The sequence below is a fragment of the Lates calcarifer genome, unplaced genomic scaffold, assembly GCF_001640805.2.
Source record: "Lates calcarifer isolate ASB-BC8 unplaced genomic scaffold, TLL_Latcal_v3 _unitig_4112_quiver_405, whole genome shotgun sequence".
NCBI lineage: Eukaryota > Metazoa > Chordata > Actinopteri > Centropomidae > Lates > Lates calcarifer.
This window is the reverse complement of record NW_026116709.1, coordinates 65,918-302,630: the sequence shown is the minus strand read 5'-3', so window position 1 is coordinate 302,630 and position 236,713 is coordinate 65,918. Positions and strand designations below refer to the sequence as shown.

At 39.5% G+C, this 236,713-nt stretch overlaps 15 protein-coding genes across 32 annotated transcripts; 8 read left to right on the top strand and 7 right to left on the bottom strand.

The window, feature by feature from the left end:
• The first annotated feature begins 10,037 nt into the window (after nucleotides 1–10,037).
• atat1 (alpha tubulin acetyltransferase 1) lies at nucleotides 10,038–25,925 on the top strand. 10 transcript variants are annotated; one of them, XM_018695487.2, is made up of 13 exons: nucleotides 10,045–10,483; nucleotides 10,820–10,880; nucleotides 12,182–12,273; nucleotides 12,609–12,666; nucleotides 12,804–12,917; nucleotides 13,676–13,777; nucleotides 15,421–15,466; nucleotides 15,928–15,973; nucleotides 17,496–17,570; nucleotides 18,509–18,722; nucleotides 21,062–21,147; nucleotides 22,789–22,843; nucleotides 24,235–24,411. In XM_018695487.2, exons 1-13 carry the CDS (start codon nucleotides 10,392–10,394, stop codon nucleotides 24,277–24,279), a joined length of 1,086 nt encoding a protein of 361 aa, XP_018551003.1. In that variant the 5' UTR covers nucleotides 10,045–10,391; the 3' UTR covers nucleotides 24,280–24,411. The 10 variants fall into 10 exon arrangements, with proteins under 10 accessions (XP_018551001.1, XP_018551000.1, XP_018551003.1 ...); XM_018695486.2 differs by having other exon boundaries at nucleotides 10,046–10,483; nucleotides 22,789–22,873; XM_018695485.2 differs by lacking the exon at nucleotides 22,789–22,843 and having other exon boundaries at nucleotides 10,038–10,483; nucleotides 18,512–18,722; nucleotides 24,235–25,925.
• A 936-nt stretch (nucleotides 25,926–26,861) lies between these two features.
• On the bottom strand, nucleotides 26,862–40,473 carry si:ch211-152p11.4 (regulator of G-protein signaling 8). Its single transcript, XM_051068321.1, is given in 8 exon segments — nucleotides 26,862–29,080; nucleotides 30,307–30,473; nucleotides 36,057–36,190; nucleotides 36,538–36,587; nucleotides 37,218–37,427; nucleotides 37,429–37,574; nucleotides 37,616–37,862; nucleotides 40,063–40,473. Coding segments are annotated over 7 exon segments (981 nt in total). The 5' UTR covers nucleotides 37,719–37,862; nucleotides 40,063–40,473; the 3' UTR covers nucleotides 26,862–28,909.
• Nucleotides 40,474–40,919: 446 nt separating this feature from the next.
• Nucleotides 40,920–63,622, top strand: bag6l (BCL2 associated athanogene 6, like). Of its 3 annotated transcripts, XM_018695479.2 has the most exons (25): nucleotides 40,920–41,220; nucleotides 41,429–41,502; nucleotides 41,601–41,718; nucleotides 42,528–42,748; nucleotides 42,848–42,919; nucleotides 43,016–43,138; nucleotides 43,787–43,959; nucleotides 45,459–45,588; nucleotides 48,348–48,551; nucleotides 49,427–49,655; nucleotides 50,719–50,781; nucleotides 50,935–51,242; nucleotides 51,348–51,426; nucleotides 52,358–52,659; nucleotides 53,554–53,791; nucleotides 54,002–54,171; nucleotides 55,947–56,000; nucleotides 56,115–56,217; nucleotides 57,626–57,750; nucleotides 57,856–57,990; nucleotides 59,105–59,167; nucleotides 59,363–59,560; nucleotides 60,062–60,169; nucleotides 61,443–61,589; nucleotides 62,113–63,622. In XM_018695479.2, the coding sequence occupies exons 2-25, from the start codon at nucleotides 41,440–41,442 to the stop codon at nucleotides 62,218–62,220; spliced, it is 3,534 nt and encodes a 1,177-aa protein (XP_018550995.1). In that variant the 5' UTR covers nucleotides 40,920–41,220; nucleotides 41,429–41,439; the 3' UTR covers nucleotides 62,221–63,622. The 3 variants fall into 3 exon arrangements, with proteins under 3 accessions (XP_018550995.1, XP_018550994.2, XP_018550993.2); XM_018695478.2 differs by lacking the exon at nucleotides 40,920–41,220 and having other exon boundaries at nucleotides 41,422–41,502; nucleotides 50,959–51,242; XM_018695477.2 differs by lacking the exon at nucleotides 40,920–41,220 and having other exon boundaries at nucleotides 41,422–41,502.
• A 1,361-nt stretch (nucleotides 63,623–64,983) lies between these two features.
• Nucleotides 64,984–82,025, bottom strand: cunh6orf136 (chromosome unknown C6orf136 homolog). Of its 5 annotated transcripts, none has more exons than XR_007810735.1 (9): nucleotides 81,909–82,017; nucleotides 80,929–81,039; nucleotides 80,183–80,427; nucleotides 78,596–79,273; nucleotides 75,103–75,191; nucleotides 74,763–74,963; nucleotides 74,554–74,623; nucleotides 73,424–73,619; nucleotides 64,984–66,861 (listed from the first exon to the last, which is right to left on the bottom strand). XR_007810735.1 is itself a non-coding variant. In XM_018695474.2 (8 exons), exons 3-8 carry the CDS (start codon nucleotides 80,279–80,281, stop codon nucleotides 73,476–73,478), a joined length of 1,281 nt encoding a protein of 426 aa, XP_018550990.1. In that variant the 5' UTR covers nucleotides 80,282–80,427; nucleotides 80,929–81,039; nucleotides 81,783–81,996; the 3' UTR covers nucleotides 64,984–73,475. The 5 variants fall into 5 exon arrangements, 3 of the variants coding, with proteins under 3 accessions (XP_018550990.1, XP_018550991.1, XP_018550992.1); XR_001963109.2 differs by having other exon boundaries at nucleotides 64,984–65,620; XM_018695474.2 differs by having other exon boundaries at nucleotides 64,984–73,619; nucleotides 81,783–81,996.
• A 1,738-nt stretch (nucleotides 82,026–83,763) lies between these two features.
• Nucleotides 83,764–100,812, top strand: abcf1 (ATP-binding cassette, sub-family F (GCN20), member 1). The gene is made up of 25 exons (XM_018695469.2): nucleotides 83,764–83,948; nucleotides 85,280–85,326; nucleotides 85,440–85,517; nucleotides 86,445–86,568; nucleotides 86,671–86,705; nucleotides 86,793–86,900; nucleotides 87,870–87,956; nucleotides 89,037–89,114; nucleotides 89,205–89,300; nucleotides 90,251–90,373; nucleotides 90,507–90,607; nucleotides 92,604–92,689; nucleotides 92,785–92,924; nucleotides 94,200–94,348; nucleotides 94,443–94,526; nucleotides 94,761–94,885; nucleotides 95,761–95,873; nucleotides 96,228–96,402; nucleotides 96,992–97,066; nucleotides 97,414–97,484; nucleotides 98,697–98,729; nucleotides 99,426–99,594; nucleotides 99,680–99,744; nucleotides 99,819–99,891; nucleotides 100,373–100,812. Exons 1-25 carry the CDS (start codon nucleotides 83,888–83,890, stop codon nucleotides 100,537–100,539), a joined length of 2,463 nt encoding a protein of 820 aa, XP_018550985.1. The 5' UTR covers nucleotides 83,764–83,887; the 3' UTR covers nucleotides 100,540–100,812.
• mrps18b (mitochondrial ribosomal protein S18B) lies at nucleotides 100,802–105,776 on the bottom strand. The gene is made up of 7 exons (XM_018695471.2): nucleotides 105,616–105,776; nucleotides 104,948–105,107; nucleotides 104,776–104,873; nucleotides 104,607–104,675; nucleotides 102,435–102,501; nucleotides 102,274–102,333; nucleotides 100,802–101,166 (listed from the first exon to the last, which is right to left on the bottom strand). The coding sequence occupies exons 1-7, from the start codon at nucleotides 105,694–105,696 to the stop codon at nucleotides 100,970–100,972; spliced, it is 732 nt and encodes a 243-aa protein (XP_018550987.1). The 5' UTR covers nucleotides 105,697–105,776; the 3' UTR covers nucleotides 100,802–100,969.
• Nucleotides 105,777–106,271: 495 nt separating this feature from the next.
• On the top strand, nucleotides 106,272–116,983 carry ppp1r10 (protein phosphatase 1, regulatory subunit 10). The gene is given in 20 exon segments (XM_018695470.2): nucleotides 106,272–106,745; nucleotides 108,044–108,112; nucleotides 110,197–110,305; nucleotides 110,411–110,497; nucleotides 111,202–111,337; nucleotides 111,421–111,472; nucleotides 111,559–111,648; nucleotides 111,737–111,865; nucleotides 111,960–112,065; nucleotides 112,205–112,308; nucleotides 112,411–112,538; nucleotides 112,855–113,014; nucleotides 113,153–113,296; nucleotides 113,418–113,664; nucleotides 113,889–113,964; nucleotides 114,093–114,170; nucleotides 114,172–114,312; nucleotides 114,530–114,653; nucleotides 114,834–115,208; nucleotides 115,590–116,983. Coding segments are annotated over 18 exon segments (2,445 nt in total). The 5' UTR covers nucleotides 106,272–106,745; nucleotides 108,044–108,112; nucleotides 110,197–110,198; the 3' UTR covers nucleotides 115,751–116,983.
• A 5,305-nt stretch (nucleotides 116,984–122,288) lies between these two features.
• On the top strand, nucleotides 122,289–126,445 carry agr2 (anterior gradient 2). Of its 2 annotated transcripts, none has more exons than XM_018695462.2 (8): nucleotides 122,289–122,445; nucleotides 123,045–123,166; nucleotides 123,289–123,352; nucleotides 123,454–123,506; nucleotides 124,533–124,609; nucleotides 124,966–125,029; nucleotides 125,999–126,082; nucleotides 126,174–126,445. In XM_018695462.2, exons 2-8 carry the CDS (start codon nucleotides 123,058–123,060, stop codon nucleotides 126,221–126,223), a joined length of 501 nt encoding a protein of 166 aa, XP_018550978.1. In that variant the 5' UTR covers nucleotides 122,289–122,445; nucleotides 123,045–123,057; the 3' UTR covers nucleotides 126,224–126,445. The 2 variants fall into 2 exon arrangements, with proteins under 2 accessions (XP_018550978.1, XP_018550979.1); XM_018695463.2 differs by having other exon boundaries at nucleotides 122,355–122,456.
• Nucleotides 126,446–129,562: 3,117 nt separating this feature from the next.
• Nucleotides 129,563–137,616, bottom strand: tspan13b (tetraspanin 13b). The gene is made up of 6 exons (XM_018695526.2): nucleotides 137,370–137,616; nucleotides 136,073–136,240; nucleotides 134,731–134,811; nucleotides 131,892–132,005; nucleotides 131,637–131,747; nucleotides 129,563–130,380 (listed from the first exon to the last, which is right to left on the bottom strand). Exons 1-6 carry the CDS (start codon nucleotides 137,430–137,432, stop codon nucleotides 130,306–130,308), a joined length of 612 nt encoding a protein of 203 aa, XP_018551042.1. The 5' UTR covers nucleotides 137,433–137,616; the 3' UTR covers nucleotides 129,563–130,305.
• A 3,980-nt stretch (nucleotides 137,617–141,596) lies between these two features.
• Nucleotides 141,597–156,632, bottom strand: LOC108896369 (eIF5-mimic protein 1). The gene is made up of 12 exons (XM_018695464.2): nucleotides 156,533–156,632; nucleotides 155,691–155,761; nucleotides 153,908–154,084; nucleotides 146,810–146,913; nucleotides 146,622–146,687; nucleotides 145,558–145,693; nucleotides 144,971–145,080; nucleotides 143,995–144,165; nucleotides 143,638–143,784; nucleotides 143,111–143,249; nucleotides 142,823–142,945; nucleotides 141,597–141,997 (listed from the first exon to the last, which is right to left on the bottom strand). Exons 2-12 carry the CDS (start codon nucleotides 155,752–155,754, stop codon nucleotides 141,969–141,971), a joined length of 1,266 nt encoding a protein of 421 aa, XP_018550980.1. The 5' UTR covers nucleotides 155,755–155,761; nucleotides 156,533–156,632; the 3' UTR covers nucleotides 141,597–141,968.
• Nucleotides 156,633–160,387: 3,755 nt separating this feature from the next.
• Nucleotides 160,388–169,821, top strand: LOC108896370 (ankyrin repeat and MYND domain-containing protein 2-like). Its single transcript, XM_018695466.2, is given in 11 exon segments — nucleotides 160,388–160,546; nucleotides 161,373–161,437; nucleotides 162,553–162,691; nucleotides 162,811–162,909; nucleotides 162,993–163,153; nucleotides 164,781–164,924; nucleotides 164,926–164,996; nucleotides 166,142–166,277; nucleotides 166,477–166,605; nucleotides 166,703–166,826; nucleotides 167,448–169,821. Coding segments are annotated over 11 exon segments (1,290 nt in total). The 5' UTR covers nucleotides 160,388–160,479; the 3' UTR covers nucleotides 167,603–169,821.
• A 10,251-nt stretch (nucleotides 169,822–180,072) lies between these two features.
• LOC108896394 (sclerostin domain-containing protein 1-like) lies at nucleotides 180,073–183,459 on the bottom strand. Its single transcript, XM_018695517.2, has 2 exons — nucleotides 182,968–183,459; nucleotides 180,073–182,127 (listed from the first exon to the last, which is right to left on the bottom strand). The coding sequence occupies exons 1-2, from the start codon at nucleotides 183,158–183,160 to the stop codon at nucleotides 181,700–181,702; spliced, it is 621 nt and encodes a 206-aa protein (XP_018551033.1). The 5' UTR covers nucleotides 183,161–183,459; the 3' UTR covers nucleotides 180,073–181,699.
• A 1,314-nt stretch (nucleotides 183,460–184,773) lies between these two features.
• On the top strand, nucleotides 184,774–188,151 carry ssr2 (signal sequence receptor, beta). Its single transcript, XM_018695519.2, has 6 exons — nucleotides 184,774–184,940; nucleotides 185,709–185,869; nucleotides 186,349–186,447; nucleotides 187,158–187,266; nucleotides 187,354–187,431; nucleotides 187,620–188,151. The coding sequence occupies exons 2-6, from the start codon at nucleotides 185,709–185,711 to the stop codon at nucleotides 187,728–187,730; spliced, it is 558 nt and encodes a 185-aa protein (XP_018551035.1). The 5' UTR covers nucleotides 184,774–184,940; the 3' UTR covers nucleotides 187,731–188,151.
• A 9,482-nt stretch (nucleotides 188,152–197,633) lies between these two features.
• On the top strand, nucleotides 197,634–216,542 carry si:dkey-240h12.4 (death-associated protein kinase 2). Of its 2 annotated transcripts, none has more exons than XM_018695521.2 (12): nucleotides 197,634–197,803; nucleotides 204,795–204,974; nucleotides 206,281–206,502; nucleotides 208,038–208,176; nucleotides 208,299–208,428; nucleotides 210,279–210,327; nucleotides 210,690–210,716; nucleotides 211,019–211,171; nucleotides 212,460–212,505; nucleotides 212,628–212,717; nucleotides 213,115–213,201; nucleotides 214,596–216,542. In XM_018695521.2, exons 2-12 carry the CDS (start codon nucleotides 204,913–204,915, stop codon nucleotides 214,674–214,676), a joined length of 1,086 nt encoding a protein of 361 aa, XP_018551037.1. In that variant the 5' UTR covers nucleotides 197,634–197,803; nucleotides 204,795–204,912; the 3' UTR covers nucleotides 214,677–216,542. The 2 variants fall into 2 exon arrangements, with proteins under 2 accessions (XP_018551037.1, XP_018551036.1); XM_018695520.2 differs by having other exon boundaries at nucleotides 197,635–197,803; nucleotides 204,808–204,974.
• A 3,341-nt stretch (nucleotides 216,543–219,883) lies between these two features.
• On the bottom strand, nucleotides 219,884–234,090 carry tpm3 (tropomyosin 3). The gene is made up of 10 exons (XM_018695516.2): nucleotides 233,849–234,090; nucleotides 229,587–229,712; nucleotides 228,245–228,378; nucleotides 226,063–226,180; nucleotides 225,816–225,886; nucleotides 225,106–225,181; nucleotides 222,983–223,045; nucleotides 222,754–222,823; nucleotides 222,191–222,269; nucleotides 219,884–220,257 (listed from the first exon to the last, which is right to left on the bottom strand). The coding sequence occupies exons 1-10, from the start codon at nucleotides 233,960–233,962 to the stop codon at nucleotides 220,254–220,256; spliced, it is 855 nt and encodes a 284-aa protein (XP_018551032.1). The 5' UTR covers nucleotides 233,963–234,090; the 3' UTR covers nucleotides 219,884–220,253.
• Between the last annotated feature and the right edge of the window lie 2,623 nt (nucleotides 234,091–236,713).

Genomic DNA, 236,713 nt, shown 5'->3' with positions numbered 1-236,713 from the left:
AATCACCTGGATCACTACCAAAGTCTAATCAGTGGCTCCCTGGCCCCGTCATATTCCATAGAGAGTCACTCAGATGTTATTTTATCCCACAACAAGGCTGAAATCCAAACCTTCTTGTGGGAATAATGAAGAAGAAAAGATGGCGACTGGATCATACACCACTTGTACTTTCGATTTCATTTTTAAAATGAAGTTAAGGTTGTGCAAAATAGCAGCAGTTGTCAGACTAAGGAGGCTTTGTGGTCACATCACATCCTAGATCAGCCATGTGACTCCATCATGAGGGCTCAGACATTTCATTCTTTATGGTAACAACAAACTTTTCACAGCCACATTGCATGTCTACAGAGAGAGTTTGTCATACTCTAAATATATTCGGGTGGAGTATCACCTTTAGGTGGTGAATGAGATCATTGACAGTATACCAGATAAGATAAGCCTGTCTTTTTAAAATTGTATCTTAAGCTGGTCACAGCCAAACCAGTACTTACGGTCAGAATTACATCTAGAAAAAAGGGAGAAGGGGGCAACTGCCCCAAGGGCTCATCATTTTCAACTTAGGTCTTACTTTCGTGGCTTTTCATCCCTATTGGCTATGAAAATAGCTATCATAAAGAAAAAGTCCAAATGGGAACAAAACACAAGCTGACAGACAATCAGATTCTAGATTAACTAAAACCACTTTACTTGGAGAATAAAAGCAAAAGCGAACATACCCACAATTTCTAATAATGGAAGTTTCATTGTCTATGAGTGGGTGTGGGTGAGTTTGTGTCCTCTGAAAAACCTGGGGGATTGTTTAAAACCTGTATAATCTAATCACCACATATTAATTTGATAAACTGTAAACCTGGGACTAAGTAGTATACCAGCATAGCAGTACTGGTTAGAATATCTGAATATCTGAATAAAATGAGGTCATCGTTTTGGAAACAACTAAAATACACTGTGTGATCATGGTAAAACTTCAGCAGTAGAAATATTGCTGAAGTTCCTGATCAGGTTGGTAAGTGAGCTGTGACATTGGAATTTTTACCTTCAGCTGCATTTAAACAGCTGATGAACAGCCATCATGTGGTTTATGCTATCTTGGACTAGATGGACTTGGTACAGCATGAAGTGGCGGTGTTAAAAAACAAAAAACCAAACTGAAAGTTAAGTTTGGTCAGCTGATAGCTGACACTATCTCACACCCCATATAAATAATATGTATTAGTGTCAGCAGCACAATGGTGCAGTGGTTAGCACTGTCGCCTCACAGCAAGGGTTCGAGCCCTGGTTCACATGTTCTCCCTGTGCCTGCGTGGGTTCTTTCCAGGACATGTGGAAGTGGTAACTTTCAATTGCCCGTAAGTGTAAATGGTTGTTTGTCTGTATGTGTCGGCCCCTGTGATGGACTGACAATCTGTACAGGACGTACCCTGTCCTGCCTGGGATAGGCTCCAGCCCCCCTACGACCCTTAACAGATAAGTAGTATAGATAATGGATGGAGGGATAGTGTCAAAGTTATTTGAAAATAGAACTTAAAGTGGCAAGAGAAGGTCAGTGAACCCTGTGGAATGTGATCTGATCTTAATCTGAGTCACAGGTCTTGACAAACATAGGCTAATGATAAATATACAGTTATTATCTTTTCTATCTTTAATGAACACACACATTTTACATGCACAGTGCTGGTGGAAAAATGTAATTAAATCCAATTTTATTTATATAGCACCAAATCACAACAGAAGTTATCTCAAGGCATTTTTCATACACAGCAGGTCTAGACTGTATTCTTTATATTATTATATTTACAGAGAGTGACCCAACAGTTTCCACCATGAGCAGCACTAGGCAACATTGGAGAGGAAAAACTTCCTTTTAAGAGGCAGGAACCTCAAACAGAACCAGACTCAGGGCGAAGGTGGCCATCTGCCTCAATCGGTAACTGGTTGAACCTCCCTCCTTTGGCAGCAATAATCTCCAACAAGCTCTTTCAGCAGCTGTGGATCAGACCTGCACAATGTTCAATTTTCTCTACAGACCTGCTTCAGTTAAGCCATATTCTGAACAGCTCTCTGAGATCATTCCACATCCTCTCATCCTCTCTATTGGGTATACAGTACACAGTGTTGTATGTTGTTCCCAAACAATTCAACCTTAGTTTCATCAGTCAACAAAACATTGTCCCATTAGTTAGTGTCAAGTTGTTCAGTAATGTTTGTTTTGGAGAGCAGTAGCTTCCTCTGTGGTGCCCTGCTGTGGACACTATGGACTCCAGTTTGTTAATGTAAGCTTTTGTTGATGTCATTAGCTGAGGGGGTTCCATAATTTTTCTAAATTACACTGTGAATGTTGTAATGATGTTTTCAGTATGGACTAGAACAATACAGTGCTTTGTCTGTAATTAGATGAAACAGATTATGTTTGTTTATAACTGTAACTTAGATAATAATATTTTAACATTAAATGTGATAATTCCATAGGGATCACTTAGTTTTTCTTGCTGCTGTAAAATACTTTGTCTAGACTGTAAGTTGCACATATACTGTAAAAACTGGTGTCCTACCTGAACTCACTCACCTCTTAATATTAACATTATGATGTCACAGCTATAGAAACCATCAACAATATACAAAAACACAGTATAACAGAGCTTTGCACAAACAAAACAAAACAAACAAAAAATGGCATTACTGAAGCAGACATAAACAATAGAATATAGGTAAAATTAATTTTACTCATCAAAGGAGTAAAATGCTAACATGTTTTAGCTTGTGCTAGTAGCTATAGATGCAGTTTGCTAGCTCTGATCAGAACGCTCTCTGACTATCCAATCAAATCATATCAAGTGCAGATGGCCCTGGTCTCACCAACATGAAATCTAATTATTTCATCGCCATTCATTTTAAATTACTGGGGCCTCCAATGTTGATTCTGAAGGCCTCAAGGCAGATTTCTGTTAACTTGGCAACACAGGAATAAAATAGAAAAAAAAAACATATATAAAAACATAATCCAGTGGTTGTGATGGTGTTTAGCCATGCAGCGAAAGACCTGGTTTAACTGTAATAGCCTCAACTCATTTTATTCTGCAATAACTGGAGACTCCAATTCAGTGGTGGTGTCATGTACAACTGTAGAAACTGGTTTTGATTGTTTAGACAGTAGTAGTGAAAAAAACAACAGCAACTGTGGTTTAAATAGGGGCACTCACACAAACAGGCCAGACCGCAAGGCTTGTGAAGAAGAATTGTGTCACAGCACAGACAAACAATTTTAGCATGAAGAATGAACAGAGAGACAAACACTTGTACCTTGTGAATTTGTACTTAACACTTGTGTGTTAGTAGAAATGGATGAAATAAATGAAGTGGAAAGGATAGCACTGACCACAAACACTTTTATATTGTTGTTAAGTGTCTCTTGACAGCTCATATAGTGACTTGCCTCTCCAATGAGGGTGACTTCAGTAGGAGGGGAATTATACCTGACAGCAACAAAACAGGAAGGATGAGAAATTTTTTTTTTTTTTTTTCCCCAGAAACTGCCCCTTATGTCTTCAGCCTACTAACACATACATTTAACAAGTTTTTATATCTCAAATTTGCATTTGAATTTTACTAAAAAAAACTTCCCTCATGTTGCACTACATCACCCTGCTCTTCATTTTTGTTTGTGTGTGTGTGTGTGTGTGTGTATTAAAGGAAACAAACTTCTTTCATCTAAAAAAAGACACGATACTCTCCCCAGAGTCACAGAGGAATTCACTGTGGTTTTTGTAGATTGTCCCACTGCTCAGCTTCCTCATTACAAGATGAGTGTATCTATGTAGACATCCATATATCCGTGATAGATCATTGACCCATGTCAGAAAGTGGGTTCAAAACTCTCAGCTTCCAATAAAAGTTGTTAGTAATGTAAAAGCATTGGGGTACATAATGAATATGAATAATGAATATACATAATTACTACTTGATTACATCAGTTATGTTGTAAAGCCACATTTTAAAGGAATTAGCCTCTCTTAATTTGATGTACAGTAGTTCCTGTTGAATCAGAAAATAGGGATGGGACATAATATAAGGAAACATCCTTCAAAAGTGGAATTTCCACTAGGGAGCCAGATTTGTATCATCTGGGTTCCATGATGAGGAAGCATACAGTTGCTCCTTACTGTGCATGTGTACTATTCCATTTTTCAAACCTATCTTTCCATTTCCTGTCCTGGAGCCAGGCCTGGATGGAGTTTGCAGGTGCTTGGTTACCTGCACCTGTGGGGCCTGAAAAACAGGGGGTTGTCACTATCTGGACTCATGCGCCTAAGAAGGGGCCACAGTCATTTAGTGTGTTGCCAGCAATGAGGTGGGCAAAGGCAGATGCCTTAGTGTGCCAAAATCTGGCTGCAGAAACCACTGGTACATGGAAGGAGCCACAGCTGGTGCATGAGATAAAGTGATAAGAATTAGCCACAAAGGAGCTCACACAAGGCTCTGAAAACAAACTTCTGGATAGGTGCTAGCCTCTTTATTTTTCTGCAGTTGTTTGGGGTGGGAGATATTAGGCCTGTGTTGTTGGTTGTGAGTGGCTAACCTTGTACTCAAGTTCTTCTCAAGAAACAGAAGGGTATCTCTATCTGTCTGTGTGTTGAAGGGTGGAAGGCTCAGACTGTGGTCTGTGCCTTTGCACCAAACACTAGTTCAGAGTCCCATCCTTGGTGTCTCTTGAAGTCACTTAGCTACTTTTGAGTTGTGCTTTGTTATTGGACAGCTAGGGTGGCCCTGAAGATCAAAGCACAATAACAATTCAGATTTGATCATAAGGAGCCCTAGAGTGGTCATAGAGAGAAAATATATACAGTACCAGTCAAAAGTTTGGACACACCTTCTGTTTCAATGGTTTTTCTTAGATTTTATTATTTTCTCCATTGTAAATTGATACTGAAGACATCAAAACTATGAAGGAACACATATGGAATTATGTGGTAAACAAAAAATGTTCAACAAACCAGAATATGTTTTATATTTTATATTCTTCAAAGTAGCCACCTTTTACTTTGATGACAGCTTTGCACACTTCTGACATTCTCTCAGTCAGATTCATGAGGTAGTCACCTGGAATGGTAATCATTAAGTAGGCTATTTAATTTAATGTAATTACTAAGTAACTAACATTGCCTTGCTGCTTAACACTGATATTTGAAGTAGGAGCAGTGCATTGTATGCTCCGGAGAGAAAACTTGTCTGGCTCCCTGTGTATACTCTTATTTAGTGTGCACAAATCAGATACTCATCAGATACAGTCAGTAACTTCAATCTTTATATTTATTATTATCATTTTTAAAATGTAAAAATATGAGTTGTTAGATGTTAATATTTCAGATTTCTTGCTTTTAATCTCGGTGGCCCATTGTCAGTCTACAGAATGAACCCCAGGTGGCCATGATGGCCTGATCTACCTGTAGTTAGGTTTTTTTTAGTTTAGGTTTCTTTTTTTTTCTCCCTTTTAGGGGAATACAGTAGTGCATTACTCATACAACTATGTCAGCCACATAAAAAGGATATAATGTGGAGGAAGACTTCAAGGTGATGATTCAGTGAAGATAAGGGTTGTTTGAGGACAGCAGAGGGAAAACCCCACGTCTTCCCTTTTTGGTTTGATTCCATCTCTAACCTATAGAAGTGAAAATCATTTCACCAAAAATGTCAATAAAATCCCTTCTGTGAGTAATAGTTTTGAAGTCAAATTCCCTTTAGTTTTGATAGAGCCAGAAAAACACTAACAACAAAAAAAAAAGTAAAAATCATTTTTCAAATTTCCCATAACCTAACCTCTTAATTCAAGAAGCTCCAGGGGTCTCTTAAGTTGACTCTGAAGCAGACCCTAGACAACTGCTGTACAAACAGATGAACACATGTTTTGCAGTGATTATACAAAATATCATTGGCCATGATAAATAATAAGTTAACTGAAGCAATATGTATAATTCAGAACCACCATTTGTTTGCTTGGTTGTTTGTTTGTTTGTTTGTTTGCTTGCTTGCATCTATACCTAGGGCAGAAACAAACAGATTAAAGCTGATATTGGTTCTGTTGGAACTTTCAGTCCATTTTAATCTTTGCACTTGTTAGTGGTTCGTCTCCTTATTAGACTATTGTCTCTCTGATAAACCACTTCTACCAGCAGCAGAATTTCTTGGGCCAGATTGGTTTTCATATTATACCTATATATCATTATATATTTTTACATCATAAATATATTAGATTATTATATTGGCAATTTCACATGCTAATTCCTGCTGGAGATGCAAGGATTACATATATAAAATTAACCTCTTAAAAAAATACATTTCATGTTTGTACAGAATAACATATTATAGAATAAGATGCCAGAAATACGGCAGATATAGAGAAAACCTTCTCTCTGAATGGCTGTTCCTGTTCTGAGCATACACTTGGTTAATTATGTGAACACTTAGGCTTACACTTCACTGTAAGTAGCAGTAAGTCATTTGATAAACGCCTTACTCTCCACACACATTCTTGTTAACAGAAATCTGCCTTGAGGCCTTCAGAATCAACATTGGAGGCAGTAATTTAAAATGCATGGCGATTGAAATAATTAGATTTCATGTTGGTGAGACCAGGGCCATCTGCACTTGATATGACTTGTGTAGTTCTTCTATACCAACCATTTTGCCATATGTTGCTTCTGTTTTATCTATCTCTTTTCATTCTCCTTTCTGTAAGGAGGAAGTCATTTGAACCCATCAGAAGCAATGAACCTGCTGACCTCTTTCCAGGAAATGAAAATACAAGCCATTTCAGAAGAGTAGAAAAGATTTCAGTCACATGGGGGACCAGTTACCACATGAATTTGAGATGATGCGAGGTGATGGTTTTGGAAAAACACCAGAGTTAAGCAACAGTGGCTGGATAATTAGGCAATGCAGGATTCCTGTTGAACTTCCAACCTGTCTGGGTGAGGCCAGTGGATGCTCAGGGAGGATAAGGAGGGAGGGAGTGGTGTGGAAGGAGTGGAGGTGTGGAGTTTTGTGGGTGGATGAAACCAGGTAGAGAGAAACTCAGCATGAAACCAGTGGTTTCCTGTCTCCTTTTCTAAAGTAAACCACTGAGCTGCTGCATATGCGTAATGTTTGTTCCTGTTGTTAGGTTTATTGCAACACCAAAGCATTTTCCACACTCATGGAGGTGGGGTATATCACAAGAGCTTGACCCATATTTATATGATCACTGCAACATTTCTGGAGCTATAAAGCTAGAAATAAATTCATGAATTTGGCCACTGCCAAGCAGAAAACTTTGACAAAATTCTTAAGTTTAAGTAGAACATCCTCTGGAAATTGAGCTGTCATGGGACAATACTCTCCCTTAAAACCCAGGATTATTCCACTATTACTACTACCACTTCTGCTTCTTCTGAATAAAAGTATTATAAACCACTGCTACTTCTTCAATATGAACTTTGGCATTTCATCAAGGAGTTTCATAGAAACCTTGAAAAGTAGTGTAGAATTTCTACTCAATTAAAAAAAGGAATTAAACAGAAGTAATAGTTTTTGTTGTCAAATATGAAAGTGCTGAATGTCATTGTGCATATTTTTACAGTTTGTCTCACCTTTACAGGGATTTTTACGCTCTGTTAGAGCATAGTTTTTGTTTCAGTGAAAAACCCAAATAATTTAAGGCTTTTTTGGAAAGACATGTGCTCAGTGGTTATGACCCTGCAAAGTCATGATTCTAAGTGAGTATAAAGCTGCAAAAGAGCCAAATATTTTACTCAAGAGTTGATGGAGACCAAACCAAAGTTAAAAGGAGAGTAATACTGAACATCAGGTGGCCAAAACTACAACTGCTAAAGCTGCAAATAGGCAACTGTTTACTATCTCGTTGGGTATTACAGTCTTATCTTTAGTGTGGGCTTGGATACGGACCTAAAATTTAAAAAGCTGCATCAAGACAATAACAAAGATCTTCTATTATAGCTTAAATGTCTGTTATATATTTTGTTATTTGTTTTGGTGTCTAATACAAAGCGCTATATATTATCCTGTATATGAAAACTGCTGTACAAATCAAGTTGCATGACCTTGCCAAACTAATACCAGGGGATGTTGCAATGCTAGCACTGCTTCTGAGCCTACAAGTGCTGTATCTACTACTGCTGAAGCCACAGATAAGTAACAAATGGAAGTAAAAAGTAACATTAAGTGTCTTTTTAAGTTGTTGTTCCACCATGAGCCTCCGGTACAGCTTAAGAGCTTCTTGTCATAAAGTTTCCAGTTGTGTGGAACTCTACTGGAGGGGTGAACACCATTCTTCCAAAAGATATTCCCTCATTTGGTGTCGTGATGGTGGTGGAGAGTGCTGTCTCACATGTCTCTCTAAGGCCACAGCACATGATTCACGTTGATCATTAAGGGAGGCCGTGTGCCCTGTTAAAATGTGTGTGTGAACTCATTGTGTGGATCCACTCATTTATTCAATTTTTTAAATATGTGATCCATTTGAACTACTAGTTTGTTTTTGTTCCTACTGACACCAGCATCACATCCTCTATGAGTAGATAAATCTGTACACTATGATACATTGTTTTATTCTTATATGAGGAAAACACAACTAATGAATAAACCAGTGATAAAATGTACTTTAAAAACAGCATGGAGGATATAACTGTAAATCCTGCAGTACTCAACAGGCTCTGGTGTAGCACTCTTCCTCTTTCAGGTTTCAGAATATATTCACTTGCAGCACCATCATGTGGTAAATCTGGTTACTGATGAATTTATCTCCAGTAGTCCTGCAAAATATGACACTTAATATTTTGTAATCAATGGTTTTAATTAATATTAGTATTAGTATTAATATAGTTCTGTAGTATATTTTTGGGCTGTACTCTCTGATGTGATTGTATTGAAAGGTGTTTCTAATATCTGCCCACCTCATTTACACATAGAGGATTAAAATATCACAACTACATTCACTGTGATATGTCCAGGGTGTACACACTATCTCCTTCCCAATGTTAGGCCCTTACAACCTTCAAGGGCAAGGACGGACGGATGGATGGATGGATGGATGAACTGTAATGAAATCAAATAACCACAAACTACAGCCTCAGAAATGACCATAGAGATGAATCCACAGAATTCTGACACAGTGTCATCAACAGTTAAAAAATTACAAGATCATTATCCTGTATTGTAAGGTTGTTGTAAAAGCCAGTCACAAAAATATTAAGTGCACCTTTATGGGAATATGATAATAACAATGGTACTTCCTAATTAATAATTAATATTATTATTTAGTAAGGTGGAGGGTTTTTGTTTGTTGTTTTATATTTATGCATAGTACATTACATATATATAAAATCAATATCTACTCTGGTCTCTGAACCATACACAGTCTGAACAGAACCAAGCTGGGATTCAGCAGAAGATAGAGGATAAAGGTGTTAAGAGACTAGGATAGATTTGGAATTTTAGACACATTTACTGTAAATAACTACAAATATACCCATTGAGAAAGTCATTTGTTTATTGTATTAATGCCAGTAGTGCAAGCTGATGTCATAAAGGTGAGCTTCATATTTTGGGGACAGACTTTTACACCTTTAAAAGAGACAGAAAAAGTAAAAAAAAAAAAAAAAAAAAAAAGAAAAGTTAAGAAAGGTAGCATTTGCAAATTCTCTTCATTCACAAGATGAAAAAAAAAGCCACGTAGAGCTGTAGTTTTTCAGTAGTGGTGATAGAACTCGTACAGTTGCTGCTTCTGGATCGTGGAACTCTCCTGACAGCATGAAAGGCCTTTAACATCTTTGACATGCTTCTTTGTGTCTGCCTCCATTTTACCGTAAAACTAAAATTAAATGTTCCCTAGAAATTGTTGAAAAACTTTCTAATTCCTAAATCATACTCGGAAGTAAAATTTGGATACCAATGTAATGCAACACGTGTTCACATTTTTGTCTTACTTTGGGGCATTTTCAGACATTTTGATTAGAGATACACGACTTTTTTTTTTTTTTTTTTTTTGTAAAGCAGATTGGCTTTACAGACATTACGGTTAACGTTGCCGGGGAGTGCCTCACAACCATAGAGACACAATGGAGCTGCAGTGACAATATAAATAGCAGGTGCCTGTTGTTATAACTCTCACAGAGCATTATTTAGTGTCAGATTTTGTCAGTGCAATGTTAAAGTATTGTTGGCATCGGGCTGCCAGCAGCTAGCTAACTGTTTGCGCTAACAAATCAGCTTGGTGGGTGAGATAGCCGTGTTATCTAGCTAGCTAAGCACCGGCTTGAATTGCTGTGCTGCTGGGTTTGGCTGGTTTTGGTTGCTAGATATTAAGTATAGCTGTCCAGCTAATCCGGCCGAGAGATATTATGGAGTTTCCTTTTGATATTAACCAGTTATTCTCCGAGAGGGTTTCCATCTTGGACCATTCTCTTGTTGCAGGTCGTAAATCAGCAGGAAGGTAAGTTAGAACAGATTTTCCTTTTCAATTTGTTGTTAGCGTGTTACATTGTACCTAGCAGTATACAGAACCTTGTCTGCATCTTCTCTATAGAGAGCCAGTTAACACCAAACTCCATGCAGATATCTACCAATGTTAAAACAGTCTCGCTTACGTGAACGTTAAAATGCTACCCAAATGTTGCTTTTATGAAACCATTGCTTTGTGTGTTCACATTTGTTGTCTTTTGCCACTGTCATAGAAAAAGACCCTCTCCCTGCTGTTATGTTGTTTGACATTAGTGCCTGGCTCATCCACCTCTTATCTGATTTTACTTTGTCGTGTCCATCTTTGCAGACCAGATCTTCAAGCCCACATAGCCACAGTTATTGATGAACTTGGGAGAGCCTCAGCAAAAGTAAGTTTCTGTAGGTGTGGGAGTATATTACTGATTATTTATATTTTTTCTTGTTTGTTTAAACATGTATGTTTAAATTATGCACAGAGTATTTTTATGGATATACATATAACTGAGAGCCACCTTTGGCCCTGATGACAGCTTGTACACCGTGGTAGTGACTTGACATCACTAGCAATTCTATTATTAAAACTGACCTTGAAATCTGTGCTTTGAGCATCTCCTGAGGTTGTCGGGTGGATGCTTCTTTTTTTCTTTTTAAGAGTGTTGCAATCATGTTGATTCTCAGCTTCTACACCACATCCAACAGTGATATCAAGGTGTTCTGACATGGAGTACATCACCCATCCACACACACACGTTTGTGTATATATGCACAAGTGACCCCTTCTCTTGTTCATTTTGTTACGGTGCAGCCTCATGCTAAAATCCTCTCATCAATCTACTCTTAATACAAATAATGATAGAGCATAATAATAAATAAAATATCAAACAAATATCATAAATGTCACACAAATATAAGTATATAGACCCTTTGCTCAGTACTTAGTTGAAGCACCCTTGGCAACAATTAGAGCTTTGAGTCTTCTTGCTTTTGAAGCAACAAGCTTTTGCACACCTGGATTTGGAGATTTTCTGTCATTGTTTTCTGTAGATCCTCTCCAGTTCCATCAGGCTGGATGAGGACCGACAGTGGACAGCCACTTTCACGTCTCTCCAGAGATGTTTGATTGGGCTCAAGTCAGGGTTCTTGCTGGGCCACTGAAGAACGTTCACAAAATTGTCCCACTTTTGTGTTGGTTTGGCTGTGAGCCAGGGGTCTTTTTTCTATTGGAAGGTGAACCTTCAGTGTTGTCTGAGGTCCTGACTGCTCTGGACCAGGTTTTCTTTAAGGATAGCTCTGTACTGTACCCTGTCAGCTTTCTCTCAAACCTGATCAGTCTCCCTGTCCTTACCACTGAAGCCCAGATCAGTGGAGTGTTGCAGTGAAGGTTGTCCTTCTGGAAAGGTTCTTGGTCACCTGTTTTACCAAGGCCTCTTCAATTGTAGGAGCTGGAGTTGGCTGCTCCATTCTGCTCTGATAGTGTTTGGGTGAGGGTGTAGAAGCTGCCATCACAGTTGAGTCCTGCCTTTCTTAAAACTCTGGCATGTGTATGCTGTAAACTGTCTCAGTGCTGCTCTGCCCTTGTAGTGAAGTTCCACCTTTTTCTTCACGTCAGGTTACATGTAGAAAGCAGTGTTTGAAGTGTTATCATCTTACTCATGTACTCATCAGCAGTGTGATTGGTTGTTTTCCACAGGCCCAACAGCTAACAGCACCCATCACAAGTGCTTCCAAGCTGCAGTCCCAGAGGCATCAGCTCTACTTGCTTAAGGATGGAGAGAGCAATGGGTACATCACACACACACACACACACACACACACACACACACACACCACACACACACACACACACACACTCCCTACTGTTTATCTCTGGACTGACTGAGTTCTTCACCCTCTCAGCTCACCAGTACTGAGTCATACTGTGGTCACAATGCATGTACTGATACAAGACACTGTGTATAATGTTCATGGCAGCAGCTCACCTCAAATCACCCAAATGGAAAACTAGGTTGACACATGTGACTTTGTTATTCAGAGCACAGAGTCTTACTCTTTGCACTTCCCTCTACCCTCCCTCCATCCCAACCAAACCTGCTGCCTCTTCATCCTCCTTCATACAGAGGACGTGGTATGGTGGTGGGATTTCTCAAGGTTGGCTACAAGAAGTTATTTCTGCTCGTAAGTTACCCATTTTCTAAAAAGCCCTTCTTTTTTCAGATTTCTGTCTTTTCAGGCCAGCTATAATTCTACATGCTTCACTGATTTTGTATCTGCCTAAACTTTTCTCATCAGCTGTACTTGTATTTCCTCCACAGGACCGACAGGGTGTGCACATAGAGGCAGAGCCACTGTGTGTTTTGGATTTCTACATAGCAGAGAACTTGCAGCGACATGGCTATGGATTAGAGCTGTTTGATTTCATGTTGCAGGTGAAGCATTCCTCTCTGTAACACATTACTAGAAGCCAGACACAGTGTTGTGAAGAATGTTATTACAGTCACCTTTTCAAGCTCTTCAGTTAAAAAAAAAAATAGCAGTGTGTGAGCTTGCAAAAACACGTTTTGTGATGAAATACAGGAATACAGACCTTTTGCCTGATAATGTTGCAAAAGGAGGCAGACTTGCATAAAAGTTTTCTTTTGATCATCAATTACAACCCAACCAAGACTGGACGTTTGAAGCCACTACTGATATCGATATTTAATATTTTAAAATTAAATGCATATTTTGATCTGATATAGCAAATCTGTCTCTGATGTTCCTCAACACAGCTCAATACTTTTACAGTACTATATGTTGATAATATGGCCATCATTTTTTATTACTTCATCTTGATCATCTTCATCATGGCGGATGGCTCAAATTCCTACGATACCTAAAGGTTTCAGTATGCCTCAAACAAACTAGTTTGATTAGTTCAGAACCAGCCTGCTGTTATAGAGAAATGAATAATGGCGCACACCCTCAGACAGTCTCCTTTATTCAATTATCAGTCTTAGTTATTAGGGTAAAGAACAGCCATCAGTGAATTAGGATAAAGCACTAATGGTCTAATGATCTGGGGAAGGAGGGAGAGAAAGAATCTTCTGAAATCACCTCACCAGTCAGTCCTCTGATTTGATCCATATGTGCGCACACACCTGGCCACTGTATCAGTCACTGTATATTTTCTCTCTCTCCACTGTAGCACAAAAATGTAGAGCCGGTGCTGATGGCTTATGACAGGCCCTCGCCTAAATTCCTGTCCTTCCTGGCAAAGCATTACTGCCTGACACAAAGTGTTCCACAGGTACAGTCTGCACTTTACTATCATGCTATCAATGTATGTGAATGGTTAGTTCTCTCCTATCTGTCCTGAAACAAATCTGTCTAATTTCCAGTTCTACGAACGTGATCGTTCTAAAATATGACTTTTCCTCAGGGGACCCAAAGAAAATGACATGCTTTAAGCTGACAGTTTGAATAGTCTTTTCTTTCCTATGACTTTCAGCGTGATTGCTCCACTTATTATGGTTATATTTAGACACTGCTGCCTCCCTCCTCTCTCTTTTTGATTTTAGATGTATTTTACAGCTCCTGTTCCATTATTTACTGGCCTGCATGAACATCAACACATTTGGAAGTAGATCTGTCATCATAATGTGTACTTGTATAAAACAAGATCGTCAAATGTGTGAAGGATTAGCAAAGGAATAAAATCAGGAGTACAACAACTAAAAAATATTAAAACTAAAAAATATTAAAACATACTAATAAGAATATGTATGTGACTTGGTATGCATCATATAGTATTAAATGTATAAAGAAGTGCAAACAGTGTCCATGGAAATAGGCAGTATGGTATAGTACAATCTGTAAGGTCTGTAAGGGGTGACCGTCCTGCAGTGGGCCTCAGAAACTACAGAGCTGGCTGAGGTTGGGGACATTATGGCAGATGACACTGTGAGACCAAAGGGCTGTGGCTACTTGAGTTGCTCCTTTGAACATATTGGTAGGATAGGATGGTTACTGTAGGTGCTTCTTAGGCCATTCTTCTCCTTAGCCACCTCTACAACCCACTCTACAACAGTGCCCACCCTCCTGGCCTTAATGCTGTCTCCCCAGCACGCAACAGCAGAGAAGAGCGCACTGGCCAAAACAGTTTCATAGAACATGTAAAACTACCCTTCTAACGTGCATGTTCCAATAGGGATACAAGTACGCAGGGATTCTTACGACTGTAACACTCAGTTTAGGAAAGTTTTAGGTTTTTCTTGATTAGTTTCAATCAGAACACATGTACTGGGTGAAACTGTGACAACAAAAATGTGCACAGATAAACAACTTCTTCTTTTATGGCACAGATAAACATGAGGGCTATGCCTGTTTTTAAAGCCAATAAACAATTCTAACTCATTTATCAGAATACTCTAAGTCACCCTGGAAGGAATAATAGCTAAAGCAGTAGGCTTAAATTTTGCTTTTGACTAGAAAGCCAGAAACAAATGGCAGGAACAGAAAGGGTTGTGATTCTATTCCTGGAAACTGCATTTTTACTAGACAAGATGAACTCTCTCTGCTTCTTCATCTGGTTTTCTGGAGGCATTTGAAGCTATAATAGGCAGAGCTAAAACCTAGTGATGAAAATGTGTTGAGTTCTGTATGCTGTGATGCCACCCATCTGTGTCATGAATTGTTAAAAAGCACAGTATCAACACAAACATAAGACTGTAAGACAGAGCAGTATTAGCTGTTGAAGGTTTTCAAGGATGGTTTCAGATTTTTTCAGGTCTGTCATGGCTAGTCAGGCAGTGTGAGTATAAAAGTTGCAGGTTCTGGCCGAGCAGAAAGATCAATTAAAATGTGTAGTGTGAGTTTACAAAGTCAACTCACATCTTAACCTTTTATCAAGAGCACTTTTTGTTATCCTGTCTTTCTGTTTATTCTGTGCAGGTCAATAACTTTGTGGTGTTTGAAGGCTTCTTCCTCAACAGAGCAGGTAACTTTTTCACAACTCTGATTCCATTGCTTTGGATTGTGTTGTTGTGAAAGGTTTTATGTAATTGTTTTTCTTCTCCGTGGTAACATGAACTATGAGATGTGGGCAAGTGGGTGGCTTCAAACACGACGTCGTTACCGACTGAACCTATGATTAGTTAGCATTCTTGATATTACTATATCAACTATGCTTACCTTTGTTTTCAAAAAAGAAGCTACACAATGCCAGAACACATACTTTTGTGAATATATGTGATTAAGTTCGGTTACATAACAGGTTTTGCATGCTACAGCTTCAAAGTGAACTCTTGCTTTTGGCATCACAGCAAACTCCTCTTTATGTTGTGGAAGAAATAAATCTCCCTCATTTGAGAGATGCAAGTCTGAAAAAAGGGCACTGGAAAAGTGCTGATCTGCTTTTATTCCAGTTCCAAAATCTTTTGTTTCACCAAACTCTCCCAGGCTCACCCTTCTCTCCTCTGACGGATCAGGGGATGTACGGCTTTTTGTAAGGACTTTTCTTTTTCTTTTCTCATACGTCCCCAGCATCTTGTACCCCTTCCTTTCTCCCACAATTAGGTCTATATTATATTTAAGGCACTGTTCATACCTAGCATTAACATGTGTCTACAGTGATCTTCACAGTTGTGATCGGATCTCACCTCCCCTATATACAAATAAAACATCATTTACAGAGACCAAATGCATTGTTATTTTTTAACCAGCAGGAGGCAGCAATTTGCTTTCCATGAGTAGTCTGCCAGAAATTAAAAGAAGAGGAGGAGATCAAAACAATACAGACTGGATATGTTCCTTGTTTCATGCAAACCAAATTGCCAAGATGTTTGACGCACTATATCTCTATGGGGTTTTTGAACTTTTCAGGTGTTGTGGACAAATCCAGCTTACGCAACTAACGAGTACATACTTTGCTTACCCACAGGGTAGCAGGTGAGTCGGTCCTTTAATGTGGCCCAGGACACATTTGTGCACACACTGCTAAAAGAATGAGGTCATATGCAGCCCAGACCAACTCTGATGGTGGTCTGAACAATCAGGTTGCAGTGTGTCCCCAATGTATATCAGGTGCATTTACACCTGTACTAAGAGGTGTCCACTTGTGATCAAATTACCCAAGATACATGTCAGTTTTAAGTATGAACATTGCCTCTGATGCTCTTGGTCTCACTTATCTCTTTCTCGTTTATTTCTCTTTCCCATCATGTGTATTTATCTACCTATATAGGTACAATATAGGCTATGTCATGTATTATGCATCATGTCATATATTGAACCTATCGTGCTAGACAGAGAGTATCCACAGAGAGCCGCAACCTGTAGGCCACCTCAAACTCCTACAGAACACCTGACCAACAGAAGAATACCTGCCTGTTTCCTGACCCTCCAGTGTCTCTAAATGTCTGTCAGTTAAAGTAAAATAAGGGTGCTTTGTGTGACACTGCCATCAATAAACCACATAAGTGTATAATAATAAAGCCATTGTTAAGAAGACTGATAGCCTCTATCCCAGCGTCTACACTGCATCATGCACTGTATGCCACCAGGCTTGGATTGCTTTATAGCACAAAAGGGTCTGTCTGCTGAGCAGCTTACTGCAAACAACACATAGCCAGTACAATGCCAATGGTACAACTCCAGCCCTGCAGAGACACATGTTACATTAACATTAATGAACACAATAAATTAGATCATTTACACACAAATTTTATTTTTTACATTAATCCAAATTTAAATAAAATGTATGACGTTTGGTGTTGACGTATGTATTACTAGTAATATAATGTTATTTCATAACAATAACTCTCAATTGTTTTTCTTTTTTTAATTGGCCATTTTGTGCTACCTTAGGCAAATGGGCTGTGCGTTGTATTTGGTCCCAGAGGGAGCCTCTCTTGTACTGAATAGCTCTTGGATAGACCACTTGATCAATGTAGCCAAAGCTTTTAGAGATGCAGTGGCTGTGTCGTGTTCTGTTTTTAGGCCTGTTCTGAGTGTGTTCTCCTCCACAGCTGCCCAGTTGAGAAAGGTTCCCCTAAAAAAGCCAGATGGAGAGATCAAACCCTACTCTTCAATGGAGAGAGAAGGTAAACGGTCATTACACATAGACATTAGATGCATTCAACAGAGGAAAGATTGTTTCCTCATTAACTATAATTGTAGTTCTAATATCTAATTTCTTTCTAGTAGTTTGAGCCACTTGTGAAGTCTTTTAAGTGATGCAGCTTAAATGGAGTACACAAGTGTCTGGTGTGGTGTTTGTTACCTGGCAAAGTAAAATTTATTGCATAAAACCCTAACATAAATATTAATATCAAATATGTTTGTATTTGATGAGATGACAACTATTAAGCCTTCTGCCATCTGATGGGAATTGCACTATTGCATATTGCATTGCATGCCATTAAGATCCCAGCCTATCCCGGCTGACAGTGGGTGAGAGGCAGGGTACATCCTGGACAGATCACTATCTACTTGTCTATCACAGGGCTGACATTTAGAGACAAACAACCATTAACACCCACGGGCAATTCAGAGTCACCAGTTAACCTGTATGTCAAGTAAATACTTGTTTAGTTCCCAATTTGGATCAGCAGTTTGAATAGTTAAGAAGACATTGTATCAAAGATTAGTTTTATTGTATGAAGGAAGAAACAAGGAGAATACCAGGGAAATGGAACAAGCATGAATTAAATTATTTCTTGCAACTGAATATCTCACATTTAAAAATACATGTATAATGTAGATTAATCATTGTTGATTGACAGGTGTATTTATTGACACTTTTATTATGAGTTGATTATCTTTGATTGAAATTGAGCCTTATCCACCACTCCACCAATTTACACATCAAGATTAGTTTACTGTCATCTGTGACTCTCTGAAACTCTCCAGAGTTTCCAAAAACATGATACCATCAGAGTGAACATTTTGAACAGATTACATGTTCTCTTTGATACTGACACAAACAATTCTTTCAAGTTTTCTTTCAAGTCACTGTATAGAATTTCTTTTCCTGGTGCAGCAGTACGTCAGGAGCAGAGGGCTCTCCCCTGGCCATTTGCTCCTCCTCACTCCCCCCAGCGGTCGGCATCCTCCCAGTGCTCCCACTCCCTCAGCGTGGGATCCTCCCCCAGCAGGGTGCCCCCTCGAGTCGTCCCAGCCTCTGCCCCTGGGGGCAACAGGGACCAGAGCCCACAGTCCCCTCTCGTGGAGCGCTGCAGGGCAAGGCGCACCAGGTAAGAAACAGCACACATCCAGTCCTTCTGACCACATTCATAGGTATTACACTGTGATCTGTGTCTTGTCATCTCTCTCTTGTAATACTGGGGTTGGAAATAAACATTACATATTTTGCTGGAATCTGCTGGGATCTGTCAGTCCAGTCAAATGGAAACGCAATCTGCACTGTGCATTGGCCATAGAAACAGCGAGAAGCTGGTATTCTTAGTATGTGAGCTTACACCAGTGGAATTGTCTCTGCACCATTCCTACTGTCATTTAACTTTTTTTCAGCGCTATGCTGTACACAATAATTACAGATACATTTTTTATAGTATAGATAGTAGTATAAAGTAAAGTCCAATTAATGAATAGTGCTGTCACACACAAAGATGTGTCTGATTTCATTTAAAAACCAGTTCTAACAAGGTACGTGTGTATCTGTCTGGAAGTGTTTGCAAGAGGAGGGAGGGGGTTGTTAGACCTTTACCTGTCTGCAGTGCTTAGAATGAAGGAGTAAGAATTCAGTGGCCCAATGGCCTGTGGGGAAAAGCTGTTGGACAGTAGTGTGGTTCTGGTCGGGATGTTGCTTAACCTTCTTCCAGATGGCAGTGGTGTGTGCAGCCCATTAGAGGTGAGAGAAGTGTTGGATAATGTTGATGGTCCTGCTGGAGTCAAAGGTGTAAGCCATAGAAAAATCTATGAGTAGATTACATCACCATGCATGTCAGGTAATTAGGGAAGCATTCAAGTAGCATTCAAGGCCAGACTGTTCTGCACTATTGTCTCTGTGGTGGTGGCCCTTGATTGAAAGTTAAGTGATCTCCAAATTCAGTAGTCTTGGTTCCCAGGATCCTTTAGTTCCTCTAGTGTGAGGTTGGTTGCATCATGGATGTGGTGCTATGGACCACACCTGACCACAACCATGTTGGTTGAGATTCTAATTATTTCTCATACTAATGTGTTTACTCATTATTATGTTATCCACTGATTCAAATAATTTCATTATGTTGTCATTCAGCTTCTACTTCATTCATAAATTGACAATTATGTCTTCATTTTGCACATAATATCATCTAGTTGTATCTTGTATAATACATCTTGCTGTGGTCAATTCTGGCATAATGACAAATTAAAGAATGTGAGAAAGAACATAACATATCTAATTATTATTATTATAGTGTATTGCACTTACTGACGTGAGAAGTTTTGGCGTAGACACAGACTTCTCAGCCTATTCAGTGAGGGTATAGGTCTTGCCTGGTTGCCTGTAGTCAGTGTGCTTTGGTTGCTGAGTTGCACCATGTGCTTGAACTTTGATACCTGCTTGCACATCTAATTTTTTAATGATGTTTAAATGCTGTATGTAGTATACTAATTGTAAATGACATGTTGTGAAGTGCACATTGTGCAGAGGGCTGGTATTAGTGCCAGGTTAGTTCAATTTGGCTGATGAATGCTACATTCCTCTCATTATTCACTTATTGTGTCCAGCACAAAGAGGCAACGCTTGCTCTCTCCTGATTATTTGTTCTGCTCAACCACAGCTTTCTAAACGCTGTCTCTTTCTCTCTCTTTCCCTTCCCCTTCATTTTTTTCTTCACCCATTCCACCCCATTTATCTTCCTCTACCCCTTTGATAAATTCTGTCTCTTTTCACTGTCATCATCGACTGGTAATACAGTTCCCTTAATAGATCTCAGCTGGGCTTCCATTGACCAGCCTCTGACTGGCACCATTGACTCTTCCTTTTAAAAGAATGGCTTTGGTGTCCTAGCTTGGTTAATAGCCTGTTTCTGTGACATGGAGATGGAGAGTCTGCTGTTGTTAAAATGATTATTTGACTCAAACAAGGAGAGGCTTCTTTAGGCCTTTCTAAAACGTGCTCGTTATCTCCGCAGCAGAGGGGAACATGATGGCTCTGTCTTATCTGCTTGCCTTTTTTAGAACCAATTAAACTGTGTGCCACAAAACTGCACATGTGAGATTGCTTTTTGTCATACAACTGTCACATACATCAATAAGTACTGATCAGACAAACTGGTTAGTACAAGATGAAGCTGCACCTTCTATTCCAGAATCTTATTTCCATTCTGTGGCTTTTGATTTTTTTTTTCATGTTTGGTTTTACTGTATGCATTTTTCTGTTTTGTTATGTTTAGTTTTTGCTTTGTTTTGTAATTATGTCCTTTTTTTCCTTTGTTCCCTTTTTTTCTTACTGTTGTCTTACCTAACCGTCCTTTGGCTTGCATTCCATCCCTTCTTGTACTCCTGTCCTCTCTCTTTTTTACCCTGCTCTGTATGTTTTCGGTTTTCTTCTCATCCTCCTTGCTTGCTGTTGCCATTTTTCTGGTAGCCAGCAGGGTCTAGTTGCCAGATGCAGCCTGTACAGTCGGCACTTGGACAGCAGAGCTGTTGGACTGCTGGACAAACCCTTGACAGGTAAGATTCATTGAAGATATCAATGGTAGTCAAAAACCTTGTTAGACTCATACATGGAGCTCATACTGGCCTTATCAGTCACATTGAAAAGGGTGCCAAATATGTGCTTGCTGTGTGGTGTGAAGTAATTATTAACAGTTGGGATGTATTTTGGTGACAAAATAATCTTTTAACTCAAGGACCACTTACTGGCTTTGTTGGAACAGCATCTCACAGTGTTCGACAGGTCAGTCACATAATGTTAAGTGGTGTATGACACCTGGGTCAGTTCCTTTTGCTGATAAAGACTGAAATATGGTTGAAAGCTCAAAAATTGCAAATGAGTGGACCTTAAGTTAATCTCACAAAATATAATCACTTGGCAGCATTAATGTTCTGACCTTTGAAACCAAACTGAAGTCCAACCATTTATTCATTATTCATTATTAGTTTTTATTTTGTCATGCATTTATTATTATAGTAACTTGAGTCTCAACTTCATCCATCAGCCTGAATTCATTTAAAGGAATAGTTCACTCTACAATGAATTGGTCATCCACTCTAACAGTATCAGCTGAAACCTCAGTGATGTTGTTTGGACTAGCGGCTGGCCTGGAATAAATCTCTCATCCGAAGCCACTTAATTTCTCTCGGCTCCAGCCCAAGATTTCATTCCCACTCATGTGGGACTGTTTGGACCTCTGTCATAAGTATTTATCTCGCTCTAATTTCAAAACAATGACTGTCTAAGGCTAGTATTCTTCAATCAAATCAAATAATCATAAACCATGGCCCAATGGTGAAGTGGTTGCAGCATATTAAACAGCTGTCATGCAGTAATATACTGAAGCTGATAAATTGCATATAACTCCTGTTCACTCCCAAGCACAATTTATTAGACCCAGTGGGTACAGCAAGTGGATCTCACAGGATTCCCAATCCAATGTGAGCCTCTTAACTCTGACCACTAAACACAGATCTATTCAATAGATGTATAGACTGTAGATTTCTATTTTCATGGCAAAATATTGAAGACTGTATCAAATGCACTCACAGAGCTCTTTATGAGGAACATAATATTAATAATGGGTAGGGTCTCCCTTTGCTCTCACATTGTTCCTCATGACACGATTCCACCTGATGTTGGAAACTTTCCTCTGAGATTCTGCTCCATGTTGACATGACTGTATCACATCATGCAGATTTGTCAGCTGCGCATTCAGGTGTTCCTAATAAAGTTTGTTTATGTTTATAGCTAACAAACTGTTCACTCAGTCTACAGTCTAATATTTGCCTCATTATCCCCAAGATTTTCCTTGATGGTATTCTGTCCACAGAGCAGAGAGGGACTATTCTCATGTTAGGAAATGGGGTAAAATTTGGTTTCTTTCTAGTGTAAATTACAAGACACATTCATTTTAGGGTGAACTATCTATTAAATGGGTTGTCATAATCAGATATGGCTTAATACTAACCTGGGTTTAAGAAGGGAGACTTTTTTACCAAGGTGAACAAGTTTTTTTCATGGGAAAGTTCTCTGTGCTCTCTGTGGCTTCTATCCTAAGAATACAGGACTGAATTACAGATTACTAGAGTCAGGTGCAGTACAGCCAGGCAACTTTGCTCTCCTTCCTCATGTGTTAGTACATTGTGCCTTCTCAGGTCTGAGACCAGTGGGGAATCAGTCTTGCGCACTGGGATACACAGACACACACAGGTTGGCCAGTATTCACACACCACAAAGCAGGTATTTACACTACTGCACTAGACATTTGGACATTTAAGGGAGGATAACATGCATGACAGAAGAATATGAGGAGGTTTAGTGACTCGCCCAATGTGCAGATATTTGTGGCCAAAACGCATGGATAAACTTAAAGGATACTGTCCTCACTAGAAATTGGTATAAATATCACTATAGAGCTCCATAGAGATTACACACTCAGTCTCTTTCCTCTTACAGGGAAGGAGAAATACACCCACTTCACTGCACAGTGACCATGAATGGTTGTAATGGAAACATTAATTGTCTGTGCGGTGAGGGACAACATCTCATTCTGTTGCACAAATTGTGAGAGTGTGTGAAAGTGAGCTGTGATTGGTCAAGGTGCAACATTTAATCTGTCATGTTTCTCACTGAAAAAATGTGACTTTATGATCGCCTTGTCTAGTAGAGTGACCATCTGAAAAAGACTCAGATATTGTGTAAGCTGGTGCCCATCACAGAAGAGGATGAGGTGGGTGGTTATTGTAGAAAGTCACTACAACAGTCAACACAGGTCCTTAACCTTATCTAACATACAAACATAAACATCTTGTCCTGCACCTTAGCTCGTTGAACAAGCAAACAAACATTCACAGGGGAGAGGTGCACTGTTAATGTCAGTCTGCATGCTAGATAGCTAATTAGCTATTAGCTGTGGATTTAGTCTGTCTCAGTGTCTTCTGTCTCTTCACATAATCCCACACTGACCCCATGATGTTGAGATTAGGGAGGGAGGGAAATCAGACTTGCTGTTGCAGGACTCCTTCTTCTTGTCTCTGAGGATCTCTGGCAGTATATTTGCGATCATCGTTGTGCTCGTTGTCACTGACACACCCTTCCAGCTCCTGTCAGTTAAATGCAGACACCAACATGCCCCTACAGGTGACTGAGTAAAAAATAGATCTTTTCCACAAAGATGCTTTCCTTACTTTTGATAATAGAAAAACTACTAACAGTATATTTTCAAAAATACAATGACATTATTTTTGACCCAAACAGGGATGACTAATGTGATTTCAGCTGGACTTTAACAATTTTAGTTACCTAAACCAAACCAACCAAAATGTAACCATAGAGGTGGCTGTTTGTTGAAAACTCAACTAATACTTAATACTTTCTAATGGTTGTATGGGTCCTTTTGGGAAACACTGACAGATAGCTGTTTTGGCATTTAGGTAAGAGGACTTGTTAAGTCATAGTTGCGTTGCTTGTGTTTTCGGTCACATTTGTCTACACATTGGGTTATTATGCAGCACATTTTTATCTTAATTTTTAGCCAACATTTGCCTTGTAATTTCATCATTATCCACCTTCCAGTGACCCTGTACTGTCCTTTCACCCAGACTCCAGCCTCTCCCTTTTCCACCTCTTTCTTCCAAGAAGGATGACATTCACAGCCAGACCTCCTTAAACAGCAGAGGGATACACCTGGATACAGATGCTGAAGCCTGTGGTGCGAAGGAGAAGATCAGTGTGTTGGAGAGTCCACAGTGTCTAGCAGGAGGTATGCAGGACAACCAGAGACATCTGCTGGAGAAAGACAGCGACAGAAGCCGGCAAGGCTGGTCATGGACTGTAGGTGAGAACTGCTATACTGCCCAGTGGGTGAAGCAGAAGCAGGAATACAGGAGCACCCGACCCTGGTGATCAGGAACTAATCCTGTGATAATAGTTCAGATTTATACATTGTTCAAATGTTACTGCAAAAAATGAAATTGCTATTGAATTCTTAATCCTAGAACTTTTAAACTTAAGGGCCAAATATACTTCCAGTCTCTCTGGTTATCTATCTTGGGTATTATCATTTCTGTCTTGGTTGGTTTCCAAGATGAATCATTCAGATGTCACACAGTTCATTGTAACTGGCTGACCAAACTGGTGCTACGAACCAAATAAGGAGTTATGTCACTACAAGTCGTCAAACACCAGCCAACAGACAAATCATTTTAAAAATATTGGTCTAAGCTATATAAAAGCAGCTGTATTAAAGTGGATAACTACAGGACCATTAACTTCAGCTGGTGGTTGCTGCTTAGTCATTAAGGTCTTAGTATGCTACAGGGTGCTGGTGAGATTGTCTAACAGCGCCTGAAACCTCCTTTCCAACGGCAAAATCAGAGGGCTGCGTCCAGTAACTTACCAGTCAGAGGAGTGTATTAGAGCTGTAGTGACTTGAAAATGCTTCATTGTAAAATACTGTGCAAAAGTTGCTGAATTGATCCCAAACTGACCCAGAATCTTGAATACATTAAAGGCTTCAGTATGCTTTAAAGAAGTGCTTGTTAGACTGTCGTGACAGCTTGGAATGGGGGAATGTCTGTGTTTGATCATTTTTGTAACTTTTGTCACAGCACAGATAGATAGTACTTGGTAGAATGTTTTTCCTCTCTGATGAGAGTTGTTTATCACCGTCTCAACAAAAGAGTTGCATTCTCAGCAGCATGCCAGTCTTCTTTATTCTCCTTCAGCTTTCACTTCTCCATTCATTTCCAGTATGTTGATGTGGAGGTGCAAGTTTCTGAGGCAGATACCCAAAACCTCAGCACCTAAAACTGAAGCCATCTCCACTGGTTAAGTGAGAGAATATTTTCTTTTTATGCTGGATAAACTTACCCTTTAGCTTGACTTTCCAAGCATGAAGAACAGCTGCTTATCAGATATCAACATATCTGTGCATATACCCATAATGCCTTTTGGCGTCATTTCCTTCAGTTGAGTCACTCAGTATTTTCCGAGGAAGGCCAAGCCGGGGATTCTCAGGTATTTTGGTGCTAAATATCATTGTTAACAAACTCAACCAAAGGAGCAAACACGCCTGAAATCACATTATCTGTGATTTGTGCTTATACTTGAAACTGTGTCCCCACTGGTCCTTGAATTCCTGCATTGTTTCAGTGGTTTTCACAGAGGAAATGATGATCATGTTTGAGAAACCATCTTCAGAAATCACCCTGAAAAACAACATTCACAAACATGGTATGACTGCATACTCTGATGTGTTAATCTTTCAATAATAAACTACAAAAGCAACTGACTTGTTCTGAGAATTATTCAAACAGAGTTTTCTGTGTTTATTCAGGAAGCTCTTGGATCCAAACTCGGCTCTCCTTTGGCAGTGATCCAAGTTACTGCTGTTACTTATCAGGCAGTGACTATCTGCTTTCAACTCAAATTTTATTCAGCAGTGACTTTTTCTTCTGCATTGGGTCATGTGTAACTGGGTATACTAATGCCTGAGTTTTGGTAAGTCAAGCTCTACCACCTAGCTTTTTTGTGCTTTCAGCTGCATCTCTATAGTGCATGCATCCGTGGTCTTTAGCAGCAAACCCAAGTTCCATACTTAGGTTACAAGATGACAACTGAGCAAACACCATTCACTGTTTATTTTTAATTCTTTTTATTATTGATGGTTTATTCAATATATTTATTATTACCTGGCCAAGGAAAGCCTTCAGATCCCCCAGGAGGAGCTGGAGGAAGTAGCTTAGGAAAAGGCTGTCTGGGTAACTTTGCTGCAAATGTAAGTCAGACCCACATAGGTGGCAAAACATTGATAATTGAATGAAAAAAAAAAAAATAATCAAGATTACCTTTAATACTTTTAAATTCAGTTGCTGCAACCCACCTGATATTTTCATTTTAAGATCCTTACTGTATTGAAAATAATGCAGAATACATGTATGTATGATGTATCCAGAATGAGCTGTCCACATAAGAGAGATAAATGGTCAGTTTAAATATTTGGATTTTACCAGGAGGTTGGTTTAAGTCTTGAACCAACAGGCTGCAGTGCAGCATTTCATCAGTCCATGACACAGTCTGCATGTCTCTCCATTTGGCAAAGTATCCCAGCAACTTCTGCATGAGCAACCCTGCCTCCACACATACTGCAACTGCTGCTCTGAATCCACAGCTGAATACTCATCTCTGTCTCTGTTTCTGTATGACCACTGAAGAATCAACAGACACATAGAAAGACTGGATTTTATTATTTTCTAAAGAAAAAAAACTCAAACACTCATGCTATTCTCTGTTCCTTTATGCTCCGGGTGTTTAAATATTAACAGCAACATTCAAGGAAATGCTACTCAAAATACTTCTGAAAAATAACCTACTTCAATTACCAGTTGTTTACTGAAGCTATTATATTGAGTATTTAGGGGTAGACTGAATTCAACTTCCCTGTAGCTCTGTAGTCATTTTACCTGTCAGAGTCAATTTGCTCAAGTTTCCCACCTTTGCCATACAAGTCAACTCACGTAGTACTCTGACCTTTTCAGTAAAGAGCTCATTCTTGTTGAACTTGTTTTTCCTCTCTGTCAGCAGAGGAAACTCAGGCTGAGCTTATTGGACCATGGGGACATGAGCTGCTTACAAGGAGGATGTTTAATGATTAAAATGAGAGCTGCATAGTTTCATGGGTCATGTAAAGTGAGGGGAAAGAAAACTGCCTCGTCTATTTTTCCAAACTCTTGGGGCCAAATGTAGCTCCTGCTACAGCTCAAACCCAACAGGAAGTCAAATAAAGAATATATTTACATCCTAAGAAATAATAGTTTTCTTCTTTTTTTTTCAAAAAGCAGGATGAGAGGATTTCTGTGTCCCAACCCTGAAGTCAGGACATGGTTATCTTAGCATAAAGACTGGAAGCAGGGGGAAACAGTTAACACAAACTCTCCTCCCCAAAGTTAAAAATATGCACCTACCAACCCTTAAATGCTACAATTAACGTGCTGTATCACATTTGTTTAATCTGTACACAAACAGATGACATGTAAAAAGGAGGGAGGGTTTGCAGTTTCATTTCTGGACAAGCCATCCATCCATGTTGTGCCCCAACCCCCAACCCCCAAACACCCATCCAACCCTTAAGTGCTATTATGCTGATTTATGTAAGCTGTCACTGCATAAATGGTGCCTTGTTTACCTCCACCCAGCCCCCATTAGTAAAAAGTACAGATTGGCAGATAGGGTCAGTTAGCACAGATTTTGGTCTCTGCACAGGTCCAATGGCACCAAACCTGACAACAACCTGGTGTGATGACAAGGCTCAAAAGAGAACATGTAATGTATAAATAATTCAGCTTCATAAGTGCTGATTGTTAGACTTTTGAACTTTTGACAGAACCAGCCACCTGCTTCCAGTCTTTAAACTAAGATAGACTGACTCTAGGTTAGTAATGAACACAGACATGACATGTAGATATCAATCTGAATATCTCACTGAACTCATTCCCCAAAATACTGATCCACTAATTTAACTGATACATTTCTACACACAGTGTCCACTGGGTATCAACATATACACTGATCAGCCACAACATTAAAACCACTGACAGGTGAAGTGAATAACATTGATCATCTCTTTACAATACAAAGTTCTGCTGGGAAACCTTGGGGCCTGATATTCATCTGGATGTTACTTTGATACATGCCAATGCCCAATTTAACATTGTTGTAGACCAAGCACACCTCCCCATGGCAAATGCACTCCCCAATGGCAGGGGCCTCACCCAGCAGGACGGTGCTCCCACCACACCACAGAAACTGCTCAGAAATGGCAGGACAAAGGAACACGACAAAGAGCCCAATGTGTTGACCTGACCTCCAAATCCCACAGATCCAAATCTGATTGGACATCTGTGGGATGCACCAGAACAAACCAGATGTTGAGGCCCCACCCTGCAACCCACAGGACCAAAGGATCCGCTGCAAATATCCCAGTGCCAGACACCACAGGACACCCTCAGAGGTCCCGTGTCGATGCCCTGACGGGTCAGAGCTGTTTTAGCGACACACAGGAGGACCTACACAATATTATGCAAGTGGTTTTAATGTTGTTGCTGATCAGTGTATATTCTAGATATATTTTTTCACACAAACTTCCTACAGATCATCTGTATCTTTTGAAGACATATTTAGTTTTATGATCTACAGTGTTAATGTGGAAATTTGCAACAGGAAACCACTGAAGTCCTTCCTCCTCCTGAGTCCAGGGATGTCATCAACATGTGGTTTCTAGTCAGCCTCTCGGAGTAAGGAGAGGTAGATGTTGGACTGGAGGAAGCGGGGATAACAGTCTGTGTCCAGAAGCGAATAGATGCGTTTCTGTGCGTGGGACAGAGAGGTGTGAGAGGGAGCCTGCAGCAGTTGGATGGTCAGATCTCTGGTCTTACTGTCCAGGTTCACCTACAATAAGACGACACAGTGATTGCACTACACTCATTAAAATGTCAATTCCAGCTTAAGTATCGACCACAGCAATTTATATTGGATTAGCTGTTTACTTGTTTCCAGTCTTTCTGATTGTCTCACTACTGATTTTTCTGAATTATTTTTAGTAATTTACTCAATATACCCTGCTGATTAGATTGTGCAAGGTTTTAAGTTTTAATGTTTAACTTTTGAAAGATGAAATAACACAGTCTTTCACTTACGAATGAAGAGTTAACAGATTATAAAACACTCAGACTACACTGAGAGGTTTTGCAGCTACAGCCTTACTTTGTCTAATTTATGGAGGCTAATTTTAACTCAGCAGTTCAATGGTTATATTACACCGCACCCTCAACCAGGTCACGGAATGGCAACTTCTAAAGGCCCTAAAATCTAATTTATTTTTCTCAAATAGCCTGCTACTGTTAGCACTGGGATCCCACATGAATACTACTTTGTGACAAAGGTGGAACAATTTTGGTGTTTTTCCACAGAGGCTCATCTGGGAGAAGGATGATGTCACATAAGTTCATGCACCAATCAGAATTTAGCAACATTTGAATCAGAGCTGGATGGCAGTTGCTAGGTTGTTTGGTCCCTGTCATTATCTGAACAAAAAACAATCCACATGAGCTTTTCGACATTAAACTCTTATGAGATCTTTTTTTTAAAAAACTTTTGGCCATTGCTTAATATACTTAATTACTGTCTGGTCAAATACTTTCCAATACTTCAAATACTTTACACCTTATCCATTTTATTTTGTGAGCTGGTAATTTGCCAAGACACTGTAAAAAGAAGCTTTCAGTATAGCAGGGGATCTCCTGGTTAATTGGGGATTGAATTACAAAAAAATCTTGCAATTAAGGCGTTTACACCAGAGATGTTTACTCTGGTTGAACTCTTGGAAAAAGGCTCACATGAATGAAGCCATTGATGTTATGCTGTGACGTTAAACTTGAACCGCCCACACAAGCTTCTGAAAACACAAGAGGCATCCAAAACATACATGGCACACTGTTTGGACGAGGGACACAGTAATAAAATAGTTGAAATATAATTGAAACAATAATTTAATGTTAAAAAAAAAGGTAGGTAGGTAGATATATGACCAGACTTGAATTACACCTCCCGTTTCAGGTTGCACAGTTTAACTTTTACAGAGTGCAGTGAGATTGAATATAAAAGCAGGTGTATACCTCCCGGGGAGCACCTGGTTGGATGTAGGTGTTGCAGATGTCCTTGGCCCTCCTCTGCAGGCTGAAGTTGTTGGATGAGTGTTTGTACTGCTCACAGGCCAGATAGAACTGCAGATTCTCTTCACTGAACTCAGAGCGCAGGAATGCAGCAAAAACTGAAACACCAGCTGAGAGGAAGAGGAGGGTAAGTGGGGCTTTCCTCACTCACCATGCAACATCACATTACGCATGTTTCAAGAGGACACCCACACACATTACACTGGAATAGCAACCCCTCAGGCCTAATTAGGAGATGACAGACACACAAATATTGCAAGCAGCAAAGTTCATGTTCATTGTAAAAACTTGGCCCACACCCATCATCTCTACACAAGCTGTCTCACTACTAGACTTTGAGCCACGGCTCACTTTTAGTCTGAGGTGTAAAACATGATTGACTGCTTTGTGCAGACGAAGGCTTCAAACTGCTGATACAACACATACAACATGTCACAGTTCACACACGTCAGCTGTAGAAGACAGCATTGCAATTTAGCATGGCACTGATAAGGAGGCCAAGTCACACAGAGTGCTGAAATCAGCCCTTAGCCAAGCTCTGTGAGTTACCAAAACAAACGACATGACTGACGTACAACTGCACCAATCAGCTCCTTACAACTCAACTTCAAATAAGATAAAATGTCAAAACAGAAAAGAAAGTCTGTAACGTGCAGAGCCAAACCAACACCGGAATGTATTCTACTAACAAGTACTGTGTGTATCCTGATATAATTTATTGGTCTGTGCCATAGAGCTCCATTCTTGTCCAAAAACTACTAAAAACATGTAAATGAGCCATATTGTTAGACTGGGAGACATGGCCTGTCATTACAATGACCACACACACTGTATTTTCACACAATCTCACCCACCCTGTCCTGCCACAAATACAGCACCAAATTTGGATTAGTCCACCGCTGAAAACAGTCCCCAACAAATGCACTATTCCATTTTGTTTGAGCATCGCTTGTTAAAAACCACAATAGGGAAGTACTGACAGACAGACCAAACATGCTGTTTTTGGTTCTATATGTATGTATTGCATGTATTTCCATTAAACATATTTTTATTTGACACATTACATATACACATTGGCCAGCCTTCTCCCACCTGTGTAGTCAAAAACATCCGGACTCAAAAGGATGCTGAAAAACTCCATGCATTTGTTTATGTCTATACGAACTACTGTAATTCCTTGTTATCTGCATGTCCCAACAAGTCTGTGAAAGTACTGACAGGAACTAGAAAAAGAGCTCATATTTCTCCCTTATTAGCGTCACTGCACTGGTTCCTTTAAAATCCAGAAATAAATTCAAAATAATCCATCACTTTATGTACAATGCCAAGCTCCACTGTATCTTTAAGACATCATAGTACCCTGTTATCCCAATATATCACTTTGCTTTCAAAATGCACGTTTGCTGATGTTCCTACTGTCTCCGAGGGTAGAATAGGGGACAGTTTCAACAATCAAACTCCTGTTCTGTGGAACCAGCTAGTGTGGGTCCAGGGGCCCAACACCTTCTCTACATTTAAGGTCATCTTAAAACTTTCCTCTTTTATGAAGCTCAGTTATTGCTAGTTCATGTGAGCCCTGAACCATCCCTTAGTTATGCTGCTATAGGCTATAGTCAACAGCTGGGGGAACTCCCATGATACACTGAGCACTTCACACGTCTCTCTATCTCCCTCTCCCTATGCATTTATATCACACCACCCTGTCATTAACCCTGTATTTCATTCCTTATTCCACAGGTACATCAGGCTGGATCTGCCACCACCACTCATTATAATTGTATTATTATTATTATTATTAATACTTTCTATCATTGGTGCCACCATCATTGTTAATGTTACTATTATTATAATTATCATAATAATGGTCTGACAATGCTGTATATACAGCTGCTCCTGGTCTGTCTCTCCTCTCTCTTCCCCTCTCTCCACTGTTTCTCCCCTTTCAACCCAACCAGTCCAGGCAGATGGTCCAGTTCTGTCAGAGGTGTTTTGCTGTTGAAATGGAGTTTATTTATTTAACATGCTACAGTGCTACAGATGCATTTTGGCAACATTTTTAGCCACATTCTGTCTGTCTGTCTGTCTGTCCACCACTTTGATTCAGACTTACGTATCTTAACAACTATTGGATAGGTTGCCATGACATTTGGTTCAGATATCCCTGGTTCCCAGATGAAGAAGCCTAATGATTTTGATGATTCCCTGACTTTACCTCTGGTACCATCATGAGATTGATATCTATCTTTGGAGTGAAATGTCTCTACAGACATTAGATGAATTACCATGTAATCTACTTCAGAAATTCCATCAGGATGAACTGTAATAACTTTGGCGATCCTCTGACTTTTCATCCAGCACTACCATCAGGTACTACTTGATTAGTGAGATACTTTGATTTGTGACCAACACACACACACACACACACACACACACACTTGATCTTGATCTCATCATTGTGCAACTACTGTAACTATTCTGTTCAAGCATAACCCCACCTTTATCTCATACTGTATACCCATTCCTCTCACCTAGAGGAACATAACAATGTACCAGTTAGCCCATTTACTACCAGTCATGTAAACTGATGACCAATTTCCAAACATACAACAGTGGTTTTGATTAATGAATGTGTTTTTCTAGTCTTCCGGCCAGCCATTCACTTTCATTCATTTCCCTTGAGTCTGAAACTCAACTGGTAGAGAACATCACTGAACATCATTTCTGTTTTTATTGTGGTCAAATGTCCCATTCAGATTGGACTAATATTACAAGAGACTGTTAAGAGATAAAATGTTGCCCATGCTCTTCTCTTGTAAGTAGATGCATTATTGTGAGCTGCACTGAGCCAGTACTAAATCAGAGCAGATTGGCTTGTGAATAGACAGTACATTACTTAGCTTACAACACATAACAAGTTAGTTAAAGGGAGTAAGCCCCAGGGGCGTTGCTTGCCATAAAGCTGTACTGCCACAAACAGAGCCCCCCACCACAAACAGACACATGGGGAAGGTGTGTGTGTGTTGTAGTTCACCTGCTGCTCGAACACACTGACATGCACTGATGTACAGAATGTCCACAGAGGCTATAGCTTCTATTTGGAGTCAACAGTCTTGCTACACATTTGAGTAGAAATACATCTGTACTTTTCCCATCAGTATGCCTTAATTATTTGAATTAATGCAATGATAAACATTTATTGTTGTTGAGAATCAATCATGGCATTTATACTGGGGCACAGCTCATTTATGCCGGGGCATGTACCCCAGTCGAAGGGGTCTGGCGACGCCTATGGTGAGCCTATATAACGGCATTACTTATAGGATGTGGTTCTGCTGATGGCTTTTCTTTTTCTTTCTTTGTGTCTAGACCTTGGGGTTCGGTGGTTCGATTCCCAGCTCCTCCAGTCCGCATGCCAAAGTATCCTTGGGCAAGATACTGAACCCCAAAATTGTCTCTGATGTGTGTGTCATCGGTGTGTGAATGTGCGTGTCTGTGTTAGAAAGCACATGTATAGACAAGTGCTGTATGAATGTGTGTGTGAATGGGTGAATGTGATCTGTAGTGTGAAGCGTTTTGAGTGGTTGAAAGGACTGTAAATGGCTTCATACCCATCTGGTTAGAGAAAGCATATTCCAGTTTTTCCATCACAATACACTGATGTTATACCGTGTTGGCTGATAAAAGTGTTCTGCTGATGTTTGATATTACCCCTTTAAAGTCTAGCACTGTGGCTCAAGCAAGTCTAAAGTTTCAGCAACTTATTCTTCATACTGTGGTGAAATGAATGGAGGCCTGTAGGTAGGTATGAAAAGTGCATTCAAACAGGTAAAATATCAGAGCAAGGTCTCGGAAATGATCAGCAGTAATGTTAAGTATGTCACTTGTGAGAGATGGGCTTCCACATTCAGAAACATTGTAATCTCCAAAGCACAGACACGAATGGAAACATTCTGTGGCATCCAAAATATCTTGTAGTGCTGACTATTATCAGAGTGTAATCAAGGCCTGTACTGATATTGGTGATATGGGTGACAACATGAGTATGTCATTAGACACTGGAGGTAAGTAGAATACACCAGTGAATCATGAAACACACTGCTTATGGAATCTACCTGTGTGGACATGCAGGTTTCCTATAGTCGTACAATGTTGTAACCATAATTCATGTTAATGTCTGACTGGTCAAACATCCTCTTGCTGGAGGAGACGTTTAGACAGACTGTTATTGCAGTGATTTATACATCTTGGTGTTTACTATCTGATCTATTCATAGAAGCAGTACAGCCAGGGGAAGTGCTGTTTTTTTTAGCTTTATTACACAGCACACAGTAACCAGTGACGTCAACTCAGATGTCAACATCACCTCAGTAACTTGTGAGTTCAGATAAAACCAGGGTGAACTTGAGACAGATTTGACTTTTAGTTTCAAACATTTCCCCAAGGCAGGAGTGGCCTGTCAGTTAAATGCCAGGGTGTAGAGTTCAGGTCAGAAGCTTGATGAAAAGTGCGGGGATAAAAAAAAATGTCTAACATCAGTTAAAGGTACCCTGTGGAGTTTTCATTGCTATAAAGCAAAATACATTTTGTGTATTGTGTCTTAAGCCTTATGTAAATATGTTGAATTTCCCACTTCATAAAGAATTTGAAAAACCTACTGTATCTTTTAAAGCCTTGATTGTTTACATTAGCCAAGGGTCTTCTCCTTCCTCTTTTTTTATTGGCACATTGCTGCCTTTATTGTCATTATTGCCGCCAAATGTTTCCATCCTTATAATGGATTTAATGTCACTAGGCATGCTCTGGACACATACAAAAAACAATAAGGGGACCAGCTCATCAAACCATCGCTCTGCAGCACCATCAGTAAAATCCATGCCATGAGTTACACAATTCAGAATCTCACCAGCACTTCTCTCCATTTGCTCGAATGCCCTGTGCTAACCTACTGTTTGTTTAGAAACTAAGAGTGCAATAAGTCACTTATATCACCAAGCTTCCATCACCACCTTCTTTCCCAGTACGCCAAAATTATTTTTCTCCTGCTATTGCTGCTATTGTGGTCCGACCAGGTATTAATGGCCTTCATCTACTCCAAACAGAAGAGTTTCTGTACAAAAATACAGGGTGACCTCCAAGATCAAGGCCCAACAGAGCCCAGACAACCCACATCAGCTCTATAGAAGAATACCGAGGAATATCACACTTTTAAGAGAATAACATTTAAAAAATCTGGTGTTTGCTTAAATATATGTTGTATGTATGTCCATGCCATTTTCATGTGTTGAACTACTCAAAATAACATGTTACATTGAAAATAAAAAACAAAATGTATGTTCTATTAAATATGGAACAGGGAATAGTGGTTGCGAATTACTTTTGTCATTTTCAGCTTCATAGAAAATTGTGGTTTTTCTTTTTTAAGTGGAAGAGTACCAACGCTTTCAGAAAATTTTGAGATACTGTCTTCTTATTCAAAGCTTGTGATGGACCAACAGACAAACCAGATCAGATGACACTGCCAACCTCAGCCCCTAACAAACTTCTAATAGGACAAAAGTGCAGTTGAGAAGTTATCCAGATTCACAACTCCAGACGTCTGTAATGCCACCTAATATCTCTGAAATTTACGAGGAAATAATAAAGTTAATCAATTCCCACTCTCCCCACCAAAAAATATAAAAACAAGACCTTACTTTGACTGGCCAGCAAGGCGTTCAGGGACTCTGCCCATTTTTCCAGCTCTTCTCGACTGATCTTACTCTTCTTACTATGGCCCACCTGACTCCACTGACGCATGAAGAGCAAGCGAGACCTCCTCTCTTTAGCGCTTTGGACCAGGACCACAAAAGGACAGGAAGAGGCAGCAAACATCAGTGAGAGATTGTACCAAAAGATAATGCTGTCATCACATCTCAGAGGATTCTTAAAACCAACATTGGGACAACATGTAGTTTCACGACAATCTAATAAGGCTAAGATGAAATAATACAGTCACCGTTATGATCAAATAGATTTCATTTTTAGACATTAGGTGTCAGTCTAATACGGCAAATTAAAGTCTTGAGTGTGCTAGACACATTTTAACAGTTGCATTATTTTATGTGGGATATAAGATCGCCAATTAGCAACAATTAACAGCACAGAAAGTTAACAGAAAATATACAGGATCCTCACCTGTCTTTTTGTTCTGCATTGGACAGGTTGGAGTTTGAGGAATGAGGACTCTGAAACAGAAAACACAAAGTCAAGTGAATATCTGCCACTTGCTGAACTCTCTGAAATCCCAATAAATGTAAATCCTTCAGGTTTCACTTTGACATAGAACTAGGTGTAAACCTCCACACAAGATAGAGCAATGAGGGCTAAGAGCCTGGTAACACAATAAGCAGACCAGGATATGTTAAACTGCTGAGTTAAAGCAGTTATAATCAACATTTCTATTAAGAACGGATCAAATGTGCAATGTGAAAAGTGTTCCTTTTAGTGATGAACCCACAGAGGCATTATCACAAACTCTGCAGGTGCCTTCAGATTAACCAATTTTTTTGTAGTCTTGTTCAGCTCATTGTTGTGGTTTTCCAGGCCAAAGGGTTATTGTTTTGGTTTAATCACACAACTCTTACTGCAATGGTTCCAGCCACAGCAGGCTGGCTTTTTTAGCCAGAAACACAACTCCAAATGAATGCTAACATTGCTCTGTGTCTGCTCAATGTGTAAAAAGCCAACTGTAATGTTTGGTAAGATTTGTGCAAATGGGCTTCAAACCTTTAATATGGACAATCTAGATTAGATTTACCTAAACCTGGCTATATTGCTGATGCACAGTACAGGCTGAAACCTAATTAATGTCCCACCTGCCCAAACAGACTCTTGAGGTGCAGTTTAGCAGCTGACAGTTTGGGTTTATGGTGGTGCCTGTGCTGGAATTTGAAGGAGAAGGGATTGGAGGACAACGAAGGAGATGGGGGAGGCAGGTCATCTCTCTCCACGCTCTCGGTGCTGCCCTGGGCGGCCGGGGCCAGCTGGCTGTCACTGTAGGCTCTGCAGCCTTCACTGATGGACACACACTCTTAGGTGGCTCTTCTCCAGTTTCCCAAGCTCGCTAAGGTTCTCTACACTGATGCTGTGCTCCTTAGCAAGCTCCCTCTTGCTGCCCTCGCTGGCACTCGCTAAGGGCTCCTTGGATGATGGGACTCAGACAGGCTGACCTCCTATACACCTCATTTTCCCTGCATGTGAGGTGTGTAGGTACCAGACTCCTGGTTCTTCTCATAATCTGGGTTCTTCAGTGCCACCCTCTTCCAAGGAAGGAAGTCAAGGTCCAGGAGGGATCCCTCTGAGCTGAATCTACGCATGGTGGCTGTATGACAAGTGATGGAGAAAGGTGGAAAAAGGAAGTGCTGCAAAAAAGTGAAAAAGACAAGTAAAGGCCAGAAATAAGGGTTGAGAAGAGATCAGAGATGCAGTGAAGCACAGCCTGCTGAATAAAGCAGAGGAGGCTGTAGTTGGGGAGAGTGAAAAATGGACAAAGAGAAAAATGGGTTACAGAAACTATAAGCTGGCCAACATTGCTGTTTCAATTCACTTTACACTCATCAGAACTGTATCGGGAACACCACAGTAATACTGGGTAGGTTCTCCCTTTGCTCTCAAAACAGCCTCAGTTCTTAACGACATTGATTCCACCAGATGTTGGAAACTTTCATCTGAGATTCTGCTCCATGTTGACATGATTGCATCACATCATTTCATTTGTCAGCTGCACATTCATGCTGCCAATCTCCTGTTCTAACACACTACTGGATTCAGATCTGGTGACTGGAGAGACCACTGAAGTTCACTTAATTGATTGTTGTGTTCATGAAACCAGTCTGAGGTGACTTTTGCTTTGTGACATGGTGCACTATCATGTTGGAAGTAACCATTAGAGTAGCCAATTGTGGCCACTAAAGGATGTACATGGTCAAGCAAAAACACTCAAAAGGTTGTGGCATTCAAACCTTTATTGATTGTTATTAAGGGCCCAGCCTGGACTGTTGACACAAGACAGGTTGGATTCATGCTGATGCCAAATGACCCTAGAGCCTAATGTGGTCCTCTGTTGTTACAATCCATCCACCTCAATGTTGGATGTGTTGTGCAAAATGTCAAAGAAATCCTTCCAATATACTGTGGAATCTACACCATAAAGAACATACAGTAGTTTCAGAAAAGTATTCAGACCTCTTCACTGTGTGCACTGTGCACATTTTACTGTCTTGTTGATTTAATTTCAAATGGATAAAATTGCCATTTTGTGAGAAAAAAAATGTGTAGTTAAAATATGTTTTTAGGATATTTTTTTACAAGTTTGTTAAAACCAAAAACTTAAATCTCTCTCAAAATTAGTCAGACCTTTGATCCAGTACTTTGTAGAAGCCCCTTTGTCAGCAATTAGAGCTTGGAGTCTTCTTGGGTAAGTTTTTGTGTTACCTGTATGTTTCACATCACTGTGACAGTGAAAGGTGAACTGTCGCTCCAATTTCAGGTTGCATAGACTCTGGAGCAGGTTGTCTTCAGGGACTTCTCTATATTCTAACAAACACTAAGCAGATGTCATACGCCTCTTACTCAAATTGGCTTCTACGTATCTACGCTACCACTGAGGCCTGATTGATGGAGTGCAGCTGAAATGGCTGCCCTATTGGCAGGCTCTCCCATCTCTGCAGAGGAATTCTGAAACTCTGGAAGGGTGACTCTTGGGTTCTTGGACACCTCCCTGACCAAGGCCATTCTTGCCCATTTACCAGAGGAGTACTGGTAGTTCCAAACTTCTTCCATTTCACAAGTATTGAGGCCACAGTGCTCCAGGGATCACTCAAAGCGTAAGAAATGGTTTTATGTCCTGATCTCTGCCTTGGCACAATTTTATCACAGAGTTCTACAGAGAGTTCCTTGAACTTCAAGGCTTAGTCTTTGTTCTGACATGCAATATGAATTGTGGAACCTTGTATACAAAGGTGTGTGCACACATGGCAATTTTTTCCATTTACAATTTGATCTACAATAAAGAGTGCAAAAGAGAGGGCATATGGACATCAATTATAGATTCAGGAAGCTGATGTAAATTACAGTCAAACCAGTTTGTATCCAATTAAGCCCATTTGTACTAACTTAAGAAAAAACAGATGACAAGAAATGATGACAATAAAAGAAAATTATGAGATATTTTGACTTACTATATCATAATTTTGCCATGAGTATTTTTTTTTTATATTTACAAACTTTTCATCAGTCATTTTCTTTTTTCCGGTGGATTTCTGTACTTCTAAATTTGTCTTTAGTTAGATCATTTTCGCTTTTTTCACAAGGTATTAACTTAGAAAGTTACAATCTCCATTATGTATCTTATAATTCTGACTGACGCTTTTTTTGGCAGAAGGTATATATACATGTGTATATATATAGGTCTATATATACTGTCTAAAAATTATTAAATAAACACAGTCGATGTTATCACAATTATTAACAGCAAAACTGTCAGCTTATAGGGAGGTGTTCTGAACGCTACCACTGTGTCAATTTCAATCCATCTCATGTCACCCAGTTCAGTTTCATCTCTGCAGTGGGAAAAACAACAGTTGGCTGACATTTGGACTCATTAAAACATTCAGAGTGGGAACGCTCTGCTATGGTCAATTACTACCAGTAAATATTTACCTGTTCAACCAGCAGTTAAGTTCTCTTCATGGTAGATCGTTGGGTTTCGCCAGATCTCATGAACTGAAGGTTCGGAATCCAGCAGCACCAATTCAGGTCCCCAAAGAAAGCAAAATCCAACCTGCGACGCTTCTGTGTCCAGATTTCTTGTCGGCTCGCTCAGTCGCACCCCCCTCAGACCTCCCCCCTCCTACAACACTATTATGCTCACATACATTAACTCAAAAGGCTCGCGGAGTGAAGATAGACATCAGGAAAAGTCCTACGAAGTTTCCACCGTGACACTTGAATGGCACAAATATGCCTCCTCCTCATGACTGCTGCCACACCTTCACTTCTGTCTCAACTTGTTCGTGAGACCGACACTTCTGAGAGGAGCCGCCTGCAGACTGACGTACACACACGCACGCACATACACACACACACACACACACACACACACATACAGACACACACCATCATGTGAGGTGTGTCCTAGAAAACACGCGACATCTCATCGATGGAGACGCAATCGCTCAGTGACTCTGATAAAGACATAAAGTCTGTGGTGTTAACATGAAAGTCTGAGGAATACGATAAAATACAAAATGCATTCCATCGCATCTTCAGTAGCCTTCTTCAACAACATTTTCTACCGTAATAACAACAACAACAATAATAATAATGATAATAAGTCGTAATCATATTAATAATTAATACTACGTTTGTTTGTTTACTTTTCTTTCTTCTCTGAGTAATAATTATAATATTAAACACAAACATAGGATAAATAAATTGTACTCCTTGTGACAGCTATCAAAACACGACTCAAAAAGCGCTCAGGCATGAAACAGGCGCTTCTCTCTACGTCATTGGGGTCCTATGACGTTGCATTCAAAACTGTGGTTTATTGTAAAAATTTATTAGCTGAAGGATAAATCTGAATGCGCTCACGCTCTAATCAGCGGTCTCGTTTTTTAAAAATTGCCCCGACTGTGGAGGCAGACTTTTAATCAAAAGTAATAACCCAAACCGTTTTCCGCTGAACGTAGACAAGGATCTCACCTGGAGAGATTAGCTAGGTATCACTCTTAGCCTCCCGGTAACTGGGATTAGCTGACGGTAGTTAGCTTGCTTAACGACCTAACAACGACAACAAGGCCCCGGAGTTGTTTGAAAGTAGGTGCTGTCTAATTATTTTTTATCACGTTATCACTAGTATATGGCGGTTAAAGGTTACTAGCAATGTGAAGTAGCTCCAGCTTAGTTTCTCTTTCCCCATCCCCTACATTAACTCAATCCCTAATGCACAACAGTAAACAGTGGATTGATAAAACTCAATTTACAAATCCAACTTCATTATTTCACCCATTCATATATATGGCAGAGTCCAGCGACATGATTGAAGTCACTGTGAAGACGCTGGACTCCCAGAGCAGGAGCTACAAAGTCAGAGGCGAGGTAACGCGCTTACTCTGAATTTAAAACTGCTCTGTTTAGACTTCCCTCTTTCCCTCCCGTGTGAGTGTCAGGCAATGTGTTGTGTGTTGTCCCCCCAGCTAACAGTGAGGCAATTCAAGGAGCACATCGCATCGTCAGTGGAGATCCCAGTGGACAAACAGAGGCTCATCTACCAGGGCAGAGTGCTGCAAGATGACAGAACACTGAATGAATACAGTGAGTAAATGAAATCTGCGAACTTACAGTTTGCACATAGGAAGGCTACACAGCACGTAGTGTCACAGCATGAGGATGAACAGTGTGTGTTTTCATTATCTGCAAATTTTTCAGCTTTATTGCTGACCTCAGCAGTGTCAAATCAATGATATTTGTATTTATGTCTGTATATTATGTATGTGTATCATATTTTAAGGGTAAGTAAGTATCCATAGCGTAAAACTGATTTGTATGGCTGTATTGCTGATCGACACCTTCGAAACTGGTGAAATTGATGAATAACACCTTAAAAATCTTAATTACTGTGGATACACAATGCATTAGTCAGCGAATCTGTGCAGGACAATAGCAAGTCAAGCTATATAACTGGTAATTGACCAGTATGTGGCTGCAGCTGACTTTGTGTTTTGCCATTTTAGCCTTAAATTTCAGTACAAAATATATGTGATAATTTAAAGAACAGTTTCTTTCCCCTGAGGTAACAGTGTGGCTGTCAACATCCTGCAAAGAAAGATTTTGAAGATTTATATGTTGTAGACAAAACACAGGGATAAGGATGTTTAAAAATATTCTGCCAGTATAGATGTTCAATGCTATCTACAGTTAAAGCAATATTATTTGATTTCTTAACAGTAATGACGTTACTATTACAAATTACCGAAGCCCAAATGAAAATGTTCCTCTTGTCCAATCAACACTGAAAAATACATTTTATCAAATGAAAAAGAGAAAAGCAACAAATCACATTACCTAACCAGTAAATGTTTTTACAGTATTTAATGGAATCCATTCATTTGTTTCTTCATCAGATGTAGATGGGAAAGTAATCCATCTGGTGGAGCGAGCCCCACCTCAGGCCAACATGTCCGGATCTGGGGGCCCGGGTGTTTCCACTGGTGGGGCAGAGGACGCAAGCAGCAGCAGCCATGCCTCCTCCCAGGGTGCACCACATGACCGCAATGGCAACAGCTATGTGATGCTGGGGACCTTCAATCTGCCTGTCAATATTATGGACCCACAGCAGATCCAGGTGGGGCTGAACCTGCTGCATGCAAACCAAAACCTCACTATACTTCTCTGAAGAGAAGAACAGTTTCATGCTTTTCTACAGCTGGAATTTGTTTTATAGATGTCAGTTCAGCAGATGATGGCTGGAGTTGGTGAAGCTGGAAGGAATGCCAGAGTCAGCACCAGCTCTGGGGTAAAGGCTCATTATTCACAAGTGTTCATTTCATCGGTCTTTCTAACCCTTCTGTCTCACTCCTGCTGTAAGGCTGACAGATGCTTGTATCTGTAGGGCAATGGCTCGCTGGACATGCAGATCAACTTGGACCAGTCAGTGCACAGTGAGCCCCGGATGAGACTTCAGCTGGCTGGGAACCTGCTTAGAGACGCTCAGTCTCTGATCCACAGACTGGAGGTCCAGTACACATTCTGCTTTTGATAATCAGGATGTAATTTACAACCTGATAGCACTGTCATTACATATCTTACCTTGGGAGGTCATTGATCATTTTTTGAATGACATTGGCTACAGACAGACAGGCAGCTTGGAGCAGTACTTATACAAATGCTGGTAAAAGTGACACAAGTTGTCATTGCGCAGTATATACAAGGACAGGAAAAGCTAAAACATGTACACGTAATCTAAACTATGCAATCTAATCACAACATACTGTACATTTTATTCTCAAAACATACCCTCTCTCATATCTGTTTTCTCTTTCAATTATAACTTTAATCTCAAAATATTATTTCACATGTTCATTGTCAGTGAATGTTGGGGAAATATCCCAGGGAAACTGATACAGTCTGCTGACTCAGCTAGTGTGTGTATTGTGTGTGCGCATTTCCATTTAACTAAGGAAGGAAGTTTGTGATTTTGGATTCATGCAAAAATGCCAAGTTTTCTTTTAAAAGAGAGGAGAATAAAGAACACTATAGCTCTTCATATTTCCCCAGGAGCTCACTGGCTATTCAGATGCTTTCAGTTTCCAAGTTTACGTCACTTCAACAAACCAACAGAACAGACCACAGTACTGAGTGTGGATATGTCCATGTTTTGTAGGGAGTGTCCAGTGACAGCAGCTCCCATTCAGATCCAGAGGTGCCTCAGTCCTCTCCTTCCCTGTCACTGTCTTCCTCTGCTGCAGCGTCACAGCCCATGAACGCCAGCTCTCCTCCTGCTCCATCATCCTCCACCTCCACCCAGACTGAGGGACCAACCAACACTGGGCCCAAGTAAGTCAGAGTTGTGGACTGAATGGCTCTAGTAACACCTGGTATTAACATCCATCATATACAGCCATAACACCATAACAACATGAATAAAATGTATTATCTCATTACAATGGCGCCTGGCAGTGGGAGGGATATATTAGACAGCAAGTGAACATTTTGTCCTTGACATTGATGTGTTGAAAGCAGAAAAAATGGGCAAGCGTAAGGATTTGAGTGACCCAACAAGGGTCAGAGGAAAAACTGCAGCTCTTCTGGGATGTTCCCAGTCTGCAGTGGTCAGGACCTATCAAAAGTGGTCCAAAGAAAGAAAACTAGTGAACTGGTAACAGGGTCGTGGCTGACCAAGGCTCATTGATGCATGTGGGGAGTGAAGGCAGGCTTGTGTTGTCCAATCCAATAGAAGAGCTACTGTAGCTCAAGTAGCTGAAAAAGTGAATGCTGGCTCTGATAGAAAGATGTCAGAACACACAGTGTACTGCAGTTTGTTGTATATGGGGCTATGTAGCTGCAGACTGGTTAGGGTACCCATGCTGACCCGTGTCCACTATCAAAATAGCCTACAGTGAGCACATGAGCATCAGAGCTGGACCACAGAGAAATTGAAGAAGGTGTCCTGGTCTGATGAATCATGTGGATGGTCGGGTGCATGTGCATCGCTTACCTGGGGAAGACATGGCACCAGTATGCATTCTGGGAAGAGGTTAAACTGGTGGAGGCAGTGTGATGCTTTGGACGATATTCTGCTGGGAAACATTGGGTCCTGCCATTCATATGGATGTGACTTTGACAGGAACTACCTACAAACATTGCTGCTGACCAAGTACACCCCTTCATGTAAACAGCAGGATAATGCTCCCTGACACACTGCAAACATGGTTCAAGAATGGTTTGAGGAACACAACAATGAGTTTAAGGAGATCTCCAATCAAGCATCTGTGAGATGTGCTGGAAAACCAAGTCTGATCCATGGAGGCTCCACCCCACAACTTACAGGACTAAAAGGATCTACTACTAAAGGCTTGGTGCCAGATACCTGCATACCTTCATAGGGCTTGTGGAGTCCACGCCTTGATGGGTTAGGCCTGTTTTGACAGCAAAATGGGGGCTTACTCAGTACTGGGCGGGCAGTCATAATGTTATGGCTGATCAGTGTATACTGCTTATCCTCAAAGGTCGTGGGGGGGGGGCTAGAGCCAATCCCAGGTGATTTTGGGCGAGAGTCAGGGAAAACATTGCATCTTTTTTGTTATTTTGACCAGTATTGATTTTCATGCATTAAATTACAATATTTTAATTTGGAATTACAGAGAAATTATCTTGGTATTTTAGAACAAAAGCATCATTTTACTTAGACACGTGCCTTTGAATACTAAAGCCAGAGAAACTGATAATTTTGCAGTGGTCTCTTAATTTTTTTCAGAGCTGTAGGAAATGAACACAGATATCCCTGAACACCGCCTTTGTAGTTCTGACTCTTCCTGTCCTGTGTTTGTCCTCAGTCACCCAAGTCCAGCAGAATTTGTGGAGGTTCTCTCTGAGGTCAGGAGGGTGGAGGAGAGGTTACGTCCCTTCATAGAGAGGACCCACTCAATCCTTGGAGCAGCGACATCAGCAGACTACAACAACAATGTAAGGGGGAAGTACAACTGCATGAGGCAGACAACAACAAATCTGCCATCATGAAGGCTGTTTGAATGCTCCTATTTCTGCTCTGTAGAGGGAGGAGGATGTCTGATTACAATGTTGCTGCAGTTTTTCCACCAAAGTGGACAAATAAGAGAACTGGCTCAAGACTCACAAATTCAGATTCAGATTCACAGTTAAAAATAGTGGATCTGTGTTGACTGTAGGTTTGATTCACAAAAGAACCATGAACAATTGTCTGCATGTGGTAACTACTTACATAATTTACAATTTGTCTGTAAATCTTTCTACAAAACTTTATAAAACATTTTAATCAAAACCTGGATTTTGAATCATGAATGTCATGCAGTCAATGCAGAAGCAAATGAGTATTAAATGAAATAGTGCTTTATAATTTAAATTATTGGTCCCTGTGTGTTCAGCATCTGAACAGTGAAGTCAGCGTACACACTGTGGTTTGACTGCTCTGAGCACAGTATAAAAACAGAATGCAGATTTTTAATAAATTTGCAGATGTTTGTCAACCTTCTTATCATGCCTTCAGTGGGAGGGACTATAATAGAAGGAAAAGACATAGGTGAAGGAAATGTGGCTGCAGTTAAGGGAGTTTGGATGCACCAGTACTAACAACTGCATAGATTTAGTATGTAATATTTAGTGATAGACCGATATGGTTCTTTCAGGGCCAATACCGATTATTAGTAGTCAAGGAGGCCAATAACCGATATTTGGAGCTGATATTCATTTGCAGTAAAAGTGAAAATATTGGCGTCAAAATTTTGAATAATACAAACTCCAACACTTAACTTTGTTTAAATGCCTTTAAGCATATGTTTTTTAAGCAGCTTTTCAGACAATAGACATCTTTGTTTTAAAATTCTAACAAAAAGTGCAGGGAGCTCTCAGGCTCAGCAGCATGTCTTATAAAGTTAAATGAAAACTTAGACAAATAAATAGCTCCCTAAAGTTTTCTACAGTAAAGTTTTCCAAAATTTCAATATAACTGAAATGTTATTTTATGTTTCACTTATCTTTGTTTTAAGTTCAAACAAAAATAAAAAGTGCAGGGAGTTCCCAGGCTCAGCAGTATCGCTTATAAAGTTAACTGAAATTTTAAATGAATAAATAAATAAATAGCTTCCTGAAGTTTTATAAAGTAAATAAAACAAAGTTAAATAAAATTTAGTAGTCCCTATTGAGCAGCACCAGATTGTGGTGCAAAAAGCAGAGTTGTTCTGTGTGTGAGCACTGTGCATGCACATCTTTCACTGCTGATTAGCTGTTGCCATGGCTCTGTGTGTAACCAGTCAGATGGTGCTGTGGGCGGGACAATGCTGGAGACAGAGTAGTGACTGCAGACAGAGAGGCGCGGCTGCATCAGAGGCAAAATAACCGCATTTTAAATTGATCTCTTATCGGCCATCGAATTAAAAAGAAAAACGGCCGATGCCGATATGCGTCAAAATGCTGATAATCGGCGCCGGCCCAGCCGATAATTGGTCTGTCCCTAGTAATATTAATCTGGGACACATTCATTGTGAGTTTGGATTTTGGATGGCTGTGCCATGTGCAGTCATGTCTGCTGTCATGCCTGCAAAATTGACTTACATACTGGGCCTATTAATTACTAGTCCCCATCAGAAGCTGTTTTAAAAAAACCAATCACATAAAAGTAATTGTTTGATACAACAGTTCTTGTATCAAGATGACATGAAAGAGGGTTCTTTGTTGGGGCACAGATTTCAGGAGCTTCAGTTACAAAGACTGCTCAACTGGCTGGTGTCTCAATAGTAACCGTGACTAAAGGGACATCTGCATTTATATCTATAGGAAAGACATCAGCAAATAGGGTTGGAAATTGTGGTCAACACATTTGATGACTGTGGTATTTCTGCATTAATGCGATGTAAGGAAATACAGAGGAGCAACTCTTCCTCAGGTGACTGAGAATGTCATGCAGGATGTGATCAGACTGTGTCAGCAAGAACAGGCCATCAACAATAAAAGCTCTTTAAACCTCATTACAAAGATGAATGCACATTTTAAAGTTTAGTGGTGCAAAACCACAGACACTGGTCTACAGAGATGTGGAAAAAAGTGATATGGTCAGATGAGTCATCCCTTACCATATTCTTGACAAGTGGGCAAGTGCCTGCATGGTGAACACCAAGAGAACAATGCAGGTCTGAATGCTTGACCCTTATAATGAGGGGATCCAGTTCTCTTCATGGGCCACTGCAAATCAATACAAAGTTCTTTTGAGTCATCACCTTTATCCTATGATGAAACATTTCTGTCCTGATGAGAGTGGTCTCTTCCAGGATGAGAATGCCCCCATCCATAGGGTACAAGGTGTCACTGAATGGTTTGATGAGCCGAGTTCCAGAGACTTGTAGAGACTTGTCTACATAATTTGTTATAGACATTCCTGGTCCTCCGAGAATAATGACAAATGATTTTGATAAACTCTGAACCTTTTCTTGAAATTTTCACTTAGACTACACTATAATTTGATAAGCAGCTTTCCATGAAATTTACTCAATACATTCATGCTCCCAAGGAAATAATGCTTTTGATTTGAATGATTCTATAACTTCATGCTTTTAGACCCAGTACTGATAAGGTTAGGTAAATTCTAAGTATGTTCTTTGTTCTGTTTTGTGTAAAACATCTGACAGGTGCTAACAAAGCAGTACATTTTCTGCTTGTAACTGTTTTCATAACAAGTCTGTCTTTATTCACAGACCCAGGAAAGAGAGGAGGATCAGCGCATTCTCAACCTGGTTGGAGATGCTCTGCGTCTCCTCGGAAACACCTTGGTTGTCCTTGGTGACCTACGCTGTAACCTGGCAACCTCTCCTCCACGTCACCTGTATGTGGTTCGCCCCATGGCCCACTACACCCACCCGGTCCTGCTCCAGGCTGGTCTGCCACACATGCCCATTCCAGTAGGTTCACACCACACTCATCTTCTGTGTGGAATGACAGTGGAAAATACGGCACTATCTATTTGTGAATAGGTTGTGGATGTGGCTTGATGGGTTTTGCAGAAACAGAAACTCACCTGTACATCTGTTTATGGCTTCACAGTGCACGTTGACAGATGAATAGTTCCATTTTCTAACTCATTTACTAAATATGAAGAGAAAACACATGTTAAAACTAACTATCCTAACTGTGGACATCCATCAAAATATTTACTAATGCTTTATTTGATGGATGCATAATTTCTTAATAATTATCTATGAAGTTTTCTGGATCTAATCCCAGGGAAAGTAGAGGCAAACTTCCAAGACATTTGTTGAACAGAATTAATTGTGTTGATTATAGAAGCAATTGTAGATTTCCTTGATAGAAAGGCCAAATTTTAGTAAAAAAAGTAGTAAATTTTCATGTTATGATTTGTCTCCTGTTTCGAATAAAGTGAGCATATGTTGAATTATATGCTGCCTGTAGACAGTTCTTGTAATTAAAAGCAAAACTCTGAGACACACTCAATACGCTATTACTGAATATAAATAAATAGTTTTATACATAATGTTTTGGATAATATACATTTTAGGTATGCTCACATTTACTTCATCTTTGAAATATGAATTGTAACGAACTGGGTCAAACTGGCCCCTAATGACTATTTGCAGTTCAAATTTCAAGTTATTTAAACATTGCCAGTGTGCAGTTTATCATGCTGTGCTGTTTTTCCTCCATCTTGCTAATGCTGTCTAAACAGACAACCTAGTCTTTGTATTTTCAAACTTTAAATCACCATGTTATTAACTTGAGTCATACTAGACCATGAAGTTAACGTGTCTTTCTCCTCCAGATAAACTTAGGGACAACAGTAACCATGGCATCTAATGGGAGACAGGCAACTGAAGGACAACGCCAGCCCTCTCAGGGCCACAGCCAATCAGATCAACAGGCTGCTGACCAGGTTCCACCTTTACAGTCAAATGGAACCACTCATCAACAGGGACAGGGGGGACCTCGAGTGATCCGGATCACCCACCAGACCATGGAGCCAGTAGTCATGATGCAAATGAACATTGATGGTATGTGTGCTGCCTTGTCATTACAGAACCTGACTATACTATGGTCACATAGCCTTCTATGATTTGTCTTAAAGAGCCAATATCCAATTTATCTCAACAGGAAGTATGAATGACATGGATCGATGGAGTGTGTGTGTGTGTGTGTGTGTGTGTGTGTGTGAGAGAAAGTGCTGCATTCCACAGTCAGTCAGACAAATGAAACAATGAACCTCTTACTGTGAGGATTATCTGCAGTAGCACTTACACTGTAAATTATGATGGAAAACAATAAAGAAATGCCTATGAAAATAAAAAATGAAGAAAGTATTATATTGGAAAAGAAAACAAAATATCATGATATCATTTATTTTAAATATATTTTGCATATTTATGAATTTGGATTTTGTGTTTTTGGACAAGTGGCACACAGTTAACATTTAAATATAGCAAGAGGTCAAAAAGAAGCAAAAGGCATTATGCATTGCCTCTATATAAATGATACAGTTTTGCAAATGACAAACATATAATGCATCTAAGGAATATAAAAACCTATTCTGTTGATTATTGTGTTGTTTATTTCCCTCTTAACCCCAGTGGTTTACTTATTTAAATACAGAGCTATACTGTAGCTACACAATTTCAATAATTATAGCAAGGAGTTTTAGTCTGTGAATTCACTGGATGCCAAAAGCCAAAAGTCCCATATAAATGCCATATAAGGCACATGTGTGGTCATAGGTTGTTTCTCTGTCCTGTCTCTCCACTGTGTGAGCCATCAGAATCAGTCTAAAATGAAAACTCAAATATGAGGTATCTCTTCATTTGACAAGATAAAATCACAGCAGTTGATACAACACGGCACACATTATTTCATGAGCTAAAACTGGATTTGATGTCAGCCTGTAAGGGAAAGTAGTTTGTTACATTAACTGAAGAAGCAGATATATCTTATTTATATATCGCATTTGAAGCAGTGCCTGTGAGAAGTTCTTTGTTGTTCTGTTGGATAAGTGTAGCACCACCCTGTCTCCCCACCATCCTCTCTGTGACGCTGATGGCTGTCTGCTTTTGTTGTGTTGATCAGGTGAGTCAGCTGCTGGCTCTCAGGTTCCAGGACAGCCAAATGCTGCAGGTCCCGGACAGCCTGGTGAGTGCTCTTCTGTGATTGAGTAGATTGTTGCTATGATAACTGTCTCTTCCTTTATGAAATTGATCTTTTTGAGACACTGTGGCTCAGATCATTTTAGGGTGGAGATACTCAAAGATCTGTTTTTCAAGATGACCCTCTCTCTGTATCCAGGACTGACACCTGTCCACTTCCCAGGTCTGCCCCCTGAGTTCATGCAGGCCATCGTGCACCAGATCTCTCACCAAGCCGCTGCTATGGCTGCTGCAGCCTCTGCTGGCCACCCAGCACAGATGGTGTCTGGCCCTGCCTCAACACCCAATGCTGAGGCAACTGCCTTCTCACAGCCCCCCCATCCTGCTCAGGCCAGGGTGGTCATCACCAGACCATCCTTCTCCCCTCGCATCCCTCAGCCTATGGGAACCAGGGGAGCCACCATCAACTTGAGGGCCACTGTACCCACAGGCCCACAGCCAGGACAGGTGCACCAGCACAGAGTGGTTAGAGAGTTAACTACATGTAGGGCTGTAACTCATAAATATTTCATAACTGACAGATGTTTTCTTGATTAATTGATGTGTGAGCAGGGCACACCTCTGGCTCCCTCCTCCCTCACCCAGATGATCAGTGGTCTGGTTGGACAGCTCCTGATGCCAGGGCAGTCAGGTCAGTAGCAACTGATTTCTACAGCTAAAGCAGCAGATAAAATATACGTTGTTGTTTTTTTTTCTCCACTCTAGTACAGGTAGTGTATGATAGTAAAGTGAGTCCGACAGACGGATACATATAACACCAAACTAACAGTGCATTATGTTTGTGAACCAGCTCTTATTGACTTTCATATTGCTATTAGTTTCTAATGATTGTGTTTGGTAGAATATTCTCTACTCTGTTCACACGCAAACATCCTCTGGACCTTCACAGGGTTGATATATAAGGACAAACAACCACTCACATTCTCACCTACAGACAATTTAGAGTCACCAGTTAACCTGCATGTCTTTGGACTGTGGGAGGAAGCTGGAGAACCTGGAGAGAACCCACACAGGCACAGGGAGAACATCCAAACTCCATACAGGAAAATAACCCAGAACCTTCAGCATGAGGGCTTACAGAGACTTGTTAAATGTGCATTACAGTTACATTGTGTCGGTGCACAGACTGTGTGGGTGTCTCAGATCTCACTAGCTACAGCTTATTTTTAAAGCTAGACCAATAGCAGGTATATCAGTATTGGCATATATGTCAGCTGATAAGTCTAAAAAATTGGTAGGTGTGGGATTTCTGTTTTTGTCACAGAGTTTGTCCATCAGAAAGCACTGCTGATTTTTCTCTAAAATGTCCCACTCAGTATACACTGATCAGTCTCAACATTAAAACCAGTTATCAGTTTTGCCTGATCAGTGTATGTCTCAAGTCTAAAGTCTAATCTAAATGATCCATATCAGGATTGTTTGCTTAAGTTATGTTTTCATGTTAATAAAATATTATTGGCTGATACATCAATTTTTGTTACTCTTAAATACTGATATCTGTCTCAAACAGCCAGTATGGTTAGGCTGCTCCCATTTGTTCTGTTTTTTTTTAATTCCTCCAGGTGATCCTGCCTCCTCTTCCACCAACTCTCAGTCCTCCTTCTCTACTCCTTCTTTGTCCTCCATGTCTTCTCCCCATCCCTCTGCCAACACCTCTGGACAGACATCCACCCACACCACCAGTACAACCTCCATGGGCCAACCAGCAGAGGGCAGTCCTGAGGGAAATCTGGCCCAGCTTCTCAGCTCTCTGCTGGGAGGTGCAGCAGGGCCAGGGGGTCCTGGCTCTGGACCAGCTCCCTCCATCACTGTGACATTGCCGGGGATGCCCGGCTTTTTCCAGGGCATGTCAGACTTCACACCAGTGAGTTCATATAGTGCTACAGAGAAGTCGAATATTGCAGCATGCAGTGTTGTGGATTCTGAATGCGTATTTGGTGGCTCCTCTGTCAATTGAGGGCCAGAAAATGTGGCATTGAGTGATCGATCTTATTTAAAATGATTATGTTAAAATAAATGCTAAACAAAACTAAGAAAACCTGAAAACAATCAATGTGAAGAGGACATTATGGCAAAAGGAGATTATAGCAACCACCAAAAATGTGTAGGCTGCAGCTTTTTGATTACTCTTCTGATAATTCAGACATTTTGTCAATATAGTACAATATATCATATGTCTTATACACAAAACATGATGGGGTATGAAACCAATATTTAGTATTTGTCTGTTACATAATATGGGGATTTTCTTAACTGTACCACACTATTTTTTCTTTTTAAATCATCCTTAAGATTATTCTGAAGTTCCAGGAGTCCTGATAGCTTAGTGAATGAGATGCATATCATATAACTGCAACTTCTCCAGTTCAATTCAGTTCTAGCCAGAGACCTCTGCTGCATGTCTTACCCCTCTGTCCCTTGTCTTACTGACTTCACCTTAATTTTCCCTATTCAGTAAAGACAAAAGGTAAAGAATCTTTTTATGTATTTATTTTTTATGTGTCCTGTCTCTTATTATTTAAACTTTCATATTCCTTTAATATGACACCTGCTTTCTCTTTACAAACCTTAGTCTAGGACCATACCTTAGCATATGCCCAGCAATAATTCTTCCCAGTTTATAATATATTTTTTTGTACTAACCACTGCAGTCCATACCAATACACACATGTAGGTCCAGCAAGGGAGTAACAATCTAGGAACTTAAAACAGATGAACCTGAACTCATTGATTAAAAGTCTTGCTTGTTTCTTCACAGCCACCAGGTGCTCCAGCCCCTCCCATATCTACCAGTCCTGCCCCACCCCAGGCGAGCAGCGGTGCAGGTGCAGACTCTCTGAGCCCAGAGTTGTTCACTGGTATTGTGCAGGGAGTTCTGTCCACCATGATGAGCTCTTTAGGGGCACAACATGGTAGTGGAGAGAGCATTGCTCAATTCATCCAGAGACTATCCCAGACCAGCAACTTGTTCACTCCTGGCTCTGGTGATGCTGTGGGTGAGTCACAAATCAGGAGAAAGAATGTAACTGCAGCTTTTAGTTAACAAGTTTATCACTATTGTACTAAAAATCCAATCTGCTGGCATCATGCCAAAACATTGAAAACATATCACCATCCAAATATGTTCTTAGAACTAAGTTCATTCACATTTCACACCATTTACCATTATTATTAGTATACTGATAAATTAGCTCTCATCCTGGCAGGCTTCTTTGGTGACCTGCTGTCCCTGGTGTGTCAGAGCTTCTCCATGGTGGACATGGTGCTACTGCTTCATGGGAATGCCCAGCCTCTGAGCCGAATCCAACCCCAGCTCACTGACTTCTTCACTGAACACTACCTACAGGGCAGAGAGCCCAGTGATGCTAACATAGCTGTAAGTACTACAGAGAGAGCTCCTCACTCTTTGTTCACACACTGAGTTACTTAGATTAGCGTTGTTACAGTTGGGTTTTCACATTGTCCCGATCAACTGTATTATTTAGCCTTAAAGGAATGTCTACATAAAACATTTCAGATATTTTTTTCAATAGACTGTGACATGCACATCTGACAGAACAGATTTGATTCAGTCCAGTCATCCACACAGGCAATGTCACTTTTTGTGCTGCCTATACTACCCCTCCTGTTTAGACATGACATTAGCCTCATGCAAACAATCTGTTTATTGAGTACTGATTAGTGATGAGTATCTGAGTAAATCTGCCCTATATTTTCCTAGATAAAGTAATGTTGCTGATATGTGCAGGTCTGATACTACTACTGGAAGAGCTTGATGTTTGACCAGTTATTAAACCCAAGGTTTAACTTACTTTTTCCACCAGCACTGTGAATGTTTAATGGGCATGTTAAATAGAGATACAAAATAAGTGTTTGAATGTCCTCAGTTTAAGCGCATTGTGTTTGTCTTAACTTGATTTAGATGGACTTCAGATCAGATTTTCTGACCAGTTAATGCAGAAAAACAGATCATTCTGAAAGGGCTCTGTGACTTTTTCTTGACATTGTATGCACTATTGTGGGGCTCCTCAGTTCACTTGCTCATAATGCTGTGTGTTAGCAGGTAATACAGAGCAAGGAGCATTATTAAGACTTGGTAAGGTATAGAGGGTTGTATTTAGACAATAATTTTGCTTTTTCTAAGTCTTGAGGCATACAAATGCAACATTTACGTACATAAGTAAAAAATAATTCATAATAGTAATAATAATGAATGCACAGTAGATGAATAGAAAATTGTACAAATGCAAATGTGCAAAAAGTTAACAGTAAGAAGAACAGTAGAAATCTTACACATTTTTGTGAGTGCTCACACTGTGTGCCATAAAAAATGAATGATCAAAAAATAACACTGGCTAAACAGGGATTATTGTGCAGGGATTTGAACTGTGAATCTGCTCATCCTCCCAAGTCAGGGTGAAGCCACTAACCAGCTGTACAGATGAGTTCTTTTTCTTTTTTATTATTATCATATCACAAATTGAGAACAGGATTAGAACTGACAGCTTCACAACAAGTCACTGTAAACTCAATAATATCTCGCTGGAAAGAAATCTAAAGTAAATAATACTCCTGACTAAATACTGAGTGAAGTTTAGAAAGACTGAAGAACACAGACATCAGTCCTTCCTCCTGTCCTCTGTCCTCCCTCTGCTGCCGCTGTGATTCCCTGTCTGTAGAGAGCAGAAGGGGCTAGTTCGTCTCAGCTAGTAGCTAAGTTAACAGGGATTTGCCAAATTTTAAGATATGTGGCAAACAAAAGCTAATCAGTTAGACTACATACAGACAGCGTGTTGCTCTGTCTCCAAAAATGGCAAATTAGACTAAATGGGTGCAGTCTGGAGCCCTGTTGAAGAGCTGGAGCCTCCATAGGAAGAAGAGTTGACTCTGGCCCTTCCTGTGGAGAGGTGCAGAGTTCCTGGTCCTGGCCAGTTTGCTGTCCAAATGGACACCCAGGTATTTCTACTCCTGCACCACCATCTCAAAGAGGAATGGCAGAAGTCCTGAATCTCCTGAAGTCCAGCACCAGCTCCTTTGTTTTGTTGATGCTGAGCAGCAGTAGTTCATGTGGTGTTGTTTACTGTATGGATCTAATCATTTAGTCATTTGATGTATCACAGTTGTGGCTTCAATACATTGTCTTCTCTGCAGACAGCAGCTGAGGAGCTCATCAATGGACTGGAGGAGTACATAGCTGAGAGCTTTGTAAGGACATCCTTATTCACACAGAGACTCATGTAGACTACTGCGATCCATCTTACATACTGTGTGTTTGGTATGTAGCAGTGGGTATAAGTGAGTTGTGTGTGTTGTGTCTAGGCCACAGTGACCGTGCGGGAAGGAGTGGATATCGTTCAGACCAACCTGTCCTTCCTCAGACAGCAGTTCACACACATGGCCTCTCATATCCTGCGCTGCAATGGTAAGTCAGTTAGAAGGAGTCAGTGGCTGATCACCTCGCTCCTGAGAAAGCTGGTAATGAATCATCCTCTGCTTCTCTGACTCAACTTGAAGTGTTTCTCCTCATCTGTGAATGAGAAGTAGTCCGTGACTAGAATACAGGCTGAAGACAGAGTGACCCTCAAGGTGATTTTTTTAACTAACACCTCCAGGCACTAATGAGTTGTTGTGGCATCATTCTTCCAAAGCACTAACCTGAACTTTTTAGACAAGGAGAAAACCTTTTTTCATGCCACTGAACTTTTAAAATGACTCCAATCTGTGATTTTTAAAGGAGCTCCAGAGGAGTCCCAGCCTCTTAGGAGCATCAGGATCTGTATGAGGACATGTTCACTGATCACTCTGGCAAGAGGCAAGAGTGGCAGATTCATATCAGAAATCGAGAGTACTGAGCAACATCCATTTCTTTATTTTTTTAGTAAATGGAGCCCTATGCAGACACACAACTTAGTGCACACACCTCTAGATCTGGGGCAGGGGTGTAAAGTGGGGAGCCAGTGGCCCCTTGGTCCCCCAACTTCTGGCACCCTTTCTCTGAGCTCAGTGGGGCGGCTGTGGCTCAGGAGGTAGAGCAGGTCGCCCATTAATCGGAAGGTCAGCGGTTCGATCCCCTGCTCCTGCGGTGCCAAAGTATCCTTGGGCAAGATACTGAAACCCACGTTAACCCCCATGTTTGTAACATCGGTGTGTGAATGTGCTAGAGTGCTTTGTAGTAGTGCAAGCGCTGTGTGAATGTGTGTGAATGTGACGTGTAGTGTAAAGCACTTTGAGTGGTCGATACAACTAGAAAAGCGTTATATAAGTACAGTCCATTTACCATTAAAATTATAATGTAATGTAAATACAAATTAGAATACTGTAGTGGATAATTTGATTCAATTGCATTAGATGGCTCCTGAGGCCTTCTGAGGACTGTGTGTTTTATCTGAAGACCTGTAAAAGCAAAGTTGTAGAAGTGCCGCAGTGTGGATTCTCCAGAAACAGCAGGTGATTCAGTTTTTGTCATTGTCAGTAAGTGATCAAATCAACTCCCCTCTCACAGATTGTTTCTGCCTGACTTCCAGCAACTTTGGAGCTTTCTTAAATATCTATATCTATAGTTAAGAAAGGTGATAAAACGCAACAAAGTAAATGTCACTGAGAATTTTTGGCTGATTAGGACTGATTTCACATGAGAGTGAGCAGTGAACCCACTTTTCACTCGTAATTTAAAACTTTGAGCCTGTGGTTTCTCATGTTCAGGGTATCTTGCTGATAATCGTGTTGTTATGAACACTGTGTAGTCATTTAAATATTTGCAGCTGTAAGACCTCACTGATGTGAAGACGAGGTTTTAACTGGTTTTCTGTCTCGGCTTTTTCTTGGTGCAGATCACACATTCGGCCCTCGTCTGCTGTTGCTGTGCACTCAGGGCTTGTTTGAGTGTCTGGCTCTAAACCTGTACTGCCTCGGAGGAGAACAGAGAGCTCTTACTGCAGTCATCAACCACCGCATTGTTAGTATATATCGTTTATAACCACAGCAGTTTATGCTTTACTTATGTTTCAAGTTGACTGCTATATGTTACTGCATGTTTCTGAGGCTCTGTGTGTCTGTGTAGAGGAGGATGTCTGCAGAAGTCAATCCCAGTCTAGTCAACTGGCTGACCAGTATGATGTCTCTGAGGCTGCATGTCATTCTTGAACACAACCCAGTTACTGAGGACCAAATCCAGCACTACGTTTTCTATACACAGGTAATAAACACAGTTGTAAGTGAGTATAGCCAGCGACAACTACTGTACTTGAGTGGATTTCATAAATGTTCAGAAATATCTACCTCATAACCCACAGTGCCCCATATTGATTTTATTCTATACAAGCAATACAGACAGGATCAGGGCCCATATTACAGGAACTTCCTAACTTGCAGAGAGGGTTAGGACCAAAAAAGCCATTACAGATGAATAGTTCTTAGGTTGATTATTCTATCCTATTCTAAGGAAAAGCGAATCACACAAGCCTCCTAACTTCAAAAAGGTCTTTAATATTCTCTCCTAACTTTAGGATAACCTTAAAGCTGTTGCGTTTACACAGCCAACAAAATGTCAACAAGTGGAACTTATTTATTGAACCACTTATAGCAAACCCTAACAATGTGTTGCAGTTTGATGACAAAACACTTGTGAGTAGATGCATGTTACCCCAGGCCATGATCCTACAGCTAGCTAAGTGTGACTAACTTTGGAGAGGTTGACCTGGCCACATGGGGCTCTCCCAGATCATAGCAGACATTTTAGAGACTGTGTCTTAGCCCACTCTCTCCCTCTTTTATCTTCCAAGTTAGTGTTGGAAATTTTTACAAAAAGAGCATCTCTAGTTTTTCTACACTTCTATCTCATCTGTCTTGAAGTGCCCATTGTTGTTTTTGTTCCATTTTTATAATAAGAAATTTAATGGGTTACAAAAATATCTCAGCAAGATGTGATGAGAAAAGTATCACTAGTTGCTAACAGACATAAAAGTTGATAACTGATGTTGGACTGAGTATTTATCATTTCCTAAACTTAGATAAAATAGGAATCCTAAAGTTAGTTAGGATTGGATTCTGTGATACCAAATTGTAAAAAAATATTATCTTAAACTTCCCTATCTTAACTGAAGACTTAAGCTAGGAAGTTTTTATGTCGTTGAAATGTGCTCACATTTAGAAATAAGAGAGAATCTAAATTAATCGAAACATAGCAAAATAGTGTATTTTCAACTCTGCCCTGCCATAACAACACTGTGTTCAACTTAGGTTTAAACTCAAGGTTTGAATATTTAGGCCCAGTTCCAAATGAACATTACAAAACTGCGATATTTTTTCAGGGGGATTTGAACCAGAGGACAGAGGCTGATATGCCACAGCCATCAGAGAGTCCCAATGTGGAGGTAAGGCTTGGTTCTTTCTATAGATAGATCACTACTAAGAAGTATTATGTATGTGTCAAAGCTCTATACTAACAAATGCTAGTAGTATACTATAGTGTTGTGTATAGTCAGTTTGAGTCAGCTATTTTGCGGTATAAATTTAAGTCAGTCATATAGCACTGAAAAGCTCATACGATCACTCAACCCCTCTGTCAGATGGAGGAGAGTTTGTCTCCGGCTGCAGCCACCACAGCAGAGGAGGCCATGGCTTCGTCAGTTGACAGTGAAGAGAGAGGAACATCTCCTGGAGATAACACTGCCTCATCAGGGGAGACTCAGTGTCCTGCTGTGGCCCCAACAGGGCGAGAGGAAGCAGCCCCTGAGGTGGAGCCGTGGACAGCAGCTGTTCCGCCTGTAAGGAATGAGGTTTTCCCAGGATTATACGGAAATACAGGGCAAAAGCCTTTTGTTAAACAGCTGTCAAGCCAGTCCCTGCACAGGATATTTACAAAGCTCAGAACTGAAAGTAGCCTGCTGATCTTACCCAGTCTGTATCAGGTCAGTCTAATCAAACAGAGTCAGGGCTGTCTGCTCTCATAGGCAGTATAGACCAATGCTGACTGTGGCAGAGTACTGTAGAGAGCCACAACATGCAGGAAAGTAAAAGAGAAAAAGCAAAGATAAATGAAAACCAACACAATGACATGGCAGATTATGATTTCTAGTGGTAAAAGTTGAAGTAGCTTGTTATACCTTATTTTAGATTCTTTTATTGTCTCATGCAAAGCACTTTGAGTTTCCTTGAAAAGTGCAAGACAAATAAATTTGGACCACACCTGTATTGTTAATCACTTGTACATATGAAAGTGGCCATCTGTTCAGTGGATTATGACTGTATAATAATGTTTTGGACAGGAATGGGTTCCCATCATCAGACATGACATGTTGTCTCAGAGGAAGATCAAAGCCCAGCCGCCACTGTCTGATGCCTACCTGCACGGGATGCCTGCCAAGAGGAGGAAGGTGAGCAGTGCTGTTTAAAAGTGTTAAGTGTGGGTTTAGTCTCACATAAAACAAGACCTCATTCTGTCAAAGGTACAGAGTGGTGCAGGAATGGAAATAAGTTAGCATTTGAGCACTTCTTGTTCCAGCGTCCCAAAGTTAGTGGGTATTTTAAATAGTCTTTTGGTTAGATGGCTGAGATAAGGTTCTGTAGTTTACACCAGAAAATACCCAGATGCCAGAAGTGTGCAAGGCAAAAGGTGGCTACTTAGAAGAATCTAAAATAGAAAACATATTCTGGTTTGTTTAACACTTTTCTGTTTACTACATAATTCCATGTGTGTTCCTTCATAGTTTTGATGTCTTCATATTGATCTACAATGTAGGAAAGAAAAACCATTGAATGAGAAGGTGTGTCCAAACTTGACTGGTACTTTGTACAATACTTGAAAGATCAGATGAAATATAACAGGTGTAATACAAAATGTGATGTGAAATGTGGGAGACTTCTTGTAGCGTTCCTCGTCACAGCAGCACTGAGAAATCTCTCATTGAAAGCATCTGCTGTTTGACCAGCAGGTGGTGGAGGGGATACCAGGTGTCCTCCATGAGGTTCAGCAGTTTGTGTAGCATCCTCTCCACAACCAACTATGAGCTCCAGAGAAGTCCTCTCTGGCATCTGTATCCCTCCACCACCTGCAGTTCCTTTCCAGGAATGGAAATGGTGTTTAACAGTCTGATCCCTCTGAAGTCCATTACCATCTCCAGGTCTCTGTACTGCCTCCTGTCCACCACTGACACAGCCCACAATTGCTGAGTCATCTGAAAGTTTCTGCAGATGACAGGACTCAGTGTTGTACTGAAAGTCAGAGGTGTACAGAGTGAACAATAACGGTGAAAGAACAGTCCCCAATGGTGCTCCTGTTCTGCTCCTCAGACACACCCATCCCTGCAGCCATGCAAACTGTGCTCTGTCAGTCTGGTAGTCAGTAATCCAGGAGATGTGGAGATGTCTACCTGCATCTTCTGGAGCTTCTCTCTCAACAGGACAGGCTGGATTGTGTTAAAGGCTCTTGAGAATCAAATAACATGATTCTCACAGTGCTGCCTGCTTTGTCCAGGTGAGAAAGGGCTCATTGAAGCAGGTAGACGATGGCGATTGTTGGAAGACTGCTCAGCTAAACACACCCTGGACCTCTCTCTGTCCTGGATGCACATAGATGAAACTGATGAAATGTTCAGTAAAGACTGGATGTTCTCAGATGGAGAGTGACAGTAATTTTTCCATTCTTAGACAACCCAGTGTGAGGGACCACACCTGTCTCTGTCAGACGCTGTGAGTCAAGCTGCTCGTGCTGCTGGAGTCCTGCCTGTCACAACACCAAACAGCCTGCAGGGGGAGCTGGAGAGGCCAGAGCTGCAGGAAGCATACACCAATCAGGTAGTGGACTGTCACTAAACTAATCCAGGATAGTGTGATGTTAGTCAGAAATCATCTAGTTGTCATCTATCTTCAAACACAGGTTAATGATTGATTCATGGCAGTGGATAAAGTTGTGCTAATAACAGTTCACAGTTAATCTGAATTGAAGGCAATGTGAATGAAGAGTGGAGACCATGACCAGCAGAACTCATATAATTGGTTAGCATGGCACTATAACTGCAAACAGGCTGTACATAACTTAACTAAAACATACTTGATCCCAAATATGAAACTTAAATTCTGTTAAAGGCCCTAATAAAAAGGGCTGTTTCAGTCATTCTGCACATATTTTGACCATTCTTCTTTCAATCTGTCTATCAGGCTAATAACCTAATTTAATCTAGACTTGTGTCACATCAGTAGTCAAGTAAGGCATATTTCGTCACTCAGGGCCCTGGAAGCAAGATATTTTAATCAGCTAGTTTTGATATAAAGGTCATTCTGTCATTAACCTGTTGTCCCTGTCTCTGTGTCCTGTCAGGTAAAGAGTGACATTAAAGATCGAGTGAGAGACGATCCGGACTACAACGCCCAGAGATTTCCCAACACACACCAAGCTTTCTCTATAGAAGAAACTCCTAACTCCTAATCCTCTACAGTCATGTACCAGAGAGGAGCGAGGCCAGGTCCAGAACAGGATCTGTACACACTACCTGCAGCATGGAACTGTTACATATAGTATGGTAACATCCCATTGTAAATGTGGCCTGAAAGGATGGCGGCTGCTGATTCCATTGAATGATTCCTCCTCTCCTGTTTCAAAATGTGACATCCCTTGCTGTAGTGTGGGTAGAATGGAAAACCTTAGAGACTGCGGATCCTCTGTGACACATGGTTTGAGGAACTGTGGGCTCTCTGAGTTACCTCATAAGAGTATAAGACAAGACCTGACAGCAGCAGCTCAGAGCAGAAGAGGACTGGGGCACCAAGAAAAAAATGAAATGTTCTGGTAGCACTAATCTTCCTCTGTAGGTCTGAAACAGTCTAAGCCGCATAGCATGAGACACCACCTACTATTAGGACTGTTAGGACAGGAATTGACAATTGAGTTGAAATGTTTTGAGAAAAAAAAAAAAGTTGTAACATTCTGAGAAAAATGTCATAATATGAAAATGAAGTTGAAATGTTGCAAAGAAAAGTGGTTATATATAATACAACAACACTGTTATAAGGTTATGAAGAAGAATTTGTGAGAATAAAGTGATTTGTGCATGAAGTCATAAAGCGGTAAGATAAATCTGAAATTTTATAAGAGAAAATCTCAAAATTTGAAGAATAAAGTCATAAAATTAGAAATTAGAGAAAAATATTTAGTGCTGTTGCAGTGAAGAGTGACACCACAAAAAAGTATCTCTCAAATCTGGTCTTTTGTGAGAGAAACCGTCATGTATATAGATATAGATATATAGTCAGAAAATGCTAAAACATGCATATGCAGTGTAATTACCCAGTGCAATCAAATACAATGACTATTTCTTATTTCAAGATTATTTTTTTCTCAAAATGTTATAACTCTGAGATTTTTGTTTCCTAACAATGGTCCTGCCATTCCATCACACTGAGTAGTTCTACACTTTGTTGTAAATGTTTTTGCTTTATTTATCTGTACAAGGCAAAATTGTAAATGATTGAAAACTGTATATAGTAAATGGAAAGTGATGTCATGGAGCTTTGTCAGTGTCAGTCAGGTTACTAGTGTTGTTTCCCATGACATCAAATTTTTATTTTTTAGTATCATGAAACACAGATGATTAGTTCATGTTTGTATTTTAGGGCATTACCTTTATCACTGACACTGGTGTCTGTTTAAACAGGGTACTTAAGTGATGTGGTCTTTAACCATGTGTTCAACTGCAGTATAATAATCTGCCACAGCCTGATGGTGGTAATGGTATGTGTGATGTCTGTGTGAAGCACAGCAGTAGAAGTTTGTCAAACTGTGGTTACTCTGTGCTTGTTAACATCACTACAATAAATGAACTTGAAAATCATCAGTGTTTCAGAACTGCTTTGTTTACCCAGAATCTCAGATAGACAGTGATTTCTAACAATAGTGTCACGATCCCACAAGGGGTCGCAAGATAGACTGATCTTTGTCCATCACTTTTGACTTTTAACCTTTATTAAAAGAAAGGAGATAATGGGGTCCCACAATTCCTTGCAGCAGCAGCCGATGCAGCTGTGGACTCAGGCTCTGTTGGCTCTGAGTGCTGCCAAGACGCCGCTGACCTTCTCTCAGTACTGTGCCTTCTGTGCCGACATGGCCTCAGAGAAGTGCATCAGCGTGCTCACTAATCAGTACTATTCATTTTACAGTAAGATAGTAATTAAACAACGTTTGTGGAGATTTTGACTTAATGAAGTCAGAGGATCACAAAACTCATGGGGATTTGTCCTTTGCTGAGCAATAGCTGTACCCATATCCTTAATTACTGACTGCAGGAGAAACAGCAATAAGCACAAAGCAAGCACCATTTGTGACCACAGAAGTCAAAATTGTAAATACCTATAAATATCTGGGAACTGTGTTTGACTTGAAACTGAAGTTTGATGTGAATACAGATGATTGTTAAGCGTGGGCAACAAAGAGTGCTCCTGCTGCAGAGGCTTAACTCTTTTAAAGTTTGCAATGTTACTTTAAACATTTTTTTTATCAGTCTTTAATTGAAAGTCTCTTAACCTTTCCTTCATTTGTTGGTTTGATGGGCTCTCTGTAAGAAACAGAAACAGTCTCCACAGTATTGTTCAGGTCTGCTCCAAGATCCTCCACAGCAAATTCATCTTAATGCCCTCAGGGTGGCACTACACAATACTTCTGAGGAGAAATAATTGCTATCCTCAGTGTTTTATTCCTTCTGCTATCAGGCTGCTGAACAGGGACTGTAGCCATTTTAAACAAGTCGTTCTTTTTTAAATGAATGTTCTATGAAAATATGTCTTGTTTTTTCATTTTATTTATTTCTTATTTATTCCTGTTTCATATTTCTTTTTTGTGCAATATATATTCTGTAATGTGCAGTATATTTTATATTTATACTGTGGATGTACCCCATTTGCCTGACCCCTGTGTGAGACAGTACACACAGGGCTTTCACAAGGTGTCAGTGTCCTTTACTTGTTGTCTCTGACACAGCCTACTATGTCTGTTTGTTTGTGTGTTTCTTCTTGTCTTGTGGTTAGGTAGATTACAAAACTGAATTTCCCTTTGGGATAAATAAAGTTGTCTGAATCTGAATCTGTATCTACCCACAGCAAATATCAGTCTGGACTGTAGTTGTTGTGATATCCTGCTCTGGTCACACACAGCCTGGCATCACCATCCAGAAATAATAAATAACAGGAACACCAGATTTTTCATAAGATCGTTTATTCACACAGGACTTCTTGCAGCAATATATATGGAAATTAAGCAACACGGAACCTGGCAAGTCATGTTTCTATTTAGATATTACTGATAAATACACACCGGGGAATGTTCACTCCCTGATGCACCAGAGCTACTGTTACAGCATGCTTTATTGCTCGATTTCAAGAAGCACTAATTATTGAGCTGCGTGAAACAGTGAAGTCACAACAAAACCTTGAACACCCACCTACTCATATAAGCAGAGCTTCACAACCAAATTAAATACACATGAAGTTCAACAGAAAGTGCTCCTATACAGAGATTTCTTTACATTTATGCAATAATGACAAATGGGGATGCATTTCTCACATTTAGTAAAGATCAGGGCTCTTCTAAGAAAACAGTTGGATGCTGTCAACATACTATAACCATTGCAACCATGTAACTCAGTCCAGCAAGTCTGTTCATTCATGTTCCACAGAGCTGAGCAGCCAGTGTCTCTTCTGACAAATTGTTGTTAACAATACAAAAATCCATTAAGTTGTTCAGCAAGTCGCCTCCTATGATTCCCAGCTACTGAGCTACTGCTCTGACTGGCTGTCAAGCTGGAAGAGGGTTGATTGATTGATTTCCAGTCCACTGTCTACAGAGATACAAGAAAAAAGGCTTGAATATAGATGTTTCTTTGCGGTTGCCCTTTTATTTATTAATCTATGAAATGGCAGGGAAGTATGTCAGATATACTGATTTATACATTTACTGCAGTATTTGTTTTGTCAAACTGGACAGTGACATTTGGTTCACAGGACTTTTTATACCTGAAGTCAAAACATTTCTCCTAAATTTTGTCAGGACAAAGTTGGAAGCCTCGGACAAAAACGAAGAAGACTCCATCATGATCCTGCTAATAGGGTGATGCAACTTCTTTGAGGACTTACCTCTATATATTTAAGGTTTCTTTTGTATACTCTGCTGAGATTTGGACCTAGATTGACTGTTCCTCACCATTTCTTTTTCTTTTTTATTTTTTTAATCCACTGATTTCTACCTTATCAGCAGGTTTTTTCACTTCTCATAGTTCAAGCTAACACTGTGTCAAAGTTCTACACAGCGCAGCACAGAGGGTAGTTGACAAGTCTGGTGTATATATGTATCTATAAATCTCATGTGCACACTTAAACCAACACTGACTGTATTCTATGTATTGCACTGTATTATACCAAGTATTGTGAATGCATCAAAGGCTGATTTACACACACTGAGCATTTTATTAGAAAGGCTGCACTTATACTAGTTAGAGCCTCCCCTCGCTCTCAAAATAGAAACTTCTTTCATGGAATGGATTCCACCAGATGTTGGAAACTTTCCTCTGAGATTCTGCTCCATGTTGATTTGACTGCATCACATCATTTCTACAGATTTGTCAGCTGCACATTCATGCTGCCAATCTCCTGTTCTACCACATCCCAAAGGCTGTTCTACTGGATTCAGATCTGCTGACTGGAGAGACCACTGAAGTTCACTGAACTCACTGTCATGTTCATGAAAGCAGTTTATGGCATGACATGACATGGTGCATTATAATGCTGGAAGAAGTCATTAGATGGTAAACTATGGCCATAAAAGGGATGAACATGGTGGCAGGTTGGGTCCATGGATTCATGCTGTTGAAGCCAAATTCTGACCCTACCATCTGCTGCCTCAGCAGAAATTCATCAGACTAGTTTCCAGTTTTCAGCTGTCCAGTTCTGGTGAGCCTGTGTCCACTACAGATTTCTGTTTTTGGCCGACAGGAGTGGAAGCTGACGTGGTTAGATGTTACAGTCCATCCGCCTCATGGTTGGATGAGTTGTGCACTCTGTGATACTTGCCTGCTCACAACAGCTGTAAAGAGTGATTATCAGAATTAGCACAACCTTTCTGTCAGCTCCAACCAGTCTGCTCATTCTCCTCTGACCTCTCTCATCACAAGGTGGTTTTGGCACCATTCTGAGTGAGCTCAGAAGACTGTTGTGCATGAAAATCCCAGGAGCTAAGCAGTTTCTGGCACTGACCATTATCCCATGGTCAAAGTTGCTGAGGTTAATTGAGACTGTTGCCACATGATTAGCTGATTAAGCATAGCTATAGCTCAGATGCAATGCACCTGCAGTATCTATGCAGTATAAATCAAGATTAAGTGGGAGATTGTGGGTCCTTCTGTGTCACAGTGTGGTGCTGCTGTTTATAACATCAGCCCCTTTTACACAGCCTCTTCAAGGATGGAATATTGTGCTGTTACCCTGCCTCACCATTAGGGAGGCCTTACTGCCCCACCTTTAAGGTGGAAGCAAAGGTAGTCACAGAGCTGGAATTGATATCTGTGAAAAAGAGAGAGCCTGCACAGTGGAGGAGGCACAGACCAACGCTGACGCCGCTGTGTTGCACGTCACACGTCTGATTCTGTGATACCGCCATAATGTATGAAATCACATACTGGGGCTGCATTAACAAGCAAAGGCAGCATGTTCAAGGGTCTTCACAGCACCAACATTTGCTGGTCTCTGCATAAAAGTAACTTTCAACTGTGCTGCTGAGGATGCAGGTCCTCTCCAGGCAAGTTGTTATGATTTATTCCTTTCTTCAGATAGAAATTAGAATTCAAGCTGCAAGCAGTTTTGATTGAGCTCTCGCATGTGCATGTCGGGAATGCTGGCTTGGAAAATATCATACATCTTGATGTACATCGTGTCAGGTTTCATGAGTTTCAGTCTAAAACTCACCAGTTAGAGGAATGTGCCACACACTCCATGAGGCGTCATCTATTCAGCACTAGTTTTAGAGCACACCTAGTCCCTTTCTTCCTGTTCTCATAATCTGCTGTGCTACCAGGGCACCGTTGGTCGGTGAAAATTTACGATCCCAAAAAGTATTAACTTCTTAAAGCTTTTCTGACCAAGTTTGAGGTGGATCTGGTCGACCTGCCAGGACAAGTATATCAAAGTATAAAGATGCCATTTCTGTTGCTAGTAGAAGGTGCTAGGAGTATAAATGAACACTGGTATGTATATATGCTCAGGCCAGGACTCTGGTGAAATAAACCACAAAGGCTATGCGCTAAAATTTTTGTAGGTGGTAAAGCTATTTTACCACCCATGCACAAGAGGCATAACATACATTTTCACCATGTCTGACTCACATGCAAGGTTTTGTGAGTTTCCAAACACCTTAGCTCTTAGTCAACATCCTGATTTTTTATTTCCCAGCAAAACTACTCATTTAATTAAACTGGTGGGAATACAATTTAGTACATTAACAGGACCACAGATGACTATGATTAGGTTTTCTAAACAGATAAGCTTCTTACTCTAGTTGTTCAGCTCTACTGTACATGAATGGACATCTAGTGTTTTGCTGACTGTTTCTTGCAATCTGCAGCAAAGGTCTGTGGTAGGCCTGTTGTGAAATGTTGTTACGATGATTTTTAAAAAATGTTTTAACAGTCACAACATACACCTTTTTTGGTAAACAATGGCTTATAAGAAGGAAGGTATTCTGTTCACAACACAACATTACACACACACACAAAGCTGTGTCAGATCAAAGCCCACACTAATACACAATCATACAATGGTTTCCATTCAGAAAGTCTACCACCTTAAGCCAGGCTCAGAGTAGATATTCAAGCTGACGTAGCCCTAATTCTACTGAGAATCACCGGATACATCTGATGTTGAAATAACAGAATGGAGACCTGACAGATCACATTTTCCCACAATCCAGGGCACCCAAAGTATTTTTAACATTTCAGATTTTATATATACAGTCGTGTTATGGATGTTACTACTGTGTGGCCTCTTTGCCAAAATCAGCTTAGCACTATCATAGCACTAGGTCCCTGTGGTATGGAGGCAAGACAGTGAGTAGGGTTTAAAGTTTTTTCATCACATTTAAGTCACTTTTCATGTGAATGTTCGAGCACAACAACACAAATAGCTTCCAGGAAAGATTTGTACAATTCACTGCTTTTAGACTACAGAATTCTTGAGCAAAAATCAGGCAGGCAGTGGGATACAGCCACAGGGAGACAGAACAGGTAGAAAGACTTTTGTTTTTAGACAAGTTTGAAACCTTAAGTCTGCAATGTTATAGTATTATTTAATTAATGTACTAGAATGTACTCATCGTTCTATTATCTATCTAATCTGTACAATGTTTGTATTTGTGATAAAGAGTTTCATCAGTGAAATGTAACGAACCAGAGGTTCCATCACACACATCACTTGTGAAAGCAGCAGTTTCACATGAATAGGCCCTGTAGATTTAACAAAAATAACCTCTTTGATCAGCAGTATCACATCTACAACAATCTTCCACGAGAATATCCTCCCATTACTGTACCAAGACATGTCTTGAATAATTTCTTTAATGATAGCAAGAAGACTCAAAATGGATTTTCAAGACATGACTGTGTGCTGAGAAGCCCATGTCACACCAGTCAGTGCATATTTTTCTTTTATCTAATTGTACTCAACATGTGCTATGACTGCTACATATGGGAAGGCAGACACAGATTATGATGTTAAATCTGCATTTTGTAAGCTGTCTGGTGAGGTCAGAAACCCTCCAGATTTCCTGGGACCAGGCACACTCATCAAATCATTCATCCACATGAAGCCATTGTGATATGGAAGTGGGGTATTTAAAAAAAGAATTCAACATTTTGGGAATAAAGCTTTCTGACAGTAAAATGAAGACAATCTGAGATAATATGATGTCTGTATATTAATGCAATTTGAAGCCATGACATGGTTTGCATAAAGGCTATTGTACTGTTATGAAGACCCCTGATTACACCTCCTATGCTTGTTTATACTGAACCAAACAAAGCTGGTGTAATGCCACCCCGAGGTACAACTTTAGATATCATGCTGACATCGCAGAATCAGAAACATGATGTGTAACACAGCAGCCTTAGTGTTGGTCAGTGTCTATCCTGTCGTGCTCTCCCTTTCACACAGACGTGAATTCACCTCCACTGCTGGCTTAAATAGACCTTCAGATCTTTTAAACAACAGCAAGGCAACTGTATAAAAGTGGATACAGACTTAAGCTGCACACTTAAAAGGTCATTTGCTACTACATTATCACAAACAAGCTCTTTCAGCAGCTGTGGATCAGACCTGCACAATGTTCAGGAGGAATTTTCTCTACAGACCTGCTTCAGTTAAGCCATATTCTGAACAGAGAGTAACCACAGAACTAAATCATCTCCATTTAGAGATATCTGTCTGACTGTGGACTAGGGATGTTCATTAATAATAAGTCGATTAATCGACACAGTAAACATAGTCGACATCTATTTTTAAGAATCAACAAATTTTTAGCTGATTTATTTTTAATCAGGTGGAGGTGTAAGGAAAGACACGGAACTAATGTTTAAGGTTCTGTTTCTGCTGAGTGTTGCTTCTCTGCTGCATCTTGCTCTGTATGGTGCAAGCAAAAGACTGCAAGACGTTGGCAATCAAAATAAACTAATTACGACATTATGCTGGGGGGCGGGGTGGGGTTGGCCCTGCAGGCTGTTAACCGAGCTGCCGCTCATGTTGTTTCTAGATGCTCAGCCTGTTTTTACGTTTTTACGATTCTTTCAGTGCTCATTGTTCAGGAGGTTTTTACTGGGAGCTGAATTATCCACTGAGGCCTCATTGAATAATGCAGTTTCATATTTTGAAAAATCAATGTTTCTATGTAATGCAGACACGGGACGTTGAGAGCGGCTGTTTGCTCAGCTTGTTTCTCTGATTACTGAAGATCCAGACGTCTGGTGACAAAAATCCTCATCTGGTTTAAGATTAGAGTTATAACATTATATAAAGTGACAGTGACTTCAAACATTCAGAAAGTAGTCGGGTGAAAATGTTTTAGTGTCCAGCCTTTCGGCCAACAGCTGACGCTTACGGAAAACACTGTGAATATATAGTACCGAAATGCTCATGTGGCAGCAAACGACAGGAACAAATAACAAATAGCTTTAGTGACTTAAATGATTTCAGACAATTTTTTTTGTCACTGTCACCTTCCATTCGAAGGTTACTTGGAACTTTTCGGGTTATTTGCTTTAGACTCTCAGCACAGATGAGACACACTGCTTAGAACTAGCCTGAGGTGCCTTCTTGATGACTGCAGCTTGAAAGGTAAAGTTAGTGCATCTGTACACTACAGTGCAAAAAACATGACTCGACATGACAACATATTATTTTGGTTTGAGTGGAGAGCACGTGTTAATGATGACATCACAACTAATCGACTTAAATTAGCTTGATTAATTGACTTCAGAAAGTAATTAAAATGCCCATCCCTACTGTGGACTGATGAGTATTTAAACTCTTTGAGATGACTCTGTAACCCTGTCCAGCTTTGTGTAAATCAACAATTCTTGATCTTCTTCTCCAGTCTTTTTTCAAGGCAAGGATCACATCAGCAGATCTTTCCTTTGAACAGCAGACTTAATGTCTTAGTGTTTTTTATAAGTCAAAGTAGCTCTAACCCACACCTCCAATCATCATTTCTTTGATTGGGCTCCAGGTTTGTTAGGTCCTGACTCCAGTTAGCTTTTGTTGGTGTCATGTTTTATGATGTTTTCAATGTGGACAAGAACAATACAATGATTTGTGTTAATAGTTAAAATAGATCGTTCATCAATTATAAGTTTGATGAAGATCTGTATTTTAAACATGTATACATAAATGCAGATAATTCTTAGGGGTTCACTGACTTTTTCTTGCCACTGTAAATTGAATGCAACCCAATTTAGTGTTGGGTTCAGAGTGTCCTACCTCTTCAATTACGCATTACGCCAGTTGGTCTCAAAAAATCAACAAAATGGTGAGCACAAAAGAATAGGCAGTTAGTCTATAGAGTCAGCAAAATGATAGGAGGGTCAGACTTATATACAAATATTTGAAATGATTTATCTTGAATTTATATTTATTTGTTTATTTGTTTATAAGTTGAATTGAGGTTGTGCTGCTTGCCCCAATATTATTTTTGTTGGACTACATATTCCAAATCTCTACAACAGAGATGGTGAGTGTACAGTTAGCATGAGGATTGGCACCACTATGACAAAAAAATACCTTGAGCTTCTTTGCTCAAGGTATTTTTTTCTTTCACAAATATAAAATTATCATCAACCTTCTCATCTTACTCTTAGGGAAAAAAGCAAATAAGCATACTTCCCAAAATGTTGAACTATTCCTTTATAGAGGAGGCAGTGTAAAATATTTTTTTAATTGGTAAATGCAGATTGTGCAGCAAGCTTCATGTCACCATGTGAAAAGTGTAAATCTACAGCAGATGTTAGCATTGCATTCCAATTTTGAACTAGGACCCACATTTTTGTCATCATGATGTTCTGATATTAGTCTCATCTGCAGCGTTGATAACAAGATATTCAGGGTTAAATTTTAAATTGCATCTCATTTTTTGCTTTGACTTTTAAATGACAGATTTTTTTCTAGATTTGAGGCAAATCAAGGGCTACACGATTCTGGAGAAAAGTGATGATGATGATGTTTTTTGCACTCATTTACCAGTTACACAAGGAGAAAACAGAAAATGTAATGCAGACTGATATAGGAAAGGGCATGTCTTTGACTAAGTGGTAGGTGATTGAGTCTGTAATTTACTTGTGCCTATGAAAGCTTGAAGGGTGTGGTGATAAACTCTTCCCCCTAAATGTCAACTATTATACATCATCAGTCAGGAGCACCCTGATTCGACACAGAATATCACTTTTTTTTTAGCTGCCTCACAGTTCACACATAGAGCACTGCAGAAGCAACAGAGTGACAGGATGTAAACTTTACAACCACATCTTGTCTTAAATGACCAAACCACAAGACTAACTGTGGAGTTAGATAGTTGATGAAAATGGAGGGCAGAATAACAGCGTGATGCAGGCAGTGAGACTAACTCTGATTCTCTCCACTCCGGTGTCAGGTGAGTTCTACCTGTTGAGAGCTGCATGCCCCTAGCAATAGCATGCACAGCTAAAGCGGAAACTATCTGTCATTGTCACTGGGTTTATCTCTGAATCGTTGTCATTTACTGAAGAAGAAGATAGAAATGATGCAGTGGGTGTCACTGATGAAAAAGCAGCAGAATCACTGTCATTTAGAAATGAGATCGCAGAGAACTCTAAATCGAGATCACGATTTTAATATGATTAATCGTGCAGCCCTTGATTTAATAGTTTGTTTTGTTTTAAAATTTAAAAAAAAAAGGTTGCCTATTATAACAACAGCTGGCAGGGATGATAGCCATGTGACACCTAGACCCTGTGTTCAGGTTAACAAATAATAGCTGAACAATTAGATAAAGGAAAAACAGTATAAAGCCTTGACTCTGTATTTAATGTGTTTCTATGCTGAAAATGAATGAAACTTTTCAGAATCTCATGGACCTTGGACACACTGTTGATTTCACCGGCCGTTATTCCTCTAATGGTCCTGGGATCAGTTTCTGCTCTGGCGCAGTGAGGACAGGAGGAGGGGCAGCAGGTTGAGCGCAGGTCGATGCTCCTGCACCCCGAGGGCCACCAAAGCCCCTGCCAGGAGGGAAGTTACTCTGGGCAGGACAGGGGGCTGAGCTGGCATCACCTGTAACAAAGACAGAGAAAACAGGGAGTTGAGCAAGAAAATTTTAACACAGAATGAATAGCTTCATTTCCATACAAATGTTATGGTGCGTTCCAGTTGTACTCAGAAGTCGGAATTTCCAAGTTCCTAGGTGGCAGTTCTGTCTTATTTCACGTTAAGTCAGTCATACACATAGTACTGTTCAGTTTTTATCTGTGGAACATGTTGCTACGCCGTTTGTAGGTGCAAAATACCATATAAAGCACTGTTATCAAATAATATTGCTAACAATGACCAGCAATGACAATGGCTAGTCTGGGACACATTTGAATCAGTTCACAGTCATGGTTTAGGATTACGTTACCTTTTTTCCAAAGTTCACTGTGACCTTGACCTTTCACCCTTCACAATCAAAATCTGATCAGAACATTTGTGCAAGAAACTCATTCAAGGTTGTCTTGACAGATCACATTTAACAGCCCTCAACAGTCTCAATGACCTTGACCTTTGACCTACAAAATCTAATTAGTTAATCCAAGCACCAAATTTCGAGATATACCCTCAAGGCATTACTGAAATTTTGAGTTCACGAGAATGGGACAGACGGACAGCCTAAAAACATTAAGGCATAACGAGACGTTATCAGTTCGCTATAACTTGAACTCATAACATCTATGTGACAGCAACAAGAGCCAAGGTTGACGTCTTAAACATTCCTTTCATCAGTTTTAAAGGACAACGAAACAAAAGCCTGAGTATGCATCAGAGAAGTGCTTGTTGGATTGTCTAACAGTGTCAGAAACTCCTTTTCCAATGATGGTATTGGTGAGCAATACCATTTTTGTGAAGTTCTGAAACAGTAAAAGGGTTGGGAGCCCCTCCTCTGTACCACTCAAAAATTCACGATAGCCACTTGTAAATGTCAGCAGGTACTTAAGGGGAGTTAGCTGCTTACCTTTTCAACTTTATGACAATGAATGAGTCCATCTTGTCCAATGTAAAAAGTAGAAAATGCATCATATGACCTATAACAGAGCACATTTGGATAAATTAGAAAACAATTATGACAAAAGACAAAAAACTTGGAATCAAAAATTCTGTATGATATATATTTAATACGGCAACAGCTTTGAAAACAGACACACTAGATGTACTTTGTGTTACCTGTAAAGTTGAGATTTGTCTTTGCGATAAAAGCGCAGCAACAGTGTGTGGAAAGGAAGGCCCCTGATCCTCCAGCGAGCCTTGATGGTTCCATCTTCCATGTGCTTAGTGAGCTTCAGCACCTCTAGCCGAGCCTCGGCGTAGTAACAAAGACACAGCAGGCGCCAAAGGTTGAGGGTAAGCTGGTACACCACACGGCCTCTACATCAACACACAGCAACAATCACACAGAAAGTGACAGAATCAGAGAATGCAAAACTATAGTATTTGGTCCAAGCACAAGAGTGTCTGTAATAATGTACTATTGTACCATTAGCCCAGACTGAACAAGTAGATTCACCTGGTTTTGGTATTGATGAGGCCATTGATGAATTCCACATCAATTGAGTACAAGGTGTAATCATGGTTCTTTATAAAGAAACGTGGAAGCTGCAAAACAAACACAGAAAATTCATTTTCTGATGTTGAGGAATAACTTTCCCGTGAGTTTCCAGTTTACTAGTAGTACAACTACAGTCTACAGAATTCTGACACAAGAGCTTGACAGTAAGTTTTTTGACAGAAAGGTGTTAATTCAGTTTCTATGGCAACTCCTTTTGCATGCCAATAGCAATAGCAGACAAATAGCATTGCCACAGCAAGGGCACAAGTCATGCATATGCTTCACAATAAATGAGTTTTAATGTGAAAACAGAAGCCATTACAGAAAATGTGTAACAGCAAGGTAAGACAATTTATCAAAAGTTCACTTGTAATAGATTTAAACATTTATTAAAATCAGTCTGAAATATTGGATGATGAAATATATAGAGAGCTGATGAAACTCTCTATATTTCTGGTGCTTAAAGTTTGGTTCCAAAAACCAAATTCAAGATTCCACTGACATAACAGGGCTAGTAGATAGTGTTTTTCCACTATCTACTAGACATTTAGGAGTATGAGGCCAAAAGTTAGGAGCACCACTTAAATCAACATTCAATGCAAACCCATTCATTTTTCCATCTTAACTGTGCTTAATGTTTTGGTAATAAATAGATAATTTACAGAAATAATGATGTGTTGTTTTATTGTAAAGGAAAAAGTATTATTAAGATTTACATGAATGATTTACATTGCCCTTTTATATTGGGAGAAAATAAAATAAGGGTGTATGGTCAAATGGTAGTATGGTTAGCATTTTATCTATCCATAACCTTATCTGTGCAGCTCATACTGTTACTGGTTCTTTTCATAAATAAAGGAATGGAATTTTTATTTATCGTTTAAAAACAAAAAGGTGGGGTGTAGAATTATCTGAAGTTTACAGAAATTTACCAAATTTGTGACAAACTAAGATAATCGGTTAGACTAAAGGCTTATTGAACAGCTGGTTTGATAAAGAATTAGTTATCTTAAATTCACCTGGTTCCCCGCACCCCTCTGTGTGTGTGTGTTTGTGTGTGGAAAATACAGCCCCAGACATAAATGACAAAACAGAAAATCAATATGTATCAGTCAATGGGCCGCCATAAATAAAGCAATGAATAGGAAACACTGGATCCGACCCTAGAATGGGATTTGGTTGGGGTCGCACTGGCACTCCTAGTTGTTCTGTCTTCAAACATGGTCACAAAATGCAACTAACTGGTTGTAGTCTGGAGCCTGGAAGATTACAGTGATCAGCCACAACATTAAAACCACTGACGATGAGAATGAAGTGAATAACACTGGTTACATCTGCTTGGAAACCTTGGGTCCTTCATTCAGCTGGATGTTACTTTGACAGACCACCCACCTAAACATTCTTGTAGACCATGCACATCCCACAAATGCTATGACACCTCCCCCAGCAAGACAGTGTTCCCACCACACCACAAGAACTGCTCAGAAATTTTGCAAGGAACACAACAAAGAGCCCAAGGTGTTGGCCAGGCCTCCAAACTTCCCAGATCCCAGTCTGATCCAGTCTCTTTGGGACCATCCTAATTTTGTGTTGTCCCCCTCATGCTGCTTAAACAGCTCTGACCCATCGGGCATGGACACAGAACCTCTAGGGGTGTCCTGTGGTGTCTGGGACTGGGACACTGGCAGAGGATCCTTTGGATTCTGTGGTAAAATGGTAAATGGACTGTACTTATATAGCGCTTTTCTAGTCAGATGGACCACTGAAAGCGCTTCACACTACATGTCACATTCACCCATTCACACACACATTCATACAACCCTTATTCTATACACAGTGCTCTTTAACACATTCATGCACCGATGCACACACACTGGGGGTGATTTGGGGCTCAGTATCTTGCCCAAGGATACTTTGGCATGCAAACTGGAGGAGCCGGGGATTGAACCACCGACTTTCTGGTTGGTGGATCTGCTTGTTCCGGTGGACCCTAGAAATGCTGGATTAGATTGGAATCTGGGGAATTTAGAGGCCAGATCAACACCTTGGGCTCTTTGTCATGTTCCTTGAGACATTCTTGGTGGGGGTCAATGTTTAGGTGGGTGGTATGCGTCAAAGTAACATCCAAGGATCCAAGGTTTCCCAGCAACATTGTACTGAGGATCAATGATCAATATTACTCACTTCACCTGTCAGTGATTTTAACACTGTGGCAGATCGGTGGAGCTACACAAATAACTAAAAATCCAGCCTTGGAACAGAGCCTCTCTCAACACTATGTGAAACAGTATAAAAAAATTATCCAATATCATTATTTAAATTATAAAAACTCAATGTTTTTAGTTGCCTTCAAGGAGCACTTTCCTATTAGTCTTAGGTGTTTGCAGGCTTAACAGTCGTGGCCTGACAGAAGAGTAAAGTCTATGGGCAACTTGTGGGGTAGCAGCAAGTTCAGAGTGTGTCTGTAATAACAGCAGGACAGAGAAGATTTAACACTGTAAAAGGTTTTAGACAGTGAAGATTATGACTAAAACATTCAAAGAATGACTTTAGAAAAGAGCATTGAGCTCATGGATATGGACAAAACCAAGTTACATCGATGTAAGTGCTGTTGCTCCTACAGTTTTTGTAGAAGCTGCAGTTTTTCAGTCTTGTTAAAATCACAATGGTTTTCTTTTTGACAACTGTTGTAGTAGATGGTGACTTGTCTTGAAAAAATCTAAATCAGTTCATCTTTGAGTCCAAATGAATGTTTGTACCAAATTCAAAGAACTTTCCATAAGGCATTACTGAGAAATTCCAAGTTCACAAGAAAGGGACAGATGTCCAAGAGTGTCACTCGTGCAGAGGCATACAAATCAATAAAAAAGTGAAAGTTATAATGCAACCAAATACGATGCCATAACTTTCAATTCTATATTGTAAATTTCCCCATTGTGGGACTAATAAAGTCTATCTTATCTTATCTTATCTTATTTTGGTACATCGTACTTTTGCATTGTTTGATCTTCTTATTTGGAAAATAATAAGTGAAAGTGGGTTGTGCAACTTTAATTAATTTACAGTGTGTCCACATAGAAAGCATCACAGCCATCTTTTACACTCGTCCATCTCACGTTCGTCTGACCAAACATCTATTCTGTTTTAATCAATACAGCTGTCGACACGGGCCACGCAACAGGTTGCATTTTACTTGTGCTATAGGCTTGAAACCATGGCCCCAAGTGCATTATTACACTTCCAGTGCATTTTCTTTTTTTACACAAAAAAGTGCAGTAATTTTGTGTTAGCTCTGTGCACTGCCAAAACATAGATGACTTACAAGTCAATACTAAGTCTAAACACATCCTGTATGAGAGACAGAACACTGAGGCTACTGCTGCTCTGCTAACATGCTTCACACAGTACACCTCCTATCTAAACACAATATTATCCAGACAAAGTTTCTTACCTCTATCCTGAGTCTTTCATACATCATGGCCAGTTTCTCCTCTCCTTCACTGTCTCCTTCAATATTCCCTCCCTCTGCTCTTTGTGTATGGCTACACAGAGTGGTAGGCTGTAGAAGAGTCACTTCCACAGGCTTGTCAAGTCCAATATTCTGCCTAGATTTCACCCCACTGCCAGGCACTGGCTCTGTGCCCGGGCAATGAAAACAATAAAACTGAGAGCCGTACATGAACGGTGCAGGACACCTCTCTGCTTCAAACAGGCTTCTGAAACAGCCATGTTCTCTCTTTACAATGTCAACACCGTTTCTCTTGAAGCTGTCCATGCTGATGTCATCCTCTCTACTGCCATCCACCATGGTTAGGGGGAACGAGAACTCAGACGACTTGTGAGCCCCCAGAGTAAGGAATTCTCCTAGTTTATTGTGACCGAACAGAGGGATCTCCAGCAGAGTATGTAGGCCATCTGAGTCGCCCTGTCGCACCAGCACACACACGCTGACAGACTCCTCCCAGTCCTCCTCGTAGTAACCTCCTCTCTGAGGCTGGCTGGCATTGTGGAACGGGTGGGACAGCACCGGCTGCTTAATGTTCTGATATCTCAGGCTGTTGGGAGGTGCCAGGGCCCATGATGCACTGCTCAGGGGACGTGCTTGACGGATCCACAGCCAGTCAACCGCCTAAAGGAGCAATAAGGACTTTTAATAATTTTTTACATACATACAATTAAGACTATAACACTTGCTCACATACTGTGTTGATGCTTACATTTCATTAGCAGTCTGACATTTTGAAATGTATCGTTAGTGTTATAGAGTCAGATAAGAAGATATTTAATGGTTTCATCTCTGTACATCTTGCACAGAGACAGGTCCATAATATGGTTGGGCTAGCTCATCACAAAGACTGGAGGAAGAGGGAATCAACTAGGCACATCAAACCAGAAAATCTATGCCTACAAACAAATATTAAGCTGTGTCAATTCACATTCAGAAGACACTCTAGAAATGGTACCAACCTTCAAATCTTAAATTGTTGTTCTGACATTTCTGGTCATGTTCAGACCCTTTATTCACTACTTAGTTGAAAGACTTTGGGCAACGATTACAGCTTCAAGTCTTCAGTTACTAGTTTTAATGTTGTGGCTGAAAGGTTTATACACTCAGTATATATCTATATCTACAGTGTGCGTGTGCGTGTATATATGCATATAGAGATAGATAGATAAATATCTACAGTGTATATGTCTATATTATTAAAACTGGTGACTGGTTTTAATGTTGTGGTTTGTTGGTGAATAAAAAGTTACTTTCTTTTTCAAAAAAGCGAAGTGTGTGAACACACCACTGCTGTGAACATTCTCTCACTGCAAAATAGCTAAATCCCTCACCTTTTGAGAAATGTGTCATGAAGAAATGTAAACAAATGTAGAAATGTAAAGATATTCAATAGCGATGAAAAAGACTGACTGCTGCTTCAGCACAAATTACACAGAGCCAACTGTCTTCAAGACCCAGTGCTGGTCTACCCTTAACCACACAAGACCAAATATGAAATGAAAGTGAGGGTCTCAGAATCAAGCAGATTACCTGGCTGAGCATCCAGCTCTGTTTTCTGATGGCTTGCCTTCTGTCATGGCTGCGGACACAACCCACCCAAAAGGCGATGCCCCATCTGCTCACAGCCATTCACCACAGGGGCCAAAACAACCCCAGTCACCAGCTGAGCATCACCCACAGTACAGGGCACCGCAAAGGACACGTAATCCGTGTCCTCAGGACCTTATGACTGGATGATTCCAAACTACAGCAGCAGATTTTACACCTCAGCAAACCTGTGATCACAGAAAAGAGAGGGCAGAGCTAGTGACAATGACTACTCAAAGAGTGGGCCAGGAAACAAATTTCTGGACCTGGTTTCTCAAATGTGAGGATCTGCTGCCTTTCTTTGTCTTTTTTGATAAAATTTGGAACTCAGAAATATTGGTCAGTCAAAACAACAACATCAACATAACTTCTGTAGTGAATTGGCATTACAGAAATAAAACTGATTTGACTTGAAGATGTCAGGGGTCTGAGGTTTTATTTATTTCTTTATTTATTTATTTTGCCATTTTGCAAACAAAACAATTAAGAGGAAACAGTCAGTGGATTAATAGATAATGAAATTATTGTTAGTTACAACCCTAATTGGAAAAGAGGATAAAATGATACATGAATGAATGTCACCATGATGTTTCAAAGATGTAAAATCTCAGTATAATAAAGATGTAAAAATCAAAGTATAATAAATTGCTGTGCCTGTGACTGTTTAACCTTATTTAATGCTGACGTACCAGTATAGGAAATGAGAGGTCAAGCAAATTCTACTTGAAAGCACTGATGGATTTTTCTCTGACTTGGGTCTTCCACTTAGGTTTTCAGAACCAATGCCAGGAGCACATGACCTGCAGCAGACCACAAGTTTATAATCAGAGACTCACTGGTGGAAGCTGAAACTGAATTAACCAGACATGAACATACTACAAAATAAATGTTCTACCAGACTGGATTCTTACAATTTAAATGGGCACAAGTGAAAACTAACAGTTCCTAAATAAAGATATTTATAGATACGTAGATAGATAGCCCCATATAGAATTCAAGAGGTCAACAGGCCTTATTATGACAAATTAACTTTAGCCGTATCCTAAATACAATGTCCTGCAAATTCAACACATGACATTACTAAATACGGCGAAATAGGTGTGCTGTACTAATAGGCATACTGCTAGTCATTTCTAGTCATGTCAGTGGGCTACTTGTGAATCAAGAATGCCAAATTGTTGAAAGAACAGAGACAAAACACTATCGTTGTTGTAGTTTTAAGTAAACTGCATTGACAAGGAAAGTGTAAACCACTATCCACTAACACACTAGCCTTGTCATTTATGTAATGTAAATCATCAGTTAGATAGCAATGGAGACAAGTGCATTTTAACATTTTAAGCTGCTATTCATCACCACTTGCTCACTTTTTGGGACACAATTTTTCAGGGAAATAAAGCTCGAGATATCTCCCCTGACATACTGACAGTACCTGCGCTGGCTGCCGTGACAGCCAATGATAGCTGCTAGCTCGCTATGCTAACTCGCTACGAACTAGTAAGGAGCTAGCCACCGGCTTGGCAAGCGTCCCTGTAAAGGTTACCTTTTACAAACGAAACCCCGCTGAAGCCCGTATAGATGCGGTGCGTATCCAAGAGAAATTTTATACAGTAGTCACGGGAATGTTAACGCCATTAACGAGCTACTAAGCATTACTTAGCTAACTTACACAATGTCATTCAGCCCTGTGTCCTTGCCCGGCCAAACACGCCTCACGCAGCCGATGGTAATGCTGCCTTCACTGCTATTGGAAATAGTGCTACTGCCCCCAACTACCACGAACTTCTCCGGCTTCTTCTTTTTTAAATAGTGGGTGGCAACCAACATCTAGGTGCATTACCGCCACCTGCTTTGCTGGAGAGTGGATCATATTTAAATTCAATATCTGTTTAAAAACCCAGTTTCTCCCAAATAAAATACTTAAGTTACAGCTTCCTGCTCTCAGACTGATCTTCCTCTCCCTGCTTTCTGAATTGCTGCCTTTTTGGTATCTCTCTTTCCAAAGCACAGTTTTGGCACCAACATAACACTACCTTAACTACTAGCTCCTCTATTTGACAAAAAGAGTCCTTTGGGTGCTTCTATGCAAATTTGCAGTAAAATTATTCTTCATAAAAGTTACAAAATATTTTGTACACATCTGTCACCCCTGCCTCTCAGATCCAAATTGAGAGAAGGTGCCACAGTAGAGGCGCCTGACAGTGTTCTGCCTCCTAGTCTCTAAGAACCACCAGTAAACCAGCATTCTGGGAGCACAGTATTCTAGTGGGATAATAGGGAACTATAAACTCTTTAAGATATGATGGTGCTTGATCATTAAGGGCTTTGTAGGTGAGAAGGAGGGTTTTCAATTCCATTCTCAACATGGAGCTAATATAGAGAAGCAAACACAGGAGAAATATGATGTCTTTTTCTAGTTCCTGTCAGTAATTGTGCTGCAGCATTTTGGATCAACTGGGGAGTCTTCAGAGACTTACTTGAGCAGCCAAACAATAATGAATTGCAATAGTTAAGCCTATAAGTAACAAATGCATGGAATTATTTTTCTGCATCCTTTTGAGACAGAGTGCCTGATTTTGACAATATTGCGCAGGTGAAAGAAGGCTGTCCTTGAAGTTTGTTTTACATGGGAGTTCAAGGACATATCCTGATCAAAGATAACTCTGAGTTTCCTTAAGGTGGAGCTGAAGGCCAGGGCAATGTCATCTAGCATAACTATATATTAGAAAATGTCTTTCTGAGGTGTTCAATGGAAATGTATGCATTTTTATGAGTGTTTCCTGATGACATTGCCCTAAAGGAAGCATATATAAGGTGAATGAAATTGGTCCAAGCACAGGCCCCTGTGGAACTCCATGTCTAACTGCTGTATACATGGAGGATTTGTCACTGACATGTATGAACTGAAGCCTATGAGATAGATAGGATTTAAGCCAATTTAGTGTGGTTCATTTATGCCAAAAGAATGCTCTAGTCTCTGTAAGAGGATGTGATGGTCAGTGGTATCAAATGCATCACTGAGATTTAACAAGACAAGTATGGAGACAAGTCAGTTGACTGATGCGATTATAAGGTCATTTGTTACTTTTGTTCTGTAGAAAGTCACACAACTGATTTGCAATTGCTTTCTCAAGGATCTTAGAGAAAAAGGGAGGGTTAAATATGCAATACTGGGGACTTGTCATTGCAGTTTAAATGTCTCCTTAATGGTAACTTGGGAGCAAATAAGTCAAAACAAAATCAAGGTATATTTACATTTACTCATTTGGCAGACGGTTTAATCCATGAACGCAAATGTTTTGGCTCCAAGGGACAAGGGACAACACTAAAGCTTTATATATAGGCTCCATATTTATATGTATGGTGATTTCCTATTTTAAATTACATCTACTTAATCCTTACAGAGAAGCCGATCAACAGTTCTTACTGACATTCCGCCAGCCTAAAGGTGGTGGTAAAACACCGCAGGCTTTGAGGCAACTGCGCGAAATGGCAGAAGAAGAAGAATGAAACTTTGTTGGTGACCCGGCATCTGCATCATTACGTTGCTGGGCCGCATGACATGTGTGGTGCGGATAAACAACTGGGTATAAAAAGGACATCGTTTTAGCTACGTTCTTCCATAAAGTGGCAATTTAAAGTACCAAAATGCCCAGGAAAACGAAAGAGGAAGCAGAGTGGGTGGACGACGAGGTCGCCCCAGCAGCTGGTAAGATAACATTGATGTCAGTTGAGAAGCTAGCAGCAGGCTACGTAACGTTGGAGCTAACGTTCATTTAGCGGACTGGACGGAAGGTTTCAGTTGTGCCAAATTCAGCTGAAAATCTCCAGTTTCCAGTATTGGCAACAGCAGATACTTCTCCTGAACTTTACTTACATACTTAAACTCTTGCCTGAATCTTGAGCACTCTCTGAGCAATTCGAATGGAAGGCGATTCACCGAAAAGCATTAATTTAATCAAAATCACAATTCTTAACACTAGCATTGAAGTAAATGACTCAATAGTGAGATAGATAAGATCTTAAACGCTATAATAATATGGTTAAATGGTCCGTATGTTATGAAGAGACTAACCAACGCTTCATTCGATAGATTTGGTCAAAAGTTCCTGATAAGAATGTGTCGACAAACAAGATTTTATTGCTATATTTACGATTGAAGTTTGATGTAAGAACACGACGCACACATCGGCGTCATTTGGCCAACAAATGCAACTACGTCAGCATTACCAACACGATATTAAAGCTAACTGAAAGAGATAAAGGAAGCTTAATGGAATAGTGGATGGCTATTGATTTCAGCAACGCACATTTCAGCTAATACTAGCCACGATGCGCCGGTAAGTTCATGAGTGTGACGCAATATGTCAGACATTGACAGATGTGAAACAATGTGTTTGTCTCTTGGTTTTTACTTTCTTAACTGAATGTAACAACTAAAGTATAATGGAACGATGAGTAAAAGGTTGAAGTACCCACATTCAGGTCTCTATCGTGTGAACAATGTTGAACCACTAGCTCTTCATACTGTTGGTTGTTGGTGAGGTGTTGTTCCATCACAAATCTCCAGTACAGCTTCAGTGCTCTTGACATGGATTGTCCAGGTGTATAGGACTCTTTTGGAAGGATGATATATGTCCAAGATGTTTGACAACATTTGGATTATGGTCGACAATATAGACGGTCTTAAGTCTTCACTGACTGCACCAAATTTTACACCAAATAAACTAAAAAAACTACTAACTTCATTTTAGTGCAGTGTTTTTACTTGTTCCATTACTTTCTGGCTTCTGTTGAGAGACTATGTTCAGAAAGGACAAAAAGTGCTAACCATTTGTCTATGGACAAACAGTACCCTAAAAGCAAAGCTGAGAGTCAGCACTTGTCCTCATAGTCATTGTTTAATTTCCAGTGTGCAGGTGCACAGACCTGACATAACAAACATTGTTCCAATTATATTTGACAGTGCTGTACATGTCAGTTTTCCACTGATGTCCTCTGATCCTTTTGTGAAATTAAAAATGTCTTTACTTCTAACAGAAAAAACAGTGAAAAAGGGGAAGAAAGATAAAAAGGGGAAAAAGAGTGTAAGTACTTAAAATGGTTGATTTGTTGTTTTTAAGTATTAAAATTTTAGTATGCTTTATATGTATGGCATAATGTGTCTCATTGGATTTCTTGTATGAATGTTTTTGTGCAGTTCTTTGAAGAACTCGCAACAGATGGCAAACCTGAAAAGGTCCATGAGCTGGCTGTGAAAGACACTCAAGGAAAACAGGTAATCTTCACTCTGAAATTAGGTCTTAAAGTAATGAGATGACACTGTATACAATCTACTGGCTAAAAGAACTTTTTAGGCTTGCAGCAAGTACTAATTATAGAAACTCTGTAATGATTTATTGCTGCATAAGCATCACAGCTTTGCTTCACTTGCTAATGGTTTTCTTCTTCACTGCCTTAGTTGGCTTACTTTGCTGTGGTTTTTTTTTTACCTGGTATTGCTGCCTGTGTATCAGTGACCTTTTTTGAAACCATTAATCAAAGGGTTGGAGGTTTGATCTCCCACCTCCTCCTTGGCCATACGTTGAAGTACCAAGTGTGATTGGCAGGTTCACTCCACTGTCATGAGAAGGGACAGTATAACATAAAAAGTGTTAAGAAATAAAAGTGTCACTGGGGAAAAAATGCCATGGTGAAATAAAAATAGACTATTTAGATTATCTAATAATTACTTGTTTTTTATATATGTTGAACACTTAGGGGCTCCATGTGGAAGGTTTTCCTGTAAACCATGTATATATCCAAACTAATTCTAAGACATGAAATATTTGCAATAAGATATTTTCATCTAGTTAGTTTTCATTCAGGTAGTTTTTTGAGATGTGCTACTATAGTCATTACAGTTTCATTGCAGCATTATTGGCACTTATTAAGCAAATCGGGTTAATGGCCAGATATGACCAATGCACATTAAATACAGTTTCTTTGTCAATGTCGTCATGAACGCCAATGTTTTGGCTATTAGCTATATTCACTCACTCAGTTTTTACTGCCCCTGCAATCCCCTGATGCATACCACTATATTCATGCTTATCAATATCTGTCAGGATATCAGTATTAGTTTTTAAAGAGCCTTCTCCTCAAACCCCAAGACTTAAGATCAAATTGACCTACTTGTGACATAATTTGAAACTCTTCTTTTCAGCCTCAGAAAAAGAAGAAAGAGCGCCGGAAAGAAAAAGGCAGAGATGCGGATGAGGATGATGAGGATGTCATGCTGAAGCTGAAAAAGCTCTCAGTTCAAGCAAGTGATGAGGAAGATGAGCCAGGTATAATGTGTCAAGATTGGTCCTGACAATTAAATAATTCTTATTCTCACATCTATTTCATTTTATTTCATTATTTAATGTGATTGCTTTCCCTCTCCGCAGTCATTGCCCCCAGTAAAGGAAACAAGAAGAACAAGGTTTGTCATTAGTCTGCATTGGCTGTGTGTTTCACCCTCCTGACTCTTAACATGTCAGCTGTGTAAAGCATCTCTGGTGTCTTTCAGGGTGGAAATATCTTTGCTGCTCTCAGCCAGGGCCAGAGTGATGAGGATGAGGATGAGGATGAGGATGAGGATGCTGATGTGGATGAAGAAGATAAACCAGCACAAAAGGTACAGTACTGTATGGCTTAAAATTACCACAAAACAAAATTGGTGATCTTGGCTCTAGATATTTTACTCAGAATGAAATAATGCTATGTTTTAGAGTTGCTAACATAAGTGAGTTTAGCTTTGGCTATTTTTTTTCCTGGGGGGGTTTGAATGTCCCAGTTTGTCCTCACCATTCCTGTGAACTACAGTACATATTGTTATGTTTTGATGTTTGCATTTACTGTGTCATAATTAAATGGAAACTATATGTTAAAAGACAGAACTAGTTAGCTTTACTTGTCTTTAATAACTGAATGAGTTGTTTTTCATTGTGACATGAATTTTCCAATCCACAGACAAATCAGATCACAACACAGAAAACAATGAGGAGGTGTATTGCAGTTGAGTGTTGGTCAGCAGAGGGCTGTGACTGGACATTTGATTGTAGGGCTGGTTGATATGGTCAAATAATACAAATAATATGATTCACTGTATATATATTGTAATATTTTGAAATCTCCTCTAAAGCATTTCATAAATGCTTGATTTAACCTGTTGATGCATACAATCATATCAGTATGATGTATGATAGTAGTCCCATACAACACACTGTATGTCTGCATTAAAACCTGGCAGTTGGGCACATAGGCTTTTAACAGTTGTTAAATGAAAATAAATAATGGCATGATCCATGTAGGCCTATAAACTGTAGCCTAGTTTTGCAAAGTGCAAACTCAACAAAGATTCCAAGGTCTCTCTGTACATAAACAGAAAAACCTTGTCTTTCCAGTGTTATCTGTTTCCTGCATCTTTCATCCACTCATTAATCTATGCACACAGTAAGACTGGAACACAGACTGGTGTCACAGTAATTTCTTTTTCAAACATTACATTACATGACATGACATTTCACCGATCTTTTGAGTCTCTAGACATTTCAGTGATGCAACAAACTTTGCTTACAGTGATCTGTGTGTATGAAATTATCAGGCTGCATGTGATGAGGAAGATGAGGCAGAGAAGGAAGATGAAGAGAAAGCTAAAAAGAAGGCCAAGAAGGTGGAAGCCAAGCACAAGGTGGGTGCTTATTAAAGATCCAAGTCTTTATAGTGTTAATGTGTGAGTAAAGTTATGTTGAGCAAGACTGTATGGATTAAGCATGATTTTAACTCTGAACTGGCTGTTTAGGTACAGCAATTGTCCAGTCATAGCTTGCATGTACAAAAGTCTGGGCACCATACTGTCAGTACATATTAAACCCCTAGGAGGGATTCTGAGACACTTGAATATGGGCCCAGGGTTCCCCTCAATCAGTCTGTTCAGTGCAAACATAGAAGTTGTACATTTTGGCCTTGAAGGAAAACTATTGTGAGTGAGTTAAAGGACCGGCGTGTTGGATTAGTGGCACCTTGTGGTGATAATGCACATTGCAACCAAGTGAATGCCCATCCCCTCACCTCTCCCTTTCCAAACGTGTTGGAGAGTCAGTGGTGGCCATCAGGTGACAAAATGACATCAACTACTACTAGTGTTGAGTAGTCTGTCAAGTGACGAGGTTCGGTTATGTAGCTATATATAGATATTGTATAACTATAGGTAATAGCCCAAATGTATTTTTTCCATTCTTATTTTTATATTCTCTCTATTTCTTGGTCTTCTTGCTGTCCATATACTACCTACTGTGTCAGAATAAAAATGCAAAAAGAGTTCAGTTTGTCCAGTCTATAGAAACATGGCGGTGCAACATGGTGGACTCCATAGAGGAGGACCTATTCCCTATGTAGGTAGAAATGGCTAATTTTAAGCAAATGAAAACACTGATTAGTTTTAGGTGATCATACACCAATAAAAACACACTATACATGTGCTAAATCATTTTACACTCTTGACTTGAATTCTTGACACAGAATGAAGTATGTTGATCTTGCTCTAGAGACTGTTTTCATTTCATTTTGTAATGTCAGGGTTTTAAACTGGGTTTATATGAAGAGTTATGTAATTCTAAAAGTAATTTTTCTCTAGTCACCAGAAACTGATGAGAAGCCAAAGAAAAGGAAGAAACACACAACATACTTGCAGATGTTGGTTGTGTTCTTTCAATTTTTATTTAATTTTCAGCATTTTCCAAGTAATGATGATGTAACTGTGTCTCTGTAGAAAGAAAAACCTGCTGTGAGACCACACAGTGAGGATGAAGATGAGGAGGAGGATAGTGATGGAGGTGACACGATGATGGTACGTTTGTTTTGCCCCAAAGCTCTCTTGTCTCCTTCCCTGCTTTGTGTCAGTGTGTTAACTAGTCTTTCTCTGGCTGTAACCCTCAAGAGTGCTGAGGATGTCATTGCACAGCAGGCCAAGCAGCAGGAAGATGACCCGTATGCTAACCTTAGCAAAAAGGAGAAGAAGAAGAAAAAAAAACAGGTAATCATTGTATGCTGTTATTGTGTATTAATTATATGCACATCCTCCTTACTTTAAACCATTTACTTCCCCTAGATTGACTGGCATGGGAGGGGGCAGGGCGTATTGTAGCTACAGCAGCTGTATATAATGTAGCTACATTGTATACAGCTGCCGGAGAAGGACCAGCCTCCCTGCCAACAAAGCCACCGTTGCACTGTTGGCAGATAGCACCCAAAAAAAAAGAATGAACCATAAACTAAATTCAGAACATAAACTCCTCAAATGTATACAGTCAGGCCTCCAGAAAACCACAAACCTGAATAGACACTTCAAGGTGCAACCACTATGTGGTTTATTTTTATTTTATTTAATTTCCCTTTATCTTACAATCAGTCGGATGAACTCTTAATTTGAAGCAGTTTGCTGACATTTGACTTAAATGCTCATTCTTGGTCTTTACTAAAGCTGGACTGAAAGAAGACTAAAATCCTAGAGATGGCTCTAGCTCCTGAGTTGAACTACCCTGTGAGCATGCAATCTCTTCACCACATTTTCATATTTTAGATAAAATGTGTAGCCAATTTATTTGTAAGCTGGGCTCTTTACCAGAGAGCATTCATAAGGGCTCAGATAATCTCCCTTTTTTGAAGTAGAGATGACAGACCTCTGTGGGTTGAATGAATAAACAATTCATCTGAACAGCAATTGGCAGTTTAATTGGTAATTGAAAATAACTGGTGGCTGTAGCCCTATAAAAATACAGGTAATGTAAATGTCACATCATTTTTGATGTGGTGAAAAGTTATTAGAAATGTCTAGTAAAAAAATGGAAATCTTACAGCACCATAACCCTATCTCCACCTAACCCTTTGTTAAGTCCGAGATAGTGATGCTAATGATATGGTTAGGGTTATTTTGTGTTGTGCTCTTGGGTTCTTATTTCTCTGTGTTGGTGTGTATGGTTACAGATGGAGTATGAACGTCAGGTGGCCAGTGTTCGTGCTCAGAATGCCTTGGAGGGGGATTTCTCCATTTCCCAGGCTGAGATGTCCTCCAGACAGGCCATGCTGGAGAATGCCTCTGATATTAAGGTGACGTACTTATCACAGAGTGAGTGAGTGGCTTAAGATTTTTCACTCATTGTCACTCCAAAGATCTTTTTAACCTGTACTGCAGAAACGGTCTGGAGTCTCTGTTAGTGAAGATCTGTTTTGTTTACTTTAGCTTGAGAGGTTCAGCATATCTGCTCATGGCAAGGAGCTTTTCGTCAACGCTGACCTCCTGATAGTGGCAGGAAGAAGATATGGTTTGGTTGGACCAAATGGGTAAATATCTCTTATTTATTATTTATTTATCTTTTGCTTTTTATTTCCAGCCATGGAATGCAGGAGCAGAAACTCATAATGACATTACCCTGATTATCAAGTGTTGGATTGCGTATGTTACCATCATAACACGGTTAGAATTAATTTCTTGGATTGTATTCTGATTATGATGAACCTTGGGAAATTCACTGTCTACTTTCTGTATATTTGAATTAACAGCATGATGAATAGAGTATCATACCAAAAACTTTTCATAAATTACTGTGAGATCAGAATCAACTGACACTCTCTCATGTGCTTGTCTAGTCATAGACTCAATGTTTGTATCTAAATGTTTGTATCAAGACTTAAGGACCAGAACATTGCAGAACAAACAAATAGTGTTTTTCTTGTATTTCTGCACAAGTTTTTAGTTTGCTCTTGTAGATAAATTTTACCGAAGTGCCAGTGAAGTGATGTTGCACAAGAAACAGATATGGTTCTCAGACATCTTTTTGACTTTATCAGTCTCTCGCATTGTTCTGGAGGAATTTTGGCCCACTCTTCTTTACAGCGTTGCCTCAGTTCATTGATGTTTTCAGTCATTTGTTTATGCACAGCTCTTTTAAGGTCACTCCACAGCATTTCAGTCAGGTTGAGGTCTGGACTTTGACTGGGCCATCTTTTTCAGCTATTCTGTTGTAGATTTGCTGGTGTGCTTGGGATAATTTTCCTGATGCATGAACCAATTTAGGCCAAGCTTTAGTAGTCAGACAGATGACCTCATATTTGACTCTAGAATACTTTGGCATACAGAGGAGTTTGTGGTTGCATCTTTTGTGGCTGCAAAACAAGCCCAAGTCATCAGCCCTCCACCACCGTGCTCAACAGTGTGTATGAGGTGTTCGTGCTGATATGCCGTGTTTGGTTTTCACTAAACGTGGTGCTGTACATTATGATCAAACATCTCCACTTTGGTCTCATCTGTCCAAAGGCCATTGTTTCTGGAGTCTTGTGGTTTGTTCAGATGCAACTTTGCAAACCTAAGTGTGCTGCCATGTTCTTTTTAGAGAGAAGAGTCTTTCTCCTGGCAACCCTTTCAAACAAACCATACTTGTTTTGCTAGGACATCCATATTTGCTGGGACATCCACTCCTGGGAGGATTGGCAACTGTCTTGAATGTTTTCCTCTTGATAATAATCTCTCTCACTGTGGAATGATGGACTTCAAGTTGTTTTGAAAAAGCCAGCAAACTGCCAAAACTTCTGCTGAATCATCAGTTAATTAAGGGCATTTGATCAGCAGCACCTGGCTGCTAATTACCCTCTTAATTCCTATAGAAGCAGTAAGGGTGTACTTAACTTTTCACACTGCTTCTGCATTTTGGTCTAGTTTGTGTTAGATAAATAATACCATGGTGTAACATGTGTTGTTGTTGTTCATCTGTAGTTGTATTTACCTAATTTTAAAACCTGCTGAGGACCAGATGATTTTTTTTCATTATGTCCTGATACATAAAACTCTAGAATTAAAAAAGAATGTTATTTCTCCTCCACATGACTGTATTTTCCACCAAGACACCAATGACTTGCTTTGCACTGCTTCATGTGATTGAACCTCCCACCTGTGCACTCTGTTTGCCATCAGAATACCACACAGATGGGCAAATTTTAAGATCAGGAAAATAGGAAACTTATGGAGATCTGTATTGATTTGATTTGTATTGGTTATTATAATCAGTAACTAGAGGCTTTGGACTCCCCGGCTCACTCTCTCACTTGCTCTCTCTCTTACTAAAATAATATCCATTAGCTAATGCATACACAGAATAAGAACATATAAAGCTTCGGCATAACAGTTTCATGATCATTCTGTGGAAGCTTAGTCTACCTTAGTGCCAGCAGGTTTCCTTGTGATATAAGAAGTAACCAGGTTACTATGGCATGGGATAGAGAATATTTACCTGTAGATTAATAATAACTGATTTAAGTGTTCTCTTGTACTCTTGTCTTTCAGCAAAGGAAAGACCACATTATTGAAACACATAGCCAACAGAGCTCTTAGTATTCCCCCCAACATAGATGTGCTATTGTGTGAACAGGGTAAGTAACCTACCATAGCGTTCCCTCCATCATCTGTGTCTTTGTCCATGGTGTTATCGCCCACTGACTCTGTGATGTACTTGTATTTCTGTTAGAGGTGGTAGCTGATGACACACCAGCAGTGCAGGCGGTGCTGAAGGCAGACACACGCCGTCTTAAGCTTCTAGAGGAGGAGAAACAGCTCCAGGCTCGTCTGGAGAAGGGAGAGGACAGTGTGGCTGAGAGGCTGGAGAAGGTGTATGTGTGTGTGGTGTGTGTGTGTGTGTGTGGTGTGGTGCGTGCATGACACAAGACTTAGAGACCTGCAGAGTCAAATACCAGTAATCTTTGTTTAATTAATACTAATGGCATCACTCCTGCGCATATAGTTTTTATTTCCTCATCCCAGCACCATGGAGTCTAAAGACAGTCTAACAATCAACACACCACAACAAAATATTTTGACATTTGTCATTAAAAAACAACTGAATTAATTAGTTTTTCTGAATATATTTATATTGAAGCTTCATTAGTACTGACAAAGCTGGAAGAACAAAAGGCACAGACAGAGATGATTGCTCCTCTACTAATGACATTAGCATGATAACCAGGTATTGGGTTGAATATGTAACCATCATAACGGGGTTGGAATTAGTTTGTAGGATATTTGGCTCATGATGAACCACAGTTAACATAATGAAGAGAATACAAGCTGACAAAACAAAGAGACATTTCTTATATATTATATATCAGCTGTCTGATAAAGAACGAGTAATTTTATGGACATCTTCAGACAAGCAATAAATGAGGACCAAATTCTCCAAGGACCTTGAGTTGATCCTTGAGAGAAAACCTGATCTGTCCAAATTTTCTGTCTGTACATCCAAGTGTTCCTGTGTTCACACATTGTTTTGGTTTTGTGGCAACTTTACTCCTCATTTCCACCAGTAGCAGGCAGCAAGGTGAGCTCTGATAAAGCAACTTAAAGTATTACAGCAGCTTTGAAGGATGTTTCCAGTGTACTACCGGGAAAACGTGGGTCTTACCTTTGTACTTTTGGTTATCATTCCTATCAGTTTACACTAACTAAAGTGTACTTACCAGATTAATAGCTGACATCTGGAGCACAATGATATCACTAAAAAGAAGTCTATACAAGTAGTTAGACATTCAAACAAGTTGGAAACAAACATTGAAGTTAACTTAACTTATTTGGTAAAAAAAACAAAACAAAAATACAAACAGTATTTTGTCAGTATATAAACAGTAAAATGATTCTCCAAGCTGTCTGTTGTAAACATTCAGTACAGTTTACAGACTGACGTCTCAGTTCAGTCTTAATGTACTGTATATGCCATAATGGTCAGTTTTCCTGTGCAGTTGATTGTTAGTGACATTTCAGGTGCACTAACTTTGAGTTTGACCCTCAGAAAAGTGGTTCAGATAATCTGGATAAACATGTTTACACTGTGTCTGATCACCGGACTGCTTGTGTTTCTTGACCAGTCTCAGTGTTTCACCTCCTCATCAGGTCTATGAAGAGCTGAGGGCAATTGGAGCTGCAGCAGCTGAGGCCAAAGCCAGAAGGATTCTGGCTGGTCTGTCATTTACCCCTGAGATGCAGAACAGAGCCACCAAGAGGTTCTCTGGAGGGTGGAGAATGAGAGTCTCCCTTGCCAGGTACACATTTACGAACTTCATTGATGGAATAGATTCAATTCGAACCTGTTAGATGTTTTTTTTTTCCATTTTCTCCTACCTTCTTTACCCACAGAGCTCTGTTCATGGAACCCACATTACTGATGCTGGACGAACCCACAAACCACCTGGACCTGAACGCTGTCATCTGGCTTAACAAGTATAAATGATTTTTCCTAATCTAATAATGAATAATATCATATCAAGATTTGCCACTAGTTTTCCATCTAGAGTTATGGATCTAAAAATAAAAGAGGCTTTTAGTCTTGTTTAGTGATATGCTTCCATGTGTTGCAGAAATTTGCAGTGTTAATAAGAAAAAAAGTTTGTTGTAGCTCTATAATATTTACAGGAAAAGAATTAGAGAGGTGTGTGTACTCTATTCCACTCACAGCTACCTTCAAGGCTGGAAGAAGACTCTTCTCATAGTTTCCCATGACCAGAGTTTCCTTGATGATGTGTGTACAGATATCATCCACTTAGACAACCAGAAACTCTACTACTACAGAGGGAACTACTGTAAGTATCCATTTAGATCAATGTCTCGCAGATTAGGGATATGTATTGTGTTTAAGATAACATGATCCAGGACTGAAATTACTGAAATTAAGTTGAGGGTGCTTTTAAAAATGATACAGTTAATAGTTATAATAATAATCAATGAACTTCATCCAGAGTGCAATAAAGAGAGAAAGTTGGGGAAGTTGCCACAGTTCTTCAGCGGATTTAGTCTGTCTCAGTGTCTTCTGTCTCTTCATGTTACCCCACACTGACTCCATGATGTTGAGATCAGGGCTCTGTGGGGGTCGGACCAGGACTCCTTGTTGTCCTTCTTGTTTTGGAAGATAGTTGTTTATGACTCTGCTGCAGAGTAAATCTGGGACCAATCAGATGCCTCTGTGATGGTATTGTGATAGAATGAATAAATAAAAATTACTTAACTTTGCACCGTATTGTAGATTAAATTCCCATTGAGAATGTGCCCTGTTCAGTTTGATGTTTGATACATCTGTGCTGAATTGATGCTGTAGCTACAGCTTGGTTTACACTCCAACACACCAAGGCATAAATATAAACACAGTGGTGCAGGCCACATGCATAGACTATGGTGTAGGGCTCTGTGTCAATGCTGTTAATGTTCTCTAAGTAGGAAAATGTTTACCTTAATTAATCTGAAATTCAGTCCTAGTGTCTGCATTGAAATTTGCATTTTGTGTTTTTGTAGCTCCTACAGTAGGAATGGAACTTAAAATAGTGAGAATTGATAGATTACAGTAGCCCAGTGGTCTGGCTCAGTGTAATGGTTTGACAGAGTAAGACACAGCTGAAAACGGACAGTGGGAATCCTGCTTTTGCATTGCTTAGTGTTTTTTGTTTTTTTGTTTTTCCTCAAGTGACCTTCAAGAAGATGTATGTGCAGAAGCAGAAAGAACTGCAGAAACAGTATGACAAGCAGGAGAAGAAACTCAAAGAGCTAAAGGCTGGTGGCAAGTCCACCAAACAGGCTGTAAGTATGGCTGCCCCCTGGGGGTCCAGCTTTATAAATTGTAAAGTTGACCTCAAAACAAAATAAATGACTTTAAAGAAAAAAATAATCTCAACAGCTTTACTGTAATTAATTAAAAAGTGAAACAAAATACAACAGTTCTTTCTTCATAGATGGGTCAAATGAACAGCTCTTTCACAGTTGACACTATTGAAATGTGTCTATAGAGTCAACAGCATTAAATTCTGGATGCAAGCTAAGGTTACCATGTACGCTACACCTTACCATTCCCAGTTGACACCAACACCAGTGCTTTAGCCATCCATTCTGTCATGTTGTTGAGGCTTACACAATTTTTTAAATGTCTTTCCTCAGGAGAAGCAGACTAAGGATGTCCTCACCAGAAAGCAGCAGAAAGGCAAGAAGAAAGGAGGTCAGGAAGAGGAGAGCCGAGAGGCCACCGAGCTGCTCAAGAGGCCTAAAGAATACACTGTCAAGTTTACCTTCCCCAACCCACCTCCTCTCTCACCACCCATACTGGGACTACACAGTAAGAATATCTACAGACTGCTGCAGCAGCTCAGTGCCTAGGGCCCCAACCCCTTTTTTAGAGCTGTGCTGAAAATGTTTTAGTGGTACTGTTGACAGCTGACTGTGGAACTGAGTTAAACAGACAGGTAAAACTTTGAAGGAGGCAGGGAAGGATTGACTACATGGTTTGGCTACATTAACCTTGAGTCATGATGGGGACAACAGTGTCAAATAAACATCAGAGGAACACATTGTCATGAATTGCTGAGAGTTGATAGGAAAGAGGGGAGAAGTTGTCCTATCTTCATTTGTTAGAGTTACTAAAAACTATTAATTATTACCTAGTTTTGAATTTTACTGATGATAATTACAGTTCAATCCACTTGTTTTGATGTGCAGTTTGACAAAAAGTGGAAAGATTGTGTGTGTGTGGATAGAGTCAACAAATACATTTCATAAAATTGTATTAGTCTTATGCAAGCACAGTTACTTGTGTCATGTGTCACAATGTCATATTGTCACATCCTCTGTAGTGTGTTTGTGTAACAGTAGTTGATGACAGATTTTTGACTTGAAATAATTTTTGACTCCTTGGTTTCTCTGCACAGGTGTTGACTTTGGCTATGAGGGTCAGAAGCCTCTATTCAAAAACGTGGACTTTGGGATTGACATGGACTCCAGGAGTAAGTGTGCTGCCTCTATTATGATTCCAGGGTAACAATGAGAATGTTGATAGGAGTGAAACACCAGTGGTATTGTTCAGGTTTTGGCCCGTATACTTGTTCAATCAAGGCTGAATCACCCTATTGCTGAAAACAGAATGTCTTTCTTGAGAATTTCTGGTTCTGCAATGTAGAACAGAACTAAACATAGAAGTGCTCAAGAAGGATAATATATTGTTAATGTTGAGATCATGGCAGAAAAAACAGAAGCAGCACCATTGTAGAGAAGTTTCTTTTCTAAATGTCCCTCAAATCGTTACTGCACATTATTTCAACTCTGACATTACTTTTTTCCTTCTTTCGTCAAGTTTGTATAGTTGGACCTAATGGAGTTGGGAAGAGTACCCTGCTGCTGCTTCTCAATGGGAAAATAAATCCTGTAAGTGTGTAGAAATGCAAAGATTTCAAAATTTCTAAAATATCTGGTGGAAAAAGTCAATGAACCCTTCAGAGTAATCTGCATTTATATGTACATTTGTCTTAAACTATGGTCAGATCTTCATCTAAGTTACAATAATAAACAAACACAATCTATTTTAACCAACAACACACAAATAATTGTGTTGTTTTTTTTCCATATAGGAAACATCATTAAAACATTGACATTGTAGGTTGGAAAAAGTATGTGACATCAACAAAAGCTAACTGGAGTCAGGAGCTAACAAAACTGGAGCCCAGTCAATGAACCGATGATTGGAGGTGTGGGTTAGAGCTACTTTGACTAAAAAACACTCAAACATTTGAGTTTGCTGTTCAAAGGAAGGATCTGCTGATGTGATCCATGCCTTGAAAAAAGACTTCTTGTTGTAGATCAAGAATTGTTGATTTACAAGAAGCTGGACAGGGTTATAGAGTCATCTCAAAGAGTTTAGATACTCATCAGTCCACAATCAGACAGATGTCTATAAATGGAGATGATTTACCTTCTAGAAGTGGGCGCTCAGTTTGACTCACCACTACTGGTGAAATGTGTAATATTTGAAGAACAGTGGAGACAGCATCATGATTTGGGGTTTTGCATGTTCTGGGCCTGGACAGCTTGCCCTCATCCAAGTTAAAATGAATCTCTAAGTTTTATCAAGGTATCTTCCAGGATAATGTCAGGATGACTGTCCACCAACTTAGCAGAAGTTGGGTGATGCTGCAGGACAGTGACTCTAAATATCAAAGTAAATCTACTGGAATGACAAAGAAAATCCATCTTCTGGAGTGGCCCAGTCAGAATCCAGACCATAACCCAATAGAAATGATGTGGAATGACCTCAGAGGGCTGTTCACACCAGACATCTTAAGAACGTGTCTGAGCTGAAGTACTTCTGTACAGAGAATAGTCCAAATTTCCCTCTGATCATTGTGAAGGGGTTCACTTACTGTTTCCAACAGCACTGTGAATGTTTCAGGGGTGTGCTCAATAATGAGACAAAAGATTGTAATTGTGTATCACACTGAGTTTGTCTATGCTTTGGACTTAAATGAAGATCAGATCACATTTTATGATCAATTAATGTAGGGAACCAGATAATTCAAAAGGGTTTACTCACTCTTTCATACCACTGTACACTACTGAGTTAACTGGATGTTTCTTTTTTAGACTAAAGGTGAGATGAGGAAGAATCATCGTCTGGTGAGTACCTCTGCATTGCTGTTTGAATCTTAAAATGTTAAATTATAGACCGCATGCTTACACTGCGTCACTCTGAACTTAGCAGCTGTTGGCAGGGCCAGAGGCCTTTGGACCCTGTTCATGTTGAGTCTGTCTGCAGTAACAAAGTTCTGATCTGACAAAACATGTCCTCACTGTTCTAGCATTGGTTTTCAGGATGTTTCTATCATTTTAATGATTTCCCATAGCCTGTCAGGCACAAGGTGTACATACCAGATGCACCTGAAACAAAGTCACATTCATTGTGATATAATGAGCTGTGCCAGTTTGCCTGAGTTAAAATGGGAAGTTGAGTTGTTGACAACTTAACTGTGCTGGTAGCTTATTGACCATTGTCAGCTCAGAATCATTTAGTGACCGCTGGAGACACAAAGCAGATATATAAAGGCTGTATGTTGTTTCTATGCAGGAAATACCATGTTTGTCATGTCAGGTTTACTTTTTACCAGCAAGGAGGAGTGCTGTCAGTGAAAAACAAAGCCATATAAATTAACTATTTGTATTTACACACAACTGAAGAAACAATTTCCTTTGAATTAAACTTTTTCAGTAAGTGAAGTCCTGCTGTCTAGCTCCATTTTCCTTTTGAAGTGGTCCAGGGTATTGGTCAGTTTACTTGATGAAAAGCTGTAACTTGGTTGTTTTGTCTGCCTACAGAAAGTGGGCTTCTTCAACCAGCAGTACGCTGATCAGTTGAATATGGAGGAGACTGCGACAGAGTACCTGATGAGGAACTTCAACCTTCCCTACCAGGATGGCAGGAAATGCCTGGGACGTTTTGGCCTGGAAAGCCACGCCCACACCATTCAGATCTCCAAGCTCTCTGGTACAATCATAATCTGTCAGACATTTCCTGTCAACTGTCATGATGGACACATTTTCTAACACTATGTGGACTTCATCTCCAATAGGTGGTCAGAAGGCCAGAGTAGTATTTGCTGAACTGGCATGTCGTCAGCCTGATGTACTGATCTTGGTAAGAGCCACTGACTTTTTCTCCACAATGCTGATGAATGAATCCTATAACTAACTGTCTTTTTTTACTCATAGGATGAACCCACCAACAATTTGGACATTGAGTCAATTGATGCCTTATCAGAGGCCATCAATGAATACAAAGGAGGTAAGAAAAGTGATTATGAATGCTCATTGTGAATTTATTTATTTAAATTATGTTAGTTTGTCCAGTTACTTGTGAGCCTCTGAAAATGGAGGGACTATAAATGGCTGCAATTCCTCAACAGTCAATAGTGTTTTTGAAGTAAAGCTGAAAGTCATTCGAATCACATCTTATTGACTTTGCTAAATTCCATTGCGGTGGTGTACAGAGGCAAAATCCTGAAAATTGTGTCAAATACTTATGGAACCAACTAGGTGTCTGTCAGGAACTGTGCTTAAAAAACCCCCCCCAAGAGATTCAATTAGAAACTAGAAAAGTACTGAGCTGTAGAGAGAGGTTTGTTCCCAAGTGCCTAAATAGAGACACTGATCAGCTAAGACTATAGATGATCAATTCATACATAAAGCTGTCCACCACATCTTAACATACCAGTGAACTGGCTCGGTCTTTACCATAGAACTAATATGCTGTCCTTCCTGTCTAGCTGTGATCATTGTGAGTCATGATGCCCGGCTCATCACAGAGACTCAGTGCCAGTTGTGGGTGGTGGAAGACTGTACAGTCAACCAGATTGACGGAGACTTTGATGATTACAAGCGGGAGGTGTTGGAGGCCCTGGGAGAGACCATGGTCAACAAGGTCAATGCATGACCACACAGAAGACAGCATCCCTCCACCACTCCATCTAGACTGCTCAGCATGTCTCACAAAGTAACACTCATAAATAAAAAATGTTGGATTTGTTGGGTTGGATATCTTTTCCATTCTGGACTGTAACATCTTTAATGGGTTGTAGATGGACATATATTGGAATGTTTATCTTAACATTAATTTCTAAAAATAAAGATGGAGAAGAACTGTCTTGAATAATGATCTGTGGTCAAAATATACTAAAGCTAAACAATAAAATACATAAATTTTTCATCATGTGGTTTATTTTGTATTTTTATGTGCATACATGTAGGATATGAAAACAGAGTGGAAATTCACACGGTCTATAACACTTGTACATATGAACAGCAGATCAAAGTGAACTTAAGTGACAGTTACTCTGTCAACAGGACTAGCTGTATAGTCTCCATCACTTTAAGTAAGCCTTGTATGTCTTCTTGACTTTAGTCACTTCATTCTCATCAGGCACTATTTCACCGTACCATTTATACCATGTGTCACCAGAGGTTAAGGATGGGGGAGGTGGTGTGGACCCCACGGCATCATGGGAATTGGAGAAGTCTTCTCCCAAAAATTCCACATGTGGAATCTGAAAGGGTAGTAAACCTGAGAGAGGACACAAGGTGTTAGTGGTACCTGGCTGGTTCTGTCATCACAAAAAAAAAACTTAATTTCATCATCCTCTGAGACGTTTTAATACATTTAACAGAGAAATCCCCTCAGTTGGCTGTGGTAAGACTTCATCGTAAGACTTGCTTTGCACCACCTCAACAAGCTGCTAACCACCTGTAAGAACTTTAGTTTTATACGGATGCCAGAGGAGAGGACTAGGGCGAGCCTCCCTGTCAGCAGAGCTACATGCAAAAAACACAAATATTTTGATCGGACTTTTCCAACGTTTAGGGTCGATGTGTGTCCATCTATGATTTTACAGACGTACTGCACTTGTTGGAGCTTTTTTTTTTTTTTTTTTTTACACTTAACATGTTCAGTTGTACACCTAGCTTCTCTGCGGCTCTTCTGCTCCTGCGTGCAGTCAGCAGAGACACACACACACAAGTGAAAAACTGGATACTTGTAACTTTGTGTAAGTTGCCATTGCTGCCACTAGATGGCATGACATTTACTGACAATACCTACAGGTACCTGCCATTTTCTAAATCTTTGAAGTAATTTGTACTTAAAATTGTAGGGTTAGGTTAATAATAATAATAATAATAATAATAATAATAATAATGATAATAATAAAGCCATTCATACCTACAAGCAATTCAGAGTCATCAGTTAACCTGCATGTCTTTGGACTGTGGGAGCTGGAGTACCCAAAGAGAACCCATGCAGTCACAGGAAGAACATGCAAACTCCACACAGAAAAGCCAAGGGCTCAAACCCGGAGCCTTCTTGCTGTGAGGCGACAGCGCTAACCACTTTACCACCGTGCCCTAAATTGTCCGTAGGTATGAATTTAAGTTGTTAATGGTTGGTTGTCTCTATATGTCAGCCCTGTGATGGACTAGCGATCTGTACAGGGTGTACCCCACCTCTCGCCCAGTAACAGCTGGGATAGGCTCCAGTCCCCAGCAACCCTTAATGGATAAGCAGTATAGATAATGGATGGATAATAATAATAAGAAGAATAATGTAAGAACAGAGAGATCTGGAAGGGGCTGAGGGACAGAGGGTTATGGTTAAATCTTTCCTTGTGTTACGCACCGTGATCTCGGGCTGTGTTGATAGCCTCATTTAACTTCTTCTGCTGCTTCATACACACACCTGGAGATAGTAGAACCATTACAACGTGAGCCACCTGGTAATTAACTGGGAGACCCTTATACATCAAAACATGTGCTAACTTTGATGGCTTGGTAACTTACCAGTTCGAGTGGGATCATACACCATTCCAGTGTAGGGACTAATGAACTGCTGCAGTAATTTTACATTCTACAGGAGACAATACATTTGGGGGAATGAGACAGTCAGTTAAACTGCATAAAATTGCAACATAAAGCTGTATATATGTTAATGTCAAATATGTGATCTAATTAACCCAATTTGATCAATTATTTATACAACAAAGACAGCAAAATAATAACTGCTGGTATTTATATTGACTGAAGATATTTGCCACCATACTCATTAGGAACTCATTGCATTTGCAGTTTCAAGTTCAGGGTTTTCTCAATAAACTACATTAACAAACACCCCCCCCCCTTCTGTGTACAGCTCCATAACAGACAGTTAGTGTTCTTGAATGCATATTCAACAGTCGTGGAAGTCGTCAGATCCTTTAAATAAAAGTACCAACAATGTAAAAATCCAAGTAAAATTCCTGCAGTCAAAATCCTAAGCAAAAGTTAAAGTACTGTCAGCAAAATGGACTGTAGGTAAGTATGTCTCCTGTGGCTGATGTATTCTTTTGTCTGACTTTATTAGACTGTTAATATTGGGTTATGTAGCTGCTTGAAGTGGAGCTGGTTTTAACTACTTAATATACAGTTAGCTGGTTAAGTCCAGCGGTTGCCAACCTAGGGGCAAGGCCCCTCCAAAAGGTCACTGGGTAAATCTGAGGGGTCATCAAATGATTAATGGGATAAGAAAGAAGAAAAACAAGGTTCTGGCTCACTGGTTTATTTTAAGTTTTTGGACTTCTCTAATCTTCACTTTTCTAGTGAAATATATAGTGATTTTACCTCTTCTTAAGTTTAACCATCTTCAGGCAGGAAATCACTTGCTAACAACTGTGACACTTAAAATATAACAACAGGCCCCAGCTAGACCCCTGATTCTTATAAGAGGTCTCAAACAAGAAATTATGGGAAGCACTGGTTTCATCTGGTTTTTATGTAAAATATGAATGAGAAGTAATTAGTAACTAAAGCTGTCAAATAAATATGCAGTAAAAAGTACAATATTTTCCTCTAACTGTAGTGGATTGTACATAAAACATGTACGTAAGAGCAGTATTTGAGTGAATGTACTTAGAGTACACAAGAAAACTAAGTACATCCCTGGTCAGTATCATTTAAGTCTTAAGTAATGACACATCCTGTCCATATAATACAATGTTATTTGTTTTTAGCCAAAGCCCAAATTAATTTGAAAACCAGAATTGTTTGACTAATTAAACTATAATGAAAAGCTCCATATTTAACTGCAGCAAAAGTCAGTGCATCCCTCATTAGTGAGATTCCACCTGTTCCACTGCACTTTAAAATATTCCCAGGGTTTCCTGTTGGATTCAGGTCAGGGGGACATCACTCTGGTGAGGTCAGAGTTTTCACTGTTTGATTTTGGCAATGGGATCATTGTCATGTCAAATTCATCTCTTGCATAGCTCATTGAGATAAGGTCAGAGGTTTCAGAGTTTCAGAGTTCATGCAATGTTATTTACACTGTCTGATCAATCACTGAAACACCAGTTTCCACAGATAATCTTAGTGATTACTTATAAACCCTCTGTCTGTACAAAGAACAAACTGTGTTACTAAACTCTCTGATGCATTATTAAGACAATAGTGTACTGCAGGAAGTGGTACTGTATATTACTATCAGAATGGTGAGAAAAAGGTGAGTAACAAAAGAAGACGCGCGTTGGTCAGGAGTTCATCCTACAGCATGATAATGAGCCAAACATCAGAGGAAAAGAACAACACACTGGCTTCAAATAATGAAGCAGCAGCACAGTCTCCAGACTTAAACCTCATGGAGCTGGTTTGGGATGAAATGGACAGAGGGGTGAAAGGAAAGGAACCTACAAGTGCAACACATTTGTGGGAACTTCAGCAACAGTGTTGAGGCAAACTTTCCAAACAGCGATTCATTTCCATTGTAGACAGAATGTCATAAGTGTGTTTGGCTTCGAAATGAGTCCGAAATTTGGATTAGTTCAACCATAATCCAATGCTTTAATTTCAGAGACACTGAGATTTAATTATGTAAATTTAACAGCTGTAAAAACAACAGTGTTCTAAAACATCTGACTGGTAGTGTATGTATGTTTAATGTGCAGTGAGACCGTGAGAGTGACTGAGATTGTGAGAACCCACCTGATGATGAATAATAACATTTGGATCCCGACAAATTGGACAGGGGTTTCCACATATCTGGTCTCCCCTCTACAGAAACAGAAACAGAAATAGTGTTGATGCTACTTTAAATTACAGATGCAGGTAATTAATGTAAGGTATCCCTGATTAAATAACATAGATATTTTACAATGCAGGTCTTGCGTGTCTTCTGTGGGGGAATGCCTCCTTTGTGGTTCCTCCTATAGCCTGCCCACACTGGACTGGTGCCATACCGATCAATGTACTCTGTCAGGGGAAATAATAACATTGTAAAACCAAATGTGAGGGCCAAAACTGTTTCTTGATTTTCCTTTACATACCCTCACTCTCCAAGTAATCCCACGGTCTGTCCTTGTAGCGGGAGAGAGCCTCAGCAGCATCCTCATCCTGGAGTGATGCTGCTTTGCAGAAAGAGTGACTTGGAGGTATGTATGGAGAGATGGCTGGACATATTCTTCCTAGTGGCCTCTGTAGACAGGGCTGAAAGTACAAGGAAGTCATCATTGCAACATCCCACTCACCTTATGAGCCCTCACCCCCTGCTGTGCATAATTACACACATCATTTATGTAGAGTGTTATGGATGCATGACGTCCATATATGCATTTATGAGTTGCGGTCAGTGTAAAATTGCCTTGCCTTTCGGACACCGTCGATATATAACCTATCACCGTGAAATGTACGTGGCTTCCTATGGCTGTCATTACAAAGTCAATTTCTGTAGGGTACCACACTAATGCCATAAATGCTGTATGGCGAGATATGCAGTAACCACACGTTATTTACTCACAAGTCTAATAATTCTCACTTGTTCTATTGTGGATGCTCTACTGACGATAGGTAATTAAATTAAATCAAGTCAATGCCGGGGTATTTTACCCGACCAACCCATAATTCGTGGTTAACAAAGGCTACGTGGCAAAGTAATCTCCCAGCGACTCATTCGTGCAAACTAAATGAATAAATAATGAGATAATTAAAGTAATACCTGAGACTGTCGTAATGGATAGAAAATTGAAGGCGATAAACCACACAAAACCTTCGCGACGCGTTGCATGGAGGCAGCCATTTTTCTGTCACAGTGGGGTTATAGGTGAAAGGTGAAAGATCAAGCTACGCTGTAGCTGAGCTGTATCGAGTGTGACATTTTATACAGAAGTTAAATTATCAGTGAGTCCTTAGTATTATATTTAAAACCACATCATGACGTTTTTATTTAAATCCACTGGGTGTAGATGATTGTTGAAATGCACCCTTCTTTCTGACTGGTGCATGTGACCATCATGGCCCTAATCATGTATTCTATGGCACTGACAGACAAATCAGGCGCCATTTTGAAGAAATATTAACAACTAAATTTATATATCAAAGAACCACCACAATCCATGTATATCAACAAGATGCGTTGTTGTTCTTTATTATCCCCCATATAACACCAAAACGAAATACTTAAAATGAAAATCTATGGAATATTTTAGAATAATAGTTTCCAGAGTGTGATACACGCCATTATGTCCTTCACTGTGAATGGAAGGTCAGTTATCCGCCATTTTGTTTCATCGATAACTAAGAAAAAAACGCTTTCTGTGACGCAAAAAACGTCACACAGTATAAAACCGAAGTCCCTCCTTTCGAGCTCATTCCTGGATTTGGTCAGAGGTAAGTGGAGTGCGGAAGACAGCGAAACTTATTTCAACATTTTGTCCGTGTTTAATGTGAAATTCCTACCGAATGTATTCAGAAATCAACAAAAGGCTTTGATATAGACGAAGGACGCCGGAATTTGCCAGAGTGTTGAAATTAAAGGTGTGTTTTTTGTGTGTTTTACAGGTATGCATTTGCTTTGCCGAAGACTGAGCCGTCGAGGACTTTGAACAACTCTACTCAAATTCATATTTTTTTCTTCAAGTAATGGACATTTGATTACTATTTTTGCCTCCAGTTTGTTCCTGAAGGAAAGGCTAGCCTTTAGCTACCTCAGCCCCACCCATAAGAAGTCTTTCAGTTGATATTAAAACCATGAAGGTTGACGACATAAAATTTATGAAATGAGAGATATAAGTGCCTGAATAGCACACTATAATATACCCGAGACGCTGAGGATCTATAGTATCAATAGTAAGTTGATTTTGAAGTTAAATTGAATCGAAATTCATCAAATGAAAATAGTCGAAGTTAATAGGCTAGCTAGCGGTAGCTGGTTAGCAGGCACCGTGAGTTAGCTTGGTTCTTGGCAAACAATTTGAAAGTAGACAATGTTAATAGTATGAGCTCACACAGGAAAGTGGACGGAGGAACAAAGCTCCGTTTCTTTGTGTGTGAGACGGTTGGGCGAATTGTACCAATGAACCTAAATATAGTCAGTAAATTCGCAAAAATAACCATAAGCAATCTATTCATAAAGATTGCCGTAGGCGTAGAAAACACAGATCATTAAGTCGGACTTTTTGCCTGCCAATTTGTCTTGTAGGGGCTGCTCCACGGAACGAACACCCACCGCAATCTACACATAAAGATTGCATTAGTTTGAGGATTGTGGACATATTTTACGAAGCATTGTGTGTGTTGAAATGTTGATAATTATAGTACAGGGACTTCCCGAAAGCCCGCACTGTGTACTCGGCAATCTGTGGATAAAGATTGCAGGATGACTCAAGCGAAGTGGTCTTTCGAAGCACAAACAGTCGGGATTGACAAATATGGTGGACGAGTTGTGGTTTGCTTTGCGTCCTCGGACAGCTCCGGGGGCTAGCATTGTTCTCATCGAAGCAACATTTGGGACTTTGTTTTTTTTCTTTTTTTACCAAACCGAAATGCAGAACAAGTATAGAGTGATTTCCATCGTTTGACCGTGTACACATACGGTTCGCTAGATATCTGGTGCTCGCCTTGTTTTTCTATCAACCAGCACTGTTTTTTTCAGGAGAGCCATTGTTGGTGGCGCAGGGGTTGGTTTGCCGTCGTCGAAGTGGTTAAAGGAGGGAGGGCTCTGAATAGCAGTTATTCTCCAGCTCCCTCCCCTTTGTCGGGCAGTGTAGCCGCAGGAACAGGCCTGTATTCAACTATGACAGATGTCAGGTTAAGCGCAAGCCTTTTTATAGGTTGCGTGAACTGCTCTTATATAACCAAGGGCGTTTTACACTGTTATTTGTTTCGATCTGTGTCTTGATTAATATACTTTGTTGCCATATTTGTCGTCAAGTCTGTTTTGCGCAGCCGTTATAAAAATGACTTTTTTGTGTCTTTTTGTAGGAGGCTTGGTCATTAAGTACATAGATGGTTTAGCCTGACCTACCAGTGATATGTAATAATACCACAGTACAACTGAACAAATAATCTTCTTTCCCCTCAACCAGGAACCAGGGCCTTGTTTAACAATGATTTGTGAATATGTGTAACATTTGTGATATTTACAGGAATTGGGTTATTTGCAGTGTTGTGGAGGTCTGAGACTATATAAAACTTCTACTACAACAGTTACGCGGGTAAGACTTAACTGATTCCTCACATCATGACATTTCCAGTGGGTTGATTTCCACCAGAACTGCAGGTTATGTACATGACTTAACAAATTGGCATAAAAACTGTTTCAGTACAAAAATGATAAACATGAAAAAGAGTGCATGCTATAAGGTTTCGACCAGGCAGTTATATAATGAGCAATTTAAAGGTTATTTATAAGACCTTTGTCATGATCATTTTAAATACCCATAAAAGTAAAGACATTTGTAAAGGCCAGTTGACTTAGTGTTGGCTGTTTTTATTTGAATCACATAGGACCTTTCAAAAATAATAAGTCTTTGAGGTACTTACTAAAAGTATGAAACGTCCAGCTCCTTTCAGTCATGAGTTTGTTTTCCAGTTAGAATGTGACAGTTCAGGCAATTGTCATGTGATGTTGCACTAACAATTGTATTAATTTTAATGTATTTCTGTATTGTGTAACCACAGAACCAGTACAGTGCCAGTATGTAAACATAAACTAACCTGTAGGTGGCAGTAAGTGACCTGACTTGTACCCTATGACTGCCACAGTTAACAGTGATGTCACCACTGTAGGTCCAATATAGAAATTCCCTCAGTCTGATAATCACATTTGCAAGGACAGAGATTATTTAACAAACTAATTCTACAGTTTTTAAGCATTTCATACTTCATACAGTTACCAATCACATTTTAATTTGTTGGTGCATATAATTTGCATTTGTACTATTCATCATTTTAACAGATACTATATTGAACAGTGAGAATAGGTTTTTACAAGGTTTTTATTGTTTCCATTCCTTGTTTGAGTTACATCTTTGCACAAGTGTTAATGGTTGTGATAGATGTGTGCCATTAAAAAGTTGATTAGAAATTATCAGTAACACATCTTGAAAAAAAATCTCTTTTTGGCTACATTTTTTCTGACAAAAATTTGACCATTCACTTTGTTTTGTATTTGATACACACCGATATAATAATAATGTGAAAAAAATAAATATAGATATTGAATACATATTAATTTAAAGGTTAATACCCAGTTAGACTTTTTTCCATTATTCTCCCTTTTTTGATATGATTGGGGAAATAGTTAAATAAAGTTAAAAAATAAAAGAAATCAATTTGAAGTGAATGTGCAACATTTTGTATGTCAGTTTTCTAAATGCATTCTACATTGCTGCTGCCTCTTAAATCATAGTTTTAACTGGAATCAACTGTGTTGCCTCACACACAGAAATGAAACTAATATTAGATTATATATCCTTCAAGTAAAAGTCCCTGAGATGAGACACTCTGGCACTGATGACTAAACTACAGTGTCCTACCCATGTCCCTGTTGAACTGGTGTCAAGCTGGCCCCATGAAGCAATCCACAAACATCTCAACTATGAGGCAGCATGCTGAAGCCATCATGCACTGTGGATGTTTGCCAGAGCGACAGAGTGCTGTGTAGCTGGAAGAAAACACTGCTGCCTATACTCTTAGTAATTTGTGTGACCATGTGACCATTTGTGTGATATCAAAATAATTTACTAGATAGTAAATCAACATAGTGTACTCCTGGATTATTGTTTTGTAAGTAGGGGTGTTTGGCAGCTTGATGAATATGCTGCCACTCAAACCTTCAGTGATCTGAGACCTGGTTGGCCAGCTCATGATGCTAATCTCCTGATTTGGGTGTTTTGTGCCATTCCTTTGGACCTTAATATAAACAGGCTGGTGTGGTTGATCACTGAAAGTGAACTGATTTAGAATGGAATCAGTATAGTGCCTGGTGTTGAGGTAAATCAGACTCTGCTGTGCCCTTGTTGGCCTGATACTGTTTAGATTTTTGTGTTTGATGTGAGCCTGCTGATGAGCCTTACTGTGACTTTAATGGAGCAAAACAGGTTGGAGTTGATGAGTTCTAAATCTCAAGGGTAGCCTGGGTGATATTCTGTTGGAGCTCCCTTTTCTCTTTGGCAGGCAAATAGTCCTCTGTAAACAGCACAGAAGTATCTATAAATATTGCCCACACATTCCAGAAAATGTAATACACCTGTGTCTTGTCTGCATGCACATTAATTGTTAGAGGTGTGTATTTCAGATATGGCAGGAGGACCAGTGGACCCCAGAGAGATTTTGAAGGGTGTGGAGGCTCTGCTGGGGAAGGATGGAGAGCTCCGCAGCCTTGAGGGAGTCCCAAAGGTGTTTAGGTGAGGAACTGAAAACAGTCATGACACATGTAATAGTAGTTGTTATAGTTGACTTATGACTCCTAGATCAGATGATACAAATACCTTTGCTCTTTTTCAATGCAGCCTGATGAAAGCTTCAACCAAGATGGTCAGTAGATGTATGTACCTCAACATCCTTCTACAGACGAAATCCCACGATGTTCTTAACCGGTAGGCTTAACTTCAACTTTGTTGTGTATTGCAAATCTTATTATGAATTAATATTAAAAAATGGGTGGATTGTATGTATGAAAACATAAAGAACTGCAAACCCCAACAGGAAAGTCTTTCTTAACATCTCTGCTTTTTTTCTCTGAGTTTTTATGGCCTGTCTTGTAAGATTTAACTTGTTTTACATACATTTTTACAAAAGAAAAGTTTTCTCTTTTATATGCAATTCTAGAAGAGTAATGTGTTTAAAGCAAAGTACTATAAATTTACAATTAAATGCATAAATGAACTTTCCAAGTAGGGCTGACCCAAACCACATTTGTAAATGAATGTTTCCAGTGTCAGTGTGTTTTTAAGTTTCTTTTAATATCACAAACTCTATTTGCTCTCAGTGTAAATGAAAACAATAGGATGATGTAGAGCTCACTGTATTGGTATAATGATCTGTTGAAGTCAAGTTGAAGTCATATATTAGTTTAGGAGTCATTTGAGATTTGTTGACAAAAACAAAATACACCAGCCTCACTGATCAAGAGAATCAACACAACAGCCACTCTGAAAATAACTAGTTATTATTATCTGAGTAAATATGACAATGTTTTACTATCTATATTGATTTGTCAGATAAGAGTAATCAGTGACCACCACTGTCCTTCATTGCAGACCACCTCCATCATAAATCAGTTGTTCCTTCTTTCATCCAGGTTTATCAGAGTTGGTGGCTACAGGCTGCTCAACTCCTGGCTCACCTACTCCAAAACCACCAACAACACCCCCCTGCTGCAGCTCATCCTGCTCACACTGCAGAAGCTGCCCCTGAAAGTGGACCACCTCAAACAGGTACTGTATCATCCACTAGGGAACACTTATAGGACACTATACAGGCAACTATAGCAATTAAATCTGCTTGTATATTCTTCCAGAACAACACAGCCAAGCTGGTGAAGCAGCTGAGTAAGAGTGCAGAAACTGAAGGTCAGTTGGCATCGATCAAAAAATCAAAACTCTTAAATTTAGACTGCAGTATTTATCACACTAAAATCCTTGTCTCTTATTTTTAGACCTAAGGAAGTTGGCGTCTGTGCTTGTAGATGGCTGGATGGCTACAATCCGCTCCCAGAGTGTTTCAAGCAGTGGCAACTCTCCTGCTGGTACATTTCACTTTTTAAATATGTGCCACTGTTTTACAATGGCTCCACCTGTCAACACTTTCTAACACACTCTGTATTTATCTTGCAGATAAGAAAAAGAAGAAAGAGGAGAGCAAGTTGCCAGTGCGGGATGTGAAGGAAAAGAGTGGAGATGAGGAGAAAAAGAAGGAGAAACCTAAAGCTCATGCACCCAGCCACACAAAGATCCGCTCCATAGGTAAACATAATGTGATGAGCAGGGATAGTAGTAGTTGGCCCTCAGTGTTGAAAAAGTTATGTATGAAATAACCAGTATTTTTTCCTTTGCATAGGATTAGAGATGGACGCTCCCAACCCGGCCCCTGCTAAGAAGGCACCCACTGCCCCACAGCTGGGTGACAAGTACAACATCAAGCCTCCAGTCCTCAAGAGGCCTAGGTACTCTACCCTCTTGCAGACCCGTTGCCTCACTATCTCTGTGAACACAGCAGTATTCATGCAGTTTGCTCATTGCTGCCATCAGGTGGCTGATAAAAGTACATACATGTTTCATTTTATGCTCATTTCCCCTCAACAGCTCTGGTCCATCAGATGCTCCACCTCTGGAGAAAAAATACAAACCTCTAAATACCCCCTCTAACTCTGCCAAAGAGATCAAAGTCAAGATCATTCCAGCACAGCGTAAGTTCAAACATTTGTACATCACATTGAAACTGTATTTTAAAGAGAAGGTAGTGATGTAGCTGCTTTGGTGTTCACTGCTGTTTCATGTCCTCACTGCAGCGATGGAGTGCACTGGATTCCTCGATGCTCTGAACTCTGCCCCAGTGCCTGGGATCAAGATCAAGAAGAAGAAACCCAGCAGTAGTACTACAGCAAATACCAAGGCTGTCTCCCCCACATCTAACAAGGTACTGATCTAATTTTGACTTTGTACCAGTATGTATTATAGTCACTGTCAGTCCAGAAAGTCCTCAGAATTTTGGAGAAAAAACATTTATTTATTATCAAAGAGTTTTTACCAAATCCTCAGAATGAATTGATTCTGGTGTGTTAAATTTCAACCAAGCACACTGATTACTACTGACGTTAAAAGCTGTTGTAAATAAACAAAAAACTGACTCAATCAGACCATTGATCTATCTTTATCCAAGACTTTCCAAGGATTAGGAGCTGTCCAAAATTTGTTAAACCAGTTGTCTCACTTTTGTTCCTTTTTGTTCTCAGGCAAGTCCATTTGACAGCAAACCCTCAGCGTATTCTTCGTGTTCTGCCAAACCATCGTCTCCAGAGACTGCTGCCTCTGCCACTACAACTGATGAAAACCAGGAGCCGGAGCAGCCTGGGACCCCTGTTCCCTCTGAAGATCCTGAGGCCTCTGATAATGGTAAGGTCTAGTCTTTGATGATATTAGAGTTTGATGAGCTTCTTTGACATTGAACTACCTTATATTTTTTCTGTTAGTGAGTGTCTCCTAAAAACAATCTCCTAACATATTTCTCTCATTGTCTTTTGCTCTTTGTAGGTGAGAAACCTAATGCTCTGGCAGAACCACGTGGAGAAGAGGAAAGCTTGACCAAAAAGGGCAAGAAGAAGAAGACAGTTCACTGGGCTGAGGATGAGCAGCTCAAACACTACTTCTACTTTGATCTGGATGAGACAGAGCGAGGTAAGGCATTTGGTCTTGAATACCCAACATATCTGAAGTTATGTGTATATTGTCTTAATACACCAGTGGGTCTGTAAACCATCTGAAAAAAATATTAAGTAATGATTTTATTACACTGTAGTCAACGTGAACAAGATCAAAGACTTTGGTGAGGCTGCCAAACGAGAGCTGATGATGGACAGGCAGACATTTGAGATGGCCCGTCGGCTCTCCCATGACACCATGGAAGAGAGGGTTCCATGGACACCCCCCAGGCCTTTGACGCTGGCCGGCAGCCTGGTCATCCCCGGGGCCAACAGCACAGAGAAACTCACCCAGAGGGATCGTGAGATGGGCATTCTGCAGGAGATCTTTCTCAGCAAAGAGAGGTAGGTTATTGGGAAAAAACCTGGTGCATCCTGTAGTACAGTTCGTAAGTTTTTATCCAAGAATATATCGGTTACAAAAACCAACAAAAGAAAGACAGTGTTTAAAAGGAGTCTGAATCTTTGATCCTGTTAATATATCCATCTTCCTACAATTTCATACTTAGAAGTTAGAATGGAGGCCTGCAAAGTGTGTTAATGATTTCTCTTCCTCTCTTTATTGCTAGTGTGCCTGACAGTCCACATGAACCGGACCCAGAGCCTTATGAACCCATGCCTCCCCGTCTCATCCCTCTTGATGAGGTTAGTACACCCAACACACACACACACACAAACACGCAATTTGTCATTTTTCTTTCTCTTATTAAACACACTCTGTAGGGCTGTATAATATCTTGCTTGCTGAGCTGTAGGCATCTTCTCTCCTGCAGGACTCCTCCATGCTGGATGATGCTTACATTGAGCCCATGGACACCACATCACAGCAGGCCTCTGCTATATCCCAGAACTGAAAGCTCCAAGCTGCCACCCGTGCTGGCCAACCTCATGGTCAACCTGAGCAACAGCTCTCGCAGCCCACAAGCTACAAACACTGTTAGCAACCCTGTGGCTCCCTCTGTCAACGTACAGGAGCTGCTCTCATCCATCATGGTAAACACATGATAGTATAGTCAGATGGTCAGCAGAAGAGGCTTGTTTTTATTTGTTTAGTTTTTTTGACATGCTGTGATCCGGTGCATGCTAAGAGTATGCCTAATTAACATTCTGTTGTTCATGAAGTTTCATAGTCTTGTGTAAAATATCTCTACAGTTGGATGTAAAAATTTGTCATTATGATGTGTAGCTAATAACTGCTGTCTGTCCTCAGGGTGCCTCTGGTAACCAGTCTACTGAAGACTTGATCAAGCAGCCTGACTTCTCAGACAAGATTAAACAGCTACTGGGATCCCTGCAGCAGACCCAGAACCAGAACCAGGGTGGACCTCCACCAGGTAACCTCAACTTCTTATTCCATTGAAGAGCTACATCTCTTTTTATGGTGTTTCATTGTTTTGGAACAGTGACAATAAAGATCTATTCTATTCTGTTCCTCCTGGTGTTGTAGCGTGATGTCTACCTGCTCTGGTCCTTGTGTTACTCATTGTTTCAAACCAATTTTTCTCTCTATTTAGTCAACCAGGGATTACTGGGCCATGGTCCAGGCATGAACAATATGAACAACATGAACAGTATGAACGTGCACATGCAGATGCCCATGAATGGTGGCTACCCGCCCAACAACCCACCTGGTGGTCCACGCTTTAACCACCCTCCACCCCCTCACAACCATGGACCACCTTTCAATGCTGGCGGAGGCCCACGCATGATGGGGCCGCCACCAGGCCAAGGTAGAGGAGATGGCAACTATTGGGGAGACGACTCCATGAGAGGAGGTCCCCACAGAGGAGGCCACTTCCACCGAGGAGGCCGGGGCCGAGGAGGAGGAGAGCCAGGCTTCAGAGGCCGAGGACGAGGAGGGCCCAGAGGAGGACACAACAACATGAATGGTATATGGGGCATCATATGGCTTGGGATTACCCTCTGTTCTCATATCATATCTGATACCTGAGCTTAACAGTATCAGTTCACTATCAGTTGTTGTGGCCAGTGATGATGAGGACCTTGCAGTTCACTCAAAAGCTCCATAAGAAATGATTAAGTGGACCTTAATGTAAGGGTTGAACTGCTGTGTGTGTACATTGATTCATTTTCATTTGATCTATTACATCACTGCTACTGTCAAAATAAACATCTCTCTCTTCAGTGAAGCAAAATTGAAGGGTCATTGTTTGAGAACTAACAGGAGATGGATGTACAGTGATAGTCCCTATTAGATACTGAGTCTACATCTGGTGTGATTCTAATGCTCATGTGTTTTCCCCTGTCAGATATGTCCAAGAGGCCTGTGTGTCGTCACTTCATGATGAAGGGAAGCTGCAGGTACGAAAGCAACTGTGCTTTCTACCACCCAGGTGTAAATGGACCACCACTGCCACCCAACCACCCAGCTAACAACCAACACAACCAGCACCCACAGCATGGACACTAGGTGACACTCTTGCTGACATGGGAACAACTTTGTGAACTGCTGGCCTCTGAATGAGCTATTCTCTGATCAAACCACTGCAGGGTGTTGGGGGCGATGTTAAAGTATAGAAAGAGTAGTCCTACTGTCTGGAGTGTCTTGTTAAGTCATTCTGGAGGTGACTGACCTGAAGCAGTAAGCTATGCCTCATGTAAGACCGAGAACAAACAAGACAGAAGAGAGTAACTGAGGAACTCTAAGGCTGTGAGATGATCACCAATGGGACTGTGTGTTTTTATTGTGATCATTTTTAACTGTGAGACTGAAACAAGCCGCCACACATGACCACTATGTCTGAGTTGCCGCAGCTCGCTGCCCCCGTTCTGTCTTTTTCCACACCATTAACATGGTCGACCAAATGGAAGTCTCCTACTCAGCAGAAAGCTTTCCACGTGACTGAATTTCCCTCTTATAGTGGCTGTTGTAACTATGTACCTGCATATGATGTTGCTTTCAAATTCCCTTTAGTTTTGTTACTTCGTTGGTCAGGTTTGCCCAGAAAGGTTTGAAATATTTTCCATTTTTACATGATTCTTACAATGTGTGACAAATGTAGGAAGCACTTTATAAAGATAAAGGCCAACAGAATTTAGCCACAGCTATGATTTATTAAAACAGGGACTGAAAAACAACTTTGTTGTATTTAAACTGCTTTATTTCACCCAGTCCTGAAGAATTTTAGAAATGAACTTTGCTGAGCTGATGAGGAAGGTCTTGCATTTTTTTTTTCTTTTCTTACAGCAGCTGATATTGAATGTGAGGAGACTGTAGAAGCAACAGCAGTGTATGTTGTCATATGTAAGCTTCCTGCATCTATGTTCTGGTTCAGCAGCTGACAATCAGATAGTCAGCCTGATGTGTGTGTGGCACATCAATCATGAGTGTCAAACATGCTGTGGTCCTGTCAGTGGAGCAGCTTATCCCTATTCCCAGAGCTGCTGCCTGTGTCTTCTGTACTCCCACCTGACCCCAGGAGAGGTTTATTTAGTCAGTGTTAAGAGTCAGGTGAATGATGAACTGCTCTGTAGGTCAGCTAAATTGAATGTTTTCTGTGAAAACAATAACTTTCGTGTCTCTTGTGGGACTGTAAAAATGTCATGTTTTTTTGTTGTTTTCTCCACACTTCATGCTTTTTTGATCATAATTTCAGTTGAAATCTTTTCTACACAGTGTATTGAATAAATGCTCAAACATAAATGTTGCTGTGTTCTCTTGTAAAGTGGTAATGCTCAGAACAACAAGTAGTTTGGATTAAATAGAAACACTTCAAAGAATAAAAACACCTGTATGCAATATGCAATTCAAACATTTAAGGATAGGTTACATTTTTTTCAAGTCTATCTTAATACAACACTCTAATGGCAGTGACTCTCCTGTTGATGCCAGGGCAGCTAGCTGCTCTCATTCCTGCCTCTGTGTGTGTGTGTGTGTGTGTGTGTCTATGTACACAGCAAGATAACATTTTTACTTGGTTATGAGGCCTACTACTCTGAGGTGCTTCCAGTTTTTCCTTTTGCTTCCAGCTAACACTCTGACATAATCATGACGTCATTCTTAAGAGGGTCTATTGCTTTAACAGATAATTTTTTGCATTTACTAAATTATTTATTTCCTCTTTCTGAAATCTTTGACAACCCTTCATCAAAGTTACTAATTTAGACTGATTATATGTCAGCTTGTGAGTGTGTTTCGATTGACCTGTAATATAACAATATTTGGGACCCAATGGTCCCACGGCACTGATCCATTTACAAACTGTGATGTGTTGGAGGGTATTCTGGTGGTCTTTTTACATAACATTCCTGGGTCCATACTGGATGAAGATATTTGCTGCATTTTACCCCACCAGGCCTCTTATGTAGTTGTCTAAATGTGGTACTTTCCCTGCACCATAATTTTTGGCACTTTTTCATACATTATAAAGCAATCTCTGTGTTCCCCCAGATTTAAATCCCTGATCAATAGTCTCATTGTTGATCAGTTTGACTCGTAGTCACTACAGTTAAGTAGGGTAAAACATTTTAACAAAACTGTACCACCATAAAACTTCCCTGGCTAATCACTTACAATAACAACAACACAATAATTTTTTGTATCACAAGTTTTCAGAAATGTTATATTTAAATATGCAAATTGTACATTATCTAATTTACAAATGCTCTAATTTGCATATTGCATATTTTGGATAGCTTTTTTAATCACTCCATCGATCAGAAAATATTGTCAACGGCCATGAAAAACCCATTTTTGCCATTTTGTTAGGAATAAAATGTTCCATAAATTAGGCTATGAATGCTATATGAAAATGCCCCTCTGTAAAAACGAGAGTTATTACTGAAGTGGCGATTTCTGGCTCAGTGTGTGAGAAAAAAAAAAAACATTTTAAGAGAACAGGCTTTGAAGATATGTATTGTGCAAATTGACAATGTGTTGTAAAACAAACACTAAATGTGTAAGAGCCTGAGAGAAGATGTTATGGAAGGAAATCTCAAAATTGATTAGTGAATGAAAAAACAATGTTTTTGTCTGGAGTGTCTTGCCTTAGATGATGAAAGTGATGTAAGGTGAAGCAGTGAACACAGTATGTGTGTTAGTATTTCTCAGCTTTATCTGAGGGGAGTTCAGGTGTTCATGAACTGCTGCATTGTGCTTCACTTAAAACCAGGTAGTTGCATCCTATTTGAGTGGCCACCCAATAGCAGTGTGAGTTTATGTGTGCCTGTGTGTGTGTGTAGGGGGGAATCAGCGTCAGATCCGTGTTATCAGGGCAGGGCTGAGTGCAGCTGGTGAATGTGAAGTGTTGATGGGAGCGGCCTTTCACCCTGCCCTTTAGTTCAAATATTGACCATCAGTGCTGTGACAACACACAGTGACGGAGAGAGGGAGACATGGAGTGAAAGTCAGTACTGAGAGAGCAGGACTTAAGGACACCTCAGCACTAAACAGTACCCACATCCTGGTTACAAACCGACATCAGAACACACACAGCCTCAAAAACAATCATGTATTTATTAGGACTTTGAAACATTTGGCTTGTCTAGTGCCTCACCAGAAGAATATAACAAGAGTGAGACAGAAAACAATATGAGCAAACAGCTTAACACAGGAATAAAATTAAAACCTATAACAGCAAGATACAGGGCAAATATACACACACATCAACAGTATTTACACTTAATTGAATGGTGGAGCCATTGCTTGGACAAAAACAGCATTAACACAAAGTCCTCTTTCTAGATTTCTCACAGTCTTTACCAGCAGATGGAGTTGTCATGGAGATGGTCTGGTTTCTCATCATGTGTCTATGAAATTCCAGTCATAAGAAAGTAGTTGTATATGGGGGAGATGGTAACACTCATGTCTGTTCAAAGATGGCCCCTGATGACAGATGTTCTGTGGCTCTTGATCTGCTATCCACTGACTCCTGTTTGATGACCTTTGACCTTTTCCCAATGGATATTGGTAGTATTTGACTGAAAAATCAGGATTTAAGTTGTATATCTTGGCAAATTTCTTTGAAACTTTAAGACTGAAATAAAAAAACTAAGCCTAAATTATTAAAGTAATATGTAATGAATAGAGATAATGCTCTAACACACTCACTGCAGTTTATTGTGACTCAGTCCTGCTTCCTCAAATACTCACTAGACCACCAAATGTGGATTAATCTGCAGCTGAATCACAGAGACCAGCTGTTTTTAGAAAATGACTGAGCCTTTTGAAAAATTCATTCACATATTAGTGGGGCTTGTAAAGAAGTCAAGAGGTCAGAGTGACTGGCTGACAGCCTGAACTCTGCCTGTAGAGCCTGAGCCTATACAGTTCACTTACCTCACTTACGCTTCCTGTAAGTTGTTTAAGTAAAAGTGTCTGATTGAAGTACAGTATGTGACAGGATTGTCCTGTCTTACAGTAGCACCTTTGGTAGCGTCAAAGAACTCTGCACTTAGCCCCATCATCATGAACTGCTCTGACCTCATGACATGCTTAACCTTCCACATTACAAACTAACAAACTAGTTTTCATACATCACCAACAGGTCTACAGAGGATGCTGTCAATACTGTACATGACTGCCTCAACCCACCTGGACAAAGGCAACAACTTTGTGTGATTGCTGTTCATTGATTTCAGCTCTGCACTCACTACTGTCATCCCTCCATACTGTTCATAAGCTTCAATGGCTATAACACTATCATCAAGTTCACAGACAACATCACAGCGAACAAATCAGTCTACAGGGAGGGGGTCCAGCACCAGGCTGAGCAGTATGAAAACAACAACTTGGCCCCCAATGCCAAGAGGGCCAAGGACCAGGGAGAAATATAGAGGCTGTGAAAACACCTCCATCCACATCAGCAGGTCAGAGGTAGAACACATTCCTAGTTTGACGTCTTTGGGTCTGTCCTGTGGAAACCGAAGTCAGCTCATCTGTCCCCACAGATTACTGGTGTAGCACTGAGTGTACTCACCCATGCACAGCAGCAGCTTGGCATGGTGAAACTCTGACAGGAAGTCACTGCACTGTTTCACTGTGGTGAAAGTTATTAATTAATAATAAGTAATGAATAACCATCATAGGTCTGCTTTGACATTTGCAAATATTGTCTTCTTTCTCTCTCTTTCCTTGTTTTTTCATGTTATGTCATTTTTCATCATATGGAAACATAACTGTACCATCACTAATCTGTATTTATCCCCATGTATTTCCTTATTCATCTGTATATCACCCCCTACATATATTCTATTGTACACATCCATCCAAACCCACAATATTAATAAATCAAAATGACTCTATATGTATTTATGCATTATGTTTGTGATGGAGTATGTTTTTGCACCTCTGGTTAGATTGCATTTCACTGGGTGCTGTGTGTGGTCTGTGTTTGTATAAACTTTTTGCAATCAGTGATATTGTGCCTGTACAATTTATAGAGATCTTATAAATTGTTGACAGGACAATTTCACCTCAAGGTCCATTTAGTAGCCTTTTGATGGAGATCAGCAGATGATGGAGTGTGTTCATTCTTAAGTTTGGAAACAGTGGTTGACTTTCTAAAATAAGCCATCAGGTCCATAGTCATTAATAAACCATCATGTTTGCAGTCACAGTCACAAATGTTTTTTCTTTCTTTCTTTCTTTCTTTCTTTCTTTCTTTCTTTCTTTCTTTCTTTCCTTCCTCTTCAGTGTTTCCCAGAGTGACAGAGGTCAAATTGGATCTCCCTGATGGATTAAAGGGTTAAAAAGACAGAGCAAATCTCCCTCTGGAAGAGTATATATATATATATATATATATATATATATATTTACTTGTACCTTAATGATTCCATTTCTTGCTTCTTAGTCTTTTCTTTTGAAAGAACTGTAACTTTATTAACAATGTTACAACAGAAACAATTTTACAACAAAGTAAAGTTTCTAGAATATTATAATTAAATGCAAAGACTACACCTGTAGTCTAGTCTGTAGTCTAGAAGGCAGTTGTAGCCTAAAGGCTGTGTATGTGTATGTAGCTGAGGCTGTGGTCGGTTGTAAAGCCGCTGCTTCAGGGTGCAGGGATCGCTGCAGTAAAAGGACTAGTTGTGTCACTGAGAGGCAGATTGGTTGTCAGGAGGCCCAGACCAGACTGAGACTGAACAAAGCTGCCATTGATAACAGCCAGGTCACACTGAGCTCCCTGCTGCAGGATACAGGAGACTGTTGAGATGCCTCAAGATAAAGCTCAGACAGAATACACAGGACTCGTATTTGAATTCGTTCATGTTCATTAAGGTACACAAATTCTAGCCAACTTCAAATGCTTCAATCTTTATTCTTGCTAGTGTGATGTGTTTTACCCAGTAAGACTGATCCCTACAGGATGTTACCAGTTTCTATCATAAATCCTATAAGGATATCAATGATAGGGCTGTGGGTATGGAACCTGGATCTCAAACATCAGTCTTCATCTTCATGATTGAATTCATATGTTGACTTTGTAGGAAAGGCGCTTCCGGTTGCACTTGTGTGTCTTGAGCCAATCACATAAAGACTAATCATCATCCAGCCTCTGATCGCGTTTCTCTCTTACTCTACGTGCTGACTTGTCCTTGGATCCGAGCCAAACATCACAGACACAGAGTAAGAGAATTAAAAACGATCCAGTTTTATCTATCGCCGAGTTCACACTGCGCGAAATTAATAATATATCAGAATTCAAAGCCAGTGACGGAAATGCAAAAAAATGGACGTGAAGCCATGTCTCTTCTCTCAGGTGTGGAGTGTTCTGCTTATTGGCATGAATAGACTACAGGTTACAACACACTGCAGTCTTCCGATACATTCAGCATAGAGATAACTCTTAAGCAACATTTCAGAAAAATAATAATCAGAATAATCAATAATCATGACGTGAAATATTTACACTCATGATCTTACACCAGGATATATTTGGCAACACTCAAGGAAACCTTAAATTACCCATTCCCCCAACGGAGTTTGGTTTGCAAACAAAATCGTTTAGGAAGTTTGAGTCACAGGCATTCACGCACAAAGGAGGGAGGATGGGGAAGAGGGCGGGCCCACAAGAGAACAGGTGCTTAAATACAGGACAGGTGAGAGTGGAGATACAGCAGATAGTGGAAGTGCGGTTCATCTACATTCTCACCTGACCGGCATAGGTAAGATACAGGTTCGTATCTTTAAGACAGGGAATTTTTTTTTTCATTTTCACTTCATTCCGAAATTCCTCTACACTGCAGTCAGGTAAATCAGTGAGGTCTGGAAGAATGTTAAACTACTCACTCGCTTAGAAAAGTTCAGCAAGTTCAGCAAGGTAGATGTAAAGCTCAAAAGACAAAAGGACAAAAGAAAAGGTTTACATGTCTTAACAACTTCTGATGCTGTGTGGAAGTATCTGAACAGTTTAGTCAAAGTCTGGTGGTGTCATTTGTAATCAGATTTATTGAACTTTTTCAAGATATCTCAGGCTACATTACACTATTTGATTGAAGTTAATCTTAATTACAGATGATCTCTGTTACATTAAACACCTTAATGTTAATTTCATGATTTTTGATACATCTGATTTTTGAAATGATCACTGCTGTATGTATGTAAAAAGTGAAGTGAGATTCTAACTCCAACTGTCCTGCCATTTTAGTAATACCCTTAAACAACAAGAAATGGTTAAGGTGCATACCACATAACTACATGTGTGGTTACATTCCAGATAGGGACCTGTACTACATGTCATACCTTTCTGTTCTTCATGTTCCAGTCAGCTCATAAAGATGATCAAAGCAGCGTTGTCAGTACTCTTGGTCCTGGTGACTGTGTCCTCCACCTTTGGGAAATACATTCCAAAGACCGGCAGGAGGATCCCTCAGACTCTGTCCAGAGGTCTGTGAGAATCATCTGCCCCTCTAAGGCTGAATGATTGAGACCAAATGACATTGTGATAAATACTGAGATAAAGCAGAATCTGTCATTGACTGTCTGTAATGGTGTCCATGTCTGTCAAGGATGGGGTGATCAACTGATCTGGGCTCAGACTTATGAGGAGGCTCTGTACTGGGCCAGGTCAAGGTAAGAAATAGTTCTACCGCATCAAAATGTTGGTTTAACTCTTACACTGATGTTCATTGAAGTTGATGATTAAATGTAAGTGGAGCTGATTTGTGTTTTAGGAACAAGCCTCTGATGGTTCTCTTTCACCTTGAGGACTGTCCACACAGCCAGGGTGAGTCTAACTCCTGGAAAAAAAACTGAGCTGCTATCATAAGAGTTATTAAGTTACTCATACAGAGAAACTATTTTCTGTTGAATGAAAAGCCAAACCTGTTTTAAGAACAAGGACTTGTGTGTTTGTTCATTTGTGACGTCACCTCACACATCCTGGTATCCTGGTTTTTCTTGAAGGCATGGTATGGACAGTACAGACACTAACTGCAAATAACAGGTCTGCTGGTTTTCAGATATGTTAAACTGTAGTCAGGGAGAGAGAGTACCTCATAAAGGAATCACCAGGAAATACTTCCCTCAGCCTGGTCCTGGTATAGTGAAAACTGTGAACCACTTTGATTGGTTCCAGCCCCCTTCAACACTCAAATGACAAACAGTACAGATAATGGAAGAACCACTTTAAACTGAATAAGGCTTATAGTAGCATATGTGCATGTGGCATCGGCCTCAGCTCCTTTCCAATATGTTCTTTAGCCAGAGAAGAGAAAATAGTTGGGAAGAGAGAACATGATTATTAATTGATGAGATATTATGTTGTGATTCTGGGGGAAAAATTATGTTCTCTAATAGAGTTTTCTTAGACTTAGACTTAGACAGACTTTATTGATCCCTTTGGGATGACTCCCTCAGGGAAATTAAGTAAAGTTACACAACTGAAGGTACCTGAACAGACTCAGGATTGGTACAGCACATTTACTGACAAGATTTTCAAAACTTTCAAAGGTCTAATCAAAGTAGACACAAAAATAGACCAGGCCTTTCTGAAAAATACATTGCAACTGCAAACCTCCAAATGGCAACATGCAATGACAGAGGTGTTAAAGCCATGCTCAAAGGTAAAAAGATTAGGTCCACTGCTACTGTGACAACTAAATGTACATATAGCAACTTTTACATCAGACCAAACAAATCCGATACCCTAGCTAATAGGTTAACTAAGACAGTATCAGTTCTGCACCAGTTGTTTGTGTTTATAAACACTGAGTTGTAGAATAAAACATGTAAAAAACTATTGCTCCTGCAGCACTAAGGAAGGTTTTCTCTGACGACAATGAGCTCCAGAAAACTCTTGATGAGGACTTCATCATCCTCAATCTGGTGGTAAGTTACAGACTACCTAGTTAAACCTAGTTATTTGCACACTCCTTCTGTTTAAAACCTGTTTTAAAGGTGCATAACACTGGATCTGTAAATACTTTTGTGCTGTTTTCAAAACTATAATACCTTTCAAAAACCTTAAGTAATCAATTTCACAGTTCAGCATTAAAGCCCCTATGAACTTGGTTTGTAAATATTAAATATTTACACAGGTAAATATTAAATATTTACACAGTATTTATAACTATCATCACACAGTGGGCTTTTACAGGACTTTTAAAATCACCATAACTTTGAGATGTTATGGTTCAGACTTTGATATATGTGATGATAAAGTATTATTTTTTTCTCACCTACAGTATGAAACTACAGACAAACATCTATCTCCTGATGGACAGTATGTTCCCAGAATCATCTTTGTCGGTAAGAGCCATAGACATTACAGCATGAACAACTGTTAAGGCACAACTTTTCCTGCAGGCCTGTCAACATGTCCCTGTCATAGATTAAGTTACTTACCTAATGTAAAGCACTGTCACATCTCAGCGAGAAGGTTTTGGATTCAGACCTGTTTGCCTGTTTACATGTTCTCCTTGTGCCTGTGTGGTTTTCCTCTGGGTAACTAGGTTTGGGTAACTGTAGGTTTCTACAGTCCAAAGACATGCAGGTTAACTGGTGACTCTATTTTACCCATTTTAGCATTTAAGTGTGAATGGTTGTTCGTCTCTATGTCAGTTCTGTGATAGACTGGCGATCTGTCCAGGGTGTTCCCTGCCTGTCAGCTGAGACTGACTCAGGGATGAGCAGTAATACCTTCTGAATGGGTGGATGGATAACACTTTGTTTCCTGTTAAAAATGGCCTACAACATTATTGGGTTTTATAGTACACTGATGTCAAGTTTCAGTTTTCACATAGTGCAAAATGTTTAAGTGAGTGATATTTTGACTGTTGACCTTTCTTATGACAATTTAGTAATGTGTTTTCCTTCATGCCAATGCCAGAGTATATACTGTGTCAACAACACTACTACTACTATTTATCTTTCCTCCTGGGCATTAGTAAAGTGTTTTATGGTATGCTAATGGTGTGTTGCATTCAGTAATTTAATAAAGCTATGATACTGGTTGTAATAGAAATATCCACACTGTAATATAAAAATACTACATTATGAATAAAAGTCCTCTGACCAAGAGAGGCTGTAACAGCAAAACTTTACTTTCCAAATGTACACCATAAATAAGGAAGTTAAATTGTTGTCATATTGGTGCCAAGACATTCACAATTTCAATTCAACAATCTGCAGTAATAGTAGATGCACACAGCTCTGTCTGCTCCATGATAACTTTTAATTAAATCTTTTCCTCACCTAGTACCTCTAATGTCTCCACAGACCCCACAATGACAGTGAGAGCTGACATCACCGGTCGCTATGCCAACCGCATGTATGCCTACGAACCAAGTGACCTCAAACTCTGTAAGTGCCGCAGCACAGTGAGGTTTACACTAATCTATCCACTGTTTGTGTCCGTGTAACACTGATTTAATTTTTCCTGCCTCTCCCTCAGTGATAAGCAACATGCAGAAGGCCAAGAAGCTCCTGAAGTCCGAGCTGTGAGCATACTCAACTTGTCACACTGATCCAGAGTTTATTACCACATATGCTAATAACATGCTGTCATTGCAGTTTACACAAACAAAACTAAGCACTGGAAAGTTTCTCTTCACCTTCATTTGAAATGTTTCCTCCTTGAAATCTGTTCCTGATTCTTACCTTTGTTATTATTGCTGTACATCCAGAGTGTCTTTTGAATAAATATGGAACTGTTCATACATTCAAGATGGATATTTTGCCTTTTTATCTGCCAACAGATTACAGGGAAATACTCAAACAGAGTATAGAGACAAAAATGATGAACAAACGGTGACCTTAACCCATCGAGGCAGATGGTCGCCCACCCTGCCCACCTCTGCTCAAGGTTTCAGCCTCTTAAAAGGAACCCTACCACACATAAGTAACTAAAAAACAAGCTTATTTCACATAATTGAAAAGGAAACTAACATTAAGACTAACAGAGTGCAACCAAAACCAAACAGGGTGGAAGTCAGAGGCAAGAGAGAGAAAAGACTGGCTGCTACCAATTTATATTTTTATTTATACCAATTTATATAGTGCATATACTCCGCCCATGAGTCATTCAGAGGGAATTTCTCAGACATGGTGGTCACAATATGTGTGTATGTGTGAGAGAAATATCGGCCTCTTTAGCTGCTAAAAGTTACACTTTCTTTGTCAATGTGCAGTATACAAGTAGTGTACTGTGGCTTCATCAGAGCTTTTTCAGCTGAAAATAATGAGCTGAAAGACAATACAGAGCTCTGCAGAGCTGCAGAGACAGATGATAATTCTCTGTCAGTTCATCACCACAAACAGCCCTGTTATCATATGTTAGATAAATTAATTGTGTGACCCAATGTTAATAATGATTAGAGTTGCTTCACTATGAATACATTTATAAGTGCAGTTGTAAAGGCATTTCAATGTTTTCTGACAATTTCATTTACATAAGCAAAGTGTGATTTTTCCTTTTCGTGGTGCAGTGTTCTTCACCACTTACCGCAGAAGGAGTGTGCAAATAAAAAACTGAAGGAGGCAGCCTGACAGACTCCACTGAGGGTACAAAACTTCCTTAGCACAGTTTGCTCAAATGCAGTGCATTCTGGAAAGCATGCCAAATAGCTAACAAATTTCTTCTTTCTCTGACACGATTAGTTTAGTAAATAATTGTCAGAAGTTTTATTGACAGCAATTCACAGCTAATGATTCTCATTTTATATGTTTATATGGACCAACATAACTTTAGAGGCAGTGTAAACAGCAGTGTGTGTGTGTGTGTGTGTGTGTGTGTTTAATATCCTGGAAGGGCGGGTTTACACTTCCAGTGCTGAAAGCATTTTCCTGTTGCTGGGTTACTGATTCTCAACTGAGTCTATTGTCCTGTGGAATGAGCTCCACAGAGTCGGGAGAGTGTGGCACAAGTTGGTTGGTTAGGACTTCAACGACGCTCTTGTTCCCTGTAAGAATCAAATGACAGTGCAGAGATCTAAAAAATAAACAAACAAACAAACAAACAAAAAACAAACATGAATTCATTCAGCCTGACCTGATTTGATTAAAACAGAGGTGTGAGGAAGTGATACCAAAGTCAAATCAGCTTTTAGATGAACCATGAACCACTTTGCTGATCTGAATCAGTTTTTCACCTCCATTCAAGGATGTGTAGTCAGTGACTGTGCGATTCATTAACTATCTTTTCCATAAGTTCAAAGGCACTTCATTGCTTACAACTGTAAGTGAACTCATCATCGTTTCCACAGCCCAACATTTAGCTTTGAGTCTGACTGTCCTTAGTTCATAAGTACCGTCAGTGTATTTCTGCCTGTCAAGTTCAGCTCAGTAGCCTGTACAGTAACTGCACATTAGGATAATATCTCTGCAGCCACTTGTTTACAACAGAGCTATCACAGGACGATTGTTTCTGCAGCTTTGCAGTGTTTTAATCAGCTTTTAATGAGGAAGTAATGTAACCACAGCTGAGCTGACAGCAGGGCTCACAGCCACCAGTGACAATGGTGATTGAGTGCAGTTCAGTTCATGTTGAAATTTGCTAATAGAGATTTTTTTTAGTTTCTACTAAGCATCAATGGTTGACCACATGACTTCCTCATACATTCACATTAAGTTTCTATTTTATCCACAGTACTGAGACGGCCCTTCTCAAACTAATGATCTGCAAATAAATGTAGGGACAATAATGACATTTCTGCTTTAGCCACTGGAGTAATATGACTGGGTACATGTATTTCAGTACTTTTACTTAATGAAGAGAGACATTCATATTTTTGCTTCTTCCACCTCTGACTTTAGTATGATCTGAGTACAGCCTTTAATACAGTGGATCATGACATCCTAATTGACAGGTTTTAGAAGTGGGTTGGACCTTCTAGCCAGAATTTGCCCAGTCTGTATCTTAGCCAAAGGGAGAGTTTTCATTAATTTTTTTGGTATCTATTGTATTATTTATTTATTTTTGTAGGATAGTTCTAGGAAAGTTTCTGGAGTTTTTAAGAGTCAATAGTTAAAGTCCATTTCTGTTCAGCCTGGTCCTGTTGTCCCTATATGTTCTCATTTATTATTTCTCATTCATTCAACTGGCAAGGTCACCTGCCTGACAAATCCTAATGAATCAGTTAAGACCGGACAAGTTAGTGAAGCTAGGTTTTCTCTCTTTTTTAATTATTGTCTCTTAAGTTTATAAAATAAAAAGTAACTGTACATTAACATCTGAGGAAAAGTTTGTGTTAATGTCTGTTTGCTGCAGGGATTGCACTTCTTTCTTTTCACTTCAAAAATCAACAAACACAACTTTTGCATACAACTGTACACATACTTGATATTAACATACATATACAACATATACATTACTGTTCTATGTCCCATAGGTTCCTGTCCTCCAATATAACATATTAATCTCATTTAATTTACCATCAGTATAATCTGTACCTTCATCACATAACACATCAGTTCATAGCATCACTGTATTTTGTCCTATAATGATCAGCCTTAGTACTTATTCTGCAAGAGACAACCTCTCTTAATATAATTCATTCATGACTCATAAATAAACCTGGTCCAGACCATTATACTATTCTGAGTCATATATAATTTTGGTGTTATTTTTCCTTGATTTCTAATGTGGCAATCTGCTTTCTGCAAGACAGTGATCCTCAGTATTAGTATTTCTTCAAATGCGTTGGAATTGAAATACTACATGTTTAGCTGTGAAGTGAATGATGGACAAAAATTTTTTTTTCATTGTTGAAGCTTAACATTTTCTACACAACACGTAATGATCTTTGGGAGAGGAAACAACAGACATAAAGACAGAGAGACAGATTAATTTTTCTCCCATTAGTGTTTTATTGTGGTTTACAGTACAAAGGCTCAGACAGGTGGTTTACAGAATCATCATTGCAGTTTTCATACAGTAGCTTATGTTTGCAGTCATGCAAAAGGCCAAATACACAGCACACAGCCAGGAACAAGATAAACTGTTACCAGTGAGCGACACACACACACACACACACACACACACACACACACACACACACAAACACACACCAAAGACCAAACCCTTCCAGGTTACAACCATGTGTCTTCCTCATACATTATTCATTCTTTCAAACAGTGATTGACATTATTGCATTCAGTTGGACCAACTGTTTTACAGAACAAACTGACAACACAAAAAAGAAGAAGAAGAAGAAAAAAAAGCGCTCAGGGTCAACATCAGGCAGACTGCATAAATACTTTGGAGTATACAGCAGACTGCTGTAGACAATATTCTCTCTTTTTTACACCCACAACTGCTCACTGTGTTCTGTATGTTCAGTTCAGTCTGAGACACTTTTCTTATGCAGAGCTGTTACGCTGAAAGTAACGTGCACTGTTCCTCCACACACAATCATTTGTTTTCAGAACACTCTTCATTCTTGAAAATCAAACACATCGCATTATAACAGCATCACTGCAGCTGTCGGTGGAAACCAGGTCAGTCTTGTATTTACAGTTAAAGCCCAGAGAAGGTCCAGAGAGAGGTGGTGAGGTGACAGTGCAGAGGGGCTTAAGATGGTGCTGTCTCACAGGAAAGCACTGGGATTCGCTCTGGGGTCCTTCTGGTTCCTGTAGCGATACGTAAGCCACACTCCCAGAATCTGAGAGAAGGGTACAGTGACAGTCAGAAAGCACTGGCAACAGTAACATCTGCCTATCCCTGTGTTGAAGAATAAGACTGGTGGGAATCTTTGTTTTCCAAAAGACCCAAACCAACAATGACTGTCTCATACTAATAAGTAATGTGTGTGTATGAAAACCTAATACCATATCTGCAGCAGAGTTCAGTATTGTACTGCACTGGACTACCTGAGGTTGGTCCTCACAGCAGCCAGTCTGCCACTGACTCCTACTACTCTACTAACTGCTGTTACTACTGCTACTACTGATCAGCCACTACTCTATTACTATTACTCCTTCAGATAATACTATACTACTGATGCTAATACTTGTGCACAGTATTGACCAAACCTCAGCAGTGCTGTCGCTAGGGCTGGGCGGATCGATCAAAATATCGATAGTATCGATACCAACATTGGTATTAGAATCAATAGTAATGTGATGGGATCAATACTGTAGTTTCAGTTTCTGTCCTCTACATTTAGTACGTTGCTCAAGTTTCATCAAAAAGTAGAGATGTCTGTGGAAACAGTGCTTTCACATTTTACACTTTGCTCATCTTCCTCCCCTGCTCTCACGTGTTTTGTTGTCGTACCATCACGTGACTCATAGGCGCTGAACAGGCTGCAGTGAGTGAGGGCATGATGGCATGGCAGGGAGAAAGAAGAGTGTAGTGGAGATATTTTATGGCTGCAAATGAAAACACTGCAAGCTGTGATGTGTGTAGAAAGGCTATCTGCTCCTGTGGCAATACCACCAGTTTATACAAACACAGAACAATAAAGATAACTCTGAGCTACAAAAGAAATGAAGAGAGGAGGAGGAAAATCCCTCAGACAGACCCAGACCCCGGTACAGAGACAGAGGTTACTGACAGAGTCCCTTAAGAGAGGCAAATATCCAGGTAGCTCATGTGGTGGTGAAAGTAATATTTTAGTCACTCATGACAGATCTTTACATACTGGTTACCTTTAGTAACTAATTGACAGTGGAAAGTAAAACTGATCTTCTAGTGGTCATGACAATGTGTTCAGATTTAGGATCTTATTGATGCATTCCTTTCATAAATCATGACACACTGCTCTCCCCTACATCAAAGTACACAAGCTGCTTTTATAAGTAAAAAGTATTGGTATTGCATCTGTACCTGCGATACTCGCCCTGTATTTACTTGGTATTGGATCGATTGGGAATTTTGCAGTATTGCACATCACTAGCTGCTGCTGAGATGGCTCACCTCAGTGAAGCTGAAAAAGAGTCCAATCCCGCCTACAAAGTGCAGAACCTTTCCAGCATGCTCCTGAATCTTATCTGCGCAGGGTAAGCAGGAGTGGTTGGGAAAACAGGCCTGCAGGACGACAAGAGACGTAACACTGAGAGAGAAAAATCAAACAAATGCTTCTCACAGGAGGGTTAGAGTTTTATGATTCCTTTTATGATTTCAAATGGATTAAAGGAAACATTTCATGATTCATCACTGATTCACACTCACAGCATCACAGGTGCCGTTGGGGTCCACCTGTTTGAAGCCACAGCAGTTGAGGCTCTTCTCCACATCCCTCTGTGTGCTCTGAGAGTTGTTCCACCCTACCTCCAGCAAGTGGTCCTGCAGCACACACGTTAGCAGCATGAAGAAGACCATTCAATTTGAGAGTGTTTCCACATTTAGGGGCTGTGTATACATTTATGAATGAATAACATTTTGATGTGTTTATTCTACAATGACACACAAGTGTTTAAATCATACAATACACAAATGGTTTGGGAAGGGGGCTTGGGGGGATAGCTATCATTAACATCAGGGAGTGTGAGTTGCATTGTCCATGCAGGCCTGAGCAAAGTGTCTCCAGTCATCACTTTTAACCTTTGTCTTCAAACTAAAAAAAATTACAGACTATCATTGTCAAATAAATTTTTCTAAATCAAGTTTATGTTGTTATGTCAGTTTAGCTGTACAAAATATGTCTGGGCAGAAATGATCCATAGGCAGCGACATGACCTGATGACAATGAGTTTCTTAAAAGATACTATTTCATATTATTACAGTGTATTTCCCGACATACATTTTCCTCAGCAATAGCTCGAAAACAAGCTGACAAAACCTGCTCGCTAGTCTTAGCTAATGTGTATAGGGTGGCTTGTGGCCTCCAGCTAAGCTCCACCCACAAAAAACATAATGTGTACTAATGGTAAAAGGGTGTATACTGACACTACAGAGGTGTCTGAAGTGTTGACTGAAAAGTCACTTTTCAGAACAGAACAGCCAATCAGATATTTAGATTGACCTTACATCTGCCATACTGTATTTTCTTTTTTAAATCCATATATATATATATATATATATATATATATATATATATATATATATATATATATGTGTGTGTGTGTGTGTGTGTGTTTTATTAAGTATATTTTATTTATGTGAATGTTTATATATATAAATATGAAATGTTTCAGTATGGCCATGCTCAGCTGCAGTTATTGAGAATCTACCCTTAACCAACTTGCAGCTCTCTAACATTTAACATGTTTCACAAATAGTTTTTATTCTTACATGTGTGAGTAGGAGAAAACTGAAGGATTTTTCATTGAAGTCCAAAAGCTTGCTTCCTGAGTTTGAGTCCTGATCTCAACATCATAGAGTCAGTGTGGGGTTACATGAAGAGACAGAAGACACTGAGACAGACTAAATCCATAGAAGAACTGTGGCAATTTCCTCAAGATGCCTGCAACAACCTACCTGCCAAGTACCTGAAAAACTGTGAGCAGGTGTATTGAGGAGAACTGGTGCTGGTTTAAAGGCAAAAGGTGGTCACTGTAAAAACTTATGTGATGTAGTGTTTTTTTCTCTTTACTGAGACTTGGATGTAGTTTACTGATAAATCAAAAGTATTTTTTTGTTTTTCAAAATAAAAACCCTTCCCAGAAATCCTGGTGCTTGACTGTATCATTTGATATCATCAGTAGCATTAGAAAGGTGCGCACCTTTTTGCCTTATCACTGGTTGCATTAGTGTGGGGGTGGAGGCTCTCTGTGTCATCAAAGCCACTAACAGCAACCACAAATCACTTCCACTTTATTACTAACAGCACAAAGCAAAGCCACTTCCTGAGAAATTAAGCTACTGCTGAATCAGTGGTAACAGATGATGTTCCCTTAGGGTGCTGAGGTTTTTATTGGTGTTTAACTACTCATATTAATCTCTTCAAATGGTGAGATCTTGATAATGCATCACTGTTTCTCTGAGGCAGGACTGTTTAATCATTCCAGGAAATTAGTGTGGCCATTTCTCTTGCTGCAGCCACTTCCTTCCCCCCTGCCTTGTGCTCTTGTTCCTCACCTACTGATTCCCTGCATGGCCCAGGATGCCTTTCAGCCAAACTCACCTTTGAACAAGTAACTGACTTGCAGCTTCTGTGGGACAAAGAACACACTGCTTGTGCTCTTTTCCCCTTTAAGGACACAGATACGGATTAAGACCTATTGAGCACAGTACAATGTGAGGCATTCACCCCTATTCATTTTCTACAGGACAGAAGTAAATTGCTTCTCAAAACATCCTGAGATACTTGACTGACCAGTGATATAAAAAAATGAAAATCTGGAAAATTTCAAGAGGATGAAATTCTCCTATAAGTTGAGGAGTCATTTGCCAAAGCTGCAAAATAAAAATGGTTATAAAGTTTAGTCTTTACCACCTGTGGTATGTCTGTGGATTATTGCTTTTTCTGAAACTCTTTTGTATGTCATGTAAACAAGCTACTTGCCATCTTGCAAGATTTGATATGACTACAGTGGCAGACAAGACTCATTGCAAATATGTGTTAACACTGACCATGACAAAAATTTTAGAGCTGGCATGACTGCATATAAAGTCAAGGAATGAGGGTGAATTTGTCCTGAGTGGCACAAACTGAGGTGAGGAGGTGGATGCACGTGTTGAAAATATTTCAGTCAGTCAAATATTCATACCTAAACTGAGGCTCTCTACACCAGGTTCCTGTGTGTTTGGAGCTCACTCAGAGGCTGAGAGTGAGTCGACACACACTGGTTAGTATATGCTGTTTGAGGCCAATAAATAATGACTGCAAAAACAATTTAGTGGATAAATAATGTGAGATGGAAATTCACTTTACACCTTTAAAGATACATTACACTGTGGCCTGTTGAGGTTACTGCAGGTGTACTAATGTGTACTTATCAATGTACATATAATTACATATTATCACACTGTAAAACAGACCCAGGATGACTGCCTGTCATCATTTTCAAACATAAAAGTTTACTACTTAATGCTGCTTTAATGGAGAAACAGTATATTTTCATCTTACCTGCTGCTCTCTGTTGATGGCCAAACAGGCACTGGAAACAGAGAACTGCACAATAAACACCATAAACAGGACAATCATGTACTGAGCTCACTGTCAAGGAACAACAGCTACACACACTGTAAATAGTACACATTACCCTATTGACAGCCACTGTTACCAAACCACTGTGCATTAGAATCAAGGCTGCAGTTTTGCCGGCTGGAAACAGAGCAGAGTCTCTACATGGCTGACTACAGTGTGAAACATGATGCTGCTCTGCATCTCATTGCACATGCATACATGAATGGAAAATGGATTTTCCACAACAGTGAGGTGAAGAAGAATAATATGTACTATGACTGCACAATAACCACTTGTGGTCGCAAAGATGACATACTTCAGGTCATTCATTCATCAACAACCCTCTCCCTTCCACAAAAGACAATTCTTGGACACATGTAGACACTTGTACAGTAGACTGTCACAACATCAGTTTTTCACTACATGATTATTGTGACAAAAAGAATTCATGGTAACAATATTATTACAATATTTATAGAAAATGTAGTGAAAAGGCAAGCCGATGAACTGCTAAACAATCCACAGTATCATATGTGTATTATTAACATGATAATAATAATTCATTTTTTAAATATCATGGTTATCATCAATACTGGTAAATTGCAACACCCTGAAACTACTGAAACTACAGTGTCCACACAAATATTCTACACTCTCCTTGTGTTTCTAATTCCAAATATTAAACATAATTATTTTTCCACAACATGAATCAGATAACACTGTCTACAGGCTAATATATGTATATGTATATGTATATATGTGTGTGTATATATATATATATATGGCTAGTGCTGAAAAACAAACAAACAAGGGACAAGTGCTGAAAACAACAAACTAGGACTGGACAATATTTATTTCTATGAATATTTGTAGGCTAGCTGTTTCCCACTGTTTCTTTATTGTAGGCTACGACTAACCACATCCTGACTCTGGCTCTGTGCACAACATGAGATCATCTTCTCATCTCATTCTTGGAAATAAAGTCAGCAAAGAAGTGTAGTCTACTTCCTAAAATGTTGACACAACTTTGAAGAAGTGAACACTGCAGACTTGTGTCAAATCATCAACCATCAGATCAAGCTCAGTAACCCTAGCCACGCCCCCAATCAGTGATGTCACCACAGAGTAGCAGGTGCTTTTCAGTACAATAAAGTGATGATTCTTCTTTTCACTGATCCAGTCCAACCACCTGACATTTTTGGGGTGGTAGTATCTGAAATCTACCATGCTGTAAAACAAACAGCAGTGATAACAACCATAGCATGAGCAGCGCAAAGGATACAAAGAAGAGCAGGACCTGGTGATGCTTCATGGCTCCGATGAGGCCGGCAAGGGCCACAAAGAAGAGGAACACCCCCACACCGATCACACCTCCTACAACCTGGAAACTGGAGACCAGACCGAACCACTTCCCCCATGCTGCGATGCCGATCATCAGCAGGCTCACCATCTGCAAGACACACAAACAGAGTCTGACTCTGGATGCTACAGTTATTTTGTAAAGAATCACAAATAATTAGTAATATATGTCATACATTAAGATTAAGCTTTTAAAATCTAATGACTTTATTTGTTACATGCAGCTTAAATTTTCAGAAGAAGAAGAAATCAACCCTTGTAAAAGTTGTGAGGATGAAACTGTCTCTATCAGGAAGACAAACAGCTGTGTTACTCTGCCCTACCTTCAAAGGCAGCGTTATTGTAATGTCTTATAGCACTGTCAATGTGGACATTGACCACCAACAATCTGAGTGAGTCAGGAGCAGTGACACACAGTCAGCTGATTAGTGCGAAACATACTGTATCCACAGCACAATGGAACATGGAAAGACAATTTGTTGTTTAAACCTATTAAAGTCAGGCCAATTCTATTTATATTCTATTTTCCAGGGCACCTTTCAGCAGGTCTGGACTGTACACTGTACTATATAAAATAAAAATGTATCCCTCGAAGTCCCCTCAACCTACATACAATGTGACCACATTAAATATGACTGATACATCACTATCACGTCATCAAACAAGTCCTCTCCAATAGACATACAACACAAGCTCAGTAGTATGACCCTCATGGACGTGTCAAATCGGCGGGGTGCCCCTTTAAAACGACTGCAGGGATCCGTGTCCAGGCCCTCTCTGAGGACCGCGTGTAAATCATGAGGTCAAACCTTGTTGAGACCTGTAGATGTCCATACAGTGATGATAAGAGCTATCAGAGGATGCAGACAGAGAGCCCTGAGAGACAGGACGCCTCCTGCTCTGCCTTCCAGTGTGACGGGAGGAAATAACAGTACAGCCTTAACAGCTGGACTCAAATAGTCCCATCTTAAAAAAAAGAGCAGGCTGCTGTTTAACTGTGTTATCTCTCATCTGTTTTTCCTGTGGGTACAGTGAGCATCTGATCCTGGTACCACAGTGAATAATTGATTAGAGCGGTGTCTGACCTCATCAGCGTGTTGTTTACAGCAGGATGTTTCCTCGGCTGTATTTACATACTACAAGATGAAGAATACTTTGTGTCTATTTATGAAAGCGGCGTAACGCTCAACCATATGGTAAATCCTGCTGTGGATACTCACAACATAGAGGATGTTGAGCGCGCACAGGGAGTGTTTGGAGCAGGTGAATCCAGCACAGCCCATCTTGATAAATAAATACAACAGATTCTTAAAACACGCGGTCGAATATATTTCGCCTCAACAAATGAAATCCGGACAAACAATATTCTCTGGCCAAATAATTCCGCTTCCCCGCTGGAATACGTGGTCGTCGAGCGGCAGGTCTAACCTGCAAAGAGCGGAGCTGCATGCGTCAGTTCAAAACAATTAAACCGGAAAACAGAGGAAGTTGGACATCACGCCTTCAAAATAAAAGCACGCAATTTCTCACCTAAAAAGTGGGAGTTTAATTAAAAGTAATAGTCATTAGGCACACTCATGGCATCAGTATGTCTGTGGGAATATGTTTTTGTTTTGTTTTTTAACAACCTGGGTATTTACATTCTACAGTTAAAAGACTTACATGATTCTGGTGTTCATTTCCAGTATATAAATTTCAGTTGGACTGTTCTCAGGTCAGTTAAATAAATAAATGACAAGAAACCTCTGTGCTGTTGCTTAATGTCTGTGTTTCAGCTTTGGGTGCAAGGTTTGGTTAGAGGGTGATATTATTATTACTATCCCCAGTAAATAATGGTGTCTTTTTAAACATGAGACATGATCATTCAAGTAGACTCATTCTGGACACATGGACACAGTTACTTATGGTTACTTATGTGATCACATAAAAGAACTGTGAACTGAAACATTTCTAGATATAATATTGTACTGCTATGGAACTGGTCTTTCCTCATAAAGTCTGCCAATATCATCATCACAGATCCATCTAATGATGAGTGAGGGGTTATCACAAGATGCATATATATACATATTTAATACACAGACATATCAACTGATGTTGGTATGCCACCTCATGGCAGCGGAAATATGTATTCACTATTAATGACTGTCAAATATAAGTGGAATTTAAGAATCTGGACCATAACTGTTCCTGAGGTGATGATGTGATAATACAGTCTATACAGAACAATTTATCTCACTACTTAAGTGACAAATGCAGATTTAGTATCAGTCTCCAGTTTAACTGATGTAAATACTAAATACTGTCACTGGTGATATTAAATGTTTGGATGGAATTCAAAACACCTTAAACTCCATACTTTTATTTTGAAGAAGAATTTACATTAAATTCCGGTGTTCGTGTGGTCACCTACTTTAATTTGACGCCCGTTCGGCGTAAGGGACGGGCTCCAGGGCATCCACCCTACTGATTGGCTACACAAAGTCCTGTTGTTTCCCCTGAAAATCTTCCAGAAAGAATCAGGATCAGTGGGCCTAACCTATTTCACTTTTCATAGACATGCAGTCAGGTTTAGTCAGAGATGCTGTGAGGTGGCTACTTGTCTGGTGATCAATGTCATTCCTCTTGTCTCATGTTACACTCACTACATTTATTCATCAGCAACCTTGTTGAATTGAAGAGAGCACAGTCGATTCTGGATCATATCTCTTCCTCACACAAACTCTATCTCTCTCTCTTTCTCTCTCTCCCTGACACACACACACACACACACACACACACACACACACACACACACACACACACACACACACGTGATTCACAGGAATGTGAGCGAAAATATTACAAGCACACAGATCTATTCCAGTGACAGTGGTTCCCATGTTCACCAGCCTGTAACAACAACAACAACAATTGAAAAAAAAGATAGAAAATATTGTCTGGACAGGGTGACAGTGACCATCAAGAACACATTTAACTGAGACAAAATTGCTTATTCAGTTCATTTTAAACAAAAGTGTTAAAATTTTATATTTCAGATTCTTGGTCTCTATATGTGTGGTTCCCACCGTGAAGCATGGAGGAGGAGGTGTGATAGTGTGGAGGTGCTATGCTGGTGACACTGGCACTGGCACACTTAACCAGCATGGCAACCACAGCATTCTGCAGTGACATGCCATTCCATCTGGTTTGTGCTTAGTGTGACCGTCATTCGCTTTTCAACAGGAAAATGAAACCAAACACACATCCTGGCTATGTAAGGGCAATTAGACCAAGAAGGAGAATAATGGAGTGCTGTGTCAGGTGACCTGGCCTCCACAGTCACCTGACCTAAACCAAACTGAGATGGTTAGGGATGAGTCGGACTGCAGAGTGAAGTGCTCAGCACCTCTGGGAACTCCTTCAAGACTGTTGGAAAACCATTCCAGGTGACTACGTCATGAATCTGACTGAGAGAATGTCAAGAGTGTGCAAAGCTGCCATCAAAGCAAAAGGTGGCTACTTTAAAGAATCTAAAATATAAAACCTTTTCTAGTTTGTTTAACACTTTTTTGTTTACTACATAACTCCATATGTGTTCCTTCATAGTTTTGATGTCTTCAGTATTAATCTACAATGTAGAAAGTAATAAAAACAAAGAAAACCATTGAATGAGAAGGTGTATCCAAACCTTTGACTGGTACTGTACTTTGAAGGCATTCCTCCAAATTCTGAACTATGTTTCCCTTTTGACACCATTCAGTAGGTGTGACTCCCAAGCAACAACCTGCACAGCTTAAGCTCTTATGACCAATAGATGTTAGACCCCTGTGATTTTGCTCTGTGTATGTGTTTTCACTTAGACAGAGGTATAATGCTTCATGACTTGTCACTGAAAAAGTCCTGCTCCAAAACAACTAAGTATACTGCAGTGACAGGACCTGGCAGTGGCCTTCTTTATGTGTATTGTCTGACACAACAAAGAACCATCAGTCCAATTTAGTATATTTCAGTCAAATGCACATTATGAAAAGTACATAACATGTGTATGTATCATTATGTGACAAAGTTCTATAATGTGCTGCCAACATTTATATTATTTTATAGTCAGAGGTGCCATAATAGTCTAATGTATTGTTGGCTATCTTATCAAAAAAGCCACAGTTCCTATGAAAATATAAAATATATGTATTGTAATTTATTTGATGATTTACATTTCTTATTATAAAATATTGTTGTTATATTTCTGTAATACCTTTATCAGAAAATGTTACCATAAAAAAAAAAAAACATTCTTATCTAATACAGGAAAAGTTAGCAGGACCAATTTTTTCACCAAACAATACCAAATATTTCAAGACATTTAGGGAAGTTCAACAAAGAGAACTTTCAAACAGAGAAGGTATAGAGTATTTGACAGACACAATCAGCACAACAATGGAACATAAAATCTGGAAAACAGTGAGTGTTTTTAAAATGTATTTATTTATTTTACTATACTCTCATAAGAAGCTGATTTTTAAAGGAATAGTTCAACATTTTGGGAAAATCTGGTAAAAGATGATGGTGTATGGAGCCAGAGTTAAGGTAGTTAGCCTAGCTTAGCATAAAGGGTGGAAGTAGAGGAAGCAGCTAGCCTGACTGTCCAAAAGCAGTTTATTTTTTTGTAATTCATTTAGTACATATTATCATTAGTAATTATTAACAAATTATATTACTATTTAACTTTGTATTTGTTTTCTTATTTTTTTCTATTTTTCTACGAGCAAATGTTAACCTCAAACTAGTAAACAACTTTATGTCTAGTTTTCACAACAACACTACCTTATTGTCATAATTATAATCCATGTTGGTGAAGGTCCCTGTCCAATCAACTCTATGAATGGATCAGCGTGTCATCCGGTCTGCTGAGAAGGTGATCGGCTGTAACCTGCCTCCTCTCCAGGACCTGTACACCTCCAGGACCCTGAGGCGGGCAGGAAAAATCATGGCTGATCCCTCTCATCCTGGTCACAAACTCTTCAGGACACTCCCTTCTGGCAGGAGACTGCAGTTCCCCAAAACCAAGACCTCATGCCACAAGAACAGTTTCTTCCCGTCTGCAACTGGGCTCCTCAACAAGATCCACCCCCACCCCACCCCCAACACACATACGCAGACTGTCACAGACTATAATCCCCCCACCCCCCACTACATCGATGTGTTACATTAACGCACATCCGGACAATTACTGCCACCTTGTAACATTTTTGCACTCTACACTTTATACTTTACACTTTACTTTTTAATTATGTATATTTATGTTCCTTGTAAATATAGTTCTTGCTCTTCGCTCTTTTCTGTCCTTTAGCACCAATATACCAAGACAAATTCCTTGTATGTGCAAACTTAGTTGGCAATAAAGCCTTATTCTGATTCTGATTCTGACTTATATTTAATGTGGGAGAGGAAACAGGAATGTCCACATATACATATAAAATCAGTTTATTCATAAATAGAGAGCATTGCCAAGTTAAATACACAAGTGTTTTGTAAAACTCACTTGTCTCTCTTGTGTTTATACTAAAACGTGTACATCTACTGCAGACAGTGTTAGAGGCTGAGGGTGTGCTGAAGCAGATGGATATTAGCAAGGCCTGCTACATGTGTGGGACTGACCCCTGGTCCAGTGTTCAGACTCTTTGGGTATGTGACGGTGTTTGGGTGCTTTAGGAAGGAAGTGGGTCTGTGTTTGCTGTATCTCCACCTCAGCCCAGATGGAATCTATACTGCATGTTAACTAGCTGCTACACTCATTCAGAAAACACATGCAGAATATAGGAGTGTTCGCTGCTCTTCATTTAGCCCTCCTCCCCCTCTGACTCCGACTCTGTGGGCAGGAAGAAAAGAAAGCATGAGTTGGCTGCTCCATCTGCTGGTTACACTGACAATTACAATTATTTGGGTACATCACTGACCCTAATGGCTTGGAAGCTGATTCCTGCCAGGCAAATAAATACATAGATGATAAAATAAAATTATAAACGTAGGGATTCTCATGAGCACATTGCTGTAAGTCAAATAATGCTGTATCCCTTGCTTCTAAGTTAGTATAAGCAATCATTATCACTATCATAATTATTTCTCTGTAAGTGAAATTGCACTGTGACAATGTTATACCTGATAAACACAATAATATTCACATATTTGACTTAATAATTACCTTGAAATACTATTATAAGTGTGAGTACTTATTAGTTATAATATTGTTATTTTACCCAAAAAAGATAATACTGAATGTAAATATGAGGTACTTGCTTTTAATGTTTGAGTCCTGTTACTGTGGTATATTATCTTCAACTAAACATTAAAAACTGTTTATATTAATACATGAAGAAAGTATAACCAGTGTTATATGAATTTGATACAGTTATTTTTCAAAATCAAATACCCCATTTATATGCTTTAATGAAAAACTGTACAGTATTGTAGTTATGAAAAATACTTACATTTGTGGTTCTCCTTAAATATTTATTCTAAGTCATCTTATTACATAAAAGAAATATTTTAGTCTCTCTTTTGTTTAGTTATTACTAATTTACTATGTAAAAATGAGACAAATTACATCCCATTTTGACAAAATATGACCCAGCATGTTTGGTTGCAGTGAAAGGGTCTGGAGGGCATGAAGCAAAGAAACTAATATTGTTATTGCCTTCTTCAGCATTCTGGAGCCACTCAACAAACTTCTTCATCTGTTCCAGGAAGACACTCTTCCCTTTAGCTGCGTGGGCATCTTTGTACCACTTCAAGATGGCCTCCTCACTCAGGACATCAGCTGAGATTAGAAAGAAAAACTTTCAGTGCTGGGAGCTTAAAACTTCTATTCATGGACACCAAAGACAACACATCTGAAGAGAAACAAGTGGAAGAGGAATAAAAACTGGATGCAAAAGGATACAAGAGATAGACTTAATGTAATATCAGTGTGTGAGATGCTGACCTTTGTAGAAAAGCACCACTATCTTAGAGAAGGACTTCATGAAGTGGATGTTGTCGTAGCAGTACTCCTGGATCTTTAGCAGCAGCACTAACTCAGACTGACCTTGGGTGCTGAACACTGCCAGCAGAGGAGCATAGTGCTGAGAGAGAAAGCACAAACAGTTACATGACAACCACCTGACCCTGAATATCTACAATGATCAGCCATAACACTAAAACCACTTGTATAATGTTGTGTAGGTCCCCCTTGTTTTGCTAAAACAGCTCTGACCCATTAGGGAATAAAAGGGACCTCTGAGGGTGTCCTGTGGTGTCTGCCACTGGGACACTGCCAGTGGATCTTTTGGGTCCAGTGAGTTGTGAGGCAGGGCCTCCAACATTTTGTTCTGAACTTTATTTGAACAGCCACTAAAAATGGCCTCTGTTGTAATCTCTATCGGTTTTCTTCTAAATACAGTGTTTCATGATTGGGCTTTAGTAGTATGAACTGATGAGAGACATTGTGTCGTACAGCTGTGTGAGACCCACTTTGAGGTGTTTGAGTGCCTGCTCTGTGACCAGCTCCTCCTTCTTGTTCCACTCCACAGCATTCATCAGGCAAGTCCACAGCAAGCCAATCACAGCCTGCTCCTGCAGCTCGTTCCTCTTCATCTCCTCCTTCACATATACAACCATCTGAACACACACACACACACACACACATTGATCTCAGTCACTTTTGTGGACATTACAAAGACTTGCACCCATTTCCTGGTGACCTACCCTGACCCCGACCTAACCATAGCTTAACCATGACACACATACCAGATAGTACAGTACAATTTGTAAACACTGATAGTATTGACAGTATACTTCCTGCACTGTTGGAACCCCAGCTGTCCTTACCTCTCTGATGGGGCACTGCTGGGACAGGCGTTCCTGCAATTCTTTCTGCAGCTCTTTGCGGGTTCCCCGGCTCTGCTGCATATGCAGGAAGTCAGACAGCTCCTTGAGCCCTGCTTCATTGAAGTACTTAGAAAAATGCTCCACATTCTGCTTACTGGCAGGAAACAACTCCTGAAGTCAACATAGGTAAGAAACAACATCTGTTTAACAATGAAGAGAAAAATAAAAGCCATTGCTTTAGAATCAATAAAATGTAACAGCTCATCCTCTTACAGACGGATCAAAGTGAACTAAGACTGATGCACAGATGTCTCTTAAACTGTATTATGTGGATTTAACCCCACAGCTCCTTCTTTTGTAAGGTCTAATCACATTAAACTGATCACACAAAAGTCCTTCACTGGGATTTGGACAGTATTGTCTAAGTTTATGTCTTTGTCTGCATCCTTATTTATAAGACTTTCACCCCAGCAACAGACAGGAGAAGTTTCTACTATCAGTCATAGTTTGGCCTAAACAGTAGACCATTGTGGAACCCTATGGAGGTGTTTAGGACTATTAGTGTGAATGTAAGGTTTATAGAATATATTAAAGCACACGAGACGTAAGAAAATTCCCTCACATTGATGAAGCTAATTGATAGGTGATCCCAGTGTAATGAAAATCAACCAAATAAAACATAACGTAGACAACCACATCACAGTACAGAGACAGGAGAGAGCTGGACCTAGAAAATATTAGCTGGTATCGTACAGCAGTTCCACTACCTGACAAAGATTTATTTTTATTGATTATGTGACAGAGCTCAAAATCACTGGTTGACAGATGAACACAATCACCATGGAAACTCTCCTGATGACTAATACATGCGGTCTTGTACTGGTAACCCTCATGGTTACTCTGAGGCTATTCCAGAGAAACCAAACTCTCACAAAGCTCCTGGTGGAGCACCTGTTGAGCCTTGTTTTTTTCTTACCAGAAGTCTTTTATCCAGGTTTGCCTTCCTCAAAGATGAAGTTACTGAATTGGCATCTTTCTCTGCAATCCATGCTTTGAACATCTTCACAGCAAAAGATGCAGAAATCCCTGAAAAATGATGCCCAGAACACAAAAGTGAAATGGAAGAGTCAGATCAGAGGAATAGAGGACGACACAGGAAGTTTGACACAATGCTTGAACATAAAAAACTGAATTTGTGACATGACTTTTTTGCTGTACTGATGGAATTAGAGCTGTGGAAATGTACCTCATACAGACTTAATCAAAACAACAGTTACATTTGGAGGAATTCTTGGTGATCCAGGCAAAAGTAAAAATAGAAATAAAGGTCTAAATATATTAAAATCTAAATAAATATTCTTTGTTGTCTGTACCCTCTTACTACCCCAGTAACTATTAGTCTAATCTTAAAAATCTCAAGAACTTCACTGCTTACTACCGAGCACTGCAAATCCAAATCCACCTCCACTGCCCCCAGGTAGATGTACTGTTGACAGTACGACAGTAATCTATTGTCATGATAACTTCTCCTGTAGCATTAAGCAGAGTTGGATCCTTTTATACCTTCTTTGACCACACTTTCAGTGAAGAGACTGGTGATGATGGGAGGTGGTAGTGTGCTGTTGGCCAGCAGGATGCCAGTCAGCATGGCTAGCTTGGTCTGCTCCGACTCACTGAAGGCCTTAAGGAAAAGTAGCAGCTACACAACAACACAACAGCACACTGTGAGTCTCATTTTACGAATGGAGCACCCCAACACCTATATGAAAATCAGCTCAGTATGAACAAAAGATGCTTATACAAATCATATGAATTAGAAACTAGTGATTAGAAACCAGTCTTAATGTTGCAGCTTTAATTTACTGAATGAATGTATTTCATTGAATAAATGTGGGTTACATTTTTTCTTTGCCAGCAATCATCTTCTCGTCTCTCAGTGGATGGAAAACTCCAAATCCAAAAACCAAATATGCAATCTACAATTATATAAATAATGTACAACATCCATCCATCTGTAATAGCACTTTAAGTAAGAAATATGGCCAATAACTTATTAATTAAATTAAATTAAAGAAGGTCAGTGTCTGAACTAATGGTTTGATAGAGTAATGGATTCATGCTGTTGATGCCAAATTCTGACCCTACCATCTGCTGCCTCAGCAGAAATCCAGATTTATCAGATATGTTTTTTCAGTCTTCAATACTCCACAGTTCTGGTGAGCCTGTGTCCACTGCAGCCTCAGATTTCTGTTCTTGGTTAACAGGATTCTTCTGCTGTTGTAGCCCCTCTGCTTAAAGTTGTGGATTCTTAGAATCTAGCCTGCTCACCAGAGTGGTTATCTGAGTCAAGGTAACCTTTCGATCAGTCTGGTCATTCTCCTCTGACCTCTCTCATCAAAAACAGCATTTCTGTGTGCAGAGCTGCTGCTCACAATTTAGAGTAAACTTTGGAAACTGAGGACCAGCTGATTGGATAACTGCATGAATAAGCAGGTGTGTTCCTGTCAAAGTACTCTGTAAGTATGAGTTATAATAATGGTCTCACAAACTATATAAAGACTGTACAGAGAATAAAGAATGACTTTGGATGCAGCTATGTTACACTGATACACCTATTAAGGCAACACCTTTATGATTTCTTCCTCAAAGGCCTTCTCCAGATATTTATATCTCCGGATGAGCTTACTGAAAACCTGCAATCACAAAATAGACAGTTCCATAATTAGCAAAGTAGCAAACAATATGCTTATATGATGTTAACAGAATACCTTTGGGTTCTGTTGCACAGTCAGTATGAGGCTGAATGTGGGTATACCTGAGCATGCAGGCGTAGAGCAGCATGGCTTTCGTCTGTGGTGAACACACAGTATGCTGTCACCTTGGTCTTGTCACTATCATCGATACGAGTACCTCCAGGAGCTGAGGAGAGGAACAGGAGGTTTTAAATGGCAGCTTTAGTCACTGAGTTATTGAGAGCATGGCCTGTCCCAAGCTGGATGGGCAAAGCAGGACAGGACAGGTCATGTGATGGCCACCAAGCTGATTTGAGATTTTTATGTTTAGGCAGCTTCAAACAAGTTCAATTGCTTTTCTGATGTTGTAGGATTTGATGATTAATGCTTTACTTGCGACCCAACTGACAGTGAACTCATACACTGAAAATATTTTTCATTTCTAAAGCTATTCTAAAGCTAAGATTGAAACAGCTATGAAATTCACATCATCAGAGGCATATTTCCCCTTCAATGTATTTATAATTTCATCATCTCATCCGTAGTCAGACTCCAGTGGTCCCCACGACTACGTTGTTCAATTAGCCGCGCTGGATGAGTGAGCATGAATGTTGGAGGAGAAAGTGATGGAAACAAAATAAGTACATAAAACAAACTGTTTTTAATTAATAACGATGTTAGCCACCGTGTGTTATGTTTTTGCAGCCACAAATTCGGTTGTTTTTTCATGATTCGACATGACATGGTTATTAGCCCTGTATGGTTCGCTAATGCTAACATTACCTAGCTTGTCACTGTAGAGTGTTGAACAATATTGTTAGCAAACTTCATTTTTTAGATGACTTTACAGCATTTTTAGGCAGTAGACTGCCTTTTTGACACATACATTTGCTTGATTTACCTGCCACTCACATGTGTCGGGTTGGACTCAGGCAGAAGGCTGAAAGCTATGGTAATGTTCAGGGTTGTGAAAGGATAGGAGGTAAAAACTCTGATGACACAAACCTTTCTGTTACCTTTTCTACTCAGAACACCAAAAGACAACAGGCACGATGAAAAACTACCTCTGAGTGGCAGCTTTCTCACCATAGCAGAGCACCTCAGACTGATATGGAAGCCCATTTCGACCAGTATAAGAAAGAAACTGCCTGTGTTAAGTCCAAATCATGAGATAAAAAGTCATAATTATGAGATAATGTCGAAATTATGAGATAATAAATTGAAATTATGAGATTATGTCAAAATTGTGAGATTAAAAAATATGATGAAGTAATGTCGAAATTATGAGAAGTTGAAATTATGAGGTAATGTCGAAATTCTGAGATAATAAACAGAAATTACGAGATAGTAAATTGAAATTATGAGATGTCAAAATTATGAGATAATAAATTGAAATTATGAGATAATGTCGAAATTGTGAGATTAAAAAAATATGATTATGAGATAATGTTGAACTTATGAGAAATGGAAATTATGAGGTAATGTCGAAATTACGAGATAATAAACCAAAATTATGAGATAGTAAATTGAAATTATGAGGTAATGTCGAAATTCCGAGATAATAAACAGAAATTACATCTCATAATTGCAATTTACTATCTCGTAATTTCTGTTTATTATCTCGGAATTTCGACATTACCTCATAATTTCAATTTCTCATAATTTCGACATTATCTCATAATCATATTTTTTTAATCTCACAATTTCGACATTATCTCATAATTTCAATTTATTATCTCATAATTTTGACATTATCTCACAATTTCGACATTATCTCATAATTTCAATTTATTATCTCGTAATTTTGACATCTCATAATTTCAATTTTATGAGAAGTTGAAATTATGAGGTAATGTTGAAATTCCGAGATAATAAACAGAAATTACGAGATAATAAATTGAAATTATGAGATAATGTCGAAATTGTGAGATTAAAAAAATATGATTATGAGATAATGTCGAAATTATGAGAAGTTGAAATTACGAGGTAATGTTGAAATTCCGAGATAATAAACAGAAATTACATCTCATTAATCATATTTTTTTAATCTCACAATTTCGACATTATCTCATAATTTCAATTTATTATCTCATAATTTTGACATTATCTCACAATTTCGACATTATCTCATAATTTCAATTTATTATCTCATAATTTTGACATTATCTCATAATGTCAATTTATTATCTCATAATTTTGATTTATTATCTCAAAATTTCGACATTACCTCATAATTTCAATTTATTATCTCATAATTTCGACATTATCTCATAATTATGACTTTTTATCTCATGATTTGGACTTAACACAGGCAGTTTCTTTCTTATACTGGTCGAAATGGGCTTCCATATCTTCCATATTTGTTTTAATCTCACAATTTCGACATTATCTCATAATTTCAATTTATTATCTTGTAATTTTGACATCTCATAATTTCAATTTTATGAGAAGTTGAAATTATGAGGTAATGTTGAAATTCCGAGATAATAAACAGAAATTACGAGATAGTAAATTGAAATTATGAGATAATGTCGAAATTGTGAGATTAAAACAAATATGATTATGAGATAATGTCGAACTTATGAGAAGTTGAAATTACGAGGTAATGTTGAAATTACGAGATAATAAACCAAAATTATGAAATAGTAAATTGAAATTATGAGATAATGTCGAAATTATGAGATAATAAAGTGGAATTATGAGATAAGAAGTCATAATTATGAGATACACTGACATTATGAGATGATAAATTGAAATTATGAGATGATAAATCAAAATTATGAGATAAAAAGCCATAATTATGAGATAATGTCAAAATTATAAGATACACAACACTCAAAGTAGCAGTTCTTTGGTGTGACTTCTCTTATTCAACTTGACAACGAAATGGATTGTGAGCACATTGAAGACTATTTTAAACAGGGCTTTACAACAGATAAAATACTTAATTTGCTTGCTGATTCACAATGGATTATATGGAGCAAACACACCTTAGAAAAGAGAAGCAGCTCTTGTGTAGACAGAATAAAATTGATGTGGCTGAAGTGGCAATCTTCATTGAACAGCAACTGGAAACATCTGGTTGGTGTCATGGTTACCTAATTTAGGATAACATATTGTTGGCATGGCGAGGACAGCTAGGTGTGCCACTGGAGTGCATGCAGACTTTTCCAAATTATTATCTCACTTTCAACGTATCATCTCATGATTATGACTTACTATCACTTTGACTTAATGTGAGCAGTTTTTTTTCTTATACCGGTGGAAATGAGATTTCATAGGCTGAAAACATTTGAACATCTAAAAAAAAAATGATACTTTTATTTCCAAGTTGCAGACACAAATGGTAGGTATTGCTGTAACAGCTGAGAAAGATACTGTCTCTCTGTGTGGCCAAGACAAAGTACAGAATTTTCTAATGACTCTTTTACTAGTTTAAGAAAAACATTGTACACATTGCTTTCTTTATCTGCACTATCAATTAAGAAGCTGATAGTGTGCTATGTTGCCTACTAACTGACATTATCTTGTATTAATATACTCATAATTCCTTATTTGAACAAGATCCTCAAGATCAAAGAAAATGCTGCAACTTGTTGAGTCTTACAGTGATCATCTTAAAACAGGTAGTTCACACACAAAAGATACTAGATGTCTTAAGGGTCTTTATAAAAAAAGTGGAATTAAAAGATAATACAGTGCAGAATTTTTGTGCTCAGTTCACACAATCCTGTTTTCTCTCTCAGTACCACGAGTGAAACAAACTGTTATGATTAGGTAATGTACGGAAGTCTAACTAGATGGCTTACATTCAGACAGTGAAGGTGTGTTATCAGTTAGCTGTCAGTATCTTGTATCAATATTCTCATAATTCCTTATACAGGATCCTCAAGATCTAAGAAAAGATAGCAACCTGTTGAGACTGAAAGTGAAGACCCAGAAACAGGGATTTCTTAGACTACATGCACTGGAATATGTGCACATTAGTTTAACTTGCTTTTGAGATAATGGTGTCAGTGTTGAAAACATGTCAATAGTTTACTGTAACTTCATAAATATGTATTTTGGGTGACTATCATTCTCAGTGACAATAAATACACCACCAATCTTTGTACTTTAACTAATAAATATACAAATAATGGTTACAAAGAAGTTCATAGTTGATAGAAGTAATATTAATGGTTATTACATACATCATTTCAGGTATTACCTTTCAGGTATTACCTTTGAGAGTCACTGCTTGATAATGTCACACGTCTTACTATTTGCATAGCTCTTTCATCAATTTATGATTACCTGAATTTGTTTTCAACATCTTTTTGTTACTCATTGTTACTATATGACAAATATTATGGACAGGCAGCAGTCATTTTCTTGTTGTTTCCATGTTTAGAAATGCTGTCACTTAAAGAGTCCTTTTCTGCCAGAGTTCTGAACACATTACTCACCTCTTGATTTTTTGCTGAGCTGTTTAATTTTGTATTGTCAACTGTGTAAATCTCAGGGTCTCACTATATAATAATACAATATAATGTGATCAGTAAAATCACCAAATAGGTGAATTTCAAATAATCCTAAATACATTTAAAATATGTAAGTGCTATCCTGAGACTGAAAAAAGGAAACCTCATGTTACTATGCATAAGGGGTCTCCCACTTCTTCTGTCAAAGGTCCACTTAGCTGCTCTCAGAGCTAGGTTGAAAATGTCACTGAAGAATGCAGTCCTGATTTTTTTGATATTGTTGTTATACATCATCTGTGGATCTGCATTGATTTTAAAATAACCTATTAGTCTCAACTGTGAAATGTACTGACCCCAGTCCCATTCTGAATGTCAGTGCAGATCTGAAACTAGGTATATATGGCACCAGGCAGCAGAAAAAGCTGCTTACTGACCAACAGCAGGTGATCATCAGGTCTTAAGAATCTCAGAGAGAGATACCACCTCTCTTCTCACAGTGGAGTATAACCTCATTACTCAAGTACTTTGTAAAAGTAGTCATTGGTTTTGCTTGTGTTCTTTATTCTGTTGTCAGCCAGTCAGTGCAGACAGCCCAACATTTCATGCATTAACTTGTATTCCTGGAGATTTCCAGTTTATTCTACAGTGTAAATTATATCAGGTTGGGTACCATGCCAGTCTATATGAGTAATACCGTTTAAAAAAGAGGTTATAGGTGCTGTGGTATGTTTTTTTTAATAGAAAAAACCCTGAAAGCTGTCACTGAACCTGGTAAAGTACCTGGCAAATCTGAGTGTGCTGCCTGCATTAAGGCCTCACCTGAAGCACTGAAAAACAGAAACTTAAAGTGCAAGAAGAATTTACTAAACAACACTGCACCTGGTCTTTCCATTTGCACTTGTACTTATTATGCATGTGTTGAGGATACATGTGTTGATATTATTAAGTTCAGTACACTATACAGCCACCTGTATAAGAGCATACCTGTCATGTATGAGCGAGTGGGAGCTCTTATTGTGAAATGACTGCTATGGTTACTCATGGATAGCATGGTGGATATTCATAAAGTAATACTTGTACTGTCAAGTAACATATACTAAGATAGAACTTGGGATGCATGTGAGATGCTGAAGTTTTGTCAGTTTTGTTTAGAGGAAAAGTTTTCTGTTGCTTCTGTCAACCTCTGGGAGGCTCCTCTGTGTAATGTTTGGTCCAGTGTTATCTTGTTGGTTGTGTCACCACCAGAAAACCAGTTTGCGAGTCAGCTCACTAATGCACTGTACTGCGGAGGGAACAAATCAGGGGGCCAACTGTGAATCCAGTGTTTATATATTAAATAAATGCAACTGACATTTTGAAATACATAAGTTTAACCTATCTCTACTTTTTACACAGTTGATGTAGTACGTTGGTCCCCACAGGGACTAAAATTCAGGTTTAAAATTTAGGTTTGAGTATTTGATGTTTCATGTGATTTTTGTCTTAGCAAAAATTTATTAGCAATTTAGCAGTTAAAATTAGTCTCTAGACTACTCAGAAAAGGTGGATACCACGGAGACCCTTCCAGTCAGTCGGTCCCACGGGGTAGTAAAAATTGGTGTGTGTGTGGTTATAAGCTTACAAAGTATGTGAGGAAAAACAGATCTGACAGATTATTGCTCCATGCCATATTTTCCCCTGTCAACATGCTTTTCAGCCATTTATAATCAACACAGTAGTCTACAAAATGTCTTGCCTTTCACTTGTAGGTAACTGTGACCCAAAGTGTTATTTTTATCAGCATGGCAGACAAGTACCTGGACACAGGAGTTACTTAAGTAACTATAATTCTGAGTATAGACGATCTCCAGAGATGGCATGTAACAATCTGTAGGATTTCCACCATCTCTGCTGCTCAGAAAATGAAACAGAACTCTTGACTCAGCTGGGAGCTGATTTGTGGTTTTACATCTTTCAATGGGCATATTTGCACATCAGATTGAATGTACTTGTACTTTGGGGGTGTGTAATAGAGGACAAATTCACAGATTTTTAAAAATATTTTGGGGGGTATAAACTATGGAATAAAGTAAAGATTCTGCAGGTAGATGCAATGAACACTCAACAGGCATTAATTTTCAAAAAGTCAAAAAAGTAATAAAAGCTAAACAAGCTGGAGACTTTAATTCTCTGATGCTTAATGAGGAGATCTCTTTGATTAGTGGGTATTACAGTGTTAATCTGATCTCTCTGTCCTTGTGAACAGAGCAGCCCTGGACTAAACTGGTGTAATACTTGCCTGGATACGAACACTGACTGCTTTTCAAATGTGTACGGAGGAATACTGATGGTCAATACAAAATACAAACTCAACATCCTCTCTCTCTATAGGAACAGCAGGGTTTTATACTTATATTGCTTTCTATCAGCTGATAATGAGATTATTTGATCACAGCTGTTGACATGGTTATCCTAATATTATAATATTATAATGACATTACATTTCTGTGTTCAAGACTTAAATTCCCTTTGGAACAATGTGATTTCAGTTAAGAATAATAGTCCTACTGCATATTGTAATAGAAATCAATTACAATGGATCTCAATTACAATGTGAAGTTAAAGGGAAATATTTCCAACTCACTTGACTAAGTGTATACAGTCATCCAGATATATTCTAATTAATTTCTAATTAATCTGAGATCCTCAGCCGATCTAGACAGTCACAGTGACACTCACCAAGCATGCTTCCTGCGATGAGGATGTCAAACAGAGTGTCTGCATAGCGTCTGTAGTCCAGTCGTGATCCTGTGATATCTAGAAACTTGGCTACAGCATCCAGGTCGCCACCTGCTTCATTGAGGCCTGCAACAATTGTGTCTCGAAAAACTGTTGGTTCGAACTTCTCCTTTTCATCTAGGACAGAAGATCATATAATCAGGGCAGAAAAGATCAAATGTGCCTATCAGTGTCTTTTTCACTTACTTTTATAAACTTATAAACATAGCTCATATTTTCTAAACTTCATAGTGTTTTAGATTCAACTTGTTCCACCTTTAAGGCACCCATTGGTTTCCATTCATTTCAGACTATTTGTCATGCTAGAACAAATAAATGATAAAGATTACGAATGCTTCACTCCTTATTGTAGGGGTCGCTTTAATGGTGGGTTCACAAAGTTCATAAAATTTCACAAATTCACCAGAAAAAGCTCTGTCCCTTTAGATCTAACAACTTTGGTCTAAAAGACAAATAAGACGAATATTTACCAATCATGACAGTACAGGAAACACCAACCCACACACTTTATTTGTATTTGATTTGGTACTGCACTGTTACTTTGAGGCACTGTAGGCTGCTACTGTATTGTATATACTGTGTCTGCTGTACTATACTGTCCTAACCAACATGATCACCAAGAGTATCTTAGACCTTTGTTTAAAGATACTATTGTAGCTGATTCTTTCCTATAACCCAGAACCCTGCAGGCTAGCAGAGAAGTAAGCTGCTCAACTTAATGCAGTGTTTCCTCTACCATTGTCTTGGAAAGGCAGCCCACCAACTTCAACCCCAGAAGAAGAAGAAACCAAAGAAAAAAAAGTTAAAATCAAAACATTTTAAAAAAGTAGATATTTTATTTATGTTTAACTAAATTATGTGCAATCGTTTCAGCTCAGTGTGAGATGCTGTCATGTTTTGTTATCAGTTACAGTCACATTTGCCACCTCTCATCCTGTTTCACATGCACCTCTGCTCTGTGTGCATGTGTAGCTTCTCTGCACACACACCAGGAGTGGAGGAGCAGAGGAATACAGGTTAAGAGCTCATCACATTAAGCGGAATAAAGGCTCCTACAGGTGTTATAACTCTGTAAAGTCATGGATGGACAGATGTCAACCCCCCAAATGTATGAAAGTCAGCCCAAAATATAACCACTGCCCAAAGTTCTTGTACAGTTGCTCGTGTTCAAAAAAACAAAAAAGAAAATGTTGTTACTCTGTGCTGCTGTGGCTGCTTTGTTTACTGACAAAATGATTAAAAGTTACTATTTCTTCTGTAAAAAGTTTTGGTGTCAGTACTGAAACTCATGGATCATATCAGTGCTAGTACTGAGAAATGTCAAATAATACTCAGCCTTAGCAGTGACTGGGCAGCAGGATACTCTGGGTGTCATCAAAGCTCAACAGTCCTAGTCTAAATCTCATCTGTATTCCATTCAATGAGGAGTTTGCATGTTCTCCCTGTTTGGGTGTTAAGACTCATTTAGTCTGTGTGTGTGTGTGTGTGTGTGTGTGTGTGTAAGCATGTGTGTATATGTCTTAATAGCTAGTCAGTGAAACACTGCCTGACAGAAACAGCCTGTTAAAACTGTAGTGGGCTGCACACCAGCTGGGAGGGAGTATAAATGGTATGTGTGAAAACACTGTGTATACACGTGTGTTTATCAGTTTGGGTGAACGTCACCATTGCCTTATAGCTCATACAAGGCTCATATGAAGCCAGTACTCGATCTGGTACTCACCCCTTTTCCTGGTCTTAAACCTCTGGCCTGTGAGCACTGGCTTCTGCTGCTTACCGGTATTCATACAAGTCCTGAAAGTACAAACAGATAGCTAGTCTAACATGCTTCTATAAAAGATAGGCCACTTGGGTTAGGGTTACAGTTAAATTTTGCCCATAATTATTACTTTGTAATATGCCTTTATTATGTCTGCATGATACAGTTCTTTTTTTATCTTTAATACTATTTTTATACTACCCTCTTCTGAAGGTTGCATTGGACATAGAACTCATGTCACATGAGACTGACAATGAATCTGAACTAACTTGAAGTCTCTGCTCAGCAGAAGCCCTTGCTAAACCCACTGGAGTGGTCACTTTTACATTTTCAATCTAAAAGAAAGTAGCTGTACTGGAAATGTAATTTCCTTTTCTACATAGATTCTTTTCTACTTTGAGGTGAAAGGTCATGCAGTTGCTAACTTTATATCTACAACCTCTAATTTCAGTTGTGCAAACCCCCAAGGGCTTGAAAAAAGTAACAGACAAGCTGTGCTGCCCAAATTTAACATGCCAGGTGCTCGCGCTGTGTAGGACTTAACATAACTTTGACACACATCCTATGCTGTTGGCTACAATGGCTTAAGAAATAAATTGCCCATTTCACATAAAAAATAAATAGGGGCAAACTTTGCATTGTGATGCACAAATGCCAATAGCTGTTTCACTGAGCTTTGGAAACCAGACTGTGCTTAACTGCCATTATGATCCAATATTCAACTCATTCAAAAATCTATTTCTGCCTCTAGAACAGCTCCTCCTCTGAGAATTATGTTTCAAAAAAGGTAAAAACTGTCTGCTTACCAGTGGTAAGTTCTTTGTGCTGCCTGTAAGTGTGTTGGTCTGTGTTGACTGACTGAGTGTCATTCCGCCTGCTAACCTTGTGCTCTGCTCTATATATAGTGGGCTCATCCCTGCGGTGTAAACCTGCCTCTTACTCTTAGGCACAGGACACGTGTCATATTACTCAGAGTGTGTCTAACTCATTCTCTCTCATTCACATATGCATATAAATACATGGTATATTAGTTTATTTATTAGGATGACACAGCTTATTACTACAGTTTGCCAGAAAAGCAGCAGCAGGACTTTACTGTGCTCTGGTAGACAGGTAGCAGTTCTGCCGGCTGGGTCATGGATTACAGCACTTTCTAATCCACAACATCAATCCCTGCTGTCTGGAGCAGACGCTGTGTCAGTTCATTGCCATCACTCACTTACTCACACACAGATTAGGAGGAACAGAGCTGGACTAGCCTGTCTGCTCACACAGTGTTGCTGACTGTTGCAGCCAGTCCTTTAAACCACATTTCCTCTCATGGCCGCCACATGCTGGCTTCATAATTCTACAAGGTACTTAAGTTTTATTTCCTCAGGGAAGTTGTTATTAAGAGCAATCCTTCTGGTACCTGTTCCCACTCACTCAGTTCAACACATTCACAACTGCCCAGTACAACCACAGACTGACCTGTCAGCCACAGAGCAACCTCATTTGCAGCTTCTAGAATCCTAATTAAAGAGATAATATGTATACTATTTTTTATGAGGCTGCACTGCTCTTGTTTTCAGACTCTCTGGCTGGCATGGCTACTGAAACAGGTTTCTCTACAGACTGCTTAAACATCAGACTTATAGACTTATAGGATGAATAGCACATTTATCATTTCATGGTGTGTTAAACCCTGATGACAGGTGACACTGAAGGACACCTCCAACATCCACTGAACAACACACTGGACATGTTGTCCATTAAGGACAGAGTACGACAGTATATGTTAGTGAAGGCCTGTAAGTCAGCAACTTCAACAAACACAGATGACATTAACATTATAATGGTTTGCATTCTTCAGATTACTGCTGTTTGTAGCTGGCGCTATCTAGCAGTTTTTTACACTGTACTGAGAGCATCTCAAAAAAACATTAATGCAGTTCTTACCGAAAGGACGAAAAAAAAGGTCTGGTGTAAATACGGTACATCAGAAATGTCTTCTCAGCCTCAAGTTTCATTAGCTACAAAGTCCTATCATGTCGCAGGTTGCTGTTTGCCTATTGTAATGTTTTGTCATATTCTTTTGTATTTGAATGTGGGAAATAAATGTAAACATTTGAATCATCTTGTGCCTCTAAAATATGCTGTTCATATATTTGTTTGAAAAATGTATCTGCCTGTAATCTTGTCTCGTTCCTCACCTGAGACACAGTGGCATTATGAATGAACTGAACACAGGCAGACCAGATTTCACCTTACAAAATTTGCTTGGCTGCTGCAGCGGCATCTGGTGATTACTTTCCTGTTAGGGAAATAACACAGGTACAGTCTAGACCATAAGTATTGGGACATATATTCTTCACTTGCATGGTCACCCCTTTAGTCCTCATACTGACAGACTTCCAATTCCACCTCAAACCAAATGCTCAACTGTCAATCAGCTCTGAAACATGTGCTTTAACTGATGTTAAAAAGATTCATATCTGCCCAACAAACATTTAGTAGCAAGTAAGTGTCCAATTGCTTTATTTTTGAACCCTTGCAATTTGGGCACTAGGTGTTACAAGGGGTATATCTACTACACATTTCTCTGTATATTGATGTAATTCTCCTAAAAGTAAAGTTGAGATTTGGCACTTCAATGTGTTATCCTATTGAAGTTGTGGAAATCCAGTGGGTGCCTAAAAGTATAGATGTGTCATATTCAGTCTTAGTCATTTTGTAATTTCCACAGAGAATATATATTTTCAGTTTCAGTTCAGTCAAACAATAGTGTTGCTCACTTGTTGACTGTAGAGGAGATTTACATTCCCAGGATAAATTCTGAGAACCACAACACTGATCATAGTTATCTGATGTCACTGGCTCATCAAAAATCTATCTGAACTGAAAGGAGTATTTAGCTTGGTGCACTAAGCATTAATCTGTAAACATAATAAAATATTGTACTGACTTGGTTGTCATGTTCTGCATTTCTGCATAAAGGTCTACTGCTCTTCTGTGGCAGCTACAACGATAACAATATGCATTTGCAGCCTACATTATAGCTTATCACCCATCTTGATATTGACCATTGGATGGATGATAGAGGTGGGATCAAGAGGAAGCCAGTATGGCCCCATTAGGAAAGAACATACTAAGTAGGCTTAATTTTTGTGGTTTATTTTCTAAACAGTGCTTTAACTTCACTTACATAAGTGGTTAAAAGTATGCTCTAATTAATTTGCTCAATTTAAATAATCTTTAAAATCTTGCTGTCTCTGAATGAAGCTTTATTGCTTGGATGTACCTCTATGAAATGTAGAGTATACAGTGAAAATATGTGAACATATAATACTATGCACCATCAGCATCTTTGCACTCACTGTGGTGTGTGATCTCAGTGACTTTGATGGTGAATTTTCATTTGGTAAACAGTCTTCAGAGTTTACTCAGAATGGTATTAGAGACAAGAAAAATCCTGTGAGCATTAGTTTGGTACAAGGAAATGCTATGTTGATGAGAGAGGTCAAAGGAGAATGGCCATACTGATTTGTGCTAACCCAGATAACCACACTTTACAACTATGGTGAGTAGAAAAGCATCTCAGAATGCACAACCTTGAGGCAAATGGGCTACAACAGCAGAGGACCGCATCAGGTTCCACTCCTGTCAACCAAGAACAGAAATCTGAGGCTGCAGTGGGGAAAGGCTCATCAAAACTAGACAGCTGAAGAGTGGAAGATGTAGCCTGGTATAATGAATCTGGATTTCTGCTTAGTAACCACAACTACAGTACTTACTTAAGTACCATACCCAAATATGAGATACTTGGACTTCAAACATATATATTTCTATCTTATGTTACTTGATTTTTCTACGTCATTACATTTTAGAGGGAAATATTGTACTTTTTAATGCACTATGCATATTGACAACTGTTCACTAGTTACCTTGCAGATCAATATTTTACATGAGAAACTTAGAAAATACAGTCACTCTTAAAGTGTAACTGTTCAAATGATCTAATACTCACACTAAGTCAAAAAACTGAAAACAGATCAGTGATGCTAACAACCTACATGTAGGAATAGCAATGAAAATTAACCTTGCAGACAATGTGTGGGTCTCTACTGAGTTTAGACTCACACATATAACCATACAAATTATTCAGTGCGAGATGGAAGAGTCAGTATGCATTTGTGGACATGGACATCAAGTCAGGTGCAAAAAATGCTCAGTTTATACATATATACAAATACGTGAGCAGCGAGAGTGCAGCAGTCATACAGGCTGTCTTACCTGTGGGTTGTATCTGCTCAGTGTATCTGGAGGAGCACACTATAATGTCTCACCTGAGATTCAACTGAAGCAGTTTCATGCTTCAGGCTGGTCCATGCAGGCAGGACAGACCTAATACATCACTGTAGGAGATTCTGGATTTAAGGAAACATTTATCACAGTAGTCTGAGTGACCAGTCAGAGCTGGACATCCAAATCGTATATTTGAAAACTGCAAAGACTGAATGATTTGACATGAAGGATAATTACAACCATAATTTTTGGCATTTTTTAATCAGCACACATCAGGTCTCTCCCCATTTGGTTGGTATAATGGTATGCTCCAAGAATGGCTAAACTCTTAGTGGTCCCTGTTATGTTTGTAGCTTCTCAGTCCACCTGTGGTTTGAAACTGTCAGTTGAGCAGCACAGCAGAGATTGTTCACAGGCCAGGTTAGAACCAGAGGCATCATTCACAGTAGACCAGAGCAGATCAGAGAAGATGGCTGCCCCTCAGAAAGGAGATCTGTCAGCATCTGAGAGGAAAATCCTGCAAGTTATTGCTGCTGGTGAGTAATACTTCATTGTTATAAGACTGTAATTTCAGCTTTCTTCACTCTGATTTTTTCCCCCTCAAATTATCATAAACCTACTCTTTTATTGTGAAAGCTTTGTTTATCAAAATCAGCTTTATTGGCCAAGTATATGCATGTTCAAGGAATTTAACTATTTTTCTAAGTTACTCTCAGTGCACTTAGACACAGTTCCAACTACAGTTTGCAGGAGGACAGATAGGAACAGAAATACAGCTAAGAACAAGGACAACAAATCTGATTACAACAGAGCATGGGAGCAGAGTACAGAGTGCTGACAAACATAGTTTACATAGTTTATTCTATGTACAACACCATGTAAAAGTTTAGGTACCTTGTGATTTGGCACTAATTATAGGAAAATAGAGACTGTGCTCTATTAACATACCTCCAGCTAATTCACCTAGAGAGTCTCTCGGTGCAAAGCAGGTCAGCTTCACATGCAGAAGTCTGAATGTTGACATAGATTTAAATGGAGCTTTCCTCTCATGGAGAAAATTTGTTGCCCTATGTTTAGTACCAGATTACATAGTTTCTGCCAGAAAATCTGAAAATTATCAGGAAATTAGTTAGAAATTGCAGAGGTTATCCTGTATAATTAAGATAAGGTATATGAATTGCATGGATTTTGGTTTTAAGACAGAGATACTCCATCATGACTTTGGCCAGAGTTTGAACTGAAAAAAAAAAAAAGAATAAATCATACATGCATTTGTCCAATCTCTTCTCTGTTGTTGCTGCTGTTTCCTGCTCTAATGTCCAAACCTCAGCCCATTTTTACAGTGGTATTTATTGTTTGCAGGTGATGTACAGGAGGCTGCCCAGCTGCTTGCTAGCAAAGAAGTGAGAGTCAACTGCTTAGATGAGGTAAGAAGATAGAAAGACCTTTCACTTTCATGTCAGCAGTTGCAGTTCAATTCTTAATGGTTAACAGATTTTTTTGCTCATCTAACTGATGTATTTATGTTAAAATTAATATATCAATTTATTTAAACTGACCTATATATTTAAAGTAACAAAAACCAAAAAATCAGTACAGCTTATATCTAACCCTAACATGCAGGGTTACTCAGCCTTTTCTTAACTGTGACACTGTTACACATCCACAAATCCTCAAACAAAACAAACTGATGAAGTGGAGTTTGGGAGCAAATTGTTTGTGGTGCTCATAGCGCTACAAAATCACAGATGGCTCATGTTACAAAAAGTCAGTAATGAAGATGACTTTACACCCTACCCATTTCATTTGCTCCACCCATAATGCGACAGTTCTGTCACTGGAACATATGTTATCCATTGTGTGGAGACATATGGAGACGACTTTTGAGAGGCAGGTGCAGCCCTCGATGGTGTTTGATAATAGCATCACGCCACTACATGTAGCTCACAGACTCCTTCAGTCTGCCTGTCTGTCAAAATCAGGTGTGGTGACAGAGTTTCACATCACTGCCCACACAGTCACCTTTACCCACAACACAGACATGTTACAAAAGTGTTTTCTGTCTGTGATGTAAGATACACTGTACACAGGAAATTAATATATTTTCGTCTTATAGTCTAAGGATTTTGAATTGTTTACACACACACTTACTTAAATTCAGCTTTCCATCACTGCTAGCAAACTTAAGGTAAATGATGCTGAAGCTCACATTTCTGGGAGAATAGATAATGCATATTTATGTCAAAGCAAAAATCTATCTTCTGTCAGGTGCAGACTGCTGGAAAAAACAAGCACAGACTTTCATTGATACAGTGTCTGGTACACACTCTAAAATCTTAATCTGCAAAGTTCCCCTGGCTGTTAAATAAATGCAGTGGGATAAGATCATAAAATAGTTTCCTTTGTAATATGGTAAGTTAAAAGTATACATTAGTTTATCATTTTTACATTCAAGTGAAATACCAGTAATTCTAATCTGAAATGAGTGTCTTCAGAGTACACATAATTAACTCCTCATGTAATGTCTCCTTTGTTTCTTAAGTATGGCATGACTCCACTGATGCATGCAGCATATAAGGGCAAGGCAGATATGTGTCGTTTGCTGCTGCAGAATGGGGCCGATGTGAACTGCAATCAACATGAATATGGATACACTGCACTCATGTTTGCTGGCCTTTCAGGTATAACTGTTTGTGTCTCAGTTGTGCAAAATATGTTGTAAGGTTCTCTTGAAGTACTTTTTAAATTAAACTTAGAGTTGTACTCCTAAATATCAAAACACTGATTCCACCTTATACAGGGAAGACAGACATCACCTCCATGATGCTGGATGCAGGGGCAGAGACAGACCTGGTGAATTCTGTGGGTCGCACTGCTGCTCAGATGGCAGCGTTTGTTGGTGAGACAACCAAAGACTGTGCTGCTTATTATTCAGTAACTGTGATGGTTGCTAACATCATAACCTCTTCATTCTCCCTCCAGGCCAGCACGACTGTGTAACAGTGATCAACAACTTCTTCTCGCGGGCAAGGCTAGAGTACTATACCAGACCACAGGGGCTAGAAAGGGAGCCCAAGCTGCCTCCAGGGCTGGCAGGGCCCCTGCACAAGATCATCATGACCACCAACCTCAACCCAGTCAAGGTGAGGCCTGCCAGTGAGCTAAAACATTCCCACTTAATCACAGGTTCACTGGTGGATGATTTCAGAAGTACATTTCTAATTTAATTTTTAATTCTCTCCTTATTGTGGTTGTACTTCCCACTATGTAAGTGTAAAACCATGTCAGTAAGAGACAGAGTGTTGCTGGAAAAGTCAGAAACACTGCAGATTGTTTTGTTGTTCTTAGCTGTGAGGCTAAGTGTGAAGATGGTTTTGAAAATTGAGAAAAAAGGAAAGGAAATGGTGAGTCAAAATAGTTTACTTGTTTTAAATGTTAAATAGATCACTTAACTCATTGCCAACCAACTCTGCCAACCACACACACACACACACACACACACACACACACACACACGCAGGACAAAGACACAGGAGAAAACAAAAGGAAAGACCACAGACAGGACACACAGAGAAACAGAGGTGAGGGAGAAGAACCTAAAAGACATCACTCAATTCCTAATATTTTCCTGGAATCATGTTTATTCTTTGGTGACTTCAGGGGTCAACAGCAATAATGACAGCTCTTGTTAATGTAGTGTGATGGTGATATGTAGTGCTAAATGTTTCTTTCACAGAAGGGCTCGGACAGCCCAGTGCCCTTTGAATTCCACAAAGGTCCATGTGATCTGTGCTGGCTCAGCCTCAGTCCACAGCCACCACTGTGGCACCTTTCATCTAAATATATCGACTGGGAGGTTGCACTTGCATGTTCACGTATTAGAGAGTGTGTACAGAACATGGTCTTAATATAAAACAAAGGCATTTGCCTCTTTAAACTTCAAAAGTATTTCTATGGATGTTAATGTTAAGTGTTAAATGTTAAGTGAAAGAGGACATTTAACAGCAAACCTTTCATACAATGTTACAATGATACAGACTATGCCATCTATGGATGGAAACGGTGGCTGGTCAGTTCACGGACTGGTCTAAACTATAAATATCCTAACAATGATTTAATGGATTGCCCTAATACTTAGTACAGGTAGTCCTTGCTTCCCAGACAATGATTCCCCTGACTTTTCCCCTTGCTTTACTATGAAGTTGATTTTTTGTTTTTTTGCGAAATTTCTTGAAAACCATCAGACAGATTGCATTAAATTTGGTACAGATATCCATGGTGTCCTCAGGATGAATTAGCACATAGTTTCATCTAATACCATTGACTCAAAATTCTTTTTGTCCAATACTTTGTGGCCAAATATCTGCATGACTAATAACATTCCAGTCAGCCACAGCTTTGTTGAGTGCTAACTAGCAAATATTAGTATAATGTCACTTTACCTCAGCTCACCACTATACGTATGTACAGCCCCACAGAGCTACTAGTATGCCTGCAGACTCTCAAGTCTTGTCATAGGGTATTTATTCATGTTATTGTTTGTGCATATGTTAATTACAATTACAACAACAAAAGATATAGTACATAGAATGAAAAGATGAGGCTCTTTGCACTCTTTTATTTAACATCTGGCCCTCTTGCCCTAAGCATTAAATAACACAATATGAGATAGAATACCTTATGGATATAGTATGCATACTCTCCCCTCCCTGGGTCAATCAATGATGCTATTTCTGCTATTTTTGTCTAACCAACTCTCCACTCTGTCAGATAGTCATGCTGGTGAAGGAGAATCCTGTGCTGGTGGATGTGGCAGCTCTGGAGAAGTGTTACCAGGTGATGGACCTGCTGTGTGAGCAGTGTGTGAAGCAGCAAGATATGAATGAGGTCCTGGCCATGAAGATGCACTACATTCAGCTGTGTGCTGCAGAAATGCCTGGCCTTCCTACAGAAACGAGATGACAAGCTAGATGCGCTTGTCAAGAGGTGAGGCTTCTGAATAAAATGAGTTTGTCCTTCTGTGAATATCCAGCAGTGTATTCAGATCCTTTCATTTCTTGCACACTTTATTGTGTTGGAGATTTAATTGTAAATTGATAAAATAGGCATATTTGCAAACTACACGTCAGTAACTCATAATGACCAAGTGGAAACATGTCTTCAGACATTTTTGTAAATGTATTAAAAATTAAACACTGAAATCTTTCATTTACAAAAGTATTCAGACCCTCTGCTGTGGCACTCCAGATTGTGACAAGGTGCATCCTGTTTGCTTTCATTTTCTTTGAGATGTGTTTAGAACCTGGAGTCCACCTGAGGCAACACTGGAGTAGCTTTGGGACAAATTTCTGACTGTCCTTGAGTGACCCAGCCAAAGCTTAGCCTTAAATCCTATATAATATCGGTGGAGAAACCTAAAGACAGCAGCTCACAGATGAGAGAGCTTGAGAGGATCTGCCAGGAAAAACAGGATAAACTGCTCAAATCCAGTGTGCAAATCTTGTAGAGACTCAAAACCCAAAGGGGCATCGACAAAGTACTGATTTAAAATTTTGAATACTTTTGTAAATAAGAGATTTCAGTCTTTATCTTTTGGACAATTTAAATTACTGAATAATAACATCCATGACTTAAGAGCTTGAGTCATAGGTATTTGTGTCTCACTAAAATGATCCTCAGTGAGAATACAAGCAAACTTTCCTGCTATGTTAAGAACCCCTGACCTTGTCAGTTAGTTATCAATCTATCGGACTGAACAGTGTAAGCATAAAATTCACGCATTTTGCTCAAGTGGTATGTTGGTAGGTTTTATTTGTACAGGTTTTCTGACCTCTGTCTCTGCCTTACTCCACCCAAATAAAACAGAGGTGATTGGAATTTCACCAGAGGTCAAGGAGCCACCATGATTAGTCAGTCATCCTCTTGGGACCCTAAGTATCAACAACAAATATTATTGGAATCCTATCCAAATAGATATGTATGTACAGTACAGTATGTACAGTTCAATGACACTGTGGTTGTGCCACCAACAGTGAGTCTAAGATCAACATATATATAACAATCATAGTCATAATAAAAATCATCTCTTCTTTCTGTTGTACTTGATCTGTTTTAATGCTGCCTGATTCTAGCCTGTTGAGGGGGAGAGACAGTGATGGCTTCCCACAGTACCAGGAGAAGTTCATTCGAGACTGCATTAGGAAGTTTCCTTACTGTGAGGCCACGCTCCTTCAGCAGCTGGTGAGGAGCATTGCACCGGTAGAGATCGTAAGTGAAGAAGATATCAGAGAATTGAAGAATAGTATGTAAAATCAGATTTTTCGCTGGAGGCCATTGTTCAGAATCAATGTGGAAGAATAGTGCTAGTGCAGTGGTTAGTAGTAGTTGATGAGTATGTAATAGGTTACTGAGTTATGAATCACAGTTGTTGACTGAATTTTAATTCACTATTGCACCTTGTTTCCAGGGCAACGACCCAACAGCATTCTCAGTGCTGACACAGGCCCTGACAGGTCAGATGGCGTTTGTAGATGCTGACTATTGTGCTACATGTGGGGAGAGAGGAGCTGACAAGAGGTGTTCCCTTTGTAAAGCTGTAAGTCAAACTCTTCAGTTCTACAGTTCAGTCATATCATTAAAAATCTCTATGTCTAACCACCTCTGGGTCATGTTCATGTTTAATTGTCCTCAAGGTGATTTACTGCAGCTTGTCCTGCCAAAAGCTCCACTGGTTTACCCATAAAAAGATGTGTAGGTCTCTGCAAGACCAGAATGATGCTCTGGAAAAGGACACGCCAAGGCTAAAAGAACTGAAAGGTGCTCATCTCTTATCTGTGTTTTACAGTTTTGTACTGTACACTTGTGGTCACAGAGTTTGCCTGGACATATTGTTTGTGATGCCTGTGAGTTACATCCTTCCCACTCTCTATATATTGTGTATGTATCCTATTTCCTTCAAGTACCTGTTAGATATGTGGCAAACCACATAAGCCTCATAAGCTTCATTATATTACACTTCAGCATGTGTGGTTAGGTGTTGAGTAGTGTGAATGAAGTAGTATAAGGTTTTAAGTGTTTTCAATCTGAGCTGTGTGAATGTCCTCAGTAAATGTCCTGGTGTCACTTGAATCAGCATTGGTTGGGATGGTTGACTACAAGTTCAAAATTTGAACAATTTGGGGTGTGGAGTTAGAAAGTAGTGTGCTTACCGGACCTCTGTAGCCCACTCCATATCTCAGCTTTAAGCAACATTAGCCGCTTCTGCTGCATCAATTTGATCCTTTTTTTCACAATGAGTCTGACTGTTGTTATAGGAGTGCAAATTGGAATGTGGTTCAGCAGCAGGACAGAGAATGCCTTTAGCCATTACTGTATGTCAGGTGTGCCCTCTTGTGTTAAATAGACATAATTACTGTGTGTGTCTCTGCTCCCTTTGAGATGATGAGAGTGACCTGGTCATGGAGACGGCCAACTTCCTGCAGGAACTGTGTCTGCGGGCAGAGGAGAAGGTGGCTGCTGCTGGAGGCTGCCCTGCAGAGCTGCTTGCCTGTCCCTCCACCTCTGCTGAGGGAACATCCTGCACTCAAGATTGAAACATGACAACCAACCAAGAATCCTGAACAATCCTGAGGTCATCTCTTTTTTTTGACTCTTCAGAAAAGTTACATAAGGAGAGGTGTGGCTTAACAGAAACAATATTGGCAAGATACATCCTGTTTGTATATTTCACACCAAGTCATGTAGTTTTAGATCAGCCATGATACAAAAGCTGCTCCTGATAAATTAATATTTGGATTTTTCAAATTAAAAATAAGAAATCTCATTAAGTTGATGCCTGGTTAGTCTGATTAATGAATGGAAGGGAAGTCTAATGCAAAGCTCACCACACTTTCTCAGTACTGTTAAGAAATCTGTTTGGATGTCTCTAAACTTGACTACACATCACAAAAACCTTCTTTGGGAGATTAAGTTTTCTCTTTAGTCTATTTTTTTTTTTTTTAGCAAAATACCCCAAAACATTATGAATGAATCTGACCAAAAGGAAAGATTGTTTATAGATCAAAATTAGTATCACCTAAATAAGTGTGTGTGTGCATATCAATAGACAGAGGAGAACAGAAAAATCTTATTTTTTTGAATTTTTAGCCCAGTGAGGGTGCTGACTGTGTGGTGCTAATGTAAGGTAAAATAAAAAAGAAGCCAGAGCTGGGGCCTATAAATTGGTAATATATAAATATTACCAATATTTATATATATACTATATAATATATATAAATGGGTTGGGCTGGTAGATGTCGTTCCCCATCTCTCTCCCCTTAATTTATGATTTTCCTGTTACTATCTAATACAGACATAAATTGCCAATGAATGAAGCTTTGTTCATATATCATGTCTTGTATCAGGTACAGATCAACCCTGTTTCTACAGAGGAATGTTGTGCCAATTTTTTTTTTATTCTGACTTTCAACTCTGATATGGTTAATGAACAATTGTGGTTATGGCAAATAAACTGCAGTTAAAGTTTGGTTAGGTTCAGGTAACACAAACATTTGGTTGAGAGAAGGAGTGTAGTTACTGTGATTTAAAAGGCAAATGTTAATTGCAGGTCTGTAGTAAGACAGAAATTCCAGTCTCTTGCATAAATCAAAAGTGCTACACATCCATCCATCACTCTCTTAACTTTGTGCCATATGAACATAACTGTGTTCACCTTCTGGAGTGAATCAACTTTGTCTTAAGTCATAGAAGTTACTAATGTTTGGTGAAAATGGAACTGGGATTTGTTGAGCCTTAGATTACCCTAGTTCTTCTCTACTGGTGCAAGTGAATGTTAACTGGCACATTGTAATTATAACTGAACTGCACCACACAAACACCAAGGTGGCCTAGTTCAGTCAAGTGGGACAACTGTACCAGACCATCAGGAGTCTCAAATCTACAGTTGTACATGAAGCAAACCTGGCATCACCTCATATCGCCATGTGACCTCAGGGTTAATAACGGGTTTTGATTTCTTATCTGTTGGTTAGGAAGCATTATAGGCCAAGAACTCAATTGGTTTAAATTAAGGTCAAGCAACATCTATAATGAAACTGGCATTTATAATGTGTGAGTGTCATTTTCAGTCCAGGACATAGTGATGTAACAGCAAGCAATGATAGGTGCAACGTAACATCAAAGTTTCTTTTGTACTGTTTATATTATCAAAATTTTGTTAATATAACAATATTAATATAATATAAAAAACATTGTTTTTAGAAGTGTGGGTTATCCCTACATTGCACCCTGCATACTGTGTATCACAAAGTAGGTAGACTTTGCTTTTTTTCTGGTTAGACTGCCAAGCTGTTTTAGCCAGTCAAACCAAAGAAAAAACACAGATGGGAGTTCTGTGTAGGATCAGACACAGCTTTGTACAAAAGCAGTCATGAACTACAAACTGAGAATGATTTCATTTATGAAAAATACTTGTTTCCTATGTTTTCCTCAACTGTAAAAATACAGTTGTGTCATCATGGCAGTGTTTAATAATGTGAACTAAACTGTGTTCTGTGTGTGGTCTTGGAAAGGCTGTGTTTTACATAGTGATGCTCATTTAATCTTTTATGATCTTATGTTTTTTTCTTGTGTTGTTAAAGTAGCCACATCTATCTGTATAACAAAATGGTAGAAATAAAGACTGTAACATGACACCTGCATAATCTGATAAACATCATCTGCCTCATATTTTAAAATGAATTATATATATATGTGTGTGTGTGAGAGAGATATATATGTGATATATTCTTTGAAGAATTTAAAATATAAAACATTCCGGCTTGTTGAACACTTCTTTGTTTACTACATAATTCCATAGGTGTCCCTTCATGTTTTGATGTCTTCATGACTTGACATGACTTAAAATGGTTGCTTCTGTTGCTCTGCATCTGCTGGATGACTAAGGATGATAGGATCACGGTTACCAAAGGCTCATTCTTGCGCATGGGGAGCGACGGCTGACCCATGTAGTTGGATTCCACACAAGAGTGCTGTGTGCAAATTGCTGAAAACCTCAGTGTTGCCTATGATAGAAAGGTGTAATAGCACACAGTGCATCAAAGCTTGCTGCGTATTTAGCACTGTTTAGCAGGTTGGTCGGAGATCCCATGCTAACCCCAGTCCACCACACCTACTACCATGGAGCAATGGAAAGAGGTGGCGTGGGTTGATGTATCACTTTTTTTCCCCACATCATCTGGCTGGCCATGTGCGTCATTTACCTGGAGAAGATGTAGCAGCAGGATGCACTTTGGGGAGCCATAGGAGCCAAGCCAGTGGAGGCAATGTTCTGCCTGGAAGCCTTGGGTCCTGACATTCATATGGATGCTACTGTTATTCAAACACTACTGCAGACCTAGTACACCCCTTCATGGACACAATATAGATAGCAATGGCGGTGCCACACTGCAAAAATAGTTCAGGAATGCTTGGGGGGACATGACAGGGTTGAAGGTGACTTGGCCTTCAGGTTTCCCAGATCTCAGTCCAATCAAGCATCTATGGGATGTACTAGAAAAACAAGTCTGATACATGAAGGCCAAACCTCACAACTTACAGGACTAAAAAGACTGAGGTCTTCTAAAGTACATGTTTCAATGGGTCAGAGCTGTTGTGGTGGCAGGAGGGGGACCTACACAGTATTGGTATTAATGTTATGGCTGATTGGTGTATATCAGTGCCATGGGTCTGTCAGCTTGTCCTGGAGCTCCACTGCCCGCAACAGATCAAACAATACAATTAATGCAGCTTTATAGTCCACATGAGGTATCTGCTTCTGCAATAATATGATACAATGAAAGTATCTGTAACAGTAGGATCAAATAAGTCAAATATGTTAAATCTTGGTAATCTTAGTAACTCTTAAAAGTTTGTTTTTAAATTTTTTTTGACCAGTTTATTTATTTTTCCATTGTCACCATTCATGCAAATTACACAAAATCATGAAGTAATAAATGTTTGCTCCTTTATTTTCCATTAATCTAACATTGCTCCAATTACTCCAGCAGGTGGCAGCTTTTTCCTTCTCTTCTTTTCCACCCTCTTATGTTACCTTGAAGGTTAATGTATTATTATTAGCATCATCAAAATGATGCTAATTGGTGGACAAATATTTGTCTACCATAACCTTTTAACACAACAAATATAGTTGTGTCATGTTCCATAAAATGGTTATTTATTTTCATTTTTTTACTGTTTAAATTCACTGTGAGGTAATGGCCCCTGATTAGAGATAAGCCTTAAAAACATCCTTTCACTCTACATTTGCTTGGTTATATTTTAACTTTAGTGCAGGCAAACTTAACTGGTAGTCTAGATATTAACAGTATGAAAGCACAATGACAGATTTCCACAAATGCTTACAAAAAAATAATAATAATAATAAAAAAAGAAGCTTCTCCTCAGCCTCACTTTCTCACACATTGCAAACATCCTTTGGCAATGCATTCAGTTACTATAGAGCTCTGTCTTCCTGACTGCATTGTTCTCCATTTCCACAGCTCACTCCCATAGAAGCACATTGACCTCTGTCACTATGCTCATAGGCACAAGCAGCAAGCATGGCTGCTGTCATGCCGATTGTAAGCAGAGTCACAACTCAGGCCCCGTCATCCTGTTTCCATCCCCTATTATCTCCTCTCATCTGCATGTCACACTCACTCTGGACTGCAGGGAAGCATAAAAGCTTGATCTCAAATTTCCGGTTTCAGAGATGTAAAAATTAGTTAATACTCTGTGGGATCAAATAACTTTGATAGTCTTCTTACAAGCCCCTGGGTTCTTTTTTCTCTCTCTTCATCCATACCTCCATCTCGATGATGTGATGTCACACACTACACAGCTTTTTGGGGTAACTGGAGATCATTTTAAAAGAAAAAGGAAAAAAAAACATACTCCCCACCTCTGTGTAACAATAATGGCATGAGCTAGAGAGTTTTGTGTGGATTAACTTTCAGTGGCATCAAAGGGGAAACAGAGAGAGTTGGAGTAAAGTCATTGTCAGAGAATCCTGGGAAAGGCTTGTAAGAAGACACCTCAGGTCTTAGGGGCAAAATTTCGGCAGGATGAAGGTGGAGAGGAGGCTTTGTCTGGCTACTGTATGATTTGGATAATGGACATATACATACATCATGATGGTGAGCTCATCCACACAGCTTTTGCTGGTCAGTGAAGAACTTTGTTTTTACTGCAAAACTGAGATTTAGATCATGAAACCGTATCAAAACTTGTCTATTCTTTCTGCTATCAGCTGATTCATACACTCTGAACATAGCATTTAATGCATAATCTGTGAAAAATAGTGCTCTCCAATCAGAAACAGAGGGAGTGATGTCACTCAGACTTCTAATGCTCAGTTAAAGCACTTTGGAGCTTGATATTATTATTGTCCAGTGGTAGCACTAGATTTGAAATCATTTATACGGGTGCTTTTTCATAATGTAATTCCTCCATTCAAGATGAAGATAATGTGACAAGTGTAGTGTTATGAAATGTGTCTAACATGGATAGCTATGAGAAGCCATCTAAGGCAATAATGATGCTTCATGTTTGCATACGGTCAGAGCTTTAAAACCACTGATATGAAGAGAATAACACTGATCATCTTGTTACAACACTATGTTCTGCTGGGAAACCTTGGGACCTTCATTCATCTGGATATTACTTGACAGGTATCCCACCTTAATGTTGTTGCAGACCAAGCACACCTCCCCATGGCAACACCAATGGCAGGGCCCAAGGTTTTGACCTGGCCTCCAAATCCCAGACCCCACTCTGATGTGCTGACCTGCCTAATACTGTGCTTGGTCTGCAAAAATGTTTAGTTGGGTGGTCAAGTAATATCCAGATGAATGCCGAATGGCACTAAGCATTTGCACATACATGCATACTATCATATCCTGTATATGCAAGTGTGTAGCGCTAGTATGTACAAGTGAAGCATTCCTTATTGCCCTAGACAGCTTCTCATAGAAGGCAACTCAGGCAAGCACATCAACTATTTTGACAACACTTCCTTTGTCTTATCAGGGCAGTGGCTGGACAGTTAGAGGACAATGTTAAAAAAAGAACCTGAAACAATTAAAGTGAGGAGAACATGCCCCCCACAGTGCCAGTACGTTCTAACCGAGAGGAGAAGTTTCTTTAAGGTCTCTTCTCTCATCTAATAGAACAAGATATATTTTAGGTCCTAAGCAAAACCTGTGTGCATTGTTGGTGCTAATGTAGGATTCTAGGATGAGATCATCAAGACAGCAACAAGGCTATCAAATACTCCTGGAGCATTCTGTGTTGACACCTAATACCTGATGAGGAACAAACAACACAGCTTTTATGTTTGCGTGTCTGCAGGGGCTGTATGAGTGTTAGAATAAAATGGCCTCGTGGATAGGAAACCCTGTATCCTTAATGTGTACCGTAATGTCCTGTCTTAGAGTTACAATCACCAGGTCTTACTGCTGACTTTCTTCAACATGATTAGAGATGTAATGGTAAATAAAAGGTGTGTCAACATATATCTTTCTCTCTGTGTGTTATTAGCACAAAACTTATAACTGCTCTTATGATGAAAAATCCTACTGCAATATTAAGATATAAAAAAAAATCATGGAGATAACTAATTTGTTGTGACAGTATGGAACATCTGTCATGTGATAAGTGTAGGTTATATCTGGGCAAATTGAGCTTGAATTAGATGATTTGATTTGTCTTGCCCAAGGATACATATTAATGATCCATTAATGTAGCATCTTTAAGTCTGTTCTCAAGTGACTTATAATTATCTACTATATACATTATGAACATATATCATCTATATAATCCTTGATTCAGAATTAGTCAGGGGGTGCTTAAATGTTATCAGGCCATTCCTTAAATATTCTTTGCTCATCATTTTTGTGTGTCTTATTGTGTTATATAAGTGCTGCATCTCGTAAACACATTTTTTGTTTTCCAGGTTGTTACTGCTGCTTGACTACAAACCGAAAATCTATTGCAACTGTGATTAGCATTAATATTTAGTCTGCAAACTGACTCTTTTGAGTATACTTAGTTTTGTCACCTCTCCACTGTGACCACACTGCATACTCACAATCACAAAATTTAGTTTGTAGTATGGAACTGAGAAACACCTACTTATATCGGTCATAGGAGACGCTTTGACTTGTCAAAAAGTGCAATTTGTAACCTTTGTAATGGCTGCATTTCATTTACAGTAGGTCTAGGAGCCAAGGTAAGGTACAAGGTGCTATGACAAGATAACTTGTCTGCTGTGAGAAATACCATAGTGGGTGTTATGATGTTCTCCATGAATGAATGAATGAAAAGGAGTAATTTCTTCCTAGAGCTGGCTGCCTAACTGAGAAATCAGGGTAGAAGGGCCTTGGTAAGAGAGGAGACCAAGAACCTGGTCACTCTGCCTGAGCTCTACAGATCCTGTGTGGAGATGGGGGAAACTTCCAGAGGGATATGTATATGAACAATAATCAAATAAAGAAACCAGGAGAGCTCAAGAGTGACCAAGAAACATGCTGGAACATTGTGGGGGACAAGCAATAAAGGTTACTCACTTAAAATTACAATGTAGAATAGATTCAGTGCTAGAGAACCAAAACAAGAGGAATGTCGAGATGTCATTAACTTATTAATTAATTAGACATGTTCTACATTAAATGGGAAAATGTTTTGGTGGTGTTGAGATATTTTGAACAAAGTGACAGCCTGATGGACAGACTGATATGCAATCATGAACACATCTGCGAGTAACACTTCTAAGGAATTTCATTTAGAATTTGAAAGGATTGAGGAATTGTGTAGTTCTGATAATTTGCTGTTGATAATGTTTACACAAATCAGACCAGGGTGAGATTAGACCTGAAACAATGAGTTGTGTAAATACATCCATCCATTATCTACACCGCTTATCTGTTAAGGGTCGCAGAGGGGCTGGAGCCTATTCCAGCTGACACTGGGCGAGAGGGAGGGTTTGCCAGTCCATCACAGGGCTGACATATATAGACAAAAAACCAATCATACTCACATTCATGCCTTCTCCCTCACCCAGAGAGCCAATCAAAGCTGTCCATCTGTCATGAACTTTAACATTTAACATGCTGACTGAGGCCTGGATGATTGGCAACTGTCTTGAAAGTTTTCGACTTGAGAAAATCTTTCTCACTTGTAGAGTGATGTATTTCAAATAGTTTGGAAACGGTCTTACAACCCATCCCAGATTGATGGGCAGCAACTATAAGATCATATCTATAAGATCAGTGCTGATGTCTTTCCTCCTTAGCATTGTATTAACAGACACCTGAATGCTCCAGACCAGCAAACTACCAAAACTTCTGTTTTCATAGAGGTCCCCACACCTGCTGATCATCAGTTAATTAAGGTAATTTGATCAGCAGCACCTGGCTGCTAATTACCCTCTTAATTCCTATAGAAGCAGTAAGGGTGTACTTAACTTTTCACACTGCTTCTGCATTTTGGTCTAGTTATGTTAGATAAATAATAACATGGTGTAACATGTGTTGTTGTTAATCTGAGGTTGTATTTGCCTAATTTTAAAACCTGCTGAGGACCAGATGATTTTTTATTATATCCTGATACGTAAAAACGTAGAGTTCAAAGAGGGGGTACTTTACTTTTCAAAAGACTGTATATGTACCCCAGACTACTTAAAGTGATGGTATTTATTCTACTCTTTCTTGTCTTTTGTCTAGTAGAGAGGGAAAGCTTGTGATCCCTGTGTGACTGTGAAAGACAGTGTGTCTTTGTCTAGTGATGGTTTTCTGAGTGTTGTGGCTATGAGGGCATCCTTCACTAACATCCTGCCTGAATGAGGAACAGGTGTGTCTGCAGCAGAGAGATTAAACTCTCTTTGACTATTTGAGGCTATTGACTACAGAACACACATGTAGACAGACATCCAGCAGCAGCACCTTTCACAGCTTCAGGCCCCAGGACACTCAACAAAATGGACTTTTGTATGATTCTATTTTGGTCTTTTTACTTAGCATGTTTGCAGAAGATGAATTTCTGCAGCTTTTGATGTGGCTCCCACCCTCTCTTTGATGTACAGAATACCAAAAAAATGCCTACTGATATGATTCATGATATAGGAAAAAGAAATATTAACACTTGAGGTAGAGAGGTTTTATAAACTACAATGGGACTGCAAACCAACAGTGGCACAATATTATCTCCTGATTAATTGCTGCTTGTTCTGGTCTTGATTGTTACCACATGGTTTCCTGACACCCATTTGTGATGTTACATCAATGACTTTTAAGAGGCCAGCGGTATCTCTTTCTGTTCTGTAACCCTCCTATTCGGCTATGTGTGAACTGTGCAGGTAGAAACATGTGTTTGTTGTATTCAAAGAATGACAGCATTCTATTAATGTAAGATACCAGGGTTTGGCAGGATGTGGTGTCTGTTCAGATTAAGTACTGTAAGCCTGTGCTCAAGAGATGCATCAAAAGACATGTAATTATAGCTTATAGCAGATGTTTCATGACCCTGAAATAAGCAAAGAGGCGTGCTGAATGTGCTACACACTCAGTGATTTTGGAGGTATTAGCTGTTTCCACCTGACCAATGTCAAAGATTTACAGAGCCAAAACAGGAGCCACATATCCACACACACAACAGTACTCAACAGTATTGGCCTCTTGCCCAATGGCCCAATGGCTCCCATGTGTGTGTGTGTGTGTGTGTGTGTGTGTGTATATCAGCTGGGACTGGCTGGAGCGAGAGGCAGGGTACACCCTGGGTAGATCTCCAGTCCATCACAGCCATTCACACTGACATTTACACGTATGGGAAATTTAGAGTCACTAATTAACCTGCATGTCTTTGGACTGTGAGAGGAAGCTGGAGTATCCAGAGAGAACTGGCACAGGGAGAACATGCTAAGCCCACACAGAAAAGCCTCAGGCTAAAACCCTGATCTTCTTGCTGTGAGGTGTCAGTGCTAATCAATGCGTGCTGCCTACATTACATATACTACATTTATTTGAGATTTACATGAACCAAGTTTATTACATAGCGCCAAATCACAAAAGAATTCAAGCACTTTTCATATAGACAACTCTAGACCGCACTCTTTAAATTATAATATTTAGAAAGAAACAGTTGTTACCATGAGCAGCACTAAGAGACAGTGGCAAGAAAAAACTTCCTTTGAAGAGGCAGAAACCAAAACAAATGAGTCCTTGAAATAAAGATCATTAAAACTTGTTTAACCAGTCTTATAAATATTAAACATTGTATCCTGAATTGAGGGTAAGAAGAAATTATTAAATGTGAGTGGGCTTGAAAGGGATATGTTTGGTAAACTAAAATGTTTTCTGAATTGATCCCAGATTCTAAGGAAATGACAATAGGGTCAGTAGCTGCCACCCCAGCAATTGGTAGCAAAGAGACAGGAAGTAGTTTCCATTGTTGCCCATATAGGACATTTTGTATTGAGATGATGGCACGTCCAGTTTGCTATACAGTGTAGGTTAGCTGCCCAGTAGTAAAAATTTGGAATTTGGAGGAGCCATATTTCTATCACGCTTTGACCTTTGTTAACACACTGTTTACGTAAGCATGGTTAGTTGTCATATATATGAGACAATTAGACTAACAATTTTAAAAAGAAGACATGTATGAATAAAGGAAAACATTGAAGAAAAGTATAAATACCTAGGGAGCATTGTCATCTTGACTGGATTTACAGTGTATGATAGTAAATGAAGTAGCAAGGGGAGACCAATTTGTCAAGTCCTGTTTAGTGTGATTTAATAGTGTTTTGAATTTTTGCTGGAAAATGTCTTTGAACTCAAGATAGCTGAAGTTGTCCTTAACTATCCTACAAGATCCTACAAGACTGAGTAGGATATACACATAATGTAAACAGCTCACTTTTATTTAAATTTAGCAAATAACCTGAGATCTGACTGAACCTTTGTAGTAGCCTAAGGATAATAGGAATGGTGTAACCACTCTGGAGACACAATGTAGAAGACAAGGCCAAGGCCAGCAACTCAATGGCGAGCACAAAGACTCAACAGTCCCCCTGTTGAGTACTACAATGTACTTTAGGTCAAAGGGCATGTAATACAAATAATTAGTAAAAGCCACAGCTGAGGAACATGAATTTTATAGTTTAACCAAGGAAATGAGTGTTGGTCCGAAATCAAATTTTTCCATGATCTGGAACAGGTAGTGCCATTGCACTCTGTCAAATGTCTTCTATTTGTACCACAGCCAGGACGGTCAAGCAAACAACACTTCATATAAATACACTACACTAATCAAAATGTGGCAACACAAACCACATCACCCTCAAAAGTGAGTGGACCACACTGTATCGTGAATTAGAGATGCAAGGTGGAGGGAGCCACTCCATCCCTTTTTAAATTTGTGAAGTGCATGCCTAGATCATGTAACTTTCCAATTACAATTTGTCCACCACTTTAAGTTATTTCAACTTTGTTTCTGTTGCTGTCAGTTTGGTATGACAGCAACAGAAACAAAGTACCCATGAGACTCAGCTGGCCTTGCCATTGGACTGCACAACAGTTACTTGAGCCAGAATCTGAAAGCTTCAGATTTAAATTACTGATTGTGTGATCAACAAGTTTCTTTTAGCTTTACGTAGCTTTTCAGTGTCCAGAATTTCTGTTGTGGACACCAGGTAACTGCTTTCAGAGAGAAAACTCTACTCTACTACTACCTGCTATCATTACCACTACCCACAGACACAGTTAGAGACTAGCGGGTGAACATAGTAGAGCCAGATATTTGTGAAAGTGAATATTTGACACCACACCAACACCAACACCATTCCAAATGAATGATCCTGTTGCTGGATGTGTGAATGGCTAATATATAACATAATATAATGGCCATAGCAACTTTATAAGGTGATGTCAGTGTTGTGGTATTAGCTTGTTCATCCTTAACGTGTTAGCCTGGAAGGTGCATTTCAATGTCACAGCTAGCACTAACTATGGATCTAACATATGTGGCTGGGAAGAAGACCTGAAGAAAGGCTGTAATATGTTTTTGCCCCTGTGCCAATCAACATTCCTATACTTTACCTTGTTCTGATGACCCTTCACTGTACCCACAGGATATTATTGACAAAGGGACATCAATCCCCTTTCCTCTACAGGTAACACAAGTTAAACATCCTGTTGTCATCCATTGCAGGTGATTCTATTCACTGCCTACCTTAGCCCACAGCTTTCAGAGTGAAAAAATGAACGGATACATGAGACAATAAACCATCTTAACATGTTGCCGCAGCTGGAACAAGCCTGGAGGTAAAGGTATTCCCTTCACAATAAAACAAAGTGTGGTGTCTGTTGAAAAGAGAGCTTCATCACTGACTAATGCCCCTGTTGTTAGATAGTTCCTGTTTGCAGTGAGCCTGTCTGGCATGCCTGCAGCATTATGTCAGAAACACAGCCTTGTAAACAATTCTCATTAACTATTTATTTCAGACAGTGACAAAAATATAAAAAACTTGAACTGTTCTGATACAAAAAATAAATTACATACCATTCACTCTGGAAAAACCCATAAAAGCTTAGACCTTAGATCCACACTATCTACTCTATATTATATAAATCTAACTTCACATTTGAAACTTTTATGAAATGTGGTAACATTATGAGTTACACATCCAAATTCTATTGTGTCTTTGAATTATGTGATGGATTACTGTTTTCTATAATCTATTTTTTATGTAATGCTCTATGGCAAAACTGCCCAGGGAAGGATGGGGTGGGGTGGGGGTGTGGGGGGCTCTGAGATGACATACTACACCCCCTGGCTGCAGTGTTGGACACCCACAGTAACAGTGGTTCTGACCGCAGTTTCAGACCAAACGTGCAAGAGTGAGTAGTTTGAGTGAGGTAAAGCCCAAAATGAAAAGGATATCCGAAAACAGCTAACTGGGACGCTACAGCTTAGATCAAAATGGCAAATAATCCAAATCTGTTTTATAGAAATTATGGTTATATAATCAACAGTAAATGCATATTTTTATTTACATGAGGAGGTGCTGTTTAATAACATATCTGGCAAGTTGCAAAGCTGTTGATACTGAATATATCTATATCTATATATGTACCTGTTCATTGTGAAATGTTTTCCATTTGTTTTCCCCCAAAATGTACACTCCTGCAAATCTATAGCAGCTCACAGTGACTACAACATTATTAAACCAAAATCCTGGTCTGTATATGCCCACCATCTCCACCAACCATCTCCCCGTGACTCTGGTATCATATATAAATGTGGTTGTTAAATCAGTCTCAAAATTTTGCCTGTCAACACAATTCTGGACAGGGTGGAAATAATCACAATATTAATTGTCAAATCTGGTACCTCTGATTCTGATATTTTCTGCCATTCTTGAGGTCTTTAAGCCAAGTCCTGGTATAATCAGTCACATATCTGACATATTCCTCAATTCTTCTACAGTTAAAAATATTACTGTAATAACTTTGGTAAACTAACTAGGATAAGGGTTCATTAATAAAAATACAACAACAACAAAAAAACAAACAAACAAACAAACAAAAACTTTGGCTGAAAAACCTGGCAGAAAATCAGCATATCGAGTATGGCTTCAACAGCTGCCCAAGAAAGTGCATCCACCCTTCTGTGGAAATAATGACAATGCAACAGTTGTACATTTGGTGTGAAAGCCCCTGATAGATTTGACCATTCTGAGTTCAGATACTGTGATGTCAAGTTGTTATGTAGTTAGTAGATTAAACTAAGAGATGCTGTGTTCCTTTCAAATAAACTACTAAACCACTAGCTTTAGTAGATTATGTTAGCTGGTTAACAGTTGGTTCATGTCAAAGACATGTTCAGCATTTCCTTTGTATCTATCTTGTTTGTTTAATCTGTACACAACAGAAACTACATTAGATGTTAATGCACATTGTACCTCATTTATTCAATTTGTACACAAACAGAAATGTACAAACGTTAATCAATGATTTTAGGGGCAGATAAGAGCTGGAACAACCTCTTGATGAACGATAGCTGAATGCAGTGACTATGTACAGCTTCCTAAAGTCTTGTCATCCTATACAGAGACCAAGACCAAAACCTGATGCCAGAGAACTCTGGGCAGGATAGAAGTGCCCATCAAGAAATAGTTCCAGCGCATATTGAACATCTGTGTACAGACTGAATAAATGAGGTACAATGAGGTATCTATTCATATACAACAAGTGTATCTACCTTTGGATAGAGCCAGGCAAGCTGTTTCCCTCTGCTTCCGCTCTTAATGCCAGGCTAGGCTAACCACATCCCAACACCACACACTACTTTATACACAGGAAAACCAATATTCATGTGAACATCTCAGTGTCTGAAAGGAAACAAATGAGCATATTTCTCAAAACAGTTTCTCTAATTGAGCTGTGTATTGAGCTATAGATAAGTTTGAAAAGAGTGTTTTGTGTCACAGTAATCTTAATCTTGAGACAAATCTACACTCTCCACTTTTACTTTTTTCCTGGTCTGGCTTGTAAGTATTTGGCTATTATTTGCACACAATAATTAATCCATAAACTTCATGATGAAGACAGGAATGACTGTTGGGAGATTTCCATTATAACTGCAGAATTATATGGGTTTTAGTTGTCAGACTGCCTCCCAGCTCTCTCTTCAGGGGGTCCAGCCTTCCTCAGGTTTTTTCTCTGTTTACCACTGTGGACAGATGTTTCCTTGTGTCCTGAGTCATTTTGCTGTCTGGAGTAGCGCTTGCACTTGCAGGAGTTCACTACAGTTATCTTGTAGGTTCGGGAGCTTCCATCTTGGCACTGCAGCCGGATCCGCTGGGTACTGGTGCGGTCAATGACACATCGCCACTCTTGAGCGTCACGACGGCTCCAGTACCTCCCAGTGTGACCCCCACTCCCAATCCAGTTAGGCAGCAGGTGGGCTGGCAGACACTCCCCAGCACACACCAGCTCCTTGATGGGGTTAACGCTGGTGCACTGGCCATCAGAGATGTACTTTGTGGACCTCAGCTCCCTGCAGCCCACCTGGCTCTGATCTGCACCTGAGACATGAAAACTGAATTACACATATGTGTGCTCCACTTCATTCTGATTCTGTTTCTAAGGAAATAGATCCCCCCATCAGCTTCCACTTGAGAATTCATATTACAGACTGGGTATGTTAACATGGGCATTTACCAGCTAGGGAAGGTCTGATGACAGTAAACATTTATGGGGGTCTGACAGATACAAGGCACAAAAAGTCATAATAGCAACTCACAATTATTTGTTTATGTTTTAATTTTGTTATTTTCAATATATTGTCTATTCTGTTACTTGGTTTTATCTTGTAAGCACCTTGAATTACTAAATCTGTTATGCCTGACATCTCTATATGAAAGTAGTTTTTTTTGGTTCTTTATCTGGTTCTTTATCTGATGCTTGCCAAAGACAAATAAACCAAAATAAAGCCAAATTGTCTGTATGGACAGTGAACTTTGCCTGTGTGCACCTGGTCGCTCTGGTGCATCCACAGCCTTTTCATCTCAGGTTTGTTTTAAGTTTAATTATGAACATGAAAGGATGGGGAGATTTCTTCCCATCTTGTCTTTCTTGCTTTCTTTATCTCAAAGTCCCAATTACATAGCGGTCTTAACTGTCATACTGCAGGTCACCGATACAGGGATGTACTTTGACCAATCAAAATATCCTTTATGTGCTTTGAAAAAAACACCTACTACACCTGACGCACACACCAGACAGAATAACATCCAGTCACTCAGACATACCTTTGAAATAATACCTGTCAAGATTTACTGAGCAAGATGAAAAAAATACGTCAAACAGATGTACAGATGTACTGATGTACTGTAACTACGTCATGCGTAACCCTTTGGACTCACCACTGCGCACAGCGTCAGTCTGCCTTCTCCCACCGTTCCTCGCTTGGTTCGTCTCCTCATCGGCCGGCTCCGCCTGAGTAGCGTGGACAGGCTGGGTGTTGACAGACTCTGTGGCGTCGTTGTGAACAGGTGAACTGCTCCTGCTCAGCAGCAGGAGCGCGAGGAGCTGGAGTCCGCTGGCACGACAGAGCATGACTGCACCTGACTGATCTGAGTGCTGCTGTCGGTGACACTACACCTGATGTATGAGTCCTGCTGCAGGTAGCTGTGGTTTAAATACCCTCCACCGCAGTAACACTTCACCTAAGAGCAAGGCACACCCACCTCAACAACAGCCTGCACTGAACTCCACTCACCCCTGCTGCTCGCAGATTCCAAGTAACAAGCCTGTACTCTGAGTAAATGACAAGGTCTTAATCCCTTTTTCTCAATAAAATAATCAAACAGCCATTGATTATTGCTGTCTCTGTCCACCCCTTCTATGACTGTGGGATAACAGATAATACCACATATTCTCCGAACATATAATATTTTGGACATAACTGCAGACATGTGTCATCCACAATATGACAATAAATCTTTAGCCACAATCGGTGAATTGTGCACAGTAAATGTACTACTGTCCCCTCATCTTTAAACCGGATTTGTGTGATCCACTTGGAATTAAACCACGTCTCTGACTCACTCTAGAAGCTGGTACATTTGTCTGAATTGACATAGTGGACAGTCAAAACAGAATTTAATTCTGTGGCTCTGTTAAATTCTACAGGCTTCAAAGAAAGCTGTTTGTCTTCACCTAGTGGCTGAATGCGGTTAAGTTTTGGGAAAACTGGGTGAGTCGCTCACAGATAGGCTCCATCTCTGTCACCAGATATCGTGAGTTTCGCTTTTCGATATTTTTTACTTAGGTGCTTTTACTTTATTAAACATTTTTCATGTTATAATCATGATGGTTTAATTTAGCAAACATAGAATAAGAAAAAATGGACTGTCATTATAGGTAGTTACAAAATGCAGCTAAGGTTAATGTCTATGTGTTGCCTACATACAGTGAGGAATGTCATTTGTAACTATCTTTATCTATTCAATTTTGGAATTCTCAACAAGGTGTTGCTGTAAATTGCCTTTGCTTCGTTGCTTCGGCCAGTCACATGAGCAGGTGTTCAGTTTCTAATTACATCAACAGATAGAAGTGTGTATGTTTTAAGTTTGCTGAGCAGAGTAGTTTTAACAAAAACAGAAATTATAGATACTATTGATTCTATTGCAGATATTCCGAATGTTCATTCTGGCTATGAAGATGATGTTTTATCTGAAATGTTCTTTACAAGGAAGACTTGAATTACGAATTAGTGCAATGGGCTACATATCCAGTTTAGCTGTTGAATATTAAAATGGTCTGTGGTCACTCATACTTTTCTTTTTTTAGGACTTTGTTCAGTAAATCTTAAATTGATTTTTACCAGTACAGTAAAAGTTGCGGGTACCTTGAAATACAGTTTCTACTTGTAATAATGTAATATATTTTGATAACCAGACAAGGTAAGCTACTGCGTGTTAAGTTAAGCTATTAACTGTTAAAATGACGTTTAAAATTATTATTATTATTATTATTATTATTATTATTATTATTATTATTATTATGGTTATTATGGTTATTTTAAATTGATTTTGACCATTAACCTACAATGGAGGGTTAGGGGTGGTCAAAGAAGGCCAAAGGTTAATCTGCAACAGTCACCATCCCATATTGCGCAACTCTTAGACGGCTATAGCTACACAACAATGCAAAAAACACGTCTTCCCCTACAGCCCCAGGTAACACCAGCACCTCCCAGACAGCAGGGGCGCTGCGCTGCGCGGAGCTTTCCGTTAGGCCTTTTCAGTACACGTCATGCAAACGGCAGCTTGAAGCTTCTGAGCTTGCTCCCCTCAATCTCTTTCAATACCTGCGGTTGGACGACCAGTGAACGGTAACAGACTGTTTTCCCACTTCTGTTAACAGCAGACAGGGCATTAATTTGCTAATTTTATATTTTACTGGCAGACACATCCGTACCTTTGGCTGTAAGTTTAGACGATGAACGCTGTTGTTTAATGTCATTGTATTACTGAAAGCTAACTTCAGCTTGTCTCGCCTGGTCCACGTAAGCGTTGGTAAAGGTCCGTCTTCAGCACTTTGACTTTTAGGAAGCTTAAATTTTCGGCTCCATCCATTCATTAATCCTTTCAACTTTGTTAAGAGAAGCACTGCTATTGTTTTTATAGATCAAGATAAATTGCAAAAGCAATGGGTTCATTAATGGCCGGAGGTTAGCCATGACCATGTTTCACTTAAAGCCAGCTTTAAACTGATCTGACCCTTCTCTGCGAAGAACTAACCTTTGACATGTTTCAGTGTTTTTTTCCCCACAAACATGGTTCACTCTTAATTGTCTCTTGGCCAGGGTTAACTCAAGTCCGCAGTGAGCCTTCTGCACTTCTTAGCCGAATGTATGTGGACACCCGAACATTTAAATCATGAACATACCCCCCAAAACCACGTGCATTACTCTGTTTGTGTACCAGTTTCCACTCTTCTGAAGGGCTTTCCACAGATTTAAGGACAGGTTGTCGAACCTGGCTGTGGTGACTGAGGTGGCCATATACTTTTCACCTCATAGGCAATGGGTCTACACACCCCATCTATCCAACAGTTGGGTAGATTTTAATGAGATCATTGTGGCCTGTTTTCTTCCTAGATGACGAAGATGCTGCACTTGTTTGTGGTCCTGTCTCTGTTCAGTCTGGGCTCAGGAGAAGAGGGAGCCCGTTTGCTGGCTTCTAAGTCACTGCTGAACCGCTATGCTGTGGAGGGCCGTGATCTCACCCTGCAATACAACATCTACAATGTGGGCTCCAGGTCAGGACTGTTCTGAGTGTACCTGAATACTCTCCTGTAGCTACTATCAAATTGTTAATTGTCTCTGTGTGACACAAGTCCTTGATATGTAGGATCTAATAGGATGCTATATGTGAGCTATGATATATATACTAACACACACACATATAGTACATCACATTATAATTTTATTTCAGGGTAATTACAACCACAATGTGAAAACTTGCCCTTGACTTTGATGATTGGTCAAAATAGGCCAAAATGGATGCATAAATATAAATTCAGTGTGTAGAAAGTTGGTTTCTTTCCCTCACAGGGTTAAATTCACCAAACTGTTTAAAGCTCACATGTTTTGTGGCTGTGTGTCACACAGCTGGAGACTGGATCTGCTGCATACACATTCAGTGGCTCTAATGACCATTGACTTATCTACTCATTCAAATATACCATAAGATACACAGCTATTTAACTGAGTGTCCTCCTCTTGTCTCTCTCTACAGTGCTGCTCTGGAGGTGGAACTTTCAGATGATTCTTTTCCTCCTGAAGACTTTGGAATTGTTTCAGGAATGTTGAATGTCAAATGGGACAGGATTGCACCGTATCCTTGAACCTAAATGTTGTTTTAATGACCCTCTCACCCTGCAATTGTTATTGGTGCTGTTTGATGAAGTCATTAATGGTAGTAGTGGTGGTAAAGGGAGAAGACCCTTAACAATCTCAGACAGCTCATCAGACATTTGTCCTTCTGTATATTAGGTTACTCACATCAACTTCATTCTGACACTGATTTAGTCCACTGTCACTATCAGTGCCCACTTTTCTGCACATTGATTTGGCAAAACAGGTGAAACTGAGCATGGAAAAGTGAAATGATGACTAGTCAGTATAACAGACAGGTGAACCTACTACACAGTAGAACTGGTAGTGAGACAGCTGTTCAGAAATAGTAGGAGAAGATTAAGTACTCTTGTATCTTTAAAAGGCATGGACAGTTCCATCACAGAGAAGACGTTAAATTGTTCAGTGACCAGAGATCAGTTGAAAGTAAACCTTTAAACCAGTCAACATCTCAATTTAAAATATTAAAACAACAAAGCAGGGCATCCTCCCAATACTTGTTTAACATATTGTCACACAAACCACCTTCAAGCCCATGTTGGGCTCTAAAGTCTCTGATCCTGCACAGCTGAAGAACAAAAGAGTAGGTCAGATTTTGGGAGGCTATTATCTTTTTAAATCAATTTCAAGTATGCATAGCTGGACATTTCATCTTTTTCAAGTTGTCAAACTTAACTCTGGAATTTTCAGAGCCAGCAATGTCTCTCACACAGTTGTGCTGCGCCCCCTGAAAGCTGGTTACTTCAATTTCACCTCTGCATCTGTCAGCTACCTGGCCCAGGAGGGAGGTCAAGTTGTGGTAAAACCAGTTAATTATCTTCATCGATCTCAGTAGTTCAAGTGTGTGGAAAAGTGGAGGAAGCTTAATTGTTTGTACATGCTGCAGGTTGGCTACACCAGCGCCCCAGGCCAGGGAGGCATCCTGGCTCAGAGGGAGTTTGACCGCCGCTTCTCCCCACATTATGTGAGTGTTGCACAAAGCTGTGAGCATTGTTCACCCTGTATTGCATGGGTGCCCTGTGTTCACGAAATATATGTACAGTATGTATTCAAAGCATAGCCATGTAACAGAGCCGCAGAATTAAAGTCTGTTGGACTGTTTTGTACTCTCCCTTGAAACTTCATTTACTTCTCCTTGTCTCAAATCTCCAGCTGGACTGGGCTGCATTTGGTGTGATGACTCTGCCCTCCATTGGCATCCCTCTGCTCCTGTGGTACTCAAGCAAAAGGAAGTATGACTCTCCAAAGGCCAAGAAGAACTGAGAAGGCACCGCTGCGGTGCTTAAGGCTGGGGCTAGGGGTTTGGTAGGCATGGAAATCAAAGGGTTAAGTGGGCACAAGATCGCTGAAAATGTTAATAACCCATATTGGGGTGAAAGTTGAAAGAAGCTGAAAGTACAGTGACCAAGATGTGATTTGATCAAAGAAGAAGTAAGATGAAGCATGTACATGAAAGCTCTCTGTTCCCATCTGCAGCGAATGACCTGAGTTCTGCCGACTGCTGGTCATTCCTTCATATTTGCAAATGGGTTCATATGACAGAACAGTTACACTGGCAGTTACTTCTTTAACAGGTTTTCGCAGTTTTGTAATTGTGTATGTAATGAACTGAATTCAGATTTCAAGTTTATAGCCAGTTGATGAACTGCAAAATAAATTAATAAAAACGACCTTGGTTTTTCTAGACCTGTGTCTGATTTTCATGCCTACTTTTCAATTTTTGTAATATTTTACAGGTGCATCTCAAAAAATTTGAATATCATGAAAAAGTTCAAAAACAAAAAAGGTGTGACATATTTCACTTTGTATGTAATGAACCTAGAATATATGAAAGTTGCACTATTGGAATTAAATTACAGACAAAAATGAACTTTTCCACGGTATTCTAATTTTTTCAGATGCACCCGTACATTCCATGGAACCACATTAAAAAAAAAAAGATTATTCTGTGTAAGCATGGAATCAGGTTGGCTGAAATCACCCAAACGATACAGAAAGTAGCCCAAATTGTGACAACCTGCTCCAAACCATGTTTACCCACCCCACTAAATAAAAGTAGCCCAACAGGGATAACCTAACGTCACTGTGTAGGTGACAATGATGCTACCTTTTCAACTCATGGTGTTTACTTCTTGTTTTTGTTATCACAGCTTCATGTAACTCATCTTCTACCTAGCCGACAAGATTCTAAACTCTGAGACACTCTGCATAGACCTTTTAATGTACTCAGTGGGACATCAGGTAAAAAAAATAAAAATAAAACTTAAGTGTGTTAAGTAACTCCCTGGCTGAATGACAAGGCAGGTATGATACAATTTAAACCAATGCATGTACACAATATAATATGAAGTACAAAAGTAGTCAATGTTGCCATAGTGAGGTAGTGAGATATGTTAAAGGTCCAGTGTGACATTTATGGGGATCTATTAGCAGAAATGGAATATAAAATACAGAAATATGTTATTATCAGTGTGTAATCACCTAAAATGAATCATTCTTGCGTTTTTGTTTGCATAGAATTAGCAATGGCTCCATGGCCTTCTGCTTTTTTTATGTTGATGCCACAGCCTGTTACATGGCAGGTTGTCCTGCAGGTTGGGTGGGCGTGGTTGTGTTATAGCAACAAAATGCAGTTAGACTCTCACGCTGAGCTGAGATGAAACAAATGCACATTAATCAGGTAGATAACATAAATTAAATATCTATTTTTCTTGACAGTATAGCCCAGTCAATGCGATAGTTGACGCCATTTTATCACCTGACAGCCACCCTTAACTCTACCACACGCTTTGAGAGGCAGAGTTCAGGGGACAGGTATTCAGTTGGCGGCATTGTGCATTTTCACCACTAGATGCCACTAAATCCTACACACTGCTCCTTGAAGAGTTAAATCATCTCAGCATTAGATTTTTTTTTTTTCCTTTTACACATTTTTATCCATCAATTATCCCTGAGAATCACATTCACACCTACAGATGCCTAACCTGCTTTCCTTTTAGACTGAGGGAGGAAACACATGCAGACCTGGGGAGAAGACACAGACTCCACATAAAGGGGCCCCAGCTGGCTGGCAGGTTTGATTACAGAACTGTAGTGTGGTGAGGTGACAGTGCTAACCACTGCACCACCATGCTGCCCCTGTTTTTATACACTTCTACTATGGATTGCCCCAAGATTTCCATTTGAAACATCTCTGCATCTAAGGAGTCAGCATGTTATATTTTTCTTATAAGAAGTATGATATGATTAAATAGTTAAATATTTTTGTTCTAAATTGTTTCTTAACCCAGAGTAAATTTCATCGTGTTCAAAGAGGACTACAACAACAGAGGACTGATACTGAACAATGATGAGACAACCAACAGGAACGATGGTTCAGCATCTGAAAGAATGGTGTTGTCCCAATAACCTGGACTTAAACATTACAAAAACCAGGAAATTATTGTGGATTTCAGAAAATCAAAGTGCACTGAGCACTCTGCCCTCTGGGAGAGAGCTTCAAGTTCCTTGGTGTGCTCATCACAGCTGACCTAATCCCGGACCAAACACATCTCCCATCAGGTGACCAACGTGTGTCAGTAATAGAGAGCCTCCTGACCTACTTCTGCACAGTGTGGTTCACCAGCTACACAGAAGAGAACAGAGAGGACCTGCAATGGGTGGCAGAGCGTGCCATCAGTATCACACTACCCTTCCTCAGAAATAACAATAAGACACAGATCAATCAGAACCAAAACTAACATATTAAAAAACAGCTTTTTCCAACAGGTAGCCAAATGCATCCCTCTTCCCTTCCCTAAGACTGAGGTGTAATAAACCCCTACCCCAAGAACTGGAAGTGCATTAACCCCTGTCCACTGTCATTTTTCACCCTGCACTTTATATTATTATCATTTTTCAGTATTACTTTTGCATATACCTCTATTTTTAATTAATATTTATCATTTTGGGCTATTTGTATTGTATTGAAAATTCTCATATGATTCATGATAATTGTGATTTATTAATAATCTTGACCATTTGTGTTGTACTTGTACAATTGTGCCTTATGAAATATCATATGCTTAGTACTTTTCCACATGTCAATAAGCTGATGGGACCTCACCCCATCAAGGACAGGGGCTGCATAGCTGGGGCTGCTGTGTAATCTCCTGAGGGTGCTGACGCCTTTTCTCTCAGGGCTACACTGTTGTTTAGTCTCCAGAAGATGTTTCCTTGAAGAAGCTGGTAAATTCGAGGACATAACCTTGTCTCTATTGTATTTAACCCATCATCTGTTGTATTCAGTACTCATTGTGCGTCTCATGCTTGAGGAGTGCAGTGGGTCCGTTTGCAAACGTAAGAATTAAACCTAAAGAAAGACAACCATTGACTCTGTGCTTTACTGAACAGAAGATTCCCATGACAATTTTGGTGTCAGAAGTGGGATCACTCGTGTGAGATGGCACCGGGGATTCGGGGCTGCAGGTGGAGACTGTGCACAGGTAGAGTCTGGGACTCTAACCTCAACGTCCCCATAAAAGAGGGTGGAGATGTTGGGGCCTGACGCCTGAGTACCGGGGATCACTCACTGCGCTCATCGATTTGGTTCCAGAAATGGGCTCTGGAAATAGCAAGAGTAAACAATGAAATGATACTGATAATCCACCTCAGTGGATTTCTCCTAAGATTCAGTCTATGATCATCAAATATGGCAAATCAAGTGTTGGCCAACTTAAGGTATGGGTTGAAGAGTGTGGTTTCCCATGTACAGGAAGTTTTAGCCTAAATCAGCTACAGTTATTAAGAACCAAATTAGAAGAAACAGAAAAATTCAGTCAAGCTACACAGAAGGGAAAAAGAAAGGTGTTTAAAGCAGACTGGGAAGCATTTGCATGTTGGTCTAAGGAAGCACAGATCACGGACAGAATCGTTCATGCAACCGTTCACAGACAGGTCACTGGGCCAAAGAGTGTCCTGTCAACAGGGACACAAGGACAAGGCTGATTGACTAGTGGTGGAACCGGGGCCAGTGAGGGATGCATCTGGTTCTGACACAGAGACCAAGAGACCAAAATCACCCCAAACAACAGATAAGTGAAAATGCATGCACACACACAATGAGACAGAATTAGAGACATGTAACACACAACAGCTCCTTTTGTAAGCCATGCAACACACACAATGCATTCAGAAAACTCCAACTCCACATGGCGTTGTTGTGACTAGAGTTTCTAAAAAAGGTTCTTTCAGCAAAGAAGACCTGATACATGCTTATCAGTGAAGAATTCTAGGCACTGCACTCAACTCTGTCAACAACACACTAGTACAGGAGGCCAAGACACTCACTACAGGCACACACACACAGACATCATAACAACACAGAGCATACACTGCGCATCTCATATCTCTCATGGGACTGGGAATAATTTTGAGGAGAAATGGTACAGGCAAGGCCAGGATAAGTTGTAATTTCCAATACAACTTAGTTAACATGGTTGGCTGGATTAAGTGAGGATAGCAAAGTTACTGTACGTTTTAGTGGAAGAAGGAAGCTACTGCTGTGAAGAAAGTGATAACGTTAGTAGCGAGGATGGCACTAAGTAGCTAAAACTGAACAAAAACAAATCTTTTAGCTAGCTAACGTTAGCGATTTAAGCTGTGTTTATCTGTTATCTCCTAATGTTACAAATTTTATTCAAGGTGCCACACTCCGATCCCCTCCGATCCCCATATTTCACTGGTCAAACACAAAAACAAAAGGTGGGAGGATTTGGGACCTTGGACAAAACATGTAACGAGGCCTCAGGTTGGAAAGTAACATCAGACCCTGGTACTGACTTCCATTTGCATTTAAAGGTGCACCAGAAAAGGTTTTCTACTGTAGTGACTGCAGTAAAAACTGTTGAGCTCATTTCAGACACAACTTAAAAAAAACAAAAAAAAAGGATCCATTTCATTTGTAGCACAAACGTTACAATTTTGTTAACAACATTTCTGAAACTCCTGAGTTAAATCAGGTGCCATTTTGTTTGTGGGCAAAACACATATATGATGTAGGATTGATCAAAGGCGCCAAACCAGTTGTGATTGCACCAAAATTCTCGTACAGGCCATGTAAAATCAATATCAATTGAAAAGAAAGAAGCAGTTGATAGCATTAAACCAGTGTTTGAATCTCTCCTTAAAGCTGAAGTAATCATCCCATGTGGAAAATCTCTGTTCGAACACCAAATTTTCCTGTGAAAAAAAAAATCAAGGCATTCTGGACAGCCTGATGAATGGAGATTTGTTCAGGTTCTGCAAGCAGTAAATGCACCAGTCCACACGCACACTCCAAATGTTCAAAATTCACACTTGCCTTGCTAAATAATTTAGCTGATAATGGTTACAAAGCCAGTCTGTCTAAATTACATTTTGTCTTGGGGAAAGAAAAAGCACATTTTGTTGGGTCATGTGATCACAGCAGAGGGCGAACCCTCTCATCCAAACATAGTGAAGCCATCCAAAACATTCCACAACCAGAGTAATAAAACAGGTTATGAGTTTTTAGGCAATGACGTCATACTGCAGACAGTGGATCCCTAACTATGCTGAAATCAAGGCACCATTGGCTGCAATTGCTCATGGGAAAGGCCTCACAGCCAAAGATAAGGTAGCATGGACACCGAAAACAGAGAAAGCTTTCATTAACTTGAAATTGGCTTTGCAATCTCCTCCACCTCTGAATGATTGCACAACTTCATCCACACAGACTGTTGACAAGTGGAGGAAGTCATGTAGACTTACACAAGAACATGGGGGGGGGGGGGGGGGGGGCGACAGAGACCTGTAGCTTACTTTTCAACTCTTTAACTGCCTCAGAGAGAGCAGTAATAGCATCACATGACATTGTGGGGTATGCTGACCTCACCTTGCTGGTTCCTCATGCAGTAAATGATTTTGCTCAAACAGAAAACCTCTCATCTGTTAACAATGAGGCTGCTCAGATACAACACACGGTTCGCTTGAAATGTGTAACATCACTGTCAAAAGATGTAATGTTTTAACAGTGCTGCTCTTCTCCCAACACCAGATGATGGACAACCACATGACTGTGGCAGTGATAACAGAAACCTGCTCCCCCAGACCTGACCTGCAGGACACACCATTGCAGAACGCTGACCTGATTTTGGCCGCCTTTGGGCCAATAGCAATTTCTTAACATCCATTGGGAAAACCCATTGCCCACCATACTTTAGTTGCTGATCTCCTTGATGCTGTCCTCCTTCCCACACATGTTGCTATGTACAAATGTGAAGTATACACTAACAACAACAATTGCAGGCCAGAGGAACAGAGGAACACCCAGGAAAAGAGATTTGCTTGTAAGAAAGCAGGCTGCTCTTTCACTGACAAAGTCAAAGGAAACCTTGTTTACCCAAATACCTGTTCCATCATTATGTGGAGTTGACACATGGCAAGAACCATGTGTCAAAAGGGGGTATGATAACTGAAAGTCAAATGGATTTTCTAACTTCTCTAAAAAAATCATTTAAAATTAACAGAAACCAATAGAGAAAGAGAAAACAAGAACAGCCTTAGTCCTTTAAAGATCCTCTTTGCACAGAGACAGATAATAATAAACTCTGGCAAGCCATTGCTTCATCTGGCTGCACCTGTACATGCTCTTCCCCCTATTAGGACAGAGAGAGAGCCAGAAAGTGAAACATTTGACCCCAAACTTTACATCAATAAATGGATTTGAGGCCTGTTTTCGCTTAGTTTTAGAAGATATCTCAAAAGGTAGATGAGAGAAATTTTGAGATTAAAAGTTAATTCCATTCAATCCTTATAGGTTAAAAACAAAAAATGAACATCTTCAATTTCAAGATAACTGGGCTCTAGTCGAGGAAGATTGTGTGGTAAGCCTCAGAACAGCTTCTTAGGACTAACACTAGGACACAGGAACATACTATTCACATTATGTACATGAATTAAAGTATTACAAATATAAACAAGGAATACCATAAATTCACCAAAAATACATGCATCAGGATATATAATGAACAGCATGTGCAAAGATACTCTGAGTGCTGTGTCTCAGCTTTTTCTCACAGTGTTAAGCAGTTTTTTTTGCCATGTTAACCAGTATTCACATTTAGTATTTCTTTTCCTGCTTCCTTGCAGTTTGCTGTTAGCATACACCAAACTGCTCAGCCATAAAAGAGTTTGTGTAAAACATAACATATTTCTTGATTGTAGTTGCTGCAGAAGTGGAAGCCTGCTATTTATTGACAACACTGAGGGTGAGTGTGAGACCATATTTTACATCAGACATGCTAATGGCTAAGAGCCTAGCAAATATGACCACTTCACAGTAAAATTAGCTAACCATTTAGAACATTGCATAAAATGCGAACATAGAATATAATGGCTCTCATTCATACTGAAATAAAAGATACAAATAGTTCTGGATATGTGAATGCCTAACATTTGCTAGTATTGTTGCGCCAGTGCATTGCCAAAGAACTTGAAAATTATGGCCTACTTACATACATTTGTTTTGTTGCTGAGTACAGTAGTGTAAGAGACAGGGATTGATTGGGCCTGTTAAAAGACCATTCCCCTATAGGCCAGGATGAAATGTGTTATTGTGCAAACCTGTCCTCTGTGCTTTCTGATATTTACAAATAGGTAAAGGATGCTCTCCCAAAGGCCACAAAACAGACACTGCACGACTTAGAACCAGGCGACTGGATCGTGGTGAAAGACCTGAGGAGGAAGAATTGGAAAGCATGCCGGTGGAAACAGAGCCTACCAGATTCTCCTCACCACGGAAACGGCTGTGAAGATCGCGGAAAGGGCGACCCTGATCCACTGCAAATGAGTCCCTGAGCCCAGAGAGAACACCTCATCAAGCATGCATTAGCATCAGTAAGTGGGCCAACACCTTCCCCCACCTTGTGTTTGCGAAGGAGAGAGGGGTGTGGATTGTCAATAGGGCTACGCCTTTCTCAAACTCATGAAGAGGCAGCACACTGATTACAGGGGTGGGTTTAGGTCACACTGCTGATGCAATGACGCCAACGACTATCCAGTGGCGCTGGAGGGGTGGCAGATGCAGAGGAATGAAGAGCACATTCCTGCTTGCTGTCATCATCGTCCTGCCACTGATTCTGTCTGAAGTTACACCTCAGTCAGCCCAAGAACAAGGTCACAGAAATTCCAGCAGCAGCCACACTGAGAAACCATCATGCAGACTGAAGAGGGAACTGTTACCTGAGTTCACTCAGAATCCAACAAAGCCTGAAGGAAACTCGTGATATGCAGTAGTCATGGCTGCAGCCAGGAAAATTACCAACAAGAGCTGCTATGTCTGCACACAACTTCCTCACGGGGTTGGTGCTCCAATACCTGTGACACCAAGCCCACTGAACGTTTCAGAGATCCTAGGTGATGCTTTCACCCTGAGTGCTCCCTATACAGAGAGAGTTGTGGGAGACCTGACTGGGAACTTGAAGAAGTGCAACATCAGCATTGTGAAGTACAGAGATTCAACTGCTAGATTCTGGAACATGACACATGTTATTTGGCAAAGTTGGTACTCTCTATCACCTTTTCAGTTTGATGACACTGAAGTTGTTTGAAAGAAACAATGATGCACTTAATGAGAAAAAGAAAATCAACTCTGATTCACTATATTTTTCATAATGATTTGAGCTAATGATCAGAATAAAAGAGAATGTTGTGATTTGATACTCTTCAATAGTAATTTTCATACTAATTTTGAGTAATTTGCATATAAAAACTTCTTCAATGCTATTTTTAATCAACTTGGTAATGTACTCTTGTTTGAACCATCCTAACTAAATCTTAAGGTTAATAAATAATAGTGATTTGAGTAATGGTAATTAGTGAGCATAGAATGCTCAAAGGGGGAAATTGTATTGGAAATTCTCATATTATTCATGATAATTGTGATTTATTAATAATCTTGACCATTTGTGTTGTACTTGTACAATTGTGCCTTATGAAATATCATATGCTTAGTACTTTTCCACATGTCAATAAGCTGATGGGACCTCACCCCATCAAGGACAGGGGCTGCATAGCTGGGGCTGCTGTGTAATCTCCTGAGGGTGCTGACGCCTTTTCTCTCAGGGCTACACTGTTGTTTAGTCTCCAGAAGATGTTTTCCTTGAAGAAGCTGGTAAATTCGAGGACGTAACCTTGTCTCTATTGTATTTAACCCATCATCTGTTGTACTCAGTACTCATTGTGCGTCTCATGCTTGAGGAGTGCAGTGGGTCCGTTTGCAAACGTAAGAATTAAACCTACAGAAAGACAACCATTGACTCTGTGCTCTGTACTCTGACAGTATCTTTGCTCTTAATCCTAGACCTGCTAATGGTCTTTAGTTGTTTTTGTAAACAATGACAAATAAAAATCTATTCTATTCTATTCTGTTAAAACAATTAGAGCATTTTTACTGAGTTAAGTTTGAAAGCTGGTGCACTGCTGAATGTGGCTAGAAGGTAGGTAATGTACAGGAAGGTCAGGTCATTTTATTTGACTCCCAGCAGCTTCTACTCACAGAGTTTTGAGGTTTTACCTCTCTGTTTGCTTTCTATTATTTAATAAGTTGCTGTCTTTTAAAACAAAATGCAATATGGCCTCTCAAGCTGTGAATGCCAAACAATGGTCAGCTGGCTTCAGGCTTCTTCTGTTGCTTCATCCAAACAGATCTGGTGGCAAGTGATAACTATAAGAGTGATGTTGACATTAACTTGTGTACTTTTTGTATTTATCAGTTAATGGCATGCTCACTTCAAGCCAGTTTGTAACTTGGTTACATTCAAGCTCTATCTCTACTATTTTAGGTAGGCCACTCATTATTCAAAACATTCATGAAACAACACACACACACACACACACACACACACACACACAGATCTCGGTCCCTTTTGATGACATTTTATGGGCTTGCATTAATTTCCCGACTATCTCAGTTTAACTGTGCATACATGCACAAACGCACAGTTAAGCAAAAATTAAGAAGATAAAAAGATGGTCCCTTCATTTATTGCTGTGTAAGGCAAGGCAGGTTCTTGGCTATCTTAACCGGTAGGAGGTGCCGTGAACGCCACCTCAGGTCGCTTAACTCATACTTACGGTAAATCGGACATGACATCAAACTGTCAATGTGGGTGTTTTCCGCATTCCCCATCGTCAGTCATTGTCAGGGCATCGGCGAGCATTCAGTTCACCGCACACATCCTAGAAGAATTGTCTGGAGCAGAGTAGGAGCGCATGCACGGGATAAACGGCGGCGGTTCGTGGGAACATCCGAGCTCGGAGCCGAGCAGTCATAGTGGGTGAGTACGTTGTTTCACAAGCTCATATGTGGAGGCTACTTCTATATTTACGACGCTGGTTAGTGTGCAAATTGTATGTGTCGCTTGATTTGTCTGTATTTATGCTGTCTGAAACATTGGTGATTACCGACGTTCACTTTCAGCTGTCACTTGTGATACCAGAAAGGTCTGTGTAATTGCACTCCAAAAACAGAAATATTGTAGCATCGGTGAGAACAATATATGTTGTGGGCTACATGTAGTGTTAAACAAGGAACAGATACTGAGAGTCTAAAACTCATTTCACATTGAGATCATTAAAATTCAAAAAGGCACTGAGAGAGAGGTCGTGGTGGGATTTCTTTCCTGAAACTGTGTGCTGGTCCAATTCTAACACTGCCAATTAAGAGAAACGTTCTGCAGATACTACTACAGAAAGAAGAGATGAGCAGCACAACAGTACAGTTGTGACAGTAGAGGAAGAGACAATCAATGGGCAATCTAAGATATAATTAACGTTAATTAATGTTAATGTAATAGACACAGTTATTATTTATGTATTTTATTTAATTATTTATGTAAATAAAGCATTGCATATAAACCCTGCATTCTGTAATGCAGTATAAACCATAGTTCTGCTGTGTATATGAGAGTTTCATATAAGAGGATCCCTTTTGCACCTGGCCCCCAGAGCTATAAGTCATACTTGCATGTCATACACTGACTTTATTTATTCCACTTGTGGGAAATTTACATGTTACAGCAGCAAGAGACCAGACAAAAATAGAAAAATAAAAAATAAAAATCTAATATAAAAAAGGCACAGAAGGGTAAAAAAATTAAAGTGCAGCAATCAGCATTAAAAAGTCTCTATAATAAACAGAAATGTGCAGTTTGTAATATAGGAAAATAGTGATAATCATTGAGGTAGATGAAAGTATGTGCAAATAAAGTGACCAGAAAGTGGAGTCCAGAGTGCAGGTTTATTGTTGGGTCAGACTAGTGTTGTACAGTCTGATGGCTGTTGGAATAAATGACCTGTGTCACCGTGGATGAAGCAGTCTGTTGCTGAAGGAGCTACTCAGGTCTCCCAAAGTCTCATGCAGGGGGTGGGAAGGGTTGTCCATGATAGACGTCAGCTTGGCCAACATCCTCCTCTCACCCATCTCCTCAGTGGAGTCCAGAGAGCAGGCCAGGACAGAGCCGGCACGTCTGACCAGCTTATTCAGTCTCTTCCTGTCTCTCTCTGAGGATCCACTGCTCCAGCAGACCACTGCATACAAGATAGCAGAGGCCACCACAGAGTCATAAAAGGTCCGTAGCAGTGACCTGCACACTCTGAAGGACCTCAGTCTTCTCAGCAGGCGGAGGCGACTCTGGCCCTTCTTGTACAGGGTGTTGGTGTTGTGAGTCCAGTCCAGTTTATTGTTGATGTAAACACCCAGGTAATTGTACTCAAGTTCACCGGTGCAGTGTTCACCGGTGCAGTGGGAAATGACTTCCTGCTCAAGTCGATCACCACCTCCTTCATCTTGCTGGGGTTTATGTGCAGATGTTCTTACCACACCAGTCGACAAAGTTGGTGATGACCTCCCTGTACTCCAGATCGTTCCCCTGAGAGACATACCCAACAAAGGCTGTGTCGTTGGAGAACTTCTGGAGATGGCAACTGTCAGTGTTGTGTCTGATGTCTGATGTGTACAGGGTGAAGAGGAAGGGGGACAGTACTGTACCCTGCGGGGCCCCCGTGCTGCAGACCACCACATCACACACACAGTCGCGAAGCCTCATGTACTGCAGTCTGTTGGTGTAGTAGGTAGTCGGTGGTCCAAGCAGCCAGGTTACAGTCCACTCCAGCTCCTTCCAGCTTCCCCCTGAGCAGAGATGGTTGGATGGTGTTGAATGCACCCTCACAGTGCTTGCAGTGTTCTCCAGGTGTGAAAGGCATCTGTGCAGCAGGTACATGACAGCGTCTTCCACACCAATGCCAGGTCTGTAGGGGATCCATTGCATCACTCACCAGGTGCCGGAGGTGTCTCAGGACGATCCTCTCCATTGTCTTCATCAGGTGAGAGGTTAGGACTACTGGCCTGAATTTCAGCTCACTGGGATGCGCAGTCTTTGGAACTGGAGCGGAACTCTCTCCAGACGGAGGCTCAAGTTGAAGATGTGCAGAAAAACCCCACAGAGCTGATCTGAACAGTCCTTGAGCAGTCTGGCACTGATGCCATCAGGGCCTTTAGCCTTCCTTGCCTTGGTCATCCTCAACTCCCTCCTCACCTGGTCAGATGTGATGGAGAGGCAGGGAGGGGGAGTGACCCCTGCTGAGAGTGGTGTGTGGATCACCATGGTGGAGTGTGAAAGGGGGGGTGGAGTGGGGTGTTGAAGTTGACAAAGGAGGTAGGGGTATGAACTAGAGGTGCCATTAGGTCTGGGATAGTGTGGGTAGGGGAGGGGACAGTGACAGGGAAACAGGCAGATCTGTTAAAAAACAGGTTCAGTTCGTTTGCCCATTCTCTGTTGCCAGATTCTGGGCCTCATCCACTGTCCTTGTTGTGCCCAGAGATGGTTTTTAGGCCTCTCCAGACCTCTCTGAAGCAGAAGAATTTTGTTCTTTCTTTTATCTATCAGACTTACAAAGCTGCTTTGAGTAATGTAGGAATTTATGTTGATAAAAGGAAAGGAAAGGTGGCAACACAACTAATTTGTGTGTAACTGGTGATCTGCTGCTGAATTTTTTTTTTTCCATATCATCTTGAATATTATTATTGCAAATTACTCTGAAATGTTGTGATTAGTGGTGGGACTCGATTAAAAAAAATAATTAGGGATTTTTAATTAACTAATCGCAATTAATCGCATTTTAATCACATATTAATATTTGTCACAGGAAACAACATTTTTCAATTCAGATTTTGGTAGTTGACTGAATCAATCAAGACATATACATATGTTTAAACTACAAAATCATGTTTATTTATTAGTTTCTGTAAACTTCCAATACCTAGAAAACATGTTTATGAGTTTATCTGCAGCGCCTTTTCTAATCCCTGATCTTCTACCACCGAGTTTGTTCATTTGTCAGACGTGGATTTACTCATTTTGGCTCTAAAACCCATCATCTGGTCGAGTGTGGGTTAGCAACACTGCTTGCTCGTACCAGAACTAACGTTAACGTTAGCTCCGGCGTCCGTGCTCGCTGCTACGTGTTTAGCATTGAGGTGATACCGGAGACTTGAATTGCTTCGGTGATATGCAAATTCTTTGTTGCATAATTTGTACATAACCGTGCTCTTAGCTACGCTTCCATCCTACAGTTTTTTAAACTGAAACTTTCCATTCACCGGGCCAAGTAACGTGGTCTCATCTGCTTCATCCATCACGTTTGTCGTTAGCTTGCTACTGTGCTTTGTCGCTTTCCACATGGGCCTTTGTTGTCTGTCGTCACTCAACGCATCTGGTGCATCAGTATGCTCGGTATGCCAGGAACTGAAAGGAACTTTCTCAGGTGCACTGAGAAACGTTTCCGTGTTGTCTGGAGTGTAAAAATAAAGTACCATTAAATGATTAAATTTTTTCGCGCATTATTTTTTCTGTAATTGATTAATCGAAATTAACGCGTTAAAGTACCGGCCGCAATTGTGATATATGGCTGGAACACACATCCAAAATATAGCATGTTATCATATTTTGCTACCTTGGTACCTGTTCACTTGGTGTTACTCTCACTCTCGGTGCCACGTCACTCACTGACATTTCCTCTCACCCTCATATTAAGGTTATTAAGGCCATCTCCCAATTCTTAAACTCTTGTTATGAACTCTTATGAGCATTAACAGTGCCTTTACATGCACTGTGCTAACCAGGTTACCCAGAGAAACCAGGCTACTCTGGGAACACATTTAATAGTATAGTAACCTGGTTACTATAAATCCTGTGTACATGCAGCAGGTCAGTAGTCAGATTTCTCCCCTACCTAAGAAAAGGAAAGAGCCTCCATCTTAAGTAAGTGTAGGGGTAGGTAGAGGTTCATTTGTTGTATTGTAATGTTGCAAGCAACATTTAACATCCACGGGTGAAAAAACAGCCCAGCAGTAGAACCTGAAATTAGGAAGTTCTACACCCACATGTGATCTGGGCCTCTCTAGAAGCTGATGCTGTCATCTAGAAACCTTCCTATTCCGCAGAGAGGGTTGTATTATACTGGTAAATTTGGGTTAGGAGCATACAGGGGAAATGTGAGAATGTAAGAAAGAATGCTCATATTAACTGATATCATTTTAAGACAAGGTGTTGGAAATCTCTCTTGAATTCATGTTGTAGTTTCTTGACTTTAACTTCTTTTTTTTTTTTTAAATTTAAATGAATTTTATATCCTGAGACATGGCAAACAGTTTAAGTGACATCCCTTCACTCTGTCAAATCAAGTGCTTTTTTTGGATCCAGAGTAGATATGAAATTATTACTTTACTCACTGATGAGTGAATCAAGTAAATAGTATTTGGCAGCTATTTTTTTGAAATCATAATTGAAGTCATTCAAGCAAAAAAATTTATGGATTTCTATTGTGTACCTTGCAATTGTCCCCATGAGAGATAAAATGGTTGCTGCCATGATAATCTTCAAGAGTTCTAAAACCCTGTCTATGAGTACTATGAAGTGTTTTGATGTCTGATATGTTATTGTGTTACTCCAGCTTGACCTCCTGGATCTTAATCCATTGTCTCACAGTTAGTTTAACACCATGTCCCCACTGTTACATCCCTTTACTGCTTTAACATAGGGCTGGTTTGGTCTGAAAGGCTGCTGAGGCTGTAGGACCTGTAAAGAACAGGTCTCACCAGAAGGGCTGATGAGTAACTGTGGCCTGTAAAGTGGAATATCAGTCCAACCTGAGGTTCAGACAGCAACTGGAGATGCCTCCTACAAGTGACATTTAAGAGAAGAGTCTGATAAAATCAGATGGAATCCCCCTCAGGCTCACAGATTATATAACACCAGGGCTCCAGACTACAACCAGTTCGTTGCATTTTGTGATCATTTTTGGAGACAGAGCAACTACATTTTACAACTAGGAGCACCAGTGCGACTTGCAAATATGCCCCCAACCCTATTCTAGGGTCAGGTCCAGTGTTTCCTATTCATTGCTTTATTTATGGTGGCCCATTGACTGATACATAGATTTTCTGTTTTATAATTTATGGTTGTGCTGCTTCTCTGTCTTCCTGTCTGGGGTGGGACTCTGTTTTCTCAGTACGTGTGCTACACACACACACACACACACACACAGTGGCTGCTGGTAATTTACGCAATTCGAGTTGACTACAGTTCAGCTTGTTACTCTAAGTGAAATAAAAAGTAAAGACATGTTTAACTCAACCACAGTGCACTGGTTAAGCTAATAGGGAATTGTTGTGAAGAAGCTAAAAGGAAAGCTGTCTGGATGTAGTCTAACTGATTATCTTAGTTTGTCAAGAGTCTTAAAATTTTGTAAACTTTAGTCACTAAGACAAACCAACACTTCCCCTTTTTTAAACAATAAATTAAAAGAACCATTTATTTAGTTACGAAAGAATCAGTAACAGTATGACCCTCACTGATCTGATAAGTGTATGGATAGATAAAGGTAAAATCCTAATGATTGTATTTATCTGTACTTGTGAAATGGAGCACTCCAATGCCACAATTTCCCACAAGGAATTAATAAAGGATTCTGATTCTGGTGAGTGGCTTCAGCCTGACTTTATGAGGATGAGCAGATCACAGTTCAAATCCCAGTGATATTTTGTGGTTGTTATTTTTTACGCTGCACTGTGTAATCACTCACAAAAATGTGTAGGATTATTATTATTTTCTCCCATATTAAAGGGTAACTTAAATTATCCATGTAGATTTTAAAAATACTTTTTTTCCTTAAAAATAAAACATCCATTATCTTTACCATTTATCCTTAACGGTCACAGGGGCTGGAGCCAATCTCAGCTGACATTGGGCGCGAGGCAGGGTACACCCTGGATAGATTGCAAGTCTGTCACCGGGCTGACATACGTATAGAGAAAACAAACAACCATTCACACTCACATTCACACCCACGGACAATTTAGAGTCACTGATTAACTTGCATGTCTTTGGACTGTGGGAGGAAGCTGGAGAACACAGAGAGAAACTGGGGTTGGAACCTGGAACCTTCTTGCTGTGAGGCGACAGTGCTAATCAATTTTCTGTAAGCGCTGCTAGTGGAAAAAGTTAGTCTGGGGCCCTGCATAAGACCATGTTTGCATTGACTTGTGGCACACAGACCTGGATTCTCTGGGAACTAAGTAGTGAATTTCAATTTTGTCTATCAACTCTCAAATCACAAAATTGAGTCAATGGGGTGAGCACTCTGATCAGGAAAAGTCAAAGTATTTTTAAGGTATGGTGAGATAATATATCTGCATTAATCTAGAACAAAATGTTGCCTTGGTTAAAGTCCAGTGCAGATAAACACTCAAGATCATCACCTGGTAGGTCACCTGACAACAACATGAAACCAAATGACAGCAGGAGAATTTGGAGGAAAACATTCAGGTTATTGTAAGAGTGTCCCAACAAACCACTTAGCAAACACAGTTTTTAGTGCAGAAACATAAACTTCATCAGCTGGATGTTACTTTTGTGTTAAGATATAATGATAAATCACTGTATCTAAAACTACACCTAATTCAGATTTTCTCAACCTGTATCTGTCTTGAGGAAACTCAGTAACTCAAGTAACTCATAAATCTATACTCAGCAGTCACTCAAAACTGATCTAAAAAAAGGGTAAAGGGCTTGGATCAGCATCACAGGCATTCAACAGGAATATTATTGAAAAACACCTGTAATCTATTGAGGCCAGATTTTAGATTTTAAAGAATCACTGGGAATATTGGTGGGTTGCTTGCTGTCTCAGCTTTTGTTTCCTTTTCAACTGTTAACATACAGTGTAGAGCACCGTGTTCTGTGATAATATGTCATTTCTGACTTACAGCACTCTTACTCAGGTCCAACTGTATGCAGACTTTGGAGGATCATGAAACACTTGACTTTGCCTTTTAAATAGCCAGGAGCAGGCTGACTAAGGACTAGGCGAATCGAAGTAAATCAACATGGCTGTCTTCAAGCCTGAAAATGTGGAAGACTTCTATGAGATTGGTGAAGTTTTGGGAAGGTATGGATATGACTGTTTAAGCTCTACCACTATCAAACACTGTTATCACAATGCAGTGAACGTATTTGGACATTTACAGATTTTGTTCTTGCTTATGAACTTCAGCACATTGGAAATTATAATTTATTTGAAATAAAGCAATGACTGTGAAGGTTAAGTGCTGATTTTCAGCTTTAATTTGAGGGGGTTGATAGCACAGACATGTTCACTGTTCGTCATATGGTAAAAAAGAACAGACAGCTTAACTGTACACATGATTAAACTTTATTGGGAAATATAAACAAAAAACAACACCATCATTTAACAGTTTTATGAGGTCAGTAAATTTATATACTCTATGTATGTACTCCTAAAGAGGCTCCTAAGTAGTTTTACGTCATCTTGTTCATCCTTTGTCTGACAGTATCTTTTGTATTACTTATCTTATTACAGTCCCACGCTGAGGCTATATCATGTTTCCACTGAGTTAAATAATTAAATTCCATGTTCTCTATGTTTGCATCATCACAGCAAATGGAAATGTGTGAAATACTTAAACACACTTCCACAAAATTCAACCTGACATATTTGATATGTTTGCAAACTTCAGGAACCACAAGAATTTAAAATAATCCTCTGTGGGTTTAAACTATGTTTGTCTGGACAGTTTATCATTTAAGTTTATAACATTTGTACATGTGTACACAAATCTGTAAATATGAATAAGATTTATACATGTGAAAGACTGCATATAAATGCACTCTGAAATGTAAATGGCCTCTGAGATTAAAGTCACAAATTCAGAGGACTTCTTTTTGTCAAGGAGCCACATTGCAGCTTGCCGTGTATGATGCCTGCAGAGGATAACTGAATTATTCTTTTCATCAGATTAACAATAAATGACAGGGCTCACTGGCCACTCACAACCAAGTTTCAACCCTCACCAACCCTTGAAACTTCCCTGTGAAATTCCCACAGAGACAGCAAAGTGAAGCAATGTGGTTCCTTGATCATGTTTTTTCTCACAAATTGATGCCATTGTAATCTCAGAGAATATTCTTTTTTTCCTCATAAATTTACCATTTTATTTTCTGATAGATTTGCCCTCTTCATCCTCTATCATTCAAAGAAAAAAATCTATAATGATCCTAATAGGCTGTTCTAGATGTAATAATACATGTTCAGTCACATAAATTCAAAAAAGTTTAAATTTGGAATGCAGTACTGTTTTGCAGAAGTTATGGAGTCTGTCAGAGCATTTGCAGTTTTGCCTTAAGTAAAAAAATTTGCGAATTGTCAAAACTAATTATGTTCTTTCCCCATCCAGTGGGCACTTTGGTCAGGTTCGACAGGTACGTGAGCGGGCCTCTGGGACTTGTTGGGCAGGCAAGTTCCTGAAGATTCGGAAGATTGCATGCAGCCGTCTGGGCCTAGACAGGAGCAGTGTGGAGCGGGAGGTGGAGATCCTCCAGGCTGTACAACACCCAAACATTGTGGCTCTCAAAGATGTCTTTGAGAGCCGAGCAGAAGTGGTGCTCATTCTGGAGCTGTGAGTTGACAAGAGAGTGTGTGTGTATGTGTGTTTGATTTCTTTCAGTGATTGTCTGTGTTTTCCCAGACTCACATGCATGTTTGCATACATGGTGGCTTGGATAGTTCAAGCATTGGAAGGAGTGAGAATCAGACATTTTTACTTGTTACAGCAGGAAAACTACATGGGTGTCACTCACAACAGTGATGCTGGCATGTAATGTAAATGTTATATGTTATTAATTACACTTGTCTTTGACAAGTCTGGCTCACACTTCTCCCCTGTCCATAAACAGCAGGTAGGCCCTGAAACTAACCTAAGGGTAGGGTGAGGGAATGCACGTCTTACATGTTACTAGGCATGGGCCGGTGTGGTAACCCTAAGCAAAAATATCAGGGTTTTGCGGACTCTTGGTATTGTGATTACAGCTCTAAATTTAGTTATTTTGAAATGCCTGGTGAGACAAACAACTTTTTTCCTACATTGAACACAATGTATGTTATTTTTAAACAACACAAAATATTTGGAACATTAGTAAACAAGTATGCTAAGTTACATTTTTTTTTTTAGATAAATCCCTTAAATGAGCCTAAAACCTGCAACAAGTTCAGAAAATCTTCTCTGTAAAAGAATGAAAACATATGCAGTCTTTTTCTTAAGTGAGCCTAAACCTGCAGTTCAACAATGTTAGTGAGGAAACCAGCTAAGTACTAAGCCTATAGTATTTATTTCACCAATGCTAGACATGCTAACTCTTATAGCTGTTGCAAACAACAACCACGGTATACCCTGGAACCTGCAACTGGCCTACATGTTACATATCTCCAACAGTATTGGAGGTAACAATAAAATTATGACTTTAAGTAATAAAAGTCCAAAACTGGATGCGTTAGCAGCGATTTAATGCACCACAGTGTACTGTCCAGCCAGCCTAGCCAGCTCATGTTATCCAAAGTTGATCAAGGGACTTTATAAAAATTACTTGGTGTTCTCATTAGCTACTTGTTTCATTTTGATAATGGAAATAAGGTACTGATATAGAGACAGGATTCTTGGAGATAGGATTCTGCATATGGCAATAATAACAAATTAATTTGAAGGAAGTGCAGGTTATTTCAAATTCATTCGATCTTGATTTTTTTTAAAAAGTGACAGCCCTAACACACACACACTCACCTTGATATAGTCGGTGTGCCGGCAGTAGTAGTAGTTTAACGTGGTGTTAAAATATTCAGTGTTGTATTTAGACTGATCTGTAATGATGCGTGCTAAATATCAATTTCATCTCTGGGTATTGGGTAGAGATTGGTTTCTTGGTCGTCAAGGATGTCCTCCAGTCAGGCCCATATAAAGGCTAATGCTAAAGTTCTTACTGAGTCAGATACAATAGTTACAATTGTATATGCTTCTTACAGTTACACACAAATGACCAAAACACCTCACTGTTGTATTATATTGTAAGGTGTTTTGATACCTCGTTCTGTACAGGGAATGGAGAAAACACTGAGTAAAAAGACACTTAATTGTAACACACATACTGTTTGTTATTTCAGAGTTAGTGGGGGGGAGTTGTTTGACTTCATTGCTGAGAAGGAGAATCTGTTGGAGAGTGAGGCCATTGAGTTCATGAAGCAGATCCTGGAGGGATTGGGATTCATGCACAGTAGGAACATTGCCCACTTTGACCTCAAGGTAATGGTGAACTGACCTAAATGACTTCTCTGCTTGATGTTGATGTTTTGAAACGCAACTGTGAACTTTAACGTATATTTAATGATATGCTTCCACCATTATAACAACATCTCTCCATTCAGCCAGAAAACATCATGCTGTCAGACAAAGTGTCACCACACCCCAACATCAAACTAATTGACTTTGGCCTGGCCCACCGTTTTCATCAGGGAGAGGAGTATAGGAGCACAAGTGGCACCCCACAGTACATTGGTGAGGATGGATAGTCCTTTATTTGACATAATGTTTCTCTTGGTTTTTAGATATCTACCCATGAGACTTCTCCTGTGGCATATCAAAATAGTGCATAAACACTCACTCAGGCACAAATAAGGAGTTTGCAGGAGTATCAGAGAGTCAGAATCAGACTTAATTGCCAAGTAAGTTTGCACATACAAGGAATGTGTCTTGCTATACTGGTGCCAAAAACAGTGATAATAAATTGCTGCCCCTTTTATACCCCCAGAGCACACACACAGAAGGGCAGCTGGCTATGACGACTATGAGGAGATATTTCTTGAATTCGATTAAAAGTCAATTAGATTGTAATTGCTAACCCTGTACTTAAGTTGCAATGCAGACTCACCAACAATCAGTTCTTCAAAAAAGAAAAAGCAGAGTAAAGAGAGAACGAGAAGAAGAAAGGAGCAGAGAGGCAATGGCCAATGTAAAGACGCACCAGATATTAGAGGCGAAACTAAACGTGGCAAAGATGAGGAGATAGGCAGACCAGCAATTAAAACTCTATCTTAACTATGAACTTGTCTTGTATCAGACTCAGCATATAAACTCACTGTCCCTATGGTGTGATGGCATCTTTGCTACGTCAGTGCAGTGGTCCCATTAAAGTCAGCGACAGTTTAATGTCAGCCTTTGACACAAGAACTCTTACTTTCAGATGTTAATACATCCAAATCCTTAGATGTTCCTAAAGGAAGTTGGGATAATGTAAGTCATTTGGCTACATGTTCAGTCTTGTACTCTGACTGGTTCCCTGCCCCAGCTGTTTCCACTCAGATGGAAAGTGCAGTGAAATGTTTTTGCATGTGGATTTTCTTTGCATGGTAGAAGGTAATCTGTTGTCCAGTCAAATGTCTCTGTAAGATGAATCGTTCAGGTTCAGGTTGTTGTTTTTTTAAAATCTGGAATAGTGCTTATCAAATCACATTCATATAAAGGCGAAACACTATGAATGTCCTACAGGAGGGACTGTCTGAAAATGTGCCCTATTATCTCCTCCCTCTCTATAATGGCCACCTTCCAGTGTGGCCGTTCAGAACAGGTTTAAACACTTTTCATATGCAACAACAATTGAAAAGCAATTTAAAAAAATGTTTAGAGAAATGAGTGTTCCTCAATATACACCCCCGCCTAGATCAGTTGATTCTCTTCTATTAACCATTTCCTGACTGGGCCTTAAGTTTATTGGATACATTTTTCAACCAGCTGATGAAAACATACAGACAAAAAAGATGTGTCATCATGACAAGAAGATTCCTATTTCTTTGGATGTTAGCTGAGAAACTTCTGATAATAATGTAACAGTTGTAATAGTAATGTGGGAACAGAATAGACCAGTTCACAAATAATGTAAAAATCACTAGCATATGCAATTCCCCTCTGTGTGTATTTGTTTCTTGAGTGTGACGTTTGAGCTTCACTGTGCAGAATCATGTTTTTGCATAGTATGTCTTAACATTCAGAGACAAAATTCATTTGGAGACTAGTTGTGGTCCAGAATGCAACTTTCACAGAAGTGATGTGGAATTTGAAGCCTACAGGTCACAAACACTGAGGGTGGAGTTTTCAGTGAAGTAACTTTGATTTTTCAATAAGGAGGAAGGGGGAGATATAATGCTGAGAATTTTTTTTCAGCTTTGGAAGGTTATATCAGACAACAGTGTTTCTATGTCTTTGAAATAGATAATCTTCTTACTTAAAATACAGTACTACAAAACAAAAATATTGCTATAGTCACATTAGAACGACAGCGTCACAGAATACCCACCCAGCCCTACCCCCACCACCACCATTCCCTCATCACTCTCTCCTGTCTCTTTCAGCCCCTGAGGTGATCGACAGTGAACCTCTAAGCACAGCGGCAGATATGTGGTGAGCATTCTGCACTAACTGTCCTGTCACACAGTGTATTGTACATTTTCACATCAACAACAGGAACTGTTAAAATTCATGATGAGACACACATAAATTTCCAAGTATTTCAGGACTATTTTGAGTGTTTGTTGACAGTTCTCTACTGTATATAAGAGAGGGTACATTCCTCTGTTAGTGGCGTGTTGGGACCTGTTCTGTGACCCACTTACTGCACAAGATCTCACAGATACTCAGTCTGTTGGCATTTTGAAATAACAGAAAAATTAAAATGTTGAATGAATGAATACTGTATTTATCTTTTGAAAAGGTTTCAATCACACCACATTACTGACTCTGTTCTCTGTTTCTTTTTCCTTCAGGAGCATTGGAGTTATAACCTACATACTGTAAGTTAGGTAATGTGTTGGGTGGCGTGTGAGTACTTGTAGGAATTAAAAATGCTGATGCACACATGCAATGATCAGAGAACTCATTGCATGTCTACAGCAATCTACACAGACTGGTTTGTAGCTCTTTTTCCATTGTGTGTATTGTGTTTCTTCTTCTTCAGCTTTAAACTGAACCTCTCATTTAATTTCTATTAAGAGATTAAAGGTTAATTGGGAACTTTTATCAGATGTGAAATCATTAAAAATTTCCTCTGTATAGGTGGATTTAGATGTAGATATGCTGTGCTCTCTGTCCTCAGATTGAGTGGGTTGTCACCATTCCAAGGTGAGACTGATGAAGAGACTCTGAGGAATATCATTGCCATGAACTATGAGTTTGATGCACGGTATTTCAGCATGACCAGCTCCATGGCCAAAGACTTCATCCAGAAACTCTTGGTGAAAAACCCCATGTATGTAGTATAGGTACAGTATTACTCATGGTAATTTAACATAAGCTGTATTCCCCTATTTGGATACTTGATTTTGAGTTGTGTAAACTAGTTATGCAGGTATGTTGTCAAGGTGTGTTCAGAGCAGCAGCTGGAAATTCAAAGGGAAATGTTTCCTTCAGATAGTTGAGCGAGAGAATCAAAAGTTAACCTCATTCCTCAGTGCAGATGTATAACAAGCCTGGTGCCTGTCAGAAAACCTTGCTCAGCTTTAGCAGTGTTTGACATGTGGTTGTGGCATGCCAGCTCTATGTGCACATTTTCATTATTTGAAGACAGACAATGCTTTGCAATGTTTTAATCTGGATCAGAGAGAAGGTCATCTGACTCCTTTGAGACACATATATAAAAAGACATAAAAGCCTTTATCATGTACATTTTTTGGGGAAAAGAATTTCTAGGGAAATGTATCCTTAATGCAGTGTGTGCTGGGAAGGAATTTGAATAAGCTAACAATGTGTCTAAATGACTTCATGAGTTAAGAATCCAGTGGACATCAAAGTGTTTGGATGCCAGTGTAGGTTCACAAAGCCAGTGACAATGCTTCTAAAGAGACAATGTACTCTGCCATTGATGTTGTTGTTGTGCTTAGTGCTAGAGTTGCTGGGAAAGGGGAGATGTACGCAGGTGTGTACAGTGATGTAAAGACGGGCTGCATTCAACACCTGAAGAAGGAAATTAGTACAATGCAGGGCCATACCTTGGTTTATTAAGTACTGTGATATACATACATGTGATAAATTAAAGGAAAAATCAACATAAAGTGTCTTAGTAAAGTGTTGGGCCACCATGTGCCACCAGAGCAGTTTCAGTACATCTTGTCATTGATTCTACAAATCTCTGAAATTCTACTGGAGAGATGGAGCACCATTCTTCCAGAAGATATTCCCTCATATGGTGTTTTGATGGTGGTGGAGAGTGTCGGCCTAAAATCTCCCATAGGTATGCAGTTGGGTTTAGATCTGGTGACTGTAAAGGCCATAGCATATGATTCACATCATTATCATCATCAAACCATTCAGTGACCCCTTGTGCCCTATGTGTGAGGCCATTGCTTTTATTTAGCAATGACCAACATTATCTACCATCTTATTACAACACCATGCCTTATGTGATTAAAAAGAGTGCTTTTCTGTTATTATAGAAAGAGTGACAAAATGCATGTAAGTAAAGATGATCAGTTTTTATCATCACTTATCACTACCCTCCTGACCTGTTGTCATAAGTTCTATGTTGATGTGTGTTGCAGTGATAGAATGACAGCCGAGGAGTGTCTGCTTCATCCATGGATTAAGGTTACTACAAATCTTCTACTGTTTCCTGGCCCACAAGCCTGCTTCAGTTGTTTACTGTATCATGCTGCAGAGTGTTAATGCATGTTACTTATTATGTGTTCAAATGGTGTTGTCTGTTTCAGCCCATCACACGCATACAAGTAGCCAAAAGGAATCGATCCTCAATCAATATGAAGAACTTTAAGAAGTTCAACGCTAGAAGGAAATGGAAGGTGAGTTTGCTCAACCAACATTTTTTAAAGAATATTGGGGTGTAATTTATGTCTTTATTAGAGAGTTGACAGTAAAGAGATGATGAAAGAGTAAATGAGGGAAGGGAAAGATGTCGACAACATGCAGTGCACTATATCAATTGGTAAAGGTAGATGAAAAGAAAATTATTATTCTTCTTCTAATTTTAATACCCCCAAAATTAGATTCGTTAAGTAAGTTGATTGATGGGTCTGAGACCCCCCTCTATTTCACTGGGTCTAACTACCTGTTTTTATATGTCCTATTCAAAAAAATAAATGAAATACAAACATCAGAGGACAGTGAGTTACTCCACTGGCAAGCAAACCTTATTGAAAAACATTTTCTCTTTACCACCCGGCTCCCCCTCCCCTCTAGATGTCCTTTAACATGGTGTTAATGTGTAACCGGCTGGTCCAGTTGAAAGTGCTGTGTAAGGGCAGCTCAGATCCAGATCCACTACAGGTAAGACCTCTAAATTTTACTCAACTCATGTACTGAGAAGAGTTTGTTAAATTAGCAAGAAATGCACTTAAATGTAAAACTGATCCAGTTATTAATCTTTAAGTTTATATTAAACTTATTAATTAAACACTGAACACTGAAGCTTGTATATGAAAAGATGTTTCTTATATTATGTCCACCTTATTTACCTAAATTGTAACAATTCTAATACAATTATGACACATCTCACAAATATTGTATTTATTACAGGAGTCTTGGATTGCATTTCATTGTGTGGAATCCTACTCTCTGGTTGCATAGTGTATGCACTATTAGATTTTGACCACCTATATCTATCTATATATTAGTATATGTGTTCAGCAACATGCAATGAAAATATTCAAATTATCGATGTGGTAAGTTTAAACTGACTGGAAATGAAGGCACCATATTTAACAAAGTTCAGACTTTGTAACTTGAACTTGTAACCCGACCCAACTCTAACCTAAGATCCCAAAATATTGATACTAAAGACACCATGTCTTTTTTTCAAAATTGATTATAGCATCAATAAGATCGATACCAGTTTCACTTTCCTCTACATTGCATTCATGTCAACAAAGAGTAGAACTGTCTGTTTAAATAATGTTCCATTGTCTTGAACACATATAATGCTGTCTTCAAATGGGCTTGTGTTTAGAGTTGATATGAACCATGGACACAGAGACAGGGTATACTGGCAGTGTCTTTTCAGAGAGGAAAAGAATATCCAGGTATAGCAATTGTCAACTGTGATCTACCTGGCTTCATTCATTTATGTAGTGCTTTTTTGAGTCTGAAGCTTTATGCAAAAAAAACCAAACAAAAAAAAGAACACCCAACTGCCACACAACCTGTTGTTGGGACCTGTCATGTTGTGTCAGGTTGCTAAACTGTTCTCCCGACAAAGTACAACCAAAAACATAAATCACCCAATACTGTCAAGTTGTATTTTATGTCATCTGATATGATGATGCTTTATTTTTGTTCCATTTTAAGACAACTATTTACCATGTCCTTTATGTATTACCATTATATATAGAATAAAATATATACCACATACAGTATATGTAGTACCACGTGTTGGAGGAAAAAGAGACAGACAAAAAGAGACAGACAAATGATCACATTTAAAACAACAGAATGATGAAAACCATTCTGTGATGTATTTTTCTACTTGTGTGTTTTTAAGCAGCATGATGCCCAGGTTAGACCATGTTAGTTTTGTGTGATATGTTTTTTGACACTGTTTCTGGATTACTATAGGTAACAGAGAGTGTGACAGCTAAGACAATGATGGAGCAAAACAAGAACTGCAAGACTGCAAATGTATACAAAAGATCAAAATCCAACTGTCAATCAATCCTTTTTTCCAGAGACAGTGTGAAAGCGACGTAGAGGACACAGAAACCAAGCCTGCCTCTCTGCTGCGTCGAAGACTCAGCAGCAGTTCTTAGAGGTGACAAAAGAGAGGCAGCAGCACACCAGAGAGGTTCAGGCTGGTGGGCAGAATCACTGAGGGGGCATGCTCTCTGTTATACTATTCAAGTGAAATGATCTAAATGTTGCCGAATGTTATATACTCTAACTGATGTGCCTGGGGAGTGAGTGCTGCCTCTTTTTGAAAAATGTAAAACTAATTTTATGCCAAGTCTTCCATGACTTTTATATTGATGCTACACACACACACACACACACACACACACACACACACACACACACACACACACACACACACACAACTGTGGGAGCAAAAGGGATGATTTAATCACATGCATTATTAATAGTTACATTGTATTTTATTTTTTGAGCTCTGGCCATCATTTTAATCAGTTATGTTAACATTGTAGTCACCAAGTGAATAACTAAGATCTGGGAACAGTGATGAGGAACAAGTCAGACAGGTCAAGAAACATGAGCAGTCAGCTGATCAGACAGGTTGGAAACAAACTTCCAGGTTAGCTCTGTCAATCTGTGTTGTGTACACAGTTTTCTTGTACAGTGAGGGATTATTAGCCACATTACAGGTCTGCTTACCTTCAGTTTGATCTCCAAATAACATGGCTTGTTGGCTTGTTTGTCTCATCATATCACATTACAGCTCATGTCTCTCATTCCTTTGGACCTGTTTTATTTCCCAGATGTCATGAATGACTGGTGAATATGTTATCATACTCTAGCTTTAACTGTAGATTCCTTTAGAGAGAGACTTAACAACAGACTAAAAAGCTATGAGAGAGCTTTCTTATCCATTTTAAGTTCAAATCTGACCTTAGTACTAGTCCTCATGAGGACGTGTTAGTTGCCAATTTCAAGAAACAACAAACCATTCAAACTCAAATCCACTGATGTTCAAAACATCATCAGTTATCTGGGAGGGAATTTGCAGGTTTTGGGGGCATTATGACTATATCAGAGAGTGTCTAATTTTGTTGTGATCCCATACTGCACAAGATACAATATTTGAATCAGTACCGTACATATTTTGTACTCTTGTGTATTATATCACTTGTATCACATGATTTTTTTTTAAAATGGCGACAATCATGTTTTGTACATAACCTCACTACCTACAACTATTATATTTTTGTCATCTGACTTCATCAAAAACTTGAACAATCATCAGATTTTTTATTATTTTGAAAAAATACCAAAGTTATAATTTGTCTCTTTTTTTCTCAGTCATGTTTGCATTGATATGTTTGTTGAAATAACCTGTATCTGTCAATGGTTTCTTCTCATTCAGATGATTCATCTGACACACTGCAGTAAATCTAAGCTAGTGCAACTGCAGTGATGTTAATCACTGTAATAAGCTACACAAAGAGAAGAATGTGTTAATTAATATTAACACATATCACAGAACTGAAATGGTTAAAAGTGATGTTACAAGAAAGGGTATTTTTAAACATAAAGAATGATTTATGTTTGCCTACACTGTTAAAAAAATGTTTTTAAAAAAACAGTGAAAATATGGCAGCACAGGTGCCAGAAAAACACTGAAAATACTAAATACTGTAATGTGAAATAATGGTTACTGGTCATACCACAAATACAGCACATACTATTATTTTACATGTTCTATGTTTTTATTTTCAACAATATCCTTTTTGTTGTTACTTTCTGCGAGTGACTGATGGTTAAATATACCTTCTGTATACACTGAAAACATCCTTTCTTCAGGATATGTGATTCTGTTTTGGATAAGAAACTTTACTGAATTGTAGCTTAATGCACCGAGTTTGTCACTGTACTTACCCTCAACATGTTATAAATAAAGTTGGTTAAAAAAGCCTAATGTAAGTGCAGTCATATTCTCTCTGTGCCACTGCTCTCTTTTCCTAAGTCCTTATGAATTTCTGATAACACAGAGCATCTACACTGAATCTGGAAGATATTCGCCATTCCAAGATATGTAAACTGTCTCCAACCCAGGGTGATGGCCTTTAACCAAACTCAAGTAGACACACAGAGATGAAAGTGATGTTGATGTACTCATCAAAATCCCAGTGACATGGCAAACAAATACGTTTGACATGTGGTATGGGTGTAGTCCTTGAAGGATTTCAGCATTAAACTACACTCCATAACTTCCCACACATTCTAAGTACAGCATTGTGAAGGGTAAAGACATGTTTCACAATGCAGGATTACAGGGTCAAGGCTGTAGTTTTGGTTTTTAACTTTGGCAAGGACATTTGTTGTCAGACAGCCAATATGCATAGTTGTGTATGTGTACTTACTCTATAACCAGTGGAGCATGGAGAAGTGGGTTCACTATTCATTTATGCCCCCTTTTTTTTCCTGTGTTATAAACAGTGACATGTAAGACTACTTTTGCATATCTAGTTCACCTAAAAATGGGTCAGTAGTATTTGAATGCTGTCACTTAACTTCTGCTGCTTGACTCTAGGGAGTAAGGATCACTGTGAAATTAACATTAGCCACAGACATAATGCATTTTTTGCAAAACTGGCCAACAGACAGTTCCTTGTTCTTTAGTCCATTCACATGTGAAAATTGGACAACTGGGAAAGTGATGGCATGACCCACCCTACTCCGCCTCTGACTGGCTTACCTGGATGTTCTGACCATAATCCTAACCAGTCATCACTTTTCATATCTAAACTTAACCAACTGAACCAAAGAAGGTATCAAGCACTAGCCCAGCCCATCAGAGGCAGAGTTAGGTAGGTTGTACATTCGCTATCCTAGGTGAAAAAAAAAAGTGTCCTCCAGCACATTACTGAATGATGTAAATCAGACTGGATTTAGAGGTAAGTATAAGCAATGTGGACTAAAAACAGGACTTGTATCATGATTTTTTTCAAAAATATAGTTTTATTAATATACAACTCTCTGACCCAAAACATTTACATATTATAGATTTTCACTATAAATGTTACAAGAAAATTAATAATATATAATAGCCTGCAGTTAATATGTTATTCTGCTTGAACCACACCAAACCTCAATTGAGATTCTAGTCTGTAATTTGCAGATACAACTTAAATTTCAAGTTTCCTGAAGCTAATAAAATTGTGCTTGATGACAAAGCCACAGCAAATCTCAGAATAAATATATATTAAAAATAAAGTGTTTAAAATTGACTTGAATTTCACAAACTGAAATGAATATCACATAAATTAAGAGAGATGAGTTTCAAAGTCAAATATTTGCTGATATAATTCCTAATATTATTATGGCAATTATTTACTGCCATATGGCAGTAAAACTAGTTTTGGGTGCTGTTGAATTTATTATTTTATTCACTCAGCTGATCAGCTGATGTCAGATCATTTAACTACAGAGGACTCATCACTCTACTGAATGAATGGATGGGCTGGAACTTTGTGTTGCACAGCACTCAGTGGAATATAACAAATGCAGATGCTTCTGCACACAAAATACATGACCATTCTCATGAATATTTACATTAACTTCCTACTATCATTTTCCGTTTTGTTATTTCTTCTTGTGAAGCTAAGCCAGACTTTAATATCACTGCAGTACAGACCTGCATCACTGAATGAGGAACAGACTAGGCTTTATTTACTATTTCGGAACAAACACATTCTAAATATATCTTATACAGGAAAACATTAATTAATTTTCTGCTCTGTTTTAATTGTGTAACTGTAATTAGCCCTTATAACAGTGGGCAGGTTCTGGGTTTGAACTGTGGTTCACCTAGGTCTTTTCTGTGTGTTTCTGCATGCTCCCTGTTCCTACATGGGTTCACTCTTGGTTCTCCAGCTTCCTCCCACAGTCCAAAGGCACACAGGTTAATTGGTGACTCTCAATTGTCTGTAGGTGTGAATATGAGTGTGAGCTAGGATTGGAAACTCTGTTTCCTTCAGTGAGCCATAGATCTTGTCCAGTGTGGATGTAGTGAACTTCTGTTGTTGAGCTGTTGAATGAAAGGGGTATAGCAGGGTAGCACATCCAGGATAGTCAGCGTTACGAAACGTGAAGCACTCGTTGGTCATTTGTATGGAAAACAGGGTCAGCTTGGCTTTGAACACTCACACGTACAGCCTAAGTACAGACAGACAAACACACTTAAGGTAATAACACACAACAACAGAATCTTTTCTATCTTTATTAAACACACATTCAATATGCTGGTGGAAAAAGTAAGTGAACCCTGGATTTATCAACTGGTCAAACCTCCTTTGGCAGCAATAACCTCAAACAGGCTCTCTCAGTAGCTGTGGATCAGACCTGCACAATAATCACAAGGAATTTTGGACCATTCTTCCTGCAGAACTGCTTCAGTTCAGACATATTCTTACACACCACCTGTCATGTGCATGCGTGTGGCAATCACAGAAAGTCTTGGATTTCATTTTGCTGTCCTTGTTAACAAGTTAGAGCAGTTTTTAAAAAAAATTCTATTTACTCAAACCCCACCTTTTCAAGGTGGACTTACCAAGGACATTTTGATTTGTAGGACAGGGGGAGCTGGGGATCAAACTCAGAGGATTTCACCTGGACTCTGAATGCCTCCATCCTGATTAAAAAGGCGCAACAGTACTTTTACCTTCTTTGGATCCTGAAGAAAGGTCACCTGTGTTTGAGGATACTGGTGGATTTTACTGCTGCATTATCACCAACTGCATCTCGCTATGGTATAGCAACTGCTCCATCTCAGACCGCAATGTTCTCCAGTGGGTGGTGCACAGCTGCATACCACTGAGGATATTTATCAGCAACAATCCCATCCACAGGTGCTGGACACATGTCCATTCACTGTTCCCCATTCAAGCCACCTCATCTCTGGATTTAAACACTATAACTGCAACTGCACAACTATGCATACACATTGCTCATATTGTAAGATATAAGACCTATTCTATGGTACTTACTTATACCTGCATTTAATATGTAATAATGTGGTAGATGCTAACTGCATGTCAGTGGTTTTGTATGTGTGCTCTGCTTGTTGTTGCTCTTGTGGCTGCTGACTTGGAGTTTATCACAAACTTGCACAAGTATTTCAAAAGCTATGCATAATAATTACTGAGTGATGGTGATTAAACCTCTTGCAAAGGTTTTTGTAATTATGACCTTGTAGAGACTAAGTAAACTACTATTAAACTACAATAAAAACTGTAAAAAATCAAAATCTTGAGTATAATAAAGACAGCCATGGACACAGATGTATTAACTGAAGCATTTCTTCCCTCTGTTGTTTAAAACTGGTACAGAACAGATTTGACAGAAGTACAATGAAGAGTGAAGCCAGACAAAAACATCCCTAAAAAGAAAACACAATGGCTTAACTGAGACCAACTGAAAAGGAGGAAGTTTGGCAGAGATATTGAGAAAATACTAAAAACAGACACATCCAGATTTCAACAGTTCAACAGTTAACGAATGAGGAAAACATAGGTGGGACAAAAAGTGGGTGGGAGTTGGGGTGGGGTGGGTGGACTGAGAGAAATTTGAGCCAAGAGGTGATGTTCATCAGTAAAAGGCTTCCAAGGAGTCTTGGAACTACAACCTGTCAGGAAGGTGGTGCTTCAGGATGTTTAGCTGAAAACACAAGAAGCAAGAGACAGAGTTGAAGTGCATGTAACCATTACTAAACAATGCAAGCAACACAAGTCAGTGGGATACCAGAGAACAAAGATTATCTTAACTGAAATTTTCAGTCTTTGTCTGTCAGCTAACCCAGTAATGCATGCAAAGTGGCAGTATCATGTTTCAACAATAATTGTTGGTGGCAAAAATTTGTGAGCTCTCATATGCTTGTACATGTTTCTTTTTTCTTTTTGTTCTCTTTTTTGTCATTATGAAAAAGCGGAGACATGATCTCCTGTTGCTAATGCCAGCTTGCATATTACAAATTCGGTGAAATGGATTCCAGATGTCCATGCTTTTTCAATATTGTGATTAGCATTTTTTCCAGAACTAGTTTTAACTTGTGGATAAAAGTCATGAAACTACACAACAGTTAAATTTCATTCGTATTTGTAGTATTGTCTGCAACTATTCCTCAACCACAGAGTTTACAATTAGTTTCCTGTTTAAACCAGCATGTGCATTATCAGTGTACATGGATGGTCATGTGATATGTTTTTCAGGTGTGTTAGCATGTATGGAGATTAAAAAAAATACTCAAAAATACAAAAATACTCCTGGCTTCTGGCAGGCTCTCACAAGGGGTAGTTACACAGTTACTTCAGACTTCTCTGAAATGACAAGAATCTACTGAATGCCAGAGGGTTGATTGTCAGCTTTCTTTAGAATCTATTAAAGACATGTTGACAGTGTGGCCCAACCTCTCAACATGGAAGGTTTGTGTATTGTCGTTCATTGGGCCCATGGAAAATCACAAGGTAACAGCTCACTGGAGGTACTGATTTCCTAAAAAGGCATTTGATTGTGTATATTATTCACTACAGAAATTCAAGTTTGCCAAAAAATTGTTTCTTGTATAATACTGCTTTATTTTTCCCCTGTTGCCTCAGTCAAGAACAGCATAACCCATCCAAAACATCTCCCTTTACTCCACTCTATGAAGCAGGTCAGCCCCTTAAGCCCCTTTTTACTCTGGGGTGACAGATCAATAAAACACTAATTTTAAAGGAGCAGTGTGTAGGATTTAGTGGCATCTAATGGTGAAAACGCACATTGCTGCTAACTGAATACCTGTCCCCTGACCTCTGCCTCTTAAAGCATGCGGTAGAGTTAAGGGTGATAAAATGGCATCAACTATTGCATTGACTGGGCTATTCTGTCAGGAGAACTAGATATTTAATTTATGTTATCTACCTGATTAATGTGCACCCATTACACACTGATAATAACACATTTCTGTATTTTATATTCCATTTCTGCTAATAGATCCCCATAAATGTCACACTGGACCTTTATGCCTGTTGTTAAGTTACTCTTTAACTGTGCATACATTTTTCATATTGTGATATACATGGTATACTGTGATTTTAATTAAGTTTGAACTTGCATTCATTCCAATAGCAAAGACACTGGGATCAACCTGCAGAATGGCTTTGCTCTGATTTAAAGTAATGTTTATCTCATTTATTGTCCAACTGTTTTAAACTCACCAGTTGCTGGTGTTGTATTTACAGGGGAGTTTACCTCCCAACCCCAATTCACTGGCTTTTTTGTTTGTTTTCTCTATTAGCTGGCTCCATAATGTGGCTGTCTAGAGTCTGGTGCTTTTCCATTCAATATGTCGCACTGTTAATGCCTATGGCTACTATTACTGCTGTAAAGAGATATGATGATTCATTAAAGATCTGACTGAGCAAACATGCTTTACACTAGTTATTTTATCTTTGTTAAATTGAGAAGAACACAGGAAGATTGGTTTCCTCTAAAAGCTGCAGCAACCAGACAGTTCTATGCCCAGTACATTTATGATATAATTTATGTTACACTTGCAGGTTCAATAAGCCTGCTTCTCACTTGGAAGTGACATATACTTATCACTACTTACATGGAGGTCATGTCATTGAGGGCGTGGTCCAGTTCCTCACTAATGGCTTTGTACTTGAGTTTCTGTGCATAAAGCTCATCTGTATGTCCACACAAGGACCATGTGTGTTGCCAAAGACAAGGGAAAAAAACATAACAGAGAGGCTGAAATAAGTAATGTGAACCCATGTAAATGTAAAACACAACAGAAACCAGACATGGGGGAACACAATGGTAGGTAGATCTGTCAGTAGTCTGTACAACTCTGTCACAAACTACATCTATATATATATATATATATATACATATTGTCTACATATTATATTAGCACTCTTATTATATTTGGTTTTCAACAAATATTCTGATTTCTCTGATTCAGTTAAATGGACTGTTAGTGAGAGGTTTTCCAGACCTCCCTGACCAGGATCAGTATGTTTTTAGCCAGTCTTTTCCTTGTTGCATTTTTTTTGCACTCTCAACCAATCTAAAATCATTCTGTCAAAACTCTGAGAGATAATTAGCTGTGCTGTGTAACACTATGCCGTGTCATGTACAGGTGCACAATTAGACAAATCAGTGATGCACCTTCCAGATCATCAATAGTCTTCTCCAGCTTGGCCACAGATCTCTCTGCAAACTCAGCTCGGGTCTCAGCCTGAGAAGACACAGCACAGGTCAACAAATTATACTGAACAGAATATGCAAAATTGTGCTAATGTTTTGTATCTCAACACATCTTACTGGGATAGATTTCAGTTTTGAAAGTATTATATAAATTGAGGGTTTACAATTTTTTAAGGTCCTTCTTGCTCACCTCTTTCAGCTTGTCAGTTAGGATCTTGATCTCTTCCTCATACTTGTCCTCCTTTTGAGAGTACTGTGGTGAGACACAACATTTATGTTTACATTACTGCACATGGATGATTCTTTAAAACCCTCCGACTATGATCAACAACAGTGTTGCAGTGAATATTTACTTTCACAATATCTGCTGAAGGAACCAACAGAATGGTTTTGGTTGGGGAGAGATCGAGGTCATGGCTACAAAAGCTAATACTAATGAACAGGACATTAACTCTGGTCTCCCACATTAAGGTCAGTGCACCACATGTCCATCCACCACCGTTACACATTGCTCCATAAAGCACAAACTACCTCCCACTGAATACCTGAACATTGGCACTTGACATAAATCATGTGCTGCAGAAACATTCAGGGCAATTCCTAGGGGTACACACCGCACACATTTCCATCTTTCATTTTTTCTAATATCAAATTTGCTAAATGTGAAATGATTTTGTGAATTTTGCTTTGGTTTTTTTTTTAGGCAAACTGGTGTCAAAAGATACTCTTAAATGAGCTGAACAACTGGTATTGTGCAGAGCCTAAATTGATGATGGCTGCAGGTCTTCGATCCTTGTTTATACAGTGTACAATGTAAGTTAAGGAAAATACAGTATACACTGTTTTTTAAGTTCAAGTCAAGTAAATAACCTTGAATGGTATAAAGGTTAGTAGTAAACTTCTCAAAAAAGGTTTAGGTCAACAAAAACCAAAAGAAAGGTGAGTAACAAAGGAAGACACATGTTGGTCAGGAGTTCATCCTATAGCATGATTATGGGCCAAACATCAGAGGAAAAGAATGACACACTGGCTTCAAATAATGAAGGAGCAGCATAGTCTCCAGACTTAAACCTCATGGGGGGTGAAAGGAAAGGAACCTACATGTGCAACATTGGTGGGAACTTCAGCAACAGTGCTGAGACAAACCTTCTCAGAAATATCTGATTTCCAGTGTTCAGCTGCTTGAAGAGTTCAAAATCTCTATCAAAATAAATTCAAGCAGTCTCCTAACTTTAATACACCCTAAATTTACCCCATCCTTTTTCTTTTCTTTTAATTTGAGGGGATAGTCCCATTGTCACACACATATAATCAAGCAGAGAGCTAGTTGTAGGACCAGCACTGCTCTTTATTGATTGAACTTTTTCTTTTGATAGTGAAGATTTAGAATTTATTTATTATTTTAGACATTTGTAAAAAATGGATCATATCTATAAATATAAAAATCATATATAAAGGTTTCTGTAGTCTGAAAAAGGTGTAGGCTGAAGCTAACTTATAATGCCTTCCCTTTTATCAATATATCATATCCAATCATGAAAGGTAGTATTAATTCCTTTCGAATCATATAGACTTTCTCTCTTTTTAAACATCTTTTGGATACTTGATCGTGGCTTTAAACATACAGTAATTTGAACCCTTTTAAAATTAACCAAATCTTTATATTTTAGAGCCTATTGATTAAATAAAGACTACCTTCCATATCAGGTTTGTAACACACACTCCAATAAGATTTAAATATGTACCCAGCAAGTAAGATTTTTCAAGTGCACCACAATAGAGTACCAGCATGCTCAAATGTAAATTGAAAGAGTTGTTGTTGCAGTTGTTTCTGCCGTCCAGACTGGCTGTGAAGGGATACCTTTCTGACACAACTGCACTAGAAGACGTGGGACAAAATCCACAGCACCTGTTCTCTTTAAAAATACATTTACACAAGTTGCATAAATCAAGTGGAGGCCTTCCAAAGTTACAGTCATAGTGCCACAATTGTACTGCAGTGACCGCTCCCTCTCAGAGAGGCCACTGGACCCCCTCACTGTAGCGTTGAAGAAATTCAGGACTCAACTATTCCCTAGACCTGAATGCAGATGTCAGTTTACTCACAGCTGAACAGTCTTAACTGAAGCTGTTGCCATTTGTGTCAACAGTAATCTCCTGTCTTTGACTCCTGTCAAAGTCACTCAGCATTTTTATACTTAATGGGATGGTGAAGACTCCTGCATTTTTTATGTTTCTCCACTGATTTATTTCCCTTTTTGATTTGTCCCCGACCAATAACACAAGCATGCTGTACTGAGTACATGGCCTTACCTTCTCAGCCTGGGCCTCCAGAGACTTTAGGTTATTGGTGACGTTCTTCAGTTCCTCCTCCAGTTCAGCACATTTACTTGTTTAGTTTTTATTTTAGGGAAAGAAGGAGAGAACAGGTGGAAGTAAGGACATCCAATTAGTTTGGAAAAAACTGTGAAGTTTGTGGTGAGAAATGTGGTGAGAAATGCCAGTTAAGTGGCCACTGTAAAAAAAAAAAGAAATAAAAATAAAGCACCTTGTTACTTCAAATGCAAACAAATGGACAAGATTAATTTATCCACTGCTGAAAAGGTGCATACATCAACCAGTAGGAGATGCTGCTGTGACATAAGTATGCTCTTTCACAAACCCTCCACACCCCCACACACTGCCAAATATATCACTGGATTGCCTGGTGTGCAGTTGCATGATACTGAGAAATGAGCTAGGTGTCTCAAAAACAATGTACAACAGAACAACAGTTTTTCTTAAATTGTATTTGTGTTTTCTCACACCAGGCAGTTGAGGAGCTTGTTTTTTTTGTTTGTTTGTTTGTTTGCTTTTTTTTTTTTTTTTTAACTCAATTTGTAATGTGTCTGGACATTCAGCTCTGATCCTTCCAGAAAGTGAGGAAGGCCAGCCCCGCTCGATCTGATTTCATGACTGAGAAGGAGTAGAGTTATATAAAATAATGCTGTTCTTGAAAAACAAAACACAAGATAGATACTCACGCCTCAGCCAGCTCTGCCCTTTCCTCTGTACGCTCCAGCTCTCCTTCTACAATCACCAGCTTACGAGCCACCTGGAGAAATGCAATATGTATATTATTACTTTTCAAAAATCACAGACCTAAGACTCAGACCTGTTTGGCTGTTTTATTGTCAATACTGCTGGGAGGTAAAGAAACACCATTTACAGCAAAAAGCTCCTCTCAGATGTTTGTAGTTTTGCTCTAGTGGCCAACGACAGAAAACTCACCTCCTCATATTTGCGGTCAGCTTCCTCTGCGATATGTTTAGCCTCCTTCAGCTGAATCTCCTGGAGCTCCATCTTCTCCTCATCCTTTAGAGCCCTGTTCTCAATCACCTTCATACCTCTGCACACACAAACAATTACTTCTTTCTTGCACTGTATTTTAAATGTGTTTTTTAATTGTTAAGAATAATTAAAAATTCAAAGCTGAGGTGAAAAAGTAAGAGCTGGCTTTACAATGGTAGGAAGAATAAGCAAGAGCAAAGGAAATAGTAAGAGCTGTCCTATCCCAACTGACTGTTTGAACAGATCTGCTCATTATCTATTGTTACTGGTTTAGATGTTTTTGAGCCTGAACTTAGTCGTTTTGATATAAACACAAAAGATAGCTGACTGACAATAATGTTAAGACTACAGTGGTGGAAAAAAGTTTTCAGACACCCCATGCATTTGTGAAATATTGCATTAAAAATCACTCTTAGGTCTTCAAGTGCAATTTCTTTTAGTACAGTCACAGCCAAAATACTAAACAAATCCTAAAAAAGCCATTAAAAACTTAAAATTGATTGGTCTCATAAAACTACATAAGAAATTTTGAGTATTGGGTCATTTTGGTACCAGTGATCCACTAATGAAAGTCATGCTCTTTATTAAAAGACACATTTTTTGTTGCCGTGCTTCATGTCTATATAAAGCCAGCACATTTGAAAGTTCTTCAGAGACAAAAATGGCTAAAACAAGGAACCTAACGCAGGAAACACGCCTGAAGATACAGATTCTCAGCCAGGGAGGGTACAGCTGCTGCCAGATAGCCAGGGAGTGCAGATGCAGTCCTTCAGCAGTTGGATACACTCTGCAGAAACACAGACGAACCAACAGCTTGGAAGGCAAACCAAGATCTGGGCGTCCAAGGGTTTCTTCAGCAAGAAATGACCGCATCCTGATCCGCATGTGCAGGGAAAACCGCTGAATGACATCACAGGAGCTTCAGCAGCAGTGGTCAAACCAAACTGGTGTCCACGGTTCCACCTGCACTGTACATGGCTGACTTTTAGATCATGGCTAAGGTCCTACAAGGCTGTCAAGAAGCCCCTGATCAATGAGAGACAGAGGTTAGCCTGGCGTTGTTGGGCCCAAGCACACAAGAACTGGACAGCCAGGAACTGGAAGAAGATTCTGTGGTCAGATGAGTCCAGTTTACAGCTTTATCTTCCTGATAATGTGAGGGTCCGCAGAAGGCCAGGCGAAGCTTTATTCCAGCATGTACAGTACCTACTGTCAAGCATGGTGGAGGCAGTATCATGGTTTGGGGATGCATGAGTGCTGCTGGTGTTGGTCATCTCACTATCTGTGATGGAACATTGAACTCTGCCAAATATTGTGTCATTCTCGAAACCCATATGCTCCTTCTGCACGTGCACTGTTCCATCGAGGTCAAAACTGAATGTTTCAACAAGATAATGCCCTTGCCACACATCCAGGGCCAGGAGAACTTGGCTGTAGGAGCACTGTATCCAGGTCTTACAGTGACCAGCTCAATCCCCGGACAGACCCATTGAAAATCTGTGGTAGATTATCAAAAGGTCTGTTTCAAAGTGTAAACCAAAGAATGTAGAAGAATTAAAGCAGTAATTCAAGAAGAATGGGACAAGATTATCCCTCAACAGTGTGAAAGGCTCGTGGGACATGCCAGCCAGGATTAGAGCTCTACTGTGTGCTAATGGCAGGACTACTAAATATTAATTTGATAATGTGATGGTTCATTTATTTTTTGTTCAGTTTTGAACACATTCTCTGTTATTTGTTGACTTTGATACCAACAATGTTGAGAACTGACATATTGAAACTGTCAAGAATTTAGTTTTGTTAGTTTTTCTTGTAAACAATAAACAAGCTTTTTATAAGTGTCAGTATGCTGCCTGCCTTTTTTTTATGTTTGTCTCAGCTGTTTTGTTGCTGCCTCTTAATTCATGGTGGAATGTTAATGAATTTAGTCCTTAAATCTGTTTCTTTCAAGGACATCAGAGAATATTACTGAAAGCAAGATTATTAATAGTTTTGCAACAGGTCAAATGTTTCAATATACTGTATGTAAAGAAAGAGCTATGACCAAATTTAGATATTCCTGTTTTTGTTATAATGGAAATATACTGCCCCAGTATGTACAGTATACAGTATATACAGTCACCTCTCACTCTCATCAGCAGCCTTCTCAGCTTCTTCCAGCTTCTGCAGAGCCGTTGCCAGTCTCTCCTGAGCTCGGTCCAACTCCTCCTCCACTAGCTGGATACGTCTGTTCAGGGAAGCCACTTCTGCCTCAGCCTGAGCACAGATAAAAATGGTGCCGACTCACTCAGCAAAACCAGTGTTCTTCCCATACATGTTAACCTTTGCTCTAATGCCTTATAATGCCAACAAAAGACAAACTGGGTATAGGTTATAGGGTAACAGTTTTGCATTTAGAAATATTTAAGGGTACTTCTTTTATGGGGGCTATAATGTATGAATTTGTAGTTGTAGGAGTTGTAGGAATAGAAGATAATGTAAATGCCACGTGACTTGTTTTACAGTGAGTCATTACTGGAGTTGTCACTTTTTATTTGAATTTCAAACCACCATGCACATTTGGAAAGAAGGGGTTAAAAGGTGGTGCCTTGTACTCCAGCAGGATTGTATGAATAGTATAAGTGAGTGTTGACTGTAGTTGGTAAACTAAAATTGCAGGAAAAAATGCTAAAATGGAATCTTGCTAGCTTTGGACACATGCCCTTACACCATCTGTGCTTTACTGGTGTTTTGTTCTAGGCATTTTTTTGGAGGCAGAACAATGGACCATGCTGGTTGGTGTCCCACAGAAGCTGATTGTGTCATGTGCAGTAATAGCTTTCACATGGTGTACACAATTAAAATATTCATTTGTCATTGTAGTCTGATGAGACAAATGTACTTATTTGATTTAATTAACTAGTCAAGTTTTAAAAAACATTATTTCATTTAGTCTCTCTCTACAAGGAGGAAAGTTGACCTGAGAGGTACGGATGATATACCTAAAATGGACTTAGACCATTGTTAAGCTTGCAGTCAAGGTTGAGCGACTGAGATCATGGCCAAAATAGGGCTCTGGATCCCCCCTGACAGCTGAGGAGTCCACGCAGGGCATGATGAGAATGGAATGCAAGGGAGAAGCAGTGAATCAGCCAGGATTGGTTTACACTGGCATTATCACAGCTTTTATCAGAGTCTCAGTTCAGGGCTCACACTGATGAGAAGGTACTGAGTCTCGGATATTGAGAGGTTTACCATGTTATTGTATGTGATTGTAAAATTATAATAAAAGAAAATAAAGGTGCATAACCAACTACTGTATCCACTCAAACACATGCCTTGCACAGTATATCTGGGCTTATGATTTGGTACAGAGGTATGTTTTTATTCTGTGGAATAACTGGTTAAACATAGACAACATGATGTCACAGACATAAATGAACCACAACAACTGTGTGTTCCACTTTGAGGATTGTGTTACTCACATCAGCAGCCTTCTTATCTGCCACCTCAAGCTTCTCCTGAGCATCCTTCAGGGCCTCTGAGTATTTATCAAGCTCATCCTCTGTCCCTTTCAGCTTCTTTTGCATTTGCAGAAGTTCATCTTCATGCTGATGGTGAGGGAGATCAAACACAGAGTTAGGCAGTGTCCAGAATGTATTCATCAAAATTTCCTTACAAGTTTAATATAGTGATTGTAAAGCCCTGGAACAATTTTTCCTATGTATGTAAAGTAAAGGTATAGCCACATTTATTCAAGTCAGTATTAAATCAATGCTCACATGCCCATATAGAGCTACTGTAATGGACTGGGTGACATGTTGCTGTTAATAGCTATGTTATAGTGTCACTGTGTTAGACTGTGTTATTTTCAGTTAACTTAAAAAGGACTGCTATTGCAGTTACTGGGTTTTCCAGGTTATCAGTGAATATGTGATCATGCCTACAGGCTATGAAACCTGTCAGTCAGTATAGCCACCTATGACAGATTTATGTGAGATGGTGTACATGTGGTTGCCTGCACAGTCACAGTAGTCAATTGCACATTATACAGCATATTTAAAAACACCAAGAATTGACCCAAATACTTTGAGTACATGTCAGATGGATTCGCAATACAAGTATACATAAATAAAGGAATAAATAATACAGGAAAATTTAATCAAATTCTAAAGAAAAAAAATCTAAAGCAAAGCAAATGAAATGAGTTAGGACAAACACCAACAAATGAAAATGAAGTAAAAAGACATTAAGATAAAAATAAATTAAAAGTGGAGATCAATAAAATCTCTGACTAAACTAAAGGCAAGGTCCCTAAGTTTGGTTAGAAATTGTAAATGGTGGGATAGAACTTGGAAAGGGACAGGAGACTGTTGCAGAGCCTGGGGGCAGCAAGGGACTGAAAAGAGATGTTATGAAGATGACCTAAGTGACCTGGGAGCAGAATATGGAATCAAAAGATAAGGAATATATCGTGGAGCTAAACCATCGAGGGCTTTATAAAGAAATTGTAAGATTTTAATATCAATTCTGTATTTCACTGGATAACAGTGAAAGAGTGCCAGAACAGGAATTATGTGTTTTTTTGTAACACTTAAAAGTTTGGTAGTGGCATTTTGAACCATTTTTAGGAAAGAATAGGTGGAATGGGTCAACCTCATTTACATGGAATTAGCGTAATTACATTGTTGGACTTTGTAAGTAGGGGACCAAGCACAGAGCTCAGGCTTGTGACAGAGGGCCAAATATAATTACTTCTGTCTTGTTTTCATTTAGCTGTAAAAAGTGTCTCACCATCTTGCAAAAAGGTTGTTCAGTGAGCAAGTGCTCTCAGGCATAACTGATAACAGGTAAAAACTGTGTGTCATCTGCATAATGGCGATATAGAATGTTTTATTTCTGAAAGACAGAACCAAGGTGAAGCATATACAGTGAAATTTTAAGAGGCCATAAAACTGAACCTTTCCCACCCACATTTAATGAGAGCTCTTCGAACTGAAAAGGTTCTATCTCTCAGGTAAGAGGCAAACTGTTTTAACACTGTTCCCTGAAGAGCAGCTTCACCTTTTAGGCATTTTAAAAGAATGTCATGGTCAACTGGGCAAATGCTGCAATGAGACTGAGGCAAGAACCAGAACTGACAGAGAGAATGATGTCATGGTGTGCCTTTGACAGAGCAGATGCAGAGCTCTAAAAGCAGACTGGAAGTTATCAAAGATGCTGAAAGTGTTCAGGTAGAAGGAGACCTGGGGAGAACAACCTTTTCTAAAATCTAACAAGTACATAGGACCTTGGAAATGGGTCTGTAGTTATTCTAGTCATCAGGATCTGGGTTTTAGTAGAGGTTGCACAATTCCATGTTTAAAACTAGAAGGGATGACTCCATTTGTTAAACAGCTTTTAATTATAGCCAAAATAAAGGGACAAATTATGATGAAGCAAAATTCCTTAAGAGGCGTGATACTATAATATCTGAGGGACAATGGGAGGATGACACAGGTTATAACTGCTGGAGGTGACTGATGAAGGTGATGATGAATGGTGTGTTTCAGAGTGTGAAGGTGAGATACAAAATCTATGTTGTCAGTATTATCAGTGAAGAAATTCTAAAACTTCTTACAGCTTTCAATAATGGAAGCAAATGTAGAAAAAGCAGGCATGGCAGGATTTAAAATAGGACAATATTCTAGGTCTGTGGGCATTTTTATTAATTAGTTGAGAATACAATTGTGCCTTAGCTGACTTAACAGAGCATTGGTGAAGCTTTAGACAATCTCTAAAAACCTCATATGAGCGTTGGAGTTTGTCATTTGCACTCAGCCAGGGAGTACTGACAGTGTTAACTTTTTAGTTTTAAAGAAACTGCACAGACCAGAGCAGTCAGTCAGAGCAGTATGAGTTGAAAAGACTGAATAGCTCCTCAGTGTTAATCATCTGAACATTTTTGCACACACAAGCCAGGTTATGATTGTAACTAGTTCACATGAAGTGTTGTTGGAGCATTTGAAGCACAGGTGAAAAGCTGCTGCCATAGAGAGGGCAGAGGTGCAATAATTTGGACAGTCTCTCCTCTGAGACATTAATAAATGCCCCCAATTATCTGAGTGAGGACAGATAAAAAAGGGATAGAGAGAGGTCCAATCCCAGTCTACTCCACACCTCTACACACCTGAACAATTACTGCATAAAGCTACAAAAGTTGTAAGATGCAGCCCTGACTAATTCTGACTTTAGAAAACAGATGCTGTTTTACAAACTGACATGTGAGACACTAATGCACACAGACACCTTAGACATTTTTCTATAATTGCTGACTTTTAATGATGAGTTTGGCTCTAAAATTAATAGGTATTACTTAGGTAGGTGATACGTATAATACTATCCATATATCCATATTACTATATGGCTGGAAGTTGGAGCAAAGTCTCAGTTCCTTGTGCTTAGAACTTATCTAGGATTTGAGTTGGGCCTGGTTCAAATTGTTTTCAGTCTTACTGGATCAAGCAGGGTCTCATTGTATCACAGCAGGTATCAGGTCTGTGTGTCAGTATATCTAACACATGTCAAAGTGGACCAGTGGATCCATGTGGACTCCCTGACCGCATTTACACTTGGCATCAACATGTGATCTATATCTGGAGGAAGTAATGAGGTATTTCTTAGCGACTTTCGTACAAAAAGAGTAACCAATGATTAAGTGATGAGTAATTCATTACTAGTTTGTACCACTGAGCTGCTGGTTCCCAAGAGTTCACTGATATAGAATCTTCCAGTCTGTTCCATAGTAACTCATGTCATAATGTCATGCCTCATGATGCAGCTACTGTTTTGCCATTGACTGCTCACATAGGAGCTATAGCTATTCCATGATATAATTATTGTTTTATCTTTGAGAGAATATTGCAGTTCTCAGATTCTACCAGCCAGTTACAAACAAAGCTAGCTTGCACAGGCTGCAGGATCTCTACTTTCTAGCTGGAGTTCTACTTCCTATTAATTTGGAATTTAAGAGGCCTGTTATGGGGTCTCTGCAAGCTGTTCACTTGCTGACGTGTAGAACAGGCTGCAAAAACTGAACCTCTTCCCACCACACTTGGAATTGTTCAGTAATACATTCACAAAACATTATCCACTTGCACTGTACATGAGCAGCAACACATTCTTGATGTTTTATATCTAAAAAATAAGAAAAAAGTTGAACATTACAGTCTTGGAATTTATTAATCTCAAATGGAAATGGTATTTCTCTCTCTGACTGTGCTGGTCTATGAATGTCATGTGTCATGTAACTCCAGGTCTCTGGCTGGTTTGGGTCTCAAATTCATTGGAACTAATTATATTCAGTTGGTTCAGATGTTCAAGACACAGACACAGACCAGATACAGGTCTTAGGCCTTAGATCTAAAGTTTGGGTCTTCAAGTTTTAGGCCTGTGGAGAACACTTCTAAAGCCATAATGTGACTATTTGATGATTCATTCAACAAGTGATCCTTTCACCCTGTTGCTAGATGCTAAACCAAATTTATATGAGACAGTAAGATTTCTGACCACAGAAGATATCAATACTATGGCAACCATAGGAACATCATAAGACAGTTGAAGAAAAAGCCAGAGTCACTCTCTCAAAGGATTGAAAGGTATTATTATTAGTATTTGTTATTAAAGCCTAAGAACCTTTTATCAGAGCTGGTGATGAAACACAATTTCTGGGTTTTTAACATGATTTGCAGTTATGTTCATGACCCACCTGCTTGCTTCTGTCTTCGGCCGCTTTCTTGTCTGCTTCAGCTTGTTCTGCCTGGTCCAGTGCATTCTCCTTGTCCAGCTTCAGCATAAGCATCTTCTTTTTGATGGCCTCCATTTTGGCTGAGGTTTAATGGGTTTTCGCCAGCCACGGATAATGACAAGAGAGGGGAAGACAAATGGGTGCAAGACAAATGACCCGAGAGCCTGACAAACTGGTGGAGACACCAAACTCTGACAAAGACAGAGGGAGACCATTTATATGACAGATTGGGGGAGACACTCCCACTTCTAAGCCCCTTAACCTACCCACAGGACTGCACCCTCCTCCATCCCCCACAGTCACAACTCCTATGAAAAGTGAATTGCCCACAGACAACATGTTTGTATGTATGGTTCCATTCTGAGTGCCTCAGAGTTTCTCTAATTTATCCACTGTAAGTTTAACATTTTTCCTAGTGATGTCAGTTCCTTAGTGAAAAACAGCACTGAAAAGAATAGAATCAAGTATTATGATCAGTGATCAATATAATGGATTTAATATGAAATAAAAGGAGGCTGACAAAAGCTTGAATGTTAATAGAAGACTGTAAAAAAGGAAAATGCTTCTCTCTTTTTCTATCCAACACACACTGCTCAAATTACAGGCCAAACAAAGGTTGGATGTTAAAGTACCTGTCAGTTATGGCTTTGTGATTGCCAGACTTCAGCTGACATTTTATCTTCAAAACGTCTCAGGGCACTTGATTCATTTAAATATCTCTCTGATATCTCTAAATACACGAAACTGCATTTGATATAGAAGTGTGTGGTAACAGGTTTCCATATTTAAGTCAGCTTTTTGTTAAGGCCACCCTGTAGTTAAACAACAGCTGTTGCTGCCATTAAGTGACTCATATCCATTCAACACCATTTAAGTTTACAGTGACAGACAAGAGTGGGCAATATGAATTACATCTTCACACACAACATGTGTCATTTATTGGAGAAGGAATAATGAATATAGTTTCAAAAACAATGCATGTGAATGCTGTATGTATTGATGATGGGTGCCATGATTTTTGAAAGATTTTGGAATTTGAAAACAAACTAGTTTATATTAGATGAATTCAACAGATGTCTAAGGAGTTGTTTCTTAATAAATCATAATGTTAACTTGTGAATGTATCAATAATAAAGTCAATGCACTTATCTACAAAGAAGCACTCACAATTAGACATGGTAGACATTTAAATGATTTTATAATATGGATAATAAAACCCCAAAACATGTTATATTTTCTAAGACAAAGGAACCATGATCTGCTAAATGCACCACTATGTTCACCAGCCAGTCACTTACTGTGTCTGCCTGCTGTTTGCTGCTAGGCAGGTAGTAAACAATAAGTTTGTCAGAGCTTTTTTTCTGAAAACAGCTGCTGCTGCTGTTGTAAACAAGATTGATGAGTGGCATGCAAGTGTACGAAACAGTACCAGAATGATGAGGTGCAAGTGGGTAAAAGGCTTCAAAGAGCTCAGGGAAAGGAGTCATATCACACATGGTCATTTGATCCATTGTTTACCTAAAATATAAATCAGATTTAATGCTTATGTGTCCAATTTTGGAGGAAGCTCTAACGCGTACAGTGTTTTTCAGGGGAGAGCCATAGACTGATGCACAAAACATTCTTCTTCAGAAGTGACAATGTGGTTGAAATTTATCTCCACTAAATTTTGTGATTGGCCTCAAAGGCAAAATGCTGTGTTAAAAGAAATATGCTTGAATTCATAACTAGAACCACATTTTCCTCATGGTAGACAGTCTTTTATTTTAAATAATATTTAAAGTGTTGATTTTCTATAAAGTGTCTTGGTGATGGGGTTAGAGGTTGTGAGATAGAACAAACACAATACAAACTGAGACTGGGAAGGAATGCCTGTCCTGTAACCCTATTCCATCACCTGGTCTTCAATGCCTATAATTGGATTTCTCCTGGGGATGGATAGTGTATGGGGCCAGTGGGGTGACGATGTCAGTTATTCCCCTCTCTAGGCCCCAGCTGGGTTATTAATAAACATCTTTTGGCTGACATTGTCTAGAGGATTAGAATAAGAGAGTGTGTCTGTAACCATGCACACAAATACACAGGCAGACATGAACATAGAAAAAAAGAATAGAACTTTCTTTGTTATTGTGTTTGGGAGTTGGAAATAATTAGCTTAACTCTATGACATTCTGAAAAACACATCAAGTTTGCCATCAAGGCAACAATCAGATGAGAAGATTGATATCAGTTTTCTCTCTGTGAGTCTGTGGGTTGATGTGTTCGACACTGACCTTTTCTATTATGGGGTCTGAAGGCATTAATATTGGCTAACCAGTGCAGTCTGATGGTGCACTGTATATGGTGACAGCTCCAGTTTAGCATTATGGAAAAACTGCTATTTATAATTTTAGGAGTTGCTCAGTGAAAATATAAAACTTTGAAAATATTTGATTTGATTCCCATTATCAGCTACCTATCCATGTTAGATCTGACTTCATGGTGCTGCTAATGACTTATCTAAATGGGCATGTGTGCTGAACACAGAGTTAAAAGACGTCAGCAGGTTGCTGGTCTTTTCCTATCATGCCCCTCTCCAGTAGTATAAATTCCCTGCTGACATCAGACAGCCTGACTCTGCTGAGGCCTTTAAATCCAAATTGAAAACTAATCTTTTAGGTTCCCATGCCTGCTGTTATCCTTGTGGTGGGTTGGTCCTACTTTGAATATACTCATTTTGCCAAATGAACTAATGTCCATGTCGGTCGTGCCACCGAGAACATTCTAAACATGCTGCGTCTCTGTAACCCTCTGCACGAGTGTGCAAGCTGTATACCTAACTCTCTT

Coding starts and splice junctions, on each gene's coding strand:
- atat1 (XM_018695480.2), top strand. CDS start 10,392: ATGGAGTTTCCTTTTGATATTAACCAGTTATTCTCCGAGAGGGTTTCC. Junction 10,881..12,181: donor TTGGGAGAGCCTCAGCAAAA/GTAAGTTTCTGT, acceptor TGTTTTCCACAG/GCCCAACAGCTAACAGCACC. Junction 12,667..12,803: donor ACAAGAAGTTATTTCTGCTC/GTAAGTTACCCA, acceptor TTTCCTCCACAG/GACCGACAGGGTGTGCACAT.
- bag6l (XM_018695477.2), top strand. CDS start 41,422: ATGGCAGAGTCCAGCGACATGATTGAAGTCACTGTGAAGACGCTGGAC. Junction 43,960..45,458: donor CCAACCAACACTGGGCCCAA/GTAAGTCAGAGT, acceptor GTTTGTCCTCAG/TCACCCAAGTCCAGCAGAAT. Junction 50,782..50,934: donor TGCAGGTCCCGGACAGCCTG/GTGAGTGCTCTT, acceptor CTCTGTATCCAG/GACTGACACCTGTCCACTTC.
- cunh6orf136 (XM_018695475.2), bottom strand. CDS start 80,281: ATGGCTGTGAGCAGATGGGGCATCGCCTTTTGGGTGGGTTGTGTCCGC. Junction 75,192..78,595: donor ATGAAAGACTCAGGATAGAG/GTAAGAAACTTT, acceptor TTTGTTTTGCAG/CTTCCACGTTTCTTTATAAA. Junction 73,620..74,553: donor ATTGTCATAAAGTTGAAAAG/GTAAGCAGCTAA, acceptor TCTTTGTTACAG/GTGATGCCAGCTCAGCCCCC.
- abcf1 (XM_018695469.2), top strand. CDS start 83,888: ATGCCCAGGAAAACGAAAGAGGAAGCAGAGTGGGTGGACGACGAGGTC. Junction 86,569..86,670: donor TGATGAGGAAGATGAGCCAG/GTATAATGTGTC, acceptor CCCTCTCCGCAG/TCATTGCCCCCAGTAAAGGA. Junction 95,874..96,227: donor GCAAGTCCACCAAACAGGCT/GTAAGTATGGCT, acceptor GTCTTTCCTCAG/GAGAAGCAGACTAAGGATGT.
- mrps18b (XM_018695471.2), bottom strand. CDS start 105,696: ATGGCTGCCTCCATGCAACGCGTCGCGAAGGTTTTGTGTGGTTTATCG. Junction 104,676..104,775: donor AGACACGCAAGACCTGCATT/GTAAAATATCTA, acceptor CTGTTTCTGTAG/AGGGGAGACCAGATATGTGG. Junction 102,334..102,434: donor GTATGATCCCACTCGAACTG/GTAAGTTACCAA, acceptor TACTATCTCCAG/GTGTGTGTATGAAGCAGCAG.
- agr2 (XM_018695462.2), top strand. CDS start 123,058: ATGATCAAAGCAGCGTTGTCAGTACTCTTGGTCCTGGTGACTGTGTCC. Junction 123,167..123,288: donor CCCTCAGACTCTGTCCAGAG/GTCTGTGAGAAT, acceptor ATGTCTGTCAAG/GATGGGGTGATCAACTGATC. Junction 125,030..125,998: donor TCCCAGAATCATCTTTGTCG/GTAAGAGCCATA, acceptor ATGTCTCCACAG/ACCCCACAATGACAGTGAGA.
- tspan13b (XM_018695526.2), bottom strand. CDS start 137,432: ATGGGCTGTGCTGGATTCACCTGCTCCAAACACTCCCTGTGCGCGCTC. Junction 136,241..137,369: donor CGCTCAACATCCTCTATGTT/GTGAGTATCCAC, acceptor TGTGTCTTGCAG/ATGGTGAGCCTGCTGATGAT. Junction 132,006..134,730: donor CCATCAACAGAGAGCAGCAG/GTAAGATGAAAA, acceptor TGTGTGCTGCAG/GACCACTTGCTGGAGGTAGG.
- LOC108896369 (XM_018695464.2), bottom strand. CDS start 155,754: ATGAATACCGGTAAGCAGCAGAAGCCAGTGCTCACAGGCCAGAGGTTT. Junction 154,085..155,690: donor GTTTAAGACCAGGAAAAGGG/GTGAGTACCAGA, acceptor CTTCTGTCCTAG/ATGAAAAGGAGAAGTTCGAA. Junction 143,785..143,994: donor AGCAGTGCCCCATCAGAGAG/GTAAGGACAGCT, acceptor GTGTGTGTTCAG/ATGGTTGTATATGTGAAGGA.
- LOC108896394 (XM_018695517.2), bottom strand. CDS start 183,160: ATGCTCTGTCGTGCCAGCGGACTCCAGCTCCTCGCGCTCCTGCTGCTG. Junction 182,128..182,967: donor GACTGACGCTGTGCGCAGTG/GTGAGTCCAAAG, acceptor TTCATGTCTCAG/GTGCAGATCAGAGCCAGGTG.
- ssr2 (XM_018695519.2), top strand. CDS start 185,709: ATGACGAAGATGCTGCACTTGTTTGTGGTCCTGTCTCTGTTCAGTCTG. Junction 186,448..187,157: donor AAATGGGACAGGATTGCACC/GTATCCTTGAAC, acceptor TGGAATTTTCAG/AGCCAGCAATGTCTCTCACA. Junction 187,432..187,619: donor GCCGCTTCTCCCCACATTAT/GTGAGTGTTGCA, acceptor TCAAATCTCCAG/CTGGACTGGGCTGCATTTGG.
- si:dkey-240h12.4 (XM_018695521.2), top strand. CDS start 204,913: ATGGCTGTCTTCAAGCCTGAAAATGTGGAAGACTTCTATGAGATTGGT. Junction 204,975..206,280: donor ATTGGTGAAGTTTTGGGAAG/GTATGGATATGA, acceptor TTCCCCATCCAG/TGGGCACTTTGGTCAGGTTC. Junction 210,328..210,689: donor AGCACAGCGGCAGATATGTG/GTGAGCATTCTG, acceptor TTTTTCCTTCAG/GAGCATTGGAGTTATAACCT.
- tpm3 (XM_018695516.2), bottom strand. CDS start 233,962: ATGGAGGCCATCAAAAAGAAGATGCTTATGCTGAAGCTGGACAAGGAG. Junction 229,713..233,848: donor CCGAAGACAGAAGCAAGCAG/GTGGGTCATGAA, acceptor CCTCACCATCAG/CATGAAGATGAACTTCTGCA. Junction 225,182..225,815: donor AGGGCAGAGCTGGCTGAGGC/GTGAGTATCTAT, acceptor AAACTAAACAAG/TAAATGTGCTGAACTGGAGG.